This window comes from Astatotilapia calliptera, chromosome 16 (genome assembly GCF_964374335.1).
Source record: "Astatotilapia calliptera chromosome 16, fAstCal68.1, whole genome shotgun sequence".
In the NCBI taxonomy this organism is placed as follows: Eukaryota; Metazoa; Chordata; class Actinopteri; order Cichliformes; family Cichlidae; genus Astatotilapia; species Astatotilapia calliptera.
The window spans coordinates 34,055,421-34,323,429 of NC_137437.1; the positions used below are offsets into that span (position 1 = coordinate 34,055,421).

Below are 268,009 nucleotides of genomic sequence, written 5' to 3' on the forward strand. Positions count from 1 at the left end.
GTTGCCAGAGCAATTATGTTGGCCATAACACAATTATATTCATTATGCATGTACAACTTCCAGAATCTAAACTTTAACCAGGCCAGAGAGAAGGGAAAGGGGGTGGGTCGCGGTGATCAGGTCAGAGTAAATTTGCTAAACAAATGACAGAAAGGCCGTGCACTCGGGTGATGATGGGGCAGCCTCCTGCACAAATAATGTAGAATAATTAGAGCTGCACTTGTGACCCTAGTGCCAAGGTTAGCACGATGGTTGGCCCAAGTTTGCAGTGCGATGTGTCAGCCAGCTGGGCTAGGCTACAGTGAGTTTTGGGGGAGGCAGTGCATTAAGGTTGGGCAAACAGTGTTGTTTGATCTGCTGATTGGGCTAGGACAAGCTGGGTGGATGTCAACACGAGGGTGGCGTTTACAGCCTGCTGCCGCTCAGTGTCACCTGTGTGACCAACGCTCTGCATTAGAGCTGATCCTCAAGGACAATAAATCTTTTACATGTGACCAAAGCTAATGCAGAATTCCTACAGCTCATCTTTATCTGCCTTTTCATTCGTATTTCACAGATAAATCTGACAGCAGGGGCAAGCAGGCCTGCCCTCAGGGTCCTTCTGCATCAGCCAGAGGGATGCTTGAGTGATTAAAAAGTGATTGTCAAAAGTGGAATAGTTCACTGGCTGTGTGAAATGTAATGATCGGCTGTTAGATGGACTAGTGTGCCCCCCCTCCCCGTTCAGGGCCCTTGAATTCGGGCCCCTGGGACACATTGTAAAGATGACACCACATTTTCCTTCACGCACTCTGAGGATGAAAGCGCTGAAGCATGAAGGGCAGGACTGTGAAGAGGAGCTGTAATGAGGAAAGCAGGTGAGGTATTTAGCCAAAGTTTCACAGCTATTAAAGTGCCAACACACTGGACCCTCACGGTGCTGGTGCTTCCGAGGAATCAGCATTTAGAGACAGACGGATGTTTGGCTTATAGAAGTTGTTGATGGTGGAGTAGTAGGGTGGGATTACATTAGCGGGTTTTAAATTAGCAGAATAACCCAGATGTTCTTAGATGTCATATTTATTTATTTACATCAAACTGAACGCTTTTGTTTTACTTTCTCTATCTTAGCTCACAGAAAACGTACGTTATTACGGTTGGTGCTCATATTGTAGGGACTGTAAGTCACAAAGTAGGCGTGCTCTGAAACATACCCTGCTTTATCCTACTGGATACTCATAGCATGAATTGAACATCATGTTATGTTTACTTAAACTTGAAACTAGCGATTGAGATCGTAAGCATATCACGAAAACGTCTCCTGAGGCCATGAAACAAGAGACCCGAGGGTTATTTTCCCAAAGACCTCTTACCACTACAAGAGTCCCCCCGCTGTCCATCTCTTACATACAGTCTATGGTTCCTCATCTAAGTAACACGTGTGGTTATTTTTACACCGTATTACATCTATTCTACCTTCTTTTTCTGCTAGAGTTTCATTAGTAAAATGGGAACAGCTGACCAGGATATGTCTTTGAGCAACTGCTTTCTTTCATCTGAGCAATATCTAAAATTACAAACATCCCATGTCAGAGTGATGCAGAAAGAATTACTCCTAGGCTGGATGATTGCAACTGCTTATTATGAGGCTGTTTTAAAAGCTTCCTGAAATCCTGAGTTAATACAAAACACGTCAGATAAAGTACTGTCAGGAGCTAGAAAGAGTGCCCTACTAAAATCTTTCTCCTCACATCATAACTTGAAGACCTCGTAGTAATATGTTATCCCAGTAGAGCCTGCGGGCTTATTAGTGGTTCCTTGTTTCTGAAAGTAGGATGGGAGGCAGAGGCTCTCCTGTGGACCCAGCTCCCAGTTTGGATTTAGGAGACAGGCGCCCTCTCTACTTTTAAGATTAGGCTTCAAAGGTTCCTGAGTGATAACTCTTATAGACAAAAGTATTATGTTACAACTCTTAGTCTTTGAATTCTGGTGATTTTCAGTCCCATTGCCACATGTGCATAAAGTCAAGCACCTGGCTAGGCAGCGCGCCTTTACAAGCATTAGTGAAAGAAGGGGTTGTTTTAAGCAGCTCGCTGAATTGGAGTGTGGCACCATAATAGCATGCCACCATTACAATAAGTCACTTTATGAAATTTCTTCCCTTCTAGATAGATCAACTGTAAGTCATACTATTGCAAAGTCAAAGGGTTTAAGGACCACAAAACCTCAGCCACAAAGTGGCAGAGCACATATTGTTACAGAGTCATCAAGTGCTGAGCCACATGATGCTTAAAAGTCTCCTGCTGACTCAATAACTGCACAGATCCAAACCTCTGACATTAACATCAGCACAGAAAACTGTGCCGCAGGAGCTTCGTGGGATTGTTTTTTCATGACCGAGGAGCTTCTGTAGGAGTAACATGTGGGCTGCTCACCAGTTTTGTGTATAAGCCTTGGACCAGGTGACCCTGAACCACCCATTAGTTAGGCTGCAATAGGCTCCAACTGCGAGGGAACTTCCCATCATGCACTGAGCGCTTTTTCTCCACTTCCATCTTTTCACTCCCCGTGTGTGATTGTTGGAGCATTCCCTCTAATATTAAACAGTAATTAATACAAAAAGAAATAAAAAAGGACAGGGAAAAAGGAATGCTCCTAAAGCAAATAAAAATGTAAACATTTCAAGACAGAAGCTTGACATTTATGTCTTTATGTGATGTATAAAGTCATCCCCAAGCCTGACTCAGTGCATGCTATAGCTTACTTTCCCCCCTCTTTCCACTTCTTTCAAAATGAGACGTCCAAGCTGTTGTTGCAGGAAAGAATTTCTTTTATGTTGTTGTTTTTTTGTATAAATTTTGAGCTACGTTTTTAGCTACATGTAAAGTACGATTGACTGTATGTCAAACAATCCTGAATTGGATAAACAAGTAAGAAAACGGATGGATGTCAAACAAAAAGGCCACTTTCAGAACGTGTCCGTCTTTTCTGTTCTCCCTGATTTGTGACCTTTGGACAGAGCTGTTGCAGAGCGTCTTTCACACAAACACCTGCATTATTCCAGCAGGATGTGATGTACTGATTGTATTTACAAGCGCACAACCCAGACTCCACAGTTACACTAACATGATAAACACACCTGCCGGCTGATGGCAGAATGGCCTCACAGTGTTTGTCAGTGTAAGACTGCCGGATGTTAAATCAATAAACTACCTCAGTGCAAAAAAGAGAAGACGTCCGATCCAGCCCACAGAGTGGAAGAATGTTACTCATTCTGGCCACTAAAATTTTCCGCTTGGCTGAATCATATCTCATCCGAATGGTATTCTGAGCTGTTTTTGATGATCTCCAAGTGCAATCATTTGAAAATGCAGCATGGCGTCACTTAATGGGGATAAGCCAGATCCTTATGTATTTTGAAGAAAGTTCATAAATAACCACACAAAGTGAGAATTTCACATTTTAACAAAACAAGCTCAGATTCTTCATTGTGGCTGTCACACAGTGTTTAGTTTATTTTATAAAGATTTTTAAGCTCTTAAAGAGACATAATTATCATTATTTAATGATATTTCTACAGATAATATTATCCCACTTATGCTTGTTTAATTTATATGGAAGATTGTTTGTATTCATCTGATTTAATTTGGCACACATTTCATCTGTTTTTAATATGCACTGTATAACTTTTTAGTGCTTTTAGTCCTTTTTATCTCAATATTTAGGTTACAGTGGAACCTTGGAGATGATGTCACTGAAGACAAAATGTGAAAAAATAAAGTAAAACACACACAGGACACCAAAAAGGGGAAAGAATTAGTTAACTAATACCACTAGAGGGACCCAGGGGTCACCGAACAGCAGAGTGGTAACAAAGGTGACTTATCAGTACGACTACAAAAGGTCACGGGCTCATTTATACTCTTCTTCTCTGTTTTATCGAATCTTGTTCTTCACAGGTTTTGGGTGCATTTGCATTGTCCAGCAGGTGCACCGCACACAAATGCGACTCACATGACTCGTGTAACACTGGAACACTTCCCTAACAGAATAAGCTATCGAGCAGGACGGTTTCTCTGACGCGGCATTATTTATGCTCCACACATCTCGTTCCATGCACAGAGAAGTGCCGTGAATGACGTTTCCACGTGAAGGTTTGAATCTCACCGGTCTAACAGAACAACTGGGGACTTCATTTTAATTGACTGTGACCAAAATTCCCACAACAGAAATTCAGCTACACATCATCCATAAGCTGTCATAACCGGGCTGCTTTGTAATGGTTTCCTATGGGCTCCATTACTGGCACTAGAATTGCCTGAGCAAAAGAAAAATGGGTGTGTTGTTGACTCCCTTCGCCTGTTTTACACATCTAACTACACCTGGAGCGGCATCTGCGGACTGCTGAGAGGAAAGCCGAGCACCATCATTACATGGTGTGCTACAGCCTGATAATGGGGCCATAATGCTGCACTGTAAGACAGAAAGGGTTGGCTGTGTGCTGGACCAAAGCAAAGCTCATCTGTTGGACAGTGAAGTAAGAATTACAAATTTGATTGGGGTTAACACCCAACCAGCATGTCAGTTTCAAGGCTGCTTGTCTGGCCCTGCTCAGTTTGCACTTGTGTTGCAGTGTGTGTCAAAATGACTGTCAGGACCCGGGGTTTCCCAGCAGACCATTACCCTGTAATGACATCAGCGATGTTATTCTCGTTGTCTTTGAAAGGTTTTAATGTTCAGGCTTGAACTGTGCATGAAGGCCGCAGTGGAAAATGTAGGTAATGTGTTGCCTTTAAGTAGAGATCAGTGTCACATCTACACAAAATTGCTCCACTGATGGGGCTGCACTTGTCTGGAAAGAAAGAATACACATTTACACGGGATGGAGTAACTTAAAATGCACAGAAAGCCTGAAAATCACTGCATTCTCCAAGCTGCAAACAATTACATGATGATATTTTCCACGAGTGTTTTTGTCATAAATAAGAAATAATTACAAATAAATAAACACAACAGATGACAGATGACAACCGGCCTTATTGCCATGTTTGGAAACAGCACCTGACACGCTACAGCACGCCGCACCGATCTGCTTCTCACGCCCATCGTCTCATTTACATGATCAAGGCTCTTTTTAACACATCAGCTCGCAGCCTAATGAGCCAGAGTCCAGAAAACACTTCAGCACCGTGTGCAGAAGTATGAGTCCTTTACAAGTCCATTCAGTCTCGTGCCAGTGTGCCTCTCTGTGGCAACAATGACGACCCTCTTTCTCGTCTTTGCCCCAAAAACAATGGCTCTCAATTACCAGTCAATAACAAATTAGAATTTTAAAAGCTTCCAAGAACAAAGTAGTGGATAAGACTAAGAAAGCCTGAGGTGTGTGACCTGGTGAGAAGTCTGCAGATGTCTGTCGGCACACTCTCTCCTGCTGGCTGGCTGTCTGTTCTTGACATGCAGTGAGAGGAGAAGGAGGAAAAAAAGTCTGAACCACCTCCTCGCTGAAGCCTGTACGCTCAGGGTGCCCCGTGTTCCTCCGTTAATCCCACTTTATCCAAGAGAGGCGGGCTGTCAGGTCTGGGAAGGGCAGAAAGAGACAAAAGCAGGACAAACACATAAGTTTTGTTACATTTTAATGACTGTTTAACAAGTCCTGGTCTGGCCTAACCCCCACAAAAGAGGCTTCAGAGACGATCGTCACAGAATTAAGTGAAAGGGGGGCAAAGGAATACAACTACTTGAGTTAAGATTACATGAGGCTCATTTAAGAGCAAATGCCCCAAGGAATCACACCTGGGGATAAAGGTCTGTGCTAAACACACAGAAAGTTGCTTATAATGACATTTCCTTTATGGGATTACTGTGAACGACTATTAGAAAACTACTACATTAAGAGCCCAGTGAAAAACTGAAAGGGGATCTTTTCACTGTGCATTGTATAAAAGAGGCCATATTACAATATATTCTAATAAGGGGGGAAAATGAACTCAATCTTTATAAAGAAGTTCTGATGTTTTTATAAGCTCCTTGAGGCGACTGTTGCTGTGATTTTGTGCTATAAATAAATATAGTAAAACTGACTTGAATTGAACCAGGTCTGTTTCTTTCATGTAAAAGTGAATTGAATGTAAAATAAATGTTTTAAAAAAACAGGCTTTTGTCACCGTTTAGCATATCAGTTATATGATGAACGATTAATGAACGGCTTCCTAATGATACATGCCATTTTCCTCTGTTTTAATTAGTTATTTTTTGTTTGAATTATAAATTAAATAATGATAATAATAATAATAATAAATACTGTATTAGGACTCTGTAGGATTTAAGCAAATTTCATCCAGTTCCAACGTGGGAAATTTGATTAAATCGAAATATATCTCAAACCAAAAACGATGAGTTTGTGAGGTAGGGGGGCTTTCTCTATGTGGTGTCGTTGTATGTAAACATCATTTAGCATTATGTCTAAATATAAAATCATCATAATAAAATGTATAACTCGATCTAACTTTGATTTACTTTTACTTGGACAGGTTGTCATTTATAAACCAAACTGACCCTGGTTAGATTTACCATGTGGAAATATTACATATTATTATTACAATTATTATTATTATTAGTAGTAGTAGTAGTAGTAGTATTAGTAGTAGCTTCTCTGCTGGCTGGATCTGAATCGTTATAAATGACACCATCGTGAGCTTAAGGAGCACTCAGCCCACCGCTTGTGTTCCAGATGGCGTTGGTTTGATTCTTGTAGCCGCTCTTCATGCACTCGTCCACATAGGATTTGGGGTCGCAGCCGGACATCAGGATCTCTCTCAGCAGGGCGATGTAAGCTATGGCCAGTCTCAGGGTGTCAATCTTCGACAGCCGCTTTTCGTAGGGAAACGTCGGCACGTGGCAGCGAAGCTCCTCGAAGGCAGAATTGATGCTGAGCATCCTCTTCCTCTCCCGGATGTTGGCGGCATGCCGCTGCACCTTGTATGGCTGATGAGGTGCTAACGTCCGCGCACTGAGCTTGGTCACATCCAGAGACTCTTCGGTGGGGGAGCTCTCTCCCCCAGGACAGACGCCAGGGCCTGGAGACTGAAGGTCGAGATCGGTGAAGGTCAGCTGTGCGTCCGGGAACACGGACTGACAGCCGAACGAGGACCAGGGTGAGAGCTGGCCAGTGGCTGCTGTGCAGTCCAGCAGGAAGGTGTCCAGTTGGCTCTGAAACGGGAAGTTCTGGTCCATCTGCCCCCATAATGCAAAGTCTGCCGTGCCATCCTGGTCGAAGTCAAAGAGTAGGTCCTCCATACTTTAAAACGATATTTTCCTGTCAGGGAAAATAAACTGTGCAGGGGTGATGGACAAAGTCCCTACAGAGGAAAACAGACGTCTGATAACTACCTGCCTGCCTGCTCAAATCTGTTGTGTGGTAGCTTCATGGGCACATCTCCTGGATTAAATACTTCACGGCCTTCATACTTCCCGGCGGGTCGCCCTGACCAATTCTAAAGGCTGAAAGAGAGCTCTCAAGAACTCCTTACCCCTCTTTGTACGGCCATCATTGCTGTAAAACAAATTACAGAGGGATCAGTGGATCTCCAACTGACAAAAAGCGGAGAAAACACGTGTCTAATTATAAACTTCCCCTGAAGTAGGTCCGCTAATATTGAGAACGACACTCAGTGTTTAGCAGTGACTGGAGGACTTGTTTAGAGCATTGTGGCGCAGCAGGCCGCGCAAACCCGGCAACCTCTGAATGAGACTGTTTTACCTTTAAAAGCTCAGCTGACAACAAACGTCGCTGTCAGAAACACATGAGAGCTCTTTGTCACCGCAGAATGTAACGAGATGTAACGAGAGGGGCGCCTTTTCTGTTTGGCCTCGGGTTTATTGCGCGTTTTTACGCACTGAGCTTAGATCCCAGCGAGACGAAAAATATTCCAACGGTATCACCGCAACTCGTCTCACATAATTTGGGTCCAGCAGCCACATTAATAGGTTTGTAATTTGTAAACGATATGACTGACAAACCGTGGAGAGGAGGCACGCTGTAATTACGCCGGGGTTAATCAAATACGCGGGTTCTTTCTTCGAGGTTGGATGAAGGGCAGCTTTGGGGTGAACTTCAATTCAGCAGTGCTGTGCGCTTGCTAACACGTGGTTTTAATTTGAAAAAGTCCTCCAGGACACAATTTTAAAGAGAATATGCTTGTCGGAGTAAACACAAGCGGCATGAGGCAGAAACACTTCCTCAGACGACAACCGGTCAGGTGAAGTCTGTGGCTGACAGTCGGTGGTGGAGCCAAGCCTCGGACCTGTGGACAAATTGTGCTTTAATAACAGCGCACTCACATAAGGTGCATGGATGTTTTCGTCACCGCCGTTTATAAATTCCACTAACCTGCCAGAGATTGGAGATGAAAAGAGCCTGTATAAATCAGGCATGACGGACCCAACTGCTGATTTTAACTGATGTGCTCTGTCCTTTTTTAACATACATAAAATCTCAGACTTGCTGAAAAACTGTGCTTGTGATTGTTTATCTAATCTATTTTCAAGGGATTTCATAAAAAGTCCCTTTAAACAAATTTCTTCGTATATTTGGCCCCGTTTCCTGATTATTTCTTGGCTGTGTTGGAGAAGTTAAATAAGGCGTTGAAATAATTTATTTGAAATTTTTCAGATGTGAATTTTACTAAAAACAAGTGATCTCCGAAGACACAGTTGTTGGCTTTTACTCAAGAAGGAAGGCCACAGCCCTATCGCCATTAATCTCCAGTAAGTCTGATTTCCCTGAAGGGACTTTAATATTTATCTCAGGAAACAAATTCAGCTCTTCTGTTTTCCACAAGATTGAGTTTCGATAGTAAATGGACCTAAAGGTTCGGTGTTGTTCTAACTCCTTGCCATCACGCACCAAATTCCCCCATGAGACCGTCGCGGAGGAGAAATATGAAAGGACGACAGTGGGATGGGTGTACCGACTCCAGAAAAGTCACTTATTCTGGATTAATATGTAATCCTTACAATATAAAGTGCCTGGAAATTTCCTTTAAATTTCCTTTAATCTGGGATGAATGTTAGACTGGCTGTTAGAAACGTGAATGGTTAAGGACCAGAGTACTGGAACATCAGCAGCAGGTTCCAGTGTGTGAAGCTGCATCAACCACAGCAGAAATCAATCTCCACTCCAGGCCTCGGCTGGAGGTGCGATATCATGTGTGAGTTGTGGGGTTCAACCACAAACATCAGAGTTTAACTAAAAAGCTTAAAAATGTCACATTTTCACCACCTGGATTAAATTAAAGTTCGTCCCAGTGACGGAATATTTAGAGTTTTAAATCTCAGTAGCTGCATTATGCGATTAAACCTTAATAAACTCACATCAGACACATTTAACAATAGGATCCGTCTGCTTGGCTTTCTTAGTGAGTCCTGTCAGGACCTTCTGCTGTTCTGTCGGCAGCATTTCCCCCCCAGCTGACGCGCGTTTCAGGATCAGATTGGCATTATTGTTTCTACAAAGCTTTGAGAGCCCTGAAGGCCCGAGGGCTTTGAACGAGCCATAGAATCGTCCAGAAAAAGAAACAAGATGTTAAAAAAAATTCTATTTCCTCCTCAGTGTGTCGTGATTTTTATTTTGGGTTAAAGTAGCTATTAAACCCAAACCCCTCTGAAACATATAGGCAGGTCTGCGGCACTGCGGTGCCTGAATGTTTGGATATGGATGGGATCTAAAATCCCTTTTTTAGAGCTTTAAGCTCAGAGGACCGGACAACACGGAAAAGTCAAGTGCGCCTTGGACGCTGCGCAAGCCACATGCTTACAATTAGAGCTGCGGTTTTGAGGCCGTTTCCCACCTGGGAGTTACTGTGTGGAAAACAAGGAAGGTAATGAGACCAGGAATAAAACTGATGCGCACCTGCTCTTTCATGGTCTTTAAAATATTATGAATTCTGATCAGTTTCACAGTGGGCCGGGTGCGTGGGGGGTATTGTGGAGTTAGCTCGCTGACAAGTTGTGTCATTTCCTTCGACTCCACAGAGCTGCTAAACTCTGATTTGGTTTCAAGAATGCTTTGGTGTGTCTGAGCCCCAGCACCCTCTTTATTATTATTAATCTTTATTCTTTCTTATAAAACTTTCACAATCTCGCTCAATATTTAGTCTTCTCCACCCCCAACCCCGCCCCTCACTTCAAAGGGCGTTATTTGGACTCTCATGTAACCCCGACTCCAACCGAAACACCTCCACATCCCCACCACAAACTCATTACTGAAATGTAATGATTTCTATTATAGGGTCTTGTTTTCTGTCCCCCCCAAATGAATTTTGATTCCCACAATGTTACTGAAAACAGATTTGTTCCCCCAGATAATACAAGCACACCCACACACACTTAGTGAAAGCTGTGAACTGCAGACATGAGTTTGACCATTCGCCATAAATGCAAAACAACAATGAGAAAGATTAACATTTCATGGTTGTGTTCAGTGACGCACATCTTGTTTGTTTGGGTACGGGCCCGATAAACATCATAGTACTGAAAACCTCTGGGATCTGTCTTGGCGGGTCTGAGAGAATGGCATAGCAGCCAAGAGTAATCTCCAATGTTGACCACAAACAGCTCTTTGATCCATGCTGGGACTGAGCCATTAGAGTGTCACGGCACATTGAAGTGATAACTCAGAGCAGAAGTTACCCTTGACCACAGATCAGGATTCAGATAGCTCTGGGCATTTTACCTTTAAAGGTTACCTACAATCAGCATTAATGCAATGAGCAGTATGTGCCCAGCATCAAAGGGCGTGCCAGTTAACTGGAGTAAAGTAATGCAGGAAATGCTTTGACTGATTGCATGTAAAACTCTTGCATATAAAGAATTTGAGGTGACATTTCCCCCATAAAATGTTGGGGAACACACATCAGTGTATTCACACACATTAAAGCTGTTGTGTGAACACAGACACACACACAAAAGTAATTGCTGTGATCTTTGCCATCAAGACAAACCCAGGTACTTCTACAAAACCTGCCAAAAATGTCTCTGACTCTTGAAGTCATGAAGCAGCTGACTGGCTCGGTGCCGTTCCTGTCTGCAATTCAGGCCCAGGTCTAGTCTGGAAAAAGCATCACAGTCGTAAAGTGGCTCTTAAGCAAACACCCCTGCGGGGGCAACACCCCTCTCCCTGGACTTGTAGGAGCCTGAAGATGGATCTATGCCTATAGCTCGATAAAAAACTCTCTTTTTTTGTCTTTTGTAGTAAGGGCGTGTAATGTGACTTCATATGTGTGCATGTGTTTAGAGCTTCGGTTTAATGCACTACTGCATTTACACTATTGCATCTGTGCACCCACTAAGATTTTGTAAGTCATTGTGGACTGTATGAAAGGTCGCAGAGCCCATGGATGTTTAATCAGTAGTTAATTCTTTTTTTTTTAAGCTGGCAAAAAAGAGTTTATGATTAAAATACTGGTAAAAAAAAATGTCTCATTAATGCAAAAAAAACAGAATTCTAAACTGTTTTTGTACATTTACAGAGCTTTGACAACTAAATTACAGGTAACAAACATTTCCCAAACTGCACGATTGTTAACTTGACTTTTGCAGCATTTATAATAACACTGCTTATTGTAATAGCTGGGAAATACAAGGAGTGTGTAGTAACAAAAACACTCTGAGATCAGATAAGAAAGTATGGAATTTAGTAGTTTACCAGCACAGGTCATGTCAGACTTTAAGTTTTCAAAGCAGGAGAGACTGACAGATTATCTAAGACATAGAAACTGAAACATTATGTTAGTTATAATTTGCCTTAAACGTGTAAGATGTGTTAATTTTAGTTTTTTTTATTATTATTGTATGGACTTCATGTGTCTAAGGTAAGATTTAGGAATTGTCCATCCATGCCTCATCAAGCAAGCTGTAATAAAAGTTTGACCAACTTACAGATACTAAAACAAACTAAAGATATTTCTTCCGTGTTTTTAGTTTATTTTCATTAATGTTCACAAAGTAATGTCAGTTAGTTTTAGTGATTTTTAAAAGTCTAGTTCATTTTTATTTTACTAAAAAAATGTGTATTCACATCTAGTTTTAGTTTTTAATTTACTTTTAGTTAACTATAATAATCTTGAGCATTGGGCCATAGCCTTCTCTCACTACCCCCCTTCTCCCTCACCCCTTCTTAATCACAACTATAAAAACCATTAATTAATCATTTAAAAGCACAATATTCATATTGGTGCGTGTCTGATGTATCCATTGCGTTTGATGGTTTTATTTAAAACTAACTAACTGAACAGATAAGATGACAATGAACAAATTCCTCTTGTACATCATTTTATACAGTCTATGCTTTTAAGTGAACTGAATATGTGGAAAAGTTTCACATCAGATACTAAAAACATTTACATTGTATTTATTTTCTATCAACAGCTGTTCATTATACAGTCATCTGTCCACTTCTACTTTACATAACTAACAGCCCAAAATGCCCATACCGATGATCTCTAGTTCTAATGGTTTTGTTTGGAGGCTGTCATTTTAGCAGGATACTCTTGCTGAAACAGATGTGAATATGCTCCTTCTGCAGCTCCACTTCCTTGGAACTAAATACTATCAGTTCCATGGAGACTCATAGACACAGGCATGATACTCAGGAGATGGTCTTAACAGGCACGGGGGCGTCTTAGGTCACTGCAGAGACATGCCGGTGGATACGCTGCCCCTAAAGACAAGCTGCTAGCTTTGTTAGACCTCCGTTGTCTTCTTTGTCCTGACCCTGTTGCTCAGGTCAGTGAGGTGTTGCATGTTTTCCCAGCTTGATTAAGAGAAAATGAAAGCTGTTCAGTCTTTTCTGCTTTTTAAGGAGCCAGGGATATTATTTAAAGCAAAAAAGCAGCATTACCATTTAGGACACTTACACCTGGGACAAGACTGTTTTAAGATATACGGTCCAAAGCAGGGTAATGAAGAAAATACATGGCTTCAGATGAATTGAGACAGAAACACTGAAGGTGAAGGAGTTGTTGAATATGGAGACTAAAGCATGCACAGGGAGCATCATAATGTCGCTCCAGTGAAGCCTGTGAAGCTGCTTCTGGTGACAGATGTCTATGAAGCTGATGCTTCTCTGAATTAAAGAGGAAGGTAAGAAGTGTCCTTGCTTGCATTAAAGCTCTCCAGAATCTATTTAACACAGCTATTTAGAAAATCCGTGTACATCCCAGACAAAGGTTTATCAATTAATTTTGTAATTAATATGAAATTCATTATCAGTGATTAAGCTCTTGGTATTCCACATCTTGATTTTCTTGAGGTCTAGGCTGCTGGGGGCTTCCCATGATTCACTCTGGCTCTCTTCTACAGCATGTTTTTGTCCTTTCTTCCTCCCCTCACTCCCAAACGGTCGCAGCAGATGGCCCCGCCCCTCCCTGAGCCTGGTTCTGCCGGAGATTTCTTCCTGTTAAAGGGGAGTTTTTCCTTCCCACTGTTGTCAAAGCGCTTGCTCATAGGGGGGTCGTCTGATTGTTGGTGTTTTCTCAGTTTTCTCTGTATTACTGTACGGTCTTCACAACATAAAGCGCCTTGAGGCAACTGTTGTTGCCTCAACTGTTGTTGTGATTTGATGTATAAATCAAATTTAATTGCATTAATTAATTAATTGCATGTTCTCCTTTGCTTGTCCTCCACAGTCCAAACACATGCATGTTAAGCTAACTGGTGAATCTAAATTGTCTCTAAGTGCTATCTCTATCCCCTGGAAACCTGCACAGGGTGTACCCTGCCTCTTGCCCTATGACAACTAAATTATTGTTGAGAAAATAGATGGGGAAAAACTGACAAAGAATAGAACAAAGCAATGGGCAATCATACTGTATTTAACAGATACAATGAAGAAGTTACCATCCACATTTGTAGACTTAATGGGGGGGATACACGAAATCAGCTCAGAAATACTAACATAAGGAAAACAGGGTTCTTGCTATTTTGTTGACATTAAAGTGAGTAAAATCTCACCACTTCCTTACACCTCCCACATTAAGAGCTATTGAGGATATCTTGAAAATGTTCCCGGTAAGTGCTATTCACGTTGCTGTTAGGCGCCATTAGCTGCTGTTAGTAAAACCTTTGAAGTTTACCTAACACCATCCGACTCAGATAATTAGCAAAAAAAAAAGTTATAATATAATATGAGAAAAGGAAACAAAATCCAATAAAGACCTGACACAGGACCTGATAGATGCATCTGAACTTTAAGTCGATCCTACTCTACTGTTCTCTGAAGCATCATCAGAAATGGTCTCAGTGAAAGGGTGGCCGTTCTAAAGGAGGTGAAACAGAAAGAAAAAGCTGAGGTGTGCAAAATTAAACAAGAGCTACACTGATTTTCAGTCAAGGTCTTTTACAGAGTGATGAATGCAAATGTGAATTTGTTTTTGGTATATATGGAAGAGGTCAGGAGGGAAGTCCAGCAATGAGTTTCTGCAGCCATCTGTAAAACATAGCGGAGGCTCTTTTATGGTTTTAGGCTGCATTTCAGTCAGTGGTGTTGGGGATCTTGTCAAAATTGATGAAGTGATGAATACAGAGACATGCCATCAGATTTAGAGTCACAATGCAATACCATCTGGAAAGCATCTTATCGGTAACAGGTTCATTTTTCAGCACAACAATGATCCCAAACACACTGCCAGTGTACTAAAACCATACCCGGAAATAAAAACCCATGATGGAACACTAACAGTCATGGACTGGCCTCCCCAGAGCCCGGACCTCAGCATTACTGAAGCTGTGAAGGATCAAAAAAATCAGAAAAATCCAATCTGAATGTCCTTTAAGAAGCCTGGAGAACTGTTCCAAAAACAACAGTCACACCAAATGCTGACTTTCAAGCTCATTAAAATTGTACAAACTCTGTTTTTACCTTAAATGCTATATTTTCATGAATGTTCTTGCATATTTAAAAAAAATACTGCACCTATACACACCGAAATTTTGGGACTTCCACTTTACCAAAACCCTGGAGAGACAGGACTGGTGACAAGGTTTCATGTCACCGTGAAAGATGAGTCACCATGCTTAATTTCTATTCAGCGCCCTCGAACTTTAAACATCATATTTAAATCTCATTCCTTTGTGCTGAAGCTCATCAGGAACGTCTCATGTGAGATGGTGCATGGTGAGTATCTTTATACAAACAAATCAAAAGCGGGTATGTGGAAAAGATTTGCTCAAACACCGATCTAACTTTCTCTGGAAACCCTCTGTTCATTACTCAAAGTCTAAATATTCCATTGTAAAAGTAACAATACGCACAAGTTGAAAACATGCAATAAGCAGATGTAGTTGAGGAAATTTTATTTCTCAACTTGGTGACTCATCAAATTTAAATAAAGTTCTTCTTTTCTCCACAGCATCCTGTAGCATCTCAGCCTTACTGCAAGGGAATAAGGTAACTGACAAAGCCTTCCCAGCAGAGTTTAAGGATTAATTTCTCCTACACCGACAGCAGATGGGCAGATTTTCTATCACAATAACACGCAAATATTTAAAAGACCATTAAAAATACTTTAGTGTGACTGACAGCTTGTCAAACACTGCACTGTCCTGTTGAAGTAAATCCGACTCATCTGTTTATTGCTCATAGGTACAAACAGTTCTAAATAATCCTTTGCTATTTTATGACTACTTGACCTCAGCTCGATCGGCATTTTTAATCAACAGCATTGAATTAATCCGACCTTAGAACGCAGCAAAGTCACACATTGCGGCTCACACCAAAAGCTTCAGCATCTGAAAACAATTAAATGTCTGGTTTCCAGGAGGGGCTGATTTGCCAGATGACAGTTGCAGTGGAGGGAGCGCTCTTACCCCGTGAGTGCCCCACTGCATGCCCAAATCATACCGCCAGTGCACATTAGCAATGAGGCCTGAATGATTTTTAATTACAAAGCAAAAGAAAACAGCATTTGAGAATAAAAGAAAAAACTCTGAAAATATTCAGATGTATTTGCTGACGTGAGAAGTGCATTCTTGTCTGGTGCTCCACATTGTCTCTCTGTGGTGCCATCTCATAGACTGCATGGCTAATCCAAAACGGCACTTAAGACTGAGCTTAGACAGTAGGTTGGAGTTTTATTTCTTGCAGTGCTTGCCAAGCGTCTTACGTTTGATATTAAAGGAACTGTTTGACATTTTTGGAAATATACTTTACTGCAAGAGCAACAAGAGGAGATCAATACTTCTCTTATGCTAGTAAGTGTGTAGCTTAACTTAGCGCGAAATCTAGAGACTAATAAAAAAGGCTTCTCTACAGCCGTCCAGTCTGGTGGAGGGTAGCACCTCTAACGTTTGCTGATTAACATCTTTCACTTTACTTAGTAAAAATGTCAAGCCAGCATTTGATGACAGTTCATGTCACAGACTTTATCTTTGCTTTGTGCAGTAATTTCATGAACCAACTGCTGATTTACTGGCAATACAAAGCTGACAGCAAAACTCCAGGAAGTTCCTGGACTTTGACGAGAGATTGCCAGAAATGTAAAATGTTTCACCCTGCTCGCAGTCCTCTTGCTTTAGCAATGCAGTCATCTGATATAAAATAAAGCTATTACTTTATGTGGCTAATAAGAAGTATTTGCTGGTTTTGGTTTATATATATAGAAACTTTACAAACTTTCCAAAGCACAGGAGCTTCCCATGATGCTCTCTGGCTCTCTTATATGCATATGTATATATATATACATACATATACATATATACAACCCCCCTAGACTAGCCAGGGGACGTAGCTACATACAGCATGAATAATAACTGTAGGATATGATGGGATGATTAATATTACAGTTCAGATGCAAACTGCATTGAATCCACAGTTATCACCCTATCAAGTCACTTGGCAGAACAAAGGAAAGTCCCCTGTGGAGGCTGTGGGGCTATGACTGGTGTCTGAGCTCATGGTTATCACGCAATGCCCTAATTCTGCAATATTTCAAAGTGAAAAACAGCAATAACAAAAAAAGCCGCACATTCAGGGCTTTATGAGCTAAAGATGCTTTTGTTCTGTGTAACAGTATCTTTCATTCCTGTAGTGTTTTTCACAGTATGTGTGGACTTGGAAGATGACAAGTCCTAGTTAGAAGACTTCTGGTTTAATGTACTTTTTTCTATTAAAGAAAATCCAACTATCAATACACAAGCTTTATTAAGCAGCTTCCCAATATGGTTTCCCATTTGGATTTAATTCAATGGTTCATGCTGTAGGTGTTAGAATTTAATAAGAGGTTCAACTGCTGCCAAGGACTAAGCCCACCCTTATCCTTGAGTAGGGTTTATGCTGGAACCTTTCATAGAGACAATAAAAAGGCAAGGCTGAAAAAAGATGGAGAGAAAGTGGTGGGCTGGAGGACAGAGGGAATAAAGATCGGCAAACAAAAAGGTTATAAGAAACAGATTGCTAAACATAAACACCAATCAGTTGACAGAAACAGGAAATTGGATTCCCAGGAGCTGGAAAATGCATCCAGTATCAATGATTCATTGTATTTCTCCTGCTACAGTCGGAGGAGAAAAAAAAGGTCTGGCAGAATAGGAAAGAATGAAATAGAGCTGGAAATAAGAAAGAAAGAGAGTTAAAAAGGAAAGAGTCAAAGTAAAAGATTGCAAGAGCCTCATCTCTGATCTTCAGAGATCACAACAGAAGCACCTTTTCTGGCTGTGGTGAAGAATACGAGCTCCTTCTTTCTTCCTCTAATGAGCTCTCCAGCATATCTTTAACTGTACTTAGTCCTCCAAGGACACAGAGAAGAGTCAGGACTACTGAGGCCCAGAACCATCACTTATATTTTTCCAAGGTAAATAGACTTGTCTGACTTATCTCTGTTCAGTTTCCCTTCAGTAGCCCACATTTCTGTAATTCAAGCATTTCCAGCTTTCAGTCTGTTCAGTCACGATCGCGTCCAACTTCTGAGGAATAGTATCTTCATTCTGCTCAGTTCAACAAGAAACATCTAACTTTTGTGTTGAACAACTTCTCAAAGTGGAATTTGCTTCTTTAATTGCTTCTCAGCAGAAGGTAACATACCGTGAATCACAGCTGAACTGAAAACGGCGCTCTCAGTCACGACTCAAGCTTCTGATTCAGTGAGAGACGGCGATTAGTCACAGCAGCAGCTTTTCTCTGGAAATTCAATAGAGCATGAGCAGGTACTGAACGCTGTCTCTGTCTCCATGTATCTGGTTCTAAGGAAAGACAATGACTGAAGAAACATAACAGGACATGTTTTTCACAACACGCCTCATATTGTAGGCTGACATTGCAATCTTAACTTCAGAGTTTAATTATCTTATCATGCTGTATGACTTTTTGTTGGAAGAACCACATGTAGACCTTAACATGTATGGAGTTGGCAAATGAGAAGACTGTTAAGAGTAGAGTATAACTGCAGCTTCTACATGCAGGAGGATGTCATTCATTGTTTTGTGGATAATCTTTTTAAATCATGATTTTCTTATAAGGATAATGAAAAAGTTCAGAGTGAATCCAGTTCCCTTAGTTATGCTGAGGTAGATCTGGGTATCTGGGGGCTTCCCATGATGCACTGAGCATTTCTTCTTCTCTCCTCTTAGTGCAGCAGTCCCCAACCTTTTTTGTGCCACAGACTGGTTTACGTCTGACAATATTTTCACGGACAGGCCTTTAAGGTGCCGCAGATAAATACAACAAAATCAAACCAGTGCTGGTACCAAAAAAAAGAAGATTTATTCACAACACACGGGAAAAGACTCAGGGAAACAGAGTTAATGATAAAAACGATAACGATAAAAATCCTGAAAACCATAAGTCTCACACCCGAGCCTCAACTCTCGCGGCGCCGTACCAAACGACTCATGAGCCGGTACCGGTCCGTGGCCCGGGGGTTGGGGACAGCTGTCTTAGTGTGTTTATACACCACCCACCACCCTGCATGTTATCATTAGTTATTATTAATTTTTTCTCTCTTCGACAGTGTGTCTTTTGTTCTGTCTTCTTCCCCTCACCCCTAAATTAATCACAGCAGATGGCTTAAGTTCAATTCTAGAAGATGTTGTGATTGTAGGTTGCTCTTCTTAAGAAAAATAAAAGCAAAAACAAAGTTGAGCAACTGTCCAAAAGTGTGGGTGTTGTCACACAGTTGTTTGCAACATATTAACAACATATGCCAAAATGCACATAAACAACATCCGAACCTGCTCCTTGTCTCTGTTCCCATCATTCCTCTCTTCTGTGGTTGACGTTTAGTCAGTGGTGTCATGTTGAAATGAACATTTTAGTCAGTGGACTTCCTGCTGAATCACCTGACACAATGGAGCCATCTAGCCAATTTGATGAGTCACTGCATTCATTAAAAAGGGAAAAAAAGGATAAAAAAGTCATGACATGTCACATGGTGAATTACAGTGAACGCTGAACCTCCCAATTATTGCATTAACTTCAAACAGAATGTAAGTCGGCTACAGCAAAAATGGTCAAAAACAAACGTTTCAAACGCTCAGTGTGACTCATGACAGAAGCCACAACAACAGAAAATGTATTTTCCTTCACTTCAAATTATTTGAAGTGAAATATTTTTGGTGAGGGTTTCCCAGTCCCAAAAGCTAACCACTGAAAACACAAAGTTTAATTATACAACATGAAATCCTTGTTTGACAATGAAACCGCAGAGTCTCCGGCTTAAAATGAAACTAAACTAAAATCAAGCCTGACAGCAGTTTTAGTTGAGACCCTGTGAAGATGGATTGGGTCTTCCTACTGTTCTAGAGGAGTCAAGCTGCTATGTTTTGGATAGCATGCAATCTAACCTTGCTCTGTGAAAGGTAGAGGGCAGTTGATCTGCACATGGCATGAAAGAAGTCCTGTCATTTTTGAAGGCCTAACCTTACAACTGCCCCCTCACGGCCAGGAGGAAGCTCGGCCTTACAACCCGGAGACTAGCACCGGGGGCTCGAGGCCAAACTGGCAGGAGACACAGCGTTTTGGGGGCAATGAAAAATAATTTCCTCCCGAAGATGGGCCCCAGGGGAACCGGCTTGGCCCAAAGTAGAGGAGTGTGAGCCATGCAGCAGGAATTCCAAGGCAGGGTGACTGAGAACGTCAGAGGGAAATGTCAAAGACAGACGGCGGCGTCAGGCTGCTGTACCCTGGATCTGTTTACTCAATGCCTGATTAAACTGCACCATGAAGGAATTCAACGACCAGAGAGCAGCGTGAGTCAAACATCATGCACTAAACCTCTAATGTACCGTGCAGACAGTTCAGCTTCACAGTGTTTGACATTGACATAATGTTGGTTTATAAATATAATTATTGCTACTCTCTATAAGAGGGAGAAATGGGAATGTTCAGAATCCTGCATCCCTTCTCCAATTTATGACCACCAGTGTACCTGCTGCGTTATTATTGCATTATTGCTCACAATTAACTTTCTATATTTTTTCTAATTGGGTGGAAATGGCAGGTAGTTAGGCAGGCAGGCAGGCAGATAGATAGATAGACAGATAGATAGATTTGAACAGGACACATGATTTGTACTCTGTTATGTATAAAGATGTTTGAATTCAGGCAACAAAAGTTCCAGATGGCAAAGTAACTGTGGCAGGTTTTCCGCATTTTCCTCTTGTCAAATCAGCTGGACATTTAAAGCTTGGAAATATGGCTACGATGGAAAGTCGTCCTCCTTTTGAATGTCCATCTCTGTGGTTTAATGTGGAGAGGGCGACTGGTATTTTACAACGGATATTATTGAGCTCTTTGAGGTCAGTTATGTCCTTAAAACAATGAAGTAAAATATTTTTGTGTCTGCTTAATGTCCTGGCTTTGCCCACGTTAGCTAAATTTATACCATCCACCCTACAGATTTTTTTTTCTCTGGTGAGGAGACAAGAAACAGTAAGAAACAGAGAGGTCATGACCTTTACAGAAGCCAGCACTCAGCTGTATAAAGCTTTCCACTTTCCCAGGCACTTGTTTCAAGGCCCCAGACTTCAAAGAGCACTTGAAAAGGTAGAGATATCTACCCCAGCCCCACATCCACTCCTCATTTACACAGGAGGAAAGTGGAGCAATCTGGTTCATATTATTTGATAAGCATCCCATATTCTCAGAGGCATTTTAATGACCTGCGGCCAGTGTTTTCATGGTCCTGGCGTTAACTCTCCAATGACACTTAGGGAGCATGCACATGGAAAGGCCTCGACTGAGAAAGGCTAGCGAGATCTTTATTACACAACGACAACCAGCGGGTACAAAGGAAAAGATCAGTTTTCCTTTTTCTCCCAGACCGCTGGTATTCGTTATGTATCTTCTTTTTCCATCTGTCCGTTTATTTTTCGCTGTCTGGAGAAGGCAGGGTGAGCGTGTGTTCTTCTCCCACTGTGACTGTACGGGCGTGCACTGATGGCCATCAGGAGGGACAGTTTGTGTATTGTTTCAGGCCTCGTGGCATGTCTGCTGTCACGGCCGGCCTTGGAAGAGGTTTTCCTCAAGCCCGTGTGTTTCAGCATCCTGACAAAACGCAGTCTGTGAGGTCTTTAGCATCTGTGTCAAACCAGACACTTATAACTTTAGACCAAAAACAAAGGGCTTTCACCGCATAGAGTGAAATCAGCGCAAAGATTCATCTGAGCTCCGGTAATGGCCACCCAAGAACAGCTGTCATGCGTATGTGAGGAGTGAGTAATCACTGAAGAAATTGGGGGGAAAAAATGTATAGCAATTTCTCACAGATGTTATCAATTGTCCAAAAACATCACATTGATTGCCTAATTTCATTCATGTTGAAACACATTTTTTCAACCTGGAAGATGACGTTCGATTATTGAACAGCACGCTCGCAGACTGTGGACTGTGAGATGTCCATGATGATGCCAAGAGATCTGAAGTAATACTCAGTGACTATCATCGTCCCAAACGTTTGTCATCACCATCGAGTTGCACCTAAGTGATTGCACAAATAACCAGCGGTGCAAATGCGATACGCCCAGCAAAGTTCATCACAAAAACAATTCCTCAGGGCATCTACTCTCCACGAAGCATCATAAAAGGAAGCTTCACACCAGCATTTATCAGTTTTCGGATGAAACATTTTGCCACTTTTCCAGTCTCCTTTCCCATCCTCTCATCAGCATACAGCTGCATTGTTTGCCTTCATCAAGCAGCGCCACAAAAGCCGAGTCTCACCCTTTGGGGGCTGGTGTTCGGCCTCATTTACCGACATCAGAGTTTGTTTGTGTGGATGAGTTATGGACTTACTCTGCTGGTATGTTCTTTTTGTGGTGATTACAAAGACCTATACAGCGACTGGGAAGCTTCCTCCACACTGTCACACAGTCACTTCTTTGTTCGAAGCAAACTTTGAAGAGGTGGTTCTTTACACAGCAAGCACCCCGATCTCCCAATAACTGTAAACCTGCCAATCCCTCTGGACCCCCCTGACATCTTAACAAAGTCAAACAAAAAGTTCTCTGGCCCAAGGCTTTTACTGTTGGATCTGGAATATATATTTATCACTCTTGTTCATAGTGTGTATATTTTTTTGGAATAATGCTTCTGAGAATCCACATTTTCTTTGCCTCTAGGGAAGTTCGGGGCTGGGGAGCAGGGTGTTGTCGGTGGTGGTGGGGGGAACTAGTCACGATGTGGTTTTTTCATGCAATCCTGCATCCTGATTTTCTTTTAATGTGTTTCGAAACAGATTGCGCGGTCCAAGTGACAGTGCCCGGTCTGAGCAGCTCTACACGGGTTTGATTTTTTGCCCCACGCCTGTCCGTAATTTTCCTTTTTTCTTTCCTGTCTGAGAAAATGTGTTGTGGATTCCTGAGCTGCAGCATATTGTAAATTGAGTGTAAAATGTCAGAACCATTTGAATTATTAGGATCGATGCATCACGATCGAAATATGCAGATTTGGCCTCTTTTATCTTTTTTTATACCCAGACTTCTATGTCCAAGTTTGAGGGAGATGAAACAGGAGGAAGAATTTTCCATGACACAGATGGTCACAGTGGTTCATCAGGTGAGCCATCGATTCTGTGCAGTTCTGTGTCTCAAAGTTTCTTAAACTTACACTGATGCTTTAGAGCCAGCCCAAAAATGTTGTGTAAAATAAGCCAGACCAGATAAACAGAAATGCAGATAATGTTTTTTAGGCATAACAATAGATGGTAGACCAGAATTTCCTGCCTTCGAGATTCTGTGACCACAATCATATTTGCAAACACTTATCGTGGTTTGGGTGTACATACTTCAGTGCCAGATGTAGCTCGAGCGACAGAGATGAAGCAATCAGATGACTCAAAAACATATTTACATTTTAACACATTAAATTATTAGGTTAATGTATTATAGTGGTATTTGTTACATTTACCTGTGTGTAAAAACTGAAACTGTTTTTTAAAAGTTTTTAAATAAGCATCTGCGCATTTCTTATTTTCAGTCTTTGGTTTCTGGAAGGTTTTTGCATTTAATTAGTTTTAAATGGATAAAATCAACATAGTCTAGAGCTAAAACATTCTTGGTCCAAGATTCATTTTTCTCCTCCTGAGAGGAATTTACATGTTCTCCCTGAAAATCACTCCCATCCTCGCAGCAGATGCAGATGCCCGTGCCGAACCTGGAGGTTTTTTCCTGTTAAAAAGGAGTTCCCACTTCCCACTGTCGCCAAGTGTTACCCATACGGTTTTTGGGGTTTTCTCTTACAAAATAAAGCACTATGAAGCACTTTGAGTAGAAAAGTGCTGTACAAGAACCAGTCTATTTACCATTTAGGGTACTGTTGTTGTGATTTGGTCCTATATAAATGAAACTGAGTTTAATTGCTTCTGTGCTCCCACAGTCCAATTATAAGGCTCTTACATAGACTGTTGGCTGCACAAAATAAGCTGGATAAAGTGATAAGAAACTTGGTGAAGGAATTACAAAATCATTCAGATTTGCTGCTCGACTATAATGCATATAGTGCAGACAAAAAAGAAAAAAAAATAATGCATTTGCTTCAGGAGGCGTCAGGAATCTTCTGCATCAATGCCAAGTGCATTAATAATACGATGACATCAATCAATCAATCAATCAATCAATCAATCAATCAATCAATCAATCAATCAATCAATCAGTCTTTATTTACACACACACACTTGAAAAGTAAAATTGGGCAAAATTGGGCTGGGTACACATGAGCCAGGTGAGGGAACGCTATCACACGGAGCCGTCTGCACCGGGAGCCGGTCACAGACCGCAGCCCCCAGGCCGGGCACACAGCTGGAGGGAGGCAAAGAAGCCCCCCAGCCAGGCTGAGAAGACCCACAGAGCCATGAAACGGTACAACACATCAAGTTATTTTGCAAATGATCTCTGCACAGTTTTTGCTTTTTGTGTGTCATTTCTCCACTGACCTAACAATAAGAAGCCATATCCAAACCCAAACCCTCAGCTGCTTTTATAATGACACAGTCATCTCATCTTAATGTCTCCAGGCTTACATGTGCTGTCAAATATTTGATTTTTAACTTAAGAGCATGATCTGATTATTTGAGCTCATCATAACGTCTTTGTTTTCTCGCAGTCTTCCTGCTTTCTATAAAATAGAAACAAGCAAAGCGAGTTATGGAAAAGTCTTGACACAGCTGTTTGATCTTATGCACAGAGAGGGAGAGTGTCATCAGCATATGGAAGAGTGAGAGACACATAAAAAAGCTGGAACAGAAGAGCGGGGTATCAATCAAACGGGCTGATGACCCTCTCCATGAGATAGAGAGTTCAAGACCCTGCTTTTCTCCCCCTCTCTTCTCTTCTTCTCTACTTTTCTTTTCTTTTATCCCTTCCTTCCCCTTCTGAGCATCACCCTGTCTGTCTTGTCTTTGACTTTCTTTGTTTTATGCAAAAAGCCGCCATGTCCAGAAGGAATAGATTTGCAGCATCGCTTTGATCCTGTTGTTATGATTCTTTTATTTGCCTCAGCCACATCCTTCTCTCCACTGCAGTCATTTCACAAGATGCTTTGAATTAGGGTGGAGGATAGTTTGGAAGGAGAGGAGAGAGGAGGCTGTGGGGAGGGGGAGAGTGATGCTCACGCTCAGACCTAGAGGTCCTAAAAGAAACTTGGTGTGGAGAGACGAGAGGTCGTCCTTTAGAAATACAGGGGCGATCTCGCTCTCTTTTAGGTGTAAATGTCAACCGAACTGTCTTGAAAAATTCAAAGTGTTGAAACGGTGTTGAAACTGCTGAATTTGCCCCCTCTGTCAGTAAATGAGCAAAGCGCAGTGACGTGATGTATGATAAGACTTAGTCACTGTACTGTTTGGATGGTTTTAGTCAGTGAAGTAAACTGCTGACTGCTGTGGTGATGATGTTTTCCTCCTCTTTTGTGGTTATGTCCTTCAGTGGCAGCACTCATCCCTCTGTAGGTAAGTGATGCTGCAACCGTGTTTCGGTATACATTTTGCGTACACACGTCTGCGCCTCATAGCACTTTTGCATAGTGTAGTTTTGGGTGGTCACTGTAACCGTTTTATGCGTCCCATGTGTGTATGGAAGTAATATATACTGATATCCTCAAGTGGTCTTGCTTTGCCTTGTATCTTTCCGTGTTCTCCCTGCAGGAGGGTAAATATTTAGAGCATTTTTGCAGGACCATTCATATAGCTGATCTCCTTCCCTTTGTACATAGAGACAGTAAATCAGAGTCTTAGCAAAGAATGTCAGGGTAAACAAATTGGGGATATTGATGTAAACTGGAGCATTCACTGTGTCTCCTTCTAAACTCACTAGTTATGCACTCAGCTTTTCACGAGGCTATGATTTATATCGTTGTCATTCATTGTCTCGTTTGAACCAGAATTATATAAGTCGCCCTGGGCTGACATACAGTATGTCTGCCCTGGTCCAAAGTGAAAAATGTTAACTACCACAGCAAACTTGTATAATAACATACCTGCACAGTAATATACTGCAAAGCCAAGAGGAAAAACGAAAATTGGCTGTTTAGAGAAAACTTGCTATAATCCTGCTTGCTCGCAGCAATTTCACACCACTCTTGTTAGGTTTACATGTGAGAAGTGGTGGTCTCGAATTAGAGAAAATAACTCGGTATGAAAGGACCATTAAATTGGCTTATTGTGACCAAACATCAGATATGTGGTTAAAAATGAGTCAGTTGCTTAATTCTGCCTCTGATGTCGTGGTACGAGATGGATGCAGACAGGGCCGTAAGTATAAAGCAACAAGCCACAGCTAGAGGAGGTTTTACAGCCTGGTAAGTGATGATGAGTGTTTTGCCATTCTGTGTGGTGGGGGCTTTTTTTTTTTTTTTTAAACCAGCTGCCTTTATGAAAAATGACATTTTGTGGTTGTTTTTGTGTGACTGTTTTCTGTCTTTTGTGTTTTTAGATGGAGATTTCTATTGTCCATTCAGTAGTATAAATAGGCATACTGCAAATGTCGTGTAATAAATACAGACAGCAAAGATTTCTTATTGTTGCTTTCACAATGTCAGGGAAAAACAAGTGCAACAATAGGCAGCATAGTTATATATATATATATATATATATATATATATATATATATATATATATATATTAGGGGTGCAACGATATTGAACCGTTCGATACAGTGCTTTCGGTTCGGTACGCATATGTATCGAACAATACAACATTTGTAATTTATTTTATCAATTTTCCTTCTGACGATGCTGTCTGTGTGGAGCGCTCAGTGAATCTGTGTTCGACTACTCCGCCTAGGCTGCACTGTCGAGCGCAGATCCACTGAGCGCTCCACACAGACAGCATAGTCAGAAGGAAGAGCGCAGGGCAAGCTAGCGAGACAGAAGTTAAGCTCTCCTTGCAACAGGCAAATTGACCCTCATTCAGATCTGGCGTTTGGAATTATTTTGGTTTTCATGTGACGTATGACCCTGAAGGTAAGCGAGTCATGGACTAAAGTAAAACAGTATGTTGGATGTGCCATGCAATGCTCAATTACATTGGTGTGAACTAGTGTGTTAGCGCAGTTAGCTCGTTAACGTGTTGGCCGTCTAGCCCCATGCATGGAGCGATCGGCGGTAGCTCGTTAACAGAGATTTGCCGTGTTGTGGCGTTAAGGTAATTTCAACGAGATTAACCTGAAAGCACTAGTGGGAACACAACGAATATGACTGCACATTTACACCGACATCATCCTAGTGCAAAGACAAAAACAACAAGCATGCTACTAACTTTAGCCGAGTCATTTACACAGCTGTTAGCACATGATTCTCCTTATGCTGCTGAGAATATAGCCCAGAAGAAGCGGATAGTATAGCTTTTATTTTGGAAAGAGCCATTTCTATGTAATAAACTCTCTTTTCCAAAGATGAGTGATTCCTCAATCAGATACAGGGCTTGCAATATCGCTAGCCCGACGTCCCGGAGCTAGCGATTTTTTTCAGTCGGGCTACCAAAATCTTTCTCTGCCCTGCCCGTCGGGCTATTGTAGGAAAAATATATGTCAATGCTTTTGCATTCTTTCAGAAATGTAGCTGGGTAATTATGTCATTGGCATTGGTGAGCCACTGTCAATATGTGACATATTGAAATCGCGTTTGAATTTGCGCTTGTTTTTTTGCTTTCACTTTGCAATCGTGCGAACTGTGTATAGAGAGCGACAGCACTGATCTGTGAGTGATGATAATTTGTGCACCAATTCCTCTGACATCGTCTTATTAATCGTTAGCTTACTATGCAAACATGACAAGTGAAATCTCCCGCAGCTTAAACATGTGAGAGGTTGATCGCGCAGAGAATCGCTGAGCTTATGTGAGTGCGCGTGTAAAAGCAGCAGGATTTATATTTCAGTTCTGCTGAGCCAAATAAGACAGGTCAGGGTGAAGAAGTGACAGCCAAATAAAAGCTTACCACAAAACGGAGAAGTTATGACAAATCAGACTATAAGGCAAAAAGAAAGTGCAGCTTTATGGTTTCATGGACAAAAGAATTTCTGTGGCTGCAATATGACGAGCTAAATAACCAGGGCTGCACATAAGTGGTGCGCATTCGCTGTGAAAATAAAAAACGCGCACAAGGGTTAGGGTTAAATTTAAAAACTGTACTTTTGAGTTAAAATATATATTTATAATTTTAATAAATGACAAATTAAAAATGCATGAAGATTTTTTTTGTATCGAAAAAATATCGAACTGTGACACCAAAGTATCGAACCGAACCGAACCGTGAATTTTGTGTATCGTTGCACCCCTAATATATATATATATATATATATATATATATATATATATATATATATATATATATATATATATATATATATTCACATTGTTTACTTTATATATATATATGTATATATATATATATATATATATATATATATATATATATATATACATATATATACAATAAAGTAAACAATGTGAATATTGGAGATAAAGAACAAATAGAACGGGGGTGGCCAACTCCAGGCCTCGAGAGCCGGTGTCCTGCAGGTTTTAGATGGGTCCTTGATCCAACACAGTTGATTCAAATGGATAAATGACTTCCTCATCATGTCTTGATGTTCTCCAGAGGCCTGATAATGAACTAATCATTTGATTCAGGTGTGCTGACACAGGGTTAGATCTAAAACCTGCAGGGCACCGGCTCTCAAGGCCTGGAGTTGGCCACCCCTGAAATAGAATATCCAAATATAACTCGAAAAGGAAGATGTATAAGTGAAGCCTTTTAAACCACCTAAAAGTGTCCTTTTGAATATATACTCGCACAGCACAGATGTCCATGTTTATCACTGTTAGATTTTTTTAAAGTGACATCACAGACACAAATCAGTATTTTCCATTTTATCAGAACGCATTGTTGCGTTGTAACGTCGAAACATATTTAAAGAATTATTTGTGTTTATTTTATAGTGATGTGTCACGTCTGCAATAATCTCGAGTAGTTGCTTTTATTGACTGTTGAAATGAAAACCACACTGCACCAGAATATTACATGCATTTAAAAAGACGCTGCAGTCTTTGATAATAAGCCACGACTTCCCACGTCAGTAAAAGAACGTCGGAACCTGGAACTTCATACAAATCAGTTGGCTGAATGCTTTTTTACTCAAGTGTGGTGGCGGCAGGCATTAGTGGAGAGGAGAGGAAATGTGCTCGGGCTTAGACCTGCACCTACATGTGGGATACATTTGACAGAGTAAACACACAAGTGCACGCACACACACACACACGCTTGGCAGCACTACTGTCTTTCAAATGGACAAATAGGCAAGAGCTTGCCACATTGCACGTGTAGCACTCACGCACACACACGACCGAAACCCACACAGCACAATCACCTCCATACAAACAACCTGTTTAGACAAATGCATCAACCCCACAGTCCAACATTCAGCCTTCATATATTTTTGTATATGTATGCATTCACACTGATTCACGCTATCAACAACTTCCTGGCACATGCAGACACGCCAGACCCTTTTATCCTACAAATGTGGGGACCGTAGCCATAGGATGTGGATGTAAGCTGTGATAAATAACACGGGATCAGAATCTGAAATGTTTATGTGGTGAATTAGAAGAAGGAAACCAGAACAGGCCTGTTTTCTACCTCCCTCATTCAACAAAGCCCAAGTTAAATACACAAAAATAATCAGCAGCAACACATTCCACAGACGGCTGATTACTGTACATGCCATGACCGACACGTACCAGCACAAACCAAGACCTTCTCCTCTATTTTTTTTTAAATTTTGAATCAAAAGATAAATACTTAAGAACGTTGAAGTTAAATCATGTTTGCAGTGTGAAATACATTTACAGCTGTCCTGCACTGATGAGTAACTACCCTGTAGCTCCAAACAAAGCCGTTTGCTGCCATTCTGCCGGTTTCTTTTTCTACTTTTGCGGATGACTAAGTGGGCACAGTGTGCTTCACATTAACATTCCCCTCACGATCAAATCCACTTGGCACATTACATGCATGTGTGTTTAATTCTCGAAACCATTTTCACTTTTTACATTTGCGCTGCTAAATTATTGACTTGACTTTGATGGTAAAAAAACAACAATTGTTTTTGTATGATGTTCTAGCGTGTTATACTTTTGTATTCTTGCTAATGGAACCCCCCACAACTGCTCTCACATGCTCTAGTCATGCCACATTCTCTGGGGTTTTACATGTTAAATTAAATCTCAATGTGAAGAAGAAAAAAGAGGAAATGATATAGAAAAACGTTCATGCAAGCACAGTACTGCTCACGGCATGCATAACTTACACAAATACCAGTGATGCACATGGTGCATAAATATTTTAGTGTAATATAGAGTCTGCTGTCAGACTCTACAACAAAGACTTTTGTAGCTGATCAAACCCACACATGTGCAATAAGACTGCTATATGTGCAATTCTTTTCAAGTTTTTGTATTTTCTTACTCAGTTGTATATAGCATTGGTATTCTATTTTATTCTATTGTATATAGTATTTTTATTTTATTTTATTGCATTCCAGTGTTTTCTAATTTCTGCTACATAACTTTGCACTTTTGCTGTAACAAAACAATTTTCCCACCTGTGGGACTAATAAAGGTCATCTTATCTTATCTTATCTTATCTTATCTTATCTTATCTTATCTTATCTTATCTTATCTTATCTTATATGCTTCCATGCAGCTGAAGTCTGTAAGCAAGGGCTTGCCTATTTTATCAAAACAATGCCAAACCATACTGTGCACATATTTGCATACAATGGCTATCATGGTAAATTACTCTGCAGTGCAAACTGGTCATCCACCTGTGAGAGATGAAGAGAATGTTGTTTGGCAGCTGAAATTAAATAAACATCAATACATAACTAATTATGTCCAATATTCTGATTCCAATATTTCACTTTGAAAGTAGAAGGTTGGAGTGTTTTTAAAAGAAGAAAATTCATGATAGACATCTTCCTATTCTGATAGATTTAAATGCATATATTGCTCCACAGTGCACAGGTTAAAGATCCCCGATTTGCCTCTATAGACAGAAATTGTATATCACAATGTGAGCAAAGAAACAACCTTCTCTTCTCACTCTCAGCATGTATTATTTGGCTTTTGCATCTTCTAATAAATACATGAAAATAAAGAATATGAAGATTTTTGTATTTTGGTTTCATTTACAGTTTCCACCAAATCCCAAACTGCTGTGGAAGCGAGGCTATACCACCTGTTCACCTGTCGCTGACTCACTGCGGCTCTAACTAACCTCTCCCACAGAGCGGGCGTGCCAGTGGGTGAGAAAATAAAAGAGGAGGCATACTGCGGTCAACAGAGCGTCCTTCTGTACCTCCTCCCGTGGGCTGATTAAAGAGACGGGTTGTGCTAATGGCTGCCTCACTCTCAGACCACAGGAGAGGACACAGATAACTCAAAGAGGAGCAGAGAAGAACAAGTCCTCCCTCATAAACATATCTATAGGGCTTAATTTGGGCTTAGGGTTCCTGTCATATGTAGTTTTACTGGATTTGAATCATATGAAGCTGCTAATCCTTTTTAGTCGGCTCTACAGTTCCTCTGATGATTTTGAACTCGTGCTGCAGCTCTATGACAAAAACAAAAACTGACAAGACTCAAAGTATAAGTTTGTATAATTTAATCATTTAATTCAATACATTACATTACCAATGAGTATTAGAGTAACTGCAGTGGTGGAGTAATTCTTTTGAGTCAACAAGCTCACAAAAACATCAGATAATAGCAAATATAACTACTGTGTTTAACGCAGACAAAACGAGACTTTTTAACAATTAATCAAATTTTGATGAAGCACACATCTTCCAGAAAGCGTAATAAAAATATATGTCAGCTGATAATGCATTGCAGCACAACATTAGAGGCATCACGTTTTGTCTGACTGATTTTTCAAATTCTTTGGAATGTCATTAATAAATCGCAATTTAAAGACTGATTTACAAATACATTAATGATTAAGAATGGCTACACGCTAAACCAGAGCAGACCTTAAACCTTTTTTTTTACACCTATGTTATTTTTTCCCTGTTGTTGCCCAACAATCATATGGCCCCTTATGAGCAAGCACTTTGGTGACAGTGGGAAGGAAAAACTCCTTTTTAACAGGAAGAAACCTCCAGTAGAACCAGGCTCAGGGAGGGGCGGGGCCATCTGCTGCAGTGAGAGAAGGAAGACAGGACATATGTTGACATTTTTAAGACATCCTGATAATAATGAATTACAGTCGTCCAGCCTAGAAGTACTAAACGCATGAACTAGTTTTTCAGCTTCACTCTGAGACAGGATATTTCTAATTTTAGAGATATTGTGCAAATGGAAGAATGCAGTCCTACATATTTTTTTTAATATGTGCATTGAAGGACATGTCCTGGTCAAAATGACTCCAAGGTTCCTCGCAGTGTTACTGGAAGCCAGGGTAATGCCATCCAGAGTAAGAATCTGGTTAGATACCATATTTCTCAGATTTTCAGGGCCGAGTACAATAACCTCAGTTTGATCTGAATTTAGAAGCAGAAAGTTAGCGGCCATCCAGGTCTTTATGTCTTTCTTTAGTGTAGATAAACTGTACTTTTTTCTAGTGATTTCCAAAAGCATTGAAATTAAAGTGGGATTGATGATTGTCATCTTATTCATCTATTAATATTGGCTTAGCATAAGATGGGTATGCCTACTTTTCTAACATATAACATCCAGATATTAGTAAAGGCACACTCGTGGATGATAGCAGCAAAGGTAGCAACATCAGCTCATTACTGCCTTCTAAACACTGCATGTCCTCTCACTTTAGTCTCTGTGGAATGTCACAGTGCAAAAGATGACTTCTAGAATCATAAATCACATTGCTGTCCACACACACACACACACACACACACACACACACACACACACACACACACACACACACACACACACACACACACACACACACACACACACACACACAGACAGAGCATTTGCTGAGACTCCAGAAAAAGCATTGAAAGCCAAAGGAACCGCACACTCCTCCATGGAATTCACAGAGGACAGGATGTTGGCTTCATGGTCACGCAATGCTGCACTCATCCCAGCCTACACTCTTTATTCCCACCACACATTATATCATCATGCATCTGTATCAAGTGCTCAGCGCTGCCAGAATGGATCATGACCTTGTTATTGCAATCTGAATAATCAGTGTGGGTAATCAGCAGCCGTGTCTAATTCTGCACAAATACAGTTTGGTAGATTAAACTGATTCTATTTTGTAGCAAAGTTTATAAACCCAACTGTCATTTTGTTTTAAGCAAAGAGGTTTTTTTTTTTTATTTGTTTTTTGCAAGAATGTTTTTCATTTGTGTCTGACAATTACTTTTGGGAATACTAAGAATAGCCACAGCTCAAAGAGAAATGCTGATTCACTGTGTTCGACATTATAAAAAAGGCAAAACTGCTAACGACGAGATAAATCCCAAACAGCTGCAACACAACTCAAGAAACAGGCTGGCATACTAAAAAGAAGAAGAAGAAGAAGAAATGGAGCGGTTGGATAACCTCATATGTTTATTATTATTTGTTTTGTAAATGAAACGCCAACAGAGGAAATACTGACCTTTACAAATAATTTATCCTCATGCAAACCAAATATCATCCCCTAGAAATCATTTAAATAAAGAAAGATAATCATCAGAAATGCTCTAAAAATCAGAGAAACATTGTAACATTGGACCTTAAACAGATGATTGATCGCCATAACTGTTCTTTATGAAAGAAACTACATTTACCTGACAATATAGTGAATACATGAAAATTAAGGATTAAACCACATTTAATGTCTCAGCATTAGCGTGAATTATCAAAACCACGACACTAAACTCTTTTTGCTCTCACTAGAAAATCTGGGAAGCTGCTTATCAGTGGAGGAAATGGTCGATTTGATGTGGTGTTCCACAGTGGCCTCGCAGCTGAACCTTTAAAGTGGGACAAGCATGCATCCATATGCTATATGCAGGCTTCTGCTTATGTGGGAGCATTCTTTGGATATTGGCTTTTACTTTTTCAGTATTTGATTTGCAGAACTAAGTAACCCTAAGCTGGAGTTATAGAACACTGTAAAACTGTTTAGTTCGAAACTGCTAGACACGTGATAAAGTTATGATGATGTAACAAATGTTCAGATGAATGACCTGAGATGATGAAGTGGCTCACATTTCCTTGTTCTGCTGACAGTGTGGCACAGGCACGATCTGATAACATCGTGTTGGTGTTGTTCCCAGATCAACATAGTAAATGTTGTTCCAGGATCAACATTGCAAGTGACCAATCAGAATGTTGTGACGTCATACTTTTGCGACTTCGGGAAAAACCGCCGTAAAACAAAAAACTGTACTTAAGCTGCGAGAAACCGCCTCTGTCCGCCGATCAACGGACCCTGACCCTTTAATAAACGCTAAGCAGAATTGATATTGTCCTTGCAACATTGGAATTTCATAAATGCACGAATGGCTTGGCGACAAAGAATAACGTCACAACAATGTGATTGATCACTTGCAATGTTGATCCTGGAACATTTACTATGTTGTTCCAGGAACAACACCAACACGATGATATCAGATCATCCGTGGCGCAGCGTCTTGTGAACGATCTCTGGGGTTGATAAACAAACTGTAGTTCCTCAAATGGCCACTTGATGCTGGCTACAAACGTGAGTCAATCCCAGATGAGCAACACTTTAAAATGCCAGATTCATACTTCATTCATAGTTTTTTTTTAACATATATATTATGAACTCATTCAAGTGTAATTTAGGCTAAAATGTTTGCAATAGAAGTTCCATATATGATCCCAGTGAGGAATTTGCGATTTTTCTATTCAACTGCATGATCTGCTGATAGCAGACTGATGGCAGACTGATGGCAGACTGACTCTCAATGCTGATTTATCAACATCCTGAAACACCAAAGCTGATTTGAAGAAAGCAACTATCTGCAGGTGGGTGCAGACCTAGTCCCTGTCTTCAGAGCAACCATTTCAAAGATCAAGAGATTCATTGTTCATTGTACTCAATCGCAATAATCTTGTTCTCATCACCAACCACTGTTTTGCTTTGTGTGACTGTAGCATAACTAATCAGGGTACGTGCTTAGCTGAGACTTCCCCAGGCCAAACCTTCAAAACAGTCATCCACACTACAGTGAGTGACATACAGACTATATCTGTAATCGCCAAAGCTTTTTCGTGCAGTCTGACATGACTTAAACTCACAAATCAACTGCAACCAATACTGTATAATGCTTGCAGCTTAGTTGTTATGTTTGGGGATCGTCAGCTGAACAGAACAAAGCTGCGTTTTTGGTAGCAGATATAAGAGGCAGTAGAACTACCCCATCAAACTTTTGAGCTGCCAAGTGTGGCCTTTGGAGCAGGCACGAGTATTTTGCCCTACACGCTGTTGTATGACGTATCTAGCATGTTGCAAACATGATGGTTCCGTTCTTCTATGTGGTTCTGTAACAGAGCAACACTAACTTCTGAGTAAGTGTGTTTGATATTTGGTCCATGGATAAACCTACTGCAGAACTGAATTGCGCTTCCCTTGATCTGACTCTTTCACACTGTTTCATTATCTTTTGACCAAAGCTTATTGAATTAACCAACACGTACTTACCATGAGTAATAACAATAAAGGTGTTAAATTAGATTTTAATAGAGTTCTTCCACGTGGTAGGATCTCAGGGTATCGGTACATATGCAGGGACAACATGAAGCTCAGTCTTTGGGGTAACCTAAAGCTCCCGTGACATTTTCACAGAAAAATGGATGGTTTAGCAATGCTTACTACTGAATTGAATAGTAAAGCTGCCAATTTATTGGAATGTTGGTCCCTTGTGGGCTTTTTGTTTTCTCTATACCTCCCTAAATAAATCCTTTGTCTACACTACTATATTATTTAGATCTCTGTTCTGCCAGTCTGCAGAAAGTGCATCACTGCCATCTCCCCACAACAAGAGATGTTGTTCCCTTCCTGAAATCTCATCTCTCTGGGGATGCAGGCCCCGTTTTCCATGCCCGCAGGTTCCAGCTCTGGTGTGGGATTCCCAAGGCCTCAGGAAAACACAGTTTACAACATTCCCACAGTGGTGGCCACTGAATGACTCTCTTCCTCTTCTCCCCTCTTCTGTTTAACTGGGGTTTCTTCTTGCCCATGTTGTTGTCAGCCAGTGGCTTGGGAAGCTGCCCAATGGTTGTTGGTTAATTTTGTGAGAGGGGGAAAAAAAAGGAGGAAGAAAGAGGGGCAGAGGACCCCACAACCCACCATCTCTACCCCCAACCACAGTCCCCTCCAACCCCACCGTCCATGACAGCTCCACAGCTTTGTTCCCCATCCAAGACACCCCCCCCCCCCCCCCCCCTTCTCCTTGCCAAGGGATCTTCTCAGTGGTGGAAAATCCTTCCCATGACCAGTGCAGTTCCACGGAAGTAATTAATCATGGGTAGTTTGGTGTAATGGACATTGTCATGCTGCCATTAACTGATCCCCAGGCTCTCCGATGCAGATACCCACCATAATGTCAGTTCTGACATGCAAAACAAAAGAAAGACTGTTTGTTCTAAAAGGTTTTCACTTTGACATTCAGCAGAGCAACACTCGGTGGAGTTTTTACATTCCCAACAGGTTAACATAACATAACATCTGTGATTTAGCTCGTGAAAAAAAAAAACAGTCATACATAAAGTAATAATAGAAAGACTGCTATCAAACTCCCCACCTATTTTTACAAGTTCAGATAAGAGGATGTAGTCATGTGGCTTGTAAAAATAAGAAGCTGCTCTAAATTTGGCCATTGCCCTTTTCAAGGCAGTGTGTTTCTGCACCTGTGGACATCTTGAAGCATACTTGCAGTTTAACTGTGGACTTGAGCTTCTGTGTCAATCCAACCCAGCACCTCATTGTCATGATTATCTCTGGTGATCTGAGTTCAGGTTCTGGCTCTGAACCAGAGACCAAGAGGCACTTTTTGGTGGAACAGCTGAAAAAATCCGCCTGAAGGTGGCGTGTCGGGGTCAGGCGTGTGACCAGTCACAGTAATGTCTTTTTTTTTTCATCAATCACAGAGTTGTGTGCCATAATGCCAGCTGAGGTTCACTCTGATGTTCATGGTGGCAATACTCAATTTGGCAGATTGCAGGACCAGTGAAACCCTGCAGAGCTACACAGGGAAATGACTTTGAATGGAACTGTGAACACATTCAAATCACAAATGTAGTTTTTCTTTATGGGCACATGTGCAAAACTTTTTTAAAAATTGCAGTCACAAAGAAAAAGTTTGACAGGATGATTCTGCTAGATATAAACTTAAGTGAAGTTAATGCGTTTTATCCCCGGAGAAAAAGCGGTTACAAAATTCAGTGGACCAGTTGAGCCAAAGAACTACCTTAGAGCCTGACTTTAGCTTTAAAACATGAATACGTTACTATGATCACACAAGTACAGCTGCTTGATTAAACAGTGAACCAGCACATTTTCCGTTACAGTCTGATTCTGTCCATAATAAGTGGATGATGCTTTATAATGCCTAATTAGCAACAGTTTAAATAAAGAATTATAACAGGTCTGTTTTCCACACCAGACCCACAGTCCACGTCCTCATTTCCCATCACCACTGCTAATGAGCGGCTGTGGATAAAACTAGTTTCGTGTGATAAACCATTTTTTCTGTCTTTAAAGTTTACATTGACAGCAGCTGCTTTCAGACTTTTCCAAGGAGTTTCTATAGTTTAACTGTTTCTGAAAGGCCGACCATACGAGACGAGCAGTTATAGACATGCAATAACTAAACAACACCCAAATGAGAGGGAGCTAATTAAGTATAAGAGCCAAGTTACAGACTGTGACAGTAATTACAGAAGCAATCACTCTACATCCTTCCTGCCCTTGCCACACTTCACAACTACCGGCTTCTTTGGAAAACAGTCAAATTAAGGCTCATTAAGCCCCTCTGAGGTTTATAATTAAAAGGCACTTTTATTAGCAAAGTTTCTTTCAATATTTCTAACCATATACTGTTTAATTATATCAATAAACCTAAAGGAAGTCCCTGTGCGTCTCATACTTCAGCACTGATCGAGGAGTTATAGAGCGAGACTAGCCTCGGCAGAGGGAAACTGCTTCTGAGCATGAGGTTGTAACCCACATGTGTGAGTTAGAGTCTGACTTAGAGATAAAAAATGATCAATATTTTCAGGCTCCACACCCAGGCTTTCCTGTTCAGCTGATCAGTTATGAGCTGAAAAGTAAATTACTGCTTTTCTTGGACCCCAACATGACCAGCTCAGTGTTATGTCATTTATGAATCACGTTTAGCTGCTTTGGGCTTTGATTCCTTCATTGTAACTAAAGGAGCTTGAACTTGATGATTCTGGCGTTGCTCTGCATCAGAGGTGGGATACCTCTGCGTGTATGTGTGTGTGTGGCAGTGGTAAACATGCAAGTGATGTGGTCATTGGAGGAAACTAAACAGTTCCGGAACGCCTAAGGAATGAGATCACTCAAATTAAAGCGCGTGGCAATTACCAAATGTTAACAGGCTTAGTCGCCAGTGCAAGTGCAGGAGAGGAGGACACAAAGAGATGGTGGTGGAAGCACTTTAACGAGTAACAGGTGAGTTTTGAACTAAAAGGAAACAAAATAAACAGACTCACAATGCTCATACATAAACAGACACGCACACACCCCAACAAACTTTTTACACAGAAACACCACATCCATGGAAATAGCATTTAATCCATATCTAAAGGCTGCGGTTAGCTCATGAAGTGAGCTGCACTGCATTTAACTCGGCCTCGCATGCTGGTCCCCAGTTGAAGCGGAACACTGTGGCGATATTAGCAGAGGCTGTTGAGATTTTGATTGCACTTTGTGGTGCAAATAAACTCAGGAATGAACAACACCATTCAGCTTTTCCAGGCTCCTGGTGAATGCGAGGGCGAAATAAACCGTTTACCAGCTCTGTTTCTCTTTTGTTCCAGCTACACGACCAAAGAGCTCACTTTGGTGTTCAGAAACTGTTAATGCTGGTAATGATTTGAAGGTTTGATGCACGAAGCAGTCGCCAGTAAAATGTAATCCCTCGTGTTTTGCATTTAGCCTTCAAAAGAGGACCGATTGCGACCTTGTGTTTTTGCATCTCACTTTCAAATGCATCTCTTTATGTGAAATCTCTCGAATAACCCAAATGAATCTGTCCACAAGAAATATAGCAGGGAGTCGTCCTAAATAAATGCTAGCATAAAATACATTTGACTTAAAAGAGAGGACTCTTGCAATGGAAACTCCCCACAGGAAGACAGCGGTTTACCAAACTGTCCAGTGTGTTCTTCCCTCTGCACTGGTGCAAAGGGCCTCATTCTGCATCTCTCTGTGTGTTCTGTTAATGAAAGACTCGCTTTAATGAGATCTGAAAGGAAGAGGCTCTTGAGCGCACAGCTGCTGAATCTTCTACACTGACCTCGGCTGGGAGACAAGCGATGGACGGAAAGACGAGAGGTGGTTTAAAAAAAGAAAGAAAGAATGGCAAACACAAAAGCAGATATGAGAAAGAGAGGGTGAAATAAGAAGATAGGAGAGATGCTGAGATTTCTGCCATGCTTGAAAGGAAGACAGTGCCATCTAGAGACATCACGGCAACAGTTGTTGTGCACGGGCATGCATGAAGACCTGTTAAATCCATTCACTTACACACTGGCATCTCTAACTGGACATAGTCTTACTTTCTGTTATTTATCTCTCTAACACTGATGTTCACTCAGATTTCTATCATTTAAATTTGATTTTATCCAGTTTTGGTCCTTTTGTCCTTACAAAACAGACACACTGTGAAGAAACATGTTGGCAGGAAGTCTTTATTTACCGCCCGAGAGTTATTTTTTCAAAAGCTATCCCAGTCTATCTTTGCAGGTCTTTGCCAGAACTGCTGGATTGATAGCCCTCATCTCCCCTCTGCTGTTGAGCTCCCTGCTGCTTTTATTCAGGGTTTCCCAGGCTGTGCATTTTCCACTGGGCCTCTTATGTTTTCACCAAAATGCGGTTTTCTCAGCCATCGTGGATATCCTGGTTCATTCATCGGCCTCACATCAGTAATACATGAACCCATTGAGACATCGTCACTCTTGTTTTAAAAATTACGCATCTATAAATATCACAAGCTGAAAAACAACAATGAGAAACAGCAAGGCTACAGTCATGAGAGATGAAACATAAGACTAAAAACTCAATTTTGGAGCAAACCAATCATTGAAACTAACAGTGGATGCATGTTCTCAGAGCTAGGACTATGAGGGTTCCCTAGGCTGAAAAAGATTGAGACATGATATTTTGGACTACAAAGAGATCTTGGACGAGACTGCGAGGAAAAGAGGAGAGAGATAATTATCTCTAATTAGCTATGTTCAAGGAAGATAGCTAACAGAACAAAGACCACGCAGAGGGATCCTACTTTGGAAGACTGACCCACTGACCCACCTCCCCTCACTCACAAAAAATGAACACAAAACACAAGAGATATTATACAATTACATACATTTACTCATTCAAATAGAGATGAAATATATAAAGCACAACTGTCTCAACATGGTCAACATTTAAATGTCAATGTTTGAGGACAAGATAGGCTGTGCAGCAGACATGCACAGTACACAGTAGGTGCAGTAGACTCCCAGAGATGGCATCTAATGAATACAAACTTATTCTGTTTATCACAAATAGATTTCATTCACTAGTTGACAGATTGTCAATGTCACAGAAAAGGAGTTTCATTACATTTATTGAAACAATCTAAATGCCCCCTGAAAAAAAGGCTTTTTTTAATTTTTATTTTGATGCTGACGTGTACGTCACAAAATGTAAACTTTACAATCAAGGTCCTTAAATTGCTCATCCGGGAACATCACACTCGATTAATTTGGATTACCGTAACTAACTCTGGTCTGATCAATCTTTGAAGCCACTTTTCCCAAACTCAAAGTTAAGGCACGTGGCTAACAAAGAGGATCTAGCGTGTGGATTTTTTTGCACATTTTTGCCGTCATTCTGCCTGGTTTACATAAAACAACAACCAAACAATTCAAGGAGCTGCATCTGGACAGTATTCTTCTCTGCCCGTGGATGGGGTATTTATAACATGGCTTGTTTAAGTCGTTGCTTCAAATGAGATTCTCGCTCTGGTCGTTGAGCTAAAAAGTGCTACTTGAAGTATTAGCAGGACTCGTCCTGGTGATCTGGGAGGTCACAAGGCAAACATTTAGAATACACACACAGTTTCCACAAGTCAATACATAACTATGGCTTCTCTGATAAGATAAGAAGCATTTTACACGGCGAGGAAGATTTTTTTTTTTTTACATAAATGATGATTTCCAAACAAATATTATTTGGAAAATATTATTAATAACTATTTCTTAATAAAAAATAATAAGCAATTAGCAATCTGGGTTTACAGTGTTTATGCAGTAGTGTGTCTTTGGGACTGACTGAGGTTTCTTTTAAAGACTGGGTTAAATGAACATTTAACAAGACCAGTAGGTGGATGATGGTCAGTTTTGGTGAAGCAAGAAAATCTTGATAGGTTCTGGAAGCGGTAAAGAAGATATGTGGTTTAGACGATTTTTGCCCATCGTTCTGCGGATCCTGATGCGACACAAATGTGTCAGCCTACGAGGGTTTCCTGGGAGAAGAAAAAATAGATGCAGCTGAACAACTGCATATGCTTTCATGCTTTTGTATAAGTAGAAACATAAAAGTGTGGCTTTTAATGACCTTTTTCATTGTACTTTATGGTCTTCTTTATATCAGCTCCTCAGCATCAACAAATGTCCAGAAACATGCATTACAAGGTCCCTGTTTCATGTAAAAGCAGCTAAGCTTTAACACGAGGAAAAATGCTTATTCTAAACATATATGAGATGAAATCCTTAAACTAAAAGCAGTAATCTGCAAACTCGGGTCTTTACAGAAAGAAGTACATACGTGTTGCTAATGACATTAATGATGCTTCATCGTAAAGCCTCAAAAGCCTTCATTCACAAACTAATGGTGTCTGAAACTACTTCCTTGTTTTCACTTTTACTACACCCGATAAGACTTTTTTCCCATCAACTGGAATTTGTTTTTGTTTCCATTGGTAACCACAGCTCTCCTCTTTATCACTTGACCACATTATGCAGAGAAATTATATTTTGATGCACTGCTATGCTAATGACACATTGCTTTACCTCCCAGTAAAATCCACTGACATCAAACCTGTTTACTGCAAGAATCCAATCGATATTGAATCTGAGTGAGCCTCTGACTATTATTCATGCTTTTACTTCATATCTCTCAGAACGCTCTATTGGTCATTTAATCAGTATTAATCAGAAATCAGTTAATGAACTTCATTTTTGTTCAGTATGAACAATCTGAACCAGCAATACGAAATGTAAACATATGACACCGGTTTTATTGATTCTACATTAAATCCACAATTTTGAGAGACAATTTTACGAAGCTCTGCAAAAACTCACAACTTATTAACTAAAAAATATTCTGGTGTTGTGAGGAGGTGCACCAAAAAAAGCTCCGTGCCGGAGCTTTGTATAAAGCAACAGCATCGTTTTTTGTTACTTACTTTTTCCTTCCAAGAAGACACTGAGTGCCTCTGGATCAACTTTCCTTCGATTTGGAGCCTCCAAATCCGAATCATCCCAGGGCACGAGGGCTGGGTTCGCTCCATGGTCCAGCAGCAGGTGGATGAAGGCCACTTCACATCCGTGTCGCAGGACTGCATCCAGCAGGCAGGAAGCCAAACCTCGTGTCAAAGCCTCATGGCAGACAGGACCTGTGTAATTGAAGTCGGGCTGAGCGCCGGCCTGGAGCAGCAGCCGGAAACAGTGAAGGTGGTGGTAGGCTGCGCTTATGTAAAGAGGGCAGACCACTAGAGTGTTGAGGGTTCGAGCGCTTAACAGGAGCCGCGGACCCAGCTGGTGGTCCATGTCAACATCAGCATTGAACCTAGAAAAAATGTAACCATAGACTAAATTTTCTTTCATAAATCCTTGATGCAAACTAAAGGAAAGAATACAGAGATATTTATTACTGTGGAAAAATATAAATTGAGAAGCTTTCCTCTTTACAACAAATCCATTTGTTGTATAAAGGAATTCAGCGTCAGAACATCGTTACCTGGTCTGCTGCACGTCAGAAAACTCTGGACTCTAACTGCTGAAAATTTTCCTCCACAGAAAGTTGGGTCAGATTCAAAGTGCAAGTTTCAGGTCTGTTGTGAAATCGTAGTGCTACGGTGCCAGGGGTCATAATGGGACTTCCAGAATTGATCTAAAAACTGCAGCTGGGGAAATGCTTCTGAATTTAATGGTTGGTGGGGTTTTTATGTTGGTTTTTCGGTCTTATGTTTGTCTTTTTGCTTTCTGGGAAAGGTGACAGAAAATGTTTTTTAAAGTCAGGAAGTTACAAAACAGCTATTGGAAATGATTGCACCACAAAGAAAGTAGTGGATTAAAAATGCAAAGCACAGATAATCTCATGTGCAAAGATTAAACCATATGAAAAGAAACTGTAATAACTGGAACCGACTCCCACCAGTTTTCAGTGGCGTAATGGAAGATAAAAACTATTTTAGTGCCAATTTTCTTTACGTATTTAAACATTTAACCTATATATAAAACAGTTCTGTCCATGTAGACTTTAGTTTGATCCTTCCCAAGGCTCACCTGATGAGCTCCTGCAGTATGTCCAGCCTCCCCACTCGTGCAGCATGGTACAGCGGGGTACTGCGGTGGTGGCGGCTACCATTGGGATCGGCTCCAGCTTCAAGAAGAATCCGTACACAGTCCAGGTGACCATTAACCACAGCTACATACAGAGCTGTTTGGCCTTTGACATCAACTAGGTCCACCTCGGCTCCCTGAGCGATCAGATAGGCCACGCATGCTGCGTGTCCCGCTGTGGCTGCAATCCTCAGAGGGGTGCAGGGCAAACAGCCACAACACCACACAGACTTCTCATTGATACGCCTAACACCAAAACAGAGAAAGGAGAGGTCCAGGGTAATACGTTTCCAATTTAAGCGCATTTACAAAGAAAAAAAACAGTCTCTAATTTTATGGTACATCAACCAAAAAATACAGAAAAAAAATACATATAAGTTATAATTTCATTTGCATGTCATTGAGTGAAATAAGTATTTCATCCCCTACAAACCAGCCAGCATTCTGGCTCCTACAGATTACAATCATTCAGTCAATAACAGAAACTCCTGATCTCAGCTTCTTATATGCATAAAGCACACATGAGCATACAATCAGTTTCTTCCATTTCAACCTCTCCAAAAGATGTCAAAGGTCATCAGGGGTAAGATCGTAGGCCTGTGGGTGCGATTATTCAGAAACTGAAGAAAAATAAAATGACCATCAGTTGCCCTCGGTCTGGAGCTCCAAGGATGATCATGAGAAAAGTGGTGGATCAGCCCAAAACTGCATGAGAGGAGCATGTTAATGGTCTGAAGGCAGTTGTGACCTACACTGGGAACACACTACACCATAATGGACAGAAATCTCACAGCATCTGCAAGCTCTCCCCTCTGAGGAAAGCACTTTGGGTTTGCCAGTGAAGAGAAATACTGAGTATGACCCAAAGAACACCATCCACACATCCAAGCACAGAGGTGGAAACATTATGCTTTGGGGCTGTTTCTCTGCTGAGAGTATAGGATAACTTCACTGCATTGAAGGGTCCAGTGGATGAGGCCATGTACTGTAAAATCTTGGATGAGAACCTCCTTCCCTCAGCAAGAACACTGAAGATGGGACTTGGATGGGTCTTCTAGCATGACAATGACACAAAACATTCCACAAAGGTTACAAAAGAGTGACTGAAGAAGAAGTACATTATGGCCAGTCTCCAGATGTCAGTCCTACAGAAAATCTGTGGAGGGAGCTGAAGATTTAAGTTGAAACATAAAGCATTTACAGAGTTTCTGTGAAGAGAAGAGATGTGTGCAAACCTGGTGACCAACTACAAGAGACGTCTTACTGCTGTACTTGCCACTCAGTACCAACTCGTGTTTTGCTTGGGGATCAAATACTTATTTCACTCAATGACATGAAAATACTTTATGATTTTTATGGATTTTTAGTTGATATTCTGTCTCTGTCCATTAAAATGAAACTACCATTACAATTAGAGACTGTTTATTTCTTTGTAAGCGAGCAAATTTAAATGTTCACTAGAGGATCAAATTGTTATTTCCCTCATTGCATGCATGCTCATGACTATGAGATGGCTCGGTATGTTCTCCAGTTGGTAAATCCAGGCTCTGATTCTGCATCAATAGGAGGAAGCACTGAAGCTAACAACAGCAAAGCATTTTGCATTACAATGCTTTGGTGGTTACTGGACTGAGCCACTGAAAGGTTCTCTGTGTATTTTTAGTCCTCCCGTAGTGCTGCAGGGCTGCTTCCCTCCACAAGGTTTCCACAGATATCAGAGTTGTAAACTGCATGTTTTTACTTTTACTACATCAAATTTAAATTCTGTTACATGCACTACATTTGTAGTATATTGCTTTGACATTGCATTGGCATTAAACTATGATCCTCTAGCTGTATGCAATATAATGCTATGGGTATTGGAAGACACCCATCCTGCTGTAAGATGATGGTAACAGCAGCCTGCTTTTGGTCTGTGTTTACTCCTATGAAAATTATTTGGAATAAGGTTATCTTTGGACTTGTTTGGGGGGAAAAGACAGTTCTGCTGTAAGAGACAATAACAAATATACTATTCTGTAATCTTTATACAAAATAAATCTATAGTCTCTCTCAGATTCTGCTGTCTCTCTGCCTGCAATGTTTTGGTACCTTGTCATTTTCATTTGTATTGATGTTTTGCTTTATCATTTACCAAGTAAAGCATGTGTTAACTTTGCTAACTAGAGAGCCAAATACACTTATTACTGCTAGGCCTCACCGTCTGAAACCGTCTTCCTGCAGCAGGTTCCTCAGGGTGTCCAGATCTCCGACATAGGCCGCGTTGTGGAGGCGCATGTCATCCTGTTCCAGGGGTTTGTCGCAGAACTGCTCCTGCAGCCATTCCTTCAGGTTACGACCTGCCAAACACAGCATTTCAGGGAGAATAACAGAAATGAAAAGTTGGTTTTGTCTGGTCTTGCAGGGTGATTTGTTACCATACAAAATGATATTTTGAAACTATTCTGCATATTATCAAGTGTAAATGATATCTCAGCTCAAATACACATAAGACAAAATACACATAAGGTGGCTGCAGATGAGCAGCAGTGGTGTAGTGACATTTTCTCATGTCTGCTCCATGCTGTGCTCAGAGAACTCCCACAGATGGAGATGTACACAGTAAAACAGCTCCTGAAATACACATTAAAAGGATCCACGTTACACTAGGCTATGTTCTGCAGATGTTTCTATTACCGTGAGCTCTTCTGCCTGAGCCTTCAGGTCAAATCAATCCATTACAACTCTATTACTTGTGTGACTAGACAGAAAAACAGATGAAGTGTCACAGCTATACTGCAGCACTGGAGATGTGAACGCTTCCTGAATCCATTGGCCACACCTTATTAGGCTACAGACCGTCCCCTTCTTCCTCCTCCTCCCAACACCACCACATCTGTAATATGTCACGCATATTGGCCGTCCTCCTGCAAACGGGGCACAGTTGCAGGACAGCCTGTGGGTGCTTGCGATGATCAATCATCATCGCTTACGGTTCTCGCAGCCATAGTTACCTGCAGCTGTAGCGCTGGGTAGATCGGACACGGTGATGAGCGGGGGGAAATTGATGCTGGGTGGGTCGTCAACATCAGCCTCTGGACCGTCGGCCATGCTCCCAAAATGGTCACAGCGTCAAGCTGAAGGTTGGTGCTGCGGCTGCAGAGCGACACTGGGTCCCCAGAAATAGAGAAACCCAAGCGACCTGGGATCAGATGAGAAGCATGAACGTAAACAAACGTGACTGTGATGATGAAGACGTCTGCTGCTCCAGCTCACTGCGCCACTTCCTGGCTGAGCTCAGCTGCTGGGATTTAAAGGGGAAACGCTGCGTTAAACGTGGAGCTGATGGTCTCCGACTTTAAAGCACTGTTAACCCATAAAAGATCAAAACATCACCAACAAAGGCCTAAAAGATGTTCATTACGCAATCATTCAATACAAAAAATGTTTCACAAGCGTGCGTTTCTGATAGCCTGTACATAAAAGATGGTAAATGGCCTGTATAGCGCTTTACTAGTCCCTAAGGACCCCAAAGCGCTTTACACAACCTGTCATCCACCCATTCACACACTGGTGATGGCAGCTACATTGTAGCCACAGCCGCCCTGGGGCGCACAGACAGAGGCGAGGCTGCCGGACACTGGCGCCACCGGGCCCTCTGACCACCACCAGTAGGCAACGGTGAAGTGTCTTGCCCGAGGACACAACGACCGAGACTGTTGGAGTCGGGGCTCGAACCGGCAACCTTCCGATTACAAGGCGAACTCCCAACTCTTGAGCCACGATCGCCTTTTGTTTACATAAAACTTTAGGGGCACATCATATTTAGAAGCGTTCCTAAAGTTCATCACAGTCTCCAATAAATATCAGTCACACTTTATTAATTATGATCGACTAAACGTGTTACTTCCAAGCCTAAACGCCTACATGTTGCTTTAAGGCCTTCACCACAAGACCAGGCATTAAACTCGAGTGAAAAAAATCCTTTATTTTTCTGCCAGGACACGTGTCAGAAATAATTATGCTGAATTAAAAATGTAGCAGGCCACTGCCTTACCTCAAATGAATGTGAGGCATAATTTGATGAATGTTCATAGCTCTGCGGTGTAAGTCAAATATGAGATCTGTGTGTAGTGTGAAGAAGACGCTGTTTAACTGATAGTTGCAGATGAGATTCTGCCACCTGTGCTGTAACTAATGAGTAATTTTGGGGTGGGTAACATACACCAGGCAGGCATGCAGCTATGGCTTTCTATGCTGCCTGCTGACAGACACTGAGGTCCTGGTGGTGCTCTAAAAATAAATGCCATGTGGCCCCATAGGAGGACGGACTGTTTACAGACTGCCATCGCTGAACATGGAAACCTGCTCATGGTTAAAAAAGTGCACTTCAGCTAGTTTCATAGTGTTAGTCATGGTGGTCAGTAATAACACAAAATCTGCCAAAATACTCAGGTTAGTTCTCACACACACGATCATTTTAAATTATAATTTAATTAAAACAGGATACTTGTGTGTTTTATCCACAGATTAAAGTCGCAAAAGTGATTTTATTTTCATTTGTCTCCAAGATTAGTGAAACTCAAAAGCAAAAGAGCTTCTAAGCTTTGTATAAATTCAGAGAAAAATGCTCTGAATTTGTCTGACATGTCTTGAGTCACTTTGCTGTGTACTGCACTGCATCGTTAAACAGACACGCACAACTGAGGCTTGCCTTCTTTAGCGCCGTGTGCTGAAGTCTTTCTGCAAAAGGAGCTTCAGCTAAATCTGCAGGTTGCAAAACAAAGGCTCAGCTGCTGTGAAAGTGATGCTAAAGGGCGTCTTACAAAGATGTCTGTAACAGCGCTGCCGTAGAAAGTTGCTGGATGTTACTGGATGGTCTGCTGGACGAGTCTTTCACATAAGAGTCTGCTTGAGGGTGTGAGTATCAAAAATCTTTAAAAAAGAAATACATATAAATGAAATGAAAAAAATGATACCAATGTTATTCTGGAATAATCTAGACCAAGCTAACATCTTCAAACTTCATACAAAAACACACAAAAATGAGACAATTCTTTATTGCAATGTAACCATTTATTTCACTCCACTACAAAATTATATAATTATTTGAACTATGATACAGTCTCCACATATACATAATGTACAGTTTATAGTGTACACGATAAAAAGCCTTTTAATATAATGAATGAGCATGCGGGTTCCCACTTTTCCAGATGAGATTTTTGAAATGACATTTTTCAGAACGCTAACATTTCCTGTAAGTTTTCCAATGTATTATTTTTATAATACTGATATAAATATGGAGATAAGTCAAATTACAGTGTATTTTGCCTGATAAGTTAAAATGTAGAGTGCCACGTTTTTAAAAGACAGCCACATTATATTTTTCCCCTTACAAACACGAATGCCGTTTAAATTAACATCAGAGCCTACAAATGTCTGCCCACTGGATTTCTGTTCTAGTTTCAAGCCTCATTTTTCCACCAATGACTCCCAGCCCACATGTTGTGTCAGCCACAAGTTTGCTAACCCACAGGTTTGGTAAGGCAGGCAGAAATCCTAGTCTGGGCAGAAAATAAATATTTAGGTGGTGTAAATATTTGTGAGAAAGGGAGCCGCTGTGCAGTGTACAAGTCGCCACATTCGCATATGAAATAAAGCATCTAGTTCTGTAAAAACTGCATTTAGTGGTTATGATGGAGAAAAGGTGTAATGGATTCCATTCATCAAAATCACCTACATTTCACAGGAAGTGTTATTTTCCAGCAGTGATTTTCTGTGTAATTGTGTTTTCTGGGAAGAAAAAGTGCAGCAGAACCAACCAGAATAACAAGCTGTGTACAAGTCTTAAAAACTGTAAAATTACTGTAAATTACTTTCTGTGTGTGTGTGGTTACCGCACTTTCACTCAGCAGCCACGCAAAGTTTGTATTTTTGTTTCATTCACATTTGGATGACTCTTTTTTTCACCTTTTCAATACCAACATTTTCAGGGAAACTGAGGCAGGATCTAGTTTCAGTCTCTCATCTCTACTATCCAACTTACTACAAGTCCAGCAATGTTCATATTAGTGCAAAGCATTTCTTACAAGTTGCAAAGGAAGCTAGTAAAATATGAATTCATATTTTTCAATGTATAGAGAAAGCTTACAAAACTTCCTATCAGTTTGGCAGTACGACAGTACAAGATGGTGGCTCCCCTGCATGCTCACTGCTTTTTCCTTTAAAGTATACAAGCTTAGTGTATTTATAAAAGAGTTAGAAATACGACAGAGTGTGAACATTGCTTATTGCAAAAAGCTTTTTTCTAAAAACGCTCTAATCAAAGTGCAGCAGTGCCTCAAAAGTGGAAGAGTGTTTTTAAAGTAGCGCAAGCAGTTTCCACTCATGACCTTCGGATAACAGCTAAAGAACGAAGACTCGAGATATTGCCGGTGGTGTCCTCTCCCACATGCAGCACACTGTGAGCTCACAGTTTGGGTCAGATGAAGGTTTGCTCTGGTTAAAGCGTGCAGGAGGCAGGATGCGTGACACTCACTGACTCACTTTGAAATCACCGCTCACATCTACTTTTCTCACAGGGGGACATCAGACATTACACAGACTTTGCACTAGTGAGCTGTAGGGATGGGTACCGGTGTCCGGTGCCATGATGGCACCGGTTCTGACATAAACGGTAGTAACCAGACCGAAAAGCAGCGCACATTTCGGTGCTTTATTTCGGTGCTTTTTTTTCCTGAGCTGTGATACACTTCTAGCCAATCATTTTACGTTTCCGAGGATAGTAGGCGGGGCCAGGTACGTACGTTCTGTTAGAGCAGAGCTACAGATTAAAAATGTCCAAGGCGAAGCGGTCAAAAGTCTGGCTGTACTCCACAGCAAAATATGCAAACTCAGCAGCAACACGTGCTTTAAGCTGATACTGTGATACTGTCAAAGGAGCTAACACCAAGAATCCGATGAAACACCTGGCGATGCATAGCGTTTTTTTTAAAAGCCCAGAAATGCGCCGTATTTGACAGCTTGCTGCGAGACCTCACACCGTGCACATCTACTGCGGGTGGGTTGCCTGTTATGCAACATCCCCCAAAAACACGAAGAGGAGAGTCCTGGCCCCTAACCCTGCCAGTGTAGCAGAAATGATGACGGATGATGGTGGCAGCAGCCGTTCTTCTCTGCGTGAGTAGCTAATTTACGTTGAGTAGGCTAACCACGTTATTACATTAATGCATGTAAGGTGAACTAGCAAACATCATCATAGCTACATGCTGTCCTCTTGTTTGATGGCAGATACTCCCTTCACCCTGGCTAAAAAGGCTAAAATGACCAAAGAAAAAGTGGAAAACAGTTAAACATGAGAGGTTTAGGACAAAGTTTGTGTTTTTTCCATTGTTTAAGCACTGCTTCCAGCCAAGAGTGATACCATATATGCCCCATAGCTGCAGAAAAGGCTAACATTGTTATATTTTTACAAAAAACAGCTGAATATGAGAGGTTTTTGGACCAATTTTGTGTTCTCCATTCTTTAAGCACCGGTTTGAGCACCGTTTGAGCACCGGCACCGTTTCAAAAGTACCGATTTGGCACCGGTATCAGATAAAACCTAAACGATACCCATCCCTAGTGAGCTGGCAGAGTAAAGCAGTCTTCTTTTTCTTTTCGATTTAACACAGTAAAAAAAAAATTGGTTTATGAAAACTGTAAATGTCAATGAAATGTTAAAAGGTTGGAAAATGTTACTGGACAAATTCACGCCAAGACACTACATTCATGTAACACGCGTTGTTATCAGCTCCACTCCAGGCCTCTCCACGAGCGTCCGATTGTTTTGTAGAAAATGTAAACGTTCTATCTAAACGTTCCTCCTGCTTTCAATCAGCTGGATGTGCCGTGAGTATGTTTAATTACTGTTACGGGTCTGCTCACTACTCCGGTCAAACTGCATGTCAAATATCAAGTGCTCACAAGAATAACATGCCGAGTGCACCACGCCCTCAAAAACTCGGTGATTAAATGAACGAGGAAACATTTCAAATTTGGTCTAGTGGATGAATGTGCAGCTTTCTGCTGTAATGTTCAAGTTGTGAGCTGTGCACTGGCTCAATGCACGAAGGCACCATTTCAAAAGAAGGGCAAAAGATTGGGTTACGTTAGTGTGCAGATCATAAAGATGCATTTTATTTATTCATTCATCTGTCAGTGTTTTCAGCTGCTATGTCTCCAGCATCATCCACTTTTTCCAATCCATCATCTAGTTTTTTGGGAACAGTTTCAGACCTCTAAACCGTCGAGCGGCCCTTTCAAGTACCAATATCTTAAAGTGGAGTAGGAATATATTTGGGTCCATCTCCTGGTCTGAAAACCTAAAAGTGGTCCCGTAATTCCACAACACCTCCAAGAAAAATGGCCTTACCATTATTCTGAATGAGAACCCACTCCCACCTGAATGTTCAGTGCGTTTTTGGGGGTTTTCTTGTGCATCTTGTTTCTTGTTCAGGTTCTGGAGGAGACCTTGATTCCAGTCACCATTTTCTGGATCTTCTCTTCATTCTTCAGTATGTTGGACCGTACAGCACAAATCTTGTCCTGCTGGTCCTTAATCAGCTGCTCCAGCTCAGCTAGCTCAGCTTTAAGAGGCTCCACTGCCCGATCTGTCGCTCTGCAGCACGCACACACAAAGAAGGGATACAATAATTGTGTGCATGAAAGCAGAAGATGACTTAGCAGCTTGTGAAGTACTGATAGTCGTCTTTCTTTTTTTTGACTGTAAGAGTACAAAAAGAGTATAGCTAGAATCACAAATGTGTGTGTGTGTGTGTGTGTGTGTGATCTGGTGTTGGAAACAGCACAAAGATTAAAAAGTGTGTTAATTATTCGGTGACCGAACCTCTGCTCCTGCAGCAAGGCCTGTGCGTGCTCCTTGTTTTCCCGCCGCCAGGAAAGCAGTTCAGCCTGCATGGCATCCATGTCCTCCTGGATGTAGTCCATGATCTTGCCTAAAGGTAGGGAACTACGGCACACCAGCTGAATGGATGAGCGCAGCCGTTCGATCTCTTTTGTCACCATATCCCGCTCCTTTTTCTGCGCTGCTTCAGACACCAAATTCTGAAAGGGAAGGTGGTATGACAGGTGAGGTCGGGTGGATTAAAAACATTGAATTCAAAACTTGCAAACATCAGATTCTAAGCACACGCAAGCTGATGACGTGGGACGGTTTCCCACTCAGCAATGTTTCAAACAGACACAAATCACTTGTGTGTCCCCAGACCAATACACAATAAACCCTCTTTAGGAATTCCACCTTTTTCAGCAAAGTCTCAAATATCCAGAGCCAGAGCAGGGCTGCATTTAGTGGTTTGGGATTTCAAGGCTAAAAATGTTAGGCGGGAATTCTACCAACCTAGCTGTATATATAAAGATCAAAGGTGCTGCTGAATTGTGTTGGTTAAAGTAGGAGGACGGGGCTGACTGGCTGCTGAAGGCTTCCAGTGTATGGTGTGCGGCTAAAGTGGACGGGGGGGGGTGTCGCTCTATGTCAATTACACTCAGACCCTTGATGGAGAAAAGGAGGGGAAGGTATCAGGGAGGGACCTCCCTCGGTAAGGAGCAAACCCAAGGATGTTTGCTCAGCTGGGATTCGCGAGGCCTGAATGTGTGTGCGTAATTTGAAAGCACTGCAAACTGCAACCTTACAGACACACACACACACACACACACACACACACACACACACACACACACACACACACACACACACACACACACACACACACACACACACACACACCAACCAGAGGATCAGACGAAGCATACAGTGAACAACCCCCACCAGCAAACTTGGTCTTTAAGTCCTGTTTATTTTAGTAACAGGCTGTGGCAGTGGGGTTATTTTACTAAAGTATTAAGTAACAACTCCTACACTTATGCCTCCTTTCAAGCTTGGCCCAAATTATGCTATTTGGCTTCACAAATGGCAGCACCTGCCTTCACGAGGCAGAGGAATTCATAGTTGCAGCACAGTGCAAACTAAATGACAGCTTCCTCATTCAAACACACCGACTGTCACGCCCCCAGCTGAGCAGTGGAGCACATATGGTTGGCGTAGCTGGCACTGTAGCTTTTGCCTTATCAAGGCACCTCTTAAAACAAACCAATCGCCTCACTAATTACAATTCTGAAAAGCAGCTCGACTAGACGAGACCACACAGCAGAAATGACATCAAACATTATTGTTTGCCACCATTTCTCTGCAGAGGGAAAGCACACACTTCTGTCGACCTCGCTCTGCTGTTCCTTTGTGGTAGCGCAAGAGTGTGAGGGCTGAAATGCCTTGGCCTGCTGGTCCCCCCAACAAGGTGGGTGGCTTTCCACTGCGCACCATGAACCCTGCAGCTAGACAAATACTCTATGGTTCATTCGGCCTGCCTGGCTGCGGTTTGGTCTGCACAGCCCAGACGGGACCCATGGCTTCATTCTGTTTGCCATCCCCATGCTACCTCCACACCCCCACCACTTCTTCTCTGTTGGAAAATAAAAAACTTGGCATGAAAACATGACCCCTTGTACATGCGCACTCTGTCCATGTAGATATAAATCAAGCTTTATGGAGGTCTTCGTCGGTGTCTGCGAGACCTGTGTGCTCCTAGTTTTCCTTCTTCTCACCCAGATCACAGAACAATATTTAGACAAGGTGACCGCAGAGGCGCAGGGGCGAGAGAGGAGGAAAGGGGCAGGTTTTCCCATTATCTTAGACGGCGATAAAAGCACGATGCAAAAGGAAGACACGACCTTTGGCTGATGCCAAAGAAGTGGCTGTGGACTCAAAACAAAGAGGTTTTAGGAGGTTTTTCGAAGGTTTAAACGTTTTCTCTGTCCCGTGGAGCTGCATTCATTACATTTAAAAACCTCCTTCAAAAGTTGGGACGGCAGACCCGAAAATCTCCAAACACTTGATTATGACATGGTGAGGTACAATACAAAGTAAAATTCACTCAGTCATCACATGCCTAATGAGCTTAATTAGGAAATGCATGCAAAAATGTGATTTATGGAGCGCTTGTGGGGATTTTCTGGCGTAGGAGAAAAACATTCTTCAAAGAATCCTCTGACATGAAAAATGGCTTGTAAACATGGAGCCTGTCAGTGGCACAGCAATCTTTAGGGTCTGATTAACTGGGAAAACAATGATTTAGACGTGAGCTGTGTCACTGATGGCGTAACATCAGCTTCCTTAGAAGAGAGCGCAAACCTGGCTATTACCGTCACAGCAGATGTCAGCTGCTTTCCTGTAAAAAACCCGAGAGGTGAGCCAGGAAGCGTAATCACAGAATGAGATTTAGGGTTAGTTTTCCTAAAAGTTTATTCAGAAGTCTTGCTAGATCATAAAAATAGTTTGAAGTCAGTGAAGTAAGGAGGGGAAAAAAAATGAGGTCACAGGATGTTGTTAGAAGGTCATTGTGGCCCACTGGGGAGACATCGAGGAGCAAACCCCTGGGGTGTCAGGTGAAGTGAGAGGAAACTTCCAGGGGACCGCTGGCTGTACTGCAGCAACCGGAAAATGGAAACTGAGCTTTAAAAAAGCTTCATAATCTTTAAAAGGTTCTCATGGAGCGACGGCTTTGAAGGTATTAAATATATCATCAAGGTGGAGTTCAAGCCAGAAAACAATTTTCAGCTGCCTTCAGGTAGGTTACTCAAAAACCTGACCAAAACCTGTCAATATGACCTCTAAAAAAGTAATGTGACTAATGGAATGCCACGGGGTCATTTCCTCATGTTTCCACAAAAAACGCTCCATGTTTATGAAGACACAGGTCTGGAGAGCAGAGTATTTATTTTCTTGACAATTCTGCAGAGAGTATTCTGGCCCTCCTGCTCCGTGACTCTCACTCAACAGCCATCCATTTGTATGCCACGGGGTTTATTTATACACTACAAACCTTCATCAAGGCTAATTTAATGGGGGGAAAAAAGTACACAAAAATTCTTATGAAAACGCAGCTGTTGCAAGGAGCGGATTCTGTCTAAATAGAAAGAGAACCATCTCGGAATAATATACAAGGCCACCAAGAGGTCATGAGGAAGGTCATCCCCAAAAATATACAGCAAAGACACGCACACAGTGCTGGGACACAGCAAAATATAATCACTTGGCTGTTTAAGTGTTCCCTTTATTTACATCAGCAGAGAAAGAACACAATTAAATTAGGACTAACAAAGTGGGACAGAATAAAGACTTCAAATATACAAAAAGGCCAGGATGTGCGTACTGAGCCTGACGCTAAATCAGTGTGACTTGCAACTTACTCAGACACTGTTTTTAAATACTGGTATTAAAATAATACCACTTGCAGCAGCATAATTTCAAACTGCACACACCAATGAAACTCAATATTTACATTTTTGTGCCTGCGCATTTTACTGTGATTACAATAAAAGAAAAAAAAATCTACTCTAAGCTGACCTCTCCACCCTTTCATGTCAGGAAGGAAGTCATTATAGTTCTTTATACAGCTGACGAGGAAAAGCCAATAGCGGCAGAGGGGCGAACATTCGACTGCAGATCACACAGGAGAGTCGAGGATGGCAGACTGGAGGCCCCTGAAATCTGAGGAGGCTACATTAAGAAAATTAGAATAATCTCCGCAAGCGTGCGCTCACGTTACTCAAAGAGCCGGTTATTCTGAAGGTTTCCTCTGTGAGTGTCTGTTTGCACATGTGCACGCTCGCACAACAGTAAGGTTTGTTAAAAGCTGGGCCAAAACATTCCTGCAGGTGTGAGTTATGAGGGATGATGCCTGAAGTCGCAGTTTGGAAGAGATAGATCAGCAGGGTGTTTTTGCATGAGTTACAGGCCAAAACAGTGCATCCATCAGAGGCAGGGTGGTCAGCTTCAGTGAAGTGGACCACCCAAAGCAGACAGCATACACCACCTCACGCCACGGACTACAGACCAAACTGCAAGCTTCACACTGTCTGATACTCCAAATATTGATGGAAGTCTGACTGGTACAAAGGCTCACTGTGGGGAAATGTCGAACGTGAGCAATGGCAGAAGCATGTCACCTTGAGAAAACTGGTCAATCGTGTATATTATGAAGACTAAAAGTCAAAGAGGAGAAAATAGAAAAACAAACAAACAAACAAAACAAAAAAACGATAAAACCGAGCGCTTCTGATCTGTGTGCGAAACCCACCAGTCCCCAAAAAACAAAAACACACATCAAAAAAACATGTATATGTATAAAGACGTGTAAAAAAATAGAGGGCACGAGCTAAAAAAAAGCCTGTTTCAAGGATTGTAGATGCTTTTAACAAAATAAAGCAGTATGTAACTTGAGATAGTGGGCAACCCAAGAAAACAAGCTCACTTTGCTCCAGACATCTTGATGAGTGTGTTAATTGTGTGTGTGGTCCTTTAAGGCCCATACTTGCTTGTTTGGTGATTAGCCCTTCAGCTTCACTGATGGGGAACATTTTTGTGGTTTCGAGGCAGTGCAATTACACCTCCCCACTTCATTTGTTTATATCTTTCTTTTGATAATAACCAGGGTTGCGCTGTGTTTTTTCGGTGTGGTAAGAGCGTGTTCCCAAGGAGCAAGCTTTCCAGAAAGAATGACTGAGAGAGATGGCGGAAAGGTTCAACCCAGGTTTTTGGTGAGACTAGTTTTTCGGTAAGAGCCAGGCTAATATTGCCCTCTAGTGGACAAAAGCGAAATACTTCTACACGGCCAGTACCTGTTCTTTAGATTTCAGGGACACCGGGGACGACTCGTAGTCTTTTTTGGTCTCAAGGATCTTTTTCACGAGGCCACCTACAGTTAGAGAAAAGTAATTTCAGGAGATTCAGAAGAAAATGAGGCACTGCTGGAATTAAAAACACACACAAACACACACATATATATATTTTAAATGTAGCTCTGTACCGTGTTTCTCATCTTTGTCTAGTTCTTGGGTAGGTTCCTGTAATAGATAAGAATAACAGAAAATATAGTAACTACTCCTTGCTTAGATTTTTCTATGAAAAAGTTACTGTTCAAGTCACTCACCACCTCCACTTCAGGAGCACCTGAGGGTGGAGGGACTGCCTCCTCCACAAGAAACTGTTCATCATCATCCTCATCTTCCTCCGCGATCTTTTTTCCATCCATGATGACGGGTGCCGAGGGCTTGGCACTAGAGAGCCTTAGAGACGAACAAAGAGGCTGACTCATTCTAAAGAAGATTTAAAAGGCAGGAGCATGAAGAGGAGAGATTCATGTTGCTTGACTGCTGTGTGACTGGTTAGACTTGCTGCACTGCTCCACTGTTCAAAAACCATTTAGACGGGCTCAACATCTAGTAGGAACTAAACTAGGCGAAGAATGATGTCACACAGCATAATCTGAACATAAGAAACATTAATGAATATGAATGATGAAGTCACCTCTCAGCCGGGCTCGCATCAGTGTAGCTTTCCTGTCTCTTGACTCGAGGAGGTGCTGGGCGAGCACTGCTGGGTCGTGCTATTTGTCTACTGTTGAAGAATGGAGAAAAAAAAAAATCAACCATAATCTAAAAGACAGCTTTACATTTCATTTTTTTATAAACAAAACTGAGAACAGCAACAGATGCTGCTGCACCACAGCTGTTCCACCAACCAATCAAATCGTTTCCTCTCCTTATAATCCAAACTGTAAAGTCTACTGGAGGTTTGTGCATAACATTGCATGATATGGTCATATCGTGTAGAGCTCAGTACCAGCACCTTCAAGTGCCAGCAACACAATGATTGGCACCTATAAGATAAGGCATGCTGGTAGAGTGGACATCATAAACACTTCATGGTTCCCCTGTGGTGAGGAAATAGGTCCAAAGTGTGGACCAGCATTAGAAAAAAGAGCAAACATTTTTAGGTGAGGAAAAAGCCCGGACAATATTGGCTCTAATGTCATCATTTAATTCCTAAAACACGCAAAAGCAATGTTTCATCCCACAGGATCTTCAGGCATGTGTCCTAAAGAAGTTCCAACCCTAAAACAGCCACAGAGTGACTTTTTCCTCAGTACACTGTGATAAAGCGCCTCAGAACGAGTCCAAGGAAGCATTTCTCTCAATCTACTTCTGTTCTTTTTTCCTCGGACCTCCCAAACATTGACAAATAAGGCTAATGTCCAGAAATCTCACCTCGCTAATGGTATGTTAAAATATTAACTGGTTACCATACACTAAACTGCAACTGTGAAATTACATGTCATAAAACTTCCTGAAAGTATTCATGTGTGTAACTACCACTCAATCAATACAACTTTTTCTATGTGTGTTTTATGACAAACACAAAATCCACTTCAGTACTAAAACATGTAACTTGAATAGCATCTGCATGTGACCATGCACAGTGGCTCATTAGTGACAGTGTTAACTTTAAAGACCTGGAAGCCATGTCAGATGACGCTGACGATCCTCCAACTTCTCCATTTTCTTGAGGAACAGGTCTCTGGGATAAATGAACATCTCCATCTGCTAAAGAAAAATAACAGATAATAATTCGCTTTGCATAACATAACAGGAATCCCTCCCATAACAACATTTTGTATTCTGACTCGTCATAAAACACTGCATGACCAAATATGCACCAATGTTCCTGAGCTAGCTTTGTGCTCTATTATAAAACTCCTAAAATCTTTGATATGATTTAAAGACTCATTTAGCATCAACTAAAGCTCTTATTCTTTCAGATCTCCAGTGGCTTAAACTCTCACCTGGATGCACTGATGTATACTTCAAGCTCCTTTGACACCATTGCTGGGTGAGGCTCTCGTGATTTCTCACCACGCCAAACTAAACTACACCTTTCTTTCAAACAGAGTGCAGTCAGAAGCAAAACAGGTGCAAAAGAGGGCAGATTACTGCCTGGTGCAGGTGGTACAGCACACAGGACGAGGCTTTAAAATCTCATTGTCAAAGCTTCCACGGACAGATAAAAAAAAATGCATTTTTACCGTAGCTCTGCTGAAATGTGAAGACTGACTGGAATTTCTATAAACCATAATTGCTTCATGGGGCTATTTGTCCTGCTGTTATCTTTCCCACAGGTGTGGCTCCTATTCATTTGCATGCAGGTGAGTTTGGGTTGGGTCCCATTGAAACGCTGTATTTAATATTGACCTTCACAAACAAACCTGAACGACTTGTTCAGAGGTTTTAACAAAAAAAAAAAAAAAAAAAAATTTATCGTTGTTAAACGGTAAGTGAGTCATTCAGTCACTGGCTCACTTTGTTACTCAGACCGGAATATCAAGTTATTTCATACCTTCTACTGTCACCGCAGAGGTAGTTAATGTATCTGCTAAGGTTTGTTAAAGGTGTTACTGTGAGAGTAATTCGATTGATTTATGCACACAATTAATGTTCAATCAGTATCTGAGTTAACCTTTTATGTTGACCTTTTTTTAAGGGACCGATTTCATGGAATAACTTAAAAACTTTGGTTTTCTTTAAATGAACTCATAAAAGAGAGCAAGCACTTACCGCCTTCACTGTCAGATTCTTCTGCAGGGAAACAAATAAAAAAAAATGTATTACTTACACAACAATGTAATCCCTGAAAAGGATAAGTGGAAGAGCAAGGCGAATGAGCAAGTTACTTTATTATTGAAGCGTAAAAAGAAAACTATCAAACTAAAAAGTCTTTCTGCCACATTTTTATTAATTATTAAATATATATTCTTGCTGTCAATGAATAAAGCTGAAGGAGGGGGTGCCGGGTGTCACCTTGATCTCCCATTTTGGGTCTTCGCCGCTGCCCCTTGGCAGATGCAGGCCGAGGTATTCTCGCTGGACTCTCAGACTGTGTTAAAGGAAAACACAAAAAAGAAAAAAATGGATGACTGACGACAAGCACACACAGATGTAACTGTAATTAATTATTTTATCTGAAAACTGAAATCTTTGTCATGTAGTAACATTTTAACATAACACAGAAAAAAAAGGGCTGCGTCCCTCCTGAAAAACAAAAGAGGCTGTGTCGAGGTACAAAAGTTTCAAAACCAAACATTTAATATAATAACTGCAGAGGCATTAAGATTATATCTCACCCAAACAGACCGCAACAATATCGAGGGAGATGTAGGAAAGATTAGTAAGAACAAAGCAAAGCTAGAAATGCAGACAACTGAGAATTTATCATGTTTGTCAACCAGCTGTGAACCCTGCTTTACACTGAACTGAACAACACGCGACAGTACAAACACACTGCCACACCAAGACATCATCTTGTGATGTGTTAGAGGAGAAATACGAAACTCAGACATTCAAACATTTATTCTCCAGCTGAACAACAGAAACACAGGGAACTCACTTCCTCTAACACAGCCCAGGAGGTATTTAAACACAGTAATATCAAAAGGTTTGTAACTGTACTGGTAGTGGATCTGAAATGAAGAAATCCCACTGAGACCTTTTTTCAATGAGTTTTTACCTGGTTCTCAGCTGCTTCTGTGAGCTGTGAAGACAAAAATACAAGTCACACAATCATCACATGTATCAGTTACACACTGAGTGAGGGAACACAATCTGCCACACTACAGCCTGAAGTAGTCTTTAACCACGCAGCTAGCCACCCACTACATTCAAAAACTAAATCGTCTGCAGTAATACCTCTTCAGCTGGATTTGGTTCCTTGCAAGAATAAGAGGCAAAAAAAAAAAAATCAGAAAAGAAATTAGAATAGTTCATGAGCCCGTGTGATGTGTCAGGATTAATAATTCAAGCGTAAGCAAATGAAACCACTGCACCTCTCTGTCATTAATGTCTGTGAAACTCAGAAATGATTTGATTTGTCAGATATCTGAAAATACAGATCTTACCGCTGGTGCAGGTTTGGCTGTTTTAATGGGCTCTTCAGGGGATGGTTTTTGCTGGTCCTCTGATATTCGGACCTGAACGCACACACAAACAACTGTAAGAACTACATTCTGTTGTTTTTCATGTATTTGTTCAGTCACACACTGTATATTTAACATGTTCTAAGCTGAAACGGCGACTGGAAAAGGGAAATGTGTGCTGTCCTTGCTGCAAACATACCTTGCTGTTTCCACTCTCTCCACTTCTCTTCCTCTCATCCCCATCTTTGTGTCGGTCTCTTTCTTTTTCTCTGTCTCGATCTCTTCGTTTTTCCTTGTCTCTCTCTCTGTGAGAATCTTGCTCTCTTGTCTTTTCTCTGTCTCTCTCTTTGTCCTTTTCCCTGTCTCGATCTCTCTCTCTGTCTCTGTCCCTGACTCGTCCTTTGTCTTTGTCTCGTTCCCGGTCTCGACTCTTGTCCTTGTCACGGTCTTTCGCATGGCGGTCCTGTTCGCTGCGATGGTGTTTTTCCGAGCGCTCTCTGTCACGACGGTGCTCTTTCTCTCCATCTCTGCGTCGGCTCTCCTGTTCTTTGGGCTGGTCTGGGTCTTTCTGGTCCCGGCTGCTGCTGCGCTCTGTGATCTTCTTCTTCTCCTGAAATAATATATTAACAGTTATACATCATGCAGTTCACAGTAGGCCTAATCATTTTTTTAAATCCTATTGAAAAATGTAAATATATATATATATATATATATATATATATATATATATATATATATATATATCTGAGGTGTGCTACAAAAAAATTCTTTGCAGTATTTTGGTGTGAACGTTAAAATATAGATTCTGAGGACATCTGAAGAAACATTAATATGTCTGAAAGTGTTAGATTATTTAATGGATGCCATTTAAGAAGACTCACCTCTCTATCCACATGATGTTCCCGTCCCTCCCTATTCTCCTTGTCCTGGGACCTAGAGGTACTGGCTTTGGTTTTAATGTCCACTTTTTCTCCTTTAAGCACTCGCTTCACTGCGTCATCACTGGACATCTGCAGTTAAATGTACAGGAGGATCAGACAATGTGATAAAGTAAAACTCACTGAACAGCTTTAAACAGCATCTACGTTCCAAAGTGTCCCTGAAAAGGAGAAACTTTATGATTGGATTGAACCTTAAATCTGAAAACTCTAAGATTCGGTTGAAGGGGAAAAAATAAAAATAAACACAATTCAGGAAAAACAGCCCATTTAACAGTTCTTCACTATTCATTAAAATGTCAGGCTTGTGGGAATTCGCTTTACTTTTTGTTGTTGTTCTTAATTTGTTTGCTGCTATTAAATACCATTACTACAGCAATTGTAACCACATACATACATTTATGGAGCAACAACCCCAGGCATCTGCTCATCTGTTTACACTCAATCTCCAGGGTTCAATTAAATACTTTCAATGTCTCCCTGAGGCAGCCAGACAGTTTTCCCAATCGAGCAATATCTGGATGTGAAAAATAACACATACTTCATTTTCCTTTTAATGGAGAGCTAGTTTCATTTGTGTCTCGGATATAACAGAGACAACATGAAAAATGGATAAATTAGTGAAATAAGAGTGCGTTCTTAACTTAGCTTTTCAGCGTGAGTGTGTAATCTAATAAGACAGACCTTGTTGAGGCAGCACTTGGCGATGGCCTGCAGCAGCTCGTTGGTTTTCTCTGGTTCGTGGCCGGCTACAATGCGGGCTGGCTTTGCTGCCAGGGGCTCGCCACTGACCAGCATCACAACGTCAATCGCTTTCTGAAGGAAGGCTATTTTTGAGTCCTTATCCTAGAAAGAAAAAGGGTGACAGTGCACAGGAGGTAACTCCAACGAGATTCATTTTCGGACACAGTTTAGGATGATTAAACAATCTGAGAAATGTGGATCTTTGCAGAGATTAGCTGAAGTTACTTCTGCCTTAGATGAGCATCTTGGTTGAGTCCGGTATAAAATAGCATGCAAATAAACTATAATTGGCCCATAATCACCATTTGTGTCCACCCTTTAACTCTGACACCACTATTTTCTTCATAATGCTACTTACATTACAGTAAGTATATTTTACTTTGCAGGGTGTGAATCTTAAGTCTGCCACACATTGTAAATGTGACTGTGCCATTTGTAGAGTATAATTGTTAGCTTTCAAATCCTGAACCTCAAAGGGCCAATCAGTCTTGTTTTTAATAAGGCAGACAAAAGGTGAAATGGAACACCTGGATTTTTAACAAGGACCATCTTTCATAATGGAGGAACAGACAAAAACACTCCTTTGATTTAATTCTTGGGTGTTAATAAAACAGACCTTACTCTAGACTAATAACCCAGCTAAACAGCCCCTCTGGTCCATCAGCCTGCTGCATTTGAGAAGGCTGCCAACTGCATAACATAAGGACGTGTGTCTGGTGCAATCACCTGGCCCTTCTGTGTCGCATCTAATAGGGTGAGCTTTTCAGTGTTAATGCCTTTATGAAATCTCTATTCAAAGCAATTAATAAAATACATAGCTGACATTAAAAAGTAGAGAAAAAGGCAAGTCTTTAAAAGATGACAGTAACAATATCAGCCTATGCCTTATGATTAAGCATTTCACAACTGAGAGCAATGTCTGAATGAGCTTTTACCAAAACTTTACATTTTTGTTTTCTTGTAAGGCGTTTGACACCCCCCCCCCCCCCCCCCCCACACACACACACACACACACACACAGTCATTACACAGGACTGTGTGACTTAATAATTGAGCAAGGCTGCTTCTTAGGTCATAACACCATTGCATTAAAGAGTCAATTAAAATCAAATCAAAGGAAAGACTGTAATTAGTGATATTATTAAGCATAGCCGTCAAACAGACGTACCTTTACACTGTCTGACTTCATTTCATTTTCTTCATACAGGCCTTTCATAAAACCAGTAGTCCTGATGACCTGAAAATGGTTGAAAAAGGGTCATTTTAAACAGACATGAAACTACAACGATATGCCATTTTTAGCTTCTGTACATCGAGAAGTTCACTCCGAAGTCTGTTTGTATGTATGTGCAGGAACAGTGCTTTTCACCTGTGGGCTAAAAAAACAACAACAATTTTTGCTGAGCATTAACCTAAACATTAAAGTAACACAACAACCACAAAAAACCTTTATAGCTTTAGCAGTTTATGCCCTACAGTCATATTCAGACATATTCCTAGTCAGAGGAGGGGAGTCCAACATGCCGACACTCTTCCCTTTATCAAATATGCATGAACCTGGAGTGAAATATAAGACTGCTGAACAGGTGAGAATGAGTTGGCACCTCTGTTGAGAAGAGCGTAAGAGATTTTACTCTGCTTGACACCTTATGTAAAAGGAGTCAACTGTGCATATAAAATGCTGAAAAAGAAAATGAAAGAAGCCGCAAGTGAGCAAAGCAAGTTTGATCATAAAGATCAGCAGTGTACTAACAACAGGGCTCTGACAACAGGCCGTGGAGATGATGCAGTGTTTCCTGTGTGTGTATGTGTGTGTTTAAAGAACCATGATACTATTGCAGCAGTTGTACTTACTCAAAATGGATCTTTGGAAGGGTGGCCACAGACAACATTAGAATACATTCATATATTGTCCTGTCATTTCTGACTCCTAATTAAATGGATGCCATTTAACCACCCAAAAAATTAAAAACTGAGAAAGGTTCTCTTTTGCCTCTTTTGTTTACACATTAGACTCATTAATCTTTTCTTTGAAAATTCCAGTAATCTTAGATTTCACAATGCCAATGATGATATTTATCTAACTAAGGGAGGGAAAAAACTGTTCTGAGGTGGAAAATCACCTTTATTGTACTTATATTGTTTCCTTTCATCCTATTATACTGGCTGTTATTTCTCTCATGCACGTACTTAAACATCACATTTAAAAATGGCTAAGAGAAACAGTATTCAATTCCATTCAAGTTTATTTGTATAATCCAAATTCCCACAAAAGTTGCCTCATGGTAGGGTTATCACCTACAGTGTTAAAGAACTCCAACAAACAAGTGACAACCTATGAGCAAGCACATTGTGATAGTAGAGTGGAGTAACTCCCTTTTAACAGAAATCCTCCAACGGAAGCACGCTCAGGGAGGGGCAGAGGAAAGAGAACGGAAAAGAGCACATAGGGAGTCAGGACAATAAAATGCTTTCTACTTTCAGAAGTGCCAGGTGTAATCACAACCTACACCCATTCTGAACCAGAAAACTCTCACGTGGTACAATTGCTTGTCTAATGCACATGAAATACCTGTGAGAGTATGTAACTGACCCTGATCTGTATCTGCACTTCTCTTCATCTGAGAGTGTTTTACTCTAGGCCACAGAAGACAGATCTTCCTGGCAAACCCCAGAAAGCCATCGGCTATAACTTAATCATATATGCATGCCTTGCAAGCAGCTTTAAATAAATGAAGGGAAATCAAAGAAACACCAATTATAGCACAGCCTGTGCTTGTTTTTAGCTGAACCATAAGCTGATCAGCATCTGTGTTCTCAACGTGACGGATTCAAGGAACCTAGCACAGGTTCATCCTAACTGGCAGGTGCCCTCCTTTAAGCCAGCAGCGGGGGAAAACGGTTTGTTGATTCGTGTGTGCGCTCAGGTCGTGCCTAGCAACAAGACGACGCTGCTGAAACAGCTAGCTCACTTGCTAACCCACCATATTAACTAAAGCGCAACCTGTCATTTAAATGAATTGCTAATGCACCCCTTGACTATCGGGATTAGTGTTACTGACAATCTGGAGCCGCAGAAATCGGAGCTTACAAAATGTTCCGTAATATTCGCGAACTTACTTGGTTAGCTTCATGCTAACTTTTATGCATTAGCCGGCTAACTAGCTCCCGTGTCTGTGTTTTTAACTTAGAAGTGGCATTGGGCTTTGCTAGGCTTCTGAGAAGAGTGTCGCGCCCCTTAAATAAAATCCAGCTTGCTTTCTCGAGTGTAATGTCAGCAGCTGAGTCTCACCTCACTGAAGATATCGTGCAGGTATCGAAAAGGAGGCTTGCTTAGCAGTTTCTCGGTGAGCGGCGGCTTCTTTATCACTTTGCCCAACGTGTCCTGGGTCTTTTTCACCACTGCCGCATTCATGGTAGTAAATAAAAAGCCAAGCTAAGTACTTTTAACCAAGAAAAAATACACGAAACTAACTAGGAGTGAAAAACTTAGTGACTCTGTCGCCTGGTTGCTATGTCAATGTCCTGCAATCCCACAGTGCATCATTTAAGAGGACTGCGCCTGCGCCAAGGGCTTACAGTTGCCAAGCGGTTTTTGTGTCCATAGCAACAACTAACAATCGGCTAGATAAATGGCTAGACAAAGTAGATAGATAGAAAATTCTTTATTATTTCCGCCAAAACAGAACAGCGTGGTTGAAAAGAGAAGCAACTAGATAAAAGCATTCAATATACATACAAAATAAAATAGGCCATTCATCAACTGTAAGTTTTGGAAGCCAGACTACAAAGATACAGTACTCGGAGTACACGAGGCGTAAAGAAGCATTTACCGAGTTCCGGTATCAGTATTTGCAACAACAGAAATTAATTCACTCTGCCCCATAAGTTGTGGAGACTATGGCCAAAAATTGATTAAAATTAAAATGGGCCATACATCCCTGTCTTTATTCGGGCATGGAGTGGGAGTTTCCTTTATACCAACACGTGGAAGATTCATAGAAGCAGTTTTAGGAACAACTGTACTTTCAGGGTGACACTTTTTAAGAGAACGAAATTCAAATTCAAATAAAAAGTTATTTTGAGTTATTTATTTGTTCTTAATCCATAGACTGAAGTATCATGTAAAAGCCCATAAAGTATATATATGTTTTTAAACTTACAGAAGGGATAATAACCAAATTAATGCTAGCTTCCCTATCTGCTGGTGTAATCCCATTACACAGTACAATTGCTTTTAATAAGGCAGTGCGTGCTTGTTTTGTTTTTTTAAGCCTAATATGATATACCTGTTTGACAAGTTCGATAGAAAAGAAAATCTGAAAATAGAGAGCGCACATAGGAGCGTCAGAGCAGATGCTTGTTGCTTCATATTGACGAGGTAAGAGATTTACCTGCTACCTGAATACCTTCATTTACTTTTAAAAAAAGTATTATGATTCCTTTCAAAGCTAGCTTTTAGTGAGATGCCTCACTAAAGGTTTGAAAATGATTTGTAAATGAAGGAATCTTAATTATAATTATCTCAAATTACACTTTTTCACATTATTTCAGAATTGATATTTTCCCCATTACAAATACAAGTGTGGTAACTATGTGTAGAATTACAGCTTATAAACTATTTTATTTACATGGTCTCAGGTGAACCATTAATGAATTCTTGCTTGCTTGCATACCGCCTTGTAGTTAGGTGTGTTTGGTGAGTCAGTGCAGCTCTAGATATCTGTCAAATGTGAGTCAGGCTAAAACTGATTTGTGTTTTGTATTTAAATATAAATGTCACTGAATTTCCTTGGAACTCATTTGCCAACTTTCACAGCAGCTCTCTGAAAGGACAAGGAACAATGCTTCGCTGGGTCTTGCTTGCTTTGCTCATTGGCCTCTGTGCCAGTGCCGGGGACCAGAAAGCTAAAAAGAAAGTGAAGAGTCAGTCCTTGTCAAGAGGTGGGCAAATCTACTTTTGTCAATATTCACAGCTCCAGTTAATGTCCTATAAACCTTTTCATAAGATCGTGTATAGCTGTCAGACACAATAAAATCTGAACTTTGCTTGTTTGGGGACATAGTTAATGTACTGGGAACATGCAGCAGTGTTGTTGACCTATCACTGTATTTTTATTTCCTGCCTGCAGGATGGGGAGGTGGTATTAACTGGGCCCAAAATTATGAAGACGGCCTAGCAAAAATGGCCAAGAGGTAGGACTCTAAACCTTGGGTAAAGGTCCTGGATGTCAGTTTATTTTGTTCGGATAAGTCTGTTCCTTTGTTGTGTCTTTCTGCGTTGGAATGACGCTCCATTACTTTTCCATAAGGGAAACACATTATTACTTTAATCTTCATTTGTCTGTAAATCCAGCATGGGGACTTTGCTTTCTAAGGCATTTGGTTGTGTAAGACTGCCTTCACACCCTTCACTGTGTTTATTGTGTTGTGGAATGTACTGAGTTCTTACTCTGTGGTTTTGCTCTCACAGTCAGAAACCTCTCATGGTCATTCATCATAAAGACAACTGCCCACACAGTAAAGGTACTGCTGCTACTTTGGTTTATTAAGTATGCGTATATATTAAAAAATATAGGCTTGCACCTCCTGCGCTGTCTTTCTCACTCAGACTTGGGCTTGTTTGTTTTCCCGGGAAACACAATGGGTGCATTCTGTAATACCCACAAAGCAGGCAGTGAAGTATGTGAGAGTTATGTTCATAAATCACTCAGCTGGTTTTGTGAAATAAGCTCAGTGGAAGTCTCCACTGGCATTTCTTAACCCATAAACAATGAAGACCACCTACAGAGTGAAGTCTGGCTCTAAATTTTGAGTTTTGCTACGGTGGACCAAAAGCAGCCCGTTCTGCATCCTCCCGCTGAAAGTCTCAGAACACTGAAGCATTTTGTTTGATTGCAGCAAGTTGCATATATTTTTTATTAGTAATGTGTCCTCATTTTAACAAGACAGGATTCATATATTTATAGTGTGTTGTGTATTCCCCTACGTGATATTCTAAAGGTCCAACCTGCCAGACTTGTTTCTGACTTGTTAGGCAATTTTATAAATGCAGTCTGTAATAACTTAACAGGCTTTACCTCCTTCTGACATTTAATAGGCAGAATACATTTATTAATATTTCCATTCATAATTCATTCATAATTATTTGAAAGCCAGTCTAAATATAATACTAAACCAAAGTATTTCGACAGACCTGAAGAAGGCATTTGTTGTGGATAAGACTATCCAGAAAATGGCAAAAGAGGATTTCATCATGCTCAACGTGGTGGTAATTAAAGATATGTTACATATGCAGAAAAAAAAAAAATATATCTATAAATATTTTATTATTAAAATCATGTGCAATAAATACTATATTGTTATACACAGGAAGAGACTTCGGACAAGAATCTGGCACCTGACGGTTACTATGTTCCCAGAATCCTCTTTGTTGGTAAATTCTTACATTATTAATATAATTTCAATATAGAAGAACAGATTGTTTACTGTCCTTGTCTGAGGTTGAACAGAGATACAAGCATAGCACAGAATAAAACCATTCAAATACAAACAGCGCCCCTTCATGGTGGAGTCTCTAATGAACAGTGAGCCAGTGAAAGGCCACTAACACTAACACTGGAGTACTTCTGCTTCTTGTCCCTTCAGTAATCTGGCTGCAGCATTTCAAAGTAATTGTAAATGAGCAAGAGATGACTGACTAACTGCAGTCTACAGATGTCCAGTCTAGATATAACAAAAGCATGCATAACCCTGCCAGATCTAATGGTGTGGATAGTCCCAAGGTTCTTTTTGCTTCCTCACTCATTTTTCTAGATAAAGAATTTTACAGAAACATATTCAGTTTATAAAATGCACATCAGCTGTCACATAATACTGATTACTTTCCTGAGCTGTTCATGTGTGTGGTTTTTCTACAGATCCAACCTTGACTGTGCGCACAGACATTACTGGAAAGTACAGCAACCACCTCTACACCTACACAGCGAGTGACATCCAAGGCCGTGAGTGACTGTTCACTCTCTCTAATGACAGTTTGCACAGCTCACCTGTCAGCAGACTGCAGACACACTAATCCCCCACAGCTTGAACCCTATCCCTTCCTCAATATTTTGACAGAAATGACGAAGTTTTTTTTTATGAGATTGTTCTGACAGAAAGAATTTTGAGCTCCATGTGGATGTTAGTGAGAAACTTTAGCAGACTTGTAGCACTAGTAGCCAAAGAGGTGGGAGGTTTGCAAATGCAGTGCATGGACAAAGAGTCCATTTTTTACGAGGAAAAGAGAAGGCAAGTGAGGAATGTGACACTGTTTTTTCCCGATATATTATCATTAAATCATGGCTTTGTCACTGGAAACTAAAAGCACAATTAACACACTTAAAGCACCAGCATTCATTATGTCTTTGCTGATTACTGTTATGTTACTGTAAATCATTCATGGAGCTATTCTAGGTCCAAACCTTGTGATTATTGGTCCCCTGGACATTTGTCTTTAATATATTTAAAATCTAAACACAATAAGAGTTGGCTATAGTGTATCCCAGCTGGGTACATCCTGGACAGGTTGCAGGGCTAATGCAGAGACACAGACAACCTTTCACACTGTGGGTAATTTAGAATCACCAGTTAACCCTTTGGACTGTACCTAGTGTGAACATGTAAACTGCACACAGAAAGGCCCCGGCCAGGTGAAGGAGTTGAACTCATGACCTTGTTGCTGTGAGGCAACAGTGCTAACCACGCTACTGTGATGCCCTGCCTGTAACTGTAAAAACCTTAAAACAAGATATATTTAAAAAGCACAAAGTGAATCTGCCATCTCTGAAACAAACCCCATAAGAAAAAATATATTTAAAATAAGAAGTTGAAGCACCCTGAAAAGGATGAGCAGAAGCGAATGGATGGATAAGAAGTTGAAGCCATTAAATGTGTAGTAAAGGAAAAGTAGTTGCAGGTTTAGGTTTAGTAGGAAACCTAAACCTGCAGCTTAGGTTTAGGTTTCATTTCTGAACTACTTCACTCATGTAAGAGCACTGCCTTCCTCTTATTTGTCCCCTCTTTGTCCACAGTGGCCGACAACATGAAGAAAGCCAAAGTCCCGCTGCACAGCGAACTCTAACGTGGTGCCGGACGTCTCAGCATCTTCCACACATGACTGCTCAGTGGTCAGAACTGAATAATTTAAATGCTTTTGGTGCTCAATAAAACCAAAATAAAGGAAAAGAAAGTCATCTTCAGTCTTTCTCACTTTCATGCAACACTTAATATGTAATTAAACTACTCATTAAAAACACAGTGATAATGCTTATTTAGAACTGTTTATGATGGTATTGTTCCATAAGAAGTTGATTAGGCAGTGTTGATCTGTGTTGTTGTGACTTTTAATTTGAAAGTGAATATTACATCAGAGCAAAAGAACTCCGTGAGAATCACTAGAAAACATAGTGTTGATTATTTAGTATTATTTACGTGTGCTAAAATCACAGATATCAAAAAATTGGATGTAAACAAAATAAAGCATTCTGCCTTGTATCAAAGGTTCATGGTACTGGTGGTGGTGTAATGATGTGGGGAAATGTTCTTGACCCCTTAGTACCAGCTGAGCATTGTTTAAACACCACAGCCTGCCTGAGTATTGCTGTTGACCATGTCCATCCATTTATGTACCCACCCTCTGATCGCTGCTTCCAGCAGGCTACTGCACCATGTTACAAAGCTGAGATCATCAATTTAGATTCTTGATCTCAATCCAATACAGCACCATTGGGATGTGGGGGAACAGGTAATTTTCACCATGGATGCAAATCTGCAGCAGCTGTGTGATGCTGTTATCTCAACATGCAACAAAATCTTGGGGGAATGTTTCCAGCACCTTGTTGAATCTATGCCACGATGAATTAAAACAGCTCTGAAGGGAAAAAGAGTTTCCAAACCAGTACTAACAAAGTGTAACTGATTAAATGGCCAGTGAGTGTGTCTAGGATTTCATGTCATTTTTGGCCACTAGGTGGCAGTGTACTATAGCTGACCAGGGTCTCATGCTGTTGAGAATTTTTCCAGAGAAATTGAATTTACTCAAATATTAATTGATGGGATATTTTAATCTGATCAGTTATATATGCTAATAATAAAAAGGTAGTTTTTTAGTACTTTAATAATAATGTTGAACATATCAAATGATCTACATTAAATACCCCTTTTTAATTGTTGAGAGAGTTGATATATTTTTGTTAAACAAATAAGTCTGTGCTTGAAGCTCAGCAGGCTTCATATCGTTGCAAAGGCAGTTTGATCTACAGTCTAGTTCCTGGGTAATCCTTGCATTTTATCTCAGGCTGTGTCTCTGCTTCAGTTGTTAAATGGTCTTCTGAAAGCAGAGAAGACAATTGCAAAGTTAAAAAAAAATCAGATAACTCAGACCTAGACAGAATGAGACCATGCTGCACTGCCACAAATAGCCACCATGCAGTTTTCCACTGTCATAGTTTGGATTAATGAGCTGCTTTTAATTGTTATGGCTCCACTATGGTGCCTTTACCTTTTAAAGCAGAAAGGCAACAGCATGTTAATGCTTCCCAAGCCTGCATTAACGTCAGCTCTCAAAACTCTTTTATGTCCATTAAGATCCATCCTAAAAAATATACACTTTCACTCTGCGTTTCTTTGAATTCAGAGAAAAGCACAGAAACAGGAAAACACTTTAAATGGGTCAGAATGTTCCATTCCTCAATATTAAGATCTACTGAAGGAACTGATCACTGAGAAATGATTAAATTATTCACACCTCTGTTGCACTTTCTCCTGTGTTTCCACATTCAGCGCAGATGTCTGAGGCAATTGTGTGTCTACTTTTCCTTTATGTTTTTCAGTTTTTCTGTCTTCAGATGGACCCAAGATGATTCATCATGAACTCCTGAGATTTTCCAGATATTTTCCCTTCTTTCTTAAGAAATAGTTTCAACAGCTTACACTCCTGGGTTCATAACAAATGTGCTTCCTACCAAGGCTTTCCTGTATCCTTGGCTTGACATTTCAGTCTTTGGAAAAGTGCAGTACTGTTTCAGCGCACTGTGAGGAATAAAAACAGAAACAAATCCTCTCCAGCATCCCCAAGAAACTGTTGTATTTCTGTAGGAAAATATCTCCAACGTTACTTGACGAAAATGAAGAATTATTCAGAGATGTTTGATGTTTTCGATTTAGAGATAGCTCTTAAACTTCTTAAACAAGCTTCTAAATCGAAGCAGTTTAATGGCTGTATGGAAACACAAACACACACACACACACACACACCCTCAATAAACAGCCATGTGTAAAATATTGGAAAAATACGTAAATGTGGGTGTAAGCGAGTGTAAACACGCAGCTGCCACTGCACATAGTTCATAAAAACACAGATTTGCTCCCATGCCCAAACTTTCTCGAGGTTACTTCTTAAACACAAGGTTGTTTCCACATCAGCAGCAAGTCTGAAGGTCTCATTTTACTACAAATACTCTCCAATCTGCTGTTTTCAGTCCTAACCTTGCAAAAATGACTCAGGGTGACACTGTGTGGGAAGGCAAATTATAGCATAGCATTTCATTCGAGACATGCTTATGCTGAAGGACAGTGGGGGAAAAAACATGAAAAAAACAAAAGATCTCCTTTATTTGAATATTTAAGAGTAAGCTAAGGAACTATTACTTCGCCTCTCCTTAAACAGGAATTATTCTGCTTGTAAAGATAACTGGATCAACACTCATACGTACTGTGTTGATCTTCTTTGTCATTGTAACTGTATTTGATAATAAAACAAAGATGAGCATTTGCACATTTAATGCAAGGTAAGGTAACTTTATTTATACCCATAGGCAGGTAAATTTGCCTTACAGAAAAATGATAGCATTTGGCATCCCTTCAAGAAAAAAAAACATATTAGTATGAAAAATGTTAAATAAATCTGCTTTAAACCGGCAGAACAACAAAATAAACCTTTAGACAGTTAAAACACAAGATGAATCTATGAAATGTCATAGACTGGTGATCTAAAATATGGAGGGTCATTAGGGTCAAAGGCAGCAGGGGGAAACTCAAGCTACTTATACACAGTGGGGTACACAAAGTAATGTGGGGGGAACAACACAGGTGCCGACAACTATGGGACAGGACTGCGGTTAACAAAATAAAACAGGAAGTAACAGAACAGCAACACCTCACACAGAGATGAAGACACAACACAATAACAAAAAGCTTGAAACACCATACAAAGGACATACAACTTGGTTATTAGGATAAGGCAGTCCACACCAGTCACAAGGAGAGCACAACGGAAAAATAGAACTCAAAGCCAAAAACACACAATTTGCTGACACTGGGATCATCGTGATAAAGACCCAGCACATCCTGTGTAGTCCACCAAACCAAACCAAGCTAATGCCCCCAACACCTCACACAAAACTGCTCAGGAGCAGCAGACAGATGACAGACGGATCAACGATGCTTCGGACTAACCCCAGTTTAAGTGAGCATACACGGGGTCACAGTACCCAGAGGATCCACTGCAGACATCCACAGTGCCAGAAATCACTGCAGAGGTTCACAGCTGCATTATATGTAGTGGATGTAACGTGGCGCAGGGAATTTAAACTATGTTCTGTTCATGTGGGCTGTGTCCTAGTAGTTACAGCTATCTGTGGTCACCTGCAACTTACAACCGAGTTTCACTTATTCCAAGGATGACTAGAAGTTATAAATATTATAACTGTAGTTATAAATATTACTTTTACAGTCACACTGTATGGGAGAGACTAAAAACAGGGTAAGAATCCTTACATTTACAGAAGTATTGCTGCTGACTGTGATGTCAAGCACACAGAGACGCACTCATTTCTCAGATCTTCAGTTTGACTTTGGCAGTGACAAGGGCATCGGGCTATTAGTCCTCGTTTGCACACTGCTTGGACAATTTAGCTACTCAAATAGAGCCCGCTTACTGGAAAACAGCTCCTTAATGAAGAGATGGACCGGTAATATGCCATAAAACTATTCTTTTATTCTTTCCTCGCACCCTCATGAATACACGCTGCCTGTATGCACACAGAGCCACTAAGTACACCTACGCATATGCACACTTAAACCCATACTTAAACACACACACATGGCACGCACACATACCTCAAATGCAAGGGCAGAATGATAATGTGATCTGGAGGAAATGGTGCCAGTTTTGCCACGTAAGTCAAAAAGGTCAAATTGCAAATGTCAGCTTTTTCGCCTTCATTTTAATTATTCTGTCAAGTTCAAAGAGTCTCCATCAGAAAGGAGCTGCACCTGACAAAGGAAGGCCTGAGCTCACAGATAAGCTCAATCTGCGTCTCTTCCTGACACTTTCTTCTCTATACTTAGCCTATCTGCTCTCCTCTCGCACACAGCGACTCTCAGAGTAAATTACAATGTATCGCAGTGAGCAGGGTGCCAAAGGGATGGCTTAGCAATTACCAGTGAACTACGAATGTGAAGTCAATTAATTTCTTCTGCTACTCTTCTACTTAGCTGATTTTGTAAAAACTCAGCTGATACATGATAAAGTGTCCACTTTTGGTTCTGATAGGCAGATGTTAACAATGTATTGATCCACTATTACACATACAGCACTGATAAAAGGAGAGTATCCCACTGTCAGTTCTATAGTTTTACATGTCAGGACAAAATCACCACAGCAGCTCCATCAGGTTGAAATGAAGGATTTGTGCCATTGCAACACTTTGATTATTTTCTTTTTCAGCCATTCTGCTGTTTTCTGCTGTGCTTGGGATCATTTTGCTGCTGTGTGACCCAGTTTTGCCCAAACCTTAGCTGTCACACAGATGGCCTCACATTTGACTCAAGAATGCTTTGGTATAAAGAGGAGTTCACTAAATAAGGTCCCCAGGTCTTGTGGTTGTAAACAAGCCTGAAAGCCCTCCACCACCATTCTTGAAGGTTGGTTTGAGGTGTTTGTTCTTATATGTTTGTGTGGTTTTCTCCGAATGTGATGCTGTACATTATATCCAAACATCTCCACCTTGCTCTCTGCTGTCTGAAGCACATTGATCAAAAAGTTCTGTCATTTGTTGCAAACCTGAGCTCATGTTTTTTCCTGGCAACCCTTCCAAACATGCCATGCTTGTTCCGTCTTTTTTATTGTACTGTGATGAACTTTAACCTTTAACATGCTAGCCGAGGCCTGTAGAGTCTGATGTGTAGCTCTTCACTTTTTCGTTCGATTTTTTTGCAGTTTCACTGAACATTGCATGGGTTCAGGCTTCGTATTTAGGCTTAGATTAGTAACTGTCTTGAATGTTTTCCTCTTGTGGATCATCTTTCTCACTCCAAGATGATGGAATTGTTTGAGAATGCCCTCATAACCAATCCCAGATTAATGTGTAGCAACAACTGCTTCTCTGAAAGCATTGATGACGTCTGTCCTGCTCGGCATTGTGAATGCTCCAGACCGACAAACTGCCAAAACGTTCGCTGTCACGGGCATAGTCACAATGGCTGATGATTATTTAACCAGCTGCTACTAACCCTCTTAAACTCCAAAGAAGACGTTAGCTTGTCCTCAGTTTTTCACACACTGCTTCTGCATTTTAACCAAATTTTGGTTAAATAATTAATGATGTGTAATACTGCATGTTTTTAGTACGTTTGAGGTTGTATTGACCTCATTTTAAAACCAGCAAAGTACCAGATTGTGAAAGTGAAAGAGGGTGCACTTTCTTTTTAGCATGATTGTATAACTCCAGACCTATGGCAGCCATTTTTAAGTACTTGTGTATATTTTGCAGAAACAAAGATTTTGGCCACAATTATAGAGGGTGATGCTGAAACATTGATGTGTTATGCTGACATCAGCATTGATAATATGGAAATTTCACGATAATGATATCTGCAGTGTTTTCATATATCATTTGAAAAAAAGAAAGTGTACTTTATTGACCCCCGTGGGGAAATTCCTCTCTGCATTTAACCCATTCACTCAGTGAGCAGCCATTGGGCACCCGAGGAGCAGTGTGTAGGGACGGTACCTTGCTCAGGGGTACCTCAGGGTAGCTGTTCAGGGGAATCAAACCCCGACCTTCCGATCATGGGGCCACCACTCTACCTACTGAGCTATCCCTGCCCATTCGTGCTGATAAAAGCATTGTTAATATGGAAATATGAATCTTTTTGTGTCACTGTGAAGTCAAATAATGCTGCACTGAAAAAAGAGCTCAAACAAAGAAAGTGTTTATGTTCCCCAAGCACCAAGATATTATTTAAAGTTTGGAGACAATGAAACTAAAGCTTTTTCCTAATTCGTGTGACCATGACCTTTAGACATATGACACTGAAGCATTACATATTAAAATGGTATTATCCTCATATGTCTGGAGCAGAATAATTTGAAATCTTTGGCTTTTATAAGCTGTAAAAAGTTGAGATTTAAAATTAATTGTGTTGGAAAACTTTTGCAAAACTTTATGGCATCACTGTGACTTCAAGGCGAGGCGTCATATTGAAAAAATAAAAAAGTGTGCTGTACAAATCTCTCCATGATATATTGCTCTATAGGAATTTTTTTTCAAGGTTAACTTTGACCTTGGGCACTAACAATGAAGGTCAGTAGTTATGCCCCCTAGGCCTGGTATATTGCTGTAAAGTATGAAGACAGTCCATGAAAACTGGGTTATAAGTTTTTGCTAATTTTCACATTTCGTGTGACCTTGGCTTTGACTTTGACCCAGTGATATTGTGAAAACTCTGGATGCTAGTCTGCTAACAAACTGAACTGATTACACACTCGCTCACTTTGAGCAGAGTAAGATATACCAAACCACATGAGCTGTAACTGCTGGTTTAACGTCCTCTTCTTATAAAATGTGCCATATTCATACTGTGTTAAAGTATTACTTCCCACCTACCGTTAGAAAAGCACATTTTTGGCTGTCTTGAAATGCTGTTTTATTAATGGTTCATGATTATTATTGTACGAACCCGAGGCCTAAACTTCCTCAGTCTGTGGTCCCACTGCAGCTCATTATGCCCCCTCGCAGTCTTTGTGAGATGCAGACAGCATTGATGTGCTCAAAATACATTATTTGGCACTTTACTGTTTTATTAAGTATTTCTGAGATTTTTTTTATTCCCAAGCCGTCAGAGAAAGTTTGTACTGGAAGGGCAGCTGCTGGGAAGAGAGACAAGGCTGCAGGTTTCTTGCTACTTTTTTGTTGTTGTACCTGTCGTAGCATTTTTGTCAGCGGGTCTCTCGGTGCACTACACCGGCATCAGCTTATAATTTTCTCGTTTAATGAGCTCGCTCGGGTGGACAGTCTAGTGTGTCAGTTAGGAGAAGTTTATAATCTACAGAATGAATTCATCATCGTCAGCTCATATCATCAAACACGCCGCCCTTTGATTTCATTTTTCTTTTATAATCACACTTCAGTCTGGAGACTGTCTTCACTTGTCTCTTTGCTTTGGTTTCAGTGACAATGAGTTAGTGCTATCACTTGATAAAACACTCGCACACACAGTGGGCACACACGAAGACACAAGGTCACAGACACACTCCAACCAGTGAATAACAGCAGGCTCGAGGTGGAGACTGGTCTTGCCATGTGATTCGCCACATACATCAACTCTGTTGAGCAGAAAATTGAAATGGAAATGTGGGCCTTGGAAGAGTGTGGCTTCCATTTACCCCTGGACCAAAGCTAATGATTTGTCATTTCTCTCAGGGACACAAGCTGCTGCCCTCGCTCTCACACGTATACCGCACCAGGGGGGCTGAGCCGCCTCACCGGCCTCTACTGTATGTAGTCATGTTTCATTTTATTTCCACATTTGTGCTCCGTGTGTTGCTGAGACGGTTGTTTCCAGTGGTTTTATATTATAGTAGTCTAATTTAAGTAACATTTGTGAACATCATATCAAATTCATTCATTCATTTTCTGTCACTAGTGACAAAAACAACAACACATGACACTAACAAAGCACATATAGCTGCTGGATACTGTATGACTTTTATCTCTGACAAATGTGATAATATTAACATTTATGCAAAGAGCAACATGGTATTGGAGACTCAGCAGATGGATTTTTGCATTATTGAATTCACCTGTCACGACTGTTTGAATCTGTTTTTCGAGCTTTCATCATGTCAGCGGAGCGTGGGGGTGGGGGGTTTAAAGCAGCCATGTGTGATTTATTATTGATCCGGTGTCGGTATCTTCTGGGATGCTGATCAGACGCGCAGACAGAAACATCGACTTGAAACACATTTTAAAAACATTCTCTGTCGACTGTATGCACGCCGTGATTTCTTCGTGCGCGGTTTCACATTTTTCTGAGATCTTCATTTATTTAAAGAGTTTGAAGATTGCTTTATGGTTACCGGTCAGTCACGGTAGTAAAAATAAAACCCGAAAACAACACATGTGTCTGAAGGCCGTTGTGTTCACAGCTAAACTCCTTAAACTGACATAAACTGTGAAACACATTTGCTAATTGGGCATGCTAAAATTCTCTTTTTAATGAGAAAACTAAGCTACTTTCATGAAATAGGAGAAATGCTTGGAATGCATTTCAAATATTTTACACATTTTTGAGATTGAGAAATAAATGTTTTTACCTAAATATACCTGCAGCGACAGCAGGCAGCAGTAAGGGTGCATTTCAGTAATAATGCTGTTTGTTAATCAGCAGATTTGTTAAGTCAAACATGCATCAGAGTATATCCACTATGAACGATGCTATAAAGCACAGGCAACTTGGGCTTGAGGTTTTCAGGTAAAGTGTGCATACATCCTGTTTTATACATCCTGCTGATTAATACAGCAGCTGATCCGAATCGGTCCATGTGGCACTGTTGTGAGTTGTGCCGGTAAGTTCATGTTCTGTGGGTATGAAACCAGAATAGCATCCAGACCATCTCCAGGCTCTGTGCTCTGGTACATTCGTCTGTACTGACAGAGCATGTTTACTTATCACAACTTAAATAATAGCTTCCATTAAAAACGACATCTTAAACACCAATAACTGAAGCTCTGTTGAAAGTTCATGTCACATCTTTAATTTGAAGTGTACATGATTATGATAAACTGGCATCAGAGCAGATAACCGGCCCTTCTCTTGGCTGAAAAGCTCTTTTCCTGCTTTTGCCACATTTAGGATTACAGAATGTGTGAATTTGATGTACTTCTCTGGCTCCGAGTACACAAAATGCTTCTGTGTACTTCTGCATCCACCCTGTTGCTCCTGTCAAAAGCTAAATTATTACTAAATGTCAAAATGCCAGCTCCACTGGCAGCGATACGCGCCCAAACCATAACAGAATCTGCTTTCCTTGCTTTCTCTCCATACTTGCTTTCTTCCAACATTTTGATCGAGGTTGATTTTTGTTTCAGTAGCCCATAAAACTTTGTTATGCTACTCTGCAGGGTTTAGTGTTGTGTGTTTTTGCAGAATACAGCCTGATTGCTCGGTTTCCGAGGCTGAGTATAGGCTTGTGATGAATGCTCTGGACCCTCTTTTCATGACCATCCTGTAGAACATTCCTCACTGATGGATTGTGGTTTTCACTACCATGAAAATGATTTTCCACTCATGACAAGATTTGTGCTCCTCGGTCCCTGTGGTGCGTTCTTCTTGAGTAAAACTCCTTTTTCGAAGTGTACGAACTGTTAATTTGATAAACTACTTCTGATATCCCTCAAAAATAGTTTTTGAACATAACTAATCTTCTTTGCATGTGTGGTCAACTCTAGTCCTGAATCCACACTCACAACTGTGAGTCTACACAAAACCTCAGCACCAGTTTAAAAGCATTTGTGCAGCAACAAGTGCCCAAATTCTTTTACCAATAAGAGCTTCACAGTTTTCAATATAGCTGGCCATGACATAAAGCCTCACGACTGATATATACAGTATAGATAGCTATATAGATGGATACTCGCTGGCCACTTCATTAGATACACCTGTTAAACTCCTCATTGATGCAAATATCTAACTAGTCGTTCACAAGAAAGTGAGGCGATGCATGTAGGAGTGTAGACATGGTTAAGACGATCTGCTGAGATTACACCGAGCATCAATGGGAAAGAAGTGCGATTTTAAATGTGTTATTGTGTTTGCTGGCTGGTCTGAGTGTTTGGGAAACTGTGGATCTACCGGGACGTTCTGCACAACCATCTCTGGGGACTACAGAGAATGGTCTGAAGGCCAGCGGCAAAACACCCACTCGTTGCAACCAAGCTATGAACAAGACCACACCTGTCAGCTAAGAACACTAAACTGATGCTACAGTTCACTCAGATTCACCAAAATTACACCATAGAAGATCGGAAGAAGTTTTCTGTTCGGATGGTAGGGTCAGAATTTGGTATAAGCAAGACAGCCTGCCTTGTATCAGTAGTTCAGACTGCTGCTGATGTTGTAATGGTATAGAAATTATTTAGGAAACACTTTGGGCCCTTGTATCAACTGATGCCCAACCAGCTGAGTATTGTTGCAGACCATGCCACTATCTTCATAACCACAGTGTATCATCTTCTGATGTCTGCTTCCAGCAGGAGATCGCACCATGTCACAAAATACAGATTATCTCAAACTGGCCATCTGTGAAATTAGCATCATGGATGTGCATTTCAACACGGACCAAAATCGCTGAGGAATGTTTCCAGCAACTTGTTGAATCAATGGGATCAAGAATTAAGGCAGAAACAAAATCGACTGATTGAAAAGTGGGATAATGTGTATGACCCGGACGTTCACATCGACCCTGCTAGCCTTTGAAGGGCTGTCACTGTATAATGATGCAATGACTCAAAGCTCAGTTTTAACTAAGTGCAGTTTTGAAGTCAGAGCTTTTATGATGTAGTATTTTCACTTAGTAACAGTTTAGTCATAGCAAGCACAAGTTAAATCCTCCACGCATTCTTCATCCAACACACATGAACTACAGTTTAGACTGTGGAGTTTGTCTCTGTGTCCCAATCTGCTGCAAACCTGAAGTGATGCTCTCGCATGATTTCAGACTCACTCTCTCTCTTTCATACACACACAGAAATGCGATAAAAAAAGAATCCCAACCATGTGCAAAAGTAAACTAAGAACTCTTTTATTCTTTTTTGTTCACTTTATATATCTATCTTTAGCTGTTAACTCTTTTTTTTTTCTACACGAGTCCTTTAAAAGTTTGTCATCATGCTAGGTGCAGCTTCAGTGTTGGTAGTACATGCAAAGTTGTAGTTTTTGTCAGGGGAGGGTTTCACACATTGGACAACTGCAGAAGGAGAAGAACGGAGAGCAGTGGCTCTGGAAATCAGTTAACAAACACTGACCGATCTGGAGTCACCAAACAAAAGAAACATAATAATAATAATTATAACAAATAAATAAAAAAGAACCCCACCAATGGGTGCAGCTGCAGAAGGGGTGGGGTGGAGGGGTGCACTGACCATCATTGAGGATTCACAAAGGGTTAAGCAGAAGCAGTTCAGTTCTTGCAGATAGTTTGATCCATCTAATCCATAAATGGGGACTTTGTCTTTTTTTAAATATATATACATATATATATATATATATGTATAGAGAGAGAGATCATGACATCATCTGTTGACATCTTTAGTGCAGTTAAAAATGAAAACAAAATCCAACAAGCAGGCAGTCTTTAGGGGGAAATATCTATATTAAAAAATCTCAGACTTTGCAGTTTAGAATAAACGAAGAACACCAACAGAAAACCGAAGGAGCAGAAGGGGAGGAAAACTCGACACTCTGTTGGTTTTGGCCTGATGTTACAGGAGATATTATCAGTATTGCTCGAGACTTTGGTCTGGATCTGTTTGTCGGGGGGGCACTGGATACTTTTTAAGTTTTTTTTTTTAACTTTAACTCTACTCTGGGAGTCCCCGCTTCCTGCTTTTTAAATACTGACTAAAAACAAACAAACAAAAATACCCCCAAAAACAACCAAGTATAAGTGAAAGGTACATACATGACATCACACGTGCCAGCTGGTGGATGCCACTTTGAGCTTAGGCACTTTACAGTGCATATTTTTTTTTTTAAAACATGGGTGGCTACAATGGGGATGAAGCATGTTGGCAGTGTTAGTGCCATGCTTTATGGTGCCCAGTGAGTGACACAGAATCACAAATACTTACTTAGCAACAGTAACATCTTCACAATCTCGGCAACAGAGGAGGGATCAAAACCTTTTGTTTTTTTGTTTTTTTTGTTCTTGAGGATGAATCGATTGTACAGGTCAGAAGACGTGTTGCCTTTGTTGCTCCTTATTTACACAGAACTAGTATTTTGCAGCAATAATGATCGCAGCTCACAATATACACATGATCACTGATTGACAGCTACAGATGCACTAAGAAGCCTGACATTTGTATTTCTCCCACTTTGAATCGAGCACATCGTTTTTGTACAAAGTAAAAGTAGTACATTGTTGTGCGGGTATGCAAAAGACTGGACAGTAAAGGGTCGATGCCACAATGTTAGATATTTGAAAAAGAAAAGGAAAACACTGGGGCAGAAACACACATGGACATCATCATCTTTGGTGAAAATCTGACAGGAATATGCTTAAAGACAACCTGAGCACACACATTAATTGCACGCACACCCGCACATAGAAATTTCCCGCAGCTGGAAATAGGAAGTCACCGCGGGAAAACATCCTCATTTACAAATTGAAAACATGAGGACATTTATGCACTCGGGGTGTACAGGAATCGAGTTAATTCACAACATGGAATATGCAGCTAACATGTTTCTTAACTGGGCGTAGAGAGGACGAGGATGAACATGACATCACACTGTGATACATTTTAGCATACGACTTCTGAGTCTTCTCATGCAGGGGTTGCATTTTACTCTGCTGTTCATCTAGCTGATTCCGCACACAATAATGTGGAGGGATTGCATCTAGTGATATACTGTATGTGCTGCTACAGTACATATATACCATGTCATCTGTCAGCCATCATTGTTCCCTGCAACAAAATGACATAATTACAAGATCTGAGAGGTCCGTTATACTATCGCTATGTTCACTGTGGCATTAGCCCCAGTCCTCAAATGCCTAAGGGTGAAAAAAATAATTGTTCCCATCCCCCCCTTCCCTCAAAAATTAAACAATCAATCACAAGAAATCTAGAAAATAGAGACAAAGATTCAAAGCTGCCTGTGGAGGAAGATGCTGGCATTCATTCAACATCATTCGCCGACGGACGCACGGGGCTCCCCATCCTACGTTTTCCGCTCTGCAGGCCTCTAAGTTCAGTTTCCATGCAAAGCCATGGCTTGGATCAAGAAAAAAATACAACGTGCAGCACCTCCCAAAGCTTCTCCCAAGACCCAGGCGAGGGGTGGGGGGGGGGCAGTCAACGTGACCCTCACCCCTCCCTCGCATCTGTTCAAGTATGAAATGAGAGTGACATAAAATAACTTAAAAATCATACGCACAGATGAATGAACACGACATAAAAATAAAGGAAAGAGCGCTACGACGCTGTCACACCTGCCTTATAAACTCTTTCCAGTCAGTGACTCAAACAGGGCGACAACATTTTGTAACATTTGTATCTTTAATCCAGAGGATAAGAACACGTAGTCTCAGCTAAGGAACGGACCAAATAACACACATTAAACGTTACAACGCTTATGTTTTTCTCAGCACTAGATTTACATCTTGAAGATTTATGCATAATTAAATTAAAATTTGTCAGTGTCATTAATTTTAGCAAAGATATATATTGTTTTAGGTCCATATACATTGGTTTTAGTCAACAAAGATCCCGTTTCTAGGCTACATTCCGACCTAAATTAGCTACTTATTGATCAACAAGACAGAACGGTATAATTTCAGCTTCCACATCTACGCCATAAGAACAAGATTTCTCTGGGAAACAAATGGGTGCGTGTTAAACGAAAAAACAAAACATGGATTCCAGTTTTACACAGTAAAATCAAAGTAAAAAGTTAAATCAAAGACACGAGGCTGATGTCCTCTGAGGAATGAGAATGATGAGTTACGGATGGTTTGTGAAACGGCGCACGTTCATTTCCACAAATACAAAGTGCACGTGCGTGCTGACACATGGGACGGAAGTAAGTGTCTGCTTGTTAATACGGGGGCTCTCTCAGGCCTGGGTCAGGGAAAGAGGAGGGGGTGGTTAAGGAATCCCTCGACTCCCTCAGGAGCTGAGGGTGAACTGGTCTTGCTCGATGGGCTTTTTGACCCAAGCCCCCAAGCCGGCCTTGTGGAAGGCCTTGATGAGCGCCTGCTTGGCAGAGTGGTACTCTGTGGCCGCCTGCTTTGCTTCGTGGTAGGAGCTCGGCTTCGACACCTTGATCCGCAAGATGGACGACAGCTGAGGACGCAGAGAAAGGAAAGTAAGCAACAGAATAACAGAAACAAACCAAAAACAACCACGCATTAATCTAAAATCTCAGCTCCTACCACACAAAGAAAAAGAAACTTGTTTGCACTCCTTGGAAGTCAGGCTCTGACTACTAACGTGTCTAAACGTTAAATTATATTACTGGGAAAGTGGACGAAGTCAGTGGGTGTATGATAGCAGGGAGATGTTCTCACACACACGCCTCAGCACAGTGCAACGCACTCCACATCACAGTCATGCCAGAAAGCGATGCTAATGTTAGAAAAAACTGCTCCTTGAGCCGATCCTTTGGACTTTCTGTAGCCACAGACCCAGCTTTCATTCTCAACATTTAAGTTGAGTCTGTTTGACACCAAAGTTGACCTTTGCTCTCTGTGCGAGGTCAATAGTGACATCGCTCACGTGCAAACAATCAGAACAGAGCTTCCAAGGAATGACCTCGTAGCTTAGCTGCGATTCCTGAGATGCCACACTGAAGTACGTGTGGTTCAGACGTGTACAGCTCGTGATGCTGACTGCAGCTGACCTCAGTCTGTTTATGACTCACTGTCACAATCACTTATGTAAGAAACTATAGTTATGTCGCGTGACTCAGCACGTCTGCGCCAGTATTACAGCGAGGTGCGTGTGAATGTGCGCTCTGGCCTTGCCGTACCTTGGAGTGAAGGCGCACCCAGCGGCTGTAGAGTGCGTGTTTGCAGAGCCGTGAGGCGCGGCCCATGTCGTCCTTGCCCGTGGTTGCGTTGATCACCTCCAGGGCCTGGTCACCCACCGTCCAGTTCACACTGAAGTTTGGAGCCTTGCCTGGCTGCCTGGCTTCAGCATTACTTATACCTGCCATTAAAAACACCCAGAGTCAAAGACCGAGCGAGGCTGCAGGTTAAAACAGAGACATTTTTATTTATAGGACCTCCGCAGAATGTAAAAATCTTTTGTTAACATTACGTCAATGCCAGAAATGGAATAATTGCACGGCACCGCTCCAGCGAATTCCCACAGCACCCAGACTTTCTATTACCTCATGTGTGGATGTATTAAACAATGAAGGAAGTACCCAAACATGGCAGTCCATCCTTCCAAAGGACAGCTGTTCCCACAGCTGCAATATCTCTAAACAGGACAGTTTTTCTTCTTCTCATTTCATTTTGTCTAACTCAGTAGAGACAAACAGTAGAATCCACCTGGGGGGACTGTGAGGACAGAGCTCGCTCTCGTCTAACACACTTCAGGGCTTTGGCCTCCACTGTATCTCAAGCATAAATGGGAGATATATGGATGCCATAAATCCCTGTGTCTTCCTCTGTGTGTGTGTGTGTGTGTGTGTGCATTAAGCTCCTTGGTTCCATTTGGCAGCACTTGTGGCAGAAGATGATTTAAAGGGGATGAAATCCTCAGCGCTCTAACGCCACAGCACTTTCACCGCTAAAAACTCTCTAAAGCGGAAAAGGTTAATAACCTTCCACCATTATCTCCTTTACTTGCCATTTAGAGGGAAGGAGCAGGGTGAGCTAAACGTACATCCCGGCTGTGTGATATGAAGCCCCATGTCATCCCCCAGGATGTAAAGGAAATCTCCACAGTGCCACTCATTCCACTTGTTTGATATGGACTGCCCTATATTCATGGCAGCACAATGAGCAGTGTAAGCAGTGCTGTAGCAGTGTGGTATTTTCTTGACCTTGAACTTTGCTTTGAGTGTTTGTATCAGCGCACAGCTGGGCAAGAGAGGCACGGCCAGCTGGATGTTTTGGTGGAAAACAGAGCAGCAGTCCAGGTCTGCATGTGTATTTTTAATTTATTTATTGTTTTGTGGTGTTGCTCCTTCACTTCTGCTTCTCTGTACAATCTAACTCATCAGGACAATCCAATTTCCACAGCAAAGTGTCTTCATCCATTTTATGAGGGACTGATTTCGTTTGGTTATCATCCACGAGCTGTTTCAGAGCACTGACGAATGATGCTGACAGCATATTTTTAAATATCTGCGACCTGTGACGTGTATTCAGAATCCTTCTGTCTGTTTTGGACTTTGTGATGATGCTACATGTACATGAAGAGGAACAGCAGATGTGCTTTTGAGACACTTTCAAGTTAAATGTTCGGGAAACAAAATATATGGTCTTCTGCAAAGCTCGCCCAATGGGGTTTGATGATTATTACATTGTTACATCTGATGGCAAAACCAGTGAAAGGGTACATGGCTCAAGTATCTGGATGGATGGATAGATGACAAGATCTGCACAGATCTGTAATGGTGAAGAGAGATCTGAGCGTGAAAGTGAGGCTGACAATTTACCGGTCGATCTACGTTCCAACCCTCACCTGTGGTCACGAGCTCTGGGTACTGGCAGAAAAAAATGAGGTCTCAGATAGCAGCAGTGGAAATGGAACTGAAATGGAAATTTCCTTCATTTGGTAGCTGGGCTTTCTCTTAGTGACAGGACTCTGGAGAGATTATATCTCTCGGTTGACTTGGGAACGACTTGGTGTGCCCCACCCCTCAGATGAGGTGGACGTGATGACTGTCTGGGCCTCTCTGCTTAGACTGCTGCCTCCGGACCGGAATTGTCCAAAATAACCGGATTTAAGGATTTCCGGATAGAAGGATGGACAAGTTTCTCTTTAATATATACGTTGCTAATCTCATTAGTAATCATAAAGTGATGCTTGGTTTTTACTTTACAAAATAAATCTTACTTTACTAACTTGTGTTTTTTTCCTGTAATTGATTATGATGATATATTGTATATGCATGCTTCCTCCTTCATCCCTACATTTTATTACAAATGCAAAGTCTCTGACTCACCACGACGTTCTTTATGGTTTGTGGTTTGGCCGTCTGGTATATTTTAGCATATTTTTCTCTATGAAGCCACTCTAGAACTTCCAGTCTACAGCAGGACCTTTCTCCCAGCCATACTCTTCTTAATGGTTGCTTCTGGATGTACCTATAGCTCTGACAGATCTGGGGAAAGCAACATTTTCTTCTAATGTGTCTTATAATAATTTACAGTATTTTGATTTGATTTTGATCTTAGCGGGACATCATGATAAAATAAAGGTGACAATAAAATGTGACGAAAGGACCCTGAGTGCCACTGTACAAACTTTGCCTATTATTGTTTATTATTCATTGCTCATTAAACCCATTTGGCAACTGTCAAAATCTGTGACAGCTGTAACTCTATAACCATAACTGGACTTTAGGCTTTTTTTTCTGAAACACAAAAAAAATTGCAAGAAAAGGAGCGATGAATGGATTAAACTTTTGAAATCTAGTTAAAGATTTATTTTTTCAAACCAATAAATCTCTCTGTATAAATAAACATCGTCTGTAAGCTGGTGCTGGACACTGGGCTCATAGCAGCTCCACATTTGCCAAATTATATGAGTTACGTAACGATGTTAGTGGCGACTGTGGTTCGCTGTCTGAAATAAAAACTTGTTTGTGTGTCTTTTGTCTACTTCAGTCTGAAATTAAAGACCCAGTGTTTCAAAAACAGCCCACTGCTGTCACTGGAAACTGCATTTATGTGGAAAGAAGGAGCTTCTACGACAGCTGCTACGGCCAAAGGCTTTGTGCAGATGAGTTATTGAAATCGTGTTTTAGAATCAGTTTTAGTAACAAGGAAATAATTTCTCTCTTAGCAGATAAACAGAGCGCAATAATGAGTTCAAGGACGTTGAAAAGATGGTGCAGAAAGCTGGATCAGAAGGAAAAAACACAAACTTGTAAGAGTTGGCCAAACTTCTGCAAAATGAAACAGCTGGGAATGAACAAATGCAGGGATACTGACAGGTACGCCCTCATGCAATAAAGAGGATGCATGTTATATCAGAAAAACACAAAAACTCGCCTACACAAGGCATTTTGTAGAGAGTAGCAGCAGCAGGAACTCTCCGCATTTCCACCTTTTTTCTCAAAATTAACAATACATATTTTTTTTTCTTAATGCGGCCCTAATACTCATTTATAAGCTTCAAAGCAACTGTAAATAAGCAGGGCTGGAGCCAAACATTTACATAATAATTTATGACTTCTTGCAAATGTCTTTATATACAATATTTTAAATGAAAAACAATATTAAGTGGAAAAAGTGGAGCAGAAATGCAAATGGAAAGCAGACTCATCTTTCCTCAAACACAGCATTGTCTTACAAAAACAACCAAAGTACAAAGACTGCATGCTCTGCATCTAAAAATAGAAAGTTGAAAAGAGAGAGAGAGAAGAAAACACTCCAGGAGTCCTGGTCTATACAGCCTTTTTAAAAGGTCAAGACAATGCTGAAAATTTACACAAAATGATAAAGCTATTCAAATTCCACAGGAACTAGGTAAATGTCAGCTCAGATCCAACAAAAGGAGAAAAGCAATAACTGTCTTCCTGTTCCTGCGGGACTGACTGACCAGCAGGGTGAATTAATGTGTTTACTGCTTAGGATTAAAATCTTCCTCTTTGATATTTAGACAGCTGCAGGTCGATTGGTAAAGATTAACACAGTGATCCTCTCAACCCGTGAAATCGTGATGACTGATCTATAACAGCAGAGATCTGCAGAAGGAAACTTGATGATGCACTTTTCTTACTTTCCCACCTCATCTACATCAAAGAAGGCGAGGGCTCTTACCGCTGAGAAGAGGCCTGTTGAGGGTGAACTGCTGGGGCAGGTCTTCGATATCTGCGATGCGCTGGTACATGGCCCTGGAGAGGTGGTCAGCATGGTAAAGGCTGCCCAGGATTATGCTGGAGAAGTAGATTGGCTCTGTGAAGTAGCTCATCAAGGAGCCCTGGATGCCCACCACGTTCCACCTGCAGAGAGAAAAGCACACGAGCTTCACAACAACTTCAACGTATCATTGAGGCAGTTTTAGGATTTCAGTGTACAGGCAGCACATCGCTGTAATGTTCACAGGCTGGCTGGAATACACACAAAAACAGAGTTAATACTGCATATTAGTACATGAACACTGAGTCCTATCTGACGTCCTACAGCCATCTACAGTGTGAGGTATCCAATTCCATTTTTCCCAAACTTCTGTTTATTTCCAGGCTGTGCCATTAGCCATCTTTCCCCAGTCACTCTCCTATTTACATGCTCTGTGAAGCAGTGCCTGCCCTCCTCACAGAAAGACAAATACATAAGGAGCCAGAGAGAGAGAGAGAGAGAGTTCGAGAAGTTTCTCTAACTCTCTCTCTCTGGGTAGATGGAGAAAGAGTCAGTAAGGGTGTGAAGGCAAAGAAAAAGCGAGAGCGAGAAAAATGAAGAAAAATAACAGATGTGGGAAATGTTAGAGAAAGGTGGTGCTGAAGGCTGCTGGCATCTTATACAGTGCATTTTATCTGTCAACAAATCCCATCGAAAGCTCAAAACCCAGTGATGACCTGCTTTCCAGACCGTGCACATGGCATTCAGCTCCAAACCCACCGAATTCAAAGACATACATCTGCAACATTTGAAATGTTTAATCAAAGAAAAAGGCTCTTTTCACTGACAGGTTACTCCTGCTTTCACTCACTGCTTGGGTACGTTTGATGAGGTCTAATGCTCCAAAACTATTTGGTTACGTTGAAGCAGCAAAGCAACTGGTTTATCTTTTTGGCCTCAAAATATTCCTGTTAAGGTTTAATCACTAAAACTATTTAGATGAATGAAAAGCTCATTTTTAAGACAGAGAAATTATGGCAGAAAATCCATGTTTCAGTCACACCAGAGGAAAATCAGGGAGGCAACCTCGTTACTAGGAATATTTGGTGATTGCTCGGTCCCTGTATTTAATTAGTTTATGAACAGTGACCGATAGCAAATAGTTGCATGCAATACCCTCAACCTCTGGACTCGACTGCACAGTGCAACCTATCTCCAAACAGACAGATTGGTGATGGTTTTTATAAAACTGCAAACCATAATCTATAATCCAGTTTTTAAACAGAGACAGATTACTAATGCACTGAACCGTCTGCAGCGACAGGCACGACTTGTGCGCAACATGTCAGATCTATGAGATTCTGAACGAAAGCTTTTAAGGTGAATTTCTGTGTATGTACACGACAGCAGCTTTGCAAGAAACGGCAACAGAGTTGAAATTTACACATATTTATCACAGTTAATCTCTGTAACTGCCACTTTGACCCAATTCAGTCTCAAACTTACATCACACTGAAATGTCTTTTCGCCATTTTATTGCTGTCCTGATGCATCAAAGTCACTCTGCAGATGGCTGAGAGTGGTTGCAGACCTAGTCTCAGCCTTCGAAGCAAACATTTCAAAGGCAATGAGACTGAACGTTCATTGCACACAGTCACAATAATTTCGTCGACATAATTTTGTTTGTGTTGTGCTCTCCAGCAGCATCAAAACACCTTTAATGTATCTTCTAGAGTCCAGTCGAGTTCACTAACAGGATGTTTGTGAGATGAGGCGTCGGAGTAATTACGTCCAATAATATGATAATAAGGGTGGGACCAATACACTGTCTATATTTATACTCAAAACAAAGCATCTATACTGTGATAGTGTTGCAGGAACACCATCATCAGTTACATCAGTTCCAATGATGACTCGTGATACTGAAGGTTTTTGACAACACAGCTACAAGGCACAAAAAACCCTAATGAACAAAAGTGTTGGTTACAAAAGTGATGCTGCTACTTAATTGGACAACTTCATCACTGGCGATGGTGTTCCTGTTGCATTTGCTGACGTTGAGAGAAAAAACGTGAGTATCACTACCCTTTGTCTTTAGGAGAACATTACAAAATGAGGGTTGGCTAGCTCTTCTCATTCTCCCTTTTACTTCAGGCAGACTGTTTGAGAGTCTGTGAAATTACCAATGTGAACCCAAAACAATCAAAAATAATATGCACACATGCAAAAGACCGCAGGCTACACAGAGGGTCCATTGTTTCCGTATGCAATATTCTGTGTGCGCGTTTGTGAGAAGGCGTGTGTGGAACGGCGGGAGGGCAAAATAAAATATCTAAATTCACTGTAGCTGCGAGCAGGAAAGCACACGTTCACACATTCAGCCCAGTCAAACAGCTTTATAATATTCTGTGCCATACACAAACTGCTGCAACACACACACACACTCACACTGTTTCATCACAGCAACACGGTGACACATATACACCTGTATCCCCTCTGAAGGACACACATACACACTGGGTAAAAAGCTACAACAATCAAGCGCGCTCACACAGAGTTATGTCGTGAGAGGCATTCAATTTCATTCCTGTCAAACATCACTGTATTGCTTTATCGCTTTTTTTCCCTCCCCCCAATACCGTGCTTTGTGCGTCTACACACAGATTGTACACACTCAAATGAGAACAGGGTCAGAATAGGTCAGAAAGCACACGTGATGAGCTGTTACAGCAATAACAAAAGAAAAGAGGAAAACCGAGAGAACAATTTGCCTTTATGCTAATGAACTCATTCAAAGGACAGACACGAGGCAGAGAATGGCTCGTTCATAACGACGCCGTGTAATCAGAGGAAAATGAGAGGAGCGAAAACAATGTGTAACGAGGGAGCACTGGGGGCACGGGGCAAAGCCTGCCCGTCAGTAGCTGCATTGAACGGCAGCCCTGTTGCTAACTATCACTCACACAGGGACAGAGGCAGGTGGGTGGAGGATTTCTGACACGGCTAATAGCCGTGTCATGAGGAGGTCGCGCCGCAAGTCGTGCATAATAGTTTCTCACAGTGGAAGAAAGATACTCATACCTTAATTGCTTACATGCATTTTTTTCTGCTTCTTGATTTCAGCACTGATCTGTAACTCGTGTCAACTTTAAAAATTTAGTCAGACTTAAAAACGTCCAACTTCCACCTTATTTTGCCCTCTACTGACTTGGATCCCTCCACGATGGACCACCACATAAAATCTAAATCACACAGTGAAAGGGCAGCTCACGTAGTGCAAACAGCATTTGCCAGTCAGTAGACATGTCCCTCCTCAAATACACACTCGGCATTCAATCACTCGATCCATTCGGGCAAAATATTATGATCCAGGGCACAGAAAGCGAGAGGAAGAGGGCTCACGAGAGGAGTTATGGAGAAGCTTCACCGTTCATCACGAGAGAGGCAGAGTGTTGCCTTGAACATGGACACAGACTAAAGATGCTATGATGTGTCTGCAAAGATGGCCCCGGGGGCAGTATATCAATTTAGCTGTCCCTGACACCCCGGGAAGGCTTGAAATGGCACGGTGGATGGACAAAGCAAAGATAAAGCGCTGTACAGTCGACTGAAGCAGTGGAAAATAAAACACCTGAAAAGAGTCTCATGTAACACATCTGGTCAGGGCTGAAACATGACGTGTTGCTTTATGTAGCCTTCGCTAAACTAAAGGTTTCTAATAACACACAGAAAGCAATTCAATCATCATATCGGTCTAAGAATGGGAGAAAACCCAACGGGTAACGCAAAGCCTGCAGGAGCATGACTCTATTGATATTGACATTTCTGTCAATATGTCCACGATGTATGGAATTGTTTCTATTAATATAATTCATCATCTTTAGTGACCTGGAATCACATATACTGTATAACAGGAGACTTGTAGGTATGTACAGACGTGCAGAAGCATCTGTTTTTTACATTTCTGATGGTGTTGACTTAAACCTTCAGCTTCCAGCCTCCTTCATGCCAGAAACCAGTGTAGTACTAGTCGCAGTTCCAGTTCTGAGAAAACTGATTTCACCTTTGCTCTAAAAGTTACACAAATAGAAGTTAACATATTTAATTGTGACAAAGAAAAAAAATCTTCTTTAAAGTGTACTTTGATATTTTGGTTTATTTATATTGTTTTATCTGTTTTATTCGTGAAAGGCTCCTCGGTTTGTACTTTGTACTTAGAAACAGAGTTTCTGAATATTTCTAAGGACGACAACTGAACTCAATTTATCCCAAAATACCTCGCAATCTTGTCACTGCAGGACATGGTGAGTAATCGCTCCCCTTGAAGAACACCGTCCCAGGTCTGGATGGTGTTGCTGGACCTTACAGGGATGGTGCCCTCCCCGGACTCGATTTTGGTCCTCAGCTGACCCCGCGCTTTCCGGTTAGGATGTCTGTCTCCTTGGTCTGGGTGGCACATAAGCAGAAGCACATAAAGGAAGAGAGGAGTATGAGTTTAATTTACTCTTTTATATAGTTTTATGTGACACTTGTTTGATGTTTGGAACATGAAGTCTGTTGGTGATAGAGTGATACAGTTTGTTTGATCAGGAAACATTAAAGAAAGTGAATGTGTGGGTGAATCTGTTTCTTGGTGTCATTCTACTTTTCTTCAGTTAAAAAGCAGGAAAAATGAGGAAACGCTGTTGAGTGGGAACCTGTTGCAGTAGCTCTCTTTTGCTTTGAATTTCTTTTATTTTCATGATTTAATGCAAACTTTTCCTTTATCAAGTCTTGTCAAGTCAAGTTTTGCAAGTCTACTTGTGTTTTTTTCCTTATATTAGACTCTTGTTAATGTATATCTCCATGAGCTGTTTGCACTGATCACCCTATGGCCTGCGGCGAGGCCTGAAATCCCGGAGGAGCTACCGAGGAAACGACTGGGCTCCAGAACAGTTTCAGGGATGATCATGGGGAATGTGAGGTGTTTGGACAATAAGATGAACAACTTGCTGAGTAGACCCAGGGGGAACACTGTGGGTGTAGTCTGATGTGTTTCACGGTCTGCTGTGGTGAGATGTTGCCTCGCTCACACTTCTTGGACCACGGTATGAACATTGCTGGCTCTGGGACTTTTTGGGAGGAAGATTAATCTGAGCCGTGAAAAGAAACGATGGCACTTGTTGCGACTGACAGTTGGTTTAATCCCAGACGTGTTACTGGTGGATAGATTCAGCCATAGCAGGCATTTGTAGAAAATATGAATAAATTATCATGAATAAATTAAATGTGTTTTTTGTGTGTTAACCTAAAAGTTTTGACATTTTCGGGAACATGAAAAACTTTCCTCCATCAGCTGATGTAGCGCTTATCCAACTGACCATGGCTGTGATAGGATGTGGATAATTAACGGATCCAGGCCGTCCTCTGCATATACAACTGGTTCGTCTAAAACCGGTTAGAGCTCCACTCCCACAGTGACTGATACAGAAAATCTTTACCACAGTTTTTAGATTTACTGAATCGCTGTTTTTTTTGCCTCTGTCAGTGCGCCCCAGGGCAGCTGTGGCTACAATGTAGCTGCCAACACCAGTGTGTGAATGTGTGTGTGAATGGGTGAATGACTGAATGTAGTGTAAAGCGCTTTGGGGTTCTTAGGGACCAGTAAAGCGCTATACAAATGCAGGCCATTTACCATTTTTTGCATTTGCTATTTAACCGAGTTCCATCTTTAGTGTAACCTTCTTCTTCTGTGATTTTAAATGTGTTTTATTGAAGTTTTGCATGCTTTGGCAGCTTTATACATCCCATCCTTTGGGATGAATAAAGCATTTGCCTGTTTACACTCTTAAAGTGTCAGTCAAGGTTTTGACTTTGACATTTTAAAACAGAAGTTTTGTCTGTTGTGGTTGTGTTTTTGTGAAAAAAGTTATAAAAAAAAGTTACATAAAACCTCAAATGCCAAAAAAATTACTTTCCCCATTTCTATGCTAATATATACAAAAATCTACCTCCTCAACATGCAAAAACAGAAGCTTTGGTTGAAATCTGTTACACCACTGATCCACCATTTGTATTAAATTCAGTGTTTTTGCACTGCAGCTAGGGCTGCACGATTTTGCATAAAATGAGAATCACGATTTTTTTGCTTAGAATTGAGATCACGATTCTCTCACCATTTTCTTTTCCAGTATAAATATTTATTGCACTTATTAACTGCACATCAACTTTGTAACAGTTGAGACTGAACATAAAAACAATAAATAAACATAAAAACAACAAATGTCTCACGTTTTGTCGTTGCCGCAAAATGTTGTACTGCTTGAAATTCCGTCTCCACCGTTGCTCGACACTGCGTGTACAGAGCAGGTAGTGCAACAATAGAAAAATAGTTGCGGGACGGCACTGTGTAGCGTTTGTCTAGGGTGTTGATCATTTTCCTAAATCCCTCGTTTTGCACAGTGTTGATGGGAGCCATATCTTTGGTCAGGTGATAAGTGATAGCCTCCGTAATTTCTTTGTGCCTGCGGGAGTTCGACGTGTATAGGGAAGCGCTGTATAAGGTTCCCGTTACTGATGTTTGGGTGGTTGACCGGGACGGATTTTCTCCTGTCACTTTCTCGTCATCCCTGACGTGCTCTCCGTTGTTTTTTTAGCAGCCAGCTTCTGTATCACGTGGTATAAGGCTCCGCCCTTGTCATTTGTTGAGCAGGAAGAGTGAGCGCTTGTTTTCATGCAGATTACGTCCCGGATCAAAATGCGGTACAATCGTCGTCGTCTTTTTTTTTTTTTTTTTAATCGTTGTCATTTGGAAATGAGATCGCACATAAGTATGAATTGAGATCGCGATTTTCTAACGATTAATCGTGCAGCCCTAACTGCAGCTTAAAAAAGTTGCATCCTTGGCATGTACATTAAGTTGTTATTCAGCTGTAGAGTTTTTTGTGAGCACTTAATGGTGGACAGACTTCCTCATTGAGAATTCTGACACATACAATTGTGAAATTTAAGTATATAATAGACTGTATAGTAAACAGGAGTGATTTTTGGCACAGTCAGTTATTCTACCGGCAGTAAAAACGGCTCCCACCCAGCGTGACCCGTTATTTATTATTATGTTATCAAAGTTTTGTGCTGTTCCACCAGCAGGCGCCATCTATTCAGTGACTAATTGAATGTGGCTGTTTTTTATTCAGCCTGCCATGTGCAACGGAAGACTCTCTGACAGGAGTAAGAGGGAGGTTAATCAGACAGACAGTGTGGGTGTGCTGGGCGGCAGAAAGACTGATAGCGGCAGACAGAGAATGACAAAAAGCTATAATTACTACTGCCTTGTTTAAATGTGTCTGTAATGTGTATTTGGACAGTGGAGTAAAATTCTAATTAATTGAAATGAAGCACGAGAGGAAAACTTTACAGATTAAATTAAATTAAAAAAAACAAAACCTGTCGTCAACACTGAATACTAAGCTGGACGAGACTAAACTAAAAGCACGTGAGAGCTGAGCTGGGGAGGAGACGCGAGGCTGCGTACCTTCCACTCCGGCCTCGTGTGGAGAGAAAATCCTGGCATCTCCACAGGGAGAGGTGCTGATGTAGAGGTGGAACTGAACGTTATCCTTTAACCTGTAGCCTCCCTTGTCACACAGCACAAATATTGATTTGTGGTAGTCCTCCTTGTTGTTGCTATAACCACGGATCAATGAGAAATTGAAACAGAGGCAGACAAATGTCACAAAACCTGTATTTAAAACGGACATTCAAAGTCTAGAAGAACAGAGAGCTGCAGGATTTCATCAGATTATCAAAAAAATAAACAAATTGACACTGACCTGAGGAAGAACTCCAGCTGAGTGTAGAGGTACCTGATGAGCGAGCGTCGGGCAATTATCTCAGCGTGGCAGTCATTGAGTGCCAGGCCGCGGTCACTCATGTACTCACCGTTGATGCATTTGGTTCCCGTGGAGACACAAATGACCTGTGCTTCCTTCACATCTGTGCCTGTTTGGAGGACAGAGCCGCATTAGGACTCGTGCTCCTAATGCAAACACTATAAATTCTGTTCTTATGCCCTCGAGAAGTCACACTGCAAACATCTACACACTAGCTTATAAGTTGTTACTGTAGCAACCACATGATGAGCTTAATTAGGTTTAATGTCCTTGTCACTGTGTTTATGCTATAGGCAAAGTGACGGCATGGAAAGACGTGTAATTGAAGCAGTAATTGGTGGGGAACTGTAGTTTGAGAGTGAGGCAGAAAGGATCGTGTAGTCAGGATAACACGTCAACGTGGCGCGGCATGCGAAAAGCTGAGAATCCCAGCTGCGCATGAAAACAGTGATGCAATCATGAACAATTTAGCTTTCCAGTATTTGCTATCTTAACTTCACTGTCTCCAAATATCTCTCAAAACTATGTCTAAAAAATGGGTTAGTTTATCGAACTGTTTCTGATGCATGAAATAAAAAGTGCCCCGAATCCTCATCGAGCCTCTCGGCAATGAGGGGAACCCCCCCCCAGCTGAGCAGCAACGCACCCCTGGGGATGATGCTGAACCTTCCTGTCTTTGGCCTGTGGTGATAACGATGTGTGAACTGCGTTTGATCAACGGTTTCTTGTAAAACTGGTGGAGTTTTTTTTATTAGAAGTTAAATCATTTCTGAATGTGCTACAAGCGACTACTTCTGCATCTGTGTCGTTACTAAACCGCAATAATTCAAAGAATGGACACAGTTTCACTTCTTTAAGTAAGAAATTTATAGAAAATAAAAAGATGGATACATGAATTTTTTTGCATGTTAATCTTTTGAAATTTGAAGAAACATAAAACATAAAAAAATGTTGGACTTGAGCCTGGTTTTCATACCCTGTTTCACAAATTCAGCTATGGATAAGATTCCCATTTCTTTTGAATCAAGGCTACCAGAATTCAGCCTCTTTCAGCTGTTTTTGCTGTCTGACACCTTGAGTGAATTATCTACCTAATACAGCTGCTAAATGTTCCACAGCGTTTCAGGGACTGTGTCTGCTTTCTTTTTGGTACTGAATAACTCATGGACGCAGTTTTGTTTCCAGCTGAAAGCAGCTCCCTCCTGCATCCAACAACACTGTTACAAAAGCAGCAAGAGATAAAACAGTAAAGGTGGAGGCCAGACAGCTAAATGACTGTTTTTTTATTTAATATATGCATAACCATCACACATATACATTAACTGAATATTTTTATTATATAGTTATTATACAGGTGCAGCGATTTTTAATGATTTTTTTTCATATCAGTCGCTATTGCTATATATCATGATAACTAAAATCTTTCTCTTAAAGTTCAAGAAGACCATAAATAAAATGAAATTAAAATGTATTAAATGCTCCAAATTAATAACGCAGACGTTAATATAAAAAAATGAAAATTTTTTTTTGTATAGATTTAAACAATTTAAAACTGTTGGGGATCAACCCCATAAATAAATAAACAACTACCATTCGGTACATACTCACAGCTCAAATTCCAATAAAAGAAGAACATAAATAAAACTGACATATTCACTCGGCTGCGGTCGGCTTATGCTCTGAGGCAAGAAATAAATAAGCAAATCAAAATTACAGACTGTGCGAGTGCGGTACTGTCAGGTGGGCAGCGTCTGTTGTAATGCGTGCTACAGGAGAGTGCGTCTGGGAATGTGCAGTCTTGTATTTTGTGTTTTAAAGGACGATTTTGCTTCAGATGGCAAAAACTATCAGCAGTGTTGCCTAGCTTTATGGAAACTTGTTTTTAAAATAGTAACAAATGGATGTTAAATTTGCATTTTTATGATATTATTAGATTATTAATATGATTCTTAAATAATTTTATTTAACTACATTAAATATTTGAAGTACTGCCTGGCTGGTTGAAGGCTGATACAAAACAACGGATGTCAAACTTATTAAAGTTGTCACATATGATTAAAAATACATAATCAAGGACACATTATAAGGCTATACAAATATAAAATCTTAACCAGGACCTACCACGCTCATTATTATTCTTTTACTCTAACAGAGCAGCTTCATATGAATCACTGTTCAAAATACAGCCTTTCCATATTTCTTTGGCATTTTTGCAGCTCCTCTATTCATCCTGGTCTGAAAGAAGGTATATTGACTCCGCCCTCTTCTCTTTAAGCTAACTTTCATCTGTAAATGTAGCTTTTAAACAGCAGGCGGGTGGAGTTTCTGTTCTCACAGCTTGAGGTTGGTGTTTGAGATGACCACATTAGGGATATCGTCTCTAAGTGAGACAGAAAAACCGTAAGCGAGCATTTAGAGCACTTTGAAGCCTGAACCTTCTGGCTCACAGGGGTTTTTTTTTTAAAAACATGTTTACTATGAGCATCCAGCATCCAGTAAATATGCCTTCAGCTGTATTTGTTGTCAGCTGCTTTTTCTGGGCTTATAACCACAAATTCCCTCTGATGATGCTCTGAAACAGCCTTTGCTGTGTACAAACGTGCCAATAATCTCTTCCTCCACTCTTACCTGTTGTCATGACGACGCCTGCCAGCACTTTTCGCCGTGCGTGCGGGGACGTAAAGTTGTCTGTCAGCTCACTGAACTTATCCACAACCAGGCGAGAGACCGCATCAGCCAGAACCTGGAATTACACACACGCACACACACACAAAGGCAGACAGAACAACAGGAAGCCATGCACACATGCAGACACACAAACACGAGCTTGTGTCAGATATGTCAGCTTACAAAGCATGTCTGATGTTATCCTCCCCTAGAGCACTGTGTACCTGTCACAGTGTTAGCTTCGGCTTCAAACAGCACTCGGAGCGTTGAAACAGCAACAAGTGAAACTAGGCTGACCCCCTGAGGTATACCTAACCATCTTTCAAGCAACGCTGTTTGAGTTCTGTCTGACAGCTATAATTTACCATCTCCCTCGTGACAGTGAATCACACGGCAAAAAAAAAAGGAAGAGCAAAGCAAACAAGCAAACCTGAGCAACAGATGCTCGGTGACACCCCACAAAGGTTTAAAAATCGAGTCCAAGTTATGTGAGAACTTCACAAGTCTTCTGCTCATGGACACGGCTCCCCTAGCTGCTCTTTATTCATCACTAATGTGATGGAAAATGACAACAAGCATGAGGAGAGATGACGGCTGGGTGATCGCAAATTAAGAAAATTAGTCCCAATTTTACTTCCCTGCTACTTCAGAGTCACCCGCTCGTAGCCAGACCATTTGACTTTTTCCGAACGCCAAGGTCATCTATGACTTTTATTCTCTAGGGGTGTAAAAAATACACAACTTTCCTCCGCGTTTCACCAAAACATGTCCAGAAGGGTTTGGTAATAAGCTACTGTCTAATATTTTCTTTGTTGCATACTGAATCATTTCTAAAAAAAAATTAATTATCATTATTTTTTTTGGTTTGGTTGGAGTTTCTATGCAGCGGCACATGACCCATTATACCATGGCAGATGGAAACAGGCTGCAGAAATTAAATATCAAGCGACAGAGAATTAATAGAGCAATTAGTGGGGGCGCTATCGTTAAAACGGGCTGCTTGCTGAACGAAACAGTTGACATGTGGAGAGCGCGAGTAAAGAAAAGGGAGGAGGCTTCGGGGAGGGGACTGTTGACAGTGTGTCGTGCTGATTAGCTTTGCTGCCTGTGTTATCTCTCTTCACACACTGCCAGTCACCTCTACAGCGGCATCTAAAGGTACCGCCTTCCTTTAGTCTCTGCTAACCTGGTGTGAATGAGATTTCAACGATAACCTCGCAGAACAACAAGAGCTTGACAGGCAGATCAATTCGAACTCAACAAGCTACAGTGGAATGAGTTCACTAGTCAAGTTATTTTATTAACAGCCTTTAATTCAAGGATCTTTGGCCAATATGTAGTGTTGGAAGAAAAGCTGATTTTTTGAAACTTCACACCTCCGTTTGCTTACAAAACCAGTCTCAGTTTTGATTAAGTGATTAGACTTCTGTCTTTCCCACTTTTGCAATTTTTTGAGTTTTAAAGCTACGTACAATTGACAACAACTGACTTACAGTGGGGCAAAAAAGTATTTAGTCAGCCACCGATTGTGCAAGTTCCCCCACTTAAAATGATGACAGAGGTCAGTAATTTGCACCAGAGGTACACTTCAACTGTGAGAGACAGAATGTGAAAAAAAAATCCATGAATCCACATGGTAGGATTTGTAAAGAATTTATTCGTAAATCAGGGTGGAAAATAAGTATTTGGTCACCTCAAACAAGGAAAATCTCTGGCTCTCACAGACCTGTAACGTCTTCTGTAAGAAGCTTTTCTGTCCCCCACTCGTTACCTGTATGAATGGCACCTGTTTGAACTCATCATCTGTATAAAAGACACCTGTCCACAGCCTCAAACAGTCAGACTCCAAACTCCGCCATGGCCAAGACCAAAGAGCTTTCGAAGGACACCAGGAAAAGTATTGTAGACCTGCACCAGACTGGGAAGAGTGAATCTACAATAGGCAAGCAGCTTGGTGTGAAAAAATCAACTGTGGGAGCAATCATCAGAAAATGGAAGACATACAAGACCACTGATAATCTCCCTCCATCTGGGGCTCCACGCAAGATCTCATCCCGTGGGGTCAAAATGATCATGAGAACGGTGAGCAAAGATCCCAGAACCACACGGGGGGACCTGGTGAATGACCTGCAGAGAGCTGGGACCAAAGTAACAAAGGTCACCATCAGTAACACACTACAACGGCAGGGAATCAAATCCCGCAGTGCCAGACGTGTTCCGCTGCTGAAGCCAGTGCATGTCCAGGCCCGTCTGAAGTTTGCCAGAGAGCACATGGATGATACAGCAGAGGATTGGGAGAATGTCATGTGGTCAGATGAAACCAAAGTAGAACTTTTTGGTATGAACTCAACTCGTCGTGTTTGGAGGAAGAAGAATGCTGAGTTGCATCCCAAGAACACCATACCTACTGTGAAGCATGGGGGTGGGAACATCATGCTATGGGGCTGTTTTTCTGCCAAGGGGACAGGACGACTGATCCGTGTTAAGGACAGAATGAATGGGGCCATGTATCGTGAGATTTTGAGCCAAAACCTCCTTCCATCAGTGAGAACTTTGAAGATGAAACGTGACAACATGACAATGATCCAAAACACACCGCCCGGGCAACAAAGGAGTGGCTCCGTAAGAAGCATTTGAAAGTCCTGGAGTGGCCTAGCCAGTCTCCAGACCTCAACCCCATAGAAAATCTGTGGCGGGAGTTGAAAGTCCGTGTTGCTCGGCGACAGCCCCAAAACATCACTGCTCTCGAGAAGATCTGCATGGAGGAATGGGCCAAAATACCAGCTACTGTGTGTGCAAACCTGGTAAAGACCTATAGTAAACGTTTGACCTCTGTTATTGCCAACAAAGGTTATGTTACAAAGTATTGAGTTGTATTTTTGTTATTGACCAAATACTTATTTTCCACCCTGATTTACGAATAAATTCTTTACAAATCCTACCATGTGGATTCATGGATTTTTTTTTCACATTCTGTCTCTCACAGTTGAAGTGTACCTCTGGTGCAAATTACTGACCTCTGTCATCATTTTAAGTGGGGGAACTTGCACAATCGGTGGCTGACTAAATACTTTTTTGCCCCACTGTAACAAAGACAAATTTGGCCTGATATGGAATTGGATTCCCTCAAAGGCAAGTAATGAAATGGAAAAGATCTAGGATCAGCTATCGCTCCCTGGAATTAAAAACAGTGCATAATTTTCTGAATTCTTCCAGCAATAATCATGTTCTTATCTGCAATTTCTCAAAATCAACACTTCATATCGATCGCCCCACAATGTAACTCATGACCTATGTAAGCATTTAGTGGAACAGTATGTGAGGAAGCACGAGTCTATTGTTTATCCTTATGCATTATAAAACAGTCCTGCTTAACTGATACCCACTGGTGCATCTGATAGTTTTATGATGAGATATGATAATGCACATGTTTTTTTTTATAATAAGGGTTTTAATAACAAGTCTGTTGCAGATATAAATGTATAATGAAGAGCCTAAAGGCAGGATGCAATCAGAAAATCCTTAGATGACGTGTTTCTTTGGCTGTTTGAATTCAAAAAAGAAACCTCTTACCTGGGGTAGGTGAAGCTGCAATCCCTCTCTTGGTATGGGTTGCCGAGATGGTGTCTGGTCTAGCTGCATGTTGAACAGTGCAGACAGGGCGGCTTGCGCTGCCCGGGCTTTAGCCAGCTTCTTGTTGCGCCCTGATCCTTCAAATGTCTGTGAATCCACTGTTACTGACATCACAAAATTCTTGGCGTGACTCTCACCGCTCTCTGAGACAAAGTCATATTTGAGACCCGGCCTAAGCTCATTGAGGATCATGACTGGGTTTTTGCCACTGGAGGGCGAGCTGAATGCAGATGGAGGGGGCAGTGGGGGCTGGACAAGGACACTGCCAGGTGGTGTGGGCAGTGGATACTCCCCTAGTGAATTTAGGGAGCTGCTACCGTTGGAGCCCAGATAGAAGGATTCTTCCGGCGCGGCTGGCGTCTCAAAGCCGTTGAAGAGCATGTCGGGGAAGTCAGCTTGATCCGATGTAAAGTCTGTGTTCACTGTCAGCGTTCGGCCCATGGCCAGATGCGCCTCTGAAGCGTTGGGGAACTGGACGAAGGAACGCAGCGCTTTCTCAGCTGCGTTTAGCTTAGCCTTCTTCTTTGTTGGGCCCATGCCTTCAAACATCTGTCCATTGACCTCCACGGTCATGACAAACACTGGCGCATGCACCGGGCCTGTCTGAGACAGCAGTTTGTACTGTAGACCCGGTTTGATTTCATTCAGCTGCATCAGAGCGTTCTTGGGCAGGACCGGGCCCGGTGTTTTCTTGCGCTTCTTAGCCCGGAACTTGGAATGCGTGTGGCCATTGTTTCCCTCTTCTAGCGGTCGCTTTCGACTGCCCAGGCCACTGCCATTGGGGAGCTGTTCAGCCACTCCCACCCCGTCTTTGCAGGACACGTTGTCCAGGTTTCGGTTTTCCTTTACGTCGGTGCTGCTTGAACCTGCGGTGCCCAGAAAGAGTAACTTACAACGCCTTCGTTGCAGGATCTTGTAAATGCAAAATTTATAGATTCCTTTATCACTCTTTGGAACTGAACCAATGATTTGTGTTCCTGTGTCAAGTTGCAAGAGAGGCTGAATTTTTAACTACCTCCAAAAAAATTAAGATATACCTATGATATAACTACAAATAGCAGAACATCGGTACATGTTTTGACCTTGAAAAATGCTCAAAACTGTATCTTTGCCAAATTTCTGAATAAAAGTATTGCTTCATTTTATTTATTTTTTTGATCAAGGAGTCTTTAAATTGGAAATCAAAATGTTACTTTTTTCACAATTAAAGTTTAAGATTGTTATACTAAGAAAAAGGATCTATTTTTCTGGTTTCACAGTGTTGCAGGTCTCAAACATAAAGACACACATACAAGCACACGTATCGATACTCAACAGAAACACACTCACACGCCAACAGACCTTTTTCCTATTAATTTTTAATCGACTGAATTCACGTAGAAAACCCACAAATGCTTCCAGTGTTCAGTTTTAAACCACAGCAGTGAGATATATACCGTTCTGGGGAACACATATCACTGAATCCAGTTAACAAAGTGGATGGAATATTGGCAAAAATTTTCATTTATAACATCCTTCAGCAAAGGCTTGATAGGTTACTCCTTGCGGTACTCAGGAGAAAGAGAGGCCGCAGTGTGCATGAGTGGGATAGTAGGTTGGGTTGAGGGAGTGCAGGGGGAGTAGTGCAGGGGGAGGAGCTGAGGACCAGGCAAACAGGAGAGTACATCAAAGAGGCAGAAGGAGAAGACTCCACCTACTGCAGGATCCTAAATTCTTGACTGGTGACACGGTGGGAGGTTAAAATGCACTTTATTCCTTTTAGATGAGATTTTTTTTTTTAAAGAATCACTGTCATATTTAAAATGAGGACAATCTGAATTGAAAAACTGCTTCTAATGAGGTGCCATTCATAAGACCCTGCGCCTCTGAGATCCCCCCCATGGAGCTTGTCAGAGAACACAGTGTTTAGGTTGCAAAATGACATGCCGGTACCATCTGCATACTGCGACTGACACGTCTCAAGGCCAAAAAATAAATAAATAAATAAATATTCCTAAGATCATGAACACAAAATGCACATCCCTCATTTTATGAGCTGAAAACATGCAATATTGTTTGGTTTGTTCATGCATTCTGCAAAGTGATATTCATGTTTGGCAAATTAAAGGAGGTGGGCAACTGTGCACAGCTGTAGCCAAAAATAACTATAACCTATTAGAATGGAGATAATCTGTGAGGTACGGCCTGTTCTGCTGATCTTTAACCACCACAGATACCGCTGCGTTAGCCGAGTGGTTTAGCAACCAGGACATAATATAAACTAAATACATTTTAAAATGTACAGCGTGCAGCGCTTGGCTTATTTAGTTTCTTTGCAATTTCTTTGCAAAATCTGATGTTTTCAATGAAAATAATTGCATAAAAGATACAAATGCAAACATTTAGTAGTAATAAAACCTCGTTAGCCATGTTTCATGGTATGAATGGACCAAAAAGCTACTAAAAACATAAAAAACCCAAAATGAGGAGTCTGGCATGCTGCACACATACAAGTGGCACATAGAAAAATCTAGAGCTCCCTTTCCCCCCACTCTAAAATTATTTATTGAATACATACAATTCACTGTATTCGTTCTATTCACTTTATAGTCATAACTTTTCAGGATAGATGTACACTAATACTCAATAAGCGATGGAGCAACAGCCACGATGCCATGCACTGAAATATGGCACACACATGCAGTTGTGATCATTATCATGCCAGCGTTTGTGTAATCAGCATCCATTAGTTACACAAAGAAAAAAAAAAAAGAATCCCATATGCCCGATTCTTTCAGAGCTGAAATCCTCAGCGAGGGCTGCGTGAACCAAATACTGCAGCCTGTTACTGCAGCTTCACTCAAAGAGTAACTTGTTTGTTGAGGTTTTGATTTGGGATGATTCATGTGATTAAAGAATTTCGAGAGCTGCTAAGGTTGTCACATAAAAGCTAGGAATTCTTTCATGCTTTCCTCTGGTGTTCCCTCTGTATTAAAGAAACGGGGCTCTGTGAGCTCGGGCTGTTTTATCTTCAAATCCATCTTTTGACTGGCAGTAAAAATGTAAGAAAGGGGCTTCAGAGGCTGTGGGAGACAACAAAGACTGTTTTGCAACTGCTTATTTGACTTAATGGAGCAACATAACATGCTTCTTTGCAGGGCAGAAACAGCAAGTATGACACCACTGTTCATTAGAATCGGAAGTTAGGGCTCTACAGGGATGGCAGCTACCTTTGAATATGAGCTCAAAATGGTTGTAGGTATGTGGAAACAAACTCTGTCAAGTGTCTCCGTGCTTTCTGAGCCTCGGCTGCCGAGTTCAAACCAAAGTGTCTAATTAAAGTTCAACAAACTGGAGCAGAAAAGATTTTCTAAAGCAAGAGATGGAGGTAGAGAGAATCTGAAGTGTGGCCTGGAGCACCTCAATGATTAGCTGTCCTCTAAAAGGTTTCAGCGGCATTAGCGATATTTATTTGCGTGTGAACGTGTTGCTTTGTGCCTCGGTGAGGATAATTCACAACACGAGTACGAATGGCGCTTTGAAAAAAAAAAATCAGTTTTAATTTTCATCAGTTTTGGTTTGTCCTAGCATGTCAGACGATTCGCTTTAAAAATGTGGACTAGACGCTAGAAAAAACACTTGCGTTATGTAAGCAACCAAACTGTGTCCACACTGATTACACAGCAGAGGAAGACAGAGGGACGTAAAAGGGAAGACACGCAGGCGGACAGAAAGAAGGGAAACAAAAGTACAAGCAGACATTTAAATGTACCGCACAGACAGGAACACGGACAGACAGACGGACAAATGAGAAAATCCGAGTCGACTCACTCATATTCTCTTCCTCATCCACATCCATGGCCACGGGTTTGCTCTGACCTGAGAGCAGCCTCGCACCCGCTGCACCTGGGGGAGGACAGGAAGGTGGACTGCATGAGCACAGACAGAATGATGCACGTAAACATATTCAAAGAGCTCGGGCAGCTACGGCCATGATAAATTTCTAGCACACACGCACACAGAGAACCGTGCACACATTTCACTCTGTAAGTAGCCCCTCATGTAGACATATAAATATTCAGAGACTGAGCGACATCAAGGTGAGAGAGGAGGCCAGGGCTGACAGGCCTTAATAGCAGGAGCAGTCTATTGTGACTTTAATATCCCTCCGATTAGACCTCATTTCCTACTGCCTGCTGAGAGATATACAGCTAGTGACATGGCCAAGTCACTCTGCTGCCACATATACACCCACAACTTATCCCAAGGTGGAGAGTGCGATTAAAGCCCTGTTAAGCATTACTTTCACACTAACATAGAATCAAATGGTTGCATGCAACTGAAATGTTGGCTTATACGGTTATATGGTTGCCTTTTCACTAGTTTTCAGTTTGCGGTGATTCACGAGTGTCTGATTCCATCCAGAGAAAAAAATGTGTGGACCAACAATAAGCAGGCATTTGGAACTACGTCACCTCTCTTCATGCAGAAAGTGTGAGGAGATTAAACCCACCACAGGACCAGCTGTCAGGGGCTGGGTCTGTGTTGAGTTATTTTGTGTTTTTGAATAATTATGAGATAATGTTAAGTTTCAGTATTATTATTTAGTGTGTCTTAGTTGAGTCTTAGTCTGGTTTATGCTTCTTCTAGGTCTCCATCAGTCTTTTCCTGTCTTCTGTGAAGTCTGTCTCGTTATGCCCGTGCCATCGTCTCCCTTACCTGTTTCCATTTACCTCTCCTAGCGAGTTGGTCTTGTGTTCTATGCCAAAAGTTCCATGTTCCATTGTCAAGCTCGTGTTGTTGTGTCTTTGTCTCTCCATGTTTCCTGTGTTATTTTGAAGGGTCTAGTGTTTCCATGTTCAGTGTGTTTAGTTTCACTTCCCCTGTAGCGTCATGTTCATTTGTGTCAGCTGTGTCTCCCCAGGTGTTTCCACTGTGTATTTAAGTTCTCTGTCTTCTTCTGTTCAGGGTCGGTGCGTCTGTTGTCCTCCCTTCACGTCACGTCAGGTTTCAGGTATTTCGTGAATCTGTTCAGGTCATGTTTTGTGTTTTCTCGTCATAGTTTCTTGCAAGCTCCTCAGAATCATGTTCATTTCTTTTGGTCATAGTTATCATAAATTCAGTTCAGTCTCTTCCGCGACACCAATGTTTTTGAGAACAGTAATCTCCATATTTAGCTACTAGCTAACTTCATCCAGTCACTCGACAGGCACAGACAATATCTAAGTAAATCACACATATACACCTCCATACACAAATATCAAATACAGTTAAATAATTTAGTTTCAAAACTTTGAAATATAAAAAAGACCAAAAAACAAAACAAAAAATGAGATGTTGGACAGTTAATGTTAATTTCAAAATCCACCTTTTTACATCACATGAAAAAGAAAAAAGCTGTAAAGGCTGAAGTGAAAGCTAAGCACGAGTCCATCTCCCTGGCAAGACTTTCCAGTTCCTCCTGAGGGATCCTGAAGGTGATAGGTGACAGACTAAAATGAGATATATATAAACCTCTTCTGTGGGCTTGAGGTCCACTCTGGAATCTCCACGCAGTTGAACGTGGCTGAAAGACCTCCAGAGGGACCAGATGCCAAAAGACCACCTCAGCTGCTTCCCCGTCACAGTGGCTTCTAGCCACTTAAAAACTGTAAAGCTAATATTTATTCTTTTAGATGTTTTTTGGTCTCCATTCGTGAAACAATTCGCGATGCCATCTTCATCAGTATTTCTGTGAATGTATTCTGTGTTCTGATTGCTGCTAGCAGGGTTTTTCATGCATACAAAAAGAGGTTTTGGCCTTGCCCCAAAGCAAAATCACCATGACCGTAATAAAAAAAAACCATTTGCATCAGTTTGTTCAAGTGGGAGCTCATTTACTTAAGTATAAAATGTGTTTCTGTGTATTAAATGAGTAGAAGAAGAACCTATTTCAGCTTTCCAGCAGCAGGCACCACCTTGGACAGGTGGAAATCAGTAACCACTGACTGAATTTAATTTTATCAACCAGATAAATCAGTTTCATAACTACTTCAACCTAATTGACATATTTTTCATCTCCAAAAATGTCACTTTTAGAAAACTAGGTTGGCTGGAAAGAAAAATACACCACTGGCTATACTGGTAATTACAGAATTAATAGTTGCAGAAAGTTTCAACTGTGTCACTCGACTGCACCATCAATTTCCCCACCAACCACTTGAAAACTCATAGAGCGACAGAAAATATTGCTGAGAGCAGGGCAGACGGGAGCAGCTGATGAAACAGACTAACAGACTTTGTTAGATGAGAAAAAGAGTTAAAGTGGCAAAGGGGGGAAAAGGCACAGAAGCACAAAGAGAGGGAAAGAAAGCAGGAAAAAGATGGCACTATGATATAGAACAGATTGTGCTGATTCTACTCTCTGCCCGCCTCCCATCAGTGCCCCCATTCCTCAGCTAGACACTTTCTTAAGCTAAACTAAATGGGCTAATTAATCTGGCCTAATGGTGGGTGACAGCAAATATGCTAGCACAATTATCACCCTATTAAAGATTCATATTCCAACCCATAATTGAAAATGAAAAGGTGGGGTGAAGGGAGGATGGGTGGGAGTAAGTCCAACCGAGAGGGAGATGAGAGTCATTTTTCTCAGGTAGCAGAAGCCAGGTGTCACGGCCCCCCACATGCTCATGTAGCAAGTGAGAATCACATCGACACGCGAGACCAGTTAGTTACAAGTTTCTACTTCTGCACCGCACCATGCTTTATGATTTTATGATTGCAGACTTTTCATTTTGAGGATTGGCCAATTGTGGGTAAATGAATTAGAGTCATTTTGTCTAAGTACAAAACCAAATTCCATTCAGTTCACTTTGTCAGTCGTATTCCTCCAACACACACTGCTGTGCAGTCTAATTAGCAGGCGATGCTAATGCGTCTGTCAGTTTTGATTTTCAGATCAGAACACCCTGGCCATAAATCTTCTAAATATGTCTGTGCTCACGTCTGCTCAGTAATGACAGCTTCACAAAAATAATTCATACAGTAAAAATCGACTACAGTTGTCAAAAATAACATTTGTAGATTTGTTAATGTGCCTAAAGTGAATGTGTTACTGGCCTATCAGATCAAATCAAATGTATATGTTTTTCTTCTTGTTTACAGTGATATCTACACATCATTTCCCAGTTTTGAAGATATCAACTTTATTAGAAATAACATGGTGCCCAAGGTCTCATCCAAAACCATGCATACCAGGTGTTTCTAAGTTAGCCACAGGTATAAATGCACGTGTTGTACTGACTCACCACATCATTAAGTTTACCTGTTAAACGTGTCCAAAGTAGATATTTAAACATGGCAACCTTCTTAAGTTCAATATGGGCACCAGATTAGGGAAGAAAGGAGACTTCGGTGATTTTGAATTTGGTGGTTGGTGGAGTGTTTCAAAAACTGCTGATCTGCTGGGATTTTCCAATAGAAACAATTACAGAGAAAGCTCTGAAAATACATGAGGACAACACTAACAGTAACTATAAGAGCTATAACTATATAAGAGCACACTCCTGTCATCTAAGAACAGGAAACTCAAGCTACACTTCACATGGGCTCATCAAAATTGTACAACAGAAAATAGGAAATACATTTTTGGTCTTATGAGTCTTGATTTCTGACTGCGATATTTGGATTGTAATTTGGCCCAACCCATGTGGAAGCATGGATCAATCCTGCGTTGTATCGTTTGGTTCAAGCTGCTGGTTTTCCAATCACCAGATCTCAATCTAATTGTGCACCGTTGGGATGTGGAGGAATTTCACACGTTTCATGGATGTACAGCTGACAGACCTGTAATAAGTGTCCATGCCCTGAGAAATGCAGATGCTTTGTAGTGTGATACACTCTATAATTAACATTATAAATGGCTTGGTAGCAACTGTAACTATGCACTTTGCATATGACAGACAACTAAGTAATTTTTACCACTGGAATGCAGCCAAAAATATGTTTTATCATAAAATAAAAATTGATTTATATAAATCTTATTTAGTACCAAGAGGATTTAAACCCCATATAGAATGAGCCAAGAAGGCTGCGAGAATATAAAAATAGGCATTCTTATGGGATTTCAACATTTCTCTTTTAAAGATCAGACATTTTTGGACATTAAAGCCTGCAAAACTAATCTGGACATTTGCATGCATGAGGATTTACAAGACACTGGAAAAGGCAAGGTGTCACGGATTTTGGTATTGACCGTTTTTTAAAACGCACATGACTGAAGTACAAAATTTAAAACGAACCAAAAGAACCTGAGCCGAGGGCTGCCAACTATCTGGCCTCACGCGCATAAACGATTGTGTGTCATCAAGTCGCGAGATGGTTCGGTTCCAGGTAATTCTGAGTGGACGCCAAGGGAGGCGGGGAAAAGAGAAAGATGAGAAAGATGAAAAGCCTCAAATTCAATCTGGCATGGTGAGAGGGACTAAGGGGAAATAAGGTGGTTTTGATTTGTCTCTCATCCCTCGCTTGCACTGTGACGGAGCGATAGAGCATCGCCACTGTGGAGGGAGTACCCGCAGTGGCCGACTGATGGGAGGAGGCGGGGTGAGGGGGAAGCGGAACAGGGCGATGGAAAGGTAAAGGTGAGTGAGGAACGCAGGATGAGAGAGATAGAAAATGCAATCCTATTCCAAGTAAAAGAGAATCATTATCTCCTTCAAAACAGAAGGAGATGGAAAGGTCTGCCCTTGGCAGGCCGTGGGGTTCATCCCATTTAAAACAAACTGCCTATGACGGCTTGTGTAGGCAGATTTTCCATCATGATTTGAGGTTTCTAACCAAATCATTTTGCTTGCATGGAAGACCGACTTAATAATTAACAAAAATGCACCGTCTGAAACTGGATCTCTATGCTTTTTATGTAAAACCTATCAAAGAAAATTGGGCACACATGTATTAAGACTTAAATCCCACATGCGAATGAAAAAGAATCACTGATATCGAAGCGATGAAGCCGATCCCCCGATACTTCTGAGAGAGGATGACAAACATAAAAAGACATGACAACAAGAACAAACGAGTGTGTGGGGCAAGTAGGCATTTATAGATGTGTTACCGGACAGTAAGCTGTGGTTCAGCTCTGAGCTTCGGATAAATTCTCTCCAGTACAAGAACACAGGGCACATATTCAACACACTGAATCTGTGATTGTGCTGAATTCTGTCGGCAACTCTCTCCAAGTAAACAACAACATCATGACGCTCTTTAATCATATTATGCTCAAACCTCTGATAAACAGGAGCCCTGAAAAACTGTAGGCATGCACTTTGTGTACACATTACCTTAGTGCTGTGTCTCAGTGGCAGAATGGGATTAACTGTGATGTTCAGTATCCTCTACTCGTCAAATACTGCCTGACTTTTCTAGTCTTTGCTTGTATACCTGACCTTTCACTGCAAATGGTGAGCGAGGGCTTTTAAAATGCTTGGGACACAGATCTGCCTGATGAGCAGGGTGCAGGGCGCATACAAGAACTCCGAGTGCTTCTTTAGATTCAAGTCTCGGTATTTGGCGTCTTTATTTGGTGGTCAGTCAGCTTTCATTTTTGACGCCAGTGCCATCCAATCCAGGCAGGTCCATCACCCTGAACTACTGCATTTACTAGCTTAGAATTATGCAACTGTGAACATTAAATAGCTTTAAGCTGCGTCAAAATGATTTAGGAGCCATTTCCTACCTTTCTGTATGTTGTACTGTCCACCCTTGCATGTGGTTTATGAACTGAGCTGACAGGTTTAAAGGGCACTGGTAAGCTCTGCACTCATCGTCACTATATTCTACTCAGAATGTTTCTAAACTACATCACTGCTCTGCCTTTCACATATCCTCACTCATTTGTTTCTATCTGAACCTGTCCATGTTTCAGAGGAATACAATCCCACGACTAGTTCGTGTTTTCTAAATGATAAAGAATCCCGTGCACGATGCGTCCGCCTTCCATCGCAGACGCTGGCTGTTTAAATGCAAAGAAAATATTACAAAAAAACCTCAATGTGTATCAAAAAAGGACACAAGTTACACTTTGTATCGGTGATGGCATGGCAATTGCCCCACGGATGAAATGATGGTTTCTAATTGGTCCCATGACAACATGATAGCCTCTGATATGGGTCAGTGTAAAGTCAGGTTTCTACTGTCGTCTCAAATGAAAGGTTTGATCTTTTGTGTGATTGTACAGAAGCTGGGGAAGGTGCTAGGATTTTCAAAGCCCTTATCTCCTTTTATTTGAGTCCTTCCCTTTCACTCGAGATATGTAGCTGCACTGTAATTGAAAATAAACTGCTTTTAAGAAAAGGCTACGAGTTCTCTTCATGTCTGTCTTTGAATGTTATCTGACAGTATCGAGAAGTAGCTCGAAAAGCTTTGAACGCAGGCAGAACCTGAAAACTCCAATTGTCATAAAAAAACAACAACATTGCATCTTGCTTTTTTTTGATGGATGAAATTACTTAAAAGCAATTCATTCAGCACTTCATGCCTCCCGTAATTTTTCAGCTTGCAGTGTTGGCAGAAAGCGTCAGCGACACCACCCAGTGCTTTGGCCCAGTGAGACAATCTACTACTGTCAGCCAGACTACATTAACAGCATATTAAAAGACAAAAGCTTCCCCCTTCAAACTTTCAGCAGCCTGACATGCTGCTGTGTTGACAAGAGCAAGACAAGCTCTGAAAACAACCCCCCCACTTAGCTCCTGTCACCTGCAGACACAAGAAAAGCATCCTTGCAAAAATACAGCAATGAACCAACTTATCTCCACACTGCTGAGGGCTACCGAGACAAAAAGTCCTTAATCTTCAGAATCATACTGGTGCTAGATTAATTCTTGGTATTAATGATCTTGTTACTATTTCTCAGCTTTATTTTTCATTGGTTTGCCATCTAATGCATGCTGGAATGTGCTTTTTAATAAAAGTACAATCTTTTCAGAGAAATATATCTGATTATTTTATCACCTGAGTGCACAGTAATTGATATCCAAGCCTAAATCTTTTGCTTGAAAAATCTATCGCTCTCCAGATAGATATAAATCTACTATTGTCATAATATTATCTTTTGTCTCCCTTTCTATAATCCAACCTTTAAACCTAAAGGCAGCGCTGCAGTGTGTGACATTATTGCAGTAGTGGAGAAATGAATCCTGTAATGGTGACTGCCCTGGTTAAGTGATGATTTTTAAAATTCATGTCCTAAAGATCAAAAGGCGAGGTCAGTCTCATTATTTTTAATGTTGTGAGCTGACCAAACTCCATGCAACTCTGTAAAAACAAAAGCCTTTAAACAGAATTATTCAACAAATTGAAAGCGTGGCAGAGAACTGTGGTTGTATTGAATGTAGCTTTTCTGATCTGTAAAGCAAAGTTACCTGAATGTTTAGCACAAGACAATTACCGAAGACGACTTATGAGAAAATCCTCTGAGGGATGAAATCACAAAACATATATGTAACAAAGAAAAAGACTGACCTTTCTGACTTTACACTGAAAAGTCTTCAAAAAAAAAAAACAACAAAAAAACCAAACAATTTTATGAAGACATTTGCTGTAGAGTTATAAATGCGTGCTAGGTCATTTTCAGAGTGTGTAATTCATAAACTGCAGAGAGTCTTTAAACAGAAATGGGAGCTATGCTTGTCCATAGACTTATACATGCTGGTAATGCCTGCAAAAGCGATGGGTTAGCTTGGAGACTCACCTTCAAGAGTCTATTGGAGAAACTATTGACAAAGTTAGTATTCACTTCAATTCTTAACAACTTAAGCAGAAAATAGCTAGTTTTAATGTTTCGTTTATGTAACTTAAGCCAGCACCAAATGGCTATTTTCAACCACGTTTGCTTTCTAACATCATTGTGATCATGAAACAACCACGCTAACAGCTGGTTTGTACTTTACATTAACATTTCTGCTGGTAGAGCACAGGCACACAGAAGAAGAAAAACCTTTTCAGCTAAGTAGTTCTCGGGGGTGGACCCCAGTGGGAGGGGATCAGTCGCTGGAATTGTTTGGTCTCAAAGAACATTTAGTCTACAACCTGGTGGGCAGCAGGAATCCACAGCAGAGTACAAACAAGCAGTGACTAATGATATATATCAGAAATATAAAAAACAAAACAAAAACAATATAAACTGTATTAGCATTTAATTCTGCGCAATTCTACCTGAGATTATCACGCTAATTTGTATGAACTTACACAGCATAAGTAAGAACTAACCAATACACAGGTGTACATGTTACATGTTTACATTCCTTTAAGTTTACTGTTTTATCTTAAAACTATTAGAGTGAAAAGTATGTATAATAAGCAAAGACATTCAAAATTGCTTATCTTACTGACACCATGACAGCAAACACCTTTGTGAGTGCCATCATCTGACAGGCTCTCTGCGGTACTGTTGTTGGAGTGCCAGGACAGGCTGGGTAATGAACCAATACTGAAGCTCAGCTGTGAGAGAAGAAGGAAAGATGGGCACTGCCCTTGCTCGCTCACTCTAGAAGGAGCCCCCGTAGCGTAGCTAATGCAAAGATGCACCGCTCCAATTTGATTTTGGTATGTTACCTTACTAAAGCAACTACAGAGCAGGATGACTTTTTACTAGCTGCGTTACTATAGTTTAGCTGGTATATATTCCAGATGAATTATGTGACTTGTGAGTGTTTGGGTGTGTCACCGTGGCAAAAACAAAGTATTGGAGGTTTCCAGGGTAGTCTGAACCACCACCAAGGCAGTGAGTATTTTTGTAGGTGTCTGTCTGTCAAGTGAGTGTCAAATTCAATTTGATATATAATCATTTAGGCATGTAGGTGTGGTGGTTAGCACTGTTGCTTCATAACAAGAAGGTCACAGCAAGAGTTTGACTACATCATCTGAGCCAGGGCCTTTCTGTTGGGACAGTCCAGAGACATGCAGTCAGTGGAGTTAGCTTAACTGGTGATTCTTATTTTCCCATGAGTGTGACTGGTTGTCTGTCGCTCTATGTTAGCCCTGTGTCAGATTGGTGGATGAGTGGGTGTACCCCACTTTTGTCCTATGGTAGCAAGTTTAGGCTCCGCCCCCCGGGACCCTGATAAGGATAAGTGGAGGAGAATGGATGGCTCACTGTGTTAATAGACCTCTCTGCATTGAATCATACTTGTTGTCCACAGCATGTCTTTATCCTGTCTTCCTTCTCTCGCCGCAACCGGTCGCAGCAGATGGCCCCGCCCCTCCCTGAGCCTGGTTCTGCTGGAGGTTTCTTCCTGCTAAAAGGGAGTTTTTCCTTCCCACTGTCGCCGAAGCGCTTGCTCGCAGGGGGTCATATGATTGTTGGGTTTTTCTCTGTATGTATTATTGTAGGGTCTACCTTACCTGAATTAAATGTTCAATAATCTTTACAAAAAACCCCTGAAACCACATATACTCAAAATTGAGCCAAATTTTCATGCAAATCTGACCATAATCCTCCTAAAATACAGTCAGAACTAACCAACCCCACAGTAATGACTGTTTACTCAGGATTAAGAAATCACCTCATTGAAGGGCGTTGCTGCTGGTGCGATCCCATCACGAGACGGTCTCTATTCTTTGACATGAACTGAATTGGCAGTACGGCTGCAACTGAAGCTGTTTCCAATGTAAACAAAATATAACATTTCCTTGTTTTTAAAATCGAATTTCACATTAAAGAAAAGCAGCAAATGTCCACATTTGAGAAAGTGGAGCCAATGAAAATTCAGCACCTTTGCTAAATCACACCAGCGTTCACTTTGTGATGAAAACAGTTCCTGCTAATGTTTTATAAATCAGAGAATGGATGTTAAACATGAAGCCTGCTGTTTTTATAAGGTTATTATCTTTACACTGGTAATGCCTCACTGTGAATACAAAAACTAAGCTGAATGCCTGCTGTGCAAATATAATAGACTTTTCTTTCTCCAAAATGTTACAAAAAATGTTTTAGAGACAAAAAACTGATGAAACTAAAATTGGAGAGATGCGAGGTGGAAAAGGGAGAGAATCTACCTTTTATTGTGTTTCAGACTTTAATATCTGACAGTCTGTCATTTATCATTATGAAGTGCTGATAGTGGGAGTGGAGAAAGGTGGAGAAAACAGAGGGAGAGAGTTTCAATATGAATTTTTTATTTGATGGATTTTATGAGGAACTGCATTTCAGAATACAGTCAGAGTGAAGGTTCATGGAGGAGTGAGAGGATTGAAAGAAAGGCCAAGTCAAAAAGGCTAGGCGAGAGATAATGGTATTCCTGCACCCGAACAGCACACAGACTTCTGTTTGCAGCACACTGTAATCTATTCTCCACTACAGCGCGTGCATAAGAAGCTGTAATCCAGAAACAAAGCGCCTCAAATTTTAGCATTCTGCTTGACTCAACAAAGTCGCCCATGCAGTTTCAGTCTTTTGTTTCTTTAAACCTACACATACCTTTTGATTTTTGCCTTTCATACACACACAGTCATTTTTTCTCTGTTTTTCTTTACTGTACGCACACAAACACGCATGCAAAGCTCTGAGGCTGGCTGCAGGTGTGGTCATAAATCATCAGAGTGAGCGGCTATGATTCCCCTCAGCACCAGCGAGCAGGGCTGCTGGGCCAGAGAGAAGGCTGCGGTTAAATGGCCGTGCTTGTTTCCTGTGTCCATCAAGGCCAGAAGGACTCACTGTTCAGCCTCTGGGTGCCAACTCACTGCAGAGCGCTGACATCAGTTACGCAGAACCACAAAAACATCTTTTGATCAGCAAATCGACGCTCACGTACAGCCGCAGTCAGATGAGAAGAAAGCATAATTCACTAAGACTAAATTACTGCACAAAGTTTTCAGATGCATTTCAGATTTTCCCTGCTTGTTTAAAATTTCAGCCAAGGTTTAGTCATCCTCATGTGTGCAATGAATAGACAAGTTACAAATTATAATGTAGGCTACAGCTAATATTTGTTCAAACTCTAATAATAAAGTCATTTTGAGCTTGATGTCTCAAAAAAAGTGGAACGGGACCATGTTTACTGCTGTGTACCACCCACGTTTCTTTCGACGACAGTCTGTAAACATCTGGGAACCTACGAGAGCAGCTGCTGGAGGACTCTAGCTGCTTCTGTGTTCTATCGTTCATTTCACGTGCCAAATGTTTTCGGTTGGTGAAAGTTGTTCTGGGCTGCAGGTAGGCCAGTTTAGGACTCACACTCAACAAGACATGCTGTTGTAAAAGGTGTAGTATGCGGTTTAACATTGCCTTGGTGAAAAATACAAGGACTTCTGTGAAGAAGATGTTATCTGGATGGGAGCATATGTTGCTCTAAAACCTGTATATAGATTTCAACATCGATGGTGCTTTTCCAGATGTGCCAGCTGCCAGACCCATAGGCACTAATTCACCCTCATACTATCAAAAATTCGGGGGTTTTAAGTGGGCGTTGATAAGTAGCCAGATGGTCCCTCTGTTCTTTAGTCTGGAGGACTCCATGTTTTCCCTCTTCTAATCTTATTTATATTCAGAGGTGCACATAAGTGGTCCGCATGTGCGCATTCGCTGTCAAAATAAAAGACGTGCGCCAGACAAGAAGTTGCAACGCGCGTTTGCGTACATATAAAAGGCAGTGTTTTTGTCCACTAGAGTGGGATTTTCACAGCATATTCTGCACCACATCTCTGTGCGTTCCTCGTTTTGAAGCCAACTCACCTCCTGCAACCACTTTTCTGAGAATACGCGTTTCTTTTGCGGTTCGGACTCCTTCTGACACCAAAGTAACTGCTTAAAGGAGTTTGCTTCTTCGACATCTTTAAGAGTTCTAAACAATTGTCTGTCCTCCTCCAGAAAATCGTATGTACGCAAACACGTGTTGCAACTTCTTATCTGGTGCGCTTCTATTTATTTTTATTTTCAGCGAATGCGCACCTGCGGACCACTTATGTGCAGCCCTGTTTATATTGCACCAAATCACAACAACAGTTGCCTCAAGGCGGGAAGGTAAAGCCCCGACAATAATCCAGAGAAAACAAACAAAACACCAGCGATCATATGATTGTTGATGAGGATTTTTGAGTTCATATGTTTAATAAGTTTACAAAATGTGCTAATTGTTGGCTTGTAAATCTTAAAATCTAAAGCTTCTCTTATAGTTTAGGCTTTTCATTTAGTCACAGATCTTCTTTTTCTCCGACTGTGTTTAACATGACAAATAAGGACATAAACAGTTGTTCAAACCACAGATGTAACGGCACAGAACTGGCACGAGATAAAGTGGAGAATGAGATAGGCACCAACAGCTCCCAACTCCAAGGAAACCAGAAATAAACATCTGCTCGTAATGACTTTATATAGTCTGTTTACAGCTGTGCGGTGGCACACCGTGTTGAGTTTGACACATTATAAAATGAATGCCAGAAAGATTAGAGAGCTGTGCTGCAGTCTGGTACAACAGAATGGTGGGAATTCAAAGCTATCTTGGTAAATCTTAATTAAGAACATATCTGATATGTGCTGTTGTTTTGATACGAAGTAATCAAAGGAACAGGAAAAGTAAATGTAAGCGAACACATTATTTAGCTTCATTGCTAGTCATCTGCTAGAAGGATATCAATTTCCCCGCTGATCATTAAGAGCAACAGTAATCCTCCAAAATGAAACGAGGCTGGAACAGTAATTACTGAAATGACTGAGAAGTGTTTTAGCAATAATCATCAGCTTTATAAGTTGATACAAAAATAATATGTTTCGTTGAATTGATGGATGAAAGTGTAGTAACTGCAAAATCTGTAAATAACCAACAGATTCGTTTAATCTTTTCTTTTTAACTCAAACAGATGAAAACATTTCTAGAGGGCTGCAAAAGTAACATGTGTAAAAAAAAAAGGTTTACTTACAATCAGGTGTTCAGTGGACTACAGTGATAGACGTAAATATGAAACATCATCAGGTCTACTCCAGTTACTAGTTTTGATTGCTAAAGCAACTTGTTTGCCGGGGGGAATACTTGGAACAAAGGAAAACAAGAGTGTTGTGGTGGTGGTGTGGAAAATGCAGAGAACCAGAAAAAATAGCAGATCGAACAAGGCTGAGAGTCCAAAATGAGCAATCGAAGACGAGGGGGAGGAAGAGATGAAAAGAAAAAAAGGGGGGGCAAGGATAGGGAAAGAAAGTGGACAGAGACAAATGGCCATGGGAAATGGCCGGTGCAGGCGAGCCTGCCTACGAGACAGCCCTCTCAGCAGCCTTAACACTGACTGATAGGCTCACCAGGCAGCGCCACCGTCCCTATCCATTCCATTTGTGTCTGATTCTCCGGTTATTCTGAAATCACATTTCAAGCCACATCAGGCCGACCCAACTCACCCTCATGTGGTAAAAGGTGCTCGCAGCAAATCTGAGACCGTCAAGTTAAATGTGAAAACAGGTCACAGAATTAGATAAACAGTGAAGATAGCTCGTGGCATTAAATGCAATCCTCTGTTTCCCACATCTTTCCTGATTTGTGGTCATATTTCTATATTCTAAAACATGAGAAAGTTTACAAGATTGTAGCGAGACCAGGTAGAACGTACGAGTTGGAGATGGTGGCATTGGCACACGGACAGCTCAGGTTGGAGACAAAGTTCGAGAAAAGAGGCTGAGATGAGGCTGAGATGGTGCATCCACCAGCAGAGCTGTTGAACATGGAGCTACCAGTAGGGCTGCTCGATTATGGCAAAAATGATAATCACGATTATTTTCACTGAAATTGAGATCACGATTATTTGACGATATTTATTTAACCCTTTAAGACCTACTATAGAACCAAGTCCACCAGAGCTTATATTATTTTTTTACATGCTGTAGTGCCATTTGTGGGAGCATTTCAAGTTGCTATACATCAATACAACTGTTATAGCCCATATTTTAATAATATGTATGCATTAAGTCCATAGTAATTACATAAATTGCAAAAAAGTGCAATAAACTACAAAAAAAATTGAAAATCGCTTTTGTTTTGTTTACATATATTTCTACTTGGAGAAATTTAAGAGGTTTATCCCTCAAAACTTTAAATACAATAAAGTTGCAAAAAATAGTTTACACCAACAGGAAATTTATTTTGAGTGTCTTCATAGTTTTATTTTGGAGATACAGCAATTTTTATATATTGCAGGAAAAACAAAAAACAATCCTATGATGCAAATTTGCAAAGAAAACAGCAGGTGCATCATTTCACTGTGGGAAGTGTTACGAACAGCTGATAGGAACGGCAAAGCGTGTTTCTGGAATATTATGTTTTTGTTCCTGCAAGCGCTTTTTATGCAATTTTTGCAAAGCTATATGTGGAACGAAACCGTGACCGAGGACAAGCTGATGGCATAAGATGTAAGTACAACTCCTCCGGTTTCATATGCAAAACAAATTATTGCGCTAGCTTACACGGTTCAGGTTCTACAGGGATTTAAAAATAGTTACGCAAAACGGAGCGTGCTGCTCTGACCGGCTTTAAAGGGTTAACAATGACTTTAAAAAATAATATAAAATAGTGTGCAACACCACTGAAGTTTTTTTTTTTAAACTCTCTTTTCAACCAACGGCAGTCACTCTCCAAATAACTTCTGCTTAGCTTTCCGAGCTTCCCTCGGGTCCTCTTAATCAGCGGTCTCCGACCTTTTTTGCGCCACGGACGGTTTATGCCCGACAATATTTTCACGGACCGGCCTTTAAGGTGTCGCGGATAAATTAGGGAGGGGCTAATAATCGGCTCAGTCATTTTTAATGATCGTTGAAAGCCCAGATCGTAATCGTGATTAAAATTCGATTAATTGAGCAGCCCTAGCTACCAGAGTAGGAAGATTCATAGATGTAGTGAGGGAGGTCATGTGATTGGTCATGATGGCAGCACTGTGGCGACCCCTAAAAGGAGCGGCTCAAATGAGGAGGAGATTCCAAAACAAAGTTTTTCCATTTTGACTCCTTTTTTATAGCTTGAATTTGATAATGTCGCATGTTAACTACCTACAAGATCTAAACTCATATATTATAGTAAACAGGTTCATGAGGTTGAAAACATTTCCACGAATAGATGCAGAAATGAGACTTACAAAATAAATTTAGAGAGGGACAGGAGGAGGAAAGCAGGGATCGTTGTTAACTGTCCAAGTATGCAGTTAGATAAGTGAGTGCTACTGTCGCCATCCCACAATCCCATTACTTTCCCGAATAAGACTTTGGCAGGCTAGTGATTACCTCAAGGAAGAGTGAATGAGGAGGAATCTTAATAGAAACAGGATCGGTTCTCTTTTCCGTACAGCCCCGAGCCTCTCCCGCTTCCTGAGGTGATGTCTCCAGGCACTGACCAGGTAATGCAGCGTAATGGAGTACACGTGTGGGCGCCGGTGGCCTAATGGAGAGGGGTCGCGGGAGAAAGAGGAGTGCCTGTCATCCCGCCTGATTGAAACTGATGGGCCAAGGTAAAGGGGGCACAAGAGTACGGTCACCCAACATGGCCCTGCCTGCCTTATCAGACAGACTTGGACATGAACACACATACATGCACACTTTACTTCAGAGCCCATTATTCAATTTGGCTGTTCTAATGACCAGTGAATTAGGCTGCCAGAAGTGATTTGCCTCCCGAGCCCTGCTGCTGGATGTACATGTTTTCCTCTGCTCTGCATATTAAGAGGCAGGCATTCGGACACTGACGTCCTCTGAGCCTCCAGCGATCGGGGAATTTATGCACCTGGATGAGGATAGTAAAAAATGGGCTTCATGTTTCCCTCCCAGTTTTTAGACAAGAATCAAATACCCACTTAAAGAATGAGTAATGCTGTCTGGAACAACTGACACAACACGAGTACACAACTCTGAGGTTACAGGATCATAAAACTGCTTTGGTCTCATAATAAACAGCATGGAAAAATTAACCTACGGCAGATCATTAGCGCAACAAATCTTTGCCCCGGCATGTTTTGTTATTGCTATTATTACACTGATCATTACTGGATGGATTAACAGCTCCCCGATGAATTACTCGTGATTTTTGGTGGTTATTATTCCATTAACAAGACTGCTTTTAAGTATTTTACAGCGCCCAGTCTTTTCCTAAAGCTACAGTAAACCATCAAAATTCAACAGCAGTTGATTCTGTAATTATTTCCTCAGTTACATCCTCACATTTCACAGCACGGGTCACAAGCATGGTCACTAACTACTATCACTGTATGTGGGTTTTTTTTTCTTTCAAAAAACTTAAATTACTGATCTTAGTTCCCACATGAAATTTGGATTTTTAATAAGTCCGAGTGAATCTTTACACACCCACCTAACAGTATAATAATAAAACAACATAATGTTGAGATGGGCCTGTTTACCTTTAGCTGTTCAGCTAAGGCTTCACTCACACAACCCTACAGACCGCTCAGTGACCCACTGACAACCACCCTGACTGGTTGCTGAGTGACTGTTGGAGGTTGCTGGCTGTCAGTGCTGGACCACAAACCTCCTTGTGACTGCTTTGATTGTTGATGTCTGCAGACAAGTCGCCGTCTCCAAAGCAAACTGCAGACAAGTTTTTTGGGGCAGCACCGTACCCCTTTTTGCGATCACCAGCATCCTTCAGCAACCACTCCCAATCAGTCTGGGACTACGGTACTCTGTGGTTGTCTGCCCTCTAAACCTGTATCTGCTTATGATCGCTGATTATCATCGTCAATATCCTCCATGTTATATTTAAAGATTTACCATAATTTGCTTTCTCTTCGTGCTACGAGTCACAGTGAAACTCTGCAGTGTGCCCGTCTCTTCTAAGCAGCACCACAGTGAAAGCAAAAGTGTAGGAAGCTGCATCGACGCAGCCCCGTCGCTCTTAGAGTGCGTGGTATGGTGGGTACGTTACCCAAGCGCAGCAGTAAATCCCCCCCACCCACCCATCCCCAGCGGGCTGGTTGCCAGCTCTAAACAACTTTTTTGGCAGCAACTCTGGAAGCCAAAGTCCGCCAAAGACACAATAACCGTAAATACCATCATATGGACTCATTGCACACAGTGCTTTTATAGATGGAGTGGTCACCGTGGTAACACATCATGCTCACACCACCTAGATACTTTCAGTTTGCTTCGTATGTGCACTGGGTGAAAAACTGTGCTGTCAGTCTTTTATAGATTCCTTAGGTCCAGGTATCAGGTTTCATATTAATAAAACTTCTCTACTTTTGCTTTCTTCCATCTTTTCAAGGTTGTTGGGTGGCTGCCTCTCCTCTTTTCACTAGGAGCTGTAAAATCTATTTGACAGCTCTGATTTATGACACAGCATAGGTACCGAGCGCCTGTGGGGAAGGGAGTGTATGTTTGAGTGTGTCTGGAAGTGTGCGAAGGCGTGGGCGTGTGAGCATGCCCGGCACACAGGACCACCACTGCTGTGCTCAATGCTCAAGCACCCAACAGAGCACACAGGTAGGAGGGGACTCACACGCAGACACAAACGCCCGTGTCTATCTGCTGTATGTCAGAGTTTCTACACTGACATCAAGTGTTGATAACATAGATGAAAATTAAACGACTGCCGAAACGGCTAAAATGATTTAAAAAGTTTCTGTGGACAAAGCTCGACAAAAACCAACAACTAAGGCAAGAAAAGTTTTAACAGGAGTTCAAGAACATCCTACAGAGCAGTAAGAACTCATCGGTGGTTCCTTTTTCTTCGCAGCTGTTTACTTCTGAAATTTATCACTTGTTTTCCCTGCTCCAGCCTCTCCATCTCACCCCTCGCACAAGCCTCTCCTCCGTCCTTCTGCTCTCCTCGCCTGGACGCCCAGGGCGCTCAAACCTAACACCGTTTGTCACATTCAAGGCCGGGTTAGGGGATCCTGGAGAGAGCGGTGAATGTGTTTGTGTGTTTATATGAGGATGAGGAGGTCTGGAAATAAATGCAGATTTCTCCTGTCATCTAGCAGTTGAATTTTTACACCGCATGCTCGGTATAGTCAAGCAGGGAGGTAGCACTGACGGACACTCGGGAGAGGACGAGGTTGTAAACCTCTGCTGAATGAAAAAGGTCCTGACAGGTGACAAAGGGAGGGAGAACGTGTTTATACATCCCTAAGAGGATGAGAGAGGTGGGAGGAAAGAGAATGGGGGAGGACAGATGTACAGTCCAAGGCCCTTTACACAAAGCAATATGAACTGCGATGGAGCGCTACATGTGGTACAAATCTAATGTTTAAAATTAAGCACAGCGCGTATTGCTGGCAAAGATTTCCATATAACACATTTGTTGGCAAAATCGCATTTTCATCACTACGTCTTGTTCCATTACCTCAAAAGAAATTCCTCTACACCTATGACATGGAAGCAGCAGAATAACCAGCTGCAAAAGCAACATTTCACTATCCATATCATTTAAATGAAAGGCGAAGCTGAATCTATACTAATGGAGTTTTTCTGGGAGGTGATGAAGGGAGCCGACGCAAATCCGTGCATGCATCTCTGGGGCTGTGAAGTGTCTCTGCGCCTGTTAAACACACCTCGGCGTCTTGTGCAGGCTCACTACAATGTCATGCCGTTACAGTCATTAGTAGCATGCTAATCAAAGCTAATTACACTGAGACAGGCAGACACAACTCATTTCTTATCGTGACAGAGTGCTGCTGTGTTTGTGGCGCTAAATGAGGCACCGCTCATAATCAACAGTTTCTTTTTATTGTTAGGTAAATGGATGCGACCGCGTTTCCTATCTGAATTCCTCTGCCACCGTTGTCAAATGTTAATCAGTTTGTCGGAGGTTTTTCGCAGGTTGTAAATCAATTCTTTTGTGTGCACACGCAGCTTAGATGAATCTAAAAGGAAATCATTAAGAACGCACGCTTAGTATTTGGATAGTGACTTTTATAAATGGCAGTGAGAGTTACTCATTTTAAAACAAGTAGTGGGAAAATAAAGAGATGATGCCGGTAAATGACGGTATAAAAAGCAGGAGAAGAATGTCTTCGTGCAGAGGACGTAAGGTTATCTAAGAGGAAACGAGTGGCGTTGCAGGCAAAGTCTCTTCCACTGCGATGGATAGCAGGCGTCAGGCAGTGCAGAACCCCCCCTCTGCCCCCCTATTCAAGTTGCAAAAGCTCATTTTGGAGATTTTGCTGGCACGGCAGAAAAAGGCCTCTGTTCCCCATTTTCCATATTTCATATACGGCCCATTGGAAAGCATCGTCTGCGAGTGTCATGGCTTGGCACATTTATGAGAGATGCATTGAAGAACTTATCACTTGGAAGATATGCTTAAGTTCAGCATTTTGAAAGTCACTGTGCACTGTATTCACTTACAAAGCAAAGGGACATTTACATGGTGAGTAGTAATGCTATAGGTAAATATGAGCTCTACGGTGTGCGTCTCCAGCTGCTGCTTGCCGCGAAAAATAACCAAGAAATACATCACATCAATACGATATAAAGAACAAATGTGTTCTGCAGACTTATTTCCACCGCAGACATTTTGAGTTGCGACTGTGGAAAAAAATCACAGGTGTGTCTGTTAACATTCATTAAAGTCCTCTCGCTACAGAATTACCAGAATCAGCTGAAATGCCTGTAATTCACACCCACCAGCACTCCGGGCTCATTACTGACTTATTACCTATAGTCTGATCACACATCCAAACTGAGCCTTCATTTGATCTCAGCTTCACACCTGTAAAGTTTCCTGACAGCATCGACACATTTATTGAAAATAAAAAATAAGAATAAAATGACTGAAGATAAAGAACGCCTGCTAACATACTGAGCACCGACTGTCTATGTTTTTTAGCTTAAAGAGAGCTTCCCCACTTAGTTGATGTTGTCAACAATAAAGATCTGAAAACACAAATTTCTGCATATTATTTTAAGGTTTCATTAAATCAGTTTATAGAATCAGACTAAACTATTCCTGACCCCACAGCAAAGCAGTTATTAGAGAGCTTAATCTCAACTAGGCACTGCTACATACCTGCAACTGCACATATTTCAGCAGATGCACCAATGCAGCCAGCGTTCACGTCACACAATAAATGTAAGCACTTAAACTGGATGCAGACCTTACTTATACATTGTAATATTATTGTGTTTTATGCAATACTGTCTACAAATTCCAGTAGAAAACGACATTAGAGCACAAATTCAATTCAATTTCTTTTCTTCTCAACAAAAAAAAAGTAGATAGCACCGTGTGCTGAATGCAAGTCGAACCTTTAGAGCGACAGAAGCAGAACGTACGTTTGAAACCGAGCTACAGGAGGATCATTAAGAGGCAACAATAGACAACCATGAAGGGGTTTTCTGTCATTTAGACTAAAAAGACTTTTCTCAGTGTGTGCAGACTTTGCACGATAAACACTTTACTTCAGTCTTCAATGAGCTTTGTTGCACTTGTGGGGGAAAATTACAGGTTTATCCATCTTATTATGTGGCTGAGTCCAGAGAGCTCATGTAAATCCCTACACTCACTCAGTCACAAACTGAAAGGACTTGTATAAGACCTCCTCAGCAGGGCATTTCTTTTTACATTTGTTACAGATAAATAACAAAACTGGCTCAGTTATATTCAACAGTTTCAGCCGTCTGTCACACTTACATGCTTTACACTGACAGTGGCGCAGAGCCAGCGTTAAGGTCAAACGCCATCAAGTTCCTCTGTGACGAGTCCAAAAGTCTGCTGTGAAAAGGTTTGAGGGTGTAAAAAACCGCCGCACAAGAAGTAGACACGAACTGTGTAATGACAGCTGAGGAGTCAGTGCACGTAGGTGTGGTGGGGGCGCGTTTCAAACTGTGTTTGCTGTTGAAATGAATGTTTAACGACAGTCTCCTGTTACACTTTTTCTCCAAATAAAAAAATGCATTTTTACCAAAACTGGGGATTTAGACGTGATATTTCCTTCAGAGCTGGAGTGTCAGTGTGGGTTAGTGTCACAGACACGTGCGTACTCATGCGGCTGACCCTAATCGGTGCTTGCATTGACAGAAGGAAGCCTTCGTGTGGAAGACAATGATCTACTTAAAACGGACGCTCCACTTCATGGAGGTGCTCCGACGATTCGGCCCTCGCTGTCGGGGAAACCGAGCAGTGAGGTTTGCTTGACTCGCTGTCAGATGATTGTCGCCAGTGAGCCTATAAGCTCATCTCGGCTAGCATTAGCCGCTAACCCGTGGGACACTCTGAGGAACTCAAGAACTAAGCAACTTATCGGGAGGCTTCCAGTTCAGGGCATTAGAGCTGACTAAGAGCAAGCAGGGCAACACTGGCCCAAAGTTCTGCTTAGTCGTCGCTTTCCTCAGTCTGGTGTAAAAAAGTGCCACTTTCATTTCCGTGGTGATAAGGGAGAGCGAAAGGCGGGAAACAGACCTGTGTAATACTGATGGACGGAGTCACTGTGCGCGAGCGGGGCCCGAGTGTGCAAATCGGAGGCTAAAAATGCAGCATCAGCAGTGGTGGATTTACTCTGGATGAATGGACTTGACTCGGTGAGGGGAGCAGGGCGGGGGTGCGAAGGGCGGTGGGTGTCAAAGCAAGTGGCTGAGACACGGCTAATACTGCCAGTGAGCTGTGGCCACCTAAGTAATTACTACCTTTGCTGTTAGGCTAATCCCCAGAGCAGAGCAGCAAACTCAGGGGAGAAAAGCTTGGGAGCCTCCGGGGCTCCCGTCACTCGACTTCAATTACACAGAGACGCGGACCTGTCTCACCCAGAGAGAGGGAGCGGGGGAGGATGAGATACAGGGCAGGGAAGAAGCCGCCTATCTGCTTCAAATGCATTTAAATAATTCCTCAGAAACGTTCGGTGAACTACGCAGGGAGGACAAACTCCAATTTCAGATTCAGATTACGCTAAGAAAAAAAAGAATAAATAATAAACAAGAGGACAGTCACATTATACAACAACAGAAGAACGATTTCTAATGCGCTCTCTATAAATGCTGCTCTCTCCTGTATGTTCATAAAAAGGTAAACACTGAAAACAATAAAAAGAAGGATTTGAATTGAGCAGGATTGGTTTTACTGTTCAGGTATACGTGTGAAATTTCTTCCATGCTGACTAACACTTTGTGCAAACATATAGTGCAAAAATATTTAAAGAAATGTAAAGGTTTGGTTTGTGACATAACACAAAAATGAGAGGAACAGTCACTGCTCTAAAAACACATTTGAAATCTAATCACGCATCGAGTTTCGTCGGAGCAGGTGAGTTAATAAGGCGTGCTTGATTTTAAAAATTCAACTCCGGAGAAACAGTTTAAGCTTAAATTAAACACAAATGCACGGAAACAGAAACAAAGAAAAACTACATTCTGCACACTGACTGTTTGCAACCGAGAAAGAAGAAGGGATTTCACAGCACTCTGGTGATGTTACTAATTTAAAATTTGACAGAAAAGTGAGAGTAAATGATTTATTACATCAAGTGAATAATGTTTCTCTTCCTGCTGATCTACATAAGCCAGCTCAGCATCAGTCTCAGTCTGGGAACTTCCACTCTGTGGGTTACCTTTGCGTTCGGAGCGTTTCTTGCGCCTCCTCTTGAACCTGCGTCGGATCAGGCAGTAATAGGAGCCCAGACTCTGTGCGCCGTTGGTGAGCAGGGCCATGACTTGGTGCACACTACTAGAAATTCCACTAAACGGCTGCCTAACTCTGGCTGAGCGCTTCGTTAAAACTGGAGCAAATTAAACTTGAACTCACACACGTGGTCTACCTGCCCTTCAACCTTCGCCCTCGTCCGCTTCACAAGCCGTGCACCGCTGTTTTCAAGCTACTGACATGAAGAACGCTCAACTCCACACACCTGCAGCGTTTCTTTGTTTCTACTTTAGTCCTTCCCTCATATCCAAACTCCCTCTCTCTCCATCCCTCCCTCCCTTTCCTCCTCGCTGCTTCTCTCCTCTGTTGACTCCATGTCTGCCCTATCAGTAGTCAGAGAGGGGAGGCGATGGAGTGGAGGAGGAGGGGACAAGCTGAGGAGAGAGACTCATGTTTTCATATGGATAAGAATTAACACACAGACCAAAGGCAAACTCTCTACCTGTGTAATCCCAGCTCAAAGTAACTGACACATCCTACAAGCGACGCCAATGTCATCCACCGACTTCCTCCACCCGCTTACCAGTTCATCATACCGTAGCTTTCTGTGCTGTGTGAGTGTAATAAGAGTCTATGTTTAACTATATTCCCTCTGCAGTGAAAGTAAGAGTGTCGGCTCAATGCATCTCCAGTACATCCTCTCACAGTACATCCTCTCACGTTTCTCTCACACACTCAAACACACACAACACACTCAAACATATGACATTAAAATAAGCTCATATAAAAAAGTTACAACTGCAATATTAAAATCATCCGTTACTTGTCATCATACCCACCTGTCTCCTTCTTTAAGATTTATATTTTTTGTATTCCCCAATAACGAGCAAGCTCACCACTTGAGAGGGTGAGAACTTAGAAAGAAGTACTCTGCCTCCCTCTAGTGGCCATCTCGTGTAATTGCAGTTTTGCTGGGCCCAAACCACTTTTTTAAGCCACAGAAAATCAAACAACACTTATGATGGGAGCGCAAAGTTATGTTAGCTTTGTTGACAAATGTAATACAATTCTATCCTGGGTACAAACTCAGTATAGAGACAGACAAAGAAAGGAAGGAAGGGAAACGGCAAAAACACTTACCTGTGGCTGCCGTGCAGTCTGTGACCGGTAAAATCTGCAGGAGAGACAGAGAACACTTTACTAAACGACAGCGCTGACCAAGAAGTGTCTGCCAAAGCTCTTTTAGAGACGCAGTGCAACCAAGTTAGTGGCAGACAACAAGGAAATATGCACATGCTGGACTCATTCTTTCAAATTAGCCGTTTCCACATCAGCTCATCTTTCCCCACATTGTTCCAAAGAATTCCTGGATGGTTACCTAGAGCCACTCTTTGGATGGAACATGGGCTTAGGTGCCTGATCCCATTCATTTAGCTAAAAAACACAATTTTGTCAGTCGCTGGACTGTTTCAAGGCTTCCTGATATTTTATTTGGCAAAAACTACGCCCTTATAAGGAAATGTGATCCCTGTAATTGGTACACAGATCACTTATCTTAGACTGCAGAAACGGTAAGTGGTCAGCTGCGTGGTTTTTTAATATGTTTCTTAAACGGCTGGAGGAGAAAAATCATACTGGTGAAACCAAATAATCTACAAAGCTTAAACCCGCTGATCTCACATGCCAATGTAAAAATGTAAAGACTGACTGCATGAAAACGTCTGAGTGGGTAATCAGATAAGGCAGATCCTGTTAGCATTATTCATTCACTATTATAAAGGGATAAATAAGCCAAGCACAATAAAGCCTGATCACGTCAATGCTCCAGACAACCTGCTAAATCTGTCAGCCATTAAATTGGCTGCTAATGCCTACAGATAAATGTGGAACGGCATGTGTGTTCTTGATGCTGTTGTCAGTTTTTTTGAATAATTAATAACTACCTCGTGTGATTGTTTATTAACTGGAACGTTAATAAACAATCACCCCATTTTCACCCCTTCAATATGTTAATATTTTCTATTAACAGCTTTTATTTTCTTTGGTATGCATGCGTACAAGTGCTTATTAATGCAAATATCTAATCAGCCAATTACACACCAGCAACTTTTCAGTACATAGACACTGTCAACACGTCCTGATGAGGAGATATTTCTCCTGACTGTTTCAAGCAGATAAGAAGTCAACTGTAGCTAAAATAACCACTCATTACAGCAAGTATGCAGAACAGCATCTCTTAACCTTGAGGCTGATGGCCTACAGCAGACCACACTGGAAACCACTCCTGCCTTGTGTCAACAGTTCAGGCTGCTGCTGCTGCTGGTCCTCTTATTATCAACTAAACATCATCTACATGCCACAGCCTACCTGAGTGTTGTTGCTGACCATGTTCATTCCTTTATAACAAGATAAAAAAAAACCCTCCCCCATGGAGGCTTCCAGCTGGATGTCACGTGTCACAAAGCTCAAATCATCTCAAGTTCACTGTATTCAAATGTCCTCCACAGTCACCAGATGTTGGGCAAATAGAGCACCTTTGATATATGGTGGCATGAGAGAGCCACATTGTGGATGTGCAGCCAACAAATCTGCAGCAGCTGTGTGATACTGTCATGACAATGTGGAAAGAAATCTGAGGAATGTGACCAGGACCTTTTTGAATCTATGACACAGAGAATGAATCCAGTTCTGACTGCAAAAGGGGGCCTGAGCCAGTACAAGGAAGGTGCACTTAATGAAGAGTCCAGTTTAATATAAAGTATATAACGGTAAGGCAAAAATTATAAGAAAAAATGTAATGTCATACATGTAATGATATAATGCAATATGTAATGTGTAATGATGGGAGGTACAATGTGATATTAGAGTCCAAAAGGTACTGGATGTGTGAGGCTAAGCTCTGAGAGCGTTGTAGACAATTCAGGGTTTTTTTGTTCTGTTCAAAAAAACAAACAAACAAACAAACAAACAAACAAACAAAACCCAGCAAATCTCTGACATCACTCTATCCAATATATCTGTGAATGGCTAATATCAGCTACTAGTAAAGGCCAACTGAAAGGCTCCATCTGAAACACTGCTACATGACCTACACTGCTCTATGAGTGCTGGGTCATCACAGACAAGGATTAAAAAAAGACATCGCAATTAAGCTTTAGCTTTGGTATATTATTGCTCTATGATGTCCACCAAACTAAAAATGACTAAACAAAAAATGGAGAGAAATATACACGTAACAGGTGAAGGAGGGTGAATGGAAAAAACAATCGATACAGAGAAAACCCAGTGAGTGAGTACATAAAGCAAAGGAGGCCAGAGGGAGAGAGAAAAGGTGAGGAGACAAGAGAAACCCGCCCGTATAAAACATAAAATGAAAATGTAATCCCAAAGTAAGCTCTTTTAACATGGGAGGCTGATTACAGCAGGTGAGACTCTTGTGTCACGGCTCAATATAAAAGCTTAAAACTGATTTATCACTTTTGGCCAGCAGTGGTTTGCTGTGTCATAGCAGGAAGGCAGCTCGCCTCTCCATGACCCCGGGTACAAAAAAAGGGTTAATAATATGGATGGGTGGATGAGTAGATGGATGGATAGATGGATGAATGAATGAGTAGATGGATGGGTGAATGAATGGAACAATGAGCAGATGGATGGATGGATGAGTGGATGGATGAATGGATGGATGGACAAAGGAGTGGATGGATGGATGGACGAATGGATGGATGAATGGCTGGATGGATACATGAGTGGATGGATGAAAGGCAGGTAATGACATGCTAACAAACAACAAAGCAGAAATGTGGGGCAAAGAGGCCTGCACAAGAAAAACGGTGAACGTAAATATACTCCAGACGCAATTTCATTCATGCTTCTGTGTACAAGCCAAGCATAACTCCAGCTGGCCAAGTTTCACCACGACAGGCCGGCTACGTGACTGTTTTCTGTTTGCTTTGTTTTTTTGAACGGGAGACCAGTCAGTCCGCTTCCTTCAGTGTTTTCTGTTTACAGCGACTGTGCAAAGAGCTGCAGACAGGCCAGAAGAGACTGCGTGCACGCTCCGCAGAGGCACATGTTGTTCCACAGCAGAGACTTCAACCTCCGCTCTCTCTCTCTATTTCTTGGCATTTGGAGCACATACTGAATGGACAAGGGGAAAGAGGCTGTGGTTAGGCAGCCAGTACTTTGCGGTTGAATTTAAAGGCATTCCAAACTCAAATAACAGCCGAACTCCTGGTGGCCTTCGCTGTGGTTTGACGGAGAAACACGATCATTGACAAAAACAACCTCTTAAACAGTTTTACAGGGACAAAATCCAGGCTACTGTGGTGAACCCATCTGTTGGTTCATGCGTGCACTCACAGAACACTACAAAGCACAAAGCTCTAAAAATAAACTCAATGGGAACCTTTTTTTACGTTTTGTGTTTTCCCCAAGTCATTCTGAAGCTGTTCATCTAAACGTAAGAGACAGTTCCAGGGATGTAGAGTTCAGTATGAGTCTAGCTGCTTCACTAACTAGCCAACTTGTCCTATTATTAATTTAATTATTCCATAATAAGTCACAACAATGATGCTGAAAAAGATCTACACTGTGCAGTGCAATATAACCGAACACCCACTAAGATGGACATCTCAAAAAGCGGTCAAATGGTATGTCAACACACTACATTTACACTGTACGCTCATTGGCATTCATCAGCATGCCTCATTAAAACCTGGAACCAAACCAAAAGCCATCGAGCTAACAAGCTAGTTCAAAGCAAAAGGAAACCAATGAGCTACCCGACTGATCAACATCCGGAGAAAAACAGAAAACACAAACCTCCGAGTGCGGCCCTCAGATGCTGATGAGTTATCTAGAAAAGCTGTGCTTGTTTTTTTTCTTCACTCTCTGTTTGAAAACCTAAAGTTTGCCAATGTTTTTTATCTTTTTGCACTGAAGCAGTCATCTTACGTCAGTGTGGAGAACCAAGTGAAAACCTAACGCAGAGATTAAAGCGTGTTCTGCGGCGCTTGAATACCTGAATGTGAAGTCAGATGAAAAATGTCCAGGCAGAAGGAGCGCAGCTTCATTGCCTTGTGAGGAAGTCACGCTCCTAAAAGTAACACTCCCTAAACCTCATCTTGTGAACAGTTTGGTAAGAAGGAGAGAGAGAAGGAGAGATGGTGTGTGAGAGATTTGTAGTAGACTGACGAGGTGGGGGTGGGGGGTTTCAGAGGACGTCCTCTTACTGGAGCCCTTTGATCAATAGAGTCGGGGGCAGAAGGTGCATGGAGAATAACACGGGCGGTTCAATAGGCTTGACGGGGACGATCAGAAAAATGGCAAAGAAGTAAAAAAGCATTCAGACTCTGGACTGGACAATAATTAAGTCTGAGAGGTTCAGCGTGGGGGAAAAAGGTTTATGAAAGAGAAACAGAAAATCAGTCGACCGCGTGTGATATGAGGAGTGCGTGACTGTAAACCTCAACTCTCAGTCTTCAGCCAAAAATTAGGTCAATGGCTCAGTAACCGCTGGCCACACACACACACACACACACACACACACACACACACACACACACACACACACACACACACACACACACACACAGTCTAGCCAGGGTCCTGATAAGCCATTAAGCAGCTACCCCTCCTGCTGACCTACCTTTTCTTGCTACTACACACACACACACACACACACACACACACACACACACATTTTAATTAATGCATTTAATTGAATGCGTGTGTCGTATTGAGATTGATTGCGCGCCTGCCTGTAAAAAATTCATGGGAGATAAAAGCTGGATCACCATGTGCAGTTTTCTCCACGATGACAGCCTGGAAATGTTTTTGCTTTTCTTATTTGCCCAGCAGAGGGCAGCACTGTGACATGAATGTTATTATGATGCTGTATGTACACAGGGAACATGTACAGAGGGAATCATTGATTTTCTTTCTTTTATCTTTGCTTTGATGAGCATGCTGGGTGTAAAATCACCTCACGGTTTCTGCTTGCACATAAAGGAAACTCAAATCTCTTAATCAATGAGGCCGCCTCTCTTACACCAGCACCTGTCCCAGGTGTCGGTGCGTGGAAGAAGAAGAACAACAACTTGAGTTTAAAAAGCACAAGCTGGAGCAGAAGGTGCTGACTAAGACAACACAAATGACACATGCGCAGGGCGACTGCCAGCACTTTAAAAAAGTCGCACAGACACGAAGCCAGCAGCCTGCCCACATGCTAAATGCAGTGAACTTATGTGGGAACATTTTTAACATTTTTTGGTGAAAACTCTGCAAAACTTGTTTTTTTAGTTTTTTTTTTTTTTTTAATCAGCGTGACTCCAAAAATGTTGCACAGCTCTGAGTTCCTTTCCTCTGTATTCAGATCGATGTTGTGAGCGCTGTTCTAGGGGGAGGATTCTGTGATGCTCAACAGAAGACGCCTCAGGAGAGCACATGCCAGGCCTGTAAACACTCAGCCAGAATTCACAATGCAAGAAGATAAAGTGCTATACGTGTATATTTGGCAGCGTGGGTCTTCAAGCATGGCTTGTTATTGTTTATCAGCTTTTTTTTACATGAAAAAAAGATAAATTTCAAGGACTAGAATTCATATTAATATTACAATGTGATGTATTTTGGCCACCACAGAGACTGAGCAGTCCATCAAACAGCTGCTAGCATGAGAAGGCTGTGATGGATCATATAACTGAGTTTACACTCGATACTCCTACACTGTGACCAGGTTCTATGTAAAACTACAGTACTGGCAGCATAATAAAGCTTACAGTACAGCTGCTGTAATCATAACAGTTTTTACTGTGACTTGTTTCCACAGCATGTCTTCCTCCCCTCACCCCCAGCCGGTCATGACTGATGGCTGCCCCTCCCTGAGTCTGGTTCTGCTGGAGGTTTCTTCCTGTTAAAAAGGAGTTTTTCCTTCCCACTGTCACCAAGTACTCACTAGAGGGTTGTTGGGGTTTTCTCTGCATTGCTGTAGTGTCTTCACCTTGCAATTTGACACTATATAAATACAATTTAGGTAAAAATAAAGTATACTTGAAATATATAACACATCATGTGTTTTGTTGTCATTTTACTGTTCTTACTGTAATCTCTACCACAGTTTATAACTGCAAAAATGCACCGGAGTCCTGCAGAGTCATTAACACCACATCTCATGCTGAACAGGTACTTAATCTGCACGAACCCACCCGTGCACCCCGAATTCAGCTTTTTGTCCTTCCAAAACAATAGCAGGATGTTGGCTTTTGTTTCCACCACTTCTTCCACCGTGTGAATACGGGGAATGCTCCTGCGCTCTACATTTTAATAACCAGAAGATGAATGCTGGCCAGGGGTGGTTAATTAATTTAGGAGTCCCAGTCATGGTGGCAGCTCTTTGCTTGTTAAACCTGAACGCAGTTCTCAGCAAAACAAACAATAAAAAACAAACAAAAATAACAACAACAGCAGAGGGACAACCCATAATAATCCACAGCTAATGAAGAATAAACTGCTAAAATATTGATTTAAACATAAACACTTAAATTCCCATCTGTGCCGCCACTGTTAGACTGCACATATTTCCTTATGTTCCTCTTAAGGAAATAAGAACCTCAACACATAAATTAGATGATTTATGGTTGGACCGAAGCCTGTGTGTCCGTCACTGGTTTCTGAAACTTTGAGCGTTTTTCACGTCACTATCTTGAAGTAAAAAGAAAACAGATGAAAGCTTGCTCATTGGCTTACGCTTTGATAACCGATGTTTTTTTTACAAATAAAGTTTACGTTTTTTAATTCAATGTGACTAAAAACGAGTGACCGAGCCCATAAACTCATCAGGCAGATGTTCACAGTGTTCATGTCAGAGACCAGAGGGGACCAGAGGCCTTTTTGCAACCGCAGCGATCGACATCTGGTGCTCTTAAGATCAAATGCAGGTTTAAGGCACTTCCATGCTGGCTTGACTTTTGAGAAACAGAAGCTACGTCCAAGCAACAGAGTCAAATCCAAATAAATTAAACAGTCTTAAATTGTGCGATTTAACACAACACTGTACAGACGTTTCACATAAACATCCATTTTATTCATTTGAGGATCACATCCCACCATCGATAGGGTGTCTATCCCGAGGCTTCACGAAATCCAGCACATTTACAATATCGGACATGTTACTGTACAAAACTGCCTACATGTTTACAGCGACTTGATGAAGCGCTTGTCAGATCCAAGAAAATGGATGTCAAGTCTGCAGGGGACTCCCTGAACTTTCATGTTTGTTGTGCCCTTCTGATGAGCCTCCACTGAAGCAGATGACAAAGCAGCTGGTAGCTCCATGTGCATCAGAGGAGCCAAACGGCCTCTTCACCTTCGCCAACAGCGCGAGTCACAGTGACAAAAAAACTGCATGTATTGTATGGGAAAAATTCAAATTCAGGTAAAAACACGACACGCCGCTGCAAACCTCACCAGCATCAGCTAGATAGCACCAAGCTTGAGTGAAAACACTGTGCTGTTAGTGAGAGACAAAAATACTGGCAAGATGAGAGCAGAGATGAGCGAGAAGGAGAAGCCAAATGAGAAGGTGGCTGCCTTCGCTAAAATTAGAGCCTAATGTGAGGGAATACACATAAAGGAACACACACATCTACCAAGTACCACACAACAGCTCGTGAATTCTCTATAAACAAACCAGATAGCTAAAATAATCTTCTGACTTCAAGCAGCTTCCAAAACTCTAAATACTCACTGGATTTAAAAAAAATCATTTTATCAGCTCCTATATTTTACTGCTCAGCTCATGAAACGGGAGTCTGGTTCTTCTCTAAATAAGAAGGCCCGTAAATAGGAATGACTTTATTCTTCCTATGGGAGTTTCCTCTAGTTCCCAAGCCTACCATCAGCTCCCACTACCGGGTGTGGTCCACTGCTTACCCAGGCATCCAATCTCTTTGCCTGGGACACATCCGCTCCACTGCTTGTGGCTTTGGGCTTTTCGTCTGGAGCTCGACCAGCAGTTGCACGCGTGTGTTTGTGTGTGCGGTCGACGTTAGAACGGGGAGAACAATGGGTGGCTCTGTGTTTGCCCTTCTGGCAAGATATATACCTGAAGGGCAAAAGCAACCAGAGTGGGAGAAGGGCAGCAGACTGCAAGCCATGAAGGCGGCTTTCAAAGGGCAGGCTGAGATGACTGTTTATTAGGTGCCGTGCTCCATTTTCTAGGGTGCAAACTATATATATATATTTCAAAACAAATATACACCGAGGCAGATGTCATTACACACACATCAGAACCTGTGACAAAATGCATCACGTCTCCTCCGACGCCCACGCTCCTCCAGTCTGATTTGGCTTAAACAAGGTGCCCGACCGAATACCAATAAAGCCGAGCTATTTTGATTTGGTTCCACAGTTGTCATGTCGTTTCTCGTGTCAGCTCTGGCTCAGCTGAGCTGCTGCAGGCAACAATATGACAACAATCTCAGGGAAGTCCTCAAAGATTTGCACCGTGCAACAGAAACACACACACACACACACACACAAAAATAGCAAGTTATGTGTTTGAGCTCCAGATGCAGGTAAGCTGCTTATGACTGTGTTTTGGGAATATTGTAGATAGGTCAGATCACAGCGTCGTGGAAGCCACAGCTGCGATACCCCTGCGTGAACTTCACGCCTACTTTAGTCACGAGATGTCAACGCAAATTATTGGGCAGCGTAGCTCAAACTACTGACGATGAGCAGTGGATCCTGTAACCGATGCTCAAGGATGCTTTAGCTGTAAATTGATGTGATGATAAGCAGTGCACCGGAGACTATCCACGCACACTTTCTGCCCCCTCACACACATAAACACACAAGTTTGTTTCTCACAATCTCCAACAGAACATCTCGTCTGCTTTCTTTCTTCGGTGAACTTTTTTCCTCACTCGAATCGTCCTCCTTCTCCTCCTCCATCAGCATTTTCTCCTATGACGAGCAAGTTCGCTCTCTCAGCCTATTTATCTCTCTACCCTGCTGCGTGCCATGTCGACAACATAAACTTCCCTTTCCTGTCTTATAGGAAAAAAAACTGGAGGTCACAGAAAAAAGGATGTGTAATTGTCAACCTAATCTGAATTCCAGTAAGACCGTCACATCAGCCAGCACCGAAGCTCTCGGGCCGACTATATAACACACGCTCGCGTACTCACTCACTCAAAGTGTTTTTACTGCACCGCAATGCAGTGTGACATTGAGGATAATGACTGCACTCACACTCACACATGCACACACACATCCCTGCAGAAAAACACCTACAATTACACAAAGAAGAGCCAAGGTGGGCAGGCACGGTCACCCACAGTTTTCAAGGAATTTTTAGTCAGCACACAGATGAAAAGCCTCGACGGCTCTTTTGTTATCTGCAGTATTTAGTATTTAGTGATTTTCTGATCTTACACCCCTCGTGGTTAATTAAAGTAGCTTTGATTTGTTTTCATGGCTGGAACAATGGAAACTTGTAACAACATTTCAAGTATTCACACAAAAAAGTGAATAAAAAATCTCTTCAAACTAAAGTCTTACTAAAGGTTTGTTGCATCAACGAGCAGCACTGAACAACAGTGCCAGCTTCGGCTCCATAAAGACAATATTGTTTTAAATAAAGAATTAAATTACATATGTGGTAGTGCGGGAAAATAAAAAATACTGTGCATAAAATAATATATATGCACAGAATCTTATGGCGATAAGTAACTTAGTTGATGGAGTCAAAGTTTCTCTAATCACAGGATGAAAGACACCAAAGAGCAGCTCAAGGAAACAGACCAGCACCGACGGTTAGCAGCAAGGGAATGAAACAAAATGCTAAAAGCAGTTATAAAATATATACTGCTCAAAAGGGGCAGCGATTAAATCATACAACACATCTTGAATAATGAAATATTACGGTTCAAGACTAGTTTTACACCATGTTGTTCTCAGCAGAGGAATCCAGAATCGCCAAGCTAATGAAGGCTGAACACAAAATCACCCCAAAAAATCAAAATCAGAAAAGTGTTGCCTTCACTTTTCTGAAGAGCAGTACTTGGGAAACTGTTTTGTTACAAACACAACGCTGTCAAACGAAGCTTTAAAGTTTTGATAAATGTAGGCGATTAAAGCTAGTTTAGCTTCAGGGTACCAATACGGTTACAGAAAAAAATGACCTCCAGCCTCCAACCGTCAGAGGGTGAACCAGAGAACACGAACAACAATCACTACTTGTACAAGCAAAAGAGAGCAGTCATGTGGGAAAGTTGTTATTTTTAGGGCTCAAACAAACTGACACACAATCAGTCAAAGAGCTGACGTATTAATACTGATAAATGACTCTGTGACATTCTGTATTGACTCAGCTTAATATTCTGAGCTTAACATTTCCAGGATCTGTGCATACAGTTCTTTTTCTTCCTAAACATGCTGCTTTTTGCGGGATCTTTGCTCTCCTTTTGCGTATGCACTGGATACCATCGTGGGAAATGAAGAAAAATACTTGCTGACAGTTACTCTATTATTTTTATCCGACGTGCAAACTGTTGCAAGATTTGAACTCGCTAAATTACAAGCTACTGCCTCGCAGAGGAACTTTTTAAGACACGGGGAAACATTGCTGCATCAGGAAAGTTTGAGAACAGCCCCAAAAATAAGCCATAAAAACTCCAACTATCCTTCATCGCCTGCTCTGGTGGGACTGCGCACGCATCTCTGTGCGATGGGCTCCTACGCAGGTGTACAAATGAGTGTGTGTTCGTGTATCATAGAGAGCGCCTGTGTGTGTGTTCTTCTCCTCTCTTGGAGTGTCTATCTGGGTCAGACATCTGGGGAGTTGCCAAGGCCTTGGCGAAGTGGGCAGCTGGCCATCACAGCTGGTTCACAGAGGGAAGTGCAGAGCCACCAGGTAACATCTGCATTGCCACCGCTCAGAGCAAGTATCCAGCGCTGCCACCTGATCCCTCATTACCATCTCTGGAACTGAAGAAGTGAGAGGCAGACCTTCACGTCCGTGCGAGCCCACTTCAGGACAAAATGCTTGAGAATCGGTCTGACTGTAATTATCGGGGAATGCGTAAATGCTTGTTTGTGTATGTTTGCCTACACTTGCATGATACGCTGACACAGCTTAATCTCACTGGATAGGAATGCGGAGTACAAGCTAATTAACCACTTCCAAGATGGCGACTAAATCCATCCCGCAGAGCCTCTCCAACCTCCTTTTCTTTCAGCCCTCCTGCTGTACAATGGTAGTTAAGGCTTTCCCACACCGCTTCTATTCACTGGTCGTGGATAGGATTACAACAGAGGTGCTCAAAAAGTAGGCCACGGCATGTTGTGTTCACATCTGCGTGTGTGTGTGTGTGTGTGTGTGTGTGTGTGTGAGTGAGTCTTACATTGCACAGAATGGCATTATAAAATCTGTGTATGTAGTAAAGTAGGTTAGGGTTTTCACCTGGTGAAATGAGAACTGTCAGTGGGCAGACTTGATCGGTGAGACCTTTTTCCTGGAGGACGGCACACACTTAAGATGCAACAATAACACTGAGTTTCCACAGGAAACAAGTTAAAAGCTTCCTTCAGAGGCTTCATCCTGCAACGGGATACGTGTTTATCTGTAAACTTTATTGAATGGACACTCGGATTTCACAATCACAGATTAATCTTTGTCAAGTTACCTTAGGGAAATATTGGTACACAGGGATGGAGATTGCATAAGGGTTTATTTTTCTGCATAGATGCTCTGACTGGTAGCAGCTTTTCCTAGAAAGGGTAAGAAACTGCACACCAGCATTTTATAGTCAGAGGAATAAATCGAGTGAAGCAAATCTAACAAGACAGTTTGAGCTGGGTGGTCAACTCGAAGAAAAAAGAAGAAGTTTTCCTCCCTGAATTGCAATTTCTGACATGCTTCTCGGTCGGTTCTGTTAAGTCTACAACTACTGCATGCATCTCTGAAGCAGAACAAAGAAACAAAATTACAAAATAGAGGAATTCATTAACTTTACCTTTCTGTGTAAGAAAAAATCAACAATTAGTCACAGAAGAGCAGAAAAGCAACAGCACTACTATGAATGTAAAGAAGTCCCCTGTAGCGTTGCTGTTGGTCAATATGACAGGCCAGAAACCACAGAGGGCAAGTGAGGCACAGCAGATGTCCCTCTATCACTCTGCCAGGCATGCCCTCAGCCCCCAACCCCGACTTCCTTGGTTTCCACTCATTGTTTTTTTCTCTTTATGAAAGTCTTCCACTGTCAGCCTGATGAATGACAGTTCAAACAGGGCGTCAGTGCACACTTCTAGTGCTGTAAGGCCCTAAATGGGCGAATGCTGAGGCCCCAGCGGAGGCTATGTGGTTGCCAGTAGCCATGGTAATTCCAAAAATTGAGATTTCTTTTTTTAAAAGCAATCTGCAAAATCCTAAGAGAGTACAGTTTCTTTCAGAGGTTAAAGGCAGTCAAACAAAGAACTGCCGGAACATACTGTGTCTGCACTAGGGCTGCCACGATTAGTCGACTAGTCACGATTACGTCGACTATCAAAATCGTCGACGACTGATTTAATAGTCGACGCGTCATTTGAAGCTTTGTAAGATCACAAAAGCAGGAATAAGTAGCAGGATTTAAGAGTGTAATAACGGACTGAAACAGAAGATGGCAGCACTGCATGTACAAGGATGCCAGCTGCCGTTAAACCCCGAAGAAGAAGAAACTGTCCCAGAATTCATAGCGCAGCCCAGCGCAGTTGTCAACAATGGCGGCAGCTAGTTAGTTTTAATATTACTCTTATTATTCTTTCTGGGTCACAAAATAAACGTTTAACATATTTTCAGGCGAGAATGTAGCTGTGTAAACCTCAAATATCTGCTCAGTTTATCAAGACACCACGTATTTTCAAAAGCGCTCCGACGTTTTCGGAGGCGGCTGTTACCCACTAGCTCGATAGCTAGCCGGGGGCCATGAGAGCACCGGACTCCCGGCAGATCGTTTTCAAACCCACCGCCCTACTCAGGTTAAACATATACAAGTCACTTAGATAACTTAAAAATGTTATTGTTTGGCTTTTTTCAGTATTTTATTTGTTCCTGAGTAAATCGGCTGAGGTTATTAAACTCCACCGAAACAATCTGCACATTTAATTAGAATTCAATTAACTATCATCTTGTCTTTATTTTTAGTTAGCACAGATCTTAAACACTTAAAGCTGTAAGCTAATGATAGTTATATAAGAGCAGATGCTGCTGGTGCAATAAGCTGTACTTTTACGTTCAATGGATGATGATCTGATTAGTCGACTAATCGCAAAAATAATCGGTGACTAGTCGACTATCAAAATAATCGTTTGTGGCAGCCCTAGTCTGCACAGTGCCATTGTTTCATCAAACAATCCAAAATAATTAAAATTAAAATCTGTTCTTTGAATAAAATGTAGCACAGTTTCTGCACTTCTGCAGGACAGACATGCACATATCTGTAAGTACAAAAACAGCTATTTTTCTCTCATTATAATGCCTTTTTTGTTTTTGCTTAGTAGTTGCACTCTGAGAAAGTTATGAAGCCATTATGCTGCAGAACTGCCGCTGACATCTCCTTTCACCGGGTAAAGGCCACGGTTACATAAGGGTTACTATTTTAGTTTGCCAGCCAACATCCCTCTGATGGAAGGACCAAAAGACTCCAGTCAGTGCTGCATCGCTAATGGGTACTCTTTAAACACACACACACACAAGATAGAAAACTGCTGGTAAACAGGAGTTTTATAATCCACATATCTTTGTAATTGATTTTTTTTATTTTTAACCTTGTTGATACAGGCAACAGGGATAAGCATTTATAGTCATTTTGGCATTTTATTAAGCATGCTACGCTTCTGAAGCTTCAAAAAGAAACAGCCTCAGGTGTAAGTCCTTCTCATCTGTTTTGGTGGACAGCTCTACAGTGGGCTGAAGGACTAATGACTTAATGGGATGCCAAAATGCTGACCAAGCATGGTTTCAAAGTCATTTGCTCATTTGGTCACCGAAGGTAAACCAGAGACTGTGATAGTGAGAGAGGAGACAGGGAGGCAGAGAGAAAATGGTGCTAGAAGCAAATGCAAATGTAAAATGTAGTGTTTTATGGATGCAGAGAGAGAAAGGTCAAGCCAGCGAAAAGCAGTTCACTGCCATCTATACCTCGAGTGCATTTTCTTTGTTGAAATATGAATGAAATGGAACCTGAAAGCTGCAACTGAACAGGTACCAAAAGAAAACTTCAAATGATGACCTAAATCATTTATTACAATAAACTCCGGCTGAAGACCTAAAAAAAAAGTTTTTCTATTGAAACAAAAATCAGCCCCTATAACATTAGAAATCTGTGTTCTGTGTGTTTATTTCTTTGACTGCAAACTCCTTCTACACCGTCAGGAGTTGAGCAACCAAACTTGGCACAGACATACATCTTCAGCCGCTAGAGGTTCTGACCCACATCAGATGTTATGACGTTACCCTGTTGCCTAGAAACCACCTAGCAATGGGCTAAAATGACCTGTTTTTAGCATTCATCCACCTTATAGAAGCATCCTATCTATGGGCTACAATCTTTTTCTAACAACAATAACATCACAAAATAATATCTACCACAATTTTCTTTTGAATAAGTGTATCAAGAACACCTACTAGTCTGAGAATAAGTAATAAATTATTATAAATAAATAAACTTTATGCACAGTTTTTTGTTTTCTAGTCTTGAGAAACGTGTTCAATTTATTTCTTTTGATTTACCTGCAATATTTACATCTTTATATTTCACCTTGCAGTCATTGTGCTATGTGACGTGTAAAAGAAAATATTCATTTTCTCATGAAATCTTTGCTCTGTGGGAAACTAGAGAAGGTCTCTTAAATATTACTGTTGTGTTTGGTTCTGTATGGCTGAAAGATAAAAATAAACACTGCTGCATCCAGATACTGCAGCTTGGTGAGTTCTTCTTTACTATTTCATGAATAAAACATTATGAATGTGATCCATGAATTAACTTGTACTATCAGCTACTGAGTAACAGCTGATCCCTTATCTCGTCTTGTGACCGCTTTGGTTACTAGACACGATTAACAATTTATCTCCTCTTAATATCCACCAGGTTGCTGGTAACCCCGTTTGCAAAAAACTCCCGCAACTCTCACTGAAACCGTCTCCAAATATCCGCCTCGAAAACTCCATTAAATTTGCAATGGAGAAATTTCCCCGTCTGAAGTGTGGCTCTGGAGATCCGCCCCATTTGCTTCAAATTCTCCTGTCAGGCATGGATGCTTCACTGCCGGCAGGAAAACAACAAATTAGAACTTCAAAGGAAAATGTCTGCTGGACTCACCTCGGCTCACTTTTTGTTTTCCGTCTCCTCTCTGGTCTGCTTTGCAGATCTGGTCTGGCATGTCACGATATTTCGATATTTCACCTCTGCGTTGTTGACATTTGAGCCACTGCCCTGCGCGGACCGCGGTATTAGCCTGACTCGTTTGAAAGAAGGCATCAAGTTGCTACAATAGATGCTTCTGAACAGGAAGACGATACTGAGTATTCATGAAACAATCTGTCTGTCTTCGCTGTGCCCACAATCTGCAATAATTCTACATGAGAATTTGCATGCGAGCCATATTCGCCGGATTGACAGAACAATCAATTAAAGCAACTTCCTCAATCACCTCTGTTTAAGCACATCATCACATCACTTATGACAGCATAATCAATTCAAATCGCCGCTCTCTTGGAATTTGGTGCTCATGTGCGTGTTTGTGTGCGCGTGCGTGCGTGTGTGTGTGTGTGTGTGTGTGTGTGTGTTATTTCGGGCTACTCGTGGAACAGAGCAGCAGCAGATGTGAGAGGTAATTTGCAGCCCAGAGAGACTCTCTCTCTGGTGTATTACAAAGCATTATGGGTAGATTTGCCATCATTGAACTTGAGTGGACTTCAATGACACAGTGTTCCTTTTCAACCGATACACCCGCACTCACACGTGTGCGGTTCGTTTTTAGCTAGCCCTGACCTTCCAGGTCACATTCAGTGGGCTGCAGAGATTCAACTTTACTGAGGACAAAAAAGAAAGCCTTGTTTCGCACGCTTTCTTTTGTCTTGGTGCTTTTTACTTTCACTCTTAATCCCAAATTCTGAATGAAAACTGATGCAGAGGTTGCACTCCGTGTACTGTGTAGGGCCTGTAACAGGCTGGCGCTGGTGTGGTAAAATGCCCCGGGCAGAGTTTATATAACTAGTGTCCTAACATGAACTTGGTTACAGCCACGCTGCGATGATGACACAACTATAGAGGCAGGAAAACAAGTAAACCTGAATAAGGTGCGGTTTGTTGCATAAATGCCCCCAGATCAGGCGCGCATTCATCACACGCCGGAGAAAGACGCTGTACGGTTGATGCTTGTTATTATAGCAGAATGAGAGAAAGCAGGATGTAACAGAGCTGAAAGGAAGTGACATAATGGGACAAACCGGCATCTAAAAGGTTGGCGGCGGCTGAAGCAAGCAGAGGCAAACAGACACAAACAATTGGCAGCAACATTTTTAACATGAACAGACAATGAGGTCATGGGCTGTTTTTGGTTATTTTCGGTCCTGTTGGAGCTCACCCTGGGCCTCTGATAGCACCCAGCGCTGACGCCGGTGTTCCCGGGCCGTAATACCGCCGCTCAGGTCTGTTCAGAGTGACTTCAACCGCTGTCCAGCCATTCCACTACACTCAAGGAGACACTAGGGCAGGGGTGGGCAATCTCAGTCCACGAGGGCCGGTGTCCCTGCAGGTTTTAGATGTGTCCTCGAACCAACACAGCTGATTTAAATGGCTAAATTAGCTCCTCGACATGTCCTGCAGTTCTCCAGAGGCCTGGTAACGAACTAATCATGTGATTCAGGTGTGTTGACCCAAGGTGAGCTCTAAAACCTGCAGGGACACCGGCCCTCGTGGACTGAGATTGCCTACCCCTGCACTAGGGCAATGATGCTCACTCCAGTGTAGCAGGCAAAAAACACACCAGCAGAAGATTGTTTAGGGGAGGGAGGAGAAGTTGTTCCCACCACTGGAGCGACGTCAAATCAGCCAACGATACATAATGTCATCTGACTGCTTAGAGGAGCACTTAAACATGCCAGCAAATTTCTGTGATTTTACGACATGCAACATTCAAGAGGCAGACATTTTTCTTTCTATCGCATCAATTTTTCATATATTGACTGAGCGGGCACAAATGGACCGGCATTTGACAACACCACAACATCAGCAGCACATCTGAGTGTAGGTTTTAAAATGAGCTACAGAGGTCATACGTTTTTACTGTATATAAGCAGGAAAAAGGAGGGAAATGGACGAATGGGCAAACACGTCGCTGCGAAAGGAAGCGAGGGAGTAAAATGTTCTGCAATGCCTTATTTTCGTCAAAGATTCGCATTAATAACATTCTCGTTCAACAACACATTACCAGGCATATTTTAAGCTCTCTTTTAAAACCTGCTGGATTCCAGGTAAAACAGCGTCAGCTCTCTTAAAACCTCTGAATTGTTTCCCTAATGTGCAGCACTCCAACTGCAGAGTGTCACAAACAAACTGCAGGAGGTAGTTTCAATTAAAGATTAGCCCCCAAAATAAGCAGAGCTGCTCTGAGTAACTAAATAGCTATTCTACTGCATTTATCTCCATTTCAGGGAGCTTACTTCGAGTAGCGCTCTTGTTTGAAATCCTGCCAAAACTTTCATGGAACACCACCTCCAGAATGACACTCCTCTCGGCAAAACACCACGGGCAAACCAGAACAGCGCAACGGGCTTTAGTCAGCTGTAGGCAGCAAATCTAGATGTTGAAAGCTGTGAAAATAATTATGACCGCAAACCTTCTGCTTATCATGAAAACAAATTGATTTTTTCCCACATATATTATATTTGTTTGGAGCATTTGCTTTCCTGTAAATAGAAGACCTGCACAGGCGTAGCAGCCCACAACAACCCACCCCCTGCCAACATACACCAGGATGATAATGAGTGACTCATCATTGCTAATTTGCTGTGCTAATTTTATCAGCAAACTTCACAGGCTTGAAGAAACCTTGCTATGGCAGAATGGCTGAACAGCTTGATGCGTTACACAAGCAAGGTTGCAATGTCAAAAGAAGCGCTGTGTTCTCCAGTCAAAGTGATAAATGCCATTCAGCTCTGATGAAATCTTCAAAGACGCTTTTTAGGTTTTTCCCTCACGGTCAGCGTCGTACAGCGTCGATGTCGCCTTCGTACCTTTACAAAGGCGACATCAGTGCCAAACACAGTTATTCTTAATCACAGAAAATGTGTTGGTTGCTGAGGTTTCCTTTGTTATGTATCTGCATCACTATGTAACAGATTGACGCACCAGTGGAACCAGCTGCCTCAACTAAATCCAGATGCAGACATCAGATCACAGTCCACCGTTATTTCATTACTAAAGCTGCTTCACCAAACTCTAAAATATCTACTAGCAAAGCAGGCCAAACGTTCTGTTGCTGACTACATGAACAAACACAAAACAAACTTCCTGCATCTGAGGAACCAGTGTCCTCACAGGAATAGTTAAACCAGTCAGTGCAGTGTGCGAGTGGCTAACAGCAGAAAATGAAAGAATGTTGTTACAGCCTTTGCAGTACAGCACATTTAATTTCTGATGAGCCCTCCAGAAATGGTAACACAAACACACGAACTGGACATGGAGCTTCTGGTTAGCGATCTACATGCTTCACCTGCATAACCAACGCTGCTTTGCTGCTTCCTCAGTCAGAGCACATAGAGGTTTTTGACAAAATGACAAAAAATAAAGTGAAAACCTTCAGACTCATCCTGACAGGCGTCACAGCGATGTGCAGTGTTTAAACAATCACTTTTACAAAGTTTGTGCTTCAGTTTTCTTGTGTTTTCTTTCTGTGCTGCTTAGCATTAATTAGTCAACGTTTATTATGCAGTCTGCCACCCAAGCTAACAGGTTATCACTGATAAATTAGCGCTCCAGGTTTCATCCATATAAGGTGACGTCATCTAGAGCTGTAGAGAAAATTCAGATGGATCCTAAAATATGACAATGATTTTTTAATTTTACAGCCAGGATTACAAAATAAGTCGAGTCGAGTGTCATACTCGGGAGAACTACATCGTGGCAGCCAAAACACAAATGTTTGAACACCACAAGCACTGGGTGACATCACCTCCACATCCACGCTCTGTAAAATAAATATTATAGCGCAACCATTTTATTATAAAATAAACCGTGACCGCTAAGCTAACTAGTTTAAATATTTCTATTAACATTAATCTCAAAACAAAGTAAAATAATAATTTTTTGACATGCTGGTAACCGACTTGTCCACCAGTATGGTGCTGACCACAATGTAAGGCGACCGACTGGAGCATTTGAAAACGTGAGTGTGTGCGACAGCAACTCCACGTGTGTTTAGCAGTATGTCAGTTTGGCATAACTATTCCTCTTATTTCAGTTCTTATATAATGGAGATCATTCCAGAAAAATGTGACAGCCAACTCGCCATGACGCAGTCATGTTGAAAGGGCCGAGTGCCGCAGGGAGAAAACAACATCACTACAGATCACAAATGTTATTCACTCAATGGAGATAATGAAACACACACACACACATGTTGGGTATTCATATCTTGTGGGGACGTCTAATTGACATAACGCGTTCCCTAGCCTTTTACCCAAACCCTAACCATGAAAATGAATGCCTAACCCTGACCGTGACCCTAAACCTAACCATAACCAAACTGTAACTCTGTCACTAAAACCACATTTTGAGTCTCAAAAATGCCTTCAAACTTGTGTGAACCAGGATTTTGGTCCCCATAAGGGCTGTTGGGCCCCACAAGTATAGTAAACTTCAAATTTGTGTCCCCACAAAGATATGAATACACGCTCACACACACACGCACCAAATGAATCTTTGCAAGTTACTCTATCTGAAGCACCTTTTGACCTGTAATTTATACACGTGCTTGTTTTTAATCAAAGCATGCAGTTTGTGATTATTCAGTATTTGAGCTGACTCGACTGCATTTGTTTTATCAGAACAAAAATACGCCCCATTTCAAGGTGTTACAACTTTGACATTCACTCTTTTCAAAGTTTTTCCAACAAAGACACTGTAAATGTTTCACAAATTGAAATGTCACGACCTGGCATTTAAGCTAGTTGATTAAAAAAAAAAAGAAAGAACATCAACAAATAACTTCACTGCATGGGAAATCTATTTTCAAACACTAGCATTGCTGAAGTACGCTTTGTTGCCTGTGTGAGAAAAGGAGAGAACGACAGTAAGGGACAGTGAATCATGTGGTTTGAGGCATGGTGTCAACATCACCCACCGAGAGCAATCTGCTGTGGTGTAAGGATGGGGCTTTCTCTGCCAGGATAAATCTTAGTTGGCTAAATCTGAATAAAATGATTTATTTTCTCTTATATTTTTAATATTTTTAAACCTGAAAACAAAAATCAAGATTTCAGACTACGCAGATTTGTAAAAGCTAAAATCATTAGCTTCACTACACTTTGTCGGTGTCTAAAATTAGCAAAATGTCAGCAAATCCTGAGATATTTTTAGCTGTGTGACATTTCAGAAGTCAGTTTGTGGCTTAATGATTCGTCTCTGTGTGCAGGTTACAGTTAAATGATGGCTACTGTTTCAGGTCCAGATGTGACAGTGGTGCTATTGGGGATCTGTCCCCGTCAAAGAGTCTGTGGGTGGAGAAGCTTGGTTTGTGGATAAGTTGTGAGCAGTTTATTTATGTGATATCAGAAGTGTTTTAAGTTTTTAGCGAATATGATTTAAATGCAAACAACAGAACTTGTGTATTCCCACATAAAACATCTTGTTTAAGTGCTATTTTAAAATCCCAAGAGCCACAACTCTTATCTCTGACTTAAATATTCAACAGTGTCTTGAAAAGCTATAGAACAGAGCCGCAGCGTTAAAGCCAGCAGCTATGTGTTTCATGGGTTACACAGAAAATGGTCAGTAAATTTACTCAGCTGTGGGTGAGTGTTATTTCTCTCATCTGGCAAATAACAAAAAAAAGAAAAGTTGGCTGTTTCCTGCCTATTCTTCTCACCCTCTGTAGATTTTAAGCAGAACCGTGGGAGGACTTCACAAACAAGCAACTGCATTATGTTATCTGATACCAGTTATATCAGAGCGATGCAAATCTGCGATTTTAAATCCTAAAAGACTTGCAGTTTAATATACAGACATAATCCCAGTTGTAATGTTGGCAAAAATAACACTTTTTCTCCTTCAGTTGGTAGGTTTTTGATATGATAAAGGCTACAACGATAATATTATTGTTTAGATAGCTTACAAGATGCAGACATACAGCTCTTGTGCCGTCACTACAGGACGTCGGTGATATAGCAGGGTTGACTGTAAGTATGTCATCATCGTTATCTATCTCAGACCTCGTGTCCATTTATCTACACTTCCATGATTCCTGGCTACCACTGTTTACAGACTGATGGGTTTACTATGCGGTGGTAGGGAGTGCGTAGCTTGTTGAAAACCTGGAGTGTACAAAAACAGCTCATGCATGCACAATGTCTGGTGTACACTCCGTCTCTATTAATATTTGAAACCCCGCAGCTCCATCTCTTATCGCTCCGCTTCTCCCCTACCTCTGCTACCCTTAGAGCAGCTTCATACAATCCATCTGGTTTGTACTGACTGCACCCTCAGTGAGGCAGAGGGGGGGTACGCTGTGATTCATTTTAAGCAATCTCTGAATCTGGTTGCAAGATACTTTATGAAGTGCAACTCAGGCAGAATTTATATTCACCAAGTGCATGACTGTCATCCTGCAGCTAGGTATCCCAGGCTATCTGTATGTCTTATGCTGATTATGGTTAAAACGCCTTTCAAAACCAGTCGGGTAGTTGAAACGTCCGTCAGAAAACCAACAATAAAGCAGAGACTTAGAAAAGGTGTCCGTGTCAATCTCAAACATATCAAACAACAGAAAGTTGTTCATAATTTCCATTTTGATGTCTTAAGGCTGGGCTTCCCTGCTTTTTTCCTGCACCGATGTTTCTTCTGATGTTCATTAGTGTTTGAACTCACATACTGATCCTCCGGGGACTTCAGGGATAATGAGTCGAGTACAGGGTTTTTCCTGCACACGAGCATTTTATAGCCTTTTTTAATATTAAAACAGGTTTTACCAGAGGCAAACAAAAAAGCAGCAGCACTGTGACAACAGATATTTTTAATCAATGACAGCTACATTAAATTAAGAGACTCACTGCCTTTATTGTGTATGAGACAACCATGATATCCACAATCCAGTGTTAATTTTTAGGTTTAAGTAAATCCACACATCCACAAATAAATACAAGAATATACATATATACGTGCATCTCTTTAAACACAGTCTCTTTAAACCTGCAGTAATTATAGCTCGCCAATTAAATCCCTGACAGCTGTAATTATGCTAATTCTGATGTGTAATCTGATCAAGGTGAGGAGGACCACACAACAGGCTCTCTGTCCTGCCGGACATGCTGGAGAAATTCAGTAATAACAGCAGCAGCAGGACTGAGTGAAAACTGGTTAAGACCAAAACAATCTGATCTGATAAGCCACCACGCCGATTCGACTCGGTGTGGCGGCTGATTAGCGGGGCAAGCATTAGCATGTCGGCTCGGGGCCACTGTGGCACCTAAATGAGCCTCATTAATTTAAGAATGCATCTTTTCAGGAATGAAACACAAAGTAAGAACAATAGTTGGCCACCCACAGCACAGCAGCGACAACAACAAGCACCTTTAAGAGCGCAAACCTCTGCCAAGGAGGTGTGAATTTGTGTATTTTTTTGTTTTAACTGTTCACTGTCAACCTGACTTTTTGTTTTCCTTAACAAGTAATCAAGATGTTTAATTAAAAAAGGAGACGTAGCATAACTTGCAGATTTCAGTTCATATTTCAGTCTAACGTTAGCTACCAAGCTGATACTGAAATCCCCCAAAAACTGCAGCAGATGTTCTCAAAAACACAAAGATGGCTGTTTGTGTGTTAAGTGATGTGTTTCTGATTATGTTTTGTCGCGGACTGTTTATAATCCATCTCGCAGTGTCACAACGGAGCCAAACACGAGGCTGGTCGTGAAAATAATCTTCGCTTTCATATTTTACATCAATTAGATGTCAGTTTGAAGGTGAAGTGCTGACCACCACCCTTTGTTTTATCTCTGCAAACGTAATGCGATAGTCCCGAGTCTGTCAGCTGTGTAGTCTGTGCTCGTGGTGAGTGTGTTTGCTCGTGTTCTGTGATCACATTTGGATTTCTGTGCGCTATTTCCAAACATGTGTCTCTGCAGATCTGTGCACAGACATCCGAGGAGGGTTTTTCCATTTGAAATGATCTGAGAATTATGCTTAGAATGACAGATAACCAACGCAGACATGGGTGATGGATTTTTATTCCTGTGGGGGCGCTTCCATTAGTAACACTGTACGGTTTTATCTGCGAGTCTGTCGGTAATTATTGTGTAAATTGTCTGTCTGATCAAATGGGCTGATCCGAGGTACACTAATGTGTGATGCTTGCCAAGCTGGTGTTGTCTTCAGCAAGTCAATTTGTGGATGTATGTGCAAATGAATAAAGAAGCTCAATATACAGCTGGCACAAAGAAGCAATCCATATGGTTATATGACACTGAGGATGCATCATTTGCACAACAATTTAAGATAAAATATTAAATTTGTTTAATTACTCATTTGTTTTTTGGGGTTTGGGATTTTCATCATTTCATTAATGAAATTCACTAAAACCTGCAACACAAACTGTCCTGTGGTTTCTGCACTCACATGCACTGGGTTATAGAATAAGACCAGTTCAAGCTCGTCATGAACAAGCAGGATTATTGTTGTGAAGAGATTCTACTACAGGAAATCTAAAAGGTGGATGCAGCTAACACCCATTAGTTTCCATGTTGAAGCTTCCATATGAGCCCTTTAGCTGTCTTGGTGTTTTGTGATGTGATTGTAAGAGTGACGAGTGGATCTTACTGTGAATCTGCACACACCGGCTAACAACTGGTCAATCACAAGTCGTTAGCCAAAATCCATGAAACGGACTTGATCAGTATGACCTGAAATAGTTGACTGACAGAGCACCGCTTTCCCACAGACATGTGAGCACTTACAGTATCTCGTGACACTGATTCGTCTGCCATTTTGAATGCATGACAATCATGGTGACAATGTAAGATCAAATGAATAAGGCAGCAGTCACACAGGCTGCGCTGCGACCATCTGGCAACCACCGGAAAAAATGTGTATTACCCAAACAGTTGGCAAAAACCTTGTGATCGCTTTAGTCACTTGGATGAATGACGAAACATTTCTCCCTCTGAAAACAACGTCCAGATGAACACAATCGACCTTCTGGGATTTGGTCACTAGCATACTGGTGCGGTTGTAGTTTATAGACGTGTCCACAAACATGATCCAGCGACTCTCTGAGGAGTTGTGAAACTGTAAAAAGTGCAACATGAACAGGAAGCAGATTCTCTTTGTGTTCAAGGTAAAAATGATGCTTTTTCAAACATGTTGGTGCAGCGCTGAGGCACAAGTTTTCCTCTGAAGGTGAACCTTCTACAATTCCTTTATACATGACACTTTCTAAAGTTTAGTTACTGCTCATTTAGCAGTTATAAATACTTGCTAACTACAAGCTAATTACAGGCAAATGTGGCAAAATGTTAATAACCAAAACAATCAATCTGAGACGTTTGGTGCAGAAACTTTTTTGCAACCCTTTAGCAACAGCCAGCAACCTCCAGGAACCCCTGCAGCCAGTCAGGAAATGCACATTTTCTGGTGGTTGTATCATATCTCCAATATGGCAAATAACTTTTGAGCAGAGTGCTTAAAACATGACATCACGTGACGAACTTTAATATGACAGGAAGCCCTATTCAGACATGAATGGCATAAATGTCTGAAGTAAAGTTTAAACAGTGAATGGCTGCAGAATTAAAGCACTTTGAAATCAGATGATTCTTTCTGATACACCTGTATATTATCCAAGGGGTTCTATTACATGCCACAAGTGTAGAGTCATACCTACAGTGACTATATTTACAATATGTCAGAACCAAATAATAATACCTACCTAATAATTTATCCAAGAGGTATACAGAGCTGCTGTTAAAGTGAAGATATGTAAACACAATCCCGCCATTGTAGCGATAAAAAGTTCAATCATGGTCTAACGCTCTGTCTGGCAGTTTGTGCGGTTTAAAACAGATGTCATTGAAACACTAAGCAGACTGAGTCTGCAGGATTGAATCTACACTATCAGCGACAGCAGCTGCTTATTGCAGATTTGTCTGAATGACTGCACTGTTTTCACATCTGGTCACTGCTTTCCAGCTTCCAAAAAGATGCGGGCTTTGATACCGGACGCTTCGCCGTCGGTGTGGTCAAAGGCGAGGATGGACGGGCAGACAAGTTCAATAACCAGTTACATGCTGGAAAAAAAGAAAACGACAAGCAGCTTAACAGGGTGTCGGTAATAAGTGTGAAAAAAAGCAGCTCCAGATGCGTTCTTCACATATAAAGACGCGTTAATCAAAGCGATCCGGTGCTCTGAACCGCTCTGGCTGCTGGATCACACACAACATATGAGGCATCTGAAGTGAGACGAGCCAAAACACTGGAACATAATTCTATTAAGAAATAAGGCGATGTTTATTTTATGATACTTTACAATGCTGATGTTGATTTTCACACAGCACACTGTGCTCATCAGCAAAGCATCCTAATCAGCTGCTTTCCAAGAGCAACATCAGAGGGAAATGATTTATGAGGATGAGAATCTGAGATTAGAGGACAGATGATGGAAGGAACTTTGAGGCAGAAGCCAATTTTACACAATCACGTCTCCTCTCTACCAATAAAACTAATACTGTTCCAGCCAGGCTTTCACTTTGACTGAATAACTTGTTCCTTGTGTTTCTCTGGATTTGATTTTTTAGGTAGACACACTTGACAAGCTGCTACGAGTAAAGACATCGGCCCAAAGTACAGTACTGTGCAAGCATCTTGAGCCTCCCCTCATTTCTTTACGTTTTGCTTCCAAAGAAACAGATTTTTTTTTCCCCAACGTGAGCTTGAGAAATTCATTTTGATTTATTTCACTGAATGCATGCAAAATACCAAAGATAAAGCCGTTTAAGAGGCAGCAAAGTGATTCCCAAAGAGCTATTAGCTGAAAATTTGACACTTCCCAGCAGGTTCGCAGTGTCCTAAAAAATGTTGATGAAACTGGATGAGTGGAGGATAAAAGCAGCAGATGAACAGTATTTGAAAGTCATGTCCTTAAGAAAAAGGAAAACATCCAGTAAGGACCTGAGAGTTGCACCTGTTCCTTCAGCTGATCCATCTGCTGTTCACCGAAACCTGATCAGAAAAGGTCTCAGTAGAAGGATGGCTGTCAAGCAGGGAGAAAAGGCTGAAGTGTGTGAATATGAAAAGAAGAATACAGAAGAGAGATATTACAGTGAACACATGCAGCCATCTGTAAAGTACGGTGAAAACTCTGACACGGTTTGGGGCAGCATTTCAGCCTGAGGTGCTGGAGATCAAGACGGATGAAAATATAAACACAGAGAAGTACCGTCAGAATCTACAAAGGGTTTGGCAGCAGATTCACTTTTCAGCACGACAATGATCCCAAATGCAGTAAAAGGACACCCGGATGGAAAAACACAGAGTGGGACACCATCAGTCATGGACTGGCCTCCCCAGAGCCCGGACCTCAGCCCTACTGAAGCAGTGTGTGACCAGAGAACAGAACAAAAGGCAGAAACATGCAGAGGAGAGCTCTGACTGTCCTTCACAGAGGCTGCAGGACTCTTCCTGAACATGCTTAAAGAAATGAGAGAAAGACTCAGACTGTGCTAAAGAATAAAGGCGTTCATATCAAATATTGACTTTCAAGGTCGTTAGAATTTTACAAACAGTTTTTGCCAAACAAAAACAAAAACAGGCCTGTTTGCAAATGTTTCAATAAACAGCTGCGCGTTTTCTCATTTTTCTAGCAAAATATTTAAAATATTTGACTTTTTACATATTAAAAAAGATTTATTGTGGAAACATCGAACTTTGCTTCGAATCCTCAGGAAAAGTTTGATCTGTTTCCTGAGCAACGGAGACCACATCTGCTTTCGGCTTGTTACAGGGTTCCTGTAACTAAAACATGTGGTCATCTAATCTTCTGCATCTGGTCAGCGTCAGACTGGTCAGAAACACGCTGGACAGAAATATATGAGGTGACAGAGGAAGTTGCACAGAGAGATATTGACACAAAGATGCCATGTGACGTGAGACGAGCAGGTGGATGTTGGTTTCGGGAAAACAAACTGGAGTTTGGATCGCTTACACTGCAGCCGGCAGATGTGGTGAAGAATCATACTCGTAATTGGAGTCAGTCAAATCTGAATAAACAGAAACAATTTTCCTATTTTTAGATTCAAAGTGACTTACCGGCCTGTTCCCAATTCCCTCCCTGATACATGGGTCGTGTAGCCCTCCAAATGTGCGCTGCTGCATTGCTTACACATGTATAAAAACGGTGTACTTATGACACCTATGAAATATGTCTAGCCTAGTTCTTTTGGTCATAAAGATTCAATCATCTGAAGGAGTAACCTCGGCAGCACCAGCACAAAGTCTACAGCTGAGCTACCTTTTCTTCTTAAATCTGGTGCTTTGGTCACTGTGCACATCGCCTGCTCGCTGAAAAATACTAAAAAAAATACAGAAATGCTGTCAAATGCTTTTTCACCCAGCAGCATCGCATCACATCGTAGCTGGGTCAGTGTCAGCTATCTCGCCAACACCGCACTAAATATTCATTACTATAATGGCGGTGAGGCACAATACTGCTGGCTGTGTTTCCAATCACAGAAACTACGAGAATGTTACACACACACACACACACACACACACACACACACACACACACACACACACACACACACACACACACACAGAGAATAAGGCATTGGCTGGAAATTTAGCATTACAAATAATGGAAATTAACAGCAGGTCTGGCTTGCATGTCTGTATGGAAAGGGGCTGTTTTTTAATTAGAAGATGTAAGCAAACAAATATGTGCTTGTGTCGCCAAATGTGCATTGTGTGTCTGTATTCGTGTGTGTGCGTTTGGGGTTGATTCAGATGCGAATGCTTGTCGAGCCGTGAGGTAGATGTTTGCGGTTTAGGAGTGTCTGCTCAGCGGGAGCAGCAGATGACGAAGCCAGACATAGCTGGCCATGATGCTTCATGATTTTCTATACTTTTTTACGCCACCACCTTCACCCTGGGATAAATGAAACAGTCCTTAGGAAGTTCTCTGCAGGGTGCCTTCACCTGAGCCCCGCGGGGGAAGGCCTCATGTTGTGAAACGCAGCGATCAGAGTCTTTTCAAGATGGCCCTCTTCGCTTCCTGACAGTTCCTCCTCGCCGGGCACCCAGCATGAAAATGAAGACTATTTAGGAGGCGCACAAGGAGGACGGTAAATGTCTCCTCTTGTCAATAGCACAGCCCAGGTCGGAGCGGTCCCTGGCTCTCAGAGATAACGTATCTATTCAACTTAAGATATCTTGCTTTAAAGACGTGCTCAACCATAAAATAGGCACCAGCAAGAGGCTTATACTGATCAAAACTGGGACAGCAGAGGCCAAGATATCCAAACCTCCAGGTACTAAGTGAAATCAAAATCCAGACTGTGCTGTATATAACATATAAAATATATCAAATAAGTGCCTGCATGCTTTCTAATGACCAGCAGGGGCGTTTTATTGCAAAAGTAAACCAATAAGTGTGTTCACTTGTTTTTATTGTAACAAAAATGAATAAATCAATAATAGTCGTTATAAAAAAAAAAAAAATAACACTTAAAAATCGAAGCCAAGTTCTTTGAATGATGAGGAAAAAAACAACAACAGCTAAACATCGACCACTGACATGAGTCGGTGTCGTCTTGGTCGCCTAAAGACCCCAACAGTCAACGACGCTGATGACTTTTTAAAATTTGTTTTTACTGCACAGCTGCAACATATACACATATTTGCACGGCTTACAATGAATCAACCTGACGCAGAGGAGCAGGGCTTGTGACATTCAGCTGAAATGGGGGTAAATGGAGGAGATGTAGCAAAGGAAAGGGGGAAGAGTGCAGGATCCCCCGGTACTTGAGCAATTCTAAAAATAGAAACACTGGAGCAGATACACCGAATGGGAAAAAAAGACATGAAAAGGGGAAGAGAAACTGCGAATATCCACTGTGTTGTAAAGCTGAATACCAGGAGTGATGTGTGCTGGCATCATGCGCCGATATAACTGACACCGCTGTTTATGAACTCTGTCTCGTACCGAACACGAAGCCGCTTCATTTCTCACTGACAGGTAATGTTACCCCTCATTTGGCCACCATCACTGGAGGGACTCCAGCTTTGAATGAGTCCTGTAGTCAGCAGATGTCACCTTATATATAATACCGAACGTGTCTCGCATGTTCCAAACAACTTTTTGTTGACTAGATTGTCTCCACAATAGATGACGAGAGCGTAGTGGTACATTTCTACAGCAAAGCACTAAAAAGCTTCTTTTGCTGAACTCACCGTTGTGCAGAGAACTCTGAGGGACAGCAGCTATTTACCACACGCCGAACCTGAAGGAGAAAAAAGAAGATTATTAATAAAATGTGTGACATGTAAAGGTCCTGGACACATTTCTGCTGCATCAGTCTCACACATATCTAAATAGCTATTAAAAATACTGAGATATTACGGTGATGTTGTGTCCAGTTAAAACAAACAGCCCATTTGTCATCGTCGTGTTATGGACTATAGTGTCACGCACAGAGTGTATTACTTCTTAAAGAGAGCTGACGTGACTTCTTCTGAAGAGATGCTGGAAAATCATGCCGGAGCAGAAATGAAACAAATCAAGGTCAAGAATCTCTCCCGGCATCCAGCACAGTCACGGATCACCACGGCATGTGAAGAAACTGCCCGGCCACCATCCCTGACCCCGCCCCGGGCGGCTCGCTCGACTCTGACCAGCAGCGAGACACAGCACAGCAGCAACGAACAAACAGTGGCAAGAAACACGCAACACATCCGAGGAGACTTGTAAACAGGGAGCAGATGCTGAGCCGTTGTCCAATCGCATTAGTAACTGTTAGAGACAGAGAGGTGTCCCGAAAACAACAGGCAGAGTTGACACTAGAAAGGTTAGCATGGACTGAAAGTGAATGGCAGGCTTCTAAATGAATTAAAGTTACTCGTCTCACACTTCCCTGCAAACCTGTCCTTCAACAGTGACAAAGAGCGAAAAGAGCAAATGCCACAAAGTTTAAGAGTCAGTAACACATTTAACGCTGACACCAGGAAAAGTGCATGAGGAATAATGCTCTCACACAAGTTCCATTAAATGTGTGTGTTAAGAGTAACACTGTGGCTGTTAACCCATAATCCACTTTATGAAATCACTGCAATATCATTTATACTTTACATAGTAGGGCTGCACGATTAATCGTTAGAAAATCGCAATCTCGATTCATACTTATGTGCGATCTCATTTCCAAATGACAACAATTTAAAAAAAAAAAAGAGGAAAAAAAAAGAAGACGACAACGATTGTACCGCATTTTGATCCGGGACGTAATCTGCATGAAAACAAGCGCTCACTCTTCCTGCTCAACAGATGACAAGGGCGGAGCCTTATACCATGTGATACAGAAGCTGGCGGCTAAAAAAACAACAGAGAAGACATCAGGGATGACGAGAAAGTGACAGGAGAAAATCCGTCCCGGTCAACCACCCAAACATCAATAACGGGAACCTTACACAGCGCTTCCCTATACACGTCGAACTCCCGCAGGCACAAAGAAATTACGGAGGCTATCACTTATCACCTGACCAAAGATATGGCTCCCATCAACACTGTGCAAAACGAGGGATTTAGGAAAATGATCAACACCCTAGACAAACGCTACACAGTGCCGTCCCGCAACTATTTTTCTATTGTTGCACTACCTGCTCTGTACACGCAGTGTCGAGCAACGGTGGAGACTGAATTTCAAGCAGTACAACATTTGCGGCAACGACAAAACGTGAGACATTTGTTGTTTTTATGTTTATTTATTGTTTTTATGTTCAGTCTCAACTGTTACGAAGTTGATGTGCAGTTAATAAGTGCAATAAATATTTATACTGGAAAAGAAAATGGTGAGAGAATCGTGATCTCAATTCTGGGCCAAAAAATCGTGATTCTCATTTTATGCAAAATCGTGCAGCCCTATTACATAGTATATAAATTTGAATAATTGTGAACTCTATAGTCAAAATTACCGGTTACAAATGCAAACCAGCATTTCTTTGTAGCTGGAGCTTCACATTATGAGCATTCATTATAGTCAAATAATGAAGCAGTCGCAGGTACATCAAAATGTTCGTCACCGACTTCGTGTTTTTAATGTGTCTTTAAAACAAGACAGCCATCATTTTTGCATTTTTTGACAGCAGATCAGTTTGAAATATCGCACAAGCGATGGAAGAAGAAGGAGCAGCCTAAGTTAGCTACTAGTGACAATCTGCACATCAGGCTAAACAACTTTCACTGCACACTGTTTGCAGACTAACACCATGTGCATGTGCAGGACCAGACAGCAGCTGCTCAGAGGCTGATGGGACACACCAATTATTAGTTTGTTCCGGTATCCCCAAATTTCTCTGACCTGATGGAATAAAATATATTTGCCGTCACCAGCAAACCCATGTTTACTTATTGTCAAATCAATAACACCCAACAAACCAGTTACACAATGAAACATGAACTATTAGCTGTGCATTTAAAAAAGACTAGCTGGGTCTGTATTGTGGACCACGTGGTATCTGCTGGGCATACGTGCAACTCAGTCTATGTGTGTCATACTCATATCTGTATTCAACACAGTCGCCAGGATGCATTAAATCTCTCTGAGCTTCCTCAAGGAGCCATCTTCCTCCAAATTACACTCAGTTTCCTCCTCCTAGGTTCTGTGCACCACCACAGACTTCCTTAGTTCAAGAGCTAGAACAAAAGCATAGCATTAGCTGTTTAGGAACTGCAGCATTTTTTATACACGCCCTCGTTTTCAGAAGCTCAAAAGTAATGGGACAAACTACTTTTATATACTCGGATGAAAATCCTTTGCAGACAATGACTGCCTGAGGTTTAAAACCCATGGAAATCATCAAATGCTGTGTTTCCTCCCCTGAGATGCTCTGCCAGGCCTTTACTGCCGCCTTCAGTTGCTGCTTGTTTGTGGGTGTTTTTGTGGGTTTTTGTGCTTTCACTTTTTGTCTTCAGTAACTGAAAAGCCTGCTCTGTTGGGTTGAGATCAGGTGAATGATTTGGTCACTGAAGATTCTCCCTTGAGAAACTCCTCAGTTTTGTAGCATTTGGATGAATCTGTGCAGAGACTACAGCCTCGTAAGTAACGTTTACAGGGAGTGCAGAATTATTAGGCAAGTTGTATTTTTGAGGAATAATTTTATTATTGAACAACAACCATGTTCTCAATGAACCCAAAAAACTCATTAATATCAAAGCTGAATGTTTTTGGAAGTAGTTTTTAGTTTTAGTTTTAGCTATTTTAGGGGGATATCTGTGTGTGCAGGTGACTATTACTGTGCATAATTATTAGGCAACTTAACAAAAAACAAATATATACCCATTTCAATTATTTATTTTTACCAGTGAAACCAATATAACATCTCCACATTCACAAATAGACATTTCTGACATTCAAAAACAAAACAAAAACAAATCAGCGACCAATATAGCCACCTTTCTTTGCAAGGACACTCAAAAGCCTGCCATCCATGGATTCTGTCAGTGTTTTGATCTGTTCACCATCAACATTGCGTGCAGCAGCAACCACAGCCTCCCAGACACTGTTCAGAGAGGTGTACTGTTTTCCCTCCTTGTAAATCTCACATTTGATGATGGACCACAGTTTCTCAATGGGGTTCAGATCAGGTGAACAAGGAGGCCATGTCATTAGTTTTTCCTCTTTTATACCCTTTCTTGCCAGCCACGCTGTGGAGTACTTGGACGCGTGTGATGGAGCATTGTCCTGCATGAAAATCATGTTTTTCTTGAAGGATGCAGACTTCTTCCTGTACCACTGCTTGAAGAAGGTGTCTTCCAGAAACTGGCAGTAGGACTGGGAGTTGAGCTTGACTCCATCCTCAACCCGAAAAGGCCCCACAAGCTCATCTTTGATGATACCAGCCCAAACCAGTACTCCACCTCCACCTTGCTGGCGTCTGAGTCGGACTGGAGCTCTCTGCCCTTTACCAATCCAGCCACGGGCCCATCCATCTGGCCCATCAAGACTCACTCTCATTTCATCAGTCCATAAAACCTTAGAAAAACCAGTCTTGAGATATTTCTTGGCCCAGTCTTGACGTTTCAGCTTGTGTGTCTTGTTCGGTGGTGGTCGTCTTTCAGCCTTTCTTACCTTGGCCATGTCTCTGAGTATTGCACACCTTGTGCTTTTGGGCACTCCAGTGATGTTGCAGCTCTGAAATATGGCCAAACTGGTGGCAAGTGGCATCTTGGCAGCTGCACGCTTGACTTTTCTCAGTTCATGGGCAGTTATTTGGCGCCTTGGTTTTTCCACACGCTTCTTGCGACCCTGTTGACTATTTTGAATGAAACGCTTGATTGTTCGATGATCACGCTTCAGAAGCTTTGCAATTTTGAGACTGCTGCATCCCTCTGCAAGATATCTCACTATTTTTGACTTTTCTGAGCCTGTCAAGTCCTTCTTTTGACCCATTTTGCCAAAGGAAAGGAAGTTGCCTAATAATTATGCACACCTGATATAGGGTGTTGATGTCATTAGACCACACCCCTTCTCATTACAGAGATGCACATCACCTAATATGCTTAATTGGTAGTAGGCTTTCGAGCCTATACAGCTTGGAGTAAGACAACATGCATGAAGAGGATGATGTGGACAAAATACTCATTTGCCTAATGATTCTGCACTCCCTGTATTTACGAAGGGCCTGACACAGACCAGTGGTCACATTAAATAATATTAAATGCCATTAAAACAGCACATAAACAAGTTAAAATACAGAATAAATTAGACCAGTAAAATTATCAACAAAAAGGTTTTGAGTCCAGAGAGTTCGCTGTAACTGTAACACCCATCTTCAATCTGTGTACACTTTAGTATTCATCCCGCTGCTCCAATCACCAGTCACATCATCAATAAACATGTGGTGTCCCGGTTCCGCTGCAAAGCCGTGCATGACCATGCTGTAACATTTCCTTCACCGTATTTGATGGATAATGTGTTAAGCTTTGGATCAGGAGCTTTTCCACCCCACAAACTGCAGAACTTTCTATCTAGGAGAAAACAAGCGATCAACAAAAAATATGGTCTTACATATTTAATTCTCCATTTCACACGCCTCGTGAAATATTGGGTTGACGCTCAAGTCCCTGAAGGTCAGTGAAATACATTCTTCTCTATAACGAAATCAAACACCACGCCATTCTATGTCATGCCTATTCAATACACCCTGAATCAAATACTCCTCGTGCTCTCCATATTTACAAAAACACGTCTAACTTCTATCTGGTCCTCAGGACCCCGTATTGATTTATCCTAAGTAAAGCTGACTGTTACAAATGAATGGCCTCAGCAGAATTTAGTGATCCCAAAACGTCAATACATGAGTAATGTCTGGGTCACCGTCGCATTGCATTGACTAATATTACCCACCATGTACACTCCATCCTTGGTTTCGTGCAATACAAATACAGTAAAATGCGCAGTAAGAAAAAACAAACACTGCATATCAAACTGGAGAATCTACGAAGTGTGTGTATAACAGCTTTGGTTTCTTTTTGTTAACACAGTGTAAGATTTGTTACATAAGCTGTGAGTCACCTTGTGTTTCCTCCCTCTTGTGTCTTATGACCGAGTATCACAACAGAGGAGGAGCAGAGGCTACACTAGCCATCGTGCCGCCTAGTCTCTCAGGGGGCGAGTGTATGCTACCGCTAATTTAGCAGCAGCAAATGCATCAATTTGAGTTTAAGAATATTCAGCTCCTGCTACTATCTGCTCTGGGGATTCTGCCTTGCCTCCTCCGCTAACTATCATGAGCAGAAGAGGAAAAAAAGATGTGAGGCTCATGGTGACAGCACGGAGAACGCTGCTGGCTCTTGAACTGTGAGAATGTCTGAAATGAAACAATGCTTTAAGAAAGTGAAATCTCAGAGAAATGGAGGGTGATAACTTGAAATGACCCCTTCTCCCCACTAGCAGAAGCAAAGATGTGCAGCTAGGTCTCCAACAAACACGGCTCCTGATTCAGTGTTTTTTCTCTCTTCCTTGCATAGACTCTGCACTCTTAGTGATTACAGCTGTACTTTCCACATGAGCAGCCAAAAACAGAGGCAGATGTTACTCGAGATAAACCAAAGACAGGAACTGGTATGCAATTTAACGTTAACGAATCACGAACGACATCGGCAGGTTGCTGATTCCTAAATGCGTTTTACATATCATACGGCTTAATTTGTGAAACAAACAAAGGCTTTTCAAGTGCCAACTGCTGTTAATGAAGCCTTCTGTACGCTAATCCAAACTTTGAACACAGTCCAATTAACCCCGATTCCACACTGAGAAAAAGTTCACTTGTATTTTAACATCACATTTACCAGAGGGCAAGACGCTCAAATCGGTGCTCAGTGATCTGTTTCTTCCTTTCAGTTAGAGAAGAGAGAGTCGCTGCCATGCACAAGAAAAGTGTAATAATATAATATTAATTCATCAGCGGGTTCACTAGTCATTTTAAAAACATTTGCATTCTCACTTCAGACCAAATTGCAACCTCTGGGGCTGAAAAATGAAGCCAAAGATTAAGTGCCAGAAACTGCAGCTTCTCGAAGCAAATCAATCCCCACAGAGACCCGAGTTCAAATCCCCGACTTGACAGCAGAAATAAACATGTTTGCAGACTGGTACGAAAACTGCTTTGGTTGTCAACACAGTAGCTAACTGGGGGGATGCTTTACCGTGAAGTCTACAGTTTACGAGCATACTCTGGATTGACATAAATGCCACGTGTGTCTTATGCTTATTAGCCACGTGGACTGATTGGAATTCCAGAAACCACCAATAACTCCACGACACCGCTATCTTACAGCACCAACACATAAACGCCATTCATGCTTAAGATTGGTTGTTTATTTTATTCCATTGCACTCACACTCCATTACATAATCCAACTACGGAAAACACCCCACCCGTGCAACCCTTTCCCAACAGCGTCAGTGAGCGAGCTGTGAAGCAGCCTCCAGCTTCGATCATTGATGAGGAACAATGGAAGTTGGGAAACGTCTTTTAATTACATAACCTCTCTCATTGACCTCCGTGTGACATTTACTACCCACGATTCAGAAGCATCTGTAAGAGTTACCACTGGGTGGAAGCAGGTCAAAGTGACATAGTGGATAATGCTATGTAGGTGATAGATGACTGCAGCAAACTTCAGCGCGCTTCAGCATCATTATGCAGATGGTGTGACAGCCGACGGTTTTTTGAGGCTGTTTGCTGCCAAAAAGCCTTCACTTTTAAAGCTGAAGTCAGGGATTAGGATGAAAGTCACATACGAGGGAAGTGTGTGAGGGGGGAGTGAATGACTCACTCTCAAATACTCCAAATGCTGCTGCAAAGGTATCTTTGGGGAATTAGCATCTTGTCTCTCCTGTGGAGCTGCTCAGCGGACCATCGCAGATGGCTTTAAATGTTAGTTGCTGAGTCCGTGTGAAGGTGGGTATACGCGGTCAGCAAATCCACCCTGGTTAATAAATTATTTTAAGCTACGTGCAGCAGCATAAACCTTTCCACCCTTTGAATTAAAGAGGTGATCAAAGCTGCCCTGCTAATGTCAAAATATGACATGAAGAAACAACTGATGCAACACAGGGTTTCATATTTGACACATCAAGTCGAGTGTCACAATGAAATAAAGAACAACAAAGCACAGAGTCGAATCTTCCTTTTACAAAAATAAACTTCATGTCTTCCTAAAAACAGAACCAGTGTGTCCAAAGCTCTCCAGTGCCTATCTTATTTCCTTGTCCCGCCCAAATCTCTGCCCACATCCTTTCTTTTCCCCCAACCATCTGTTTTTCTTGCTTGCTCAGAGAAAAATGCCTTTTTTGACACCTCTGACAGCTTTGTGCATCTTGCCAGCATTCAAAGCGCCAAAACATCTCAGCCTAAACCCCACAAGACGCTACAGCAGGTTCAGTTTCGACTGATTCTCAGCAAAAAGTAAAGAAATAGTAATTAAGCCCAAAACTCAAACAAATTCTTTAAATATTACTAATGCAAATAAAGTCAGCATCTGAGGATTACATAAACAAATTCATTAACTGATAAGGAAGTAAAACAATCCAATTTTATGAACACCATAAATGAATCTCATTTCACTTAATCAAAATCAAACAGGCGATCTGTCAACGCACAGCTAACTGATCTGACCGCTGCATTTCCCCATCTCTGACTCAACCATTGCACCAAGGGGTATACCACAAAATAAATGAGACACTCTTGACATTTCAACAGAGGACAAAAATACAAATACTTCATAAATAATAGTCACCTCATCAAGAGAAATTATGCCTGAGAGCCACTTTTACATAACCCAGCGTGGCACGGCTTACGCACAATGTACTGTAGCAATGTGCAGACACACCATCAGTCTGATTAACCCTTTGGCTTGTAATGTAAATTATTCAGAGCCACACATTAGAATGGAAGCAACGCGCTGTTGTACTAAAAGAGGTCAGTGCTGTTTGACTGAGCACATTACTTACATTTTGACCTGCGGCGTCTCCGACAGCAACAGTGATTGCGCGTGTTTGCATCCATATATGTTTTACACATATTAGCTGCTCAAGGCATTAACAAAATGTATGTAATCTGCTCTTAGCTCTTCATCTGGACATCAGTAGTTAGTTATGCACAGTGACTTTAGCCCTGTAGTCATTTCAGAGTGTTTAAGCCTTAATTCTGTTACACTATAAGCAGTTGGTATGAACACATAGTAACTCAAATTTACAATAAAAAAATAAGAGTCCTATAATCTGCCATAGTGTAATACATCCAAATTAATTTGAAGATATCTTTATGAAGGTGAATATGCGGAATTTTCAGGCAAAGGATAAGATTTCTGGTACCTGGAGCTTTCTGGTTTATTCTGTTGTAGCAGTGTTGGCCAATCATATTGGGGCCTGCTTTGATTGCATGCAGGTAAATCATCCATGTGGACAGTAAAAAAGGGATTGCATCTGCAGAAATGGAATCTCACATCAACTACTGTCTAATAGTGATTTAGCTTTTATTTGCTCTTCAAAATTTATCTGCACTCGTACTAATCTCCAGACGCAACAGGAAGTCCTGGCCTGGATATGTGCTGACTGTACTGGAAACCCAAAAGCACTGTCCCCAAAGGCTAAGTCAGCAGATCAGAGGATGGACTGTTTCAGAAGAAATTATTATTATTATTTTTGTGCTTTAGGTGTCGTGGTCAGATCAGTCAGGTTAATATAATGGCAACATTCAGAAGAAGCCAGCCATGTCAGTGATCACCAGAACCTATGGCCGCAGCATCTTTTTTACCATTTCGAAGCATCAGTGTCACAAGGCTCTTACAGATGGCGAGATAAGCAGCTCCACAACAGCTACAAAGGTCTCTGAATCGCAAACAGGGCCCGCCACGTGACTCTAACACTGTAGGAACCAGTGCAGGATGAGAAAGGAGAGCTCTGGATCATTAAGAACAGTTCCCATAGGAAAGTACAACTTTTCCAGCTAGACATCATCCTCAGATTCACCTCTGCTAAGACAGCGATCACGGACTATTCTGTGTGAGGAGGGAAAGGAGACTGCCCGAGTGAAGAAGGAGTCGCACACAAAGCTTGCAAATGTACCGAAGGACAGTAAGGGCAATCATCCATCATATGGAAGTCAGCTGAAAGGCTTCAGGAGACCATTAACTCCGCATTTCCTAAAGTACCTAGGAATCCCTGGCTTCGGGCTCAGAAAGGTGCTTAAGGCTGTGGCAGATGAGGCAGAAGAAGGAAGCTTCTAGCACTGGTACAGAAGGAAGGACAGGACACAGAGGTAAATACAAGAGCCCTACAGTCTGTAGTGGGGAAACATGCCGAGAACTGTTCCACCACCTTGGGCTGTTCAGAGATGAAAGGAGTAAAATACAGGTTGACGGGTGGGCTCCTGGCTGACTACTGTACATCACACAGCAAAACCTAGTAACTGGCTAACCTGTAGGGGTCTTTTGTTTTGTTTTTTTGTTACTCAGACCAAATAGTTCCATTTAGCTGCTTGGTACTACAGAGTTTTGACCTCAGTACATAATAATGAAGTATTTCCACTATAAAACCTACAGTTTCCATAAAGCTGCGATGACTTTGAAGTTTGGCTGGCGTGTGAGTGCGGTGAACAAACCGCTTTGCTTGACATACAGCTTTATGGGGAGTAAAACCCACATCAGTCCACTATGCAGTTAAGCTGATGAGAGACAACAGAGACAGTGCTGGTCAGCGGTGAAGCCGAAGCCCAAAACATCTTGCAACAGCCTGTTTATGCATCTCTGCCACAAAAATCAACAGCTTCTGTGAGGTCCAGTTTGACTTGGATTCTTACAGACTCCTGCATGTTGGAGCTCTTCCCATCAAATGCTTTTGAGCTAAATACCACAGCAACACCCCATTACACTCGCTGCTCGTTTAAAACTTTCACTGTGAGATTTAACTCAAATGTGTTCTGACTGGAAGTCAACAAGTTTCTGATTAGCATGGTGTACACCTGGCATACACCACAGATGGGTTGAGTTAGCCAGCATCCTCTGTGGCCTGCAGGGTTTAGCGCTCGCTCTTCCTGTGCTCGTGCCACATGTAAACACACACAAACAAGGTCCTGAAGCAAATCAAGTGCAAATCACACCAGTCACCTGATGGAATTATGACTCTGTCTGGCAATATGTTAAGTCTACAGGTCAGAAACTTAACATTTATGTAACATTAAGAATGACTTACTGACTCACTAATCTTTTTAAAGTCTTTCCTCCAAAAAGAAAACATCTGATTACCTCCCTCAAGTTCTGTCACCTCACTATATATCAACAAAGACGTGGTTTGGTGACCATTAGAACCGTTTCTGGCTTTTTCCAAAGGCAGGTGCATCAGCAGAGACCACCCTCACTAACTTCAGAAACCAGCCCAAATCTAGTCATTTTGTTCTATAAGCAGGCCTGAAATATGACAGAATATATAATCATACTCCAAGCTGCAAAGAGTTAAAGCGTGCACAATACCAACATGTAAAATGTTCAAGGGCCAACACCCCTTTAAAGGGCTTTTATTTGGACACATTTTCCTTCAGAGTCATCATTTTTTCCAGAGGACACAACTCCCAGAACATAATATCACTCTGACAACCCATCAAAAAGTGTTCACAATGATATGTGGCAGCAGTGGACCGACTACCTCGGGATGGATGCTTGCTGAGTATACTCTGTGCAGAACAGGTGAGCTAACCTAAAAAAATGAAGTCAACAGGATGCTATCCAAAGTGGGGGTGGAAACCGTTCCCCTGAGTTTTCATAAAAAGAAAAGGTATGAGGAGAGACTTATCGTAAGCAGTAAGCGCTCCATGCAGGAGAATGCGGTAAATAAGGCTTCCATAATGCATTCAAGCTGTAAAAGTAATTAGTCTCTTTATTTTCTTTCTGCAATACTTTCTCGCCGAGCGCACCTAGTGCCTGCTTTTGCACAATTCTACACAAATCCATGAAATGAGGAACATGTTTAAGCAACCGAGTGCAGGAATTATTGATGTCATACAGTGTGAAGATCTGAGAACATCTACGGCTGTGAACACGACCTCAACATCATGCAGAAATTCTATTTTTACTCCCCCCCACACATACATCAACTTGAATGAGACGGGAAGTTATTTTCATTGTACTAAATTGCAAATGCACAGCAACAACGTTTCTGCAGATGTTTAACTTCCAGCTTCAGCTGGAATTGAAGGATTTACCAAAGTTATATGAAAGCATAAATGTTAATAAGCAGGGGGCCTAGTTCGGGGTGGGCTCTCCCATCAGACGAGACAACTTGATAAGATGTAGACAGAAAATCTGTTGGGAAAAAAAAATCTTTTCACGATGGAAACTATTCCCCAAACAAGATCTGAGTACAGATGTGTGACGTTTCAAGGAAAACCTAAAGCAAACCCTGTTCTACGAAACGGCACGATAGCGACAATCCATTCACCACATCAATCCGACCCTCAATTGGAAAATTCCAGTCAACACTGGTGCGGCACACTCACAACAGAGTGTAAATTAGTGGTTCTCAAACTGGGCTATGGTTCCCCCTGAGGGGATGCACAGCCGTTGAAGGGAGGGTATACACGTTAGGGTGAGATGATTCATAAAGAAATGAATCAAACAAACCCATTCAGACACGCAATGCCATCAAGACATATAAATTTGTTAATGGATAATAAAATTTTAGTCTCCACCTGCTAATACATGACTATTTTACGTACAGTGGATGGCGTTGGAATGAATCTGATTATAGCCACTTTAAGTCAAATCTAATTAAACCTTTATTAGAATAAAACCTTAATGTCTTATTGTGGATTTAACTGTTGCAAACCAACTGAATGATTATTCTGATTATAAAATGTTTGTTCACATATTTAGGGCACTGAGAGGAAACTGAATCATCTGCACAGCCTTACAGCATGGAGAATGGTGCCAACTGAACATATGGAAACTAGTAAGAGGGAAAGAACGGGGAGATGTGTTGTGGCCCGGCTATAGTGACGCATGTCTGGGAGACTATTTTGAAACAGCTTCCATTTACAACTCAACCCCACCCTTGCTTTTCCTGCCAGCCACGCAGGCCACCCGTTAGTGTCACAGACTCTCTCAACTGGGGTCCTGCACCCAGTCAACAACACAGTCTTTGTACTCACAGCTTACAACATTTTCCATCTGAGAAAGCCAGATTATAATGTGTGTGTATATAAGCTGCCCATGAGGCAAGCCAAATGTGATAGTATTTAATGATGCATGTGCTGCGTAAAAGTCACTGATTTCTTTATGTGTTGTTAGGAAAATGGGATTTATTCACACGTGCAAACATACATGAAAGGTATGGTATGACCACCTTTATTCTTCAGCACAGCCTGAACTCTCTGAGGCAGCTTTTACAGAAATTCCTTTAAGACGTCTTCAGGAATAGTTCTGCAGAGTTCTTCAAGAACCTTCAAAGTTCTCTGTCAAGATGATCCCACGCCGTTTCAGTCATGTTGAGGTCCAGGCTCTGAGGAGACCAGTACACGACTGATAGTGTTTCACTGTGTGTCTTTTACAAGACCCCAACACCACTGTCCATAATGCAGTCAAACCCTGACAGAGCTCCACCGTTCTTGTGTAATTTGGCATATCGCAACCTTTTCTCCCTGTTTCCCTTCCTTAAAATTTGCTTCATGACAGACATCCTTCCACTGAGAGCATTTCTGATGAGGCTTTAGAGAACGGCAGATGTTTCAGCCACAGGGTCAGATGCATCTCTCAGATCCTGTGGGTCTTTGCTGGATTTTTTCCATTTTTGTTAAAGACACGACATTCAAATACTGTTCATCTGCTGTAGATAGTGCTTAGCCCTCACATTTCTTCTTTCGTCCAGTTTCCTTACAAATTTTAAGGACACACTACCAGTGTAAAAAAAACACTGTTTTCTGCCTTACAAGCTTTTTTCATAGTTTCAGCTAAATAAATATATTTTGTGGGTGCTAGTGCATAAAGATAACATTTTAAATCAATTGTTTCTGTTAACAGAAAGTGGTCAGGTAAAAAGGATTGGGACTGAAAATGGGCAAAAAGGGAGCCAATATCCAAAGAAAACCTTTAACTTATATATACTTATATTACAATATCTTGGAAGTGAAATATGAAAAATGAGGAGTGATTCAGGACTAGCACAGCACTGTCTGTTAACTCAAAATAAAAATATGAATCTGCACAGAGATGAAGCTCTGACAGATTTAAGTCGGGCGATGTTTTATGTGTGTCCGTGTCAACTTTCCGACCTCGCCAAGATAATTCTCTTAAAGCAAGTGTAATACTGCGGGTTCTCCTGATCCGTTCGCTTCTTCTCCTCTCATCTCTTCTTTTCTCATTCATTTGATGTGCTTCCCCTGTAATCTTCCCAGGGCTGTCGACCTCACCGAGACACAGAGGACACGCTCAGTCATTCAGCCATAGCTTCTCATTCACACAGCAGAAAACGCTTTTCTTGTTCAGTGTGCTTAAGTGTTTGCCTCCGTCTCCACGTGTGTGTGTGTGTGTGTGTGTGTGTGTGTGCATTTTTCAACAGTTTAATTTGGCTGCGTGATATCAGAGTCGCCAGCTGCACAGGGAAAAGTTTCTACATCCAGTCCACTGTGTACTGAATTACAATTCTGCAACCAAGTGCCATACTCTACTCGGCTCTATTTTGTTACCCATGAATGGGAACTCAGTGATTCAGCAATGAGTGCTGGTGATTCAGTCGCTTAAAGGAGAATGTCACCCGTTTAAGAAAAATATGTTTCCTTCAGCTTCTCCAGAAACTGGAGGAAGTTATTGGAGCATGTCCAATAACTTCTTACCTCAGATACGTATGCGTCATGCTCCAATTTCAGTGCAACATCAGTCAAAGACGTGACATCAGGAAAATGAACGCCTTACATGAAGGTCTCCACCCAGGAACTTAAGTGATACCTACTTTTTTTAAACGTCTTTTAAAGTTGTACTTCTATACTGTGTGCACAGACACAATCTCTTCACATCACTGACATAACGTTTATTTTTAGATTGTTTATTCCATATTTTGCATCCTTACAACGTCTGAACTGCCAAACGTGTGAGACAAAGCCCCTTCTGTGTGTGTCATTCCCTAGCTGCTGCATTTTTCTGTTTGCTTGTTGTTTTGGTTCATGTACCATATGTTCACTCCTAACAAGAAATGTAGTTGAAATGTAGTTGAAAGCCGATAAGAATTGGTGGATGTTTGTGTTTTCTTAAAACAATCTGATATTTTTTTAGTAATCTGGAGAAACTCAAGATCCCAGTTTATTTTGGCACCTGTATGTCTGATTATGACATGAAACAGGCCAAAGATACCTGAGCTGTTTGTTACCTGACACAACAAACGAGAGTTTACATACAAGAAAAGCAGACATGCAATCATTGGTTAAATCCAAAGACTACCAGGGAAGCCTTGGATCAGAGAGGTCAGTGAGTAATTATTCTCCTAGAATAAAACACTGCTGCAGAGAAGCATTAAAAAGAAGGAACTTTACTCCATTACTGAAGCTCTTATGCAAGCAATGTGCATCATAGTATAAAAAGAAATGCTGAGAAAGAGCTTTCCTGTGGCGTAAGAGTGTTTCAGACCTATTATGGCCACGGGCTTTTATAAATTCTAACATGCGATGATAAAAACCATCACTCCTCCAAGTGCTTTCAAAGTCCACTCAGCCATGTCTGAGATATCACTTGTGACACCCAGATCAACAATGGAGAACGCCCTGGGCCAATCGGAGTAATTGTGGAAATGCCAGGATAGAGTTGTTTAAAAAAAAGTTTTAAAAAAAACACCAGCTCGTTTTACATTTTACCAGAAAATTGAAAAAACAACAACATTAGAAATGGAAAAGGGAAGGTAAAAGTTGTGGCATAGCGGAGCAAATGAGACCAGTGGCAAGTGACTAATCCCTCAGAGGGGAAATAAACCACCACAACACAACACATTATTTGTCATTAATGTCCAGCAGTCACACTCAAGGCATCCTCCCCAGCTGTGGGATTGTGACAGGGACAACCATTCATCTGGAAGTACACTCCACCAATGTGTAGTGCCTTGAGTGCAAACACATGCATGATAATTAAGTCAATTAATATCAATTAGTGAAACACACTGTACACCCTCGGCTAGGAGACGGTCACGTAGAGAACTTTGATTTGTACCTCAAAGCAGCACTTCTGTTCATATATTCACTAAAAGAACATCAATAATATGGTCTTTAAGGATATCGTCAAGCTGAAACTGTTCCGATCAAACCGCAGATCTGCGTGAGATGAGTCTATAAGCTCCGTTTGGGTAAATGAAATAAAGCCACATTTGGCTTCCTGTCCTTTCTACCTGAACCATTACCTGACAGGCCAAGTTAGTCTTTCTAATCCAAAGACACACACCAGACTGAACTTAGCCTAAAATTTAAAACTGATTAAATAAGATCTAAATAACAGCAGAATATTAAAACATTTACTCCAAAAACATCAACAGATACAGCTTCTTTCAGCTGCTCCCTTATTTACACTCAGTGTTGACTGTGTATGCTTGAGAACCCTTATTAATGCAACCCTCAAGGACCTTTCAGGTAAAAGCAAATGTGTAAACCGCCATACCACAGAGCCGCTAAAAGCTAGAAAATTATTAGCATTCGAATCTTTATTTTGTCCACTTCATGACACTTTCAAACACCTGCAGAGCAGGGCATCATTTAAGTAGGCAAAGGCAGAAACTTTACAGAAGAGCTGCTGTTTTATGAGTTTTGCTCACAGAAAATTTTTATTCCAGTTACTGTACTTTGACCACCTTCTTGACTACTCGAAATAAACTTACTCCTGGGACACATTTAAAATATTTGTAAGATTTTCCAATGCATCTGCGCTTCATAACATGAACCCTCCCTTTGTTGCTGGGGGGATTCCCTTAATGCACTGGGTATTTCTTCTTCAGTCACCTTTCTCACTCACTATGTGTTAATAGACCTTACTGTATTAAATCGTACTTGTTATTAATCTCTGTCTCTCTTCCACAGCATGGCTTTTATCCTGTCTTCCTTCTCTCACCCCAACCAGTCGCAGCAGATGGCCCCGCCCCTCCCTGAGCCTGGTTCTGCCGGAGGTTTTGTTCCTGTTAAAAGGGAGGTTTTCCTTCCCACTGTCACCAAAGTGCTTGCTCATAGGGGGTCATATGAATGTTGGGTTTTTCTCTGTGTGTATTATTGTAGGGTCTACCTTACAATATAAAGCACCTTGAGGCGACTCTTGCTGTGATTTGGTGCTGTATAAATAACATAAAATAAATTAATTGAATTAACATCAGTCTTTCTGTTCGGTCGATCGGTCAATCAGCCGTGTTTTAGAACATTTATGAAAAATCTGACATTAAAAATGTTCTGAGCTAGTCTATCAGCAGATGCATCACCCGCGCAGCCCAAAAAGCACGCTACAAGGCCTAAATGTATAATTATCCATCACTTCTCACTAAGACACATAAATATTGTCCTGGACTTTTTAGATTGGTTGCTCTGGCACAAATAAATAAATAAATAGATACATTTTTCAACAAGAACTTGATTTTAGTAAAATACTATTCTTTGGCTACATAATGAAACAATGACGCAGTTTTTTTTATCGTGCTTTTAATTTGTGTTAGATGCAGTGCATAAGGTCTGAAGGGTGGAGGATTTAATGATAAACTATGAAAAGCTAATTTAACACACTGCATGTTGTTAATGTGTTAAACTATAATAAACAGATGCATAAATGGGGGTTCAAAGACAGCCCATTCTGTATGCCACTTGTATACTGGGATCCAGATGAGCAGCATCAGTAGCTGCCAGCAGCTTGCCGAGTGATTTATGGCCTGACCTGGACTTAAAATAAAACAGGTGTTCTTCATATACGAGTGGATCTTCTTCATGTGTTTGCAGTCTCAGTCCCACCACAGGCACAGCCAACCAATCAGCTCTACAAGTCCTCAGCTTCATTTTTTCCCCGTGCAAAAATAAATCAAACCAAGGGTGAAATGGAACAAATTTCCAGACACGTTGACTGATTCAGGCAAAAGTCAAAACTCCCCTGGCATCATGTGCCACATCCAGGGAGCAAAAAAGGCTGCTCGTGTCCTACCAGTGGTAACACTGCCAGTCTAGTGACACTGAGCTTCCTGTAAAAGATGCTTCAAGGACAGAAAAATGGCACTCTCCTGACCAGAGATGGTAGGCCACAACTCTCTGATTCATCGGCTGGCATGCATGTAATCAATTTATAGGGAGTAACCAGCTCACTGATGACTAAGGACATATAACTGTCGCTGAGCAATCAATCAAAAGCTTTTGTCTTGAAGTTTATGATGACTCCACTGAAAGGTTTGTGCCTGACAGCGGTGGCAGAGTGGAGAAGCGCAGGCACAGCTCATTGGCTGACTAACCACAATCCCATTTATCTCAGCAACACAGCAATCAAACATCAGGCTCATAAATCATAAAAGCTGTCATCATTGTCTCTGCTCCTGTTAGCTGTCCGTAGACTGTAAACAAATGGAGAGAAAATTAATATCATAGGAGTCGTTCACTGTGCGCATGAATCAGGCCTCAGCCTGCAACACTGAGAGGAATATTTCAAGCAGACTACACCTATGTAGACATGGCGAAGGTCGTGTTACGTGACCAAAACCTGTGTTGACCTTGTCTTAGAACAACACACATTTGTTAATTTCCACAGTTTCATGGTATGTTACTGTGAAGGCACTGGGTGCACTTAAAAATAAACTAAAATAAAATGATGTACTGTGTAGAATCTGTTTCTCTGAGCCTGCTATAAGCTGAGAAGGGAATATGAAGTTTTTCACTGCAGCACTCTGCCTGCATGTTAATAGCTTGGAGAAACACCTTCAGCAGCAGTTAGTTGAAGTAATCAGCTGATGATGACTGGAAGTTTCCAACGCAGCCATTCTGCTGTCGGTTTGCTGGTGATCTTTTCCTGCTGCGTGACCCTTTTTGGACCAACCAGACAGCCTCACATTTGACTCTAGAATATTTTGGTATACAGAGGAGTTCATGGTCCATTCAATGATTGCAAAGGGCCCGAGATCCTGTGGCTGTAAAACAAGCCTAAAGCATAATCTCTCCACCGCCGTGCTTCACAGTTGGTATGAGGTGGTTGGTTGTTGCCAAAGGTGATGCTGTGAAATATGCTCCAGAGACCAAAATGTGCTTTTATAGAGGTGGTCACATGTGTAGATGATAAGATAAGATAAGATAAGATAAGATAACCTTTATTAGTCCCACACGTGGGAAATTTGTTTTGTCACAGCAGGAAGTGGACAGTGCAAAAGTTATGACGCAAAAATTAGAATACAATAAGAATAAATACAGTACACAGCTGTACAGAATAGAATAAAATAATATACTATATACAGTAGAATAAAATAGAATAAAAATATACAATAAGATAAAAATAGAATACGAATGCTATATACAACTGAGTAAAAATACAACGATGCCAGAAAAGATTATTGCACTTAGTACTATTGCATATGTATGGATGTGTGTGTTAGTTCAGTTAAAGTCTTTGTTGTGGAGTCTGACAGCAGTGGGGAGGAAAGACCTGCGAAATCTCTCCGTCCCACACCGTGGGTGCCGCAGTCTCCCACTGAAGGAGCTGCTCAGTGCTGTCACAGTCTGCTGCATGGGGTGGGAGACGTTGTCCAACAGGGATGACAGCTTAGCCGCCATTCTCCTGTCACTCACCACCTCCACTGGGTCCAGAGGGCATCCTAGAACAGAGCTGGCCCTTCGGATCACCCTGTTCAGTCTCTTCCTGTCCCCAGCAGAGATGCTGCCGCCCCAGCAGACCACACCATAAAAGATAGCAGAAGCCACCACAGAGTCATAGAAGGTCTTCAGGAGTGGGCCCTCCACCCCAAACGACCTGAGTCTCCGCAGCAGGTACAGCCTGCTCTGCCCTTTCCTGTAGAGGGCGTCTGAGTTATGAGTCCAGTCCAGTCTGTTGTTCAGATGAACACCAAGGTACCTGTAGCTGTCCACAGCCTCAATGTCCATACCCTGGATGTTCAGTGGTTGCAGTGGAGAATGCTTGTGCCTGCGGAAGTCTACCACCAGCTCCTTGGTTTTACTGGCATTGATCTGGAGGTAGTTCAGCTGGCACCAGTCCACAAAGTCTTGAGTCAGTCCTCTGTACTCCTTGTCGTCCCCATCAGTGATGAGGCCGACTATTGCAGAGTCATCAGAGAACTTCTGCAGGAAGCACTGGGTGGAATTGTGGGAGAAGTCTGCAGTGTAGATGGTGAAGAGGAACGGAGCCAGAACCGTTCCCTGTGGGGCCCCCGTACTGCAGACGACCCTGTCCGACACACAGCCCTGAGTCCTCACATACTGTGGTCGGTCGGTGAGGTAGTCCAAAATCCAGGTAGTGAGGTGATGGTCCACTCCAGAGTTCTCCAGGCAATTACATGCATTTGACTAGCAGCACCTGGCTGCTACTTACACTCTTAACCCCTCTGGAAGCAGTAAGGATGCACTTAGTTTTTCATAAACTGGCTTCGTCTTTCTTAAACAAATACTGACACAGTGTATCACGTGTGTTGCTGTTTATGATCTAACAAGATGATGTTAAAACCTTAGATTTAATTTCTTTCCTTTGACTGTAAATACAGCATGTTAAACACATAGTAAGTAATAACTAGCTAATTCCTAAACACATCAACTTCTTTGTTTTCTTTCAATCATTTTCTTTTCTCTATTTGTCTCATTATACTGAGTAGTATGTGATATACCTTCAGCAGGCTTGTTCACACATGACCACTTGTTGTTGTCATTCGTTGTATTGTTAGTAAGTATGGTACAATTAGCACTTTAAGTCATGTTGAAAATAAAAATCCTGGTTTTTATTGCAGGCTTAATCTCAGACTTAACTCTTAGTAACTATTGGCTGTGTTAATATGTAATGTTTTGTACTTGATCGTCTGCTCATCTTCAATTTAAAGTTCCCATAGATTAAATTCTCAAACAGCTAAATACACCAATGTGGGTCATAATGTTTCTTAAAGCAACTTCTTTTTTTTAAAAGAAAATACCCTTACATGACGAGAAAAGTATCTTCATTACAAATGTGTGCTTGGCATTGACCAGCAAAGTCTGTCTTCCACAATTGCATGAAGTCACGATGTTGAACTACTGAAGCAGAAACACATGGAGGAGATGGGAAGCACAAGATGATTAAGGCCTGCTGCGGGCACAGGTTAAGCTAGAAAGACATGCCCTTGTCATCTATATTAGGAGTCATCGTGCACATAAAAAGGTCTCTAACTCCTCACTTGGTTCAAGTTGAGCAATGAAGACAAGGTCAAAAGGACTGAAAATGGCTTCGGATCGACTGCACCTAAAAATACAGTTAAAATAACTTGCAGATGCACACTTACAGATGTGAGGCCTCAAGAGTGATGTGCTTTTTTCATGTGATTGTACACAGTACACCGAGTCAGCACCAAACCTAATAAATGTTGAGAAATTCTGCAGTAATGTCTGATTTTGTGGGTGGAGAAGATGTGTGCTTGGGCTTGTTGGGTTAAAAAAAAAAGAATCTATCATCATGCACAACTGGAAATGTTTCTAGTTAACATTTAATAGGAACGCAGTGATATGCTATTATAGATGCAGTAGCTAAAATATCTCAGCAATCTAAATACAAGAGGAATTTCTAGGGAATTCCCCGGATTACTGCACAGGAAAGACAGCCTCCCATCAGCCGTGACTGACAGCTACAAAACACATTTGATAATGGCTCACATTTTTGCTCTCTCACTGACTTTTCTCTTGACTGTTTTTATTCAGAAGCAGTGAAGTAAATGGTGTTATAAATACACATTCATATCCATCCATTTTTTCAGATTTCTCTTAATCTCACAGAACCAAACTGCAGAAATTAGTGAAATGAGCAAATGATGGCCATTGAATAACAGAAAATAGATCTCTCCTCATGCACAAACACCAACAACGTGAATGTTTGGCTTTAAATGTTCAAAGTTTTATAAATTACTTTAAGCCTCTCCGTAAATCATCAACAATCGCCCAACAGGCTGCTACGCTTCATTAAATATTTTCCAGAGACATAAGTACATAAAAGCTGTAAGAAGATCAGACAGTTTGGTTTTGATGGCTTTGCAGAAACAGTGTTATGTTCTGTGTGTTATCTAACATTCACAAGGGTCCAAGTTTCAGCATCAGAGAGCAAACACAACGATGTGTGCAGCACAGGCATGAGGCTACGAGAGCACCAACAAGGCGTCCATCCTTTAAGCAGACCTCAAATATCTAGAAAAATGGGCAATGACAACATCTACTTGTCCATAGAGTGTACAGCTGTTTGTATCCGGATGTGCAAAGGAGCATAATCCCATCTTAACTCATATCAATTTAATCTAATCTCTGAGCTACGGAGATCAGCTTTGACTTGTGGGCAGAATAGAGCTGAACGGATTTGGACTTTTCACTCATAAAACTTATATTTTTTAAGCTTTAAATCTGAAGACTAACTGAAATAGGCCACGGGCAAGCCAAGAGGACAATTTCAAGTTTTAGTCTTAAATGAACAAAACATTGCTCAAAACAATCGGCACGATGACACGCCGAATCAATACACTGAAGCAAAATGGCGTCTATTCGTCTAAGCCTTCAATAAGTGCAGACATTTCTAAATGAATTAAAAATAGTTTTCCATTTTATCTTTCCTTGCTACTTTAACATCTCGTGACAAAACATTCCTCAACCACTCTCACTGTAAATAAGAGCAGCTCTCGACTCTACGAGCCGCCTGCGAGCTGGATGTCAGCTTCAGACTGGTTCCAAAATTCAGAGGGGATTACCTGGCATCTGCCCAGTCAACTCAGGACATTCAGGCTGGGAGGAACTGAAGCCACTGAGCAGAGCTACAGTATATGCTCTGCTTCCTCAGCAGATCAAATTTCTAATTCTGAGAAGAGCAAGGTACTGACCAGTCAGAGTATCGAGAATGTAAACCTGTCGAAATGAGCTGGAGAACTGCTTTACATCTCGTAAACTAAACCTTCACCTAACACAGTCGAATAATCTGCTTATTTCTCAGGGTGACACACAACTTCACATAGCACCTACAGACAGGTAGCACGCAGCCCCTCCCCTCACTAAAAGCTGAATTAGTTGATATTCACAACGCTGAACAAAAAAACACTTTATTCAGAATTTCGAGAGGTCGGTGAAGCTCCCATTTCAACAACACTCAAGTATTGAACAGTTATCATAAACAGGGCCTCTGGCGGTCACAAGCTAGTGTACTTTCGTGCTGGTGTCGGTCTCTAGCCTGGATGATTAGGACGGTTGCATCAGGCAGCACATCCGACATAATCAAACCTGGGGAATCCATCAACTTTTTCCATCTACTAATAATAAAATGATAACGTCAGTGCTGGAGCAAGGCAGCAAATGTCATTAATGCTGCCCGTCTGCAAAATTAAACTAGATGATGGTAATTTAACAGGGTTATGTTTCTCTTAAAGACTGAAGCTGAGAAAAGGAGCAACTAGACAGAAATGATGGCAGCCCGCTGTAAGAGCTGGAGAAAAGTCACCAGAAGCTTAGGACAACCACAGACAAGCTGAAAATATCATTGTCTTTATTGTTCTTGCCACTACCTACGACAGATGTTGAGAATTTTCTGGGAGTATCATAGCAACTCCTTTCCCTAACGTATGGGCTGATGGGCTGAAACCTTTAATACATTAACTTTTTGTATGGATTTCCCAACAGAACAATCTCAACATTATTGCCACATTGTTCAGTATTTTCGACAAACTAAAAGGAGACTGCTCAGTGTCCTTTGCCACACACTGTTCTCCACACTGGAGCACCGGCGGTGTCCGGTGTTAACTCTTTTTACTGCCTAATCAGTAACAAACATCAAAGTTGATTTTTCCAATCACTGAGTGGCAGTTAATCCAAGCCAGTGTTTGGAAACATCTTAAGAGCTTCTTTGCCTCGGGCAGATTCAAAGTACCAAAGCCAGCTTTGGCGTACGTGTAGCTGGAGCCATAATGTGCCGTTTTAAAAAGCCCTGAAAGATGCTGCTCCAGCAACAACGCTTGATAATCACCCAAAGTCTCCAATTTTTTACAGACTTTAACATGCAAGAGGCCTTCAGCTGAATTTAAAGATGAATTTAAAATAGGGGGCTTTCATAAACATGCAGCTTCGAATTCCTGCTAATCTCACCACTGTGGCCAATATGATGTCACCTTTCCAGGTATCTGCATCTATGCCGGCTTTATCATTTCCTACTTTGAACGAAGGCAGATTAAACAAGCATAGAGTTAAGTTTGTTTCTACTTTCTTTCAGTTTGAAGATGAAATTATTTATCGAGTCAACAAAAGCTGAAGTCTGAACACATGATTTATGTGTACAATTCTAAGGACTTTCAAAGTTAATAATTGCTGTGACCACTATTATTCTTCAACACAGCCTGAACTCGAGCGAGGCAGCGTTCTTGGAATTTCTTTAAGAAGTCTTCAGGAATCGTTCTCCGGGCTTCTTGAAGGACATTCCAAAGCTCTTCTTTGGATGTTGTTGCCTTTGGTTCTGTTTTCTATCAAGATGATCCTACTCTGCCTCGCTAAAGGTGAGGTCCAGCTTTGGTTTGTTTTTTTTAATCCAGGTTTTACTGCACTGGCTGCGTCTTTGTGATGATTGTTATGCTCAAACTTTTAAGCTGCTGCCAATCAGATGCTTTCCAGATGGTACTGCACGGTGGATATAATTCTGGCAGCACTTCTGCATTCATAATTTCAAATTTGACAAGATCTCCAACAATGCAGAGAGAGCCTCCACCATGTTTCTCCACCACCATTCACTGTTGTACCACTCTCCTGTCCTCCTTCACATATAAGAAAAATTGGACGAGGATTTGAATCACTCCATCACACTTGTTGCCACTCACTTTCAGTCTAGTGCTTGTGTAATTTGACATATTTGAGCCTTTTCTTAGAGGCAAGAATGGCTTCTTGACAGCCACCTTTCTACTGAGACCATTTCGAATCGATCGAATCAGCTGAAAGTCCAGATGCTTGTCTCAGGTCCGGTGTCAGGTTTATGATAGAATTTAGATTTGTTTCTATTTCTTAAGGATATGACTTTTAGATACTGTTTATCTGCTACAGGCAGTCTTGTTGTTTTTGGATTCATGGCTTATCTCTGCATGGTGTGTAACGTTTTCGGCTAATGGCTCTTTTTGAAGAATCTTTTTGGTGCAAAAATACAATTTCAAGCCTGTTCTCTTTGGCATTTTTTGCAGTTTTTCAACTAAAAACAAACTTTGTTTTTGAAACTTTCAGAGAGTCTGGAAAAAAATTTGAGGAAAGTCTTGTTAATTGGAAGCAAAATATAAAGGAATAAGTTGTGCTTTTGAACAATCCTGCATTTCAACATGTTTGGTTTGATAACAGTTGCACAACAGCGGGCACATCTAGTCCCAGTCAGCTCCATTTGTTGAACAGTCGAGCGAGTTGACTGCAGTCCTACCAAGGTCCATGGGTGTCAAGTGGGCCCGTGGCAGTTTTTGAATATATTAATCCAGGCAGGTCCAGTGTTAAATGTGGGAGCACACCCTGCAAGAAAGGACACTTCCTACTTACAGCAATCACATCCATCCATCAACTTTTTGTAACCCATCCCTGTGGCACACTGCCTTTACCCTTCACCTCCTACCCTGCGGGGAGCATTACATAACGCGCACAGTTTTGACTGTGAAGACAAAGACGCTCTGTGGCGTAAGGCATATGCATCAGCAGACCTGATGATATGACAGTGAAGGCTCCAGTTTCGCAAGGTCACACTAGAGGACAAGGAGACAGATTGGAGCATTACAAACAAAGCAGTGCAAGGGCAACAGGAATAGAGACTGACTGTGAAAGACAGGATAACTAGTTGGAGAAGGGGGATGAATCAACAAAACTGTGCTGTCAGCATCCCCGGGGCCAGCAGGAAGCATTAAGTGAGTTGACGTAGGCCGCTGAGTCTCCCTCCTTTCCTCCTTCCTCCTCTTCTCCCGTCTATTTTTCCCTTTGTCTTTTTCTCTCATCCATATGGCAGATTCCACCTCTTCCCCTCCCCCTACCCTGCTGAGCACTCTATTGAAATGGCCTCTCGCCCACATACAAACCCACGCCTGCTTGCACAAGCTTCCCACATCCCCTGAGCCACGTCTTATTTACGGCTCGATTACGGACGACCGCCCTCCAGGACAAACGTCCTTCTCTGCTGCCTCTCTGCCTTGTACCCAGATGTTGCTCAAATAATTAAGGGAAAACCTGTTTCATCCACCGGGGTCATGACAACATCTGTGGCAGACGCAGCGAGAAAATACAGCAGCATAATCATCGCAGCACTGGTGCCCGAGAAGAAGAAGAGGAGAAGAATCGAGCCTGATATGCATACGCAACCCGTGGGAAGAGCACATATTTATTTCAAACACACAGAGGCAATTTTTAGAGGTTGATACAAAGACTATATATTAAACAGCATAAACCCCTCTGGGAATAAAAAAAAAAAGATCTGTACAATACAGAAGTTAAGAGCAAAGGGCTCTGCAGCAAATGCACACGCACACCTTCACAGAACAAGGTAATAAAGTGTGCACCGATGATTGAACCGAACCCCTGGGAGGCACAAAACAGCACTATCCCTGCTACAGAGGTGAGTAATAGGACTGCTACATCTTCCTTCCAAAAACCACTAGCGCTGCCTGCCTGCTGACACATTCCACTGGAGTCTGCAGCACTCTGCTCTGCAGTCTGGAAATCGTGAGGATGCAAAGCTCCTCTGTGGGATAGAAACCCTTCCTTTGTATGAGCTGGTGAATGAGGCAGCCCGTCTTAATGTGGCATGCTTTCGATGATTAAGAGGTCTTACCTAACGTGATGTTACCATTAGGTCAGAAATTCTGTTAGAGAGTTCACAATAGCAACTTCTACTGATCCAAATGAGCACGTGAGGAGTCGGTATAAGAATTAAGGGTAAAAAGAAGGTCGCCCATCTTTCATTAATTTGTCAATACCAACTTAAAGACTATAACATGAGCTCTCTCTGGGAATTGTAGACCAAATTGCTCCAGTAATATTTGAACATTTTCACAAACGTGCGAGATGTGAGAGACATCTAAAGCATTCAATTTCGGCAGTTGATGCCTAATAATTTAAATTATTATATTTTCTTTTTTTGGAAACAAAGATTAGAATGAACTGATGGGGGTTCAAAAAAACCCCACATTAACCTACTTTTTCCGTTTATTCAAAAATGGCGCGTGACGCTGATCATTCTTAGCAGTGCTGCCACCTACAGGTGTTACAGCCAAAGTTACGAAATAAGTCCAGGTGGACTGAATAATGCTTTTAGGGTTAAAAAGTCTCTTTATGAAGTCACGTATTACAAATGCTGCTTGTCCTTTCAGCTAACACTCAAAAACTTTAAAAACTGTACCACACACAAAGATTTGATTCTTTCCTTTGTCATCTGAATGTACTGTGTACACAGCTGAAATCTCCCATTGAAACACTATCTGGTCGTTAAGCGATGACGTGACAAATCCTACTTCCGGGCCTAAAGTAGTCTGCGTTTAATATGGCTTTTGTGTTGTTAACATGTTTAATGTTTTGTATTTTCTTCTATTTAATCTCAAAAAGCTCCTAAAACAGTCAGTGATCCCTGTTGACCTCCCTCGGCTTTTATTACCGCTAATCATTTATTTAAGCTCAGTTTTTAAAACCTTAGGATGTAACTACAGCCCAGCCCATGCAGCAGTATATGAATGACTAACCTCGTATTATGGATGGATTATCTCAGTTGTTCTCCTGGCTGAAGTTTGGTCCTTTTACAGCATCCTGCCATGCGATTACATTTGTTCCTGACCACCGAGAACACTCACGTTAACTTTTATCGAGTGGAAAAAAAGTTAGCTTGTTTATATTATGCTAACATAGCTGTGTCGCTAGCGGTCACGTAGCACATCATTATATACCAGCTAGCCCAACTTCAGTAACCCTACAAACGTCACTGCTGTTTAGTTTTCTGTCTTCATTTATGCTGGAAGTGATAACAGAGCTGTACGTTTTAATTTGTTTCCAAAACCCCGCAGTCAGGACATGCTATATTGTATTTAGATAGAAGCTAGCGAGCTAACTCCCTGCTAACTTCTAACTCCGTTAAATGTCATAAATTCCGTTTTCATGGATGCCTGGATGTTAAACTCAATTGTTACACCTGGTAGAGCAGAACGCTGATCATTTTATTAAAGATGAAAGACTTTAAACAGTTTTTCAACTCTCAGTAATGCCATAGTGATCGTTTGATATATGGACCTGCAGCGCAGTTTAGGCCCAGACACGGCTAGTGACGTCAGACTGAACAACTGGATTCTAATTAATATTTCATAGAGGCGTCTAGAAAACTGCACAACTTTCTCAGGAAATTGAAAATTGGAATCTGTAATGACTTGAACAATGGGTTAAATTCAAAACTTAAAATAATCCTGTATTTCTTGAAGCTGAAGACAAAGTCACATTAGCGCGAATGGTTAGACGACCGGTCATCAAATCCAAACAAAGACCTCCGTCATGCCCAAAGAAAGGAAACAAGCTGCAACAAAAGCTGCTCGATTCAACACAAAAGCAGAGATGCCCAAAAAAAGCAAGCATTCCTTTTCCTTAAAACGAAGCACTTCCCTCTGAAGCGTGGATCTCTCATTAGAGAGGTCTTTGTGTAATCATGCCATGTTTGAAGGCTATGCACTCTCTAGCTCTAATTCTTTTCACCGCTCCCGCTTTTGTTATGTCTCACAAAGCTCTTTAAGCAGCACAGTAATATTTGTAACCGCAATCGCCCGCTGTGGCTTTGACCATTGCTCACTTGAGTAATGATTTGTTTATTTTACTACTGTACTCATTGTAAGTGTCTTCAGACAAACAAATCAAGCAACTGCACACATTTAAATGGACGTGCGCAGAGAAGCAGCCATCTGGCCCACTAATCCCAAACAAACCAGCCTTACTGAAAGTGTTGTTCCCAGACTTTCACCACCATTTACACTGCCATTTAAAGGCAGCACTTCTTAGGCATGCGTGCGGGTCACTGTCACTGCCTGAAAGCTCTCCAGTCTGTTCATTTAGGTCATCAGGTTGGGTTACAACACAGCTTTGACTCAAATGGCAGTCATCCTTGTACATTCACTTTGTCTGCAAATGCACTGATAGACGTGGAGGCCTTAGAAGCAGGTGATAATAGAAGAATGGGTTTTTTTAGAATGAGTCCAGGTTTATCTAAATTAAAATTAAAAAAAGCAAAAGAAAGTTGATTTTTCCCCCACAAGCATGTCCTTTGGGAATCTGTTTCAAGAGCCACTTTAGCATTAAAGAGAAATTTATTAGGCATCCAATGGCTGTCAAGCATTTCTTACCACCGCATGACATTAATGAGTACACCATTGACTCCATATTCTAACTTGGTGAGTTTAATTTAATACCCACGAACCCTCTTGAGGACTCTTGAAAAGATTTTCACTTATGAAAAACAAAATCTACGAAAAATGTCCTCAAAGGACGTGCTGGGAGGTTTAATCACATACTGCAATATAAAGGTGTTGATGGAAGTGCGAGACTCTTTCTGCAAGAAAAAAAAAACCTGATAATGAAAAGTTCAGCTGCACTCAGTGCACGATTGAAACGTGTAAGATTTGGGAGAGGTGCTAAAAACTTACACCTGCACTGCTAAAGCAAGACATCCTAATTTAGGCACATCTTTCATCACCACTCGGTCTGAACAAGGAAGCATGTTGCCTTGAGAGAGAACTTCTCAACCCTGGGAATAAAAATGTGTGCGTGTGTGTGTGTCTGCTGCGGTGCATGCAGTGGCCCATAGAGGGTTTAGGAAAGCAAGCAAATGAAAAACTGACAGAAAGAAAAATTCAAAGTGACACAAGAGGAGCCCCTGAACTAAAAAAGAAAACATTAATGATTCATAATTAATACCCATGTTGTATTTGTAATTATCAGCTCCCATAAACCAGCACCACAATGAGATACAAAGTGTAGAAGCATCTCATCAGCTGCCAGTGATGAATTTCTTACTGACACTTGCCAGATAAGGAGCCAAAGGACGAGGGCCAGAGCTAAAGTGACAGCATAGCAGGCCTTCACCCAAAACTACTCAACTGCAAGGGCACCCTGGTCTTACACTGTAGTAACTTTTCACCTTTCATCACGACTGGGTGTGAATTCAGTACTGACACACGACTGCAAACCCTAACTGAAACAGTACTATCATGTTAAAGTCAGTATGTCCATATAACATGAAAAAAAAATCATGTTATATGGAAAAATGTGTTTTTCCCCTCCAGAAAATTCACTGTTTGGTTCAAGTCTGTCAAAACAATAACTGTGAGCACAGTTTGTGGCTCTGCTTAGCACAGGCATGCAGCTAAGCATTAGCGGGACTGATAAGTGCCAGCAGCAAACCAAAGTTGGTCATAAACACACGAGGTTACCATAAATTTGTGTGACATTCAGAGCTTAATAATACATACAGAGTTGACAGACTGTACGGATACCTCACTGAACAGGCAAGCTTAAAACATTCAGACAGGCAAACTGTAGCCCTGCTCGCAAGCCATCAACACATAGTCTTTATTTATGCCACAGTCACGTTCGGGAAAACAACGGTTGGAGTCAGTCACAGTTGGACCGTTCGGAGGCCGGTTGTATCTCCAGCATGCACGCACAAACTCTGGGCAACCTGTGCAATTGTCTTGCAGTCAAAAGTGATCAACTACTTGCAATCGGTTGCAGTGCAGTCAACGTGCAACCACTGATGTTGTCTAGTCACAAGCGAGTTACCATCCTACTAACAGCGAACACGATTTTTACACCTTGTTTGAAGATTATTCTTTTATTCGTCCACCAGAACAGCACATTTAAGGATAAACGTAGTAATGAACACACCTCCGGTCGTTTCTGTAACGGTGGTTTGGAAGCTTTCTCTTGTGGCTTTCCTCGATATCAGCCAGCTGTCTCTTCAGAAGGTATTTTGTCTTTTGCATTTCACTTCTGACAGAACCTGCAGCAGATGGAGAACTTCTTCACGTGTCGCTACACCGAGCACACCGTCGCAGCAGTGCACAGCAAGGACTTCCATCATCAGCTGTATTCCTGGATGGAGTAGTTGGAGTATATCCACAGCATGATTACAATGTTTTTTATTGTCACAAAGTATATACAGGTTTTGTTTATATTGCCCATACAAATAAAATCTAGTTCTGTGGGAAGCACTGCAGAAGGTTTCCCTGTCAGAGAGCCTTTAATGACCCTAAGAGGACTCTTCGCCTTTCTCTCAGAGCGATCACAACTCTGACACCAACAATGCTGCCTTGCTTTTCATGCCTTTCATACTGTGACTGACAGTCAGTCAGTCTCAGGTCCCCACATCCCCAAGCCTCACTCCTCAGCTGCATTTTTAAGCATCCTTGGGAAGAGAGCTGGAGGGCTGTGAACTACAGCAGTTGTCTTTTAGACATCTCCCTTTAGAAAAAGCTTCATTACTGAAGCTCAGTTAAACATTTCAAGTTAAAGCAACCAAAACCAGCTTTGTGACGGCTCACGTATAGCGTGTGTGCCCAGGTACGAAATCTATCATACGTTATACCAAAACACTCAACAACCAGCTACACATGGATACTGGGAATGTTTCAAGTGTGAAACTGAGGAGCAGCAGGAGTGCTGCTTTTTCAACTTCTACACCAAACTGAATGAGAGACAGTGAGGCAGAAGGGTGGTCTCACAGTCACAGCGAGCCTGAACCAAAACTGACAGAAAGCATGAAAACAAAGACTCACAAAGATTGTGGAGATTTTACACAGGAAGCGCGCACATGAACAAAAAAGTAAAGAACAGGAACAAAATCTCTGAATTTTCAGTTAAATTATAGGAGAAGTAAGAATTCCACTTAGAAAAGTGTCGGTTTAGCCAATTAATCTTCCACACTGTATTGATTATTCACAGAAAGTTATGGAAAGTCTGAAAATAAGAAAAACTGCTATTTAAAAAGGAAATGTAATTTTTCTAAGGTGACATTAAAATGTTAGAGCAGCAAAAGCTGCGAGAAAGAGTTGCCTTAATATTTTGTTAGACTTCTCCAAAAGAAAAACTAAAATCTGTCATCGGTACAGGATGTGATGGTTGCAAAGATTTTAAAATCAGCCATGAGTCACAGTTCTCGTCTAACGATTCGCACTCACTGGACTATTAATTAGAGGGAAACCTCTCACTATAAGTGCCACAGACGGGGACAGAAAGCATCAGTCTGCGTAGCCCAAAGATTCACAAATATTTTTTAAAGGAAATCGAGACATGACAGTGCAGATTATTAGATCCATCTGCTCTAATTTACTTACACACAAACTTTAATTTCTATCTATTTCTCCAAAAAGTGCTACTGAGGAATGAATTTGGCTTAGGAGAGAAACTGAGTTGCAACTTTAGGCACGTAAAGTCAGAATGGAGAACATTCCACTGTGACGTGCACAGATTTTCCACTGTGAAAAAAACAATGCTGTCGTTATCTGTGGCAAGCACAGGCTGCGTGCTGAACAAACTTCCACCAACTGAAAGACCTGTCATTATTACCCTCAGAATGAAAGAATGTGCATTAGATTAATATCACGGAGCCCACAGCAAGGCCTTTGTGTTTTTTCCCCTAATGCGGCACGGTGTTACTTCTTGAGTGTTTCCACTCCCCTAATGAATGCGATGTGTTGCAAATGAATTCAAAGCGAACTCTTACAGCAGCACCTCCTAACCAAATACACCAGGCACAGCTTGATGACTGATTCTGACAACGCACCACTCCTGCATCAGTACAACAGTTTCTTTACAAGCGCTGACACAAATTGCCCAGGGCCAGAACAAATCCTGACCTGTTTTATAGAAACAAAGGGATCAAATTAAAATGTTCCCACTGAGTGAGCAGAGTACACAAATATGCCCCCATGGACTGGCAGCACCTGCTATGCTCTGTTCCCAGAAACCCCCCCCCAACTCCTTTTTCTCTGAACCGTGTTATGCTCCAGTGTATCATCTCTATCACCTCTACAAACAGCTGACCAGAGAAAAACACCGACATTTTCATCCACTGATCAACATCGCTTGCAGATTTCAAGAAATGCCACCAATGGACTGTTTGCTAACTAAAACTGCCGTCCAATCAAAGTTTAGAAAGCATAAGCAGGTATGACAGACCTAAAAAACTTTCTTCCGATTATTAACAAATGCCAAAGCTTCCATGAGAAAAAACAGATGATTTATTGGATGAACTGGTGCTGTTGCCACAGAGTAATCATTATCACATCGGGCTAATTAGTTACATTTCTGTATTAGAAATGATTGTTACCAGAGTCGTTCTAGGCAAGCACCACTGGGCAGCGATCTGGATTACTGCCCTGGGCAGTTATTTCAGGCTAACACAGAGGCACAATCCCCAGTAAAAGAGTGAGGTGACTTATCCTTAAGTAGATTTGAAAAGCCAGCCAGGACTTAAACAAATGCCAAGATAAATCATATCATGAAAATAAAGTAAATAAGTACACTGACCTACATATTTACTGCGATAATGATAAACACAAGAGCTGGCAATTAATTCAGCGTTCACTGGGAACTACTTGACTATTCAAAACTATTCAAAAACAACACCCTGCTTTATCATCCCTATGCCTGACAGCGAGTGATGCATTCTTATCATATATGACAGTGGCAGTCATACAGTTAGGCACATTTTAGAGCTCAATCAAACAACCAGAAGCAGTTGTTTGATTTTTTTTTTAATAACTTAAAAATATTTAAATGTTCAGTATAGAGTTTAATTGGTTACTTGATAAATGACATCTTCTGGAATTCTCCCATGGATGTCCAAAACAGGGGTCCAATAGACTGACAACATATTTCCACCCTCAATCGTTCACCTTTTGCCCACTTCTTAAACTTCATAGCCATGCAAAAACACAAGGGAGGTGCTAGAAAGACTGTCCTTTCACAAAGGGCATTTAGCCAGAAGGTGTTGTGGTTAATTGAGGAAGTCTGTCTGCCAAAGTTCGACCTCGTCACCCTGAGTCAGTCCGGCACAGACAAAACACTCCACTGCCTGTATGTGCGCATCATTAACCCTTTAAAAAATGGAGAGCTCCAGTGACGTCCCCGGGACGGCGCACTAAAGGCACTCTATTTTTCATAATAAAGCTCCTCCTTTTTTCTATATATAGACATATCACCAAGGGCTCTGCAGAGCTCCAAAGAATACGGAGAAGAAGGAAAAGGAGAAGGTTGATGAATATGAAAAGGACAGGCACAGGGAAGAGAGGGTACTTCATTCATTCACTTATCCAGCTGCAGACTCACTTAAAGAATTCATTGTCCGTGGGCAGCGGATTTACTCTGATTGTGTCCAAGCAGAAGAGTAGTACTTATAAAACTAGAAAGAAAAAATATGTGTTTTCACAGCTATTCCATGTGCATGCATTATTAATAGTCTTAGAATAGTCCAGAGTGAATACACGTAGAGCCACATTATGACCCAATCCGTGTTTTCTGAGGTGATCCACATGACGTGAACCTATGTGCGAATGTCTGTTCTCGTGCATGTGCTCACAAAGCCTGCCCAACACGGTGCAGGAAAAACACATATAACACTGCACTTATCCTGGCAGCTCACTGTGAGGCAACATGTTTTTCGGTATTTTTTTCCAGTACTCTGGAGATCTGAATGTGATAAAGGTTCACACGGGGGGGGGGGGGGGGGTCCACTTCACTTCCATCCAGAGTGTGAGAATCTGGGAAAGCCTTTAAAGTAATATGTTTTAACTGGGTTAGGTGACGAGGCTTAGAGGTAAAAATGTAAAATACTTGTTAAAACTGATACATGCCATTTGGTTTTAACACATATAACTTATAATCTTATCCTGCACATAAAGTCAAAGGACAGCAGACAAAAATAAACAATTCTACACATTTTTTTGTGATTAAACCCTCTAACAGATTCATTCTGAGCCACCAGGCCACCTAGTAGTACGACTACTACTTAATTACTGCAGAAGTATTGTGTTTGCTACTTTAAATGTGGCATGTGTCCACACTCGTTCTTATCCTGCAACTTACAGTTTTGAATAGCACGAGAAACAGATTTAATTTTCTTTTGGTTGGTACACAAATAAGGAACATTTAAGTTGTCAAGGTGCATAAAAAGCATATATTATAGTATATATTGCATATATACACCTCTCTACATAAATATTGAAAATATTAAAAATAAATACACACAAAAGGAATATATATATAAACTACCTACAGATACAGATATGAAATACAATTAGAATTTCAATACATTTAAATCTCACTTTGGTGGCTGAATAAGGAGACTTAACAAATTTGAAAATTCTTCCAAATATTTACAGGGACTGTAAAATACACAAAGACACAAAATAATCGATCCCTCAGTGACAGTTTTTAGTTTACTGTGATATACAGTGCTGAGCAAATTTATCAGACCACCACCCAGTGCAAGGTTTATGCCACAGCTGCCTTAAATTCACAGCTGCACAAGCTCTTTAATCAAAACTGTATTTTTAATGTTAAAATATAATTCTTGTTTTTATCCCTGAATTTTAAAATGTACTGTTTACCAAAAAAACCTGAAAAAAACAAAACAAAACAGTACAGCATGTTATTCGTTTTTGATTAAAATGCTAAATTATTTACTTGCATTCCTGAACATGAAATTAGTTTTAGTGGCTGAAAGTTAGCCTGGATTAACTCTTCAGAGTGAATAAAGTTCATTTTTAGTTTTAAACAAGTTTGACAGACTTAAATATTTGTGCCCTCTTGTTTTTAGAACAGATGTTCTAATAAATTTGATGAAACCTGCGTGTATGTAAGAATCATCTGAGAGGCTCAAACTGGGAAAAGAGGAACGCACCATTTATCAGGACCGACTGATCACTGCAGCTTTTCACACATGTGAGCCCGTATAGGTTTTTACGTTAATTCATCAAATTACTGAGGTGCTGTTGTTGGTAATGACTAAAAATAACAGCAGCTTTGTTTTCTCTTTATGCTCCCAGTGATGCTGGAAACACTTAAATACATTAGCCAGATTAATGAGTCAGGCTGCTAAGCTAAACAAATGATTGTGGACATGAAGCTTCTTTGTAACAAAATACACCCTTAATAATTTGATACTGTAGACAAATATTTATGAATAACTAACATAATATTGTCAAGTATAAGTACCTAATTAACAATCACAGAGGTAATGAAATAAGTTGCCGCTACATCGCAAAGTTGATGCACCTCTGAATGAGTGCGACCATAAATGAGAACTACAGCAGGCCCCCTACAGTATCATGCACTTTATTTATTCATGTGTTCTCCTGTTGATGAATTAAAACTTTCAAACGGACGCACAACCTTAAGATAAATTGCAAAACTACTAAATAATTCTTCTAAATGTGAAAAACATCACCTGATGGTTTACAGCTTTCCTGACTTTGACAAATAAGGAGAAGCTAACGGGAGAAGAATGTTTTTTCTCAAACTGCCTGCAACGACCTGCAGGTGCAGCTTCTGCTGACTGAGATAGTGCTCAGCTTCAATGAAAATTATTATGTAATAAAATAAAATATTGCAGATGTTTTTATTATCACTATCATTATTAATATTATTAATGCATACACAATAGTATGTGAGGAATATTTTATTTCTAAGGGAACAATAGAGTATGCAAGCACAGGACACTACACTGGCATTAAAATCCCACAATGCGTCACAGTAGCAAATTTCAAGGACAATGAAAGTTTTATATTTTTGTTAATTGGTTTTATCAGTGCTTGAGTCCAGGCTTCCATAAAAAGTCAGATTCGGTGACTGCATTGGGTCGTAACTCACGTTCATACTCTGTTAGTAGAAAGGACAGGAAACCCCACCCCTGCATCTGTGATTTTACACCAGTTCTTCAAAATGAATCGAGTCTGTTTATTTTAATCTGGGATCATGCAAATGCCACTACTTTCCTGGTGTGTGATGCTAAAATCATTGCCTAATGCTATGTGCTATAATCCAGATGGTTGACAGCTGTGTTGAGTCTTTTCATAAAGGACACAAAATGTAAATTCTCATGCTAACCTGAAAGATCCAAATTACAGACTTTTGCATCATTTAGAAACTTGTAGCCTAATAATTGTGCAAAAATGTAAAAGATATCCAAATGCATTCTTTTTGTTTTTCAAACGAGCTGATTTCTCGCTCTGTGTTTAAACAGGGAAACTTTTGTCGGGCTGGCTTAATAGACCTAAATATGGGGTTCCTATTGGTGGAAACAAACTTTTATATCTCTGCTACACACCAGCTTAAAAAAAGTAACATTTCCCACAGATCAGCTATATAACTATCTATCACTCATCTAAAATGGCCCCATGCAGGAAATCTGGCACAGTGCTGCACAGCTTTAAGCCAACAATGGTAATCCTGCAGGAACACCACTCTGAAAAAGGATGGATAAAAAATCTCTGCACACACTCTCTGTCATACTACTACCACTAATAGCAACACATCAACCTATAAATTAGATTTTTTTTTTTTTTAGCTTGACCTGACAATTCCCTCCTTCTTTAGGAGTGGAGAAGAAACTGGCTAAACAATTTTTCACACACATAGTCAAAACAAAAAGAGACTAGTGAACCTAATACCTGTCAATACTCTGAAGGCTAGCCTGTGGAGCATTTCTGCAGCTGAGTGATCCAGTTAACTATGACGAGCCGCAGACCCAGAGGTCTTCCGTGTCCTGCCCTTTGTAGTGCTAGCATGCATGTGTGTGTACAGCATTGACTGTAATGTCACATTTACGCTCTGGTGATAACCGTGTCTGGCATGTGCATTAGCCCTTTCTTCTGTTTTCACTGAGAACTCATCTCCAGCGAATGCAGAAAGAGGTTATAAAACACCTTTGAAAAGGTGCAGGCTCTCCTCGTGTTCAACTGTCGCCATCTGTGCACACTCACAACATACCCAACGCCTCACCTTTAAAGGTTACTGTTTTCCCTAACGTGAGACTAATGTACATCATGCACACACAAGTGTCTTGCTTAATGTTTGCTATATGAACAACGGCCATAACCTGTAACTTTCTCTCTTCACAATCTGGTGACAGGGCTGATGGAGCAGCATCGATGTTGCACACTTCAGGCAAGCACATTATGTCTCGGCTATACAAACCAGGGTCGTGCTGCTTCCTTTGCAAAAACCCTTACCAAGTATCCATATCATGTCATTCTCCAAGATGACAGCTTGTTGTCTTTTCCCTCAGTACACGCTCATCCATGGACTAAAGAATCCGACACAAACAAATCCTCCATTTAGGCTTCTGTTTCTGACGGAAAGGTCTAAGATTACTTTGGCACAACTTCTGTGTTTGCGTGGCCTAGTTTAGTAATTTGATGTAGGTCCACAGTGGATTAAGGCATGGAGAAAAAAACTGTCTTTGGCATCCTTGGCAATGTGTTTACTTTTTTAAAGTGTTGAACTGAAATCGAAAACAACCCAACGTTTCACACAGAATTACACTGTATGTGTGAAAGCAAGAGGGCATGTGTGAGCATGCATGCCACAGGAGTTGCACCTGTGCTTTATTTTTATTGCTTAAATAAATAAAACCACATTCTCTGAGACAACGTGCAAAGGAGAAAAATCGGTTGCCTCTCCAGCTAGTGTCTTAATGTGTGGATGGATTTCAGCTCCACCGTCGTGACAGTAGTCCCCGTTGTGCTCTGCAGCCTCTGCACCTCTCTATCTGCAGTGGGTTCTGGTTAGAGCACCCAAAGGTCTGCAAAAACCCAAAGCAACAACTACTGTATTTTTCTGACCATAGGAGACACCGGATTATAAGGTGCATTAAGTGAAACAAAACAGTCATATAAGTCAAACATTACTCAACCCATTCTTCTTGCATTGATTCATTAATGTTGAATTCTCTCGCAGCTGCTCTATTCCCATGTTGTTGGGAATAGAGCATGTTGTTAGGAACCCTTAAGTTAACTTTTATTGAGTGGAAAAAAGTTAACGATGAAGAGATGAGTGTTCATTTGACTTTGGGACCTGAAGAAGATGGAGTTTTGGACCCAGATTACTCCGCGAGGCTCCGGACTACGGCAGCCGTAATGCTCCGACAATCCATGAAGTGGTGCGGCTTTGTAGCTTACCAAAGTCGTACTACAACATTTTTGAGCGCCGTGTACCACATTAAATCGGTTCGACGCTAGTAAGCACAACCAGAATTCATACACTGTCGATTTTTGAGAAAATTAAAGGATTTTAAGGGCGCCTTATACTGCAGAAAATATGGTATTGTTCCCAGCCACAGTTCAAGATGTTAGATACGAGTCTCTCCAGCAGCTAACCGACACTGACGACTGCCACAACGGCATCCTGACTGCAGGCCTGTAGGAGATACCAATGTGACCGTTATAGTCGACACTCTCACTGCATATCCATGTTAGTAGTTGAATAATAATATTCATAAGTTAACTGTACACAGCGAGCAATGGTAGGAATTCAGTATTCCGACTGAATTAACGTCTGACAGTCAGGGCTGATGCCTGTTTTTTTCTGGGACTATTACATTTCAAAGGAGTGTGACGAATCAAGCGAGGTAAAATCCCAGTGATTATGCCCCAATCAGTGAAACATTGGTAGGTGTGTCATTGTTTCCAAAAGTCTCCATTTCTCTGGAAACATTTGGAGACTATTAATCCAGAAAGCCCCGGAGTTTTCAAAAAATGGTCAGCATTTCCAAAACCCAGCTTTTGGAGTTCTAAAATGCCAGAGTAGTGTGGATGGCAGAAGTTATGCATTTAAAAAACATACTAGTGTGGACATGGCCTGGAGGCAGATTTTTGCTCTGTAAAAAAAAAAGGATATACACACTCCCTCACCCAGCATCCATAACCTGTCCCAGCACATTATTCCAACATCAGATAGGAGCGGCTTGTGCAACTTTGCATTTGCATCCTTTTTACAGTGTAATTAACCGGTCTTGTGGACAGCAAGGAACATCTTTCTTCATTTGTTAACTAGTTATGTTGTTTTTATTGAGTACAACATTAAGTGAGATCATCAACATCTCAATTATCTCTACTTTTCAACATGTTTCTGCCCCTCCCTTCCTCTCTCTGTCATGACAGAGAACTTTCCCCGTGGAACGACTATAAGCACGTCTAATTTGTAATGTGGTTGGGTCGGCATGTCCTGAGAACGAGTTCTAAAAGAGACCATGCAATGACCCATATTCCCCAAGTGATGAAGAAATGCTGAAAACACATAACACTACAAGGTGACACGGGTGAAAGCGTCTACACCTGCAGGTTTGTTTTTCTTTTTTATGCAAAGTGCACTTTGCATGGCGTGCCTTGTACATCAAGGAAAACTGCAAAGCCAACACTTTGTAGTGACAAAGCAGCAGGACAGAACATGAACTGGGGGTTTTGGGGTATTGTCAGCAAATCCAGCAATGCATCAAAAAGGCTTTTGGTATTTATGCTACAACTTTTCCTACGCATTGGCATTATTATGTAAAAACTTGAAACCATATCTGGTCCTAAATTTAGCTTGAGCAAAAAGTCCTACGATGTGACAAGAGCAGAAAGACTTCCAGACTGCATTGTTAAACCTTCATTATATCTGTGCAACATACCATAGATTAATTTATACCCTTGAACCTGTCATCTCCAGTGTTTCAGTTTGTAATTCAAATTAATAACAGAAACCACAACTATCTAACACTGCAACAAAGATCTTTACACTAATACCAGCCAGTTCGTGCCTTCTCTTCTCTACTGTAAGCTCAAAGAACAGTAGCCCTTAGCAAACATTATCGTATAGAAGCATGTTTTACACAGACTGATTAATTGATTGAACTCTCCCCTTGCGTGCAATTAAGTCAAAAATCGATTGCAATTCTAATTTGAACTGGACGGGGAACAAATGCATTTCTGACAGCTGCAGTGAAACGTGAAACAGCAAGGTCATCTGTGGCCTCATTATTTTGTAGCAAAGATGTGAAACTGACATGGACTGCATGGTACGCGGGCTGTGCTCATGCTCGTGATTTTCAAGCCGAAGAGGACAAAGCGCTTTACAAAGCCTTTCAATCACCCACACATCCACAGACATTACTGTCACTGCAGAATTCGCACAAACCAACAACAGATCCACACATGACCACAGCAGAATTATTAGCGATTTTCTGCCCTGCTACACTGCTGAAACATCGGGGTGCATGACAGCTGGTCAAATAGCTTTAAAATAAGGACGACTGCACCGCAGAAGAGACCAGTTTACGTAAAGCTTTTGGCAACCTGTCTCAAAAACGATGGTAGATTTTTACAACGCTAGCCATAAATAATGTGGTGACAATAATTTCGAAACAACTCTTTCTTATTACTGCTTAATAGGAATTATATAAAACATCTTGGATTGAAGTTTCGCTACGTAAAGCACTCATTCAATAAAGTTGTTCCAGTCTAACTGTGCTCCTCTCGTGGCAACAATTAGCAACATTCACTGATTTGAGGAAACATTGTAAGAGAGAAATCACACTTTTCAAACCCAAAACAGAAACCGTGATTTGTTTTTAAATGCATTTTTATATTGATTTCTTTTAAAAGGCTAAAATCAATTTAGCCGTTGACCCCAAAGCAGTGGACTGTTTCTGTGCTGGCCAGCGCCTCTGTCTGATACTGAAATGATGCCACGGTGAACAAAACAAAAACCACTAAGAAAAATAAAATGACAGAACTCACAACTCTTTTTATTTTCCAGAATAAACAGTCTCAGTTTGAACATTTCATCTTATCTTTGTACTACTTTTAATAAATTATCGAGTTTCCATTCTCCTGCTATTTACATCTCACACAGTGCTCCAGCATTTGTTGGAGATGTGTTTGTAAACCTGTTTTGTACTCGTAATTCACTTCTGAAAAGGTAAAAACAACACAATGTGAACTTTTATCTCTGTGGTTACATCATATGTGTAGCTTTGAGTGTCAATAGAAACGTCAATTTTATTTATGCAGCACATTTCCTCACATGTAAACTCAATGTGTTTAACACAGGAGACAAAAACATACAGTGGTCAGTAATGGCTGGGCAGTAAGCCTTGACAAGCTGTACATGAATGCATGTACATTATTTTTCTGTATGCAAACTATTGTCATTCTCAAGTTTATGATGTGTATCGAGTGATACTCTGTTTAGAAGTTATTACACAGGCTGTTGCATGCAAGCATAAATGCTGTAATTACAGTACAGCTTAATTATTGCATTCAGTTCCATTTTCCAGATTGCAGTTCTGAGAAATTCCTGCACTTTTCTATAAATGTTGCATTTGTTTGAGCTTGATTTAAATAGTTTCACCATGTCAGGCCTGCAGAACTTGGACTTCTGTACTGTAAATACAGTCAGATAGTCATATCCTTCTGCTCACTCAGAGGCAAACACATCTTTAATCTCAGCTCAGTATCATATCTTTCTCTTAAAACTCAAAACGAGAAGAAGAATTTTACTCATATTTGGTCAAAACAGGAACGAGACAAAGGTGTTGAGTCTGCAAAGTGTCGCACAAGAGCCCGACGGGCTGACGAGACTGACAGGCTGACGCAACACTCTGAAATACTAGCTGCTGTTTACTTTAATCAATAACTAAGTGAGGCAGAAGAAAACAGGATGCCTGGTGTTTTTCAGGAAAAGTGCACAGGACAAAAGATGCAGAGCTTACCAGAAGCTGCTTGATAAGCAGTACCGGGGAAGTCTAGAGCGTTCTACTCCATCGAGAAATGTGTTCGTTTCAAACCGCTCACCAAAAATATGTGAAAACAATATATAATCGCACTACGAGGAACCCCCCCTGCCCTCCCTGTGTAATTGCAACAGTTATCAGGAGAACAGTTGATGTCCCTGCACACCATTCTTACAGCAAGTCTAGGGTGAAATGTGTTTTTGCAGCACTAACCCAGTCCTGCTGGGGAAAGCAAACATATTCGGGAAGGCATGCAGAGCGATTCCATTTCATCCAACCTGCGTATTCAAATACTTTGCTTCAAAATAGCCACTCATCATTCAAGCAGGTACTCCTCTTGCCAGTGAGACAATGCGGCCAAGTTTGGTGTTTGGCAGTGGCTCATTTGGTCTCCGAACATCAGAATTCCTGACACTGTGGCAGGAGCTGAAAAACACCAAAACAGCGTGAACGTAAAGCTCACATTCAGCACTTTCTCAGCAACGCTGCACTGGGTCCCTGTGGTTTTCTTCAAATGTGTATTCTCATCAGTGCCCATTAGCCTGCAAATCCTAAAGAAATGCTTTCTCTTTTTTTAGAGTCTTATCCGCATAATGGGCACTGGTGCGTTCACCGGGGTCCGTACGCCAGTGTCCAGAAGGCAGGGAACATATGGATCGCTGACAGAAGCTTGCTATGCCCACACGGGGCTGTGTGAAGGTGATGGGTAGCCGTTCTGTTGCCTCTGGGTTTGCATTACAGGAGCATGAAAGGAGAGCACGCTGACAGCCAGCAACAAATTATTAGTGTGAGTAGCAGCAGCCTCTGTTCTCCTGCTGCTGCTTCTGCTGCTGCATGGGTTCACTCATACAGCAGCATGCAGCATTCCTGCAGCTCACACACAGTTAGCCATGCGGTCAGCAGCACCCGGTCTGAGCTGTTTTTTACTCAAAACTTGTCACCTCAGCAAAGGGAGCAGTACTGCAGCAATTTTTTTTATGAAACATGTAGTGAGGCTTAGTGTAGTGTTGCTGGGAGTATTTGCTAAGGTAGCCCGGACAGGCTTCCGTTTTAGCTGACTACTGCAGCTGGATTTTGCAAAAACCTCACTTACTCACTTTAACACAGCAAATCAGCAAAGTGGCTTGCCTCACAGAGCTGCAAACAGATGCCATGTAATTCATTTAAATGAAAACAAGTGTTTGTCAGCAGCATGCTTCTCCTGCATTGCTGTTCTGTGAAATAATCCCACTTGTGCTGCACTGGTAAAAAGGAAATTGTGAGTCATTTAAGCCAGATCTCACAAATCACCACTACTATACCTTTAGGAATGGAAAACATGTTTGCTTTATATGAATGAACATGACCGCAAACCATACACACACTCAGACGGTCTTTGATTGCCATGGTGACGGTATGAAAACAAGCACGCACGCAAACAACCGTTCGGGGGTACTCGTGTATCGCCACATGTCAGAATAGCCTCTTACTGCCTTTGCTGACACTTTGTTGACAGTTACAACAGAGTCCACTTAAAGTTTGCATGAAAAATGTGCCTTCGGGGCAAACTCGCAGAACTGCAGACCAAACCTTTTTTCAAACGGCAAAGTGATGTTAATGGAAACTAAAGGTTTATACTGGTGGTACAAGATAAGTGCAATCCTATAACTCCTAAAAATCAGCAATGTTTCAATTATCCATCTGGCTCTAATCAACTTTAAACAGTGAAGCCACGTAAATAGTGCAGCTCAAAGTGCAAAGAGAATTTCAGCACAAGAAATTTCTAACAATTCCTACCTGAAAAAGACACTGAGACAGCTCTGTATTACTGGCATAATCTCAATGTCATGTGAAGACGTCTAAGGCTTCTTTCACTTGTGAAAACAAGATGCACAATTTTTGGAAACATGTTACCAAGTTTTGTTTGGAATTATACAATTCAGTGGCCGACTGTACAAGGCAGCTTGACTTTTGTAGAATAACTGAATCTGAAAGGCGCCTCACACTTGCTCTGTCCCGTAAGAATGTATGTTCCAGTATTATCTAGATACAGGCTGTGCGATGCACTGATGCCATCTCTCTCTGCACATCACAAGTCTAACTGCCTCTCTGTCAATACTAATTAAGTGGTCTTAAATGAGCAATAAGATGAAAAAGACAGGTGGACAAGAGACAAAAAAGAGAAAAATGCTGCTTAAGGTGCAGTGAGGGGATGGGTCAGTCAAAAACGTGAGCTTTAAAGCAAATGTTTTGGCAGTTTTCTGGTGTGGAGTGTTCAGGTGTGTCATCAGAATGACACAATCTTTCTAGGAGAGGCAAATATAACCCAAATTCAGACGGTGCAGTGAAGGGCAAAAAACCCAAGAGCTACATCACAGACTCTACAGGCCTCAGTTAATATGTTAAATGTTAAAGTTCATAACAGTACAGTTAGAAAAAGACTAAACAGGTACAACTGATTTATAAGTGTTGCCAGGAGAAAGAGTTCATCTCTATAAAAAAGCATGGCAGGACAGCTTAGGTTTGCAAAGTTGCTTCTGAACAAACCACATCCTTTGGATAGATGACAGCAACGTGGAGATGTGTGGCCATAATACGCAGCACCATGTTTGGTAATAAACACACATCCCATACCAACTGCCAAGCACGGTGGTGGAGGGGTCATGATTTGTACCACTGCTGCCGCAGAACTTGGGCACCTCGCCGTCACTGAATCGACCAAAACTTCCTCTGTATACCAAAGTATTCTAGAGTCAAACATCCGACAGATAAAGCTTTGCCAAAATTGAGGCATCAAACACTGTAACGATCCCTCACACATCAGGAAAATCTATGTCTGAGAAAGCCCAGACCTCAGCCTGATTGAAATGCTGTGGCAGGATCTTTAGAGAGCGTCCCATAAATAAATGCCCAGAAACTTTTTCATGTTTTCTTCTTTTTCACATGAATTTAATTACATTATTGTAGCTTTTTTTCAGTTTTGGAGATTTTTTGTGCACTTTTGCTGAACTTTAAAGGTGATAATTTGCATATATGAGCTACCTTTAAGGTCAAACGGCTCACTGTTCTGTGTCGTTGACCTTGTATAACTACATGTTTGAGGATTGAGGCATTTTGTTTTTGGAAGCTGGGTCCTCTCCTCCCACATAAACATAAAGCAGGCAAACAAAAAGCTACTAAACTGGCACTTGTAAACGCAGGTCATGAAATGTAAAAATTCATTTTTAATATCAGGTTAATAACAGCAATAGCATGATTAATTATTGCTGCTGATAACTTATGATTACACACTTTCTCTCCACATCCCTTCAGTCGTATTAGAAGTAATTCACTTGCAGTAACAGACACGCTGTATAAAGTGCATTATTTTGAGCACAGTAAAGGTTTAGTGTGAAAAAAACAAACAGTCCACGGGGGTTTGTGAACAGAGTGGCCTGAGATGAAGTCAAATTCTTGGCCTGAATCCTTATTACAGTCCGCCTCTGATACAGTTATAACACTTTTATACATAAATGACTTCTACAAGACAGCAAGCCTGAAAGGAGGCGGCTTCACCGTGCACGGTGAGTGGATTGTGTTGCATGTTTTTCTCGTGGACAGCAGCGAATCTAAAATCACACCTGCATAACGTAACAGCCCAGCGTGCTGCAGCAGGCACAGGCTTTGTAGTACGATATCACTGTTAATTGTGCATGATGCAGTCTCCTGAGCAGACCTTCACAGGCACTGACAGGGTAAAGCTGATAACAGCAGTAACAGCAAGGTGAATTTAAAAGGCTTACGCGTTTATTTAAAAGCGACATATCCTGGCTAATTATTCATGTAATTCTGACCGGTGAGCCCTAACGTCTGCGCTGCTCCGGAGGATTACCAGCCTAATATTATATAAACACAACCGGAACCCAAATCACATTAGCATGTTTCATCCACTGCAGACCCAAAATAACACAGAACGGATACTTACTGATGGCCTCAACGGGAAGCCGTGAATTCAGGATACGTTTATATCTCGTCCGCCACTTCAAACCCCAAACGCGGATGCCTCGTCTTCCTCCGTGTCGTCGCCGCTGTGGAAGAAAAACGAGCACAGGCTGAAGAGAGCGGCTGTACGGTCGCATGTACCGCAGTGTTCACAGCCTGCCGTCGGCCTCCTTCTTCTGCTCCGTGTTTCGCCGCGGCTGGGGAAGGAAACGCTGCATTACTGCCGCTGAGCGGTGCGGAGTCGGTGCAGGTCGGTCAGGGATGTCCTACCCCCCTCAGACGTCCGTGAAGTTACCGTAGCAGTAATTAGCTTCCGCTCGGGATTTTCAAAATAAAACACAAAGGCCCGCAATGAACCCATCTTTCATAAACATCGTATATAAAAAACACACACACACATAGCGAGAAGGTCAAAGACATAACGCTCAGTAACTGTTGACTTTAAAAGCGTTTAACATGATATTTAGTTTGAAATCTAGTTTGCACAAAGCTCCTACAGGGGTGTTTTATGCATACTGTTATGCAAATATCTGAAATATTATTTTTATTCTTGGACTAGAGTTTCAAAATTCACGATAATTATTATTTACCTTATACTGGACCTTGGTGCAGCAGCTACTTATTTCATTCACTGTCAGATGCAAGCAGTTTTAGACATCACACCACACCACCCACAACCATACATAGATAAATAATAAAGATATCGAAACTTTTAAACACTGTTTTTGTTATCTGTTATATTGACCACTGACATCTTATATGTAACTTAGTTTGAAATCTAGTGTGAATAAAGCACTTAAAAACAAATCAGTTATGCAAATATCCAAGTTCATGTTTTGTTCTTGGACTGTACTGGAATAAGTTTGCATGTTTCAGTATTCAAGATAACTTTATACTGGACCTCAACCATTGTACACACAAGCATTGTACACACAACAGTACCCACTCTCTAATATAACACAATAGACAGATAAATAATAAAAATGATTGAAAATTAAACAATATTCCTGTTATTTATCTAATAAATTCTTGATTTATGAAGTTGTCATATATAAACAATAATACTGAATACCTATTATTTTCTAAAATTAATAAAAGAAAATTAATGAAATGTGCATTTAGCTGAGTCGAAATCACAGTCGTTGGGCTCATTTGTCTGACGTCATTATTTTAAATTACTGCGTTATGTTTCTGATATCCTCTGAAAAATTTCAACTTTTATGTCCACTTTAAATGTACATTTAAAAAAAGAAATTCTAGTGTTTTAATAATAGTTTAAAAATAATCCTTCCAATAAATAACTTAAGGTGAGAGTAATTGCGTTAAAAGACACATCAAGCGAAGCTGAACTAGGGCTGGCTTGTACTTTCATGTAATAGGGTTTTGTACCACAACATGGTCCAGCGAGCAATGTCAGCTATAATATACCAGCAAGCCATTAAAAAACACATTCATATTTACATTATCACGCTGGAGAAGGCACAGCCTCTTCAAGACATAAGGAAGAGCCAAAAGAAAGTGTTACAAAATGGTCAGACATGTTATGCTACTGAAAAGAGTTACATCATTGTATTGAAACATGTGCAAACATGCATGGGAATACAACATACAAGTATAAAAAAATACACAGAGTTTGTGCAATTCTAATGAGCTTCACAGTCAATATTTGCTATGTCCACCTTTCTTCTTCAGTTTAGTTTGAACTCTTTTATAATTTCTGTAAGTAGTATTCTAGAATCATTCTTTAGGCCTCTTAATTATTGATTCTCTGTGTATATTCTTTAATAATTAGAGTCTTAGTTATTTGTTCCAGTTTTTGATTATAGTTTATGAGCTTTGTTCTTAGTTCTAAATTTATATCCTTCGGGTTTCTTATTATTGTAATTTCTGTGCGGTTCTTTTTCGTGCTTGATACCTTTGTAATCTGGTTTTCTGTAGGAGTTTTTACATTTATATTTTGATCTATTTTTTATCACAATATTTTGCTAATATTTAAATCTTGTTTTAGACTAGCATTCTGTGTGTCTTTTTAAGTCTCTGTCAGTTACTTCCTGTTTTATTTTGGTAGTCTTTTCCAACATGTGTCTTGTATTTAATTTTACTTCCTTTGTTCCATTTCATTCCTTTATTCATTTCAGCCTTGTGTTTTTACCCTGGTGTATCCCATCTACCTACAGTAGGCCTTCTTTTGTCCTCCACATGTGCAATTCCCACATTTTTTTTAATTTGACAACACACTGCATAATATCGGTTGTGTCTGTCTTGATGTTTTTTACCCTCCCCTTTCCCTTTATCTTCACTTATGGACTTTTCTTGTTGTATGTTTATCTAGTGGCTGTGCACTGATTACATATGGCAGGCAAACACTTTTAAATCTTCGCTCTTTCCATTCATTTCGGGCCGACCCCTGCTGGAGTGTGGGCAGTGCTAATCTACCACAACTGGATTCGTCTTTCGGCTTCTCCTACCTACCACTCTCTAATCTCCACAAGAAATGCTACAGGAAGCGGGGAAGAAGGAGTGGCCGTCGCGTCAGTCTCAGGGCCTTCCTCAGAGCCAGAATTACGGACCATGTACATGCTAACCTGGACACTCCATCATTTTCTCCCCCCTCCCTGGATTGCTCTGACGCTAAATTGCTGGATTTACCCGGTTGATCCTCAAGCCTCCTATGCCTGTTCTGCTACACGCTTTCCTGCTCGGATTTGGATAATGTCACGCCGACGGGGAGTTTGTTGAAGCAATCTAAGCACTCTACGTCATGCTTGTAGAGGTGACTTAGTACCCTGGCCACAGATGGCACTGCTTAATGTCAGGTCGCTGGTATTTAAATGACTTCTTCTCTACTAGCGGCCTTGATGGTTTATTCCTTACGGAAACCTGGATTCGCCCTGGTGAGCCCATCCCTTTCTCTGAACTTCTTCCTTTGGACTGTGCCTTTTTTTGTTCACCGAGGCTTTCTGGTAGGGGAGGTGGTTTAGCTGCGGTTTTTAAAAACGTATATAATGTTCGGCAACTTTCCTCACCTAACTTTGCTAGTTTTGAAGCTCAGTTATTGGAGATGACTGATTCCACAACCCCTCAGTGTGTGTTGGTCTATCGACCGCCCAAATATAACAAATGTTTTATCTCGGACTTTGCCAACTTCCTGGGTTCCGTTCTTTTTAAATATGACTCTGTTCTTATTCTTGGTGATTTTAACATACACATCTGTTGTACGGATGACCTGCTTGCTAAAGACTTTCTTGCTTTAATGGACTCTTTTAACCTCCTTTAGTGGGTAAATGAACCAACCCACGTTAAAGGCCATATTTTGGACTTGGTCTTTACGTATGGCCTGGATATCTGTATTAAGAATATAAATGACGCTGGGATTTCTGACCATTTCCCAGTTTCTTTTGATATTGGTTTATCTGCCCCTGGATCTCAGTCTGGAGCTCTTTCTCGTCCACTACGTGTACTCAGCTCTGAAGCTGTGTCAAAGTTTGCTGTGTCTTTTTTGGATTCGGCATTTATGATTCCTGACTGCTGCTCAGTTCGCTTATCTGATGGTTATGCTAATATTTTGTTATCATTATTTTCATCTACCCCTGATTTGGCTGTACCTAACTACTGTTCTCTCTGCTTGGTTGATGGTTATGCTAATATTCTGTTATCTTTTTGTTCTTCTATTCTTGATTCTGTTGCTCCCATCAAAATGAAGCGCTCTAGAACCTACTCTCATTGCTGGCTAAATGATATTATGCGTGCTTTATGCTGTGTTTGTCGCCGTGATGAGAGAAGGTGGAAAAAAGATAAACTTCAGGTTTCTTATGATATGTTACGGACCAGCCGCTCAAGTTTTCAAACTGCTGCTAGAATGGCTAAGGCATCTTTTCTTTCCAAAGCCATTGTGGCTAATGGTCACAACCCCCGTGTGCTATTTAAAATTCTTAAATCTGTTGTTAATCCCTGTTCTGATATGTCCTTGCCATATTCACAAGCTCTTTGTGAGCGTTTTCAAATTCTTTTTTTAAACAATTTTCATGGTTTTATAATTGATACGTGCCAGGTCCTTTTCTCTTTTCCCTCCCATCTCATTTTTCCTATCTTATTTTGTCAAGCACCTTGGTATACCCTTGGTTTTTTAGTTTGCTTTATAAATAAAGTTTATTATTATTATTATTATTATTATTATTATTATTATATAAAAAAATGATGGGTGGCTCAAGACTTGTCCCTGTGCAAAAGTCAATAAGACTTTATGCATTATACCCACACTTCAGCAATTTGCAGATGATTTTTTTGCAATAATTTATCTACAAACGTCTTTATTTATACAGCACCAAATCACAACAACAGTCGCCTCACGGGGTTGAAAAAAAATCAGAAAGCTCACACTGAAGAAAATGAAGTATGGTGAATATGATTCACCTCAAAGAAATAAAGTATGGATTTCTAACCAGAAGCAATATAATCTTGCACTCTGAATTTAAAATGAAAGTAGCAAAAATTGCTTACAGAAGCTCATAAAAGTTAAGTCAAATTTAGTTAACAAACAAAACCTGATTTCTTGATAAACACAACTCGTTTGCTGTGGTAAATGTTATTTTAATGAGAAGTATTAATCTAACTCCTGGCCGAGTCTCGGGAGAGTAAAGAGTGTCTCTAACTTCCAGCAACTGCAAAAAAGTAGCTTACAGCACCTGAACCGCATGACAGCACTAATTTAACACAAAACAAACAAAACACCAAACTCCAAACAACCTGCACCGCAGAGTTACACAACGATGGCACGATGAGGTAAGATGCTCACATGAATGTACTGAAAGCAGATGCAGTGCTGCTTAACTGGAGCACAGAAAGTGTTGAACATGGAAATGAGTCTCTGTCTTCACTGTTCAGTTCTGCTGCCACTGCCGCCAAGTGCTTGCTCATACAGTACATCCATGTTACATAGTAGAGTCTTTACTTTACAATATAAAGTGAACCAAGTGCCGGCTGCAAACCTTATGAGGGGGCTGTACATGTTAATGGGCATATAAACACATTCTTAGTTAGCGTATTGTCTGTCTTGTCTTAATGTTGGTTTATGTTGGTTTATAATGGAGCACTGTAACAAAAAAAATAATTTCCCCCAGGGATCAATAAAGTATTCTGATTCTGATTCTGATTCTGAAAAGGAGGAAAAAACTCACAAAGGAGAGTGGAGTGTAATGACCAAGGGGCCAGTGAAAGAAAAGCAGTTTTCAGCCCCATGCGTGCAGTTGTTTTACATATTGCCCAAAGGGCATGTCCACACGTACTGCTGATGCTGCAGGAACCAGCCTGTTGATTCATTTTACTCACTCATCCTTCACATTTGCACTGGCTCTGTAATGTGCCCCTAATATTCTGATTTTAATCAGGTTAAAAGCTCAAATAGAATATAAATGTTCCATATAAACACCCAGCTCAAAATAAACAGACTAAGTACAATTTCATTCTGGGCTGGTTTAAACGTTTTGTTTTTTTTTACTTTGAGTTGAAAAATGTGATGCCATCACAAAGCGGTGCGTGACCGAGCTGGTGACCAGCATGAGCTGTGTATGCTGCTGAGGCCCATGTTTGTAAAATGAATAAAGTGTTGAATTCCCAGTGTCAATAATCCAGTCCATTAAACAACACCAAACAAGAGTCAATAGCAGAATAAGCTGTTTGGCATTGGCAGAGAAGATTTGTGATTTTTTTTTCTTCAACCTACATACGCAGCTCTGCTGCTCAACCACAAATACATTTTCCTTATAACTGTGGCACCATTTAAGGGAGACCAAACAGGCTTCTTGGCAATAAGATTTATTGTCAAGTAGCCTTGTTACAACAAAGAAATTATTAACCAAACACAAACTTCCTTTCTTTTTGTGCTAAGTTTAAACCTGATCGCTTTCAAGATAGATTCACCCAGTGAATGACCTCTGTCAGTGTAAATATGTGTAAATATATGCATATTCAGTGATCATTTGGAGTTATACATAATAATGACCTATAATTCTGCTCTGAATGGTTTAGGACCAAAATACATCAGTGACCTCCTGACCCAGTATGAACCTTCCAGATCCCTCAGGTCATCTGGATCCGGTCTTTTATCAGTTCCCAGAGTCAGAACCAGACACGGAGAAGCTGCATTCAGCTTTTATGCTCCTTATATCTGGAACAAACTCCCAGAAAGCCTCAGATCAGCTGAAACACTCAGTTTATTTAAATCCAGGTTGAAGACTCACCTGTTCTCAGCTGCATTTGAATAAAGCACCAAATCCACACTTTTAAGCGTAAATTTCAAAACTTACACTAACTACTGATCTTATCTATTTCTGATTTTATCTGTTTTGATTTTATATACTGTTTTGTTTGTTTGTTTGTTTGTTTGTTAAGTGGGTTTAGAGCTCTGGGTAGCTCCCCAGCTGGGTCTAGACTGGGTCTAGAGAGTATTTTAAATTCAGGGAATTTAAAATAGAAAGTAGCTCGTCCACAGAAGGACTGGTAGCTCCCCTTACGATAAGGGTTCAGATCGCGCGAACAGGTGTGAAATGTGTGTGTTTAGTTAGTTAGTTTGTTTGCTTGTTTTAATCAATTTTAAATCATGCTTTTTATTTGTTTTTGTTTCTAATGTCTCTGTAAAGCACTTTGAATCACCTTGTTGTTGAATTGTGCTATACAAATAAACTTGCCTTGCCTTGCCTGAACAAAGAGGTGTGAAACACTAACATCAGCCAACGGATCCCGTCCACCATAATTTTCTTCCCACTGAAATAAACTTAAAGTGGGCTCTGTGACGTAACACTAAATCCTCAGACGTCAAAATATCTTAAAAGGCACAAAGGCAGAACTGTTTCCAGAAAAATGAGTTCCAGTCAAATACATCGGTGTGCACCAGACCGCATTAAATGATTTGCACGGCTGATTTCTATAACTGATTCCAATCAAAATTCAAATGAATGTTAATAACTGTGCACTAACATGTAACACCTTGGTTGAAATATCCTTCACTGCCTAAGTCAATGAATCCTTATGAAAGCATCATCAGATTAGGTGTAAAGAGTCTAAAAATCCCAAGCATTTCTCAGAAGACATCATGCTGACAAACTGGAACATGTCACATTCCCACTATCAGCCAGATTACTTACTTCCTGAAAAGCTTAAAATAAAAGCATATATTTACTGTTATAGTCCACTTTATCTTTCTAGCAGACATTTACTTCTAAGGGATAAACGGTGTCTTTAATTATCTCTATTATAGTCATTGACTCAGGAATATACTTTTATTTATCTGATAACTCACAAAAGTCTCGTTATAAAACCGATTTATTTGACAACTCTGAAACAAAGTCATTAAATATTGTAATTGTTTTATTCAGAGATAAGAGTGGACAACAGAGCAGTAACAAACCTAATATTGTGTCAGCAAATGGAGATAAAAGTGAAAAAGTTAAGGTGAACAATGATGAAGTGAAAAATATAAGAAACCAGACAGCAGTTTGCATCCCGACCCGTAGGAAACAACGCTGATGAATCGTGCTCCATCGTTCTGGTTCTGTAGAAAACATGTTTTGTGACAACTAAAAGAGTTTAAGCAGTCTGAGAGTGCTGAGAGAGAGCTGTAGTTTCACATTTATTTTAACCATCAAAAGTACATTTAGTGGAAAAATATTAAAACCTTCAAACTGTTTAAACTATTGTCAAAATTTTCAGACAACTTGCAATCCATCAAACAATTTTCAAGTTAGTTGTATCATTTTTAGTGGTGATTTCAATATGAGAAAAAACAAAGTCTTCTAATGGTTCAATAAGTGTTAAATGTAAAAAAGATAAAAACTCAGAGAAGAAAGAAAACACTGAACTGAAATATGATCCTTCTCCTGTCGTACAGGAGTGTCCCTTCAAACCTGCAGGAACTCATTCAGAGCTGTGGATAAAACTGCTTCATTCTTCTGGCCGTGTATCACTTTTATAAGATGGCATAATATTAAAGTAGAATGACACTCTGATAGCTCTGCCACATTTAAAAATGTTTGTCTTTGTCATGTGCAGTCTCTACAGTAACTAGTCACTGAATATTTTAAACTGTAATGAGAAGAGAGGCTGTAAACTTTTATTTTGTGTGAATTTACAGCCCTTCTACACACAGATGCTATATAGTAATTAGGCAAGTGAACATCAAAAATACATGTGTTGAAATGGGAGCCACAAGAGATATGCAGATAAATATTAATTTATATCTGCTTAGACTATTACAAAAAAATTTCAGACAACACAAAATTGGAGTTTTCTTAGACCTTTTTCAAAGCACATGATCTTTAACTGTGCATGATTATAAGACTATGAGTTTCCTTACTAAATAACACAAAAATCACTTAGTTTTTAAAATAACAATATAAACTTTTTTCTGAATTTTGGTCAGTTTGAAACCGTACATGAGAGGATTCATGACAGGAGGAATGACAAGAAACTCTATTGCTATAAAGTTTTGAAGGACTTGAGGTAAAAACTTTGAACCAAATCGCGCACTCGTGGAATCGAGAAGCATTATTAAAACAAAAGTAAATAATGAGATGAGATGTGGGACACATGTTTGCATGAACTTTGCTCTGTTTTCTATAGACTTTACACATGTTTGAATGATATACATATAGGACCAAACTATAAAAACACCATGAAGTGCATAAATAATTATTGTAATATTTGCAAATATGCCATTAACTATAGTTTGTGCTGGAAAACAAGCGAGTTGAACAATACTCGAGTTCACACAGAAGAGTTTGGAAATATACGGGCTGCATAACTTCAATCTAAATGTTAGAAAGGTATTCACAGCCATAATGCAGAAAGTTGTTGACCACAAAAGACATGCAAACCTTATGACTCTTTGCTTTGACATGATAGAGTGGTACTTCAGTGGCTGACATATGGCCACATATCTGTCATATGCCATGAGTGCAAGAATCGACAGTTCACTACAGGCAGAAGAATAAATCACCTGAGTCTGAATAAGGCAACCGTAATATGAGATGAGATGAACATCAGAGAGGAGATCCCAGAGAAATTTGGGAAAGAAACCTGCTGTTCCATAAAGTGCATTGATGCAAAAGACACAGAGTAGAATATACATTGATTCATGGAGGTTGCTGTCCAAGATGATGATCACAATGAGAGAAACATTGACGAGGCAAATGATGCAGTAACACAACAAACTGAGGAAAAAGAGAACAAACCTGTGACTGATTGTTTCATTGAAACCTGAAAGAAAAAACATTGTTATTACAGAAACATTATTCATTGTAGGTCAGTCCCTCATTGTGTCTAATCTCTGTTCTCCTCACTTCTTTATCTAGTACAGATAACAGCAACATGTGAGCTGGGATTTCAAACCAGCCAATCAATGATCTGGAATGAAAGCTCACAGCTTTGGAAGATCATAGGACATTTAATATGTTTCCTTTACCAACCATAACATAAAACAACACAAATGTGCAGGTTCTCAAGAAATTTGAATAAAACAACTTTAAAAATATTTAAATAAATGCTTTCATGATGAAATATGTTCATTACTTGCATTTTGTAGATTCAGAAAAATAATAATTCATGTTAGCAGTAATGACAGCCACTTGTGTCAATCAGAGATCATTTTTGTAATCTCAGTCTCTCATTGAGCGCCCTCCTGTCACTAGCCAGCACGTCATGGAGTGGGTGGGAGGTATTATACTGGACAGCATCCACCTCTCAGACACCACCTTAAGAGAGTCCAGCTCTGTCCCCATAACATTACTGGCCTTGCGGATTGGTTTATTGAGTCTGTTGTCATCTGTGACCCTCAACCTGCTGCAACAGCACAGAGGATGGGACTGGCCACAACAGATAGCATTGTCCGACAGATGTTGAAGGACCTCAGCTGCCTCAGAAAATAGTCAGAAAAATGACTCTGGCCCTTCCTGTACAGTGCAGTGGTGTTTTTAACTCAGTCCAGTTTATTATCTGTGTGTAATCCAGTGCTCCACAATATTCACATTGACCCCCTGGATTGAAACATGGGTCACAGGTTTCCTGGTCCTTCTAAAGTGCACAATCAATTCTTTGGTCTTTGCCACGTTGAGCTGCAGATGATTCTGCTCACTCCACGTGACAAAGGGAGTCAACCACAGCCTGGTACTCTGTCTCATCATCCTCACTGATGCATCCAACCACCGCAGAGTCATCAGAAAACTTCTGAAGATGGCAGGTATCTGTGCAGTGGCTGAAGTCTTTGGTTTAGAGGCTGAAGAGGAAAGAGGAGAGGACAGTTCCTCGTGGTCCCCCCTGTGCTAAACATGCTAATGACATAATTTCTTGAATATATTACATAGATGTTATAACAGTAGTTTTACCTATAATGTATAGATTGTATAATTTTAAAAGTGAATTCTTGTCTCACAGGTTAGCGTGTCCAGCAACTTCCAAATCCCGGCCCAAATATGCTCTCTAATCCTGTCGCTGTGATTTTAACACAACGAAACAGTATCCCAGGAATCACTGACAGAAAGTAATTACAGAACACAGCCATAAAAACAATTTTTCTTTGTATTTTCTTTAAGAACTATGCAGTTAAGAACTCCAGGTTCCCATCCAAAAATCCAATAAGTATTGGTATTCATTTAAAAGTAAGTCTTACTGTTGATGTTTTGAGGTCTAATAAGAGTGTGATACAGCAAGCAGCAAGGTATCCTGCTGATATCAAACCACATTCATTTCTGTAGTTTTTACTTGAAACTTCTAGTTATAGACAGTGATGGAGATTTTAAAAAATAAAAGTTTTCATAATAAATAAATAATAAGAATAAAAACAGCTTTATTTCAAACCTTTGGTTAATGTTCATGTGAATTGTGGAGGGAACAATGAGTCATTTGAAAGAATGAAAAACACCTATGAAACATTTCTGTTTCATAGGTGTTTCATTATATGTATGAAACACCTAAGAAGACATTTTAATATTATGTCAAGTAAATGTTGATCCAGTTTTCCAGCAGGGAGTGCTATTTATCTGTTATTAACCACAAGGAGGGCTGTTATACCCCTCATGTCAAACCAGTGTTTTATGGCCTCTTTATCAAATAATTTATGACTTAGGAAGTAATACAGGAACTGATAAAAGTTCATGTCAGTCATAATTTTTCTGACTATTATAAAATTATGATATTTCATAACTTGTTAGTAATCAATAATCATATGCACAAAAAATATGATCATGAAAAATATGGATACTTGTGATAGTTTGAGGTTAAGACAAAAAGTTCACCTTATTTGACCAAAAATGACACTTTTTAAGACAACTGTTATGGGGGCCCTGTGTGTGTGCACGTGTGAAAATGTGTTAAATGAAAATAACAGTCTTATTTAAACAGGTGCTTTTGTAACAGTGAGGATGGGGAGAGTTGGAGGCTGCGTGCCCCGATGGAAAGGTTTATTACATTTTATTTGCGCCTTATCAACACCTTGGTTAAATTTCTGATGTAATCCAGAATTTAAAAACAAACAAACAAACAAACAAAAAACATTAAATAAAAATAAATAAATATAAATAAAATTAAATAAAATTAAAAAATTTGGGATACTCCCCCGCAAGCTCCTCATGTGTCAGGGCTTGGCTCTGTTCCTGGACTCCTGTCCTCTGGTAATAATAATAATAATAATAATAATAATAATACATTTTATTTGAGGGCGCCTTTGTAAAACCCAAGGTCACCGTACAAAGAGAAAATGACATAAATAAAACAGTAGATTAAAATAGATCCTAATAAATTAAAATATTAAAAAAAACCCAGCAAAATACAACCACAAACAACAACAACAACAAAAACAAACAACCCCCCCCCCCCCCCCAAGATTTGACAGTAAGTAAAATCTGTATTAAAGCGAGTAAGCCAGTTTAAACAAGTAGGTTTTGCGTTGTGATTTAAATAAGGGAATCTATATTTCTTAAGCTGAAGGAAGTGAGTTCCAGAGCCAAGGAGCAGAGCGACTGAGAGCTCTGTGCCCCATAGCGGTAAGACGAGCAGAAGGAACAACAAGATGAAGATCTGAGAGAGCGGGAAACTGTGGTGATATGAGGCATATCACAGAGATAAGAAATGCAAGGTTATGAATGCACTTAAATGTGAGAACTATGATCTTTCCATGCAGTGAACAGCGGACATTAATGTTTTTGTCACTTTTTATGGAATCAAACTCAAAGTAAGGTCAGTACTTCCACGCTTTAAACGCTGCACGCTCATACTCTCTCCTGCACTCGATATATTATCCATTGTTGATCTGCAGACAGCTGTTGTCACGAACGTCGCACTCGCTTACGTCACTGTCATGAGACACTCTTGCAAAACAATCTCGGTTTTTAGTAACGCAGTAACGCAGCGTTCCTACGGGAAAGTAACAGTAATCTAATTACCTTTTTTGCAATAGTAATCCCTTACTTTGCTCATTACTTGAAAAAAGTAATCGGATTACAGTAACGCATTACAAGTAATGCGTTACTGTAATCCGTAATACTGTAACCCATCTCTGCTAACTACACAAGACAACACATTAACTACACACTCCAAACACCTAAACGTCACAAATCTCTCACATCTCAAAACTCGCTCTCTCTCTTTCTCTGCTGTCTTTATCTCTCTCTCTCTCTCTCTCACCATCACTCCTAAGCATCTTGTATCTAGTATCTTGCCAAATATTTCCTTGGGCAAGCTACTAACCCCATGGTTGCCTACTGGTGGTGGTCAGAGGGCCCAGTGGCGCCAGTGTCCGGCAGCCTCGCCTCTGTCAGTGCGCCCCAGGGCAGCTGTGGCTACAATGTAGCTGCCATCACCAGTGTGATGTGTGTGTGAATGACTGAATGTAGTGTAAAGTGCTTTGGGGTCCTTAGGGACTAAATAAAGCACTATACAAATGCAGACCATTTACCATTTTTTACCTTAGACAGTAAACGTGACGGAAGTATTCAGGAAAAACACTGCGTATATATTGTTTATCATGAGTCTGGTTTTACGTGGCCTATCAACACAATTTAAAAACTGGTATATATATCACCTTGTTGCTTTGTCTTTAAGTGGTCATGTGATTGGCTTACCACGACTACTTTATTCTTCCTCAGTCAAATAGCAGCACTCATGCGATTGTTTTGCCCCCCTAGCTCCAGGTGTTGTGCCAAAAAGTGATCGTCGGGCACAAAGTGATTGCCGTCCGAGGGAGCACGCGCAGCTGCTTAAAGCTGTAGCGCACAGATTACTTATATAGGCAGCTACTTCTGTGCAACTGATATAAGATGCGGTAAGCTGAACACAGCTTCAAGCGTCTGTTTGTTGAAAAATAGTAACGCGACCGCTCCGCATTTTCTTGTTAGTAATGGTAACGGCGTTGTAACAATAGAAATAGTAATTAGTTAGATTACTTGTTACTGAAAAAAGTAACGCCGCTACTTGTAACACAGTTATTCCCATAACTAGAAACAACATCAGAAAGAAGAGATATATGATAGTGTGTTATTGTAAAATAAAATGACTATGATTTATGTGCAATAAAATTATATAAAACATACACCAAAGTACACGCAGAACTTTTTATTAGTAAGTTACAATGCGATCACATGCACTGCGGAAGACGTTTCAAAAATAATGCAATGACATTTCATCATGTTTCAGTTAGGCGGGTTAAGAATCAAGCAGTGAAGTGAAAAAACATTTGTTCTGTTTATAACTATTAGAAAATGTCTGATTGAACACAGAAGAAAAACGCACTTTACTGCACATCTTCATTTTGTTTTTCTAATTCCATTCAGAGATGGACTTGCTGTTGTGTTTTGGATCATTGTCCTGCTGCAAAACCCAAGTGCACTTCAGCTTGAGGTACGAACAGATGGCCAGAAATTCTCCTTCAGGACGTTTTGGTAGACTGCAGAATTCATGGTTGAATTTACCATAGCAAGTCTTCCAGGTCTTGAGGCAGTAAAACGGCTCAAGAACATCACACTAACGCCACCACATTTTACTGTTTGTATGAAATTCATTTTCTAAAATGCACTTTAATTTTCACACCAGACATAACGGCACACAAACCTGCCAAAAAGTTCTACTTTTGTCTCATCAGTCCTCAGAGTATTTTCCCAGAAGTCTTGGGGAGCATAATCATGAGCCTTTATGTCTCTTTTAATAAACGTGGTTTTCGTCTTGGAACCATTTTTGCCAAGTCATGAACACTGACATTAGCTGAGGCAAGAGAGGCCTGTAGTTCTTTGGATGTTGTTCTGGGGTCTTTTGTGGCGTCTTGGATGAGTCGTGCCTGTGCTCTCACAGTAATGGGATGGTTCACCACTGTTTCATGTTTTCACCATTTGTAGATAATGGCTCTCACTGCGGTTCCATAATTTTAGAAATGGCTTTATAGCCTTTTCCAGACTCAGAGATCCCAAATACTTTGTTTCTGATTTGTTCATGCATTTCCCTGGATTGTGGCATGATGTCTGGCTTTTGACGATCTTTTCGTCTACTCCACTTTGTCAGGCAGCTCATATTTAAGGGATTTTTTTGATTGAGAAAATGTAGCACTTTTTCACACAGGACCATGTGTTTTTTTGTTGGTGGTGGTTTTTCACCTTGATTTAGAAACTGCATTTTGTGATTTCGTGTGTTATCGTCATCTTAAATTTGTTCGATGTTCTGAAACATTTAAGTTTGACGAACATAAAAATAAAACAGGAAATCAGGAAGGGGGCGAACACTTTTTCACACCACTGTAATGACAAATGTTGTTACTGACAAATCTGTTATTGTCGTAAACAGGAATGACGTTGTAAACTCATATTTACTTTAGAATTAGAATTACAGCCTCTCTATATGAATGCTATATGGTAATTACAATATTGTAATAATGTAGGATCTTTATCTTACAATATTAGGCACCTTGAGGTGACTGTTGTTATGATTTGGTGCTACATAAATAAAACTGAATTCAATTAAATTAGGCAGGTGGTCATCATAAATACATTCAGTGCAAAGATATGTAGGAAATGGAAATGACCTGAGATATGAAGATAGAGATTAAAGCTGCAGAACTGCTTACATTAATATCTTTTTTCAATGCACATAAGAAAAGGATCTGATCTGTAACTGTCCATGATTACAAAAAATTTGTTATCTTACTAAATAACACAGAAGTCACTTAGTTTTAAAAATAACAACACTACAAATTGTTTTCCGAATTTTGGTCAGTTTGAAACCATAAATCAGAGGATTCATAATTGGAGGAATGACAAGAAACTCTATTGCTGCAAAGTTTTGAAGGGTCTGAGGCAACTCTTTCGAACCCAGTCGCATATTTATAATGTCCAAAAGCTTTGTCACAGCAAAAGTAAATAATGAGACGAGATGTGGGACACATGTTTGCATGAACTTTGCCCTGTTTTCTATAGACCTGACACATGTTTGAATGATATACAGATAGGACCAAACTATAAAAACACCGTAAAGAAAATAAATACTTATTGTAATATTTGCAGATATAGCATTGATTGCAGTTTGTGCTGGAAAACAAGCGAGTTGAACAATACTCCAGTTCACACAGAAGAGTCTGGAAATATACGGGCTGCATAACTTCAGTCTGGATGTTAGAAAGGTATTCACAGCCACAATGCAGAAATTTGTGAACCACAAAAACCATGCAAACCTAATGACTCTTTGCTTTGACATGATAGAGTGGTACTTCAGTGGCTGACATATGGCCACATATCTGTCATATGCCATGAGTGCAGGAATCGACAGTTCACCACAGGCAGAAGAATAAATCACCTGATTCTGAATAAGGCAACCGTAATATGAGATGAGATGAACATCAGAGAGGAGATCCCAGAGAAATTTGGGGTAGAAACCTGCTGTTCCATAAAGTGCATTGATGCAAAAGACACAGAGCAGAATATACATTGGTTCATGGAGGTTGCTGTGCAAGATGATGATCACAATGAGAGAAACATTTAGCAGGCAAATGATGCAGTAACACAACAAACTGAGGAAAAAGAGAACAAACCTGTGACTGACTGTTTCATTGAAACCTGAAAGAAAAAACATTGTTATTACAGAAACATTATTCATTGTGATTGAGAGAAGTGAAGCCTAGTCTCTCACATCTGGTCTCCTTTCTTCACTCTTCTCTGTCTAGTTTTGTCTACAGCAACATGTGAGCTGGGATTTCAAACCAGTCAACCAATGATCTGGAAAAAATCACAGGGGATTTAATATGCTGCATATACTAAACATCTCCTTCTGAATTTATAAGTTCGCTCACAAAGAAATGGATAGTGTGTTCTTATGATACTTTTATTTTATGGAGAGAAACAGAATATGAACCAAACAAAAGAAAAACACATTACATAAAAGTTAAAAACTAATTTGCATGTAACTGAGTGAAATAAGTATTTGATCCCCAACAACCCAGACAGAACTCCAGCTCTCACAGATTGGCTGTGTGTGGCATTGCAGATTACAATCAGTCAATCAATTACAGATACTCCTGATCTCAACTCATTATGTACATAAAGCATACCAGTCCACAGAATCAATTTCTCCTATTTGGATTTCTCACCCAGTAGCGGTTTTAGATACGGGCGACACGGGCGTTTGCCCGGGGCGGCATCGTGGTGGGGGGCGGCATCACGGGCATCGGCAAAAAAAAAAAAAAAATGCTCGTACTCATGCTGCCCCGACGTCATGCCAGCGCATATTGTGAATGGCATAGGCATCGATCGGTTTTCTATCGCCCATTTGCTGGGAGTAAGGGCGCCCTCCGTTTGCGAGGTGCGCCTGCTGCTTGCTGCACAGGGAGGAGAGGGCGGGGCGGCATCTAATAACCAACTCGCAAAATAAAACAAAATAAAAACAAACACAACAAACACAAAAACACCAGACATCATGATACAGACTTATAATTTGCACCGATGTTTTTTCGAAATTCTATACCCGAAAAGTGAGCGTGAGAGCCCTCGGTGCGCCTGCTCGCTGCTGAAGTCAAAGTAAACTTTATTGTCATCTCCGCTACATACAGTGCAGTATATATATAGAGAGACAAGACGACAAGGCTCCAGTTACAGCAGTGCAAGTAAACAAACAATAAATATAAGAAGAGTAAGAAAATAAATATACCAGTGTTCACCCAGGGCGCCAAACAGGCTAGGACCGCCACTGTTCTCACCACTATGTCAAAGACCAAAGAGCTGTGAAATTACATTAGAGACAAGACTGTAGACCTGCACATGGTTGGATTAGGCAACCACACCATCAAGAAGAAGCTTAATGTGAAGGTAACAACTGTTGGTGCTATTTTTCTTAAATGGAAGAAATATAAAATGACCATCAATTGCCCCATGCAAGATCTTACCTCATGGGGTGAGGATGATCATAACAAAGGTGGTGGATCAGCCTAAAACTCCACAGGAGGATGTTGATGACCCGAAATGAGTTGAAACCACAGCCACAACCACTGCCATAGCAGACTGAAATCTTGCATAAACCACATGTACAGGGCTGTTTTAAGTTTGCCAGTGAACACCTAAATGACTTTGAGAAGGCTTAGGAGAAAGTGCTGTGGACAGAGGAAACCAAAATGGAGCTCTTTGGAATCAACTTGTTTTTCCAGGAAGAGAAAGGTCTTCTTTTCCTTTTCCTTTTTGATAAGTTATAAAGTAAAACAGTAAATTCAATCATTTTATGCTCACTTTCTATTACATTTTTCTTAAGGCAAGTAAAGGTTTGATGGGAACTGTAATGAACAAGATTAATATGACTATCAAGTCTTTAGAAATTCATAAAAATGTCATTTGCTTCAAATGTAACACCACAACAAATATTATTTCAAATGTCAGTTTGAAGCTGTAAATTGGAGGTATGACAAACCAGCAAAGGTTAACGTTTAATTAGGTAGAAAAAAAGAAAAGCGACATTACTGTAAATAATCAGATGGACAAGGTTGTTCCAAGTCTTTATGACTGGCAATATTTCAAAAGAAAAACAGAAATCAGTGAAGTAATCACTGAAGAAAACAGTTCACGGTGCATACGGCTTACTTCAAGGTAATACAGAAAAAATATGGAGTTCTTTGTTTAGAATAAGAAAAAAATGACTTATGGAAACCCACAAAAACTACACTGTAAAAAAACTGTTTTTTTACAGTCAGAGAGAGAGAAAAAAAAAACTACACTGTAAAAAAACAATCCTAAAAAAAACAGTAATATTCCAGCAGCTGGGGCACCAAATTAATCCCATAAAATAACAGAAAATAACTTTCTCATAAAAATACGTTTTTTTTCAGTAATGACACTACAGTTTGTTGCCCTAATTTTACATGTGATTTTGTCTTTTTCAAGTGCTTTTAAACATTAAATTAGGAACATTTTAATGTGAGTAAACAATGAAATTACCTATAAACAACGTCAATGAATGTGGCAATATGAATAATAATACTTAAATGTACAGAAATATACAGTTAACAGTTGGTTTAAATAATAATAATAATGATGGATTGCATTTATATAGTGCTTTTCGAGACCCTCAAAGCGCTTTACAATTCCACTATTCATTCACTCTCACATTCACACACTGGTGGAGGCAGCTACAGTTGTAGCCACAGCTGCCATATCGCGCCATCGGCCCCTCTGGCCAACACCAGTAGGTGGTAGGTGAAGTCAGTAGCGGTTTTTGATACGGGCGACGTGGTGGGGGGCGGCATCACGGGCATCGGCAAAAAAAATAAAAATAAAAAATTGCTCGTACTCATGCTGCCCCGACATCAGCCAGCGCATATTGGGAATGGCATAGGCACTGATCGCTTTTCTGTCGCCTATTTGCTGGGAGTAAATATCAATAACAATTGAAAATTTATAATTTACAGTTTGATGATTTAAAGTCTCACACACAGCCCGTCAAAAGGGGAGAGGACCAGCTGCTTCCAAATAGAGCACATTTCATTCATAATGATGTAAATCCAAGCCCATTATGTATTCATGATTTGAATCCTGGGTTGTGTGAAATCCCAGAAATAAACTGTGGACAAAGTGAATCTGTGAACTAAGGTGTAGGTCTATTAGGTTATGTTGTGGTGATCCTCGGGTTGAGGGGTTTGTGTTCATACTGGAGTGCAAAATGAAAACCAGTGGAAGATGGACAAGAAAAGTTCAAAGCCATCAGGTGCTCAGTTTAGAAAAAAGAGAAAAGAAGAGGAGGAGAAACGAGCAAAAGATACAGGTAAGCAGATGTGTCGTTGGATAATGGCAGGTCATCCTGAAACAATCAGAATCAGAATCAGAATACTTTATTAATCCCTAAGGAAATAATGTGGATTACAGTTGCTGTCATGGTCTGTGGAATGCGTGATGCTCGGGTAGCCACACCCCCGGGCTGGGCCATCACTAGCACACCTGCTCTCCATCCCGGTGATTACACGGAGATCCACTTAATCCGGCGCTGACGGATGCTCCACGCCAGTCCGTAGTCATCCCCACAGTGATTTCTACTCGGCGTCTGCTACCTGCCTGTCCTCCGGCTCAACTGGATCTCGCGGCGCTCACCTGGCCCACTCGCCATTCCACAGACTTCCTGCCCCCACGGACTGCCACACTTCCCTCCCGAGCTCCCACGGTTCCGTTCTATCCCCCCCGCCGTCCCGATCCCGGCTTCCTCGTGTCATTGTTTCCCTGGATTTTTAGTTTCTGTTTTGCTCTCTACTTTCCCCGGGTCGCCTTTCGTTGTTTTAATAAAGTGTCTTTTTGTTAGCTCGGAGTCTGCGTCTGGATCCTTTCGTGCCCGCGCACCACGGCGCATGACAGTACGGACTGGCCAAGATGGATCCAGCAGACCCGATACGTTCAGCTATTAATAAGCAGGGTGCCGTGCTCGGCCGACACGATCAGTTACTTTCTTCGCTTCAGGATCAGTATCAGGAGCTGAGCGAGAAACAGGGAGAGATGTGCGCTAAACAGCCCGACTCGGCGTACCGCTGTGTGACGTCTCCGCCGCCGGAACCCTTCCACGGCGAATTGGACCAGTGTGGGGGGTTCCTTTTTCAGTGTACTCTTTTCTTCAGTCGCTCGCCACTCGCCTTCCCCACTGACGCGGCTAAGATTTCCCACTTCGTGGGACTACTGAGGGGAAGGGCGTTGGCGTGGGCTGAAGCCTATTTATCTGCTAACCCGATACAGCGCTGCGACTTCGATGACTTCCTCGACGAGTTTAAAGCAACCTTCTCTCCGTCAGTTTCCGAGGATGATGCCGCTCAAAAGCTACTGGTGCTCCGCCAGGGTCGGCGTAGCGTTGCGGAGTATTTAGTGGAGTTTCGCACCGTGGCAGCCGCTGTTGGCTGGCCCGATTCGGCCCTAAGGGGAATTTTTTTACGCTCCCTGAACGATCAGATTAAGGATCAGCTCGCGTTTCACGAGGCAGCTAAAACGTTCGAGGATTTGGTGTCACTCGCCCGTAGGATCGATAAGCGTCTACGGGAGAGGGAGGCCGAACGGCGGTCCAAGCCACCGAAACCCGTGTTGCACCCAGACTTTCGCGTGTCACTGCCCCTGTCCCCTTTTAGCTCTCCAGCTCACAGTCTCCTCCTCCGCCGGAGCCGATGCAGATCGGGCGCTCTCGGCTCTCGCCGGAGGAGAGGGAACGCCGTTTTCGGGCCGGGGACTGCTTATACTGTGGGAAGCCGGGACACCGCATCGCCAGCTGCCCGGTTCGCCCAAACGGACCAGCTCACCGGTAGGTTCGGGGATACGGGTGGGCTGCACATTGAATACTATTAGACCCCGATTGATTGTGTCCGTTGCCATAATAACCAATAAAAAGACTGTCACATGCAGCGCATTAGTGGATTCTGGGGCGGAGCAGAATCTCATGGATGAAAGACTGGCTAAAGAGCTGGAAATTCCACTCACTCTGTTGGAACCTCCCCTCCCTGCGTCAGCGCTGAATAAACAAGTGTTTGCTTACATCACTCATCAGACCGCGCCCGTGACATTAGTCACTTCCGGGAACCACAACGAATCGCTTTCGTTCTTTACCTTCCCGTCTCCCGACACCCCGCTCGTGTTAGGCTACCCGTGGCTGCAAAGACATAATCCCCACATCGATTGGGCAGGAAGCAAGATCGCCAGTTGGAGTTTGTTCTGCCTTGCGAATTGCCTGAGATCAGCAGTTCTCGCTCCACCCACTAACCCGACCCCACCTGTTACACAAGCACCTGACCTCTCCTCCATCCCACCCGAATACCACGACTTGCAGGAAGTGTTTAACAAAGACAAGGCTTGCTCTCTGCCACCACACCGCCCCTATGACTGCGCCATCGACCTGCTACCTGGTGCCCCGCTGCCCTCCGGCCGGTTGTACAACCTGTCTCGCCCCGAGAGGGAGTCTATGGAAAACTACATCCGAGAATCACTCGCGGCCGGTATCATTCGACCCTCTTCTTCCCCAGTCGCTGCGGGCTTCTTCTTCGTGGGGAAAAAGGACGGTTCGCTGCGGCCGTGCATTGACTACCGGGGCTTAAATGACATCACCGTAAAGAACAAGTACCCTCTTCCGTTGATTAACTCCGTTTTTGGCTCTCTCCAGGAAGCCACCGTTTTCACAAAACTGGACCTGCGAAACGCATACCATCTGGTCCGAATAAGGGAGGGGGACGAGTGGAAAACCGCTTTTAACACGCCACTGGGCCACTTCGAGTATTTGGTTATGCCATTTGGCTTAACTAACGCCCCTGCGGTTTTTCAGACGCTAGTGAATGATGTGCTCCGAGACTTCCTGAACGTGTTTGTTTTTGTATACTTGGATGACATCCTCATTTTTTCCAGGACCATGGAGGAGCATCACGTTCACGTCCGGAGCGTCCTGCAACGGTTACTGGAAAACAGACTGTTTGTCAAAGCAGAAAAATGCGAGTTTCACGCCTCATCGGTTTCCTTTTTGGGCTATGTCTTAGCAGGAGGACAGGTGAAGACGGACCCAGCTAAGATCAAGGCGGTTCTGGAGTGGCCGGTCCCGGATTCGCGGAAGAAGCTCCAATGCTTTCTCGGGTTCGCGAACTTCTACCGACGTTTCATTCGAAACTACAGCCACGTCGCCGCGCCTCTCACTCGCCTCACTTCTCCTAAGGTACCTTTCACCTGGCCCCTGGAGGCCCACACAGCGTTCACCAAATTGAAGGCATTGTTCACTACGGCGCCCATTCTGCTCCACCCCGACACCACCAAACAATTCATCGTCGAGGTGGACGCGTCCGACACCGGAGTCGGGGCTGTTCTCTCTCAGCGGTCTGGACCTCAAGGTAAGCTCCAGCCGTGCGCCTACTTCTCTCACCGGCTCACCCCTACTGAAAGAAATTATGACGTAGGCGATAAGGAGCTCTTGGCCATAAAACTCGCCTTGGAGGAGTGGCGCCACTGGCTGGAGGGAGCCGAGCAGCCTTTTCTCATATGGACGGACCATAAGAATCTAATTTATCTTAGGACTGCTAAAAGGTTAAACTCTCGCCAAGCCCGCTGGTCCCTGTTTTTTACACGCTTTAACTTCACTCTCTCGTATCGCCCAGGTTCACGGAATGCCAAGCCAGATGCGCTCTCCCGCCAGTACTCCCCAGACACGGAGACATCGTCACCAACCACCATTCTCCCCCCAACCTGTGTGGTGGCCGCCCTCTCCTGGGATGTTGAGGAGGTTATCCGCCAGGCCCTCCCGGGAGACCCTGACCCGGGTACCGGACCCCCCGGACGGCGTTTTGTCCCCGCTGCTGCCCGCGGAGCGGTAATCCATTGGGTCCACACTGCACGTTTTTCGTGTCACCCTGGCGTGAGCAGAACCATTGGTCTTCTCAAACGGCATTTCTGGTGGAAGACTTTACGACAAGATGCGAGGGAGTACGTGGCTGCCTGCACTGTCTGCGCCCGCAACAAATTGTCCACTAAGCACCCAGCGGGCCTGCTCCATCCGCTCAGCACGCCTCACCAGCCTTGGTCTCATATCTCATTAGATTTCATTACCGGTCTTCCTTGTTCCTCGGGAAAGAGCGTCATCCTCACCATCATCGACCAGTTCTCTAAAGCCGCCCACTTCGTCCCGCTACCGAAACTACCCTCCGCCCCTGACACAGCCCTAGCCCTAATTGAAAACGTGTTCCGGCTCCATGGTATTCCCCTTGACATCGTCTCAGACCGAGGCCCACAGTTCACTTCACGAGTGTGGAGGACCTTTTGTTCCATTTTGGGCGCGAGAGTTAGTTTAAGCTCGGGTTTCCATCCGCAATCTAACGGCCAGACCGAGCGGCTTAACCAGGAACTAGAGGCTGCGCTACGGTGCATGGCGTCCCAAAACCCCACTTCCTGGGTCACCTTTCTGCCCTGGGTTGAATATGCACATAACTCACTTACCTCGTCTGCCACAGGTTTGTCCCCGTTCGAGGCATCCCTCGGTTATCAGCCTCCTCTTTTCCCTGAAGACGAACTCGGTCTCGCAGTCCCCTCCGCTCGGCACCATCTCCGGCGCTGCCAGCGGGTCTGGCTCAGGGCCCGCCAAGCTCTCCTACGGACGAAGGAACAGCACACACGCCATGCCAACCGCCGTTGCACCCCTGCCCCCGACTATCAGCCGGGGCAGAAGGTCTGGTTGGCCGCCAAAAACATTCCGCTGCGTGTGTCCTCCCGGAAGCTGGCCCCCCGCTTCATTGGCCCGTATGAAGTTGATGCGGTTGTTAACCCGGCGGCAGTTCGGCTCAAGCTCCCTACTTCCTGGCGCATACATCCCACGTTCCACGTTTCCCAGGTCAAACCCGTCCGCCGCAGCCCATTGTGCCCTCCGTCCGAGCCCCCTCCTCCCGCCCGGCTTGTCGCCGGTCACCCGGCCTATGCGGTCCGGCGCATCGTGGCTGAGCGCCGGCGTGGGCGTGGGTGGCAGTTCCTGGTGGACTGGGTGGGGTACGGTCCCGAGGACCGCCTCTGGGTTCCGCGTTCCTTCATTCTGGACCCGTCCCTCATCGCTGATTTCCGCGCTTCTCTCCGCAGGCCGCAGTCCGGTCGGTCGCCTGGGGGCGACCCTTGAGGGGGGGGCACTGTCATGGTCTGTGGAATGCGTGATGCTCGGGTAGCCACACACCCAGGCTGGGCCATCACTAGCACACCTGCTCTCCATCCCGGTGATTACACGGAGATCCACTTAATCCGGCGCTGACGGATGCTCCACGCCAGTCCGTAGTCATCCCCACAGTGATTCCTACTCGGCGTCTGCTACCTGCCTGTCCTCCGGCTCAACTGGATCTCGCGGCGCTCACCTGGCCCACTCGCCATTCCACAGACTTCCTGCCCCCACGGACTGCCACACTTCCCTCCCGAGCTCCCACGGTTCCGTTCTATCCCCCCCGCCGTCCCGATCCCGGCTTCCTCGTGTCATTGTTTCCCTGGATTTTTAGTTTCTGTTTTGCTCTCTACTTTCCCCGGGTCGCCTTTCGTTGTTTTAATAAAGTGTCTTTTTGTTAGCTCGGAGTCTGCGCCTGGATCCTTTTGTGCCCGCGCACCACGGCGCATGACAGTTGCTCCAAAAAGAAATGGTAAAAATAGTAACAGTAACAGACTAAACTCCAAACAGTACATTATGTTACAGATTTTAATGTTAATTAGTCATTTTCAATTTGTCCTGTTCTCATTGTATGACAAATTATGATAGCTGTTTGGTAGCTGTTTGCATTCAATGCATACTCTCTCTCTTTATATGTGTGTGTGTTTCTCTGGCGAAATTCAGTATGGTTCCGACAACAGTTTTATGTTAATGTATAATCCTTAATATGTTTTATGTGTGTGGGGCGCCAGAGGGAGTGTTCTCCCGGGGCGCCAAACAGGCTAGGACCGCCACTGGGTGAAGTGTCTTGTCCAAGGACACAAAGACCGAGAGTGTCCGAGCCAGGGCTCGAACCGGCAACCTTCTGAGTACAAGGCGAATTGCCAACTCTTGAGCCACGATCGCCCTAAACAACAATAATAATAATTGTCATTTGATGTAAAAAAAAGTTTATAAGAATCATTTTATATATTTTCCATAGGATTACATTTGAATTTAACAGTTCAATCTTTCAAATAATGGACAGATATTTATGAAATTATGATACATTTGTGAATGTATTTTAACAATCTAAATATGCTCATGTAAGAAAATTATGTTTTATTACATTTACAGTGATTTTACGTTAATTTACATTTGAAATGTAAAATCACAGTCTATTTATGTGAATTTAATGATATTCTGGAAAAACAGTACAAAACTGTAAAATACACAGTAAAATATTTTATATTACAATTTTTTTTACAGTGTAACAAAGGCACAGCACAGAAAAGAGGTTGGAACTAATAAAGCAGAAATACTTTGCTACTCTAGAATTTACAGGTATCTACATCTTTTTACTTTTCTTCCCTACATTTTAACGCAAATATCTGTCTTTTTCACTCCTTACATTTTAAAACAGACTCATTGCTTTTGGTTTAACACATTTAATTAATGTTTTTTTCTTTTTTTGCACACTGGACACTGCAAATGAACCCGAACAGGTAAAATATAAAAAAAAAAACCCTTTCAACTAACCAGACTTGCCAAGTGTAATGAGAAGACAGGACAGTTGTGGGTTTACATTTATTTTGACCTTCAAAAATACATTTAGTGCAAAAATCTTGGAAATGGAAGTAATCTTAGATATACACGAAATATTCCAACTTTCTAACTAATTACACTAGAGGTGTCAACAAGGCCCAGGAGCCGAATTTGGCCCAGCAAAGTAAGAAAAAACAAGTTACAGAAAGCCTTAGAAAACTATACTAACTATAAGTGCGAAACTGAGCTGTGCAATGTGCATATGGCCTGAGGGATGTAACAGTGGGTTATATCACAGTGTTCAGAGTAACAGCCTGCTTGAAGAAACTGTCTTTGCGTGGCTTGTTTTACTAAACAGCGGCAGAGCCTCCTGAATGCAGCAGTTTGAACAGTTCGTGTCCGGGACGTGAGCGGTCTGCAGAGATTTCCTAACACTGGACCTCTACAGGTCCTGGATGGAGGCAAGATCAGCACTGATGATCAGCTCTGCAGATCTGATTGCCTGTTGCAGTCTGGCCCAGTGACTGATGTCCACAGAACAGACTACATGATAGCAATATGGAAGATGACCAGCAGCTCCTGTGGCAGGTTGTAGTTCCTGAGGCAACTTAGGGCCTTCTTCTGGAAAGAGTTTATATGCAAGGATCACTTCAGATCGTGTGGAAAGGTGGATCCTAGGAATCTGAAGGGAACCACAGTAGCTACTGTATTGTTAAGCATCAGAAAAATCTGACTTAAGGATCAGACCAATGATGGTGGTGTCATCAGCGAACTTAAGAAGTTTCACATATGGGACAAGAACAGCAGGGAGAGAACACACCTGTGGGGGAGGCTGGTGAGGGTAGTTTGTGTGTGGGATGTGGAGCTTCTTGGACTCACCTGCTGCTGGGAAATGAGCTACCAGAAATTTTTTTTTTTTGCAAATTTTACACATTTATTTCTTACTATTTAACAGATTTCTAAATTTTGTCATGTAGAAAAACTGATTTGCACTGTACATCTTTAGCTTCAACTTTCAATCCTTCAAATAATGGAAAAGCCATTTAATTGTACAAGTGTTAAGTAAAAACAGACTTTCATGTTTGATTAAGCAGAAATTCTAAAACTGGTCCAGTTGCTAAAACCTCTGACTGTTTCAATAAGTGTTAAAGAAAAAGAGGATAAAACTGAGAAAACTACTAAAACTGCTTCACATCCATGTGGTTGTGGATCAGATTTATAAGACAGCATAATATCAAAATAGATTGACACTCTGATAGTGCTGCCACATCTAAAACAGTTTGTCTTTTAATCCTTTTCACATGTGCAGTCTCCACGGTGCCTGTTATTTCCTTGAACAGTAATGAGAAGAAAGATAGTGAAATTTACAGCCTTTCTACATATCAGTGTTTTTGTGGTAATTAGGCAGGTGACCATCAAAAATACATTTAGTGCAAAGACATCTACAAAATGTAAATCATCTGCAGATAAATAATAAAACGTCATATCCGCTCACATCAATAGACATGTTTTCAGACAACTCCAAATAAAACACAAATTTCAGTAAAAATTAAACATTTTTTTGGACTTATTTTAAAATGGATGTCAAACAATGGGTGTGACACTTAGCTGTGTGTGAAACTATTTTCTGATCGAATAAAACAAAAATTAGTTACTTTTAAAATAACAACACTATAAAATCGTTTTCGAATTTTGGTCAGTTTGAAACCGTAAATCAGAGGATTCATAATAGGAGGAATGACAAGAAATTCTATTGCTACAAAGTTTTGAAGGGACTGAGGCAACTCTTTCGAACCCAGTCGCATACTTATAATATCAGTAAGTACTGCCACAACAAAAGTAAATAATGAGACGAGATGTGGGACACATGTTTGCATGAACTTTGCCCTGTTTTCTATAGACTTTACACATGTTTGAATGATATACATATAGGACCAAACTATAAAAACACCATGAAGCAAATAAATAATTATTGTAATATTTGCAGATATAGCATTGATTGCAGTTTGTGCTGGAAAACAAGCGAGTTGAACAATAATCCAGTTCACACAGAAGAGTGTGGAAATATACGGGCTGCATAACTTCAGTCTGGATGTTAGAAAGGCATTCACAGCCACAATGCAGAAAGTTGTGAACCACAAAAAACAAGCAAACCTAATGACTCTTTGCTTTGTCATGATAGAGTGGTACTTCAGTGGCTGACATATGGCCACATATCTGTCATATGCCATGAGTGCAAGAATCGACAATTCGCCGCAGACAAAAGAATAAATCACCTTAGTCTGAATAAGGCAACCGTAATATGAAATGAGATGAACATCAGAGAGGAGATCCCAGAGAAATCTGGGGTAGAAACCTGCTGTTCCATAAAGTGCATTGATGCAAAAGACACAGAGCAGAATATACATTGATTCATGGAGGTTGCTGTCCAAGATGATGATCACAATGAGAGAAACATTGACGAGGCAAATGATGCAGTAACACAACAAACTGAGGAAAAAGAGAACAAACCTGTGACTGACTGTTTCATTGAAACCTGAAAGAAAAAACGTTGTTATTACAGAAACATTATTCATTGTGATTGAGAGATCTAAGTGAAGCCTAGTCGCTCACTGTATCTGGTCTCTGTTCTCCTCTCTCCTCTATCAGGTACAGATAACAGCAACACGTGAGCTGGGATTTCAAACCAGCCAATCATTGATCTGGAATGAAAGCTCACAGCTTTGGAAGGTCACAGGGGATTTAATATGTATCATGTACTAAACACATAATAAAACAAACCTGCAGGTTCTTGAAAAAGAAATATTAAAAAGTTTTACAACTTTATTAAAAAAAATGCTTTCTTCATAATACTGTTAGGATTTTTTTTTACATTTATGCCAATTAAACATAATTGTCCAGGGCTTGTTGTGGTTTTCTTCTGTTTTTCGTTTGTAGTCTTTCGTAGTCCAGTCAGATCATTGTTGCTTCAGTGATAATGATCAGGCTCTCTGACGTTTGCTGAAGTCACTAGTAAGACAGTAAGAAGTTCTTGTGAATGTTGCTTTGTCTTTGCCTCTTAGTAACTTTGTGGAAAAAAAGACTTGTTTGCACCTGTTACCTTCTACTTACCTGTTACTCTGCCGCCTGCTCACTCTCAACTTTTCCTATTCCACAATGGAAAGAATCCATCCCAGGTACCTCTCCAATTTTCTGCAGAGTGGTGTAACCTTATCGTTGCACCACGATCACCCCCTTTTCCTCCAGCACAGAAAAGAGTAAATCAAAGGTTTTTTTGTGTAAAACCATGGTCTCAGAGATCAGGTTGTAAATTCTGAGTTGCTGCAGGAACCACAACCTCTGCTGGGCCTTCTTCTGGATAGAGTCTATATGTGGGGACCACTTCAGATCGTGTGGAAAGGTGGATCCTAGGAATCTGAAGTCATCCACGGTAAGTACTCTATTTTAAAGGATAGTTAGGGTGAGTCTGAAGGTTCACTGTCACCTCCACAGTTTGGTCCGGATGGTTCTGACTGCAACAGTGGAACAGCTGGTCCACCTCCTGTCTGTACGTGGACTTGTCTTCATTGTGGATCAGACCAAGTATTACCAGTTTGCAAATCATGCGAACAGATCCATAGAAGATGCCATCAACGTAGCTCTCCACTCTGTGCTGAGCCACCTGGAGCAGTGGCAAAGCTACATCAGAATGCTCTTTGTGGGGTTTGTCAGAATCTCATCTCTAGTTTGTGGTTCTGTTGGCTTCATCAGGTAATGGCCTTCTGCTCGCTTTGGAATGGTTCACAGCTGAGTGTGAAGCAGTGGCAATGAGAATCAGCACCTCCAAATCTGAGGCCATGATCCTCAGCCGGAAAAGGGTGGAGGGCCCACTTCAGGTCAGGGACGAGTTCCTGCCCCAAGTTTAAGTATCTCGGGGTCTTGTTCATGAGTGACGAGAGACGGGAGATCGACAGACGGATTGGTGCTGTGGCTGCAGTAATATGGACGATATACCATTGTGTTGTGGTGAAGAGAGAGCTGAGTGTAAAAGCGAAGCTCTCAAGTTACTGGTCGATCTACGTCCCTCCCCTCCACTATAGTCATGAGCTGTGGGTAGTGACCGAAAGAACGAGATTGCGGATACAAGCGGCAGAAATGGGCTTCCTCTGAAGGGTGGCTGGCCTCTCCCTTAGAGATAGGGTGAGAAGTTCAGTCTTCCGGGAGGGGCTCAGAGTAGAGCAGCTGCTCCTCCATATTAAATAGAGCCAGTTGAGGTTGTTCGGGCATCCTGGGCGTCTCCTGAATGAGGTGTTTCGGGCATGTCCCACCAGGAGGAGGCCCCGGGGCAGACCTGGGACACACTAGAGAGATTTTATCTCTCAGCTGGCTTGGGAACGCCTTGGTGTTCCCCCAGACAAGTTTGAGGAGGTGGCTGAGGAGAGGGTGGTCTGGGCTTCTCTGCTAGGGCTGCGGCCCCTGTGACCCGGCCCCGGATAAGCAGATGGATGGATGGATGCTCTTTGTGGATTACAGCTCAGCTTTCTATACAATCATCCTGGATATCCTCTTCACCAAACTGGTCACTCTTGGCTTTTGACTTTCTCACCAACCGGCCCCAGACTGTAAGACTTGGCCCCCATCTCTCCTCCACTCGCATGCTGAGCACTGGCTCCCCACAAGGCTGTGTGCTGAGCCCCCTCCTGTATTGTCTCTAGACCTAAGACTGCAGTTCGACCCACAACAACAACATCATCATCAAGTTTGCTGAAGACACCACATTAGTCAGATTTATCTCAAAGGGAGAAGAGGCAGACTACAGAGAGGAAGTCCTGAAGTTGACATCATAGTGTTCAGAGAAAAAAAAAACTAGCACTGACCACTATGGAAACCAAAGAGATCATTGTCGACTTCAGGTGGCACAGCACTGACTTAGGCCCCCGATACATCAACAGTGATGGTTGGAGAGGGTCCAACTGTTCGTCCATTGACAGCCTGCTGACATACTGCATCAAAGTAAGGTACGGCAGCTGACCAGATGGGAACAGAGTGAAGCTTCACAGTGTAATCACGGCAGCACAGAAGATTATTGGCTGCCCTCTCCCCTCCTTGTCAGACATTTATTTCACCCGCTGCCTCAACAGAGCAACAAACATCATCAAGGGCAGCTCCCACCCAGGTTTTGACCTGTTCGACCTGCTTCCCTCAGGGAAGCGCTACAGGTGCATCAGCACAAACACTGACAGACTTAGAAACAGTTCCTGGGCCCCGGTCTGGATGGGCCTGGGCCCCCTTTCCCTGGCGGGTCGTGGAGTATGGGAGTGCCTACTGGGGTCAGCGGGGGAGCTGGCCCCAGGGAGGGGTCATCTGCCCCTTACTTCCTTCCCTCCCCATCTCCAGTTGCCTCCCTCTTTCCGCTCCACCACAACCACCCACACATGCAGGGCCTTGGAGTAGGGGTATGTCACCAGGGTGCAGAGGAGGCTACCCCCCCCCCCCCCTCTGTCCCCTTCTGGCTGCCTCTGCCTCAATTTTATCCCACAACTTAGACATTCACATTACTCACACTCTCATTACACATACATATAGGATCTTGGGGGTGGGCACGATACACGGAGTCCAAATTACCATCAGGGTGTATACCTCACCCCTGGCGTCGTTGCCCACCTCTCAATTTTGAATACACGTAGACATTGAGGGCTAGCAGGAGGGACCATGCGCTTACCTGCTGCTCTCTGGCAGGTAGCTCCATGCCCTCCTGGGTTTTAATTGCACCTTAGAACACACATGCATCAACACTACAATGAGCGGGTGGAGGGAGGTTTGGAGTCTTCTCTCACCCCCGTTCTCTGCGGCCTGCTGGAGCGGGGGGGGCTAGGAGGAGTTGGCCGTCCAACTGCGGTCTGGAGTGTGGGGCCTCCCTGCTGCTGCGGAGTCGGGGCGGTCTGCCTCTCCCCACCGCAGGGAAAAGGGTAACACCACCTGGGTCTGGGTGCAGTTCCCCCCTCCAGGGGCAAGGGTACCTAGACCCGGTTCGTAGAGTACGCTTGGGGAGTGTGATCGTGTGTACAGCGTCTCTTTATGTCTGTCTCCACGTTGGTTGAGTGTGGAGTAAGTGCATATGAGAGCATGAGGGTGGGAATGGATGTTTGTGTCTGTGTGTGCCTGTATGTCTGTGTCTATATGTCAGGTTGGGTATCAGACGCCACCTCTCTGGGGACATCTCAGGCCCTCCAAGGTTTGGAGGCCTATCTCCACCCACCACCACTTCCCCTGCCGGTGGCGGACTCCCTCAGGTGTCGGTGCGTTGGTGGTTCTTTGTGTCTGGGGGTGGGCGTCCGGGTACACACCGGCTCACTCCTTGGCGGCCGCTTATCGGGGCCTGGAGCCTGGGGCTCGCTCGGGCCACTTCGGAGGTGGGGTACCCCCGGCCTCTCGGCCTGGGGCTCGGTCACTCAGGCACAGCTGGCTGCCGGCGGAGCTCATGGGCGCGTCACTGCAACTCCCCCTGGCTTCTGCTCCGCGGCTGCTGAGTGAACCCTCATCTGGGACTCTCCTCAGCTCTTACTGGGACAGTGGCGCGGCTGCCCCTCTGTTGGTCTTCCTTGGTCTCTTGTGTTCTGGGGGCCTCTGGATGTCTGGAGTTTTGATCTCCTCCATACCTGCCTCATACCCTGGAGGACGGGGCTGTGGCTCCCCACACTCCCTAGCAGATCGTTACATGGAGAAACCTTTGGAATGCAAGCATGCTGATCCACACAGGTATGCACACAGGTGTACACACGGGTATTCACAGACGCGGACTACAGCTTTCTTGGCTGCTGCCTCAAAGCACATTGTGCGCTGTCTATCTTGCGTGCTGCACAATATCGTTTATTATTTAGAATCTACTGATATCTACTGCTAGCTAGTTTATTGTGATGGTGCCGTTTTTTTTTATTATGTTGCTCTTTGTTGTTTGCTTTCTCTTCTGTTTTTTTTCTCCATACAGGTGACCCAGGTGTTTTGTTTTTTTGTTTTTTTTTTGTTTTTTCTTTCTTCCCCCCCTTCTCACCGTCTCTTCTCCCCTTTGGTTTTCTTTCTCTCCCTCTCTTTCTTTCATTCTCTCTCCCTGTCCTATCCCACAATCATGTCTGTCCCGTTTGTAGCAACTGAAAATAAAATAAATTCATAATTATAATAAAGGTCAATCAAATGGACCAATATGGCAAGGCCATGATGATCCACTTGGTAAAATAAATCCGCTTGGCATCTTTCTTGGCCTTAAGAGAACAATTCTGATGGCTAAAGATCCAAACAACACAAAAAAAAAAAAGAAAAAAAAAAAAGAAAGAAACAGTTCCTTTGCAAAAGCCATGAGTACCCTGAACTCACACACGAACCGACGACACAGTTTCACCCCCCAATTCAAGCCTCTCCTCTATACACAGAATATACAAAAACTACCACTACTGTGCAATATTTAATTTATGTCAAATACCCCACTGTAAAAATAGACTTATTTATTTTTTTTCAGTATTTGTATATTTGACATTTTTTGATATTGACCTGCTCATATGTATACAGTGCCACGGAACTGTGCACCTCACCCCCCTTTCTTCTTTTCCCACATGTCTGCACTGGGTATGAGATGCTCTGAATCTCTTTGTACATGTGTATAGTGACAATAAATGGCATTCTAGTCAATCAGTTTAGAGCAGGGGTGCTCACACTTTTTCCGCATGTGAGCTACTTATAAAATGACCAAGTCAAAATGATCTACCCACTACAAAATTCCAAAACATATACTTATTTATAAATATATTGAGGATTCTTTATATCTACAATGTATATACATGCATAACCGCAATATCCAATATTTCACAACACAATTAACTATGTAAATTTTTTGTCATTACCTGAGTTTACTCTGATGACTTGCACTGAATTGAATCAGCCAGGGATGCATAGTCCGGACAGTAGCTGCTGACGGCCAGGTTTAAGAGAAAAAACCGAGAGCTAAAAATTGGAGTTAACTCGCTGACTAGCTTGTCAGTTTTACTACACTTCGCGCCGCTGTTTGCGCATGCGCAGCGACCTAAGCGTCAGAAAAAAATCTGCTGTCATCTGACTGGCTTCCCTGTATCAATCAAGTGACGGGATGGATGATAGGCTGGCATCTATTTTTTTAATGCCATGCTGTTACGGCCCTAGCTGGGCCTCCTGATACTGCCCTTGTGTGGGCGTGGTGTTTTTCTCCGCCTCCTCCTCTTTTGCTCCACCCCCCCGTCTCTCTCTTGCTCTTCTCTCTCCCCAGGACACAGCTGCTGCTCATTGGACTCATTTACCACCTGGGCCCAGTCAGCAATCACCTCTCGGAGGTCATATAAGCTGGGGATGAGCTGTGAGCAGGGTGTGGGGTGTTCTCTGCGTTGTGTGTGGTTAGCCTGCTCAAAGTGTGGAGTTGTGGAAACAGCATAGCTGCTTTGCGTGAGTGGTGTGGGCTTGTGGGCCCTGAGAGTGTCTCCCCGTGGTGGGGAGTAGGGTAGGAAGTGTGGGAAGTGCCTCCTTTTTTATTGTGTTTGTTTGGTAGTCCTCCTGCCTTTCGTGGCTGCGAGCGTTTTCTTTGTTTCTTTGGCGTTATTGGTAAGACGGCGTTGCCGGCCCTTTAAGTTCATGTTAACCTGTACCATTTTGTAATAAAGTTTTATTGATGCAGAACAACTCTGTCTGTTTTCCTTTTCATTCTGATTCCGGACTCATTTGTTACTGGTCCCCTCACTCATATGCCTAGACCCCTTCCGGGGGAACGTAACAATGTGGGGGCTCGTCCGGGATATGAATGGAAGGAACAACAATTGAGTTTTAGTGAGTTGTTTGCCGGTGGCTTGTTTAGTTGTATGGTATCTGCTGCGCTCTCTCTCCAGTTAGCAAAGGGGAGTGTCTAGCTGAGCGTAAGCTCCTCCTTCAGGCACTCATTTTTTATTTTTCCTTTATTATTTTCGGAGTAATCCCGGGTGGGGATTAGTTCCCTGTCGGGGGTAGGCTTGTCGGTGCTTTGTGCACTTGACGCTTAGCCTTTAAAGTTGCCTCGAGCCTGGTACACTCCAGAAGCTAACTAGGCTAAGATTTTAGTAGGCAGGTCTGGGGAGAGGGTTGGCGGTATTTTTATTTATTGGTTAACCTGTGGCCACACTTTTCCCGCCTGTTTCTCATTTGTGTATTGGAGGTGGTGCTTCTTTGTTGTTATTGTTAGCCTCAGGTAGTTTTTGTTTTAGAGTCAATGGCTACCTTTGATATTGCAGTGTTTAAGGGTGAGCGTGGTGCAGCGTCTCAGCCCGTTCTGCAGGCGTCAGTTCAAGCTGTAGGTCCATTGGTGTCGACACCTGTTGATCAGGGGCTGCCTGAGAACAAACCCATGACAGTGCCTCGCTTCGAACCCCTCTCCATTGAATCAAGTGAAGGCTCGAAGCTGGATGCTAAGCTCCGTGTCCGTCTGGCTCGTCTCCAGCTGGAGAAGGAGCAGCGTGAGAGAGAGTTCCAGCTGAAAAGGGAGCTAGAGCTTAGGCGTTTGGACGCGGAACTGGCTAGGGCTAGGGAGGTCGAATTGAGGAAGGTGGAGGCAGAGACAGCTGTGAGGTTGCGACAGCTGGAACTCCGGCAGGTTTCCCTTCCTCCGACCGCCTCCATTCGTCAGGCGGACACCCCGTTTGACGTAGGGAAAAACAGTCGTCTGGTTCCGATGTTCCGTGACACTGAGGTCGACAGCTACTTCGAGTCGTTTGAACGAATAGCCACGGCCTTGCACTGGCCACGGGATTCATGGGCCATTTTGCTCCAATGTAAGCTGGCGGGTAAGGCTCAAGGAGTTTGTTCCTCGTTGTCAGCTGAGGACAGCTTGGACTATGACAAGCTGAAAAGGGCTATCCTGCTGGCCTATGAGCTGGTCCCAGAAGCCTATAGGCAGCGTTTCCGGGGGTTGAGAAGAGGTCAGGGTCAGTCCTATCTTGATTTCGCCAGGGAAAAAGGTGTTCTTTTCGATCGGTGGTGTGCGGCCTGCAAAGCCACTGACCTGGCTTCGATCCGGGAACTAATGCTCATAGAGGAATTTAATAACTGCATTGCTGAGCGCCTCGCGGTATATATTAATGAACAGAAGGTTTCCTCGCTACAGCAGGCTGCGACGCTGGCTGATGAGTTCGCGCTCGTCCATAAAACCAGTGTCAGTAGGTATGACCGGCGCGATGCCCCAGTGAAGGTTAGTGATGTGCCAGCTACACAGTACCGAAAGGGTGAGGTACTTGTGTCCCATTCCAGTGTGAAACGAAAGTGTTTTTTTTGTTTAAAGTCTGGCCATTTAATAGCAAATTGTGGAGCCTACAAACAGAAACAGTCAGTCTTGAGAGTTAGGAGTGTGCCAGCTAACAAAGCCGATACAGGCGTGGTTTCAAGAGCCAAAACAAAGCTCTGTTTCTTCTGCCACAAACCTGGCCACCTGGTTGCTCACTGTTTGAAAGCAAACTCAAAGCAAAATCGATCTGCTTTCAAAAGAGTGAACTGTGGTTCACAAACCGACAAAGTTGCCAGTCCTAGGCAACAGTTGGAGCATAATTGCTCAGTGGTGTCATTTGGTCACTGTCAGAGATCAACTAATTGTAATCTGCCACCTGATGACGGTCTCTCGGGTCCAGATGACCTACAGTGTGATAGATTGTGTGTGACACAACCATTTCAACCTGCACCTCTGGCTAACCAGCATGCCTTTTGCCATGACCTAGCGAAGAAGCGTCAGAGAAGTGTTGCTGTAAGGCCTTTTAGCTGCCTGATGGGTCCTCCATATGTGATGGCTCAAACACCTGGCTATCACTTGAGACACTATGTTGAGGGACTTGAGCCAACCCCGTGCAGTGTTTTCAACCCATCAAAAAGGTCTTGGCAGATTCGGCAGGGTATGCCTAACCGTTATTATGGTGGATGGTAGGTGATATGTTTAAAAGCTGGGTAGGACGTTCTATGACAAACCACTGGTTTGTATTTATGGGAGGGGGTGTTACGGCCCTAGCTGGGCCTCCTGATACTGCCCTTGTGTGGGCGTGGTGTTTTTCTCCGCCTCCTCCTCTTTTGCTCCACCCCCCCGTCTCTCTCTTGCTCTTCTCTCTCCCCAGGACACAGCTGCTGCTCATTGGACTCATTTACCACCTGGGCCCAGTCAGCAATCACCTCTCGGAGGTCATATAAGCTGGGGATGAGCAGGGTGTGGGGTGTTCTCTGCGTTGTGTGTGGTTAGCCTGCTCAAAGTGTGGAGTTGTGGAAACAGCATAGCTGCTTTGCGTGAGTGGTGTGGGCTTGTGGGCCCTGAGAGTGTCTCCCCGTGGTGGGGAGTAGGGTAGGAAGTGTGGGAAGTGCCTCCTTTTTTATTGTGTTTGTTTGGTAGTCCTCCTGCCTTTCGTGGCTGCGAGCGTTTTCTTTGTTTCTTTGGCGTTATTGGTAAGACGGCGTTGCCGGCCCTTTAAGTTAATGTTAACCTGTACCATTTTGTAATAAAGTTTTATTGATGCAGAACAACTCTGTCTGTTTTCCTTTTCATTCTGATTCCGGACTCATTTGTTACTGGTCCCCTCACTCATATGCCTAGACCCCTTCCGGGGGAACGTAACACATGCGATCTACCAATACTACCTTTGCGATTGACTGGTCGATCGCGATCGACGTATTGAGCACCCCTGGTTTAGAGGGTCAAGAACAGCAGGGAGAGAACACGCCTATTGGGGAGGCCTTTGCTGGTAGTTTGTGTGTGGTATGTGGTGCTTCTTGGCCTCACCTGCTGCTGGGAAATGAGCTACCAGAATTTTTTTTTTTTTTTTTTTTTTTTTACAATTGTACACATTTATTTCTTACTGTTTAACAGATTTCTCATTTCTTTTACTTAATACAGTAAAAACAAACACATTGTAATGTAGAAAAACTGATTTGCACTGTAAATATTCAGCTTTAACTTTCAATCCTTCAAACAATGGAAAAGCCATTTAATTGTACAAGTGTTAAGTAAAAACAGACTTTCATGTTTGATTAAGCAGAAATTCTAAAACTGGTCCAGTTGCTAAAACCTCTGACTGTTTCAATAAGTGTTAAGGATAAAGAGGATAAAACTGAGAAAACTACACATCCATGTGGTTGTGGATCAGATTTATAAGACAGCATAATATCAAAATAGATTGACACTCTGATAGTGCTGCCACATCTAAAACAGTTTGTCTTTTAATCCTTTTCACATGTGCAGTCTCCATGGTGCCTGTTATTTCCTTGAACAGTAATGAGAAGAAAGAGAGTGAAATTTACAGCCTTTCTACATATCAGTGTTTTTTTGGTAATTAGGCAGGTGACCATCAAAAATACATTTAGTGCAAAGACATCTACAAAATGTAAATCATCTGGGAAATGCAGATAAATAATAAAACGTCATATCCGCTCACATCAATAGACATGTTTTCAGACAACTCCAAATAAAACACAAATTTCAGTAAAAATTAAACATTTTTTGGACTTATTTTAAAAAATGGATGTCAAACAATGGGTGTGACACTTAGCTGTGTGTGAAACTATTTTCTGATCGAATAAAACAAAAATGAGTTCTTTTTAAAATAACAACACTATACAATTTTTTTCGAATTTTGGTCAGTTTGAAACCGTAAATCAGAGGATTCATAATAGGAGGAATGACAAGAAACTCTAATGCTATAAAGTTTTGAAGGGTCCGAGGCAACTCTTTCGAACCCAGTCGCATACTTATAACATCAGTAAGTATTGCCACAACAAAAGTAAATAATGAGACGAGATGTGGGACACATGTTTGCATGAACTTTGCCCTGTTTTCTATAGACTTTACACATGTTTGAATGATATACATATAGGACCAAACTATAAAAACACCATGAAGCAAATAAATAATTATTGTAATATTTGCAAATATGCCATTAACTATAGTTTGTGCTGGAAAGCAAGCGAGTTGAACAATACTCCAGTTCACACAGAAGAGTCTGGAAAGATACGGGCTGCATAACTTCAGTCTGGATGTTAGAAAGGTATTCACAGCCACAATGCAGAAAGTTGTGAACCACAAAAAACATGCAAACCTTATGACTCTTTGCTTTGACATGATAGAGTGGTACTTCAGTGGCTGACATATGGCCACATATCTGTCATATGCCATGAGTGCAAGAATCGACAGTTCACCACAGACAAAAGAATAAATCACCTGAGTCTGAATAAGGCAACCGTAATATGAGATGAGATGAACATCAGAGAGGAGATCCCAGAGAAATTTGGGAAAGAAACCTGCTGTTCCATAAAGTGCATTGATGCAAAAGACACAGAGCAGAATATACATTGATTCATGGAGGTTGCTGTCCAAGATGATGATCACAATGAGAGAAACATTGACGAGGCAAATGATGCAGTAACACAACAAACTGAGGAAAAAAAGAACAAACCTGTGACTGATTGTTTCATTGAAACCTGAAAGAAAAAACATTGTTATTACAGAAACATTATTCATTGTGATTGAGAGACCTAAGTGAAGCCTAGTCTCTCACTGTATCTGTTCTCCTCTCTCCTCTATCAGGTACAGATAACAGCAACACGTGAGCTGGGATTTCAAACCAGCCAATCATTGATCTGGAATGAAAGCTCACAGCTTTGGAAAATCACAGGGGATTTAATATGTATCATGTACTAAACACATAATAAAACAAACCTGCAGGTTCTTGAAAAAGAAATATTCAAACGTTTTACACCTTTATTTAAAAAATGCTTTCTTCATAATACTGTTAGGAATTTTTTACATTTATGCCAATTAAACATAATTGTCCAGGGCTTGTTGTGGTTTTCTTCTGTTTTTCGTTTGTAGTCTTTTGTAGTCCAGTCAGATCATTGTTGCTTCAGTGATAATGATCAGGCTCTCTGACGTTTGCTGAAGTCACTAGAAAGACAGTAAGATGTTCTTGTGAATGTTGCTTTGTCTTTGCCTCTTAGTAACTTTGTGGAAAAAAGACTTGTTTGCACCTGTTACCTTCTACTTACCTGTTACTCTGCCGCCTGCTCACTCTCTACCTTTCCTATTCCACAATGGAAAGATTCCATCCCAGGTACCTCTCCAATTTTCTGCAGAGTGTTGTAACCTTATCGTTGCACCACGACCACCCCCTTTTCCTCCAGCCCAGAAAAGAGTAAATCAAAAGTTTTTTTGCATAAAACCATGGTCTCAGAGATCAGGTTGTAAATTCTGAGTTGCTGCAGGAACCACAACCTCTGCTGGGCCTTCCTCTGGATAGAGTCTATATGTGGGGACCACTTCAGATCACGTGGAAAGGTGGGTCCTAGGAATCTGAAGTGATCCACGGTAAGTACTCTATTTTTAAGTATAGTTAGGGCGAGTCTGAAGGTTCACTGTCACCTTCACAGTCGGGTCCTGGTGGTTCCGACTCCAACAGTGGAACAGCTGGCCTGTACGTGGATTCGTCTTCATTGTGGATCAGACCAGTGATTACCAGTTTGAAAATCATGCGAACAGATCCATAGAAGATGCCATCAATGTAGCTCTCCACTCTGTGCTGAGCCACCTGGAGCAGCGGCAAAGCTACGTCCGAATGCTCTTTGTGGGTGTTATCAGAATCTCATCTCTAGTTTGTGGTTCTGTTGGCTTCATCGGGTGATGGCCTTCTGCTTGCTTTGGAACGGTTCACAGCTGAGTTTGAAGCAGTGGGAATGAGAATCAGCACCTCCAAATCTGAGGCCATGGTCCTCAGCCGGAAAAGGGTGGAGGGCCCACTTCAGGTCAGGGACGAGTTCCTGCCCCAAGTGTCACGGCCTGGGGGATCGGCGAGACGCTGATCGGCCTTTTCTGTCCTGGCGTGAGCTTTGCCAACACCGGAAACCTTTGCGGGTGAGTTTCACAAGTGTGCCGGTTTTCTGACCCAAATAACAATGCAGTTTAGACAGTTGCGGAGGACATATGAAACTGACGAGGCTAAGATTGCCTTTTTTGTCCAGCTCTTACGCGGACCGGCTTTAAACTGGGCTCAAGCTCTTTTGAGAACTGACGTCAGCATCTCGTACCAGGATTTTCTTGCTAAATTTAAATGTGTGATTGAGAGAGGTACTGGCGCTGATGCAGCATCTCACCGTTTACTAAATCTTAAGCAGGGAAGACGAAGTATGGCGGAATACTCCATTTTGTTCTGGACGTTGGCCGAAGAGACTGGATGGGGGCAGCCAGCATTGATAAGTACTTTGTTGAACAACGTGTGTGATGAGTTAAAGGGCAAACTAGTGATAAGAGAGTTATCTAAAACTTTGTCTGATGTGATAACGTTGTGTGTAAAGGTGGACGGGCATTTACATGCGCGACGCAGAACTGAGGACTATGTTTCCCAGAGGTCTCTGGGACACGGCGAAGCAGCATCGGGCGGAAGCGCCACGAGTGGCGGAAGAGATTCAGAGTCGCAGGACATGGAGGAGGGTGAGCAACCTATGCAGCTGGGTCGCTCTCGCCTTTCCCCTGAGGAAAGGCACCATCGGTGGAGGGCCGGTGAGTGTTTCTATTGCGGCCGTAAGGGTCATGTTGCCAATGTTTGCACGTCTCTGCCAAAAGGCTGCAGTAGAGATGAGAATATGGGTGGGCGTGGTCTCTAGTTCACAGTCTCCTCCACGGCTCATGCTAGCAGCTAAATTAACGGTGCAGCTTCAGGTCCACCCTCTTAAGGCTCTAATCGATTCAGGATCGGAACAGAACTTTATTGACACTTCGCTGGCCAGACGATTCAATCTGAACTCCGAGCCTCTGCCACAGTCACTCCAAGTCACCGCCCTCAGTGGCCAGCGGCTTCCTAACATCACTCATATCACTGAGCCCATTTTACTGACTCTCTCTGGCAATCATTGCCAGACTATACAGCTGTATGTGTTTCAAGCTCCGCTCATGCCACTAGTTCTGGGTTACCCGTGGTTGCATCAACATAACCCTGTTATCGATTGGAAAAAGGTGGGGTGGGGGGGAGGACTGTTACATGTCCTGTCTGAAAGCTGCCACCCCCTCTTCTGAACCACTAACCAATTCTTCTCTCTCCAAGCCGCCGGACCTCTCCTCCGTGCCACCCGTCTACCATGATCTCAAACAAGTGTTTTGCAAGGATAGAGCACGCTCGCTTCCTCCGCATCGGCCGTATGACTGCGGCATTGATCTTCTTCCAGGCGCACCTCTCCCTACCAGCCGCCTATACAGTCTGTCTCAGCCCGAACGTGAAAGTATAGAAAAATACATCAACGAATCACTCACCGCAGGTCTCATTCGCCCCTCGTCATCTTCTGTGGCCGCCGGATTCTTCTTCGTTGCCAAGAAAGACAAGAGCTTACGACCTTGTATTGATTATCAGGGCCTTAACAACATCTCAGTGATGAATAAATATCCCCTCACTCTTTTACATTCTGCCTTCGAGCTCCTTCAGGGGGCCACCATCTTCACTAAGCTGGACCTGCGCAACGCGTACCATCTGGTAAGAATAAGGGAGGGGGATGAATGGAAAACAGCCATCAACAATCACCTTGATCATTTTGAATATCTTGTCATGCCGTTTGGTCTCACCAATGCCCCAGCTGTTTTTCAGGCCCTGGTAAACGACGTACTGCGGGACTTCATTAACCACTTCGTCTTCGTTTATCTGGATGACATCCTCATATTCTCTCATTCTGTCTCTGAACACAAACACCATGTCAGGCAGGTCCTCCACCGCCTCCCGGAAAACCGTCTCTTCGTGAAGTGGGAAAAATGTGAGTTTTATGCTTCCACAGTCTCTTTCCTGGGCTATGTCATTGAACAAGGTAACCTGAAAGCGGACCCCGCCAAAGTTCAGGCTGTGTTAAACTGGACCACTCCACCCCTTCGCAAGCAGCTTCAGAGTTTCTTGGGTTTCGCTAACTTTTATCGCCGTTTCCGCAACTATAGCCAGCTCGCTCTACCCCTGACTCGTCTCACCTCACCTCACCCAAGGTCCCCTTCCACTGGGATGAACCGGCTCGCCAGGCTTTCTCTTGCCTGAAGGAGCGCTTTGCCTCTGCACCCATCCTCATCCAACCCGATCTCAGTCAACCCTTCGTCGTGGAGGTGGACGCAGGAGTGGGGGCAGTGCTCTCCCAGCAACAAGGTGGTAAGCTTCATCCTTGTGCTTACTTCTGATACTTATGATGTGGGGAACTGAGAGCTATTGGCCATCAAGGTGGCCCTAGAAGAGTGGCGTCACTGGTTAGAGGGAGCTGCCCAACCGTTCGTGGTTTGGACGGACCACAAAAACTTGGAATACATCCGGTCCGCGAAACGACTCAACGCCAGGCAAGCTAGGTGGGCTCTGTTTCTCACCAGATTCCAATTCACAATCACCTACAGACCCGGCTCTCGTAATGTCAAACCCGATTCCCTCTCATGCCAATTTGCCACCTCCGACAGGGCTGCCGAGGACGCCCCCTTTCTTCCTTCCACGTGTGTTGTCGGGGCAAAAACCTGGGAGATTGAGTCAGCTATTCGAGAGGCCCAACAAACGGAACCGGACCTTGGTACGCGTCCTCCGGGCCTACTCTTTGTTCCCTCTACTGTCAGATCACGAGTTTTGCATTGGGCTCACACGGCCAAGTTCACCTGCCACCCTGGCGTCCACCGCACCATTACCTTCCTCCAACGCTTTGCCTGGTCGCCGTCCTTAGCTAAGGACGTCCGCGAATACATTGCTGCCTGTCCTACATGCGCTCAAAACAAGAGCGTCAATCAGCCATCTTCCGGCCTTCTCCAACCCCTACCGACCCCTGGCCGCCCGTGGTCACACATTGCAATGGACTTCATCACGGGCCTCCCTTCCTCATCAGGTAACTCAGTCATCCTTACTATCATTGATCGTTTTTCGAAAGCTGCTCACTTTGTCCCCCTCCCCAAGCTCCCCAGTGCTTTAGAAATAGCTCGACTCCTGACTAACCATGTCTTTCGCCTTCACGGAATCCCCACGGACATCGACAGGGGGCTGCAGTTCACATCACGGGTCTGGAAAGAATTCTGCAATGCCCTCGAAGCGCAGGTCAGTCTCTCCTCTGGTTTCCACCCTCAGACTAACGGCCAGATGGAACGGGCCAATCAGGAACGGGCCAATCAGGAACTTGAGGCGGCCCTCCGGTGCTTGGCATCCACCAATCAGACAACTTGGAGTGAGCAACTCCCATGGGTTGAGTATGCCCACAATAGTGTAACAGGTATTACAATTAAATAATATGAGATACGCATTAAATTATTGTCTTGACAACTTTGGACTAGTATCAGGAAGTTCTAGGTAAGACTATGGAGCCTTGAAAGGATCAGCAGAGAAGGAACCACACAATGATAGATAAGATGTGATTTGAATAGAAACTGTATTGAAAGTTGTAAAGTTTACAAACCCTGCCTGTCTAAAGCCGGCTTCCTACAGTGCACAAACGCACATTAAAGGGCTCAAAAATAAAATCATAACCAAACATCCTCTTTAAGGAAATTCTCCAAAGAGTTTCAATTAAAGAGCTTCCGCTCCTGTTGCTCAGTCCACTTCTCTTTGGAAAGAGAAATTAGAGTTCCTTGTGTGTGTGTGTGTGTGTGTGTGTGTGTGTGTGTGTGTGTGTGTGTGTGTGTTTCTGTCCACTGGTTCTAACACTACCCGGGTAGATTTTTAAAGTGTTAGTCTTATCTGTGTCAAGGAATGTAGTTATAGTCCTGAGGTTCGCTGAAGATGGATCCCACGGCTGGCCACACCGTACTCTGGTCCGTCTACAGTCACTCTCTTGGGATTGGCTCGCCACTGAACCCACAGGGTTCAGATCTCGAATGATCCAGTCCTGGTCAAAAACCAATCTATGCACAAAGTTCAGAGTGCATACATTACTATTTTATCTATGCTTCTTCCATCACTCATCTTTCAGTCAAGTATTGCTCAAGTATAACAAATTATTTTAGTTATACAATGTCTCAACCATCATGAAATAACTTGAGTTACATCAGGGGCAATTTTAGCCCAACTTTGGGGGTGCTTCAGCAAATGAATCAAAGCACCCCCAAAGATTTCTTTCTTTTTTTTGACAATATTTCTTACTTTTTTTGACAATATTTGCTTTTTGTGTGACACACTACTAAAAATATAAAAAGCATACAGTACTGTACTTGTTTGAGACGTAACATTGTAACAACAAAAGTATAGATAACCCCTCCTCCCAAAATGGTTTGTTCCAGCTCGCCTCTCCCCTACTCTGGCTCTAGCGCTCTTGCTGCCACAGCGATGGTGGCTGAGACGCAGCGGAGCGGAGGTGTAAGTGCCTGGCTTAAAACAGGACATATTAGCTGCATTTATCCTTCAGTTACTCTTTATATAGTTAGGTAGGAGTCAGACCATGTTTCTTTTTAGCTGAAAAGCATTACACCCAGGTAACCTGCAGTGTTAAAAACGTTTTTTCCGACAATGTTTGCTACCCTACAATTCGTCCTGCTCTGTAGTCAATTAAGCGACATTTGACCGTCCTGTTGCCCCCATTGAAATGTATACAGCCTATTTAAAATCTAAAACTTAAAATTGTCCGTAGCCTACTGTTGTTACCACTGTCCTGTTTGAAATGGATACTAACTAGCTAACTGACTGAATGCCCATTAACCTTATAACTCCTGTTGTGTGTGTGTGTGTGTGTGTGTGTGTGTGTGTGTGTACAGAGAGACAGCCAGGTTCATAATGGATATAAAGAAGTTTTTTCAAAAAAAGGAGCCACATTCAGGTAAAAGTGTAAGATCAAATGATCCGTCAATCAAGAACAATGTTGGATCAGTGTTTCAATGTTTATATCTTTTATTAGATGTTCATGTGGTTTGGTTATTTGCCTTTTGGTTGAAAGTATACTGAGGGAGGACTTTTTGTTTGTGATCTTAATAGAATTTTTTTCATATTAATGTAACTTTTCATCTAATTGAATACAATCTATTTGTGTATGATTGTCAGTCTAAAGAGGGAGAGAGGAAAGAGGGGAACGTGAGGAGAAAGTACAAGGTCAGGAAGAACCACGTAAGAAAACAGACAGGGAACAGTGACAGGCAAAATAGAAACTGTTAAACTGACAAAGAGAAAAAACCTGATTTTACTCATACAATTTGGAAGTTGTGTTCTCCCTATAATAAAGCTGCTATACAGAATCTGCAAAACAAACTGGGTTGAAACATTTTTGACCCTCTTTAACAACATTCCAACATAACATTGTAATTGATTGGGGAGATTAAAATTAATGATATATTTTTATGTGGTTCAGCCACAACTCTACTGAAACCTCAGCCAGTAATAGGTAGGCCAACTTTTGGACCGTCCAGTTGTCTGTATGACTGCCGCAGTATGTACTAGAGATGGACCGATCCGATATTACGTATCGGTATCGGTCCGATACTGACCTAAATTACTGGATCGGATATCGGAGAAAAATAAAAAATGTAATCCGATCCATTAAATATCACGAAAGCACCTCACAAAACTTGCAACACGCCGTAACTCACCTCAGAACGTTAGCACGTCGGAGCAGTATGCATCACGTGATAGAGCGGCTGTGGCATGCGGGACCTGTCGGTGGTCTGGATAGCATTTGGAGCTTCGCTAGCAACCTGGCATTTCATCTCCGACAAAGTTATCCCGAGAGAAGTAAAGCAAGTGTGTAAGTCCATCTCTGAATGTTTGTAAAGCATTCCCACGTTAAGCTTAACGAGCGACTGCCTCTCGCTCTCCGGCTGCTACTTCAATCGTGAAACTGCTTAAATGATCAGCTGATCGGCTTTTCTGTAGCGAGTCTCTCTTGTTTGTTTTTGGCCCACTTTGCACCAGAAAGAGGAAACCAGCGGCTGAACAACAGCAGCACGTTTAAGCTTGATAAGCTGTTGTTAGAATTTATTTAATATTACTTTCTACACCAGGATCCTTTTCTACGTAGCTGACGCTGGTAACTGTGCAGGGGCGGATCTAGCAAAGTTTAGCCAGGGGGGCCGATAGGGCATTAACAGGGAAAAGGGGTACAAAGACATACTTTTCTTTCTTATTCTCATTTAAAATGTCTAGCTTTTAATAATTAATTATCTGACACCCAAAGTTTTAATTTGATGCAAAATGAATAGAAGTCCATTACTGTATATAGTAACTATTAAGTCTATATATATATATATATATATATATATATATATATATATACATATATATATATATATATATATATATATACCCTAGTAAGCTATAGTACTTTTTCCTTTGGGAAGGTACCATCTGTGCAGTCTGCAATTTTGTTGAAGAAAGATGTTGAATCTATTTAATATTTCTTGAAAAATAATTGATTTCTGTGCATTTTTTTTCACACTGCATCAAATTAAGGTTGATTACGTTGATTAAGCATCATGAGGTGGAGCGTGAGGGGTGGTTCCCTATTTTTTATTTATTTATTTTTGTTGTTGCTGGGAGTTGGGACCCTATTAGTTAGGTTGCTTAATATTTCTGCTAAGTACTCTTTAAAATACCAGAATAGGGAGGATGGTGTAGGTTTAAGTTTATTAGATTGATCAGTATTGCTGAACTATGAAATATTTTTTTTGCATACAGGTATAACAGAATAGCTTTAGTGTAGTTGTTGTTTTAAACTTGAGTATGAACTTATACAAAATGCCGCAAGATATAAAAAAAAAACAGTTTTGTTGATTAAAAAACACTATATCGGATTCATATCGGTATCGGCAGATATCCAAATTTATGATATCGGTATCGGTATCGGACATAAAAAAGTGGTATCGTGCCATCTCTAGTATGTACATCACATTTGCACACTATCAGAAACTGCCAAAGAGCCCTGGTGGAGTGAGGAGCTGTAAAGAGAAGCAGAAGCTCTGTTTATATTCTAAAAATGTTTTAAGCTAGCTTGTTTCAAAGATTCTGTACAGCAGCTTTAAATGTTTTCCAAAAGCACACATACACTTAACTTATCAGTGTTTCTCAAACTTTTTACAGTGTGTACCACCTGATAAAAATGTCAAGCTCTCCTAAGTACCACTATGAAAGCACGAAACTCATAAATCTTACAACACAAAATTAGTATTATTAAATTAGTAAAATTAGGGTCTGCAATAAAGATTTTTTTCATACATTGTATAAATTCTACCACAGGAAAAGTTGCCTCAATTTTTATAGTTTTTATTAATATTTTGTAATAATTTATTTGCAATAATTCTGTTTTGGGAGTGTTTTTTGTGTATCTGTATTATATTATACATACACATTAAAAGTGAATCTCTGTCCGAAAAATGCACTCAGTTTACTTTTTACTCACTATGAGCATCATTCATAATTCTCCCCCAGTAATTAAGGTTAGGATATGTATTTTTTCTATTCCAATCCATTCTTCTTTTGCAGCATTTAAATAAGCTTGATCAGATTTCATGGTTTTGTTACAGACTTTTCAAAAAAGTGTTTTGCTTTTCTTTCACAAATGTGGGGATTAAATTGTGTTAAAATGTACAAAACAGTCATGTCATGTTTTGTGACGAGGACCCAGGCACAGAGAGACTTGATGAATTTAAGAATCTTATATTAATAAAGAAATTTGCAGACTTGCACAGAGATGGTAAAATTATGATGACTGGTAACGGAGACGAAGACAACAGACGATGAGGACAGGGAGGAACGGGGGTTTAAATGCACCAAAGTGACAGTCAGAGAGAACTCGGGACAACATTTACGGATGCAGGGACTGACAGAGACAGGTTTATCTTTCCTGGCTGGGCAGCTCTCTGGGTGCTCAGCACCCCCAAAGCTCTGATCCTAGAATCGCCCCTGAGTTACATCACGCAAGGTTTTAGCGCAACAGAAAATATACCTTATATTTACCCTTTTAAGAATAAATAAACTTGTAAGATTCACTCTCCCATATTTATCCCTTTAACAGCTCGCTTTTAACTGTTCTTCTTTTTAAGATATTTCAACTTGAATTATTTCTCAGAAAAATATATCAACTTCTTAAAACATTAATACTTCAACAGAGTAATGAGATCCCTCACATTTTATAATCACATTTTATGAACTTTTTGCACCTTTATCAAATGAATTAACTTCTAAGTCAACAAAACTGAAAGGGTGCATTTTAGCATTGCATGACGATATTATTGCTTCTCCAACGTTTTGGAAAGCTAACAAACTCAGATGAATCACAGTAATGTTAGACCACAGAAATACACAGAAATGGCTAAGCAGTAGCTTAATACTAGCGGTTAGCTGGGTACATTTTAATATATTCTTTAGCACTTAAAATTAAACATCTGCACATCAGTGATGTTACAGTACTTTAAACATAAATATCACAACTCCGACTGGTTTTGTTTTTTAAAGCAGAAAATATATTAACAGCAGTCAACTACATGTCTTTATGGTGCTAACATTCATGTAGCATCCCTTACCGGAGCTCGTAGTGAGATAGCTCGCCCGGCTGAAGCAGCTCCCCCCGGCCGAATTTCACAGATGTCAGATCCTAATAAATAGCCATCTATTAACTACTAGTGAGTAGTTAATAGATGGCTGTGAGTAACGGCTTTCACAACAGGAAACGTTGACTGACAGAAAGTCATCTCAAGGCATACTCGCCTCCTAGTGGCTGGGAGGGAAAATTACACCTTATTCAGCAGCACAACCCACAAATCTGATGTGGGTTACAATAGTCTTACCTCCTCAGCCACCGGGGTGTCCCCCTTCGAAGCATCTCTGGGCTACCAACCACCTCTCTTTCCGGCCGTCGAAGGTAAGCACTTTGTCCCCTCTTTCCAGCAGCATCTACGGAGGTGTCGACGTGCCTGGAGAGCCACCCGGGCGGCCCTTCTTCGCACAGCTGATCGCAATAAGCACCTGGTGGACCGTCACCGGACCCCCGCACATGCCTACACCCCGGGACAAAAGGTTTGGCTGTGGACCCGATTTGTTCCGCTCCGAGCTGAGTTAAAGAAACTGTCTCCCACCTTCATTGGTCTGTTTGTTATAGACTTTCTGGTTAACCCGGTTTCTGTCCATCCCGAAATATGAGGATCCATAACGTGTTTCATGTGTCTCAAGTGAAACCCTGCCTGTCCAGTCCTTTGTTACACCAAGTTTAAGTATCTCGGGATCTTGTTCATGAGTGACGGGAGTGGGAGATCGACAGATGGATTGGTGCTGCGGCTGCAGTGATATGGATGCAATACCAGTCTGTTGAGGTGAAGAGAGAGCCGAGTGTAAAAGCGAAGCTCTCAATTTACTGGTCGATTTACGTCCCTCCCCTCTGGTCACGAGCTGTGGGTAGTGACCGAAAGAACGAGATTTCGGATACAAGCGGCAGAAATGTGCTTCCTCCGAAGGATGGCTGGCCTCTCTCTTAGAGATAGGGTGAGAAGTTCAGTCCACTCAAAGCGCTTTACACAACTTTTGCATTCACCCATTCGCACAAGCACATTTTTCTAAGTGCTTTTATAGCTAACATTCACACGCATTCATACTCCGATGGATGCATCGGAGAGCAATTTGGGGTTAGTATCTTGCCCAAGGATATTTGGCATGTAGACTAGGGGAAGCCAGGAATCGAACCACCAACCTTCCGATCTGCTCTACCACCTGAGCTACAGCCACCCCCAGTTGACATCATAGTGTTCAGAGAAAAAACAAGCACTGACCATTATGAAAATCAAAGAGATCATTGTCGACTTCAGGTGGCACAGCACTGACTTAGGTCCCCTATACATCAACAGTGATGGTTGGAGAGGGTCCACACCTTCCGGTTTCCCAGGAAGCACAAACTGGACTCCAACCTGCTGCTGATCTTCTACTGCTCGTCCATTGACAGCCTGCTGACATACTGCATCAAAGTAAGGTACGGCAGCTGACCAGATGGGAACAGAGTGAAGCTTCACAGTGTAATCAAGGCAGCACAGAAGATTATTGGCTGCCCTCTCTCCTCCTTGTCAGACATTTATTTCACCCACTGCCTCAACAGAGCAACAAACATCATCAAGGGCAGCTCCCACCCAGGTTTTGACCTGTTCGACCTGCTTCCCTCAGGGAAGCGCTACAGGTGCATCAGCACAAACACTGACAGACTTAGGAACAGTTCCTTTGCAAAAGCCATGAGCACCCTGAACTAACACATGAACCGATGACACAGTTTCACCCCCCAATTCAAGCCTCTCCTCTATACACAGAATATACAAACACTACCACCACTGTGCAATATTTAATTTATGTCAAAATACCTCACTGTAAATATAGACTATTTATTTTTTCCAATATTTGTATATTTGATATTGAACTGCTCATATGTATACAGTGCCACAGAACTGTGCACCTCACCCCCCTTTCTTCTTTCCCCACATGTCTGCACTGGGTAGGAGATGCTCTCAATCTCTTTGTACATGTGTATAGTGACAATAAAAGCCATTCTAGTCAATCTGTCATGAATCTGGGTCCTTTTGACCCAGCGTTTTGTGTTTTCTATTATTGTAATTTTGGTTCTGTTCTTCCTCGGTTAGTGTTCTTTTCTTTCTGCCCGTGTATCTCTGTGTCCAGTCTGCGTTTCTGAGTCTGTGTCATTACGTGTATGTGTTTCCTGTTTTACTTTGAAGGTCTCTGTCTTATGTCAGTGTGTTCTATTTACGTTTCCCTTACCTCGTCAGCTGTTATGTCCCCCAGGTGTGTTTCCCTCCTGTTTCTCAACCCCTGATTACTGGTATGTGTATTTATAGTGTGTGTTTGATTAAGCAGAAATTCTAAAACTGGTCCAGTTGCTAAAACCTCTGACTGTTTCAATATGTGTTAAAGAAAAAGAGGATAAAACTGAGAAAACTACTAAAACTGCTTCACATCCATGTGGTTGTGGATCAGATTTATAAGACAGCATAATATCAAAATAGATTGACACTCTGATAGTGCTGCCACATCTAAAACAGTTTGTCTTTTAATCCTTTTCACATGTGCAGTCTCCACGGTGCCTGTTATTTCCTTGAACAGTAATGAGAAGAAAGAGAGTGAAATTTACAGCCTTCCTACATATCAGTGGGGTTTTTTTTTGGTAATTAGGCAGGTGACCATCAAAAATACATTTAGTGCAAAGACATCTACAAAATGTAAATCATCTGGGAAATGCAGATAAATAATAAAACGTCATATCCGCTCACATCAATAGACATGTTTTCAGACAACTCCAAATAAAACACAAATTTCAGTAAAAATTAAACATTTTTTTGGACTTATTTTAAAAAATGGATGTCAAACAATGGGTGTGACACTTAGCTGTGTGTGAAACTATTTTCTGATCGAATAAAACAAAAATGAGTTCTTTTTAAAATAACAACACTATACAATTTTTTTCGAATTTTGGTCAGTTTGAAACCGTAAATCAGAGGATTCATAATAGGAGGAATGACAAGAAACTCTAATGCTACAAAGTTTTGAAGGGACCGAGGCAACTCTTTCGAACCCAGTCGCATACTTATAACATCAGTAAGTACTGCCACAACAAAAGTAAATAATGGGACGAGATGTGGGACACATGTTTGCATGAACTTTGCTCTGTTTTCTATAGACCTGAGACATGTTTGAATGATATACATATAGGACCAAACTATAAAAACACCATGAAGCAAATAAATAATTGTTACAATATTTGCAGATATAGCGTTGATTGCAGTTTGTTCTGGGAAACAAGCGAGTTGAACAATACTCCAGTTTATACTAGAGATGGCACGATACCACTTTTTTATGTCCGATACCGATACCGATATCATAAATTTGGATATCTGCCGATACCGATATGAATCCGATATAGTGTTTTCTAATCAACAAAACTGTTTTTTAAAATATCTTGCTGCATTTTGCAAGTCTGCAAGTTCATACTCAAGTTTAAAACAACAACTACACTAAAGCTATTCTGTTATACCTGTATACAAAAAAAATATTTCATAGTTCAGCAATACTGATCAATCTAATAAACTTAGACCTACACCATCCTCCCTATTCTGGTATTTTAAAGAGTACTTAGCGTAAATATTAAGCAACCTAACTAATAGGGTTCCAACTCCCAGCAACAACAAAAATAAATAAATAAAAAATAGGGAACCACCCCTCACGCTCCACCTCATGATGCTTAATCAACGTAATCAACCTTAATTTGATGCAGTGTGAAAAAAAATGCACAGAAATCAATTATTTTTCAAGAAATATTAAATAGATTCAACATCTTTCTTCAACAAAATTGCAGACTGCACAGATGGTACCTTCCCAAAGTAAAAAGTACTATAGCTTACTAGGGTATATATATTAGACTTAATAGTTACTATATACAGTAATTGACTTCTATTCATTTTACATCAAATTAAAACTTTGGGTGTCAGATAATTATTTATTAAAAGCTAGACATTTTAAATGAGAATAAGAAAGAAAAGTATGTCTTTGTGCCCCCTTTTCCCAGTTAATGCCCTATCGGCCCCCCTGGCTAAACTTTGCTAGATCCGCCCCTGCACAGTTACCAGCCGTCAGCTACGTAGAAAAAGATCCTGGTGTAGAAAGTAATATTAAATAAATTGTAACAACAGCTTATCAAGCTTAAACGTGCTGCTGTTGTTCAGCCGCTGGTTTGCTCTTTCTGGCGCAAAGTGGACCAAAAACAAACAAGAGAGACTCACGACAGAAAAGCCGATCAGCTGATCATTTAAGCAGTTTCACGATTGAAGTAGCAGCCGGAGAGCGAGAGGCAGTCGCTCGTTAAGCTTAACGTGGGAATGCTTTACAAACATTCAGAGATGGACTTACACACTTGCTTTACTTCTCTCGGGGATAACTTTGTCGGAGATGAAATGCCAGGTTGCTAGCGAAGCTCCAAATGCTATCCAGACCACCGACAGGTCCCGCATGCCACAGCTGCTCTATCACGTGATGCATACTGCTCCGACGTTCTGAGGCGAGTTACGGCGTGTTGCAAGTTTTGTGAGGTGCTTTCGTGATATTTAATGGATCGGATTACATTTTTTATTTTTCTCCGATATCCGATCCAGTAATTTAGGTCAGTATCGGACCGATACCGATACGTAATATCGGATCGGTCCATCTCTAGTTTATACAGAAGAGTCTGGAAATATACGGGCTGCATAACTTCAGTCTGGATGTTAGAAAGGCATTCACAGCCATAATGCAGAAGGTTGTTAACCACAAAAAACATGCAAACCTAATGACTCTTTGCTTTGACATGATAGAGTGGTACTTCAGTGGCTGACATATGGCCACATATCTGTCATATGCCATGAGTGCAAGAATCGACAGTTCGCCGCAGACAAAAGAAAAAATCACCTTAGTCTGAATAAGGCAACCGTAATATGAGATGAGATGAACATCAGAGAGGAGATCCCAGAGAAATTTAGGGTAGAAACCTGCTGTTCCATAAAGTGCATTCATGCAAAAGACACAGAGCAGAATATACATTGATTCATGGAGGTTGCTGTCCAAGATGATGATCACAATGAGAGAAACATTTAGCAGGCAAATGATGCAGTAACACAACAAACTGAGGAAAAAGAGAACAAACCTGTGACTGACTGTTTCATTGAAACCTGAAAGAAAAAACATTGTTATTACAGAAACATTATTCATTGTGATTGAGAGATGTAAGTGAAGCTTATTCGCTCACTGTATCTGGTCTCTGTTCTCCTCTCTCCTCTATCAGGTACAGATAACAGCAACATGTGAGCTGGGATTTCAAACCAGCCAATCATTGATCTGGAATGAAAGCTCACAGCTTTGGAAGATCACAGGGGATTTAATATGTATCATGTACTAAACACATAATAAAACAAACCTGCAGGTTCTTGAAAAAGAAATATTAAAAAGTTTTACAACTTTATTTAAAAAATGCTTTCTTCATAATACTGTTAGGAATTTCTTACATTTATGCCAATTAAACATAATTGTCTAGGACTTGTTGTGGTTTTTTTCTGTTTTTCGTTTGTAGTCCTTCGTAGTCCAGTCAGATCATTGTTGCTTCAGTGATAATGATCAGGCTCTCTGACGTTTGCTGAAGTCACTAGTAAGACAGTAAGAAGTTCTTGTGAATGTTGCTTTGTCTTTGCCTCTTAGTAACTCTGTGGAAAAAAGACTTGTTTGCACCTGTTACCTGCTACTTACCTGTTACTCTGCCGCCTGCTCACTCTCTACCTTTCCTATTCCATAATGGAAAGATTCTATCCCAGGTGCTTCTCCAATTTTCTGCAGAGTGATGTAACCTTATCGTTGCACCACGATCACCCCCTTTTCCTCCAGCCCAGAAAAGAGTAAATTTAAGGTTTTTTTGCGTAAAACCATGGTCTCAGAGATCTGGTAGTATATTCTGAGTTGCTGCAGGAACCACAACCTCTGCTGGGCCTTCTTCTGGATAGAGTCTATATGTGGGGACCACTTCAGATCGCTTGAAAAGGTGGGCCCTAGGAGTCTGAAGTGATCCACGGTAAGTACTCTATTTTTAAGGATAGTTAGGGCGAGTCTGAAGGTTCACTGTCACGTCCACAGTCGGGTCCGGGTGGTTCTGACTGCAACAGTGGAACAGCTGGTCCACCTCCTGTCTGTACGTGGACTTGTCTTCATTGTGGATCAGACCAGTGATTACCAGTTTGCAAATTATGCGAACAGATCCATAGAAGATGCCATCAATGTAGCTCTCCACTCTGTGCTGAGCCACCTGGAGCAGTGGCAAAGCTACGTCCAAATGCTCTTTGTAGGTGTTCTCAGAATCTCATCTCTACTTTGTGGTTCTGTTGGCTTCATCGGGTGATGGCCTTCTGCTCGCTTTGGAACGGTTCAAAGCTGAGTTTGAAGCAGTGGGAATGAGAATCTGCACCTCCAAATCTGAGGCCACGGTCCTCAGCTGGAAAAGGGTGGAGGGCCCACTTCAAGTCAGGGACGAGTTCCTGCCCCAAGTGTCATGGCCTGGGGGATCGGCGAGACGCTGATCGGCCTTTTCTGTCTTTTTCTCTCTCTCGCGCTCTCTCTCTCTCCTCCTCTCCGTCGCCGGGGCGGAACTCATTGTGGGTTTACGCCCTCGGCCCACGCCCACGGAAAAGAACACAGCTGATGCCCATCAAGGTGAACGGCATTTAAGCCAGGAGGTGACTGCTGGTCTTCGCTGGATCGTTGTCTACCACGCGTCAGTGAAAGTCAAGCTACAGCTCAAGATAAGTCATGTGTCTTTTGTGAATATCGTTCTCATTCCTGTCTCCTTATCTACAGTGCCCCTGGATTACCTTTCCCGTGTGAATCTGTGTGTCAAGTGTGAAAAGAAGGACTGTTGTCGTGTATGTGGAGAGTTGGAGAGCGAGTGACTTCCCCCTTGGATTTCCCTTCTATTCAGCTGATTCAGGAGTCCTGCGTTTGAGTCCCCTGCATTGAACCTTAACATAACGATCCAGCCAGAATATGGAGTCAGCGGACTCTGCCGCCCAGCAGCGCGTCCTTACGGCCGAGGAGGTTTTGGAACGCCACGAACAAAGGCTGCAGCTCATCAATCAGCAGTTGACCGCTCTAACGCAGGTCCTTGCTCAGCGCGTACCCCTGGTAAGCCCAGCAGCCTCTCCTCCCTCTGTCTCCTCACAGTTACCGGCTTCTGAGCTTCCGGCACCCGGGCCTTTGGCTTCGCCTCATCCCACTCCCTGGAGCCCCCGGAGCGAGATTTGCCAACACCGGAACCCTTCGCGGGTGAGTTTCTCACATGTGCCGGCTTTCTGACCCAAAGTTTAGACAGTTGCGGAGGACATATGAAACTGACGAGGCTAAGATTGCCTTTTTTGTCCAGCTCTTACGCGGACCGGCTTTAACCTGGGCTCAAGCTGTTTTGAGAACTGACGTCAGCATACCAGGATTTTCTTGCTAAATTTAAATGTGTGATTGAGAGAGCTACTGGCGCTGATGCAGCATCTCACCGTTTACTAAATCTTAAGCAGGGAAGACGAAGTATGGCGGAATACTTCATTTTGTTCTGGACGTTGGCCGAAGAGACCGGGTGGGGGCAGCCAGCATTGATAAGTACTTTGTTGAACAACGTGTGTGATGAGTTAAAGGGCGAACTAGTGATAAGAGAGTTACCTAAAACTTTGTCTGATGTGATAACGTTGTGTGTAAAGGTGGACGGGCATTTACGTGCGCGACGCAGAACTGAGGACTATGTTTCCCAGAGGTCTCTGGGACACGGCGAAGCAGCATCGGGCGGAAGCGCCACGAGTGGCGGAAGAGATTCGGAGTCGCAGGACATGGAGGAGGGTGAGCAACCTATGCAGCTGGGTCGCTCTCGCCTTTCCCCTGAGGAAAGGCACCGTCGGTGGAGGGCCGGTGAGTGTTTCTATTGCAGCCGTAAGGGTCATGTTGCCAATGTTTGCACGTCTCTGCCAAAAGGCTGCAGTAGAGATGAGAATACGGGTGGGCGTGGTCTCTAGTTCACAGTTTCCTCCACGGCTCATGCTAGCAGCTAAATTAACGGTGCAGCTTCAGGTCAGCCCTCTTAAGGCTCTAATCGATTCAGGAGCGGAACAGAACTTTATTGACACTTCGCTGGCCAGACGATTAAATCTGAATTCTGAGCCTCTGCCACAGTCACTCCAAGTCACCGCCCTCAGTGGCCAGCGGCTTCCTAACATCACTCATATCACTGAGCCCGTTTTACTGACTCTCTCTGGCAATCATTCCCAGACTATACAGCTGTATGTGTTTCAAGCTCCGCTCATGCCACTAGTTCTGGGTTACCCGTGGTTGCATCAACATAACCCTGTTATTGATTGGAAAAAGGTGGGGTGGGGGGGAGGATTGTTACATGTCCTGTCTGAAAGCTGCCACCCCCTCTTCCGAACCACTAACCAATTCTTCTCTCTCCAAGCCGCCGGACCTCTCCTCCGTGCCACCCGTCTACCATGATCTCAAACAAGTGTTTTGCAAGGATAGAGCACGCTCGCTTCCTCCGCATCGGCCGTATGACTGCGGCATTGATCTTCTTCCAGGCGCACCTCTCCCTACCAGCCGCCTATACAGTCTGTCTCAGCCCGAACGTGAAAGTATAGAAAAATACATCAACGAATCACTCACCGCAGGTCTCATTCGCCCCTCGTCATCTTCTGTGGCCGCCGGATTCTTCTTCGTTGCCAAGAAAGACAAGAGCTTACGACCTTGTATTGATTATCAGGGCCTTAACAACATCTCAGTGAAGAATAAATATCCACTCACTATTTTTCACTCACTCATTCTGCCTTCGAGCTCCTTCAGGGGGCCACCATCTTCACTAAGCTGGACCTGCGCAACGCGTACCATCTGGTAAGAATAAGGGAGGGGGATGAATGGAAAACAGCCTTCAACAATCACCTTGGTCATTTTGAATATCTTGTCATGCCGTTTGGTCTCACCAATACCCCAGCTGTTTTTCAGGCCCTGGTAAACGACGTACTGCAGGACTTCATTAACCACTTCGTCTTCGTTTATCTGGATGACATCCTCATTTTCTCTCATTCTGTCTCTGAACACAAACACCATGTCAGGCAGGTCCTCCACCTCCTCCCGGAAAACCGTCTCTTCGTGAAGGGGGAAAAATGTGAGTTTTATGCTTCCACAGTCTCTTTCCTGGGCTATGTCATTGAACAAGGTAACCTGAGAGCGGACCCCTCCAAAGTTCAGGCTGTGTTAAACTGGCCCACTCCATCCCATCGCAAGCAGCTTCAGAGTTTCTTGGGTTTCGCTAACTTTTATCGCCGTTTCCGCAACTATAGCCAGCTCGCTCTACCCCTGACTCGTCTCACCTCACCTCACCCAAGGTCCCCTTCCACTGGGATGAACCGGCTCGCCAGGCTTTCTCTTGCCTGAAGGAGCGCTTTGCCTCTGCACCCATCCTCATCCAACCCGATCTCAGTCAACCCTTCGTCGTGGAGGTGGACACAGGAGTGCGGGCAGTGCTCTCCCAGCAACAAGGTGGTAAGCTTCATCCTTGTGCTTACTTCTGATACTTATGATGTGGGGAACTGAGAGCTATTGGCCATCAAGCTGGCCCTAGAAGAGTGGCGTCACTGGTTAGAGGGAGCTGCCCAACCGTTCGTGGTTTGGACGGACCACAAAAACTTGGAATACATCCGGTCCGCGAAACGACTCAACGCCAGGCAAGCTAGGTGGGCTCTGTTTCTCACCAGATTCCAATTCACAATCACCTACAGACCCGGCTCTCGTAATGTCAAACCCGATTCCCTCTCATGCCAATTTGCCACCTCCGACGGAGCTGCCGAGGACGCCCCCATTCTTCCTTCCACGTGTGTTGTCGGGGCAAAAACCTGGGAGATTGAGTCAGCTATTCGAGAGGCCCAACAAACGGAACCGGACCTTGGTGCGGGTCCCCCGGGCCTACTCTTTGTTCCCTCTACTGTCAGATCACGAGTTTTGCATTGGGCTCACACGGCCAAGTTCACCTGCCACCCTGGGGTCCACCGCACCATTACCTTCCTCCAACGCTTTGCCTGGTCGCCGTCCTTAGCTAAGGACGTCCGCGAATACATTGCTGCCTGTCCTACATGCGCTCAAAACAAGAGCGTCAATCAGCCATCTTCCGGCCTTCTCCAACCCCTACCGACCCCTGGCCGCCCGTGGTCACACATTGCAATGGACTTCATCACGGGCCTCCCTTCCTCATCAGGTAACTCAGTCATCCTTACTATCATTGATCGTTTTTCGAAAGCTGCTCACTTTGTCCCCCTCCCCAAGCTCCCCAGTGCTTTAGAAATAGCTCGACTCCTGACTAACCATGTCTTTCGCCTTCACGGAATCCCCACGGACATCGACAGGGGGCTGCAGTTCACATCACGGGTCTGGAAAGAATTCTGCAATGCCCTCGAAGCGCAGGTCAGTCTCTCCTCTGGTTTCCACCCTCAGACTAACGGCCAGATGGAACGGGCCAATCAGGAACGGGCCAATCAGGAACTTGAGGCGGCCCTCCGGTGCTTGGCATCCACCAATCAGACAACTTGGAGTGAGCAACTCCCATGGGTTGAGTATGCCCACAATAGTGTAACAGGTATTACAATTAAATAATATGAGATACGCATTAAATTATTGTCTTGACAACTTTGGACTAGTATCAGGAAGTTCTAGGTAAGACTATGGAGCCTTGAAAGGATCAGCAGAGAAGGAACCACACAATGATAGATAAGATGTGATTTGAATAGAAACTGTATTGAAAGTTGTAAAGTTTACAAACCCTGCCTGTCTAAAGCCGGCTTCCTACAGTGCACAAACGCACATTAAAGGGCTCAAAAATAAAATCATAACCAAACATCC

General features: G+C 41.9%; 10 protein-coding genes across 35 annotated transcripts; 1 reads left to right on the forward strand and 9 right to left on the reverse strand.

The window, feature by feature from the left end:
* Positions 1–4,692: 4,692 nt before the first annotated feature.
* LOC113007390 (pancreas transcription factor 1 subunit alpha) lies at positions 4,693–7,398 on the reverse strand. The gene is made up of 2 exons (XM_026143899.2): positions 6,696–7,398; positions 4,693–5,556 (listed from the first exon to the last, which is right to left on the reverse strand). The coding sequence occupies exons 1-2, from the start codon at positions 7,273–7,275 to the stop codon at positions 5,519–5,521; spliced, it is 618 nt and encodes a 205-aa protein (XP_025999684.2). The 5' UTR covers positions 7,276–7,398; the 3' UTR covers positions 4,693–5,518.
* A 24,206-nt stretch (positions 7,399–31,604) lies between these two features.
* On the reverse strand, positions 31,605–47,079 carry asb1 (ankyrin repeat and SOCS box containing 1). 2 transcript variants are annotated; one of them, XM_080290940.1, is made up of 5 exons: positions 46,792–47,079; positions 45,999–46,137; positions 43,742–44,044; positions 42,640–43,022; positions 31,605–32,152 (listed from the first exon to the last, which is right to left on the reverse strand). In XM_080290940.1, the coding sequence occupies exons 1-5, from the start codon at positions 46,886–46,888 to the stop codon at positions 32,130–32,132; spliced, it is 945 nt and encodes a 314-aa protein (XP_080147066.1). In that variant the 5' UTR covers positions 46,889–47,079; the 3' UTR covers positions 31,605–32,129. The 2 variants fall into 2 exon arrangements, with proteins under 2 accessions (XP_080147066.1, XP_026001412.1); XM_026145627.2 differs by lacking the exon at positions 31,605–32,152 and adding an exon at positions 40,537–41,697.
* Positions 47,080–48,834: 1,755 nt separating this feature from the next.
* traf3ip1 (TNF receptor-associated factor 3 interacting protein 1) lies at positions 48,835–66,884 on the reverse strand. Of its 23 annotated transcripts, none has more exons than XM_080290945.1 (17): positions 66,619–66,884; positions 64,495–64,563; positions 63,267–63,428; positions 62,526–62,654; positions 61,844–62,254; positions 61,627–61,698; positions 61,418–61,438; positions 61,239–61,262; positions 60,533–60,608; positions 60,290–60,307; positions 59,191–59,278; positions 58,206–58,292; positions 57,829–57,994; positions 57,706–57,742; positions 57,518–57,594; positions 52,668–52,885; positions 48,835–52,439 (listed from the first exon to the last, which is right to left on the reverse strand). In XM_080290945.1, the coding sequence occupies exons 1-17, from the start codon at positions 66,739–66,741 to the stop codon at positions 52,274–52,276; spliced, it is 1,944 nt and encodes a 647-aa protein (XP_080147071.1). In that variant the 5' UTR covers positions 66,742–66,884; the 3' UTR covers positions 48,835–52,273. The 23 variants fall into 23 exon arrangements, with proteins under 23 accessions (XP_080147071.1, XP_080147068.1, XP_080147070.1 ...); XM_080290942.1 differs by having other exon boundaries at positions 58,206–58,295; XM_080290944.1 differs by having other exon boundaries at positions 59,191–59,281.
* A 669-nt stretch (positions 66,885–67,553) lies between these two features.
* Positions 67,554–71,560, forward strand: agr1 (anterior gradient 1). 2 transcript variants are annotated; one of them, XM_026145029.2, is made up of 8 exons: positions 67,554–67,707; positions 68,146–68,270; positions 68,459–68,522; positions 68,800–68,852; positions 69,521–69,597; positions 69,699–69,762; positions 70,247–70,330; positions 71,399–71,560. In XM_026145029.2, exons 1-8 carry the CDS (start codon positions 67,607–67,609, stop codon positions 71,446–71,448), a joined length of 618 nt encoding a protein of 205 aa, XP_026000814.1. In that variant the 5' UTR covers positions 67,554–67,606; the 3' UTR covers positions 71,449–71,560. The 2 variants fall into 2 exon arrangements, with proteins under 2 accessions (XP_026000814.1, XP_026000815.1); XM_026145030.2 differs by having other exon boundaries at positions 67,572–67,707; positions 68,149–68,270.
* Positions 71,561–84,915: 13,355 nt separating this feature from the next.
* adarb1b (adenosine deaminase RNA specific B1b) lies at positions 84,916–208,299 on the reverse strand. Of its 2 annotated transcripts, XM_026144966.2 has the most exons (12): positions 207,985–208,299; positions 161,784–161,833; positions 132,224–132,257; positions 108,378–108,452; positions 104,508–105,433; positions 100,896–101,010; positions 98,208–98,376; positions 97,910–98,061; positions 94,674–94,842; positions 90,379–90,560; positions 86,406–86,584; positions 84,916–85,720 (listed from the first exon to the last, which is right to left on the reverse strand). In XM_026144966.2, exons 4-12 carry the CDS (start codon positions 108,403–108,405, stop codon positions 85,544–85,546), a joined length of 2,097 nt encoding a protein of 698 aa, XP_026000751.1. In that variant the 5' UTR covers positions 108,406–108,452; positions 132,224–132,257; positions 161,784–161,833; positions 207,985–208,299; the 3' UTR covers positions 84,916–85,543. The 2 variants fall into 2 exon arrangements, with proteins under 2 accessions (XP_026000751.1, XP_026000750.1); XM_026144965.2 differs by lacking the exons at positions 132,224–132,257; positions 161,784–161,833; positions 207,985–208,299 and adding an exon at positions 131,052–131,192.
* An 8,067-nt stretch (positions 208,300–216,366) lies between these two features.
* LOC113008244 (olfactory receptor 2K2-like) lies at positions 216,367–217,293 on the reverse strand. Its single transcript, XM_026145532.2, has one exon. It carries the CDS (start codon positions 217,291–217,293, stop codon positions 216,367–216,369), a length of 927 nt encoding a protein of 308 aa, XP_026001317.2.
* A 5,900-nt stretch (positions 217,294–223,193) lies between these two features.
* Positions 223,194–227,277, reverse strand: LOC113008181 (olfactory receptor 5F1-like). Its single transcript, XM_026145419.2, has one exon. The coding sequence runs from the start codon at positions 224,121–224,123 to the stop codon at positions 223,194–223,196; it is 930 nt and encodes a 309-aa protein (XP_026001204.2). The 5' UTR covers positions 224,124–227,277.
* Positions 227,278–234,546: 7,269 nt separating this feature from the next.
* LOC113007603 (olfactory receptor 52D1-like) lies at positions 234,547–237,198 on the reverse strand. Its single transcript, XM_080290781.1, has one exon. The coding sequence runs from the start codon at positions 236,213–236,215 to the stop codon at positions 235,244–235,246; it is 972 nt and encodes a 323-aa protein (XP_080146907.1). The 5' UTR covers positions 236,216–237,198; the 3' UTR covers positions 234,547–235,243.
* Positions 237,199–245,830: 8,632 nt separating this feature from the next.
* On the reverse strand, positions 245,831–248,378 carry LOC113007604 (olfactory receptor 2K2-like). The gene has a single exon (XM_026144319.2). The coding sequence runs from the start codon at positions 247,147–247,149 to the stop codon at positions 246,178–246,180; it is 972 nt and encodes a 323-aa protein (XP_026000104.1). The 5' UTR covers positions 247,150–248,378; the 3' UTR covers positions 245,831–246,177.
* Positions 248,379–260,889: 12,511 nt separating this feature from the next.
* Positions 260,890–262,329, reverse strand: LOC113007605 (olfactory receptor 6N1-like). Its single transcript, XM_080291004.1, has one exon. The coding sequence runs from the start codon at positions 262,310–262,312 to the stop codon at positions 261,776–261,778; it is 537 nt and encodes a 178-aa protein (XP_080147130.1). The 5' UTR covers positions 262,313–262,329; the 3' UTR covers positions 260,890–261,775.
* Positions 262,330–268,009: the final 5,680 nt, after the last annotated feature.

Excerpts from the sequence above, each read along its gene's own strand:
- LOC113007390 (XM_026143899.2), bottom strand. The coding sequence starts at position 7,275 with ATGGAGGACCTACTCTTTGACTTCGACCAGGATGGCACGGCAGACTTT. Across the intron at positions 5,557-6,695 it reads CGCCATCTGGAACACAAGCG|ACCTGACAGCCCGCCTCTCT; the intron begins GTGGGCTGAGTG and ends TGCCCTTCCCAG.
- asb1 (XM_026145627.2), bottom strand. The coding sequence starts at position 46,888 with ATGGCCGACGGTCCAGAGGCTGATGTTGACGACCCACCCAGCATCAAT. Across the intron at positions 46,138-46,791 it reads ACCCAGCGCTACAGCTGCAG|GTCGTAACCTGAAGGAATGG; the intron begins GTAACTATGGCT and ends TGTGTTTGGCAG. Across the intron at positions 41,698-42,639 it reads TGTCTTCTTGGAAGGAAAAA|GAAACCCTCGTAGGCTGACA; the intron begins GTAAGTAACAAA and ends TTCTTCTCCCAG.
- traf3ip1 (XM_026145021.2), bottom strand. The coding sequence starts at position 66,741 with ATGAATGCGGCAGTGGTGAAAAAGACCCAGGACACGTTGGGCAAAGTG. Across the intron at positions 62,655-63,266 it reads CCAAGTGCTGCCTCAACAAG|ATGTCCAGTGATGACGCAGT; the intron begins GTCTGTCTTATT and ends ATTTAACTGCAG. Across the intron at positions 60,311-60,532 it reads ACCCAAAATGGGAGATCAAG|AAGAATCTGACAGTGAAGGC; the intron begins GTGACACCCGGC and ends GTTTCCCTGCAG.
- agr1 (XM_026145029.2), top strand. The coding sequence starts at position 67,607 with ATGATATACCTGTTTGACAAGTTCGATAGAAAAGAAAATCTGAAAATA. Across the intron at positions 68,523-68,799 it reads CTAGCAAAAATGGCCAAGAG|TCAGAAACCTCTCATGGTCA; the intron begins GTAGGACTCTAA and ends TTGCTCTCACAG. Across the intron at positions 69,763-70,246 it reads TCCCAGAATCCTCTTTGTTG|ATCCAACCTTGACTGTGCGC; the intron begins GTAAATTCTTAC and ends GTTTTTCTACAG.
- adarb1b (XM_026144965.2), bottom strand. The coding sequence starts at position 131,151 with ATGGCCCTGCTCACCAACGGCGCACAGAGTCTGGGCTCCTATTACTGC. Across the intron at positions 94,843-97,909 it reads ACACGAGGCCGGAGTGGAAG|ACCAAGGAGACAGACATCCT; the intron begins GTACGCAGCCTC and ends TGTGCCACCCAG. Across the intron at positions 86,585-90,378 it reads CAACAGGCCTCTTCTCAGCG|GTATAAGTAATGCTGAAGCC; the intron begins GTAAGAGCCCTC and ends TTTTAATGGCAG.
- LOC113008244 (XM_026145532.2), bottom strand. The coding sequence starts at position 217,293 with ATGAATAATGTTTCTGTAATAACAATGTTTTTTCTTTCAGGTTTCAAT.
- LOC113008181 (XM_026145419.2), bottom strand. The coding sequence starts at position 224,123 with ATGAATAATGTTTCTGTAATAACAATGTTTTTTCTTTCAGGTTTCAAT.
- LOC113007603 (XM_080290781.1), bottom strand. The coding sequence starts at position 236,215 with ATGAATAATGTTTCTGTAATAACAACGTTTTTTCTTTCAGGTTTCAAT.
- LOC113007604 (XM_026144319.2), bottom strand. The coding sequence starts at position 247,149 with ATGAATAATGTTTCTGTAATAACAATGTTTTTTCTTTCAGGTTTCAAT.
- LOC113007605 (XM_080291004.1), bottom strand. The coding sequence starts at position 262,312 with ATGAATAATGTTTCTGTAATAACAATGTTTTTTCTTTCAGGTTTCAAT.